The sequence below is a fragment of the Lepidochelys olivacea genome (genome assembly GCF_965140295.1).
Source record: "Lepidochelys olivacea isolate rLepOli2 genome assembly, chromosome: 8".
NCBI classification, from domain to species: domain Eukaryota; kingdom Metazoa; phylum Chordata; order Testudines; family Cheloniidae; genus Lepidochelys; species Lepidochelys olivacea.
Genome location: NC_140418.1, coordinates 70,952,194 through 71,240,551, shown reverse-complemented (window position 1 = coordinate 71,240,551; position 288,358 = coordinate 70,952,194). Strand labels below are relative to the sequence as shown.

Here is a 288,358-nt window from a genome sequence, read left to right as displayed (position 1 = left end):
TTTTTATACATTTTACAGGGTATGCTATGTAGTTACTTGCACAACTGCTTTAACATATACCCTTCTGCAGTTTTTGGCCACTCATTAAAAAAACAAAAAACACTGAAGGGCATCATGGTCTCTATGAGAGAGTGAGATAAGCAGGACTTTAGAAATGAGAGTCTAAGAGACAGGAAGCTGAGAGAAGAGAGAGAAAGCGAAAGTTTAAAAAGAAATCTCAGGACAAAGGGCATTATCAAGGGATCCAACTAAGTGAAATTCATCCAGATGAGAGCTCTCTTGATTATTGTATTGATATCTATATTGATTATTTTGTTGTTGTTGGATGATTCCAGACAGTTCTTGTTAGAATGTGCTGAATTCCCTCCCCCCATAACTTCACACACACACACACACTTTCCTCTTTTTCCAAGGTAGCTTCATTTTAATAATAGGTGAAATAATCTATGATTCCCCACAGTCAAGAAAGCATCCCATCCAATCAGCAAAGAAAAATATAAAAAAAGATGAAGAAACACCATAGATTATTTCACCTATTACTAAAATGAAGCTACCTTGGAAAAAGAGGAAAGTGTGTGTGTGTGTGTTGTTCATCTGTTATTCCAACAGATACTTACAGTACAACAAAATGAAGCTTGTTATATAATAAACCCCTTCTTCTGAAAGATCTGTGCATAAGATACAAGCCCACTTATCTTCTATTAGTTGTTCAGGGCAATCTGGGTTCAGGTTGGGGAAGACAGCCAGAAACTCAGACTTCTGGAAAATTTTCATGTAAGGATAAAGTCTTTGTCTTACACATCTGGGCCCTGATCTGCAAATATTTTCATAGATTTGAAGGCCACAAAACAGTACATAGAATTTCATCCAGTTAACAGTACGAAGCCAAATAACTTGTGTTTGTCTAAAGCATATTTTCTAGGTAGGCCTCCAGTCTTGATCTGAAGACTTCAAAAGATGGAGAGTCCACCACTTTCCATTGATAGTTTGTTCCAATGGTTGAACATTCTCATTGTTAAGAGCATGCCTTAAACACTTAGAACATGCATAGCTTTACCCATATGAGTAGTTCCCTAGACCACAATGGATTACGTATAAGTAAACCTACACACGTTTTAAGTATTTGCTGGACCAAGACTCAGATTTTTACAGTCTGAGGTTAGAGAAAGAAGGTGGTACTGAATGGGCAGAGAGTCCAGAATCCATCCTGCCCCTTCAGCGCTGTGAAACATCGGTGAGCTTGTTTTTCCAGGTCTGATTGTTTTCCCATCTGATGAGCACTGCAAATATTCTCCTGCCCCTGCTGCTGAGTGGGTGCGTTAGGAGAGAAGGCTGTCTGTGCCTCCTCTCTTCATTAGATTCACCCAATTTACACCATCTTGGGATGTGGCCCTTCATTCTTTCCCTTGGAGTAGACTCAGGGATGGTGTGGGGAAGAAATCATCATGAGTTATAAACTGCTGGCTAGAAAAAGATTTAGAAGTCACCCTGTTATTATTAGTTACCTTTTACACCGCAGTAGCAGTCAGAGGCCCTGCATTAGGAATATGAGCCCCATTGTACTAGACTGTCTACACATGAAATATAAAAGCATGTTACTGGGCAAACAAGTTTACAATCCAAGTGTGTGTTAAGAGACAACAGATGGAGAAAACCCTAGAATATTAAAACCATACACCAGAAGGGATTCTTTTTCCACAAATGAATTATACTGTACACTGTTGCTACTTGTACTGAATGTCCTTGGAGTAATACCACTTTATGCAGGAATGGAGGTGGAATTAGATTTTCTTTCAAACTCTCCAGATTGAGTGCTGCCTCCCATGCATTTTGTTATCCTGCTGTCAAAGGTCATTCCGACTTGCATTGTCATTTTTATTTTGAAGATATTTTCAGATGACAGGGGCTGCAATGGAAAGAAACACCGACACAAATTTTGCACGTTTTTCTGTAAGCAATAGAGAAGGAAAGGGGTTTCTTTCCATCACAATCAGTGCATCCAGCTGGTCAGAACGTTGTGCAGTTCTGATATGAACGCAGCATTGAACATAGCTGCAGTGAAAGCTGTCATTTATCTTTGTCTGCACCCCTTTTTGTGGCCAGATACTGGGGATAAAATTAATTATTTAGCAAATTCTCCTATGTAGAGGTAGAGTTTGTGAGTTCAGCACATTGCTAAAGCCAGCCAATTATTGAACCAAGTCCCAAGTGGTTTGTTAACAGTACCTCTAACAACTTGGTTTCCCTCTGACCAAGCCAAATTAAGCTCTAAGCTTGTTTCTACTGTCTCTTGCATATCTTAATTCAAACACTATATTTTTCATTTTTGAGTGACTTTGTTTCTTTCTGGTGTCTAACATATTTGAACTGCCTTAGAAGTACCAATCAAATAAAAAACTCTTCCTTACATACCAAAGATAGATGAACATCCACTAGTAAATCTTTATTTTTATAAAATAGGACATGACACTTGTGAACCCAGCTGTGCTTCAATTGACATTACTAGGAGTTTTCCCCATGGATTTTAATGGAAACAGGAACAGGCCATATGGTACTAATGCTAACATATACAGCACCATTTATCCCCAAATATCACAAAGCACTTTGCAAATATATCCTGTACAGAAAGAATTTCACTGAGCACTGAAACGCAAACACCTTACGGGTAAAAAATGGCAGATGTTTAACAGCACACAACAATATTACCAAAATGACTTAGAACCAGCAGTGAAGAATACCATCAATCAGACAAAGTGCACTTGGAATCTAGGTTGACACAATATAGTTACCAAAAACTGAGGTTATCTTGCACAATTTGACACTCTGTGAAGCAACAATTCTTTAGGGCTAAATTCTGCTTATAAATGTATACACACAGCTCCTACTAAGTGACAGGTGGGGAGGGGTTACCCACAATGACAGAATGTGACTATTAGTAGTGCAGATTTATTAACATATTGTGACCTTTTATGTATCAACTTATTGGGCTTGTTTCTTCAAAACAGTGCCTTCTTAGGTTAGCTTCTCATTGCTTTTTGAATGACCCAACTTCTTTTTCCCCCCACCTCTGAACCTGTTTTGAGATGCCTCATGTGGATGTATTTATATTATGATTTATATATACCACGAAGTCCAATCCAAATACTGCTCAGCAAATTAAATTAATCTTTTAGCTGATAAAATGTAATTGAATTTATACTTTTGTATTTGTAGAGTACACAATTTTCCAGGAAACTATTAATAGAACTTAAAAGGAAAGAACAAAAGGTTAATCATCCCCATGATACTGTACATTCATATCAATGGATTTGGGATGGGATTTTCAAAGGAGCACTGAATTGGAGTTGGTCACCTAACACCTTTGGCTCCTTTGAAAATGCCAGCTGGTGGCCCACCATTTTGTCTGTCTTTTTCTAACAGCGGGGACTTCAGTGCCAGGCACCATAGCTTGAGTGTACTACATCACACTATTGACCATATTGATTTTAGCAGCATTTCTTAAACCTAGCTTTTGGTGGTCTCCCTCTTCACAGAAAAATGGACTATGTAGCCTCCTCTAATCACTCTAATCACTGTTACTGACACTCACTTTTCTGATGCCTTATTAACTGATCAGTAGGTCTTGCCCTCACTGGAGATCACTGGAGATCAAGTGCAGCAATTTACAACTGACACGTTACACCCCATATTCTTCATAGAAATATATGAATATGGCATAACTAAGATATACTTTATGCAAGATGGCTCATGTAAGATATCATTGGAAAGGTTATGATTTACTGAATGTGATTATCCAATTTATATGCATGTATCATTTCTGTATCTAAAGTTAGGAATATGGACTATGTAACAATTACAACTGTGTGTGTACTTGGGGGGAATGCCCACAAGAGAGTAGGCAATCCTCCTGAATGACCCATTTAAGAAGGACAATAGAACTCTGAAGATGCTAATCTCCCACCTTCCTGGGGTGCTTCCTGGGATGCTGCATTGACACTATAAAGTCAGGTGATAATGTCACCTGATGAAAATACCCTCTTGTACACTGCTGGTACTTTTCCTCTGTAGGGGGATGGGGATCAAACAAAGGATTTCTGCCTTAGGTAAATCCTTTTTAAGGGCTGGGGTGGGGATTGATAGGGAGTCTCCTCCATTGCCTACCCAAGAAGACTGCTGAAAGTACCTGAGGGGAAAGGCAGGGGTCCAGTCTGTAAGAAGAGATAACTGGAACTCTAAGCCACAGAAATTCTTTATCCTGCCAAATTCAACAATTAGGGTGAGAAATTACATTTTGCAATCTGTTTATTTAGTGAATCAAGCTTAGTTTGTATGTTTTGTTTTATTTACTTAGTAATCTGCTTTGTTCTGTTTGCTATCCTTTATAATCACTTAAAATCTGTCTTTTGTAGTTAATAAACTTATTTCTTGTTTATAACATAACCCAGTTTGTGCAATCCATATCTGGGGGGCAAGAAGCTGTGCATATCTCTCTTCACATTGAGGGAAACGGCGAATTTTTATGAGCTTGCACTGTGCAGATTTTTCTATACAGCACAAGACAATATACCTTTAGGTCTGCACTGCAAGGGAGATGGGCACCTGAGTGCTGGGGCAAGTCCCTTAAGCAGACTCTTCCCAGAGATGATCTCTGTGTCTGTGACTTTCTGCAGCTGGGTGTGGCCCTGCCTCTGTGTGTGCATGCTAGAGGAGGCTTAAGAGCCTGTCTCAGCAAGACAGAGTAAAGGGGACTAGGCTGGTGGAACAGACAGGGTCAGTGTCATCCCACTACATCAGGTGGCACCGTAAAGTGGGACAACCTGTCACAACAACATGCCTGATCTTTGGGAGCCTGGAGTGCACCCCTATCATCCTGGCAGCTTTACTGTTATTAACCCCTGTATGGGTAAATACTTCATGGCCTTTCCCCCTTGAAATCAGTTACTGATTAGGAATAAATGTTTTTTAAAGCTATTCAAATGCTTAAAAACTAATAGCAAAAAGAAATATAATATTTCTGTCCACTCCAAAGGAGTAACTGCAAAGTCTGCACAGTATGAATACTGCTGCTTTCCTGGCTTGAAAATTATAGGGTAGAAAAAAAGGTAAAGATAACATGAATAGAAATTAATATTTCTGGGGAAAGCAGCAAATAAACATGCTGAGCCACCATGTCATGTGACTAATTAGTATTCTAAGAGAGATCCTTCATCTGTTTATAACACCATTTCTCCACAATTATGAGGCCCTTTGTCATGGACATGTTTTGTTCACATGCCTGATTGTAGTGCTTTTAATCAGGGATGCAGGCTAGCATGAATGCAGTGTACTCAGCCTCAGGAGCGATTTTGTTCTTTATTTCTTTTTAATAAGAATCATACACTCTAAACGGATATGAAAGGACTATTATTAAAATACCTTTAAATATGCTTAATGGTGCCACCTGCTGACTCAAAAATCCCTTTCCTCCAAGCCTGTACAAAGGATTTTGGCTAATTGTAAGTGCCCTCATCACTGTGCCTATAAATGTACCACGTCATTCATTCTTTTCAGAAAGACTGGATAAAGACTCATTTCTAATAAGAAGCCTTAAGAGAAAACTCAAATATTTCTTCTCAGAAGAGCAAGCTTAATATCTAATAATAATAGCACGAACTGTATTTTAGATCTTCAAAGTGCTAAAAAGATATTAATTAATCTGTGCCTCCATTGGAAAGGTCTGAATTTAACTTTGTGTTGGATGATGGGAAATGAATATCAATAGATAGCCGGTTTCCCTCTTTCAGTTAAAGTATTTTCCTTCCCACCTTATCATGTATAACACAAATTAAATTGTGGCAAAACCTCTCTGTTTCTTTGGGAATTCCAAAGGGCCATATGGAATTCCATATGACTGTCTTTTTGTAGTGTGTGAGATACAGTAACAAGGGGCTGGTGAATTTTCAGTTTTTCTGGTCTTTTTTCCTCTCATCCCCTATCAGTTTTCCTCTCTAGAGGTTGCCAGCCTAAAATCTATTCTCCCATCAAAGCAGAGAGGAGTTCATCAGATAACAGTCATCAATGCTTACTTATTTAAGGCTAAATTATAACACTATCTTGAATAGGGGGTAGCGCAGAAACATGGTGCCCCAGATGGAGCTCAGGGATGGTTCAACACACGTCATTCCTCCCTCTCCCTACCAGTACTTCCAGCCCACTCCATGGGCTGGTGTGTAGGGGGTGGAGCCATTAGCCCTGACTCCTCTGCACTTGACAACCAGGCACACATAGAGGGAGCAGTCCATGCATTCTCCTAAGTGACTTGTCCCTTGTGTACCCAGCACAAGGGGGTGCAGATCCCTCTAACACCTCCTCATGCCTCTCACACCTCCTCCCAGCACACCTATGGAAAGGCCAAGGAAAATCCAGCCCAAAATTTGTATCCAGCACAATTACAACAACATAGCCCCCTCTATTTTATTTTATTTCATTTCTCCAGCTTTCCTTCAGAGATCATCAGCTAGAGCTAAAGTTAGTTTTAAATTAGCAGGTACAAATAACTCGCATCCAAGAGTTTTAAAAAGCTGGCTGAAGAGTTCACTGAACCCTTAATGTTGATTTTCAACAAGTCTTGGAGTACATGGGACGTTCCGGAAGACTGGAAGAAAGCTAATGTGTCAATTGTTAAACTGATTAAATTTGCAGATGACACAAAAATTGGGGGAGTGGTAAACAAAAGGACAGGTCACTGATTCAGAGTGATCTGGATCACTCGGTGAACAAGACACATGTAAACACTATAGTTTTTAATAAGGCAAAATGTAAATGTACACATCTAGGAACAAAAAATCTAGACCATACTTATGCAATAGGGGATTCTATCCTGGGGAGCTGTGACACTTCTTCAGAGTTCAGGATTGTGGGGTGGACAATATCAGGGTTGGAAGGGATCTCAGGAGGTCATCTAGTCCAACCCCCTGCTCAAAGCAGGACCAATCCCCAACTAAATCATCCTAGCCAGGGCTTTGTCAAGCCTGACCTTAAAAACCTCTAAGGATGTAGATTCCACCACCTTCCAGTGCTTCACCACCCTCCTTGTGAAAAAGTTTTTCCTAACATCCAACCTAAACCTCCCCCACTGCAACTTGAGACCATTACTCCTTGTTCTGTCATCTGGTACCACTGAGAACAGTCTATATCCATCCTCTTTGGAACCCCCCTTCAGGTACTTGAAAGCAGCTATCAAATCCCCCCTCATTCTTCTCTTCCGCAGACTAAACAATCCCAGTTCCCTCAGCCTCTCCTCATTAATCATGTGCTCCAGCCCCCTAATCATTTTTGTTGCCCTCTGCCGGACTCCTTCCATTTTTTCCACATCCTTCTTGTAGTGTGGGGCCCAAAACTGGACACGGTACTCCAGATGAGGCCTCACCAATGTCGAATAGAGGGGAATGATTACGTCTCTCGATCTGCTGGCAATGCCCCTACTTATACAGCCCAAATGCTGTTAGCCTTCTTGGCAACAAGGCACACTGTTGACTCATATCCAGCTTCTCGTTCACTGTCACCCCTAGGTCCTTTTCTGCAGAACTGCTGCTGAGCCATTTGGTCCCTAGTCTGTAGTAGTGCATGGGATTCTTCCGTCCTAAGTGCAGGACTCTGCACTTGTCCTTGTTGAACCTCATCAGATTTATTTTGGCCCAATCCTCTAATTTGTCTAGGTCCCTCTGTATCCTATCCCTACCTCCCCAGTGTATCTACCACTCCTCCCAGTTTACTGTCATCTGTGAACTTGCTGAGGGTGCAGTCCACACCATCCTCCAGATCATTAATGAAGATATTGAACAAAACTGGCCCAAGTACCAACCCTTGGGGCACTGCGCTTGATACCGGCTGCCAACTAGACATGGAGCCATTGATCACTACCCTTGAGCCCAATGATCTAGCCAGCTTTCTGTCCACCTTATAGTCCATTCATCCAGCCCATACTTCTTTAACTTGGTGGTAAGAATACTGTGGGAGACCATATCAAAAACTTTGCTAAAGTCCAGGAATAACACATCCATTTTTTTCCCTTCATCCACAGAGCCAGTTATCTTGTCATAGAAGGCAATTAGGTTCGTCAGGCATGGCTTGCCCTTAGTGAACCCATGCTGACTGTTCCTGATCACTTTCCTCTCCTCTAAGTGCTTCAGAATTGATTCCTTGAGGACCTGCTCCACGATTTTTCCAGGGACTGAGGTGAGGCTGACTGGCCTGTAGTTCCCAGGATCCTCCTCCTTTCCTTTTTTAAAGATTGGCACTACATTAGCCTTTTTCCAGTCTTCCGGGACCTCCCCCGGCTGCCATGAGTTTTCAAAAATAATGGCCAATGGCTCTGCAGTCACATCCACCAACTCCTTTAGCACTCTCAGATGCAGCGCATCCGGCCCCATGGACTTGTGTTCGTCCATCTTTTCTAAATAGTCCCGAACCACTTCTTTCTCCACAGAGGGCTGGTCACCTCCTCCTCATGCTGTGCTGCCCAGTGCAGCAGTCTGGGACAGTCTTGTTAGTGAAGACAGAGGCAAAAAAAAACATTGAGTACATTACCTTTTTTCCACATCCTCTGTCACTAGGTTGCCTCCCTCATTCAGTAAGGGGCCCACACTTTCCTTGGCTTTCTTCTTATTGCTAACATACCTGAAGAAACCCTTCTTGTTACTCTTAACATCTCTTGCTAGCTGCAACTCCCAGTGTGATTTGGCCTTCCTGATTTCACTCCTGCATGCCTGAGCAATATTTTTATACTCCTCCCTGGTCATTTGTCCAGTCTTCCACTTCCTGTAAGCTTCTTTTTTGTGTTTAAGATCAGCAAGGATTTCACTGTTAAGCCAAGCTGGTCGCCTCCCATATTTACTATTCTTTCTACAAATTGGGATGGTTGTTCCTGCAACCTCAATAAGGATCCTTTAAAATAGAGCCAGCTCTCCTGGACTCCTTTCCTACTCATGTTATTCTCCCAGGGGATCCTGACCATCCGTTCCCTGAGGGCATCAAAATCTGCTTTTCTGAAGTCCAGGGTCCATATTTTCCTGCTCTCCTTTCTTCCTTGTGTCAGGATCCTGAACTCGACCATCTCATGGTCACTGCCTCCCAGGTTTCCATCCACTTTTGCTTCCCCTACTAATTCTTCTAGGTCTGTGAGAAGCAGGTCAAGAAGAGCTCTGCCCCTAGTTGGTTCCTCCAGCACTTGCACCAGGAAATTGTCCCCTACACTTTCCAAAAACTTCCTGGATTGTCTGTGCATTGCTGTATTGCTCTCCCAGCAGATACCGGGGTGACTGAAGTCTCCCATGAGAACCAGGGCCTGTGATCTAATAACTTCTGATAGTCGCTGGAAGAAAGCCTTGTCCACCTTATCCCCCTGGTCTGGTGGTCTATAGCAGACTCCCACCATGACATCACCCTTGTTGTTCACACTTCTAAACTTAATCCAGAGACTCTCAGGTTTTTCTACAGTTTCATACCAGAGCTCTGAGCAGTCATACTGCTCTCTTGCATACAATGCAACTCCCCCATCTTTTCTGCCCTGCCCATCCTTCCTGAACAGTTTATATCCATTCATGACAGTACTCCAGTGTTGTGAGTTATCCCACTAAGCCTCTGTTATTCCAATCACATCATAATTCCTTGACTGTGCCAGGACTTCCAGTTCTCCCTGCTTGTTTCCCAGGCTTCTTGCATTTGTGTATAGGCACTTAAGATAACTCACTGATCTTCCTGCTTTCTCAGTATGAGGCAGGAGTCCTCCCCTCTTGCGCTCTCCTGCTTGTGCTTCCTCCAGGTATCCCACTTCCCCACTTACCTCAGGGCTTTGGTCTCCTTTCCCAGTGAACCTAGTTTAAAACCCTCCTCACTAGGTTAGTCAGCCTGCTTGCGAAGATGCTCTTCCCTCTCTTCGTTAGGTAGAGCCCGTCTCTGTCTAGCACTCCTCCTTCTTGGAGCACCATCCCACGGTCAAAGAATCCAAAGCCTTCTCTCCAACACCACCTGCGTAGCCATTCGTTGACTTCCACGATTCGACGGTCTCTACCCAGGCCTTTTCCTTCCACAGGGAGGATGGATGAAAACACCACTTGCATCTCAAACTTCTTTATCCTTCTCCCCAGAGCCACGTAGTCTGCAGCGATCCGCTCAAGGTCATTCTTGGCAGTATCATTGGTGCCCACGTGGAGAAGCAGAAAGGGGTAGTGATCCAAGGGCTTGATGAGTCTGCGTAGTCTCTCCTGAGTCTGTCAAAATCTGAATTCTAACCCTATCCTCCAAAGTACTTTCAACCTCTCCCCGCTTGGTATTGTCTGCAATTGTCTCTATGCCATTATCCAAATCATTTTTAAAGATATTGACTATAACTGGATCTATTACATATCCCTGCAGGACCCCACTCAATATTCCCATCCAGCTTGACTGTGAACCATTGATAACTGCTCTCAGAGTATGGTTTTCCAAACAGCTGTGCTCCCACCTTAAGTAAGTTCATCTAGGCTATGTTTCCCTAGTTTGCTTATGAGAAAGCCATATGAGACAGTATCAGAAGCTTCCCTAAAGTAGAGAGATATCACATCTAGTTCTTCTTCCCATCCACAAGGCTTGTTACCCTGTCAAAGAAAGATTAGGTTGATTTGACATGATTTGTTCTTGACATGTCCAAGTCAAGTGTTACATATCACCTTATCTTCTAGGTGCTTACAATCTTATTATTTGCTCCATTATCTTTCAGGGCACTGAAGATAAGATAACAGGTCTATAATACCCTGTGTTGTCCTTATTCCCATATTTATAGATAGGTACTGCATTTGCCCTTCCCCAATCCTCTAGGATCTCTCCAAGATAATCACTAATGGCTCAGAGAGCTTGTCAGCCAATTCCTTAAGTATTCTAGGATGTATTTTGTCAGGTCCTGCTGACTTGAAGACATCTAACTTGTCTAAGTAATTCGTTATTATTCTCGCTCTATTTTAGCCTCAGATCTTACCCCATTTTCACTGACAGTCACTATGTTTGTCATCTAATTGGTTGGTGAAAACTGAAACAAAAAAAGCATTTAACACTTTAGTCATTGCTGCATTTTCTGTTATTGTCTTTCCTGCCTTATTGAGTAATGGGCCTTCTTGTCCTTAGTCTTTCTATTGTTTCTAATGTGTTTGTAAAGGGTAACAAGCAAACATTTTATGTCCCAAGATAATTTAATCTCATTTTTTGCCTAGGCCTTTCTAATTTTGTGCCTACATTTTTGTTTCTTTTTAAATTTTCATCCTTCATAATTTCACCTAGTTTCCACTTTTTATGACACTTTTTTTTTGAGTTTCAGGTTCTTGATCTCCCAGTTAAGTGACAGTGGTCTCTACCATACTTTCTCTCTCTCCTACGCATTAGGATAGTTTGCTCTTGTACCCTTAAATAATGTCTCTGAACAACTGCCAATTCTTGGAGACCACCATTTTTCTCCATCACCCGCATACCCCTTGTAGATGGCCAGGAACAGAGTTGAGGCAAACTGTTTTATCCAAGGCAAATGTCATTTCTGCTCCAGAGATTGGGTGGCAGCTGGAGCTTGTGTAGCAAGAGTCTGTCACTACAGCAATGTGTTTGAATTATGATGGCTAGAATAATTTGACATTCCCTGGGGCACTTGAACTTGGGTCTTCTGCACCACCACCACTGCTCTGAAGCCACTATGTTGGCACATTGAAATATTCCTTTCAATTCACAGTAGCTTTAGTTTTTGTAAGTTTACAGCTGTCTAAACTATTCTTTTTCCAGTGGTTTCTAATTATGTCAAGGAGGATGGGGATTTTGCTAAGCTAGACAGTGTTAATTTAGCAGTCTCCATTGGCAGGAAAATATTAAATGTTTAAGTGTATGATAGAAATTATTTCCTGGATAGTCTGAGGATAAATGACCATGAGCTTATGGGGGAAATTATGCAAATGGATATTAAATACAATCATTGGAACAGCTTGACTTTTAGAATTTATCCAGAAGTTGAGAATTAAGAAGCAGGAGTAGAATATTGCTGTGTGTATCACATCACCTGCTCCCACAGAGAAACTACAGAAGAGGACTTGAGAGGGAGAAAAAGTCCATTATGTTTATCAGATGGAGATCCTTGGGAATTACGCTCTTTAAGGAAGTCTTGGGGTGGAGCACAGAGTTTGCAAGGGTGCTTCCAAACAAATGCAATAGATCCTGGGAATCCACAGGCAAGGGGGGGGGTCCTCATTAGCAGATATGAGCAATCCTGCGCTGACAACCGGCCATCCAGATGGCCGCCCTGCCTACATTCCCTGCCCCTAGCAGCATGGGTCTGGCAAAAGCCCCACTGCTCTTGGTTAAGTCCCCTGTGTCTGCTTGGGTACAGTCGCAAGGTGACTTAACAGGAGTTAACACAGCACCAAACCGTGCTACCTCCCAACTGTATTTGCACATAGAACCTAGTGGGCCTAGAGAGACTGGTGCTGGTACAGTGGCCCTCTGCCTTCAGCCTCCACCCCACGTGAGCAGCACCCCCTAGGACTCAAGTAAAAAGACACAAGCAGTGGCATTCCAACAGCAATGGCACTTCCTCCCTGTCACATGATCAAAGCGAGTGCTCAGCTTCTTAAGCACACAGTTGTCTAAAAAACAGCTATTCCTTCTGTTATGCTCTTTCCTTAACGGGCCGGCACCGGTGTGGGGTTTGTAAGCCCCATCACATTCGGTATCATCTTCTGGGTTCTGCTCCTGTGGCCACCAGGTTTATATTAGAAGTAACGATAAAGGTTTCAGCAGAACTGCTTCCATTGACATCACATAGGAAAGATTTTTCAGTGGTTGCTGCTTCAGAGCTAATAGATTGTGTAGGCCATTAAAGGTCTCTTTATGTGTAAGGAAAAAAAATCATTGCTTTCCTTTCTCCTTCCAAGGGTCACAAGTGATTGCTACAAGAGCAGCTTCCAGGAGCAGGTGGTGAGGTGGGAGGGTCCAAACTTGTCCCATAGCAGAGGTGAGGGCTGAACCCCTGGTTCTTTTATTTGCTATTTAACGTGGAGATTTACATAGCTTTCTAACACATTCTATGCTGCCACCATCTGGCCCTTGGTATAATCTTAAATTGTCTAGTTTTCAATTACCTACAGCCCTATCAGTTTTTTCCATGGGCTGGAAAATAGCAATACTTTTCCTGAGGTGATTTTAGAAGACTTTAAAGCCTTGCCCTTGACCAAGAAGCCCAGGAGCATTTACACTGATATTTGTATCACAGATATGTACCTCAAAATCTGTCAGCATAGGAAAGGCTGGCACCCATCAACATGAATAACTATCTGTGGCACTCACTGCAAAAGTGCAGACATTCTGACATGCTCTCCCTCACTTCTTCTCCTGAGTGAGGTGCTTAAATGTCCCTTACCACCAGGATATAGGCCAGGTCTACACTACACACTTACTTCGGTATAACTACGTCGCTTGGGGTGTCACTCCAAATAATCTAGTTATAACAATCTTAGATGCCCCCCCCGTAGATAGCACTATGTCGGTGGGAGAACTTCTTCTGCCAGCATAGCTACCACCTCTCGTGGAGGTGGAGTTAAGCCGACAGGAGAGCCATCTTCACCAAACGCACTACAGCTGCACAATGCAAGTTTGTAGTGTAGCCCTGCCCATAGTAAGCTAGAGCTATTTTCTGCATACAATGCCTTGGAAATTCTGCAACAGCTTTATTTGAATTAAATACTAGAATATTGTGCAATAATCAGCATGCTGTTTACTTGGATATTAAATTCAAATTACAGTGTCCCTACATTTTCAGTTTTCAAGGTGGGCAGGGGGTTTTCAGCACTTAGGGAAATGATTTGACACTCTGCAATAACCTAAATGTTTCTGCCAATATGATCAGCAATGAAATAGTTAATCATATTGATATTTAAATTATTACACTTCCAAGTTAACATCCCTTTGCATGAAGGGCAGCAGCTCAGAGCACTCCGAGCTATTGTTTCAGGCTGTCTGCAGCCTCGAGGAGACATTGCTACATCAAGTTACACTCTGGTAATATTTTCAATGTTTTCTTCATGGCTAAAAAGACCAGAAACATTTTAAAATGAAAGCTTGGATCTGGAGCAGTATTCTGCAGCTACATAATGAAACAAATTTCCCTAGGTATGCTGTGTGCTACCCAACATCCTGACTGTGGGGTGTCTACACAAATGGGGGAGAGGTTGTGAGGGACCAGGGGTGACTATACTATGGTCACATGCATGTGTACACACATATAGTTAGCCTGTCGTGATCCTTCCATCTCCGTATGCATCTACTCCATGGGAATTATTTACATCTTCTTAATAGATAGAGAAAGGGAGCAGACTTTGTAGAAGGCCACTTGAGTTATGGGGAGTTCATGTACAAGAGACACATGGTACCTCACACATCCCTTTCAGTTCCAGTGACAGATGAAGTGTCAGATCCCTCTGTGCTCCTTCCACATCCAATATATTCTTAGAACTGGTCACGCTAGTGACTGATCTAGAAAATAAGGTATGTATTCAGTGTACTAATTAGAGGAGCAGCTGTTTTCAATATCCCTGGGTTGAAAACAACTGCTTCTCCAGTTAGTATAGTGGATGCTTATTTTCTTGTTGAAAGTGTCAAACTGTCATTACAACACATACAGAAGACACTTTCAACAAGAAAAAAAGGAGGTATTTCAATCTATACTAAATAGCAGCTTCCCTTTGTTTTTAAAATATAGACTATTTTGATTATATTATTTCAGTAATAGTTATGATGCTATTATAACTATATGATACATGCTATATGATGCTATGCTAACATATTATGATGCTATTACTCACTACTACTGCTGATATGCCAAATTATGTAAAAATAATTTGAAAGTTAAAAAAAATGAAATTTTTCAAGATGAAGTGTTTCCATTTATTTTATTAATTGAAATAATATAATTTCATGATAAAATATTCAATTCCAATTAAACAGCTTTTTCCGACAAACAGTTTTGATGAAAAATTTCCTACCAACTCTACTTAGGGGTTCAAAATCTGAATCTGAATTTTGCAATCTGTGACCACCTGCATTTTAAAAACATTTGTCAGTGTCAGTTTTGTTATTTCTATGTTATGGTTATTTTGCACACACAGAGAATATCAAGTACTTTCTGTAAAGATAACCTTTGATATTAGTATAAAGAAAAGAACAAAAAGAAGAAATGTCTCCATGTCCATGAGACAACACACAGTGTATGTCCATCCGTTTTCTGAAAAGATCATTGAACTGAATACAAAATGGCTGCCTTCCTCTAGTCCACAGCGATTTAGAATGAGATTTTCAAAACTGCCTAAAGGAGTTGGACTCCCCAGTTCCCATTAAAGTTAATAGAAATCCCACAGCCAAAATGCCTCAGTTTTAGAGATACTATACAAAGAAAGCAAATGCTTGACAATTATATAATTAAATCCACTAGAAAACAAAGTTTTCGCTTCTAAAATGGGATCATTACAGAATGGTTTGGTATCTGAGCTATAAGACCAAGAACTGTTGGATTTTTCAGTTAGTTGGCAATTTTTAAAGAAAAAAATCATTCCGGATTGAATGAAATGTTTTGTTCAATCCACAAAGTGTTTCATTTTGGTTTTGAGCATTTAATATTTAATTTTAAAAAATTAAGGGACGTTTCTAAATGAAGCCATTTCAAAAATTTTAAAAATGAAACATTTCATTTTGAAAATATCAAAATGAAATTTTTAAAAAAATTTTGGTTTTTTATTTTCACCAAATTATGTCAGCAAATATTAACACAATTTTATGAAATGTTTCGGTGTCACCAAATCTGTATTTTTCCACCAAAAAAAGTTTAGTTCAAAAAATGTCACCCAACTCTAGTTGTAAACCTTTGAAAATAGGTGTTTGCATCAAAAATATGGACAAACCTCAGAATTATAGGTACTAGTTTAGTATAGTTGGTGCTTGCTCATATATCCAGTTTCTCTAGCCCCAGATTTTCCTTAACCATATTTTGGTGGGAGGGGTGAGGAGAAGATGTGAACACTATAGGAACTGGCGGGCCAGATGTTTCCTCACTTATGGGGATGAACAAAATAAAGAACGCTTCATTTCATTTTTAAAGCAGGCTCTGAGTGATTTGGGAGTACACTGATGCCCTGTGATATCTGCAGAACACAGCACTGGGACTGTAAACTCTGTATTCCTCCTTACTTTTGTAATAAAAGAATAATGAGCTCAGTGATGCAGAAGCAACACACCACACTCAGAAAGATACCTCAAAGCCCATTCTGCCGCTTCATTGGTGTGTATTAAAATTAATGAGTTTCTGCTAGAGAAGGAAGGAGGTGTTCCTACATGCAAATGAAATCTCTAATTTTTACATTGTAGCACTACTGCGGAGCAAAGCAGCAATCTGCGCAGCTTAGTCTCAAAAGAGTTGGCTGCTTTTTTTCAGGGGCAAAGTGGGGACAAAGTGAAGATGCTGCAGGAGGAAACAAAGCTTTTCATTTGCATGTTAACATTAGTGAAATCTGGATTGCCAGGAACCGTTGTGTTTTCCTAATTTCATTTATATAACAGAGTAAAAAAAACTGACCATGCTGAAAGCCAGCCAACACCTGAGGCTGCTAGTTCAGCCAATATAACCCTAACAATTAATGGATCTCAATTATCGATTCTTTATTTTTGTTCACAAGAACAGATATCTGGAAATGAATGCATGTGAGTTACACATTTTGATTAACATGTCTTTCACAGTGGTTTTGAGCCATTAATGAAGCATAATTGTGAAACACCTATTGCATTGTTACTTTATCCAATTATAAAAAGGTGGTTTCATTAAAACTCTTCGGTTTCATCCCAAATTCTTCAAGTTTCCATGTCATTTCAAAGATGAATCAGTAAGACATTGCTGCATCAACATCTTTTTCAAGTTTTTTTCCTGCTTCTGAGGTCCAGTGGTGGATCTGAAAAGCTATTCACCATCCTGAGGAAGAAATCAGGAAAGTTTGACAGATGGAAAATCATTAATTTTACCAGCAGTTTCAGGACTGATGTCTGGTGGTGGGCTATGTTACCTGGAGATCTGTGCAGCATCAGTGTGCTTTCTGCATATTTTCTTGAGGTTCAAGCCATGTCAGTTAGTACCCACCGGCCTCAGTTTTCAAAAGGGGCTGATAAGTTTGGGTATCCAACTTGACAAACTTCGGAGGATTTGGATTCTCAGCAAGTGGAGATCAGCACTTCTTTGAAAGCTGGGTCCCTTCCAATGTTCTTCAAGTTGAGAAACTGAGCCACCCCAAATCACCAGTAATTTTTGAAAATGTAAGCCCTAAAGTTGAATGTTGGGCCTAATCCTGTGAGCTGTGCCATACCAGCCTCATGGGACAAGGACAAAACAGTGCCACTCCCTGAAGCTGCACAGCCTGCAGAAGCTGTTCCAAGCCCAGTGCTGTAAAAAACCCTGCAGGGATCAGGGAGATGGATGGGTCCCAGAGGGTGTGTTAACAGAAAATATACATGTGCTTAGTGGGAAGGAGGCCTCTTCTTCCCATGAGCTCTGCATAGGAGCTGATAATGGTAGAGTAACCTGCTCCATCATTACTGAAGAAGGGGTTCTGCACTATGACTTTTTGGTGCACCTTTCCTGGAGGTACTACAATACTAGGTCGATGTGTGGAATGGATGGAGCAAGCTCCTATTCCATCACCCTGTTCTAAAAATCCATTTAATATATATATAGTCCTCAGATAGAAGACGTATCAGATATTAAACAGATAATAACAGATACTACAGATCTTAACTGCAGGGTCCTCCCCCCTCCAAATAGAGATTGGTGGAGAGCTCAAGGCAGTCTCCCTGGCTGTGCTCCCTACCAGGGTTGTTCACTCAGGAAGAAGGATTCAGGCTATTAATCTTCGTACAGACAGATTTTAGGCCAGTAGTTGTCCAAGAACCTTCCACTAGGGATCAAAACTCACAGAAGCATTAGAGTGATTTTTTCAAAGCATGAACAGAACCTCTGGCTAGACAGCACCATCACATGAGAACTCCGATGCATACCTCACTTCCCAAAGCCCTCTACCCTGGGATGGGAGGAAGCACAACTTAAAGAAGATCAGTCTTTTTTTATAGATACCTAGTGGGCTGAAAACAAGACTTATAATGGAAAGCTAGCATCAGTCTTAACTATGGAGTTACTAATGCTGAACTGTAATAAAAATCAGTGCCCAAAGACCACCTAAAACTAACCTGGCTCCTCCTATAGACACCAAGTCTGTCTGTTTAATTGAACTTACAGCCATTTGATCCCAAATTCAATTTGAATTTCATGTGCTCTGGGGATTTCGCAGAGAAACCTATTCAAGCTTTTATGGGCAAAACTCTGGAGAAGCATCACCAGCTCAGTCCACGAACGCGGGCAGCTTCCCAAATTTGTTTAGCACTTTGTGGCTCTAATTTATAGCTGAAAATCTTTCCCATTGATTGATCTAGGTCTCCATGCTTCCACAATATAGCCGCAATCTGCTTCCTGTTCTAATTTCATCAGGTTCTGCCTTTTAATAGAATTCTATAAAGGGCAACTATTCTATTTATCTCATGAAAATCTAACATTGTGCTACACTGCTGCAGAATTAAATGCCAGGCCATTTGGGGCACTCCATTATGGCTGCATTAGTTCATCATTACTGCAATTTATTTTTTCAGTTTAATCTCAGAGTAAAAGTCTTCCCCAAAAGTGGTAGGAGTGCAAAAATGGGACATAAGAGAATTACCCACCTTCCCCTGCCTCCCTCAAGGTAGCAGAGAGGGAAGAGAGGATAGGGAAATGGGTTCTTGAAGCCAGCACAGAGAGGAATGTAGGTGGTACAGCAAAGCTGCGGTCCGGTCTGTCATTTCCTTGCTACTGGCTGGCAAATCTCCCTGTAGTTCTTTCTCCTCTCTTCTACTCTTTCTAGTAGAGTTGGGCCTGCAGCCAAATTCCAGATCAGAACATTTCCACGGAAGCCTGAGAAAGTTCAGATCCAGAAGTAGCAGCTCACTCATCTTCTCTAGATTAAGCCAAAGCAGAACCCCAGCTCTGAACATCCTCCCACACCTTTAGGCAACATTCAGCTTGGACTCAGCTCTGTTCTCTAACCCACCACCCTTCCCCACAGAGTGGAAGGCACAGCTGGAAGTGTTACAACAATGTAACTGTGAAGAAATGCTAGTGCTTTAATAATGGGCCTCTCAATTTGGAAGGGACAGGTCTCTCCTGTGCTAAGAGGACTGCATTGGTAAGATCCTTGCATTATGTGGAGATGCCCAAACTACTCTAGTAGGGAGCATGAGAGAGAAAATATTCCTATGGGCAGCAGATTAACCAGGGTTTCATGTTCACAGTCTGAGTCAGGACATGCCTTATAAGGAGAACTGGTCACAGTTGCGAAAAATGTGGAACAAAACCAAATTTCAAAACCTTGACATCAGAATAAAAATGAGCCTGAGTTTTTTGAAAGAAAAAAAGAGAGAGACCCTGCCCTGACCCCACAATAGCCAGCTGCAATGTAGGGACCCCAGGTTCAAGTCCCTGCTAGGCCTGATATGGAGTAGGGACTTGAGCATCATCTTCCCACATCCCAAGGGAGTGCCCTGATAACTGGGCTATTGCAGGGTGAGTCAGTCTCTCCTGTAGGAGCTGTTCCACTTTGTTTATGTAATGAAATATTAATTGGACGAGACAGAGAGAGGAGTGACTCTATAGGAACAACTGAATAGGGCACAGCAGGAATTTGAACCTCAGTCTCCTATGTCCCAGGTGAGTGCCCTAACCAGCAGGCTACTAGCTATGCCGGTATACAGGCTCACGTTCTCTCACTGAGAGAATCCCATCGCTGACCTGAGCAACAGTTGAAACAGTTTCAACAAGTTGGCTTTTTCTGACAAAAAGACACATTCAATCACAAAGTCCCCAACCAGCTCTATAAACTTAGGTTCATTGAACTACAGGAAGGAGGTGGGGTTCTTTAACCTGGAGAATATTTAATGGGAAGAGATCATCTAAGAGAGAAATCTATTTTAAGAGTGGAGATTAATTGAAAGCAGGTGGTTTAGTATCAACTCCTGATTCACACAATGGTAGGTGCCTGGAGTTGTGGTTTGGTACAGGCGTATAGCAGTCTAGCTTTCCTTCACCTACTCTGAGGGCCTGACACTCATCTCACTTTCTAAGTGAGATCAGATCATTTTCTTGGGTTAAGGGTCTGAATACTCAGCATGCCAATGTCTGAGTCCTTAACCTGCCTGGGTTAGAAATACATCCACTTGGGTTTGTCTACATTAGCTAGATTGATGGGCAGCGATTGATCCAGCAGGGGGTCGATTTATCGTGTCCAGTCTAGACGCAATAAATGACCGCTGAGCACTCTCCCGTCAACTCCACCACGGCGAGAGGCGCAGGCGGAGTCGATGGGAGAGCATCAGCCGTCGACTTACCGCAGTGAAGACACCACGGTAAGTATATCTAAGTACATCGACTTCAGCTACGTTATTCACATAGCTGAAGTTGTGTAACTTAGATTGATCTCTCGCCCCGACCCCAGTGTTAGAAACACAAACATTTAAGTCAACAACAGAGAAATGAGGCACAAACACACAACAATCATCTGTTTTCAGTAGGGAAACCACCAGATATTAAGAGTTTATTTGGAAATCTTATCTATTTTTAAAGTATGTGTGGAGATATCTAACATAACATAGGTACCTAAATCCCACACACTCAATCAAAGCAGCACTCATGTTTCAGTTGGGTATTTGACTGTGTTTCCCATCACACTGTCCACTTATTGGAGGAGATCTGTATAACAGGACAGACACATGAAGTTGGTTCAAATTTGAACAACATAATCTATAATATGAAACAATGTGCTGTATTATAATAAATTATAGAAAATTGTATTTAATTAGTATATTAATTTTAGAAAAGATCTAGTACTATGTCAAATATGATAATTAATGAGTGAAGTTGGACCAGTTCTTAGTTATTACAGACAAAGTTTTCAAACCTGGGTACTTAAAGTTGAAATGTAGATTTACAGCCTAACATCTAAATAAAGCTTCCCAATTTTCAGAAGTTCAAAGCGCCGCATTGACTTCATTGGCATTTGTGCAGCCATTCTTGGAAAATGTTAGCATTAAATACTTTGCTGCTGCCTCACATATCTGGCAATTTGGATAAAATACAACACCATGTGCCAAGTACATCAATTGCCAATGTGCCAAGGCACTGTTACCACTCCCTTGCCAGGGCAGAACTCAGCAAGGAAGTCCTGTACACAGGGTCGTGGGTTGTTTCCAAATGCAAAGAGTGAATCGCCTTTGTTTGCACTAAATTGATTTTAAATTACAGAGTCAATAAAACAGGAAAGGCCCAAAGTAATGTTACCATCAGAATATGTGTTGCCTCGATCATTCAGCAGCAATCCTGAGAACAAAATGGCTGCCGTTTCTGCACACTTTAAGCAAACTGATAAAAGCAAATTTTACAGTCGGGGGATATGAGGAAAGGTCCTCTCATGGCTCAGAAACTTTTAAAAGACAGGAAACAAAGGGCAGGAATACATGGTCAGTTTTGAGAAACCAGAGAAATAAATAGCAGGATCCTCCCAGGATCTGTACTGAGACCAGTTCTGTTCAAACAACTCATAAGTGATCTGGAAAAGGGGGTAAACAGGAAGGTGGCAAAATCTGCAGATGATAAAAAAGTTACTCAAGAGAGTTAAGTCCAAAGCAGTCTCCAAAGAGATACAAAGGGAACTCTCAAAACTGAGAGATTGGGCAACAAAATAGCAGATGAAATTCAATGCTGATAAATGTAAAGTAATGCACACTGGAAAAAATAACCATAACTGTACACACGAAGAGATGGGGTCTAAATTAGCTGTTGCCACTCAAGAAAGATCTTGGAGTCATTGTGGATACTCCTGTTTTGCAAGATTAAGTCTAAACAGATATTCTCGTAAAGACTTGAGACTTTCAAATTGCTCTTAAAGTAATTGTTTTGGTGCATTTGAAGCACTAAATTTTAGACCTAGACTTTGATTTTCCTCTGCTTACAGCAATCTTGAGGTACCATGTAATTGGCAGAGTTATCAGCTTTTTTGTTTTGCCTATATTGCTGGTGGTATGTCTGATGGTTAAGCACTGTTAGTCACCCCATTTTTGCTGATTTAATGCAAGTTATTCAGCAGTTATCCCAGAAAGGTAGAACATGAGACACACAATTCCTATTTCCCCCTTGATTTCTGAAAGAGCACAACATTCACTCCTTCCTCAAGTAGTCAGTCACTTACTCAGTCCACCCTCCCTATGTAGCTGGCATACACCCCCACACATATTTTTGCGTAAATCATTGCAATACCACAGAGCTCCCACAAGGGGGAACTTCACACTAGACCTAATTATTTATTTAAAATGTAACTACTCTTTTATCAAAGTCAAATCAACATCTATGGCTGGACAAATAAGGACATTTGGTGAGACTTAACTCACATGTATCCTTTTTTAAAAGCAAATATACTAAAAAATAAATAAATATTGCTTCTTATCTGATACAGAAATGTGAATTGTGCTGGAAAGCAGTTGGGCATACATTTACTTGTAGTTAAAAAAATTTAACAAATAAACATGTTTTTATATATTATTCATTAATCAGTGTTTAATATAGTTTTAAAACTTCTCTCTGAAAGCAAACTGCTTGGGCTGTATTTACGTAGCAAGTATAATTTCATCAGGAGTTCTCTCTCTCTAAACTACACAGAGTGCACCTAACAGAAGGTTTGATTTTCCAAGTCATTAGGCCTACTTATCTCAAATACGTGATCACTAGATTACCATGGGACTGGGAGTTAAAGGGAGGCTGGGTAGGTAGAATGGATTAATCCACTAACCTTCAACTCTGGTAATCTGAGGCCAAACCTGATTTAGGTTAGAAGTGAAAAGGAGTCGTCTCTCTTACCTTAGTCTCCAAACTGTAGGCAGATATCAAAATAATTGAAGGTCAGATCCTGCCAGCCTTACTTACATTAAGTAAGCCTTAGTTCTAGGGATACTCCCACTGAAATCAGTAAGCCTACTCTTAGAGCAAGTCTCTTCTCAGTCAAAGTAAGGCTGGAGGAATTTGGCCCGAAATCACCACACAACTGGCCACTCTGATATTACAACATCAATTCCAGTGGAAGACAGCTCAACATTCCAGTTGACCATTAAATTTTGCAGTATTGTATCACAGGTGAAGACTGTCAGTTTGGACAGAACTGACAAACTGCCTTATTATGGCAGTTTAGAGATAGCACCTTTGCAGATACCCTCAGCTCTAATTTTAGCAGTAGCAGTTTTTACCAAACACTCATATTTATTTCTCATCTCTCTCTCTCAGCAGGCCTGTGTGTGTGTATATATGTTTGCCTTGTTCCCAAAGGATCCATTTAGACGAGAGATTGATATACAGTGTGAATGCTGGGGGCTGTGTGTACTCTTTTGTCCAAATCCTTTGCCATTTGATCCATACATTCACTGCAACAGAGAGATAGATGGTATATTTTGAGCTGTCTAAGCATTACCCAGCTGGAAAGCCATACTTGGTCTCCTTTAAAACTTGCAGCAGCGTTTCCTTTCATTCTTCACTCCCTATAAATTGAGGTGCTGTAAAAGTCACCACACTGCAAAATTCACTGGTTGCCATGAAATTACTGATCTCAAAGCATTCTGGTATGAACCATAATGCATACTGATTCCGCTCCCTGAGGAAGGGGGCATGAAAGAGGCCTTTAGGAAAAATTATTCTGTCCCTTAAGTGATAGTACTGCTTTCCTAAAGAAGCTTTAGATGCTGTTCAGAAGTTAGTTGGTCATAGAAGTTAGTTTTTAGAGGGTTTTTCCCCATGGCATTTTATGCTATTATTGGTAATGTATTTAGCTCATTCATACTAACTCATGATAAGTGAAGTTTTACCTTTTTTGCTAGAAGTAACCCATAAAGCCTGCCATTTTCCACACTGACCCACAGGGGTTCAGATTTGGAGGCAGTCCTACAATTGTGTCCTTTACACCTGCTGCATGAGACTTACAGCAGCTTAGCCTCATTTAGATTGAATTAGGCCTCCTCAGAATTTGGATCAGTATGGGCAGACCTATTCACATCTGAGGAAAACATATGTGCCTTTGCACCCACTCAGCGAGACTAGAGTCAGGCAGTTTTCTGGTCAGATGTGTTCTCAAGAAGTGGAAATGCTGTGGTAATTATTTATCTCTGTTCCTACTCATTAATGAATAAATATCTATTTTCTGTTGCCCTATGGGTCTGATTTTTAAGAGAGACTTTACTTAGCTTCCAGTTTGTAGGTACTGTACTTGTGATATTTACCTCAAGTTTATCCAAACCCAGGATTTTAAATGACTCCTGTCTCATGACCCTCTACCATTCCTATGGAGTGTGCTTCACTGCCCCCAAAAGAAGCTTGTAGCAGCACTGGTCTTTTTCCTGCTCCTCTCAAATTTGGTACCTATGTGGCTTCCCAGATACAGATGCCTCAGACTGTAGAGGACTTGTAAGCTTTAACTAGTCTGAGACTTCCAAGACTGTTGTGCCTTTTAGGGTACCATTCTTGGGGAATACTCTAGACAGCAGCAGCAGATTGCCAGTATCCAATAAAAGGCAAAGATGAAGGAATTTGAATAACTTTCCCCAATTTCAGTCCAGTTTAGATTTGGTTCTAGTTTAAGGTGGCTGAAGCCCCATGGTGTTCACACACACACACACACACCCCACCACCCTTCTACTGCTAACGTTTTTTTTCCTTAAAACTTTTTATCTTCTCTTCTGAATGAGAAATATTCACAATCACTGTTTTTTTCTTAGGAATGTCATTTCCCATTCTCCATGGAGATTTTTTGGTCACAGTGGTGCTATATTCCATTTCAATAGGTGGAACAGTGAAGTCAGTACAAATTTGACCTGAGTAAGCACTGAAGGATTTGGGCCAGTTGGCCAACTCATACATCCCTTCTTATAGGCACAGATCAGGCCTTGTTACATAGGGGGCAGGACACAGAGCCCACACAGAGTTCATTCCTGCTGCACACTACAAAGCTGTGGATGAATCCTTCCATGTCACAGTATACAGACACAGATTCCCCCCATCATTTCCCTGTGGAGAAAGATCAGAATATACTGCATGTGAGGGACCCTGAAGTTGTAGTAGTGGCATTAAGCTACACTGACTGTCCACCCAACTGCTAATTTACCCAAGCAGTGTCCAGAACAAAGATTTGCCCCAATAAAGCCACACCAACATACATTACACAGCCCCAAATTCCAGATCTATCAAGTTAAATATTTACTAATATTGCTGTGACTAGCAAATCTTTTACAGTAACAATACGAGAGTGGGGCTGGCATGTTTAAATCAATACATGATTTCCTAGAATATACCCTGCTAGTGTGGAGCTTTTAGCTCCCCTGAGGAAAGTGGTTTCTAAAAATGACTCAAGCTATCAGATTTAAAATTTGTTTATTTATTTGGTTTGGTAAACACTGGCCAATCATTCATGCAAGCATCTGAATAAAGGAGTCCAATAGAACAGCATCAGATGGAGTCTATCACCATTATCTCCCTCCCATGCAGTCTCTGACCCACATTAATTTTGATGTGGCAGTGATGACCATGACAGAGTGAGGCAGTCTCTTGATTTCATTTCTACAGAGTCATGGAACAGAAGGTAAGAGCCCAACTTAAAACTTACATAGCCTGAATGCTATTTTTGAGAAACTTGGCACACAAAATTCAGGTCATTTCCTGGCAAAGAGTTTTACACTCTGCAGTTAGCTTTTTCCTTGGAGTTATTTAAAAAAAAGTTTTCTTGTTATATATTTACAGTGTTCTGCATTTGTGTTAGAGGGCATTTGTGTCAGACAAGAGGGTAGGCCAGATCCCCCACTAGTTTAAATCAGCATAACTTCAGTACAGCTATATCAATTTACAACAGCTGAAGGATCTTGACACATATTCAAAGTTTGAGCTACAGAAGCCTTAATATACCTCAGTGCAATTGCAACAATTCTTTGGGAAGGAATTTAACTTCAGTTGTGTTGAATAAGAGCGATGTAACCCTCTTTCTATAGGTTTCATAAGATCCTGTTTTATTATCTAATGACAGGAGGTTGCAGTAACACAAAATGGACTTAAACTGTAAACCAGAGGAGCCCTACACATCAGCAATCACAGCTTACTTATGTGCTTTTGCACTAATTTGTACTATCTGAAATGGAACGGTCTGTTCTGAGGTAAGGAAGTCTGATTAGCTGCCTTTGGTTTAACAGGTATTCTATAGAATATGGTCAAAAGGGGTGGAAAAAGTTATTCTGAGATGTGTCACCACAGTAAGACAAGTACAAACAAAGTAACCATTTGGCCATTAATGTGCATCTTATTGTTCAGTTGTTTAAAGTCCAATACAGGGTTGTCTTAAGAATTCCACACAATAGGGCTTTCATCACTTCTCTCGGGAAAAGATTCCACAATCTGAAATCTCACTCACACGAAGTTCATTTTTATCTTCTAGGGTTCATTATTTCTAGTTATTCCATTATTTATTCCTCTCCACTGGCACTTCAAGTATTTGCAGGCTGCCTCCTTAAGTATTTGCAGGCTTACTCACTTAGTTAAGCTAACTATTCATGTTTAGCTCTTTTAATTTTTCCTCCTATGTCAAAACCTCCAGCTGTCTGATCATTTGTCACTCTTCTCTGAATTCTCTCTTATGCGCCTACAACTTCTTGCAGTTGGTCTATAGAATCACCCTGGAGACATGGAATCCTTTAAAATACATGTTAGTTTTCTGATGCCTACATGTGATTCTCCCCTCATGGCTAGTTCTTTTTGCACATGTCCTCCTTTAATATTAAGGCCTCCAATTTTCATTTCAAAACAAACACTCAAAAAATAAATTAGATATGGTCACAGACATTACTGTGCTTTCAAATAATAAATCAGCAGTATCTGAACTAGAATCTGGATAAAAATTTACTGACCTCTTTCCATACTGTTTCCTCTATCTCAACATCGCATTTAATAATGAAGGATTAGCATTCCTTTAATTTTAAACAAAAGCAAGAGCATAATATAAGCGATTTAATTTCAACATGTTTACTTAGAAGCATTATTAAAAGTTTTCCTGGTTAGTATCTGGGAATGTACAATCTCACTTGTGGCCATGATCTTGGCCCACAATAATCGTATCAGGTCACGAAGTTCAAGAATGAATGTGGTGACAAGAGGTTAGGTTGCATAAGGAATAGAGTAGTAAATACGACGAGTAATATTATAAAGCCTTTATGTAAATAAATGGTGGGGCCTCATCTGGAACACTGTGTACAATACTGGTTGTCCTAGCTCAAAAAGGATATTGAAGAACTATAAGGGGGGTCAGCAGACAAGGGCAAGGACAATGACCAAGCACCTGGAAGAATTCTCCTATGAGGATTGATTGGAAAAGATTGGATTTTTTAAAAAAGCCTTAGAAAGGAGACTAAAGAAGAGTCCATACATAATGAATGGTATAGAGAAGATAAATCAGGAGCTGTTCTCCCTGTCTCAAACACACAAGAACAAGCAGACATTCAAAGTGGAAAATTAAAAAAAAAAAAATATTTTCACATAATGTGTAGGCAGACTGCAGAACTCACGGCATTTATATGGATATCAAGAATTAATTATAAAGAATGTTAATTAATAACATTATTGTGGAAGAGAGATTAAACTTCATGCTTCAGGATTTATCTTGATTTCTAGTAGTTGGCGATTGGCATGAGAGCTCATGTAAGGGGGCAGATTATTGCTCATTTACCTACTGCAAAGTTCTTATACCTTCCTCTGAAACACCCAATACTGAACACTGAGAGACAGGATACTGGATTAGATGGGCATTGAGTTTGCTCCAGTATGGCTGTTACTAAGTTGTTACAGTCACAGAGCTGTGAAAGGTTTCAGAGTAGCAGCTGTGTTAGTCTGTATTCGCAAAAAGAAAAGGAGTACTAGGGGCACCTTAGAGACTAACCAATTTATTTGAGCATAAGCTTTCGTGAGCTACAGCTCACTTCATTGGATGCATCCGATGAAGTGAGCTGTAGCTCACGAAAGCTTATGCTCAAATAAATTGGTTAGTCTCTAAGGTGCCACTAGTACTCCTTTTCTTAGAGCTGTGAAAATGATGCATTTTGCCAGCAGTTCTGAAAAATTGGGGAAAAATTCGTTTTGGGTTGAAGAAAATGTTCAGTTTCAATTTTGACCATTTTAAGGTTGATAAATAAAAATTAAAAAAAGACATTTTGAAGAAGAGTTGTTGCAAATTGGAAAAATCCAAATGTTCCATTTAAAAAAAACATCAAAAAACTACACTTTTATTTTCACTAGGGTTGTTTTTTTAATATAATTTTGTTCAAATGAAAACAATTTGGTGAAAGAGACAAAAATTTGTGAAATGTTTTGGTGTTGCTGAAACTGCATTTTTCATCAAAAAAGTTTGGGCCAAAATATTTTACTCTAGTTAGCAGTCCTATAAGAGTTGAGAGGTTACTAAATGATCAGGTATTATCGCAATGGATGTGGTCCAAAAACCTAGATGAATAAAATACAAGCTTCTGCTCTTACCAAAGTTGTTCCATTTTGTTTGCAGTCCTTGTCGACCCTCACTTGCCTAGAAATTGGAAATGTCCTAAACTCAAACCTTTTATGCAGAACCCCGATTTGTCGACAGGGAAACAAGTACATCATCATCATTACAAACCCCACTCCAGAACTTTCGTGCTTCATATAAAATATCTTCCCAGCAATGTCACAGGAAACCCCACTCAGAAATCCAGGTTCTGGTGGAACATAAATTAATTCCAGAGCCCACAATCTCTCACCCAGAATGCCTTGTTGCCAGCAGAAAGGTGATATTAGCTCAAGTACTTTGGATTTCAGCTACTATGATCTCACACAAACAGAGGCAGTCGCCCAAATAGCTGGGGCTCAAACCATTTTAAAAAGGGGTCTCAAACTGGGCACCCAGGAACTGAAGCAACGCAAGCACAATAACTTAACCTTCACCCAGCAAATCAACTGGTAGTCAGTGCCAATCACATAGCAAGGGGGAGAGATTCTCCACTGTCAACAGAACATTACAGTGCATTTCATTTTGGCCAGCTACCTCTGACAGCACTACTGCCTTCCCTGGATCCTCAGAGGGTTCAGTTTGCTGGTGACTGAAATAGCTTAAGTGCAGGAGAGATTCATTTTAAAGCATTTTTTCCCAGGGTCAGAGTACTGGCTGGATTGTGTCCCAGCGGGATACAGCATGACTACAAAGAGCAAAAGGCACACAGCAAATAGATACAGGCACAGCCTGGCACCATGTGTATCACCTCAGTGCTCTGGTCATGGACTTTACAACGGGCTATGCAACTGATAGCAATGTTTATCTTGCACACAAGGCTACGTGAGTCCATGTGATTTCACTAACGGAATAATTTGGATGCAGCAGAAAAGCTTCATGCTGGTCTGGGTCTTGTTACGAAGTTCTGGAGAGGAGCTGTGGAGAGGACAAAAAGGCCAGGGTGTTGAAGGTGGTGGTCTAGAATGAATCAGAATAATATCGGGTAGTTGTGTGTGCAATTTGTGGCAATAATAGAGCATAATAATCAAGGCAGTAATCACAAGCCACCACTTGCCTAGCTGCTTTCATATGGCAGTTTTCTGTAAGTATCCCAACAGAGGAGAACTTTAGGGAGGGATTTGTATAAGGACAAGGTGCTACTTCTAGATTGTTAATTTAGGACTCTAAGTAGATTCTTGTATTTTGCTTAAAGAGTCTTTAGCTTGAGTGATGTGGAGTCTCCAGATAAGAAAAAAATTCACCACCTAGTCTGGGACCAGGGCCAGATCCTCAGCTGGTATAAACATTCATAGCTCCATTGGCTATCAGTTTACACCAGCTGAGGGTCTATGCGATATATTTTTGGAGAAGGGGACAACATAGGCTTCCTCACCACCTTAGAGAGTCAGTTTAATCTGTGCAGAGAGGATGTAAAGTACTACCCTTCTGATTTACCACCATCTCACAATGCTTTGCATTGGTGTAAGTGATGACAAAGTGCAGGGCAGTGAAGAACAAGGGCTGCAGCAAGCACTCTAAGGTTTAGTTATACCCACCCTTCTGTTATCTCACACTGACCCCTTCACCCATTAACCTCATTTGCCTCCATTGGAGCTCATGGAGTTCTGCTGCCACCATTTCATCACAATCTCTGTTCACCTCAGCGTGAGTTAATTTATACGGATTACATGGGTCAAACAAGCAGCAAGATTCTAACGTGCCCGTGATCAGGCAGGAAGTGAGAAAGACCCTTGCTAAAAAGACAACCTAAATGAACACCAAAACTGTGAATCACAAACCAAAACGTTCCAATCATCGTGCCATAGGACCTGTTGGCCAAGAGTTAGTTCTGCAGCTAGATTAACTAAATTTGATGAACCTACCTGGGAAAAGGAGCTCTCAAATAGTATTGGAGGCAGAATAATTTTTAAAGAGTGAAGAGCAATGCAAAGAGTCAGAAGGATTTGGATTATTTTAGCTCCCTTATGCTACAATTAAATGCACAGAGTTTTGTTGTGCTGATAGTCCAGTTCATTTTCCTTGGTGGACATACCAAGCACTGAATAAATAGATCAATATAGGTCTTTGGACAATTTAAATCACAGCAGAACAGGTGAATTTTGTTTCCTTGTTTGCTTTATAACTTTGAAATCATCTTTGACCTGCAATAAAATCCCTGAAGGATGCATACGACAGCAGTTCTAGGTACGTTGTCACACAGTGCATGCTCCGAGGGATCACTGACACAGCAAGCATTTGACAGGCTTCTCAGTTAATGTTCTTATGAAAACAAATAGGTGAAGCAAGTGAGAGGTTCTTGAACTTCTCAGTATTTCTGCTGAGTGACCTGACACCAAGTGATTTATCAGTCACGGTCTCATGCCTCCAATATTTCTGCTAGCAACTATTTTCCACATTTACACTGAGATTTAATACATTTAAATAAATTAACTTAAAGTGCTGCATTGATAAATGCCACAGGAAAATTATAGTAAAACATGAATTTGCTTTGAACTGAACAGCCCATTCATCAGTTTGAGTTTGTGGGGAGGAAAAAATCTATCTACCCTAAAGTGCCATTCAGTTCTACAGGTAAAGTCGCAGAATGCAGGAAATGCAAATCTTAAGATTTTTTTCCAGTGATGTCAACTTAGTTGTGGGCCTGTTCTCATTTACACTATTTTTTTCACCTGTGAAACTACATCAATAGGTCCTGAGAGGAGGAGTAACTTTGTTGACACATTTCACAAGAACTGCGTCGTCCCCTGACTGCATGGGGGATAAAGTGACTAGCAATGCTGTTATAGTGACATAAAACTGCTGAGAGGAGGAGAGAGAGAGAGAGAGAGAGAGAAGAGATAGCGCTGCAATATCACCTAACCTCCATACAAAACTGCAAAAGGCCCTTTTTTTTTTTTTTTTTTAGGAGCACTGCATGCATCGCCTCACACTCTGACTGTGCCCGTCATTTCTGATGGTGCTCACTTCTAGAGCTGGGTCAGCCAGCTCATAGGAGAGCTGGGGATGCCTTTGCAAGTCTACAGCTCCACTCTGAGATAGGCATTTAACCACCAGAGACCTGGGTTTCAGTTTCCGTTGGTGGCTACTGCTGGAACCTGGGAGTGAACCCATCTGTTTTACATATCTCTAGATGAGCAGGAGGAGGTAGACCAAACCAGTATCCATGCAAAGGGTTACATTTCCTCCTGCATTGCCTGCCCTCCCTCTTTGCCAAATCTCCCTTTTGAAAATAAGGCCACCTCCCCTACACTTATATATTATATATATATACACATACACACACACCTCCTCTGTGTATATAAATCTCCCCACTGTATTTTCCACGGTATGCATCCGATGAAGTGAGCTGTAGCTCACGAAAGCTTATGCTCAAATAAATTGGTTAGTCTCTAAGGTGCCACAAGTCCTCCTTTTCTTTTTGCGGATACAGACTAACACGGCTGCTACTCTGAAACCTCCCCTAAGAAGAAAGTCTACAGGAGCAGAAAGGGAGAACAATCTTCTCAACTTAGTGAGATGCTTACAATGCTCATTTCTATGCAAATTTCCAGAATGCTACACTAGCTCACAGCTATTTCAGACAAGTGCCCAAGGCATAAGAACAAAGCCCATTCTACTTGGGTATTCACAGTCAGCTGCCTTTGTGCTTTGTCTATAGCCCCTGCGCAATTACGTACTTTCCCTACAATTGGCAGAAGCACAAGAACAGGCTGATGCTTCCTTCAGTGAAAAGTTTCCATTAGGCTGGGAACAGATAGAATTGGCACTGCTGGCTGGAGAAACAGTGAGTCAGAAAATACATCATCTGTTACTTAAGAGCATGAAGTGGGAAACTAATGAGTGTCACTGTTAATCTTGACGCATGGGTTTGCCCATCAATTAGAGTTCAGGTGTGAAGGCTGCTTGGTAGCAAGTTCTGTATTTGCAGCTAAATATTTGTGTAGCCCCTGGATGTGACGCCAGGCATTTGACTTGCATTTGTAACTTGTGGGAATTTGTTCTACTGAAGTCACCTAAAGGAGCTTGCTAAACCAGTGAGATCAGACTGGAAATCTAATTTAAGGATTGTGAAGTATGCAGTAGCAAAACCACCCATTCTTTAGAGAAACAGGCAGCCACAGAGAAAATGCCATGGCCAGTAGCAAAGATCTGGGGTTGGATTATGCCTTGGCCCTTATGTGGGTACACAGACATGTGCAAAAAACAGCTTCTACTAAATGTCCTGCTTCTTAGTGGAAAGGCCCCATCCCTGCACTCAAGGGAGCACAGGTTTTTCACCCTTGAGGTACAACCCATGCCAAAGGTGGAGCTGAAACCAGATCCTTCTCCACTTGTCCCACCCTGACGAACAGACCAAGTGAAGAAAGGGGAGCACTGAGCCACATCCTGACCTACCCCTGGAAGCGCTGGGAAGCTCCTTGTGGGGTGGTGCCGCTCCTCACTTAACCCTCATACAGGATTGTGTACAGAATACCCTATTTCGCCGTTTCACTGGTTGCTCTACTTACTGCTGGATGGCACTGCCTCTTGGCGGTTCTGGGGATTAGCTCAGTCAGGCTAATGCTCCTTCCAGTGGTTACACCCTCCCAGTTTCTCCTCTGTACCCCCTCTCTCGCTCTCAGGGGCCAGAGTTGTCCTCTTCATGGCTCCATTCAGGTCACGGTTGTGATTTCCCTTCCTGGGGGGCAGAGGGGAGCATATCAAGGTTCCTGCTCTCCAGCAGTCCCAGGCAGTTTTCTACTTCACAGTGCCACTCCCACAACGGCTGGCAGAGGAACCCAGGCCCACCCGCTATTCTAGGTTCTGGCTCAGGGACCCTCTACACAGCAGCTAAGGTCCATTCCCTGCACCTTTCTGCCTTTCCCTGTATCACTTCCATACCTCCTGGCATTCCCCATTCCTCTGGGTTTGCCAGTCTCTTCTATCCCTTCTCCCAGGGAGTAACTTTAAGCAACTTCCAAGCACTTCTCCATCTTCCCAGGAAGAGGCTGCTTCTCTCTAATTAGCTGCATCCAGCCTAAACCTCCTCCATTTGCAGCCTAATTAGCTGATTGGGTCCACCTAGCCCAATTCAGCTCTTGCAGGGCCAGTGTGTGGAGCACACCCCATCTCCAGCCAGTAATGACAGAAAAACCTACACAGTATTTTTGGCATTAGGAGTCCTTTAAATGCAGTAACAGAGATGGAATAGCACCAGTAAAATAAACTCCACCCTAAACATCCTGTCTTCTCATTAAACTACAGTATAGTGACTGTTCAATCAGAATGCTAAAGTGTTTTCATATGATTTATATTTTACTGACTGATGAGATGAGAACACTATCACATATATCCATAGCAAATCAGACTTAGAGAGAGGGACGGGGTGACTCATGCTGAATAATAAAGGAGCTGAGCTGCAATGCAATAATTTAAAGAAAAGCTTTCAACATGGATCCTCCCAGAGGGCTTTGTTGAGTCCTCAGCGCTAAGACTATATGGGCCAAATTCAGCTATATTATAACTCCAACTTCAGTAGTTACACCAAGGATGAATTTAGTCCAGCTGGCTTCTGTCACTCCTGCCTCACTATTATATTCCAAGTAGTAACTTAAAAGTCTCAAGAGGTACTAAGCCAATCAGGTTTCCATCTCCCCTAACATACTGTATGCAAACAAGAGAGTTCCCCAGCGGATTCAGAATGGCCATGCTGATTTGTGTCTTGGCTATCATTTACTCACATGCTGCTGCTGGAGAGCAAAAATTTATCCTTTCCAAACAAATCCTCTCCAATTGTCCTTACAGCTGGAGAGTAACTTAAACAGTGCAGTGAAACTTACCAGCAAATGAATGCACTTTGTCAGGGGGTTTGAACTGGGGATCAAAATGAAATCTGCTACAGACCAAATCCCGCTATTGCTACCATTTGTTTTCATAAAGTCCTTGCACTAGTACTGTCCCTGAGTCTGACACAGGATCTGCATGTGCGGATCTTTGCACCTGGCAAGAACTCCAGAATCACCTCCACAGTCAGTGCACCGCACAGGAAGTGGATAGGTCTGCATACTCTAAGAAGCAGTCAAACAACAAATCAAATGAAATAACCTGCTAACCATTGTACTGCTCATTATAACAGGACCCAGATAGGAGACGTCTCTCATTCCTCCTCACTTTTCAAGATGGCCCCTTCACCACAGCAAGTTGAAAACTAAACTCGATTAGTTGCTAGAGAGGGCCATTTATACTTTAGTTTAGAATTAAACAGTTCTGTGACAATTCTGGTTTTGGTCATGCAAAGCTGTAAGTGTAGATAGGGCCAGTAATCAGCACCTACAAGTGGGATACACACACACACACAAAAAGATGTAGCTTTCAAAATATGTAGCTCACTCCAAGGCACCTCATTCCTCACCATGATCCCACAGTGTGCATAGAGGGGACCTCCTATCTAAAGTGGGAATTCAGCTGGAAGTAAAAAGTGATATTTCCCACACCTTTCAAGGTCTTAGGTGCAGGAAAGATTTGGATTCTCTATTCTGACTAGTATAACTTCACCATATCTATCAAAGCAACAGGCTGTGGTATTTGATTTTCTTTACAGACACCATTCTAGAGGTACCTGACTAGGTGTTTGGCTTTATAAAACTAACCCACATGAAAGAAAATTATTTTAGAAAGCTAATCCCAAAGGGCCTACAAATGGAATAAAACCTGAATTTGTTTCTCCCTCTCAAAGTTACCCTATGCAATCTAGCTTCCTAGTCCACTTTTAAGCGTTATAATAACAACTGTTACCTTGTGGCTAGTCCCCTATGCATAGAATAACTGCTAAGATGTTTTTTTCAAAGCTTCGTCCCCGGTGATGCTATAAAGAAGAGAAATTATGCTGCAGTCAGAACCTTCTTAATGAGACTGCTCTCACCAAATAATTAAAGCTATAGTTTTCCCCCACCAAGTGAGAGCTAGCTCAGTGTTGTAATCAATGGATTAAAGTACTTTTGAACCTAACATTTCAGACCTGGGATTAACACCACTTCTAGTTGTTTTTTCACAGAGAACCCAAGTCTCCACATATTTATGCTTATGTAAATCTGAAGTAACTCTGTTGAAGTCTATGGAGTTAAGTTACTTTTGAAGTGGTGTCAAGGAGAGAAGAATCAGGCTCACTATATTTAATCTTTGCCAAGTTGCTCTCAGCTGATTCATTTGATAATACTATTTCCCCAACAACATAGCCTGGAAAGGCAAGAATTAATATATAGGGTTTCCATATGTTACTGGTGTACAACTGATATCTATCCACCCATGGAGGTACTCAGGTAGCACCCCTAACCATAGTATCTAAGTGCTGTATACATTAGCAAAATAGGTTTCATCTCCATCATGAACATGTGTTTTAGGAATGGTAGGAATAACTGCTGGCAGCTGTCATTGTGAGCAGTCACCATTTCAGGATCTCAGAAGAGGGGTATCACCTATTACTACTGTAATTTTCAGTGTCTCTGTTAGCGGTAGGCTTTGTATCAGCTGGGGATTGTGCCCTTGTGTTGTTTTCAAGCCACACTGCAGCCCATGTGATGCTCCATCTTTACATGGCATGACAACAATCCAGCTTTCTTCATGGACAGCACTGGAGCTCACCATGATGTGCCGTATGATAAACATAGAATCTACCCATCTGCCACAGAGAGCAAGTCTGCAAGACTCGGCAGGTTCAACTCGGCAGTACTGCCAGCCTCTGTGATTTTTGTTTGGAAGTGCTGCCTCTGACTCCTGCTGAATTGGCAATGCTAACTGTGCTGTCAGTCATCCCTTTCATTCTCTCCCTTCTGCTACAAACAATGGTTTGTCACTCTGCCAGTCCTCCGCTATTATTCCACCCGATGCCACAGTGGCTCCTGCTTATTGCTTGTCCTGTAACTCAATTTATTTGTCAGAATGGGGAGATCAGCTGAGTAAGCTGGCCTGCCTTATTCTCAGGGTATGAGCAGGAACTGTTGATCAGAAAGCTTTCTACTTCTGACATGCCACATCTGTTTTTGCTCAGCACAGTGACCAGACTGCAGAACGTGAGCATTGCTTTACAAGCAGGCTGCTTCCTCCAATACCCATCGATTCTTTCCAAACAGCCCATGTGACCTCTGGTCTCATGGTTCAAGAAGGATCTTGATAATTGGAGAGGGTTCAGAGAAGAGCCATGAGAATGATTAAAGGGTTAGAAAACATGCCTTATAGTGATATACTCGAGGACCTCAATCTATTTAGCTTAACAAAGTGAAGATTAAGGGGTGACTTGATTCCCATCTATAAGTACCTACTTATATATAAATGTTTAATATAATGTTTATAAATGTTTAATAATGGGCGCTTCAGTCTAGCCGATAAAGGTAGAACATGATCCAGTGGCTGGAAGTAGAACCTAGACAAATTCAGACTGGAAATAAGGAGTAATTTTTTAACAGTGAGAATAATTAAACTTTGGAACAATTTACCAAGGATTATGGTGGATTCTCCATCAGTGGTAACTTTTTAACCAAGACTGGATGTTTTTCTAAAAGATATGCTGGAAGTTCTATGGCCTGTGTAATACAGGTGGTCAGACTAGATGATCATAATGGTCGCTTTTGGTTTTGGAATCTATGAATGATCACATCCCGAGAGCCCCACTTCTTGGAGTGATAAAAACTCTAAGATCTGTTCCATACACAGCCATTCCCTGTCCAAATGTAGTGTATTATTTGAACATTTCAGGAAGTATTTATTGCTTTGAATCAGGGAGCCAGAGTTAAAAGCAGATCAGTGGCCAAAGAAGTGCTACTGAAAGTCAGAGGAAGGCAACCAACAAATAGGAAGCAGACTGGTTGCTTTTTTGGTTTCATTTTATCCTTTGTTATTTTTCTGGCTCTGCACTATCCTTTCTGGGCTAATTTCCCACCCTCCACCCCCGAGCAGCAGCCATCTGTCAATACCACCAGCCCTGCCATGTCTCCCATAATGATATACTTGCCCTTTGATGGACTCACCTGCCAATTCCCTACAGTCACCAACCCATCTGCCTGCTTTTGAAATAGCTTCAGGCAGGCCTTACATTGTGTTTGTCCAGGGTCTTGACTGAGAGTCTCTCCCGCTGTTGCCCCCATTACATTGGATAAGCTCTACAGCATCCTGTCAGGCCACGTCTGCAGTGGGGAAATGTGTTTAATATATTTTCTAACATGACATTAAACAACTTAGCAGCCAATGTTATATGGCTGCGGTTAAACTTAGGAGGCGGCCCAGGGTTAATCAGCTAACATGTTTTTAAATATGACAGTCCTCGATCACACTAAGCCCAAACCTATGGTGTGTTAGAACATGTATTCATGCACTTTAACTAACACACTGCACTTTCCCCAGTGTAGATAAGGCATCCTCTTTTTCTGGAAAGGCAAAGCCTGTTAGAAAGGGAGGAGCAGATTGGATCACAAACCCAATGGCTGGAAGGCATTGGGGCAAGGCCTCCATGAAGGTCCATTTTATCTTCTAAGTTTCTCAGGGCAGGGACTATTGCCTGTGTTTGTAGGACCCTAGCACAATAGGATCCCAATCCTCATCAGGGCCTGTAGGCTTATAAAGAACCTGTGATATCTCTGCAGACCACAGCTGCCTGGAGGAAAAGAGAAGTTATTTATATGGTAGATGTGTGAGAGAAATATCTGATTTTTCTGGGACGTAAGTAAAAAGATACACATTTTCCCAGCGTGCACAGAAAGCAGGTGACTAGAACTGAGTAACATGTTTCTATCGCGTCTCCTAGATACTGTGGTGACTTGTGCTCTATAAATACCTTAGATATAATCTGTCTTTGTGCAGTGCCAGTTACTGAGCCAGACGCAATTATATGTCTGAGAATCTCTATGCATTGGCATGCCAAATGCTCTTCAGAATCCAACACGCAGTTACCCAAGTCTTTGAAAATAAAGCAACCTGTACTTGGTTGTTTGCAAAAATGTACGGTTATTACACACTGAGGCAAATTTTCAGAAGTCTGACGCCCACTCTCCAAGCAGATTTTCCAAAGCGTTCACATCTCACTTAGGTGCCAGATTTTCTAAAGGAGCTCAGCACGTTGGGGGTTGAACTATTTAGAAAAGTCAGGCCATTAAGTGACACAATGGGAACTGAACTTCTGGAAAAATCTTCCCCCAGTTGTGAATACTGAGCACTTGAAAAATCTGGCCCCTCATTCCCACATGATGACTTTTGAAAAAGGTAGCTGTGTGTGCTACCACAGCTATACAAAGTCAAAAAGATTTTGCTGTGCAGTGCAGAGATCTTGCAGTAGGCAGTCACTTAATTCCAAAGGTTGTCGTTCTGCTGAATGAGAGTATCCACATCATTCTTTTCTCCCCGTTATCATCCATCATCATCTCATCAAGCTGACCCTTGCAGAGACAAACAGACTGAAGGAGACAACAGAGTTGCCTTAAGCCCTGCTAGTTATATTTCCCCCTCCATATCAAAATGGTGGCCTTTGCACAAGCTCAGGATTTCTCCTGCAGCTAAGGCAGCCCATGTCTGAACCTCCATCCTCCCAGGGTGAAAAACACCCCTCCTTGCCAATTCCAACTTCCGACATCTGTGAATTCCTAACATCAGTCTGGGGGCTGATTTAGGAGAGCACTAAGATGTGATATGAACTGTGGCTCTTCAAGCAGACAGTCAGCCTATTGTACTTGAGCAGCCTCAGTGTGCAGAGAATTGAGGAGCCAGCCAAGCCGCACTGACTCAGACGTTTTTCAGAGACACTAAATCACATGACAGGCTCTTCCTTTGGCAGAGTGACAGGTGCAGGTTGCACTTATTAAATGAAGCTACTACTAAAAAAGGATGGTGAGATCATGAAAGGATTAGCATATGCACGTCTGTTCAAGGGCAAATCACATTTGCTGATGACAGCTTTGGTTTATGTGGCTGCGGCTGTGAATGAGCCATCCTCTCAGTCAAGGATTCTTCCCAAGCAATTCATTAAAAATAATAAGTTATGGATTCCAACAGAGCAGAGAGGTATACTGCATTGGAAATAGAGTAATACCAGGAAGGGAAGAAGTGTTTTGGAGTCAGAATGTCATTTAAAAAGCTAGAGAATATGTTAAGGCTTAGATTTATCACTGCCAATCACAAGGTAGGGTTTTATCTTGAAAGGTACTAAGCACTATTGGCTTGATACAGTAAAATATTTAGGTGTGTGCTTAACTTTAAGGACGTGCTTCAGTCCCATTGGCTTCAGTGGGAGTTAAAGCACCTCTTTAAGTACTCTTTTGGATTGGGGTGAGAAACAGTAGCAGAATTATTGAAGTCACAATAATTTCTGAGATCAGCTACTTCAGTGGAATAATTTTAGCAACAATCAATAATTAGCTCTTTACTGTCAGTTGTTACTGGTATTCTGCATGAACGCTAGTAAGGAAGAACTGCTGCAATCAGTTTTCTTGAAAGTACATCTTTTTTCCCAACAGACAAACTGTAGTTTCAGTTGGAGTCAGTGTTCTTTCCTGACCTAAATTGCCATGCAGTGAACCGTTAAATAGCGGCTATATTCCTCCCCAAGGGTGGAAGGCATTACTCTGATGAATGAAGTGATTTCTATATAGCTATAGAAAGCATTTTGGAATCTCAGGATGAAAGGCCCAATAAAAGAAAAAGAGGATTCAGTGGATCTATCATACATATAGAATATCAGAGCCTCTCACAATCTTTTATGTATTTGTCCTCAACACCTTTGCAAGGTAGAGAAGTATTGGCCTGCCCATTTTACAGATGGGGAAACTGAGCCGCAGAGTGAATAAGTGACTTAACCAGGCTCAGACTTGAAGTCTGTAGTGGAGCAGCACTGATTTTTCCACTGGTGCAACTCCATTGATTTCCATAAACTTATTCCCAATTTACATTCACAGTAATAGAGTGAAAGGAGAATCAGGACCTATACTTTTAGTTTAATACTAAGAAGGACAGAACTTCTTTTCCCAAATTCAGACCCCACTTGAAAGCCCTTGATTTAAAAGAGTTTTAATATCTCTAGATTTAAAAGAGAACTCAAGATGTACAAGGTTCCAAGCATTAGACTATAAGCAATTTGGAGCAGTAACCATCTTCCTATTAAATGTTTGTGCACGGACATGTACACAGGGAGCCTGATTGAGATCTTAACTGCTACCAAAATAAATGCAATTAACCACCAAGAATACCATTTGCCTCTGTCATATAGCAAGTTTTAGCCTGTATATTTTTAAATTTATTTTTCTGATTATGCTAGAAGTCAGGCAAAAATTAGTTTTAAACATAATTTTCAATGTTTACATAGCACAGGCCATGTTCTTAGAAATACATTAGGGAGAAGGTTAAAATTAAAATTTGCTCCTGGAAAATAATGGTTTCAATTATGAAGAAAACTATTTCATGAACTGAGAAATTTCACTTCTTTTTTTTTAAGTGAAGCATCAGTGGTGTCACAAAACCCAAGATACCATCCAACTTCCCAGTCCCTAGTAACTATGAATAATTAAGACTGAATGCTTTCATTTATCTACAATTCATAATCCCCAACTAATACTAATCTCCTGTAAAGAAGTAGCTGAAGAGATCATTGTATTCAGTGGGTACATTGTTCTGATATAGCTAGTCTTAATTAAACTTAGTTTTTAAACGAGCCACTTTTTTATTTGCAGTATTGCTCATGCCTGATGTTTCTTCGGAGGAAGGCAAGGAAAATGCCTTATTGGAACCAAAAATTGATATTTGAGAACTCTCTGGGAAAATTAGGAGTTGCCACAACTTCTTAAAAATTGCACTAGAGAAACTGGGAACAGAGAGCCTTAGAGATGGCTGAAGATGACAAAATGTCATTCAAGTGTCATGGCTTCATGAGAATATACTTATGTGAGTGAGTAGTCTGCATTTGTGTCATATTCACATTTTCAGCTCCCCAGCTGTAAGTTCAGAATAGCAGTAGCTCTGAAAATCATGTTGGGTACTGAGACACCAGAATGAGGTGTCCCTTCATGCAGAAATGTTGTCCATCATCCAAAAGGCTAAGGTCAAGATCAGTCAGAAATAGGAGAGAGGCAACATCAATTGTTTTTCCCTCCACAAAACCAAGTTTTCATGAAATTGCACCATACTTGTAAATATATCTTTAAGCTGCTCCACTGAGGGAAGGAATGGAAAAAGATGTGTGCTGGGAACTAGCTGAGAGGAGCTAAAAGCAAAGGTCACCTGAGACAAGGTAGAAGAGATGGAAATACAGGAACAAGGGAAAAGAGTAATGAAAGCCAAGAAAGATAGTGAGAAATGGAGCTTTAGAAAGAGAGGACAATAGGGATTGAGATCCTGCAAATAAAGAGGAATCTGGCTCTGGAAGTAAAGGAAGTCTAAGTCTGAAACTAGAAAATATATACTTTAATATGATAATTTCTTTATTCAGCTACTAGGTATCTGTATGCCTTAGAGTTTCACAGTGTGTGTGGTCCCTAGTAAACCCTGGGGACAAAGTTGGCACTCCAGTTCTGTAGAAGCCTGTTTGTGCCTGTAATTTCCTATAATCAGGACCCTCTGCATTCTGCAGGATTTACCACAGAATTTACCCCCACAGCAAAGAACTGTGCTCCAGAATCTGACCTTAAAATTTAAAAAAAAAAAAAAGTTTCTTGCCCTTATGGTTTCAAAGAAAACCTCAAACACTAACATATTCAGTTTCATCAGCAGAGAGCCTGAAACAACAGCTTTGCCAAGTGCCATGTGCCCCATTAATCTGAAAGTAGTGTGGATTTCATAAGTCCGCATCTCTATAAATTGGCATTTCCCCCCACACATGACAACGTGCAAAGCAATTCAGAGTTTTTGCCACAAATTCATCATTTTGCTTCAGCCAGCCATGCACCCACCCAACCAATAAACTAATAAATGGCCCCTGTGCAAGACAGCAATATCAGAGCCTGTGACACTCCAAGGAATGGTTAAGAGGCTGAGATTTGGAGGGGGGGGAGAGAGTAACTATGAGTCTCACCGAAAGAGAGAGTACGAGGCCAAGACTTTAGGTTTGGTTTTAATACCACAGAAGTCCAGCAGGAGAGTAACATAGTCAGCTAGAAAGCCACATGGTAATTTGTGTAGTTGCAATGCATAGAAAGATAGATGGATGTGCAGACTGTTTCCCCCACTAGTATCCTTAGCCATATTTCATTCTGCTGCTGGACTTTGAATTCTAACCATGATCACCCATAGTGCTGGAGGAAGATTAATTTCAGTTTTTGCTGAACTCTAAAGCATTGTCAGTTTGCAAGAAGAAGTCGTGATATATAATCTATGAAAAAAGGCCTTTCCCATCATGATGAAGATAAGCTGTATATCATCAATATACTTGTTTACTCTTGCAACATAACGCAACAAAGAAAAACTTTTGGAGATGCTAGTAATTTTCTACCACTGACTTATTAATCCTAAAGCACATGCCACTTTAGTTGAGAAATCTAACATCAGGGAAGCCTTTGCCAATTGTGTTAAATGTTTTCGGGGTTGTTTGCTATTAATCAATTTCTATTTGTAAAAAACAAAACAAAGCACACATCACTGCCAAATAGATTTCATAGTACAAAAGTCCTCTTATAATTTGAGAAACATAATAGTTTTCCTACTGACATGAAGCATTTTGGATGTTGTTCAGCTATATTAGCTCCAACCAAAGTATTTAATTTTGGGAACTATAATAATGAGACAGCTACTGTCTTTTACGTTATTCCTTCTATGTCAAGAAACTTGATTTTTTTTTTTAAGGACTCACTTTCTTAGATCTGGAACAGGCATATTCCCAGCAGTTTTTCATTTCTGAACTGCACAGGGAGCAATTGTAAAAACTCTGTCTCTCTATCGTCATAACTGGCAAAAGGAAGACTAGAAACAATCTCTTCAGTTAAGAATCTTCCTGGTGTTCTAGGAACCCAAAGGAGACCCAAAAGTTTGTGGTTTATCTGTCCTTTCACATTCCTTATATTGACAATGTACAGTGTAACAGAACCTAGCAGCATACACATCTGTGCACGCACACATAGACACACACGTGCACAACCCTTGTTAGACAAATCTAATGGTTTTATAATTAAGCAGATTGGAGACAGATGCCATCAAAGATTTTCTCTATAAACTTCTGTGGATGGAGAGAGATTAAACTAGGCTGATTACTAATTTATCCTACAGATAAAAGGTAATGCATGACACACAACTCCCATTCTGTTTACAATGCCATCCCTCATCCACTAACTCAAAGGAAGAATTGGCACCTGGATTAAGAGTCCTTATAAACCTTTTTCCTTTATGCGGGAAGATCCAATTATTCAGGATGATTGAATGCCAACATAATTGAATATAATCAAAGCTATACAAACCTGAGAATTAAAACAATTCTTATTCCACTTTCATATCTGAAGCTCTGGATAACTAGGGACCAGGTGCCTGAGTTGCAGAGAATTAGTCATTGTCTCACAATAGGAATTTCATTATAAACCAGAGCAAAGTTTATTGGCTAGTCATTCAGAACATGGATCAGGTAAATTAAAGGCAAAGGTAAATTTCAGATAAAACTAATAAATTAATCTAGACATGATATTATAGGATCTAATGGGGGTGGTGTGAGGAGAAAGCAAATAAAAAACAACGGTTAGAACTACAAAAGCAACTCAGATGTATCTATCTTCTGCACCAAATGGTTTTCATAACTGCATTACAAACAAATTTTACCTGCAACAATTAAACAATCAACTAAATTACTACTTAAAACAGCAAGTGAAAAGGAGAAATTTTGAATTAAGAGGGCCTTTATGAAGTCAAAGTGGTTTTTTTTTTTAAATCACATTACTGAATTGCAATTCCTCTTTTAAGGCTCAATGTAACACAAACCAAATCCTAATATCCTTGCTTATGTGAGTAATCTATTGATTACTAGTAGTCTATCCCTCATTGCTCATGGCATTTTCAAAGCTGGCATTTTATTGCACCCACACTGACAAAAAGCCCAGTGGCTGGAACTCACCAAGAAGGTGGCTTGGAAGCATGGTCTGGTGTACAGATGCCCACAGAGGATTTTCAGAAGGGCCCAGGACATCTCCAAGGCTGTTCTAATCGCTCAAAAATTAGTTGCAGTCTAGATACAATTCAGCCAGGAGACACAGGCTATAGTGTCCAAACAGCAGCCCAACACACACACACGTAACTTGAAAGACACAGAAAGGGGCAGACAGGTTTTATAGGATTAGTATGGGGAAGAAGGAAGGGCTAGGAGTGGTGAGGAAGAGGAAGTAGAAGAGACTCAGAGAAGAGACACTGTGGGTTAGGGGAACAGTATCAGGAAGAGTCTCTAGAGCAGCATGTGATCATGTGGGACTGGTACATCATGAGACAATTTAGATAGGAGCCAGTAGGCCAGGGGTCGTCAATAGGCATACCACAGGCCAAATCCAGACCAACAGATGCTTTTGAACAGACCCCCAAAATTTTTTATTTACTTATTATTATCAGTATTGTTGTTATTTTCTCTGGAGTCTGGACCTTAACTATACCTTGGCCAAAAAATTTGGACCTTGACAAAAAATAATTGACTGTATCACTGAAGTGGAAGCAGGACTCAGAGGAGGAGGTGCATTTACTATCCGAACAGGATCTATGAGCCTTGAAGGACTTTCATCATCCTAAGGCACAGGTCACACAGGGATATAGGCTATTCTACCCTGTTCTATTCAGGTTCTTATGCCACACTCAATATAGTGGCATTTGTATGCCTAGACTGACTGATGAAGTCATCCAGCATCTCTGTACTGAGCTGAAGGGGAAGCTATGGGGGAAGCCATGCCACCTCTGTAATAGTCAGGGTCACCGTAGCATCCAGTAATTCTTGCCACTTGTCCTTTCAACGGGTCCTCTCTGTACCTAGAGGATGGCTTAAAGGCTACAATCCACAGGGGTTTAAGCTTCCCTGTGGATCAATAGATCCAACACCAAAGTATATAGTTATTCTTTGCCGTGGATCTCTTCCCATCTGTACTGGGCACGGCACAAACAAGTTCTGAAGGGACCAAGTGGAGACGGTACAGTCAATACATAGATCACATACCTATTCCATGGATAGATGGATTGTTATGGTGGCTATCTACCCAAGAGCATGTCACAAGTTTTATATCCTGCCATAGACACACACAGCATTTATCCAGGGCATAGCCTGAAGGCACAGACTCTACATATTGTCAGCACAGAAGATTCGTAAATATTTGCTGAGGAGCTCATCCTTGAGGAGGAGTATTTCTGTCATTCTGGTGTAAATTTCTTAATCTCCTTAGATAAGCTTCCTTTTGTCTGTCCCCATCCTCTCATCACCTGTCCCTGCCTGTAGCAACTCTCCAAAGATGCCTAAAATAGCATATGATTACCCTGCTCACCACTGGTATCCAGGCCTCAGACATGATGTGCTAATTTACAACTGGCAGGTTCCTGTTCAACTCCCACTCCTCAGGTAATTGGCATGGGTGCAAGCACCAGGTGCTCGGGCAATTTGGGTGTAGCCTAACACAAGCTTTGAAAATTCCCTGGGTGCTCAACTTCCACTTTAGCCCCTAGATCGAGATCCACATTGTTATTTGTGCTTCTCCAAACTTTTTAAGAGGGTGAGCCACAGCGTGTAGAAACTGCTCCTTGTCTGCTTCACATTCCACTTCCACTACATTTGAGCAATGTGTGAAAAGTTGTCTTCACTTTTGAAAACTGACCAATTCTCCCTGTTTATTTGATGCCATTTCTGAAGCTCCATGAATTTAGAGGCTGGTGAGGCCATTTTACTGTCCCAGCAGGCTACAGGTGCCCCATGAGAGAACTGCTGAGGTGACTTGAATGAGTAACCTTAGAGCAGCAGGGAGAGATCATGCATTTAGAAATAGGAGAGCACATCATCATCTAGCAGTGAAGATGTGACAATCCCTGTGCCTGGGTACCCAGCAGAACTGAATACATAAATGAAATGGGCTCCCAGAGAGGTTAAATTTACAGAAAGCACCATCTCATTCTACTTTGAAAATTCCTTGTTTGAGTTTCCAGAACTCCTTGCTCACATCCTCTGCAGAGTGTCCAAAGGGGGCCATTTGAAAAATCCCCCGGATGTCTCTTAGATGAAACACAGAACCTCAAGCTTAGAAGCTAGTTAATTTTGCCAATGGATCTCTTGGCCTCCTGCTGTCTATTGCCACATGAGAATGAGAGTTATGTTGTGTTCTGTACAATCTCTGCATCCTTATTGCAGGAAATAAGATTGTATCTCACTAGTAGGTTAGGATGCAGTCCTCCAATAAGAAACTTTAGCTGTTAAATTGAAAAACATCTTAGCCAAGGCTGTCCAATTGTTCTCATTCCTGTCTCCTCAAAACTGTCTGAATTGCATTAAAAATTGACCCATGTCCTCACTGTGATCAAATAATTCTGAAGGGATACAAACAGATTCCAAACTGATGTGATCAAAAATACCAGCTATACAATTTGCTTAGAATGGTATTAATCTAAAATATAGCTATAAATCAAACAAGCTATTTGCAAATGGGCACATTTCTGTAGTCTTTATTTGAGCAGAGTTCTCATTTGAATCTGGGTCTTGGAATGTGTGGACTTTATGGAATTTAGTGACTTTGATGCTTTTAAGGAGTCAGACTGGATATCCCACTCAGGGCTTTTTGGAGCCAATTCTGCCAATGGGCCCTGATCCAGCAAATCATGTAAGCATGTGCCTAACTTTAAGCATCCAAGTACTCCTATTGAAGACAAATGGGACTATTTGCTTTTCAGGGTCTATATGAGGGCAGAATTGGCAGATAATGAAAAACCTTGTAGAGAAAGAGTCCTGTATAACATGCAGAGAATACCACACCTCACTCTTATACAATGTTTTTGTTCTATAGATCTCAAAGCACTTTACAAAAGGAAGTAAATTTTATCATCCCTGTTTTACAGATGAAAATATGAGAGAGACAGAAAGATGAAGTGACTTACCCATAGGCACCCAGAAAGCCAGTGTCAGGCCCAGGAATAGAACCCAAGTTTTATATTGATAGGGGACAGAATAAGAGTTTTAGGAGGTTTGGGGACTTAAGAGTCAATTTAATTTTACTTATTCAGGCTTGTGTATTGCAATTAATATCCAGGAAGGAGCCTGTAATCCTGGTCAGGCAATACTGTACTGAGATCTATAAGGAATTTTAAAATAAACTGTGGAAGATGATTTCAGGAGTCTGCCTGATGATTAACAGGCATTAGTTCTCAAGATCTGCACCAGCCTTGAAATAAATTCCATACAATTACATTGGTTAAAAAATAATCAGCTTATAACAATAATGACCTTGATGTGGGGCATTTCCTTGGGATTAGTGGACACATGAGGCTCCTTGGCTGTGTTTTAAGCCATCTAGTCCTTCCAGCTGGCCATTAAGCCCTACAAAATTCCCTCCACCTCTTGCATCATTGTCTAAATTGATGCTATTAAAAAGTCACACTTTAGCTTTGTTATTCCAGTTTAAATTTAGGGTTAGGGTTAGGACCCGCCGAGTCCTTGCTCAGATTTACCCTAGGAGCCAGCCTCTTTAAATCTACCTACACTGCAAACTTTTAAAAATAAAAATATATAAATAGAAAGTATGCTTCACTGCATAAGGACCTGAGCTAGCTAAATTAAAGCTAGCTTGGGTTTGTCTACACAAACTGCAGTCACACCCTGTGACTTCAGTGTGGACATATCCTGAATCTTATCCTTATTGTCCTCATGTATCAAGCTTCCACAATGCTGTAGGGAAGGTGAACGTAACCAGTGGACACCTTACCCAGAGGTAAAATATATATATATATATCCTTCTTGATCCACAGCAAGCCTGAAAAAACAGCTCTGACAGCTGCACCAATATGGTAGGGACAGGGCAGCTTTCAGCAGTAAGAATGGCTACTGTGTGTGTCCAGGAACGCTTAGACATATGGGGAAGGTGGATCTGATGGAGCCAGTCAGCTCCCTCAGACAATGGGTGGTTAGAGGAGGTGGTGTTTTACTCTATTTTTTCTGGTCCATGGATACCCAGGTGTGTTCTGGTGCAGTGAACTACCTGAAGGGTGTCCATTCCCCTGGTAGGCCAGACACCACCCAAGTCTTAGCAGGAGTTAGAGGCATTTGGACAGGAAACCAGGTGACAGGGGCTCTAGAATTCACTAGCAAAACCTAGTTTGGTTTCCCTGCTGATACTTCACATTTTTATTCTCTGACGTATACTACTCCTGGGGGAATTCTGCACCGAATTTATGCGTGTCCCCTCCCCCCCGATTTTTTTGCTTCCCTGCACAAAAATTATTTTCTGATGGGGAAGCAAAGTCACATAAGAGCTGACATGTGACTCTCCTCATCAGCAGGATATGTTTTATGTACCCAGGGCAGCCAACAGAGAGGTAAATCACTGTGGGGCAGGGGACCAGACTGGGGAAAACCTGGCTGATGGCTCCTACCCTGCACTGGGCTCAGCTGCTAGTCTCAGATGGGCTGGGGAGGATGGGACTTCCTCTTCCCGTGCATGGCATCCAAGGCTGGGTCAGACCCACCCCCAGATTTCTCCCTCAACTGCAGGAAGCTCTGCAAAATCATATATACACACACGCTTCCTGCACCCATCATTCCTCAGCTGTAGGGGGAGGGATCCCTGCACAGGGAGCTGCTCCCCCATCTGCCCAACCCACATGCATCCAGAACCCTTCATACCCAGACCCTCCTGCTGAACCTCCCCCTCTCATCCCCTGCACTCAGAACTCCCCCAATGAGCCCCACTCTCCCTGCACCTGGACCACCCCAATGAACCACCTGCACCCCCATCCCACTGATCCCCAACCAGCTGCACCTGGATCCCCACCCCGCTAAGCCCCACTTGCTCAGCAACTGGGCCCCCCACACCCAGATCCCCCTGCCAAGCTCTATCCCCCCAATACCCAGACCCCCCCCCCCCGCTGAGCCCCACCCACCTTCACCTGGACCCCCCTGCAAAGTCCCATCACTGTGGTACCCAGAACGTCCCCCTGCCAAACAAGCCCCTGTGCATCCAGATCCCCCCTGTACCCAGATCCCCCACTGAGCCACCCGCACACCAGATTGCCCCACACAGGACCCTCTCAACCCACACCTGGATCCTGCCCCTCCATACTTGGATCCTGCCTTGCTAAGCCTGCCTGCCCACATTTGGTGCACTGGGCATGAAGGGCCAGGACCCTGGGGTGTTTCTGGGACAAGCCTGGTCCTTGTGCTGTGTCAGGATTGGGTGCAGCCTCACCACTGAGTCTGTGTCCCAGGGGGGAGCTGCACAGTGATCTCCCACCTCTGTGCAGCCAGTGGACTGTGCTCCCCAATGCCATGCTGGAGCCTCCACATTTATTTGACAAATAAAATTTGCAGAATTTTTCAGCATTTTAAAATATTGTGCGTATACATTTTTTTGGTGCAGAATGCCCTCAGGAGTAATATACTGGGCCTTATTCTTTAAGAGACTGGTGTACAACCAGTATAGCTCCATTGACTTCAGTGGGGTGTCTCCTGATTTCAGCCAATGAAAATGAGAGGAATATGAATATCTGGTGCTTAGCTGTAGTTACCAAACATAGTAATCTAAGTAATTAATAGTACTCAGTCTGTGATATTAATGATAAAAGTCATAAATGGACAATACTAGACAACTACATTAAACTGTGTATTTCTTGCCTCTGTATAGTTCTCACTATTTTGTCATATTTGGTGGATACTTACCAATACTGAATACATTAGCCAAAAAAAGAGCCAGGATTGGTTTGCAGAGTATGTTACTTGCTACAAATAATTTGTTCTGCTCCACTGACAATGTTATGCATTAGCTCCTGCCATTTCTTTTTGCTCTTTAGTACTATGAAAAGCTTAAGCAAAGTGACTCCCGTGTTAGCTGGTTTTCTGACCACCCACGCTCTACAGGATATAGTGGAACTGAGAGCATGGCAGGGATTGACAGATGTCTGAAGTCACCATTCTTTCTAGCAGTTTTAAATTTCAAGGAAACAGCTGGGTGCATAAAGGAAGTAAACAGTAGCTAGACAACTGTTACACCGCTGACCAAAGCTCCAAAAGTACAATATGTTTTGAAGCTAGGGGAAGGTTTAAGCAACGCACTATTGGGAAAGTTTCCATACATTGTAACACTAGTGCAGATAATCCAAAGACATTATTTCATATGTAGCTACATGAGTTACATATTTGCAGTCCAAACAACTGCATGGATGTTTTCAGTAAGTTTAAGCATTCCAAAATCAGTGTTACATCTAAAAGGACTGGGGCTGGAGAGAAAGAGAATGGACGCTCACCTCCACTGAGCTTTATAGTTTACTTAAGGTCCCAATCATTCTCTTGCTAAGACAAAACTCCTATTGGAATCGGTGGGAATTTTGCCCAAGACAGATATTAGGACTGAGTCCTAACTTTTGTACAGAAATCCTGACCTGCCTTACACATCTGCGGAAGACTTAAAACCGATTAGCCATGAAATGGAGGCCATAACCAGCAGAGTTCCCAGACAGAGGGACTCTGCACGTCCCTGAGCATTGTGGTGATCTCAGTAATGGATCTCTGCAGCCCCTTACTGTGCACCCACACACTACTGATCTACCAGGTCAACACCCCGTATGGAAGAGGAACAGCAGGCTGCATCTGCTTTCCCCCTAATGCTCTGTTTGAATAGCTGCAACCCAGCTGCGTAGGCAGCCTGGCTGATTGGAGCAGAGGTGCTCAGCCGCAAGCCCTCTAAAGTGTGTGTGCATGTTCAGCACAGTGCTTTTATGTGAGCTTTGTCCCATTCCCCAGGGTTTGGCCTCGCTTACAGTGTATTAGATTTAGGTTAAAATGAAAACCGCTCTACTACAACTCAGGCTTGAGTCTCACAGCGCGCTGCTAAATATTCCCAGCACAGTTGGCATTGTGGAGTTTTAAGTCCTGCGCTATTCTTAGATGGAGCTGCAGCAGTTCGAAAATGCTCGGTTGCAATCAACACATCCCACAACATGCTCAAGGGCTGCTATCTTAAAGAATCCTGCCGGCTCTCCTGGCTTTATTTATTTCAGTTTGTATAAAAAGCGCTTGTCCTGCTCTAGGCACTTGAATAATTTCTATTAAAAAAAACCAACAACCAATATTCGTATCAAAACAGCAACTTGTTTTAAACTAAAGTTGCAGCTGAAGTGGGACATTTAAATACAAAATAGAAACCATTTCTTAGTTTCTTTGGATGAATTTCCATTTTCAGAATGTATAAATGCTTTTCCAGGTATTTAAGGTCCATGAATTGCTATATTATCAAGGAATATATGGTAAATCATGGAAATGATTCAAAAAAATTGAATATATTTGGTCAGTTTATTGAATAATCCTAAAAAAATGGACAAGATACAGTTAGTACAATCGCTTTTTGAGGTTGATTAATCTGTGTAATAGCAGGTGTGTTGGATATAGATCCAACACAGATATATACACAGTAGACGCTCTCCAGGATGTGCTATGCTAAGCAAATATTCCTAGGACAATTATACAGAGAAGTTAATCTGCAATGTAACATTTATATATCATCTTTTATCAACTGTGACAAAACATTTTACTATAAAATATGATCAAGATAATCAAAGTTTTAAAATGATCAAAAAAGGCAATGGCAAACAACTGTTTCTTTAGTTTGGTTTAAAAGCTATAACAGATTGGGGGTTATGAATAGAAACAGGAAGGGAGTTCCACCAACAGAAACAATCACTCGGAGCTCTTCCTCCCAAAGATTCAGGGTGTGGGCTTGCTTGGGCAAGCAAGGAAAGCAGGATTTTTTCAAGGGAGCTCAACATGCTGGGTACCAAGTGCTTGACAGTCTGAGCTCTGGAAAAGTCTGACACCAAGGGTGAAATCCTAACCCCGTTGTCATCAATACGAGTTTTTCCATTGACTTCAGTGGAGTCAGGACTTCACCCTTATTACCTAAGAAGGAGCTAGAGAGAGAGATTTAAATTACTATGTAAATTGATGGAAAGCCAATCTAAAGTAATACGTTACATCTACTGGGTACCTTTGAGAATACAGGACTACTGTAGTGTCATTGTAAAATATAATAGGGAACATCTGCAAACAAGTTAACAGTAGCTAAAGGGAGTCAGAGTAAATCTCCCAGCCTGATGATACCATGGGTATGGTTGGAAAACATTCCATTTTCAAAATATGTAATATTACAAGTCAGTAATAAAGTTCATAAACTCTTTAGTCACCACCAGTAACTACCCATGTTATAAGGGTGATATTTAAAAAGCCATGTGTTCCCAGTTCTTCTAATTGTTTTAAAGCTCGCTCATATTTGGGTCCATTTCTTATTATGGAATCCTTTCATGAGCCACTGCCCCTCCCAATCCTGCTCACAGTTTGTAGTCGTTGTGGATACAAGTGTTTTCCAAAGGCAGTATCAAGATCCAGTGAAAATAAACTCCCTTTAATGTGCTGGGTGTTGCTTGTTGGTAACTTCCTCCCATTTTGTATTGTCCCTGTGTTATTTGTTTCCATTCCCTGCATTTAAGATTTTATGTTTTTTTGACTGAATCTTCTCTCATTGCCTAAGTCTGCCAGTGCACCAAATCTCCAATTCATTTGCAGGTTGTTCTGGCCTACTTGTGAAACATCTGTTCTGTGGTGTGCTTGTTGGTCAGAAAGAGCCTCTATAATGCACAAAAAAAGTTCTAGATGGGCTAAAATGAGCAGGGCATATCTCTGGATGAAAACTGACCCATGCCACAACATTCTGAAAGCCAGGGCTGGCTCCAGGCACCAGCTTTCCAAGCAGGTGCTTGGGGTGGCGTTCAGAATGGGGCGACCGTCCGTGTCCCGCAGCGGCAATTTGGTGGCAGCTCCGCTGCTGTGGCAATTCAGCGGCAACAGCTTGGGGTGGCAAAATTGGTCAAGCCGCCCCTGCTGAAAGCACAGCTGGATGAAGCAGCTCAAAGTGCATTTCAGAATACCAGTGAAATTGGTCCTTGACCTTGAAAGACATTCTGGGTAGCCTAAGGGTGTAACTGCTGGATTTCATTCCTCAATGTTGTGAAAGAATACACATAGCTGATGGGCAGATCTCCCCTAGCTTGTTTAGATAAGTGCCCACAAGTTTTTTATGCTTATCTAAGCTTCTTTTGTTTATCATAAATTCACCATGACTTCCAACATTGACAGGGAAAAATAAACAAACAATCTCTCATGAGAATGGTCTTACTTGTTGTATTAGTTATCTTTAAAGAACTAAAATTGCATGCAAGATACCACCTCCTCCTCAATGGTATTACGGCATTCAAGTTCAGCTCAGCCACTCCAGCCAGCAGCCTTCTGGTTTAATTAACAAAAGGTTATGGCAAGGCATTCTCAGTGAAAGAGGCCCACGACTCTAGAATTTATTCCCGCCCCCTTCCCCTCCCCCGCTCTGACAAAAAGACAAACTTAAAGCTACATATAGACAAACTCATGGTGAAGGCAAGTTTACTCTCTTAAAAACAATAATAGCACTTTGCAGGAAAGAGAGACTAGACCCTCAGCTGGTGTAAATTGGACTCTCTCCATTGGATTTTAAAAAAAACAGATGTTAATGGGAGCTTGCCAATTTACACCCACTGCGAATCTGGTCCTATAACTGTAGTCAAACTTCTATTCCCTAACAAACAAAGGGGTTATTACCTGTTGACTAAGAGGAATTGCTTATAACCTCAATAATACAGAATTCTCTTTTGATTTAGTTGAGTGTTTCCCTTCAGACTGAAACTGCAATTTCAGTTTTCAGGGCCCATTTCTATTTTCAGTTATGCTGGATTACACAGTTTAACACTATTTTTTACAATTACCATTAAAAGACATAAGCAAGGATATGGAAAAGTGGGTGAAGGGACAGCTGGTGCAGTTCTGATGTGGCATGATTTTTCTGTGCTGCTCTTTAGAATTTGCTTTCAGGAGCACAAATCTCAGAAACAAGATCCATATTCATTTCCAGCTGTGAATGTGTGTCTTCAGGCCCACTTGTGAACTTTTATCACAATGTTCTATTCCCCTAAATTCTCACCCACTTCATTACATGACTATATAATGCAATTGTTTCACCATTTGGATACACATTAGGCGATCTGACTCCTACATTAGGAATCCATGGCAAAATGGAAACAAATGAATAAAGGGGATGAACACAAAAGAATGTGGTTTCCATGACAGATCAAGTGGCACAACCATCCTTTTCCAAGTAACTCAAAATATCAGTCCATCCAAAGTAGAAATATACATTACATTACCACCCACCATAAAAAAGATAAGTTAAATACACTTTTCCACTTGAAGATTTTTTTTCCTTTTAATTTGTGGACTAGGTAAGATATTTCCAAAGGAAACTATTTTAGCTGTCAGCTTTCAGAAATCTTGCAGACTGAAAGCACAGCTGTTTGGATCCACTGATTTGACAATAAGTAATGTCTTAGTTACTGCACTGTCATTGGTGAAAAAGGCTTAAGGGCAGACAAAGTGACAGCTGGCCCATTTCTTCTTTTGCCATGTAAATCCAGTTTAGAATAGGATTAACATAATGGAAAATAACCCAGCGGCTGAACCAAAAATTCTACCTAGCAACAGGTTAATTGAGAAACACACTTTAAATACTTTCATAATAATGGGCACTTACAGAGCCCAGTAGCATTACTCATACTTGCCTTTCCTTTTTAGAGTAACCATGAACTCTGCAACATAGATGAGGGAAAGAAAACATTAACTCTTAGCTAGTACATCTCCTTATGGCCACTTAACTGGTAATAAAGTACTCTTTAATAAATCCCACCTGTAGACTAAGTGATTTAGGAACTTACTTCCTGTTGAAAGTCATTTGGACTTAGGCACTTTAAGAAATGTTACCATACATCGATAGCATCTACTATAGCTGAAGTTTGAATGATACTGGTAGACACCAAAGGAAGTCTCATCTAGCTCCTTTCAGCTGGAGGTATGGAAGATAGAGAACACCTGATTCTGTTCCCACACACCTTGGGCAGTCATTTACATCAGTGCTAAGTATAAAATGCTCCCAAATCCAAGTGGCAGGATTTTACACCCACTATGCAAAGGACATTCAACATGGATTCATCAAGGGCAAGTTATGCCTGACCAACCTAGTTGCCTTCTATGATGAGATAACTGGCTCTGTGGATATGGGGAAAGCGGTGGATGTATTGTATCTTGACTTTAGCAAAGCTTTTGATACGTCTCCCACAGTATTCTTGCCAGCAAGTTGAAAAAGTATGGATGGGATGAATGAACTATAAGGTGGATAGAAAGCTGGCTAGATTGTCGGGCTCAATGGGTAGTGATCAACAGCTCAATGTCTAGTTGGCAGCTGGTATCAAGCGGAGTGCCCAGGGGTCAGTCCTGCCAGTTTTGTTCAACATCTTTATTAATGATCTGGATGATGGGATTAATTGCACCCTCAGCAAGTTCACAGGTGACAGCTGGGGGGAGAAGTAGATATGCTGGAGGGTAGGGATAGGTTCCAGAGTGACCTAGACAAATTGGAGGATTGGGCCAAAAGAAATCTGATGGAGGTTCAACAAGGACAAGTGCAGAGTCCTGCACTTAGGAAGAAAGAATCCCATGCACCGCTACAGGCTGGGGACCGACTGGCTAGGCAGCAGTTCTGCAGAAAAGGACCTGGGGATTACAGTGGACGAGAAGCTGGATATGAGTCAGCAATGTGCCCTCATTGCCAAGAAGGCCAATGGCATATTGGGCTGTATTAGTAGGGGCATTGTCAGCAGATTGAGAGAAGTGATTATTCCCCTCTATTCGGCACTGGTGAGGCCACATCTGGAGTATTGCATCCAGTTTTGGGGCCCCAACTACAGAAAGGATGTGGACAAATTGGAGAGAGTCCAGCAGAGGGCAACAAAAATAATTAGAGGGCTGGGGCACATGACTTACAAGGAGAGGCTGAGGGAACTGGGCTTATTTAGTCTGCAGAAGAGAAGAGTGAGGGGGGATTTGAGAGCAGCCTTCAACTACCTGAAGGAGGGTTCCAAAGAGGATGGAGCTAGGCTGTTCTCATTGGTGGCAGATGACAGAACAAGAAGCAATGGTCTCAGGTTGCACTGGAGGAGGTCTAGGTTGGATATTAGGAAACACTATTTCACTAGGAGTGTGAAGCACTGGAATGGGTTACCTAGGGAGGTGGTGGAATATCCATCCTTAGAAGTTTTTAAGGCCTGGCTTGACAAAGCCTTGGTTGGGATGATTTAGCTGGTGTTGGTCCTGCCTTGAGCAGGGGATTGGACTAGATGACCTCCTGAGGTCTCTTCCAACCCTAATATTCAATGACTTCACAAGGGTGCAGATTAAGGGTGAATCAGGGCTAATAACTTGGATAGAATGGGGGCTTCTCAGAGCTACTCCTTCTCCAGAAAAAGATTGCTTATAGATTTAGAAACATTAAAATCTTTGTCTTGAGCTGAATTACTACACACATCTAGCTGAATCACTGCACACACAAGTTGTCTGCCCAGATGTAATTACTATTTTGGGGCTCCACTGGGCCTAGTTCTCCAATGCCTTGCACCTTGTGTAGTCATTTACACCTCTCCAGAGTGAGTGTTACCAAACCAGTTCAGAATGGTAGCATTTTGTACATTCTTTCCATAGGTGTGAATGATTACAAGAGGTGCAAGATAATTGAATTCAAGGGGCTATTTGGACTCAAGTTTGAACCCATACTGGTTTTACATCCATGGAATTCCACCGATGACAGAGCAGAATTTGGCCCCAAACCTGCTTCTTTATTTTGGTCATTAGCATTCATCTCCTTTAGGAATAGGTTAGGTTCTAAAGCTCAAGTAAGTATCCAAAACTTAAGACAATTCCTATAGATTCATTAGGCCAGAAGGGATCTCTGATCATTTATAGATTTTAATAAGGATGAAACAAGTAGGAGTCTATGAAAAAGTAATAGGTTCTATAGAAGTATATCATGTTACAGAAAATAATTGTCTCACTATAGGACTCTATAACAGGGATATTATTAAATTCTATGGGTATAGTTAAAAAGTTGTTTTCTTTTAAATCCATAAGGGAATGTTTATCTGGACATATCCAAACTTCCATGGGCTACCACACTTGCACAATCAGGCTCTTCTGATAGCTCGGTACTTCAGGCTTTGAACAGCAAACTTCACCTTTCTTGTGGTATTTTTAATTTTAGGTGCTGACCCAAACCAGGAAGAGCAGAACATGTTAATAGTGAAACAAATTAGTTCTCTCATCACACAATGAACATGGGTTAATTTCAAGTTTTGAACAAGAGTTCAAGGTGGATCTTGAAGACATTAATGCATCCCTAATCTCTGCCTGAAGGGAAGCGTACTGCTTAGATGCATGGGCAAATGATGGCATAGCATAAATATGGGATATGCCATTAAATATTGAATCATAGCAGGATCTGTCGAGGGAAGATTCACTCACTGGATAGATCACTTGTAAGTTGTCAATTCTGTTACATCTCAGCATTTGTGAGGAGCTGGTCTATACCCATTATGGTGATGTACTGCTAGTTATGTAGGTGGGCAGCTTTTGGACCCAGCCAGGGGAATAAAAAGTGTTAACTCAGCAGCCTGAGACAAAGGGGGTAGGATTGGAAGCGGCTTGGATCTTGCTTGTGGTTCAGGAGCAAGGTACTGGTGGTGATGACTCAGAATGGAACATGGAGGGAGGGAAAGATAGTGAAATACCAAGGTACTTGCTGGACGTTTTTACATCTGTAAAGAGAGAGGATCAGTGGCACTGAGGCAGGTTTGGTGCTCTGCCTTGCCTATGGCTATCAACCCTGGCACAGGGGGGCATAAAAACATACACACCTACCATTCACAGCATGAGAGGTTAGAGCAACAGGCAAATAGTCTCATCCATCTCTCCTTAGCATAGGTGAAAGTCATTTCCTTGCACTAACTCATTACATGTGAAGTAATCCCATGATTTGAATCACAGTCTATTTAGTGTCTGTGCATTAAGTGTAAAAAGAGTGGAGACACCGACAGATCCCTGCATACACCGTATTTGCAGAGATTACAGTTACACTGCTGAGGTCTGAAGCGCTTCCAGACTCAAGTTCCATCTTATGTATACCCAGCTTCAGCTTTTACACATGTGCTGGGATTTTTTCAGTGAGTGGATTTTATTTGAGGCAGTTCCACCCATTCTGCAGGTTTCCTTGTGTGATTTAGAAGGCTCGCTCCCACTCATGTAACCAGAAAGGTGAAAATGTACACCATCCCTTAAGCAGCATAATACCAAGTTCCAAAGCACATGACAGATATACACATCTCATTCCAGTCAGCTGAATAGCCACCCACTATGAGAGCTCTGTTAGAACACAAGCAGTAGAATTGCAAAAGGCATACTAGTAATGTTCAAGTAGAGAGCCTGACCCTGTAGTTCTTATCCAGGTTGTTGAAGCCTCTGAGAATCTGACTCCTTTACTATGTACAATTATTGGTGCTCTCAAGTCCGCAGCATATTGCTTTAAACTTTTTTCATTAAAGACATACATATGAGGAAAAGTGGCATGTGTCTGAGTGCATTTGTGCCATGTTCCTGGAAATTGTGCTTTGGACATGAAATAGTTAAAGAAACTATGGCCAGCTAACTGTGCACATTAAAACAAAGAGTTGGCAGCTTCTGAAGGAAAAGGGCTTGTGCTCCACTGTTCAAACTTGTCTGTCAGCTCATGCCAGCACTCTCCACGGCTGCCTCCCCACCGCACCCTCATTACATGTGGTCTGCCTCGGCTGATCTGCTCATCTGTTCAGAGACTCGTCGGATAAGTCAGGCATTCTCCCTTCTCTCTGCTGTGGAATTGGATCACAAACCACCCCGCTTTTCTTGAAACCCTCACAGGTGGCTCTTTGCCTGTGGTATCATTTCTTCTCCCTTCACCGCTTGTCTGTTTTTAATTTCCAGAATGGAAGAAGCTGAACTGCTGAAGGAAAGATTCCAGGCCATAACAGTAAGTGCTTACAGTTATAACTCATGAGGATAGTCTTCGAAAAAGCAATGTATTAATGCAGTACTGTATGTTTTCTGAAGAATCATTTGTTCCATAAAGGAACAAGAAAAGGCATCTATTTCTGCTTGAAATGGTTACTTTTCCTTTATTTTTCTTTGTAGGTTATACGCTGTGATACAGTAAATTTTATTATGGTTTAATAGGTTTGAAGACTAAAGCCAGTGCACTGAAGTCATTATTATACCTCATATCATACATACATACGTAATGCTATCTTCATATCAGAGTGTGTGTGTGTTTGAAGGACGCCAGGTCAAAAAGCAGGTCTTCTTGAGCTAGAAGCTCTGCAACTGATAAATTACCATATTTCACAGGCAAAAAGTAACACTGCAGGATTTCTAATTTCTGCAAATGTTAAAGCTTAAGTTATAAAAGTCAGAAGGAAGAGCATGGGCTGACTGAATTCTAAGCTATCAGCTTTCTGTAGAACAACAGATTGAGGGATATTTATAAAGAATGTAATGTATGCCAAAGACTGTAGAAGACACCTTCATTCCTGCTCTAAACAGAATTCTGCTTTGAAAGTCTGAACTTTTTTTTTTTTTTTTGGGGGGGGGGGGGAAGGGACTTTTTGATCTCTTTAAAACAAGGAGCATAGATGGCGAAAGTTAATGTATCAAAAAAAAGTCACTCAAATCTACAGGACCCTGATTTAACCCCCAACAAAATCAATTAGATTAGAGAAGGGTTAAATTGGGGCAGACTTCAGCTCTGGGTGAGAAAAAAGAAAAGAAAATCTGTAGTAGGATAGTTCAGATTTGATTAATTACAGGCAACCTTTAAGCCAGTGCCTTTATTTTCAAGGTCCCCCCCCACACACACACACACACGCTCTCGCTCTCTCCATATGGTGGGTTAGTATTACATGATCTTGCAATTAGCTGACAAAGATTATATAGCCTGGATAAATAGCCAATGGCATTAAAAAACCTGACCAGCACTAAGCACATCATGGATAAACATGAAGGATCCTCGATGGAAATACTGATAAAGAGTTGAACTGGAGTTTGTTTTTACTTGTTGCATCTTAAAACACCACCCATCTACTAGACACTAGGTGGAAGCACAGCAAACAGCATATTCATTTAAGGCCTGATCAATTCCCCCCTAAGATCTTTGGATGCGTTTTCATTAATTTTAATGGGGTCTAGACCAGGCTCAAGCTGCAACCTGGTTTTCAGTGCACAGCCTCAAAGCTGAGAAGTTTTTTAGAGGGTTATCAGATGGAATAGCTGGAAGGGGTTGCACTTTTCTCTCTCCACACAAACACTTGAGAAGCAGTTTTTAAAGACTTGTGACCGCTTCCTATATCCTCTGCTGCCTATTATAAGGCATGGGGAGTCAGGCTTGGGGTTTTAGCCAGGTTCTTATATATTGCACTTGCTGCCTGAAGCAAATACTTTCCCCTAACTGTAGAATCTGTAATATTTGCCATAGCAAACTCGAACTAAGACAAAAACCAGGGCTAAGTCCTCCCTTCCATGGGAAAAGGTCCTGGTGATGTCAAGGAATTATGACGTGATTGGAATAACAGAGACTTGGTGGGATAACTCACATGACTGGAGTACTGTCATGGATGGTTATAAACTGTTCAGGAAGGACAGGCAGGGCAGAAAAGGTGGGGGAGTAGCACTGTATGTAAGGGAGCAGTATGACTGCTCAGAGCTCCGGTACGAAACTGCAGGAAAACCTGAGTGTCTCTGGATTAAGTTTAGAAGTGTGAGCAACAAGAGTGATGTAGTGGTGGGAGTCTGCTATAGACCACCGGACCAGGGGGATGAGATGGATGAGGCTTTCTTCCGGCAACTCGCAGAAGCTACTAGATCGCACGCCCTGGTTCTCATGGGTGACTTTAATTTTCCTGATATCTGCTGGGAGAGCAATACAGCAGTGCATAGACAATCCAGGAAGTTTTTGGAAAGCGTAGGGGACAATTTCCTGGTGCAAGAGCTAGAGGAGCCAACTGCGGGGGAGCTTTTCTTGACCTGCTGCTCACAAACAGGGAAGAATTAGTGGGGAAGCAAAAGTGGATGGGAATCTGGGAGGCAGTGACCATGAGTTGGTTGAGTTCAGGATCCTGACACAGGGAAGAAAGGTAAGCAGCAGGATACGGACCCTGGACTTCAGGAAAGCAGATTTTGACTCCCTCAGGGAACGGATGGGTAGGATCCCCTGGGGGACTAACATGAAGGGGAAAGGAGTCCAGGAGAGCTGGCTGTATTTCAAGGAATCCCTGTTGAGGTTACAGGTTATGTGTCGAAAGAATAGTAAATATGGCAGGTGACCAGCTTGGCTTAACGGTGAAATCCTAGCGGATCTTAAACATAAAAAAGAAGCTTACAAGAAGTCGAAGGTTGGACATATGACCAGGGAAGAGTATAAAAATATTGCTCGGGTATGTAGGAATGAAATCAGGAGGGCCAAATTGCACCTGGAGCTGCAGCTAGCAAGAGATGTCAAGAGTAACAAGAAGGGTTTCTTCAGGCATGTTGGCAACAAGAAGAAAGCCAAGGAAAGTGTGGGCCCCTTACTGAATGAGGGAGGCAACCTAGTGACAGAGGATGTGGAAAAAGCTAATGTGCTCAATGCTTTTTTTGCCTCTGTCTTCACTAACAAGGACAGCTCCCAGACTGCTGCGCTGGGCATCACAACATGGGGAGTAGATGGCCAGCCCTCTGTGGAGAAAGAGGTGGTTAGGGACTATTTAGAAAAGCTGGACGTGCACAAATCCATGGGGCCGGACCAGTTGCATCCGAGAGTGCTAAAGGAATTGGCGGCTGTGATTGCAGAGCCATTGGCCATTATCTTTGAAAACTCGTGGCGAACGGGGGAAGTCCCGGATGACTGGAAAAAGGCTAATGTAGTGCCAATCTTTAAAAAAGGGAAGAAGGAGGATCCTGGGAACTACAGGCCAGTCAGCCTCACTTCAGTCCCCAGAAAAATCATGGAGCAGGTCCTCAAAGACTCAATCCTGAAGCACTTACATGAGAGGAAAGTGATCAGGAAGAGTCAGCATGGATTCACCAAGGGAAGGTCATGCCTGATTAATCTAATCGCCTTCTGTGATGAGATTACTGGTTCTGTGGATGAAGGGAAAGCAGTGGATGTACTGTTTCTTGACTTTAGCAAAGCTTTTGACATGGTCTCCCACAGTATTCTTGTCAGCAAGTTAAAGAAGTATGGGCTGGATGAATGCACTATAAGGTGGGTAGAAAGTTGGCTAGATTGTCGGGCTCAATGGGTAGTGATCAATGGCTCCATGTCTAGTTGGCAGCCGGTGTCAAGTGGAGTGCCCCAGGGGTCAGTCCTGCGGCCGGTTTTGTTCAATATCTTCATAAATGATCTGGAGGATGGTGTGGATTGCACTCTCAGCAAATTTGCGGAGGATACTAAACTGGGAGGAGTGGTAGATACGCAGGAGGGCAGGGATAGAATACAGAGGGACCTAGACAAATTGGAGGATTGGGCCAAAAGAAATCTGATGAGGTTCAATAAGGATAAGTGCAGGGTCCTGCACTTAGGACGGAAGAACCCAATGCACAGCTACGGACTAGGGACCGAATGGCTAGGCAGCAGTTCTGCGGAAAAGGACCTAGGAGTGACAGTGGACGAGAAGCTGGATATGAGTCAGCAGTGTGCCCTTGTTGCCAAGAAGGCCAATGGCATTTTGGGATGTATAAGTAGGGGCATAGCAAGCAGATCGAGGGACGTGATCGTTCCCCTCTATTCAACATTGGTGAGGCCTCATCTGGAGTACTGTGTCCAGTTTTGGGCCCCACACTACAAGAAGGATGTGGATAAATTGGAGAGAGTCCAGTGAAGGGCAACAAAAATGATTAGGGGTATGGAACACATGACTTATGAGGAGAGGCTGAGGGAACTGGGATTGTTTAGTCTGCAGAAGAGAAGAATGAGGGGGGATTTGATAGCTGCTTTCAACTACCTGAGAGGTGGTTCCAGAGAGGATAGTTCTAGACTATTCTCAGTGGTAGAAGAGGACAGGACAAGGAGTAATAGTCTCAAGTTGCAGTGGGGGAGGTTTAGGTTGGATATTAGGAAAAACTTTTTCACTAGGAGGGTGGTGAAATACTGGAATGCGTTACCTAGGGAGGTGGTAGAATCTCCTTCCTTAGAAGTTTTAAGTTCAGGCTTGACAAAGCCCTGGCTGGGATGATTTAATTGGGGATTGGTCCTGCTGTGAGCAGGGGGTTGGACTAGATGACCTCCTGAGGTCCCTTCCAACCCTGATATTCTATGGTTCTATGAAAAGCAGTAGTGGAAGTACTTGGGAACAGTTCTAGATCACGGTGTTTCCTTGGCCTCATCCCATTAGGGTGACATTTCCCTCCCTGCAGAAGAGATGAGGGTGTGTCCTTAAAAGGCTATTGTCTACTTGGATGAACAACAAGCACTCCCAGGAATCCTTGTAAAAGCAAAGGTGCACAGGCTGGCTGGTTTGCTGTTCTGATAGCTCTAACAATACGGACCCTCTGCTGGGGGACCTCACAGACAGGAGAAGAAGATGGAACTGCTGGGAATGAAAGACTATGGGTGCATTAGGACTTCTGTGTCAGATAACGTTGATAGGTCTGTATTTTCTTATGAAGTATACTTCTCCAGCTCTGGTGGAGAGTGCTAAACATTGGCTCCACCCTACCAAAGATACACATTCACAAGCAGTGGAACCACAAAACCATATACAGTTAGCCTGGATTAGAAATTGGAAGATCCATGATGTGAGACTGCTGTCTCTTCCCTTCCCCTCCCACAGGGTTTGCACAGATTCCTCCCCTCCGCACATGAATTTTGAAGGGCTTAAGGTGACCCTGAGTATTTAGTTAGGCAAGACTCCCATAGACTACAATGGGAGTAAAAAATTAAGGCACTGGGCCATGTCCCACTTTGGTATATGGATGAGAGAAAGGGGCGTAGGTGCCTCTTCACCCTCACACAAACAGGGCAGCTCTCTCTCCCCATTATGAAGAGTGCTAAGAGGAGTCTTGCCTGTAAGCCTCATCTTCAAGGAGTGTCCATACCCAGCTGACTAATACTTAACATTCATTCAAAAAAAAAAAAATAAAGGAGTACTTGTGGCACCTTAGAGACTAACACATTTATCTGAGCATAAGCTTTCGTGAGCTACAGCTCACTTCATCGGATACATGCAGTGGGAAAATTTCCCACTGTATACATTCGATGAAGTGAGAAAATTTCCCACTGTATACATTCGATGAAGTGAGCTGTAGCTCACGAAAACTTATGCTCTAATAAATGTGTTAGTCTTTAAGGTGCCACAAGTACTCCTTTTCTTTTTACGGATACAGACTAACATGGCTGCTACTCTGAAACCTAACATTCATTCAGTTATTTAAAATGTTCAAACCGCTGTGCAGACCCTGTACAGACAGCAGTAAGATCTAGACAATGCACAGCAAAGTGCAGCTTAGGGAATGCCCCAACCTGCTTTAAATCCTTTCATGACTAGCAGGCTGCACATGTACTCAGACTGTGTGTGGAATTTGGCCCACTGTGTTCAACAATCAATTTCAGACGAAGTGCTGTCCATACAGCACCAAAAATTTTTTTTACTTTACTTAGTTAATGGGTAGTTACTTAGGGAGGTGTTAGCAATAGCCACAGATATTATGAAGGATGCAAGTACAAAACCTGAAGATGAAGCAGAGCATAGGAGGAAACATGGGGGTAAAGTAAAATAAATGTGCGAGGAGTTCGCTTAAAAAAAAAATGATTCCTTCTTTTAATGTTGTACATTGATCTCATTTTCAGTTGGATTGGGTTTTTTTTTGTTGTTTGTTTCTTTATTCTACTTTTATCCCTTTAGGATTGCCTTTTTGTATAGTATTCTTATACACTACTCTGTAACTAACTACTGTGTTAGTTTGGATACAGTACAGAAAAATGGTTCAAGAGGAAATTATTGTTATTGCAGGATTTTTGTCATTTTGAAAGTGTATTTGCTGCCTGATTGTTTACTTTGACCTCTTAATGCTAAAATAAGATTTTTTTTTAAGTGAGTATGTGGACTCCCAGGGCATCTTTCATAATTTACTATTTGTACCAAAGTTAGCACTGGTATATTTTAGCATAAACTTAAGCTGGGTGCATTCTCTGGCTTAAAGTGTGACTATCAAGAAAACACGTTCCTTAGAAAATGGACCAGCCTGAAAATGTGTGTAGTCAGTCAGTTCAATGATGACGTTTTCAGAATCCACAAAAAGAGAGAGCCTGGAGTGACTCTGAAGTCCAAAGCATGATGCGCATGCTCATGAGCAGATTGGGCAGACAAAGTCATCGGTGAGCACCTTGGTAACTATAGCAGTAGTAACAGGTTTCAGAGTAGCAGCCGTGGTAGTCTGTATTCGCAAAAAGAAAAGGAGTACTTGTGGCACCTTAGAGACTAACCAATTTATCTGAGCATAAGCTTTCATGAGCTACAGCTCACTTCATCGGATGCATCCAATGAAGTGAGCTGTAGCTCACGAAAGCTTATGCTCAGATAAATTGGTTAGTCTCTAAGGTGCCACAAGTACTCCTTTTCTTATAGCAGTAGTATGATGCTTTTACCTTGCAGCTAATAATCTATTATTGATGTCCTCTTCAAAGGCTTGGAAAGCTCTGAGTGTTGTGTGCTGATCTATTTAATGCAGCCTTCTCAAGATCATCCAGTTTTATTGCACCAAAGTGTATGCTGTTCTTGATGCTGTCCTTGTAGTACTTTCTGGGGCAGCCTTGAGTCCAGTGTCCTTGTGCCAATTCTCCATAGAAAATTTTTCTGGGGAGTCGATATTCAGGCATCCTAATGAGGTGTCCAACCCAGCGTAATTGGGCTTTTCTCAGCATGGCCTAGATGCTTATGGCATTTGACTTTTGGAGAACCTCCAGGTTGATAATTTTGTCCTGCCAGCAGATCCCCATAATGATGAGCAGAGATTGCATATGAAAGTCCTCTAGGTGTTTGATATGCCATTTGTATGGTGTCCAGGTCTCACAGCCGTAGAGAAGAGATGTGAGCACAAAAGAATTATAAAGTTTTATTTTTGTTGAGAGGGTTATGTTGTGAGATTTCAGGACTGTGTTAAGTAACTTTCCTAATGACTGAGAAGCTTTCTGTATCCTATTCTGTAAATGCAGGCTGACTTAGTGACCTGTTCATCTAATGATTGGATTAATTCAGGAACACTTATACAGTGATATTAGGAAAGTTCTGTATTAAAGAAAGCTGTGAAGTTCAGAGATGGCATATTCTTGAAATCAGAATAAACGGAACAGTAAGAAATCTATGATAGCAGTTCTTAGCCAAAGCATATTTTATAATAGATGCTGCTGACAAACACCACCCACAAATATCTTAAATCCATTGGTAGTTAGGCAAATGAGTTACAGAAGAACAAAGAATCTTTGATGGATAAATGTTATAGGGACTGTGTCGAGCTATATTCTAAATCTAAACTCACCTTTAAAAGTTGTATCTTGTATCGCAGAGGTAGGTCAGTAGCACCTTTCAGGGAGATGGAAAACAGAAGTTATGTCCACTTGTCATTTGATACTTTTCAGAAGAGAAAGTGTGTCAATGCCAATTCACTTACTACATTCCAACATGAGGCAATCATACTCTGCCAAGCTACATTCCTCCCCGTGTACTTCCAATTGATTAGGTGTTTATCACTTGCTGTCTCCCCCAGACAGGTACTGTTCCTACCAAGGGTCACACAGTTGACAGCCTTCACAGGAGAAGTGGCTGACTTTCAAAAGCAAATGAAGGGCTTCTCTGATAGCACACTAGCAATTCCTGTGTCTTGAGGCTACATCTCCATTAAGGCAGGCCCAACATCAATCAAACACACATGTTCCATCTCAATCATAAGGGGGAAAATAAACCATCACTGCAGGGCAGTTTCCTTAGTCATGGCCCCTAACTGTAATGCCAAAACAGGGCAGCATCTCCCCACCCCTATCCCAAAATGTTCATAAATGATCAAAATATAAAAGGATTGCCTTGCACCAAGGAAGGCTTCTCTTCCCCTATTTACTCCTTTTCTTGCTTGGATCAGGCATTTCCAGGCAAGACAGTGGAGTAAAGACCAGCTCCTCTCCCTTCCAAAAAGAGACTGAGCAATCCTTTGGGAGATGCCACTTCCCTTTTCTCCACAGCTGTCACTTCCTCCTCCTAACAGCTAGGCTCATCCTGACTACTCTTTCCACCAGGTTTGGCAGCTCAGGTAGTCTTTGAGAACCAAACGTCTTCCTCTTTGCCCAGTAGAGGGGCATAGCCTTTTCCTAAGTGACATGGGAGGCCCATACACCCCGTCAGAGACCCCTATATGCAGTCTTTTATAACCTCTAGTCATTACATCAGTTTTTACTATGGTGCATCAGTTACTGTATAGAACAGCAGGTGAGACATGAGTTAGTTATTGCCCTACCACACATTAATGTAAATGAATAGGTGCCAAAATTGTTATATCTAATAGCAGTACTTTGTGGAAGCAATGACTGGCAGCAGAGTGGCCCGTTAGGGGTGCTTGTAATGGTACAAGTTACTCTGTGCTTGATTCAATGCCTACTGAAGTCAATAGGAGTCTTTCTTTTTACTTCAAAGGGAGTTGGATTAAGTCATCTATCACCATTGTATGTTCTCCCCTGATTCAGGAGGCCACTGAAAGTGGTACTGGAACAATTTTTATAGTGGGGGTACTGAGAGCCATTGAACCAAACTGTATATGATGAAAACCACTTTAAGCCAGGGGGTGCAGCAGCACCCCCAGCATCTATGCCACTGGGCGCCAAATCAGTAGTCTCCTGGTGACCGGTAGAGCAGCCACAAGTTTATTTTATATTATGGCAGCTATCTGTGGCTCCAAGAGGTCATCCCAGCATGTGAGAATTGCCTGGGTGTAGGGACATTCCAGGCATAACCCTTTCCCTTAGCCATGACCTCTGTGCTGTAAATAGGAAGGAAGATGGTGCTGTGGTGGTGCTGTATCACTTGAGAATTCCCCTCGGAGGTCCAAGTTAAAGCACCAAAGCAGTGACATGTCATTTTTAAAATTAATTTGTGGGTTTTTTAAATTTCCAGGACAAGAGAAAGCTTCAGGAAGAAATCACACAGAAGCGTCTTAAAGTAGAAGAAGAAAAATTAAAATACCAGCATTTGAAGGTATTATTTTGTCAATATCAGCAGCTTGTTATTCAACATTTCAAAATATCTATAAGAGTCAAATAATAAAACACAAGGAAAGTCCTAGCCCTGCTATTAGCATTAGGCACGACTGCTATAATTAAGTGTTGCTTCAGCCTTCAATCTAAGCATCCTTACATTTATGGGTTTAAAACATGCCTTTACTGTTACATTTGCAGAACAGTTTTGAGTTTTACCAGGACTCCAATGGACTTTAATAGGCATTGTGCAAAAGCTTCACACAAAGGGGTTAATGTTGTTTGATAATTTTTGTATCTTAAAGTGAGATCAGAACCAGAAATAATTCCCAGCTTAAAACTGGGCTTCACATGTCAGACTGAGTGTGTTCACATCATAATTTCAGCACAAAATGCAATATAATCATGGGATGCAACCAAATGGCAAATAACAGCTTCTTGCTAAAATCATTGAGTAGCAGATTATTTTTATCTGGCAAAACATCTATCAATTTATTTAATGCATCTCCTAAATGAAATAATGTTGTGACCCTGTATGGGAAGCATATAGGAGAAGTGTCTGCAAATTTTGCACCGATGTCAGTCTTGGCAAGTTCACATTAGTATGGTGTTCAAAACACTGATGTGACCGGACAGCCTGGAAGGGCCACACTGAGAATGCTACACTCAGGGCAGACTCCAAGGATTAGGGCAGACAATACCTCAAACTGCGGGTTTATTCTGTAATTAGATTCACCAAGCCAGTAATAAAATAACTTCTCTAATACCATGTTGGTTAACAAGAAACCAAATACAGCCCCCTTTAAGCGTTTCACACTTGACTCCCATCTAGACAGCCAAGTCTAGTATAGTGAGGGGTTATTGAAAACCTGATTCACCATAGGTGAGTTTCACCAATCCCAAAGGATGGGACACTTATCCCCAGGTCAATATGAGTCTCAGATCTTACCCAATAATCACGCCAATCGTTAATAGCTAAATCTAAGATTTGAATAATAAAAGGAAAAAAAGAGTTGCAAATGGTTAAAAGATCAATATACATACAAATGTGTGTAAAGTCCTTGGGTCAGTTTCATAGCAGAGATGGTGTGGCTGCTGATTTGTAAAAGTCTTTCTGGAATCAATTTAGGCAGTCCAGATATAGAGTCTGTCCCAGTCTTTCCACGCATCTTCCAGGTTATTCCAAATCATTATTTGAAAGATGTCTGTTTTACAACTTGTACTTTCTCTGTTCAAAGTTTAAGCAGACTAGGGATGAAAAAAGATTAGGCCCAGGGCTTCCTTCTAGTTCTTCTAGCAGGCTGACAAGCTTCCTCACAGATACTGTCACAGCAGGGCCTTCTCCGGAGGAAGAATACACAATGTATTCAAAGCAAGGTCTTTGCTTTGAAGCTAATCTTCTATTTCTTATGCATACACTGGTAAACTAGTTACACTCATTCACATAAGGCAATTAACCAGTCATGCATTGTAACGGAGATATTTAAACCAAAGACAATGTGGATAATATTATTAGTTTCCTGCAGTATCTTATATCTTTGATCTTAAGGTTAACTGGACACAGTTGCATACATAATTAAGGCAAATAAGACATGAAAGGGAATTAGCATCGACAAGATAATCCGGTTACATTGTTAAACTTCTAACAAGATATAGGTAAACACAGACCAATACACTTAGCGGCTACTCTTGATTCCTATTATTACAAATGAATGAGCTGATTGCTAGTCTAGTACAGCTCTTTGAAATTCACATACAAGTAGATTGTCTTGATTACCATTTCAGAGTAACAGCCCTGCTAAAGCTTATGCTCAAATAAATTGGTTAGTCTCTAAGGTGCCACAAGTACTCTTTTTCTTTTCAATTACCATTGTAATGCCTTCTGTTACATTGTTATGGGTCATACACAGGTTGGCTGGTCTGTCCGGTGTCACAACTGATGACTCAAATGCTCCACCTCTTCAATCATATTATTTAAAAAATGGGGTGACTATTTTCTCAGGCGTCCCTTCTGCCTAGGACAGATTGGCATTTTAAGTAATTTGAATAGGACATAATGCTTGCTTCTTGAAAGTATGTAGAACTGATATTCTGCTATCATAAAGATCCTAAGCATATCTTGCCCCCTATTAATTGCGTGTCTGGAAGGAGGCATCTAGCAAAGGGGTATTGATTTCAAAAACAGGGGTTTGGCTTGCTTTCCTGAACAAGTTACACAGAATCGCCTCTCCCACGACACAGAAGTGTATCTAGAACTGAAACATCTTCAAATTAAGCACAGGTAGCCGGTCCCATTCATCTTCCTCTTTCACCCACACAAGAACATAGGAAGCTGTGTTTGCCATGCTAGATCATTACATCCTTCAGTGCCATGTCCTACTGCTTTAGAGGAAGGCAGGAAAAACTGCAATGAACCTGACCCGTTGTGCAGTGCTATATGTGGAAAAAGAAACCCTCTCCTCCATAAAACCTGCAACTAACAGACTGCAGGCAAATCATTTGCTTGTCCCGGTTTTGGCACATATACATATGAAGTAGTAATTTCAAGGGGATAATACCCTATTCTTATACACTTCAAATATTGACAGCACCAGAGGGCTCTGTTCTTGACTATTACGTCTAGGCCATTGGTAGGCAACCTGCAGCCCATCAGGGTAATCCGCTGGCAGGCCATGAGACAGTTTGTTTACATTGACCGTCCACAGGCACAGCCACCTGCAGCTCCCAGTGGCCATGGTTTACCGTTCCTGGCCAATGGGAGCCGTGGGAAGCGGTGGCCAGCATGTCCCTGTGGCTCGCGCCACTTCCTGCAGCTCCCATTGGCCAGGAACGGCGAATCGTGGCAACTGAGAGCTGTAGGGGCCCATGCCTGCGGACAGTCAATGTCCGCAAAATGTCTCATGGCCTGCAATCAGCTAACCCTGATGGGCTGCATGCGGCCCGCAGGTTGCCCGCCACTGCTCTAGGCCCTACCTTGACTCAAATAGTGGATTTAAAAGATTTGTCTCTCTGTGTCCCCAAGCACTTGCAGTAAGTGAAATATCTTCCCATACTTAAGGAAAGGGAGGCCACGTGATCTTGCAATCACTGCAGCATGGCAAATGGGGCCCAATGTCACTGGTGGCCAGTGATGCTCAATCCCATTTTAAGTCCCCTCTAGCTCTTCTTTCATAATAATGGTTTTTGCAACCTTCCATCATATTTAAGCCTGGCAATATCTCCAATATCTTATTTGCCGTTCTCTGGGCTATTGAAACTCAAATATCTCTTTCCACGTGCTTCCCAAAACAGAATACAGTATTAGGAACACGAGTGTGCCGCTATTTAAGATAGCATCATTGTAGTATATTCAATACTATTTATTTTCTGTCCTTATATGAACAAACTCAAGCATCCCTTTTGTTCTTATTAATGCTAGGGCATGCTGAAGGGCAACTCCCCACCCCCCCGGCCACCTTTCAAGGACATGAAATTGCCTCAGTTTTAGTAGAAGTTAAGATGCCATGTGGAACTGGGGGACATAGTGACTATGGAGATTCTTTCCCCTTGTTCCTGGTATCTTAAAATACACAAAAACAATCCCTATGTTGCAGGAATAATGACCTATAATTATTTTAAATAGTACAAGTGTACACACTGCCCTGCACAGGTGCGTATTAAAGACAAGATCTTCAGTTGGTATATATCAGTCACACTAACTTAGTGTCTGGTCCTTGACAGCTATTTTTTTCAGAACCCAATTGTATATGGGTATGGATATGGATACACACACACACGCTCACACACACACACACACACATGCTCACACAGTTTGAGGAGTGAGAGGGTGGGAGGGAGGGGAAGAGAAGAGAATGACTTTAAGGGCTCTTTAGTTTGTGAGCAGTAATTTCCTACCCCAATATTACCAGTGCATGTTCCTTGGTCACTGCATTAGAAACCATGTAGAAGCCACTTTACGTTGATCATGGTGGACAAAAAGACAGGTAGATGTGTCGCAAGTACAAGGCATAGTCTAACTTTCAAACTAGATGTGTTTGAAAGTTGCACACGGTACACCAAAGTGATTTAGGCATCTAACGCCCATTGACTTTCACTTTTGAAAATGGTACTTCTAGTCCATCTCCATTCTGCTAATGCAGAATATTTCATTCATTTGAATTTGTTCCCTATTACACAATTATCAGTACTTTTTCCAGTCTATCTTTCAATGACCCACACAATGGAACAAAGTTGTTCCTGATACTCAGACTGGATTTTTCCTTTCCTAATTTTGTCCTATGATTCCTGTGTGTACTCCCTGGTACCAGCCTAAGTACATTATTCTCTTTCATTAGTGTTTACTCTCTTTGGGTATTGTTGGCTATCCTATCCCACTTTAGTAGTTTCAGCTAAGCTACTAAAAGAGCTAATTATCTATATTTCCCCATTAATCAAATCCTCTGTTCCCCAAATAACTTTGCTTGCTCTTCTCTGAACTACCTCTAATTTGTCAGTGTCTTTCTGGTAATGAAAGGTTTCAGAGTAGCAGCCGTGTTAGTCTGTATTTGCAAAAAGAAAAGGAGTACTTGTGGCACCTTAGAGACTAACCAATTTATTTGAGCATAAGCTTTCGTGAGCTACTCACGAAAGCTTATGCTCAAATAAATTGGTTAGTCTCTAAGGTGCCACAAGTACTCTTTTTCTTTTTGGTAATGAAGTGTCAGAATAGAATTTAATATCCCCATGTGTGGCCACAGCAGAGCCATATGGAGAGGGATTACCATCCCCTTTTCCATGACTGGTTGTATTAGCACACAATATATAAACCAAGATTATATTGGCCTGTTTTGCTTGCATATTACACAGCAAGCTGATCTCTCATTAACCATCCACTATCACCCCTAGATCTAGTTTAACATTATGGCTTTCCAGGTTTGTCCCTTTCACTGAATTGCTTTGTGTTGCGTCACTTTTCTCCATCCCATAACTATGGGCTACTTGCTCCTCTCCAGTATGGTGGTAGAGGGAAACAAGACTGGGCAGGTAAGCCCCCAACCTGAATGAGGCTTTCATGGATTAGCCCCCTTACAGCAGTCTCACTCCCGATCAGTTAGGTTAGAGCTCTGTGGGTCAGGAAAGGAGGTTCCCCAGGGCCAAGGGTAGCATGCCTCCCCTATACAGAGGGCACATTAAATCTGCATGGGAGTGATTACTGGTGCAGCCAGCAGTAACTCCCCTCTGCACCTACAATCATTCCCATTGAGAGGATGGGGAAAGGTATAGGGACCAGAGCTGTGCGGCTGGAGGTGGCGTGCAGAGAGGATGGGACTCTCATAGTTCTGGGTAGACTTTCCAGCAGATTTTATGGATCCTTTCATTTTACCTGCTGAACCTGTCTATTCCCACCCCCTTCAATGTGTCTCTGACTCTCCGAGTGCTATCTCATGGAGGTCACATGTGTTACCATCCTAGGGGTTTATTCTGTGAGAATAGTAAGTGACCCTATTTTTAAAAGCTGTTAAAATGTGAAAAACTCAGACCTCTTGCTAGATACAGTGTATGGGTTTGCATTTTGCACATTGGGAAAATAAAATATGCATCTTATGACCAGCCACAAAATTTACATCAGACTGTGGAACACCTATGCAGGGGACAAAATGATGACATCCTGCTACATTACTCCAGACTTGTTCTGTGGTCTGTGACCAGCTATACCCCACCCACCCCCCGAGCATGCTCAGGAGTTTGTTCACAGCAGTGTAATCTATTGTCAGTACCACTAGCATGACAGAATATGAACCACACGGGGCAATGATAGCATTCCAGCCATTCTGAGAGTCTTAGCTGATCATATTGTATTCACATCCTTTTCCTCTACACAATGTACAGAAGCCAACATGATATCATGCACTCAGAGGTACAAACATACTGTAGCATGCATAACTTTGTACTATACTAGAACCACTTTCATTCTTTGTAATGAAGGAAGAGCAACATGGCTCTGCAGAAAGTTTCTGAGTCCCTAAAGGCAGCTGTTATCGCTATACCTCAATGAATTATACTGGTTTCAGTGGAGCCATGCAGGATTCTTCTCTAGCCAGAGCTTCTCCCTTTATACAACAAACATTTCCAAATTATACAGCATGTAAGCCATTCATAAAAGTGTGACTAATTAAATAAAATGTGCAAGAAAGCTATTACAGGAAATTTACCCACATTTCTTATTTTTTAGATTATTGTACTAAAATGTTTTCATAGGGATTATCCTTATAGTCCTTGTACACAAAACTTCCATTGATTCTAATAGACAATATGCATGTCTGAGAACTACAGGATCAGATCCTATGTCATATTTGGAAATTATAATCTCCTTTCACCAAAAGCAGTGCTAGGTCAATTCAAAGCAGAGCAATACCTGGAAAGTCATTACCCTGAAAGCCCTACCTATCATACACATTTAAATAAAAGATTCCTTACCTTAAATTAAAGATAGCTAATCAGATTAGATTATTGTAGGAATTGTCCTGATCTGGCAAGGGGAAGACACTCTTTGAGTGCCCAATCTTATAGATTCATCGATATTAAGGTCAAAAGGAACCATTATGATCATCTAGTCTGACCTCCTGCACAATGCAGGCCACAGAATCTCACCCATCCACTCATATTCTGGCTTAATCCCAATTATCTTCTTTCTGGTCATAGAATATCAGGGTTGGAAGGGACCTCAGGAGGTCATCTAGTCCAACCTGCTGCTCAAAGCAGGACCAATCCCCAATTTTTGCCCCAGATCCCTAAATGGCCCCCTCAAGGATTGAACTCACAACCCTGGGCTTAGGAGGCCAATGCTCAAACCACTGAGCTATCCCTCCCCCCCACAATCATGCCAAGACCAAGACACATTCATTGACAGGGCTTGGTGAAACAGTTACAGAAAGAGGATTGTGCTTGCCTTGTCAGATGTACACTGTCCTCTCTCTTGTTTTAAGTCTCTACCCCCCTTGCAATAAAATGATGTTCTGTTACTCAGAGTTATCAAATGCAAGTCCAATGGAGGCTGCATTAATATTCAGAGCTGAACAAATAATTGGGGGGTTTTGGGGCCGGTGGCCAAATTTAACTCTCCCCCACCAAAAAAACCCAAAATTGGTTTCTTTGAACCAAACTGGGTTTTTTTCAGTTTTTCCCTCAACAAACCAAATATTAAAAAGTGTTTGGGGGTGAAACAAAAATTTTGAATGGCAATTTAAGAGTGACATTTTGCACTGAAATAGTTTGTTTCGAATATGCTGAAATCAACAGTTTCAACCAAAAATAAGGCAAGGATTTTGGGGGAGGGGTTTGGCTGAAATGATTTGCCAAATTCATAAGGTTTCGGTCACTCCAACGGTGCCTCTTTGAATATTAAATTTGTTAATGTAAAGAAATCCACCCAGCTCTAGTAACATTTTCTTTGCCCCCTCTGCACTGGCCCCCCTTCTTAAAGGTAGGGTCCCAGAGGTGATTGCTAGCTGGGGAGTCTTTGGCAGCACTACTGTGATGGAGTTGTACTGCCTCGGAGTTGAAAAAAGGACCAGGAGGCTCCAGAGCTAGTTTGGAGGCACAGGGCTTCAGATTCTGCAGGTCCACAGATCCACAGCTTATGGAGGCAAAAAGAGCTGGCCATTCTGCCACGGGGAGGGGTGAACCCCATCCTTGTGCTCCACAAAGGAACCATCTCAGGAAAATACTGCAAGGAGAATCTCACAGATCCTCGATCCACATTTCCCCTCCAGTGGGTACTTCCATGGAAGAAAGTGAGGGATCCAGGTGTGTGTTAGCAGCCAACGTCCACCTTTGTCACATGCGTACATGGGAACAAGTTTGAAATGGGTCTTTTGTTTGCACTCTGTCCCCAATATACCCTCCGTCTTCAACTGCCCTCCATCAATAACCCTATGTCTAGTGCAACGTGACTAAAGATTTTCAGAATCAGCCCAGTCCAAAAAAATGGGTGTGCCTTTCTTCTTTGCACAAGCACAGACCTAGCTTCTTGTGGTGGCTTAGTGGTGAATGAAACGAATCCACTTCCTGTTCAAACAGTTGTCATTAGGAAGCTGATGCTGTGCTGCCAAAATGAAGGAAGCATTTGTCAAGTTACAGATTGCTCGCAGAACACAGCAAGGGGTGAACAGACTAGGGATCAGCCAAGGGCTTCAGTACCCACCAACATCCCAGGGGTGGCCTCCAATCTTAGGCTGAAATATTATGTGAACATAAAAGTAAGTCAAAATGCCAGTTTAACATCTCCTCCTAGTTGTTTTCACTAGGCATTTCAATATTGTCCTGCAAGGCAAGAGGCATTATCCATCTATGGCCCATACGATCTGAGCACTTAATCTTTGCATTTCTCCTCATGCCACCACAGTGAGGTAGGGAAAAGCTGTTCTCTTCATTTTTCAGATGGCGAACTAAAACACAAAGAGGCTAAGTGACTTGCCCAAGGTCACACAGGAGGTCTGTGGAACAGCAGGAATTTAATTCAGGTTTCCCAAGTCCCAACCATAGGACCACGCATCCTCTGCCACATCTGCATCAATCAGCAGCAGGTTGGAAAGATACAGGGAGTGCAGTTCGTAGGGATGGAAAGGCTACTCCTGGTTGTTTTCCTCAGGGCTACTCTTCCAGGCCTTCGAAGTGCAAGCACATTGAATTTGGCTTGGAGAAAGTTTCAAATGCTGATCAGCTCCTCACAGCTCAAGCCTATTTCTATTTGAAAGTGAATCTACTTAGTGAAGAAAAATGTATATATGCGTGAAAATACACCTGTAGCTTCTTAGATGCACTTTGACAAATTAACACATTTCCTCTTATTTATTTTAGATTTCAGTGTTGAGTGCCTACACTTTGCATTCTAGATGTCTTTCATTTACAAAGTCTGGGCAAGACTCTCTACACACAGTTATGGGGATTTGCACTCCTCTGGTGTGCAAAGGAGCCATAACTTTCACAAACACCCCAGAGAGAATTTCACCTGTTGGAAGGGAGCTCCCTGCTGGCATAAACATGCCGGATCTGGGCCCTGTACCCAACGCATCCTTCCCCTCTCTCCCCACTCCCTCAGTCTTCCCAGCACAGGAACGCATCAGGGTAGGAAGGGGCATGCTGAAACATATCTCTAACAACCCTACACCAGTGGTGCAATTTAGAGGAATCCAGCAGCTGTGTTGAGACTAGAGCAGCTCCTGTTCTTGCACCAAGCACAACTCTGGCATAGGAGAGACTATAGCCATCTGCCCCAAAACAAGTTCTCAGACAATGGGAGTAATAAATGAGTGTGCTTTATAAGCCTGTGCAAAGTGGATCAGCAGCCACTTCATGCAGTTGACAAATATATAAATGAATAAGTGACTTAGAGCACCTTCTGTGTGATCAATTCACCAGCTCAAAAAAAATAGAAACCACAGATGAAAGACAGGCTTATGTTTTAATTAAGTAACGCTCATTAACAGATGGAAAAGTCCAAACACCTACCACAAATGCATGGTTCCACTCTTTAACCAGCCATGAGTGCCACTTCATTCCACAGGGACTGGGATGTCTCCATCTGTACTGCTGTGGTTTTATCTTTGAGGGGTTTAAGGTTTAGCCTTACGTTCAGGAAGCTATGATGGGGCACCACCCACAAGCATGCCCCTTCACAGCCCACTACCCTTTTACTGTCTTGTAGTGATTTACTCCTGCACCAGAGTACTCAAAGGCTAGGATTCCTGCTTTCTGGGACTTATGTATTCATTCTCATACAGAGTCCAAACTCTCTAACACCTCAGCACCCAGAAGAAGGGCAGACCTAATTCAGGCAGGCCTCCTCTTCTAAATTCAGGAATCCTACCACCTCCCCCTAGGTCTGTGTAATAACTCAGGTAGGCTTACACTGTTGGTATTGAAGAGTCTCACATGTCTTATCTTGGGGTCTGCTTTAATAATTCAGTCCTTCCAGTCCTGCACTGGGAAAGCTGAGCAGGTAACAATTCTCCTACTGTTTTTAGGAGCTCCTCTAAATAACCCTTGCAGCAGGAATTCTGCACACACAGCAGAAGACTGACACAATGAGAAAAGGGCAAGGCAACCTGGGACTCTAGGCATGCCCTGATACAGGCCACTCCCCTACATCATGGCTCCACCTCTGCAGCCCCACTCTTGTACCACATTCAACCTCCAAGTGAGCAAGTGACACCTCTCAGAGCTATTGTTTCAGGCTGTCTGCAGATTCAGGCAGTCATCACTTTGTTTCAAAGTTTTCTTTATAATGATCCTGGCTGGAAATGGTCATTTAAAAATAAAAAGATATATATACACAGATGTAATTGCATGACTTCAGTAAGCTGGGGCTCTACGCATGAGCCTATAGAACCTATGCTTTAATGCAGCACAGAGTAAAACAAAAAATTTCAAACACTGGGTCAGTTTACAAATGTTAACCATCACAGCTAATAAGTGACATGTGGTCTGCTCACCTGTTAATTCAGCCCATCTGTAAAGGCAGAATGATTGATAATGAAAATGTTTTGCTGTTAATTACTCTATTGTTAAACCAATCACTGAACAACAACAGTTTATTCTTGTTCATTTATATTTCTATTATGGGAGTCCAGATGCCCCCCATCAGGTCTCATTGTGCTAGGTGCTGTACAAACACATACAAAGACATAGTCCATGTCCCAAAAAGCTTACAGTCTAAGAAGCAGATAAGTGTGTTTAAAAAATGCTAATCAGTAACTTTGCTTGTCTTTATCTTTCCTGAAATTAGAAAAAGGCCCTTCGGGAGAAATGGCTCTTGGATGGTCTGAGTGCTCTCACTCCAAAAGAGCAAGAAAATATGCAAAAGCACAATAAGAAAGACCAAGAACGGACCAACGAGCTGGAACAAAGCATCCTCAGGTACAGCACAAATTTGTTGTGGCCCTCTGTAGTCATTAAAATGATTCATTCTTAAAAGCATGAAGAAAAGGAGAGGTCCCACCCTCCATTGTTACAGGTAAAATGAAGTATCAGCTAAGGCTAATAATTTGCAGTGTTTTATTAAATTCCAAGGGTGCAAGACAGTCTTTAATATATTCTAAGGGCTCCTACAACTATCAGAAGTATAGCATGTGGGTTTGAAAGTCATTATTCCTCAAATCTATACAATACCCCTAAAGGATTTGTTTTTCTGACTCCAAATTCACCATTCCCTGTACTCTACAGAGGCAAGCACTAGCATGTGGTTTTTGCTCAGAGATGTCAGCAGTTGAATGAATATTTTAGTAAGTCAGATAATGCACACTTAAAATTAAGATAACCAATAAGTTCTTAATTTTAGCTAAAGAACATGTAGCCTTCAAAACTTGACCCCTTGCAAAGCATTCCACATCACAGTATAGTACCTCTAAGTCATGTAAGCATTCGTGTCCTGTGATTATCTCCAGTCATGCTTTCACTCATAACCTATAGTGTTAAGCACGTCCTAAATTTAATCCTCAGAACCCTCCTGCAGAGTCCTTCCTTTACCCTTTTGCTACCACGTCATACCAGTGTTTCTACAAATCTCACAGCTTGGCTCTCCACCACATATAGCTAATTTAAAGCTGCATAAACAGATTCAGACATGGTGGACCTATTGGATCACAGGCATGTTCTTCAGGATTGTTAGCTGCATTCACTACTTCTTGACGGCTGTGGGGTTTGTACTGTACACATGTTGTCACTCCTCTGTGGCTAGCAGTACTGACATTTGCCGAGTGAGGACTACAGCAAAGATGAAGAGCTGTTTCTTTAGATCCACAAAATTGCCTTGTCCCTGGAGCCTTGATGAAGCTTCTTCCTACCTTATTTTAATTTAACAGCATCTTCATCTGGAGAGTCCTCTTCCTCAGCTCTCCTCCTCCACCCACTCCTTTGGCTAAATTGTCGTCAAGATTATCTCCTATCCACCTCCTCTCTACTTCTTGTCTTATTGGTACAAGTGATATTTATTTGCTGATGGGCTGCACTGCTGTGCCAGCTTGTGTCCCATAATTAGACTGATTCCTTCCGTGAAGCACTTTTCTCAAGGGGAATCACTTTTTGAGTACATCAGTGGAATGCTTTGTTGTGGTGACAAGGGTATAGCTGCCTCGCTGGTTGTAATTATGAAGACCCAGGTAAAATGCATCAGTGTATTCCACTGACAATGTGATTTTCAAATATTGCTCACACACACACACACACACACACACACACACACAGAGGGAAGGATAGGCTCAGGACCAAGCAGAGGACACACAGCATGCTATGAGCTGCTCTCCTACTGTTAAAGCCCCAAGGAATCCTATTTCTCGGATATACCAGGAGGAGACTTTTTCCAAGGCTTGCTGACTTTCAGGAGGAATGGGGCATCTAACTCCACTTTGAGCCTTTGGGAAGAGAAGAAAAAAAAACAAAAAACAAACCCCAACCTAGCCTCCCCAGCAATTTTTTAAAATGCTATTTTTAAAGCCATAGAATCAGGTCAAGACTGTTCGTGTTTTTCCTTTCTCCTCCCTGCAGCAGTCCTCTACACTGTTTCAAATTCATTCAGTGGCACCTAAATAAAGAACAGTGCCCTTATCCTGCAGCTCTGTGAATAGTAGTAGAGCTAAATTGAGAGTTATTGAACTCCTGACAGATTAAATGCCTTGGAAACCCAGGCACCCCAGCGGGAAAGTACTGTAACTCCAGAGTATAAATCCAATTTGTCACCTGATGAAGGTACCTTAAGTGTTCTCAGTGCCTGAGTCATAGTATCTGGCAGGTCTCATGGCAACAGTTGCTGCAGGTCTCCTGCATCCTGTCAATAGAGAGGACTTAGAATGAGCATCAAAATAACTCCTACAGTATTAGCTCAAAGCTTACAGCAAGTTTTTAAATCCTTATAATAAATGGTCAGACTATTGCATTTAAAAAAAAAAAAGACACTACATTCTTAAAATTGACTTAACCAGGTTTCTAATAAGGTTAAATCCTATTAGAATCACCTGTGTAGTGATGATATTTTTGTATCTCTTACGATGCTTAATTCCTAAGGACTGTTAAGGATGTTGCAGGATCTCATTACAGAGTACATACTGTCCTTCGATGCTGCCTTTATTCAAAATATAGCCATTATTTCCTCCTGGACAGGAGGTTGTATACACTGATCGTACACTTTCTTTTGCACCATATGGAACCTTTCTATTTCATCTCACTTATCATTGTTCTTATTATAAAGTCAACATACTGTAAAGGAGAGAACCACCCCCCTCCAAAAAACACCCAAAACAGAACTAAATACTTCTTTGTATTTCAGGGAGGTGGATTAGAATCAGAGCCCCTACTTTTCATTCCAGGTTGAATACAAAAGTAGACCAGGGGTAAAAATTTCAGAAGTGCCTAAGTGACTTAGGCTCCAAAGTCCCATTTTCAAAAAAGTTACTTAGGCACATAGATGCAGGTAGGCTCTTAGTGAGATTTTCAGAAGTACCTAGGCATCTAATTCCTATTTACTTCAATAGGAGTTAAGCACCTAGATACTTCTGAAAATCCCACTAAGTGCCTATCTGCATCTTTAAATGCCTATAATTTAAAAATATGGCCATTAAGCTCCAAGGTCACTTAGGCACTTTTTTGCATTCTAGATCATATTTTTACCAAAGCCTAGTTTGTGATTCTGGTTCAGATGTAGCCAAAGCTTTACAGCAACAATAATTCTCATGAGGTTTGGCCCAGAGATGTTGAAAAAAAAATATCTCACTGCTGGCAAGCTTTCTACCATTTGGAAATAAAACTGCATAAAACCAGCTCATAGATATAAGTGTCATCTAATCCATAATCTAGATGTAATTCAACCTTGAACCTGAGCCTAAGCATAACCCTCCAACACTGATCCAAAGACTTTCTTGTCCCTAGCCCATCTCTGATAGTTTTCCATTAGTTTTACATGCAGAAAACAATCAAATAGCTTAGTTACAGAATACAAATATCCATTAAATTCCTAGTGGAATTTTAGCCTGAGAGTTTTTAATTATTTCCACTCTATCTTCCCTGAAGATCTATTTGAAAATCCCTTCCCCAAACACACAGTGTTTTCCCGTATACCGGGAAGCCAATTTTTTAAAAGCTAACTTCTATTTCTGTGCCTGTACATTTCAGGTTCGAGCAACTGTAAAAGCAAATTTTGAGCCTTCAGTTGTTTACAGGCATGATTAACATGCTGTGGGTGTCTAAGCACCTGACTGTGACCACAAATCAGTTATTTAGATTGCAAAATTATTTCAATTGCAGTCATTTACAAATGCAAAATCAGAAGCTTAGTTAAACTCAGGATGAAAATTTCATCTGAAATGTCCACTGCCCCACAACATTAAAAGCTTCCTCTCTTCATATTAGTCTACTTCATTTTGCTATTCATGAATAGTGGAACCCAGAACTGTTGCTGATTTTGTATGTACCCTTGTGGCAGGTGACCTTTTGCAGTGCGATATGGACATTTTCTCAGCTCTGTGCTATTATTATTTGCGTCATCTACTTAATTTTGTTGCCCAGCTAACTTCTCCTTCCCTTTGACCTTTCTTTGCAAGCACTCTTAGATCATTTTCTCCTCCAGATGATTTCCACTTCTTGATGCACATACAAAATATCCTAGCTTTAACTGAAGTGCAAAGAGAGCCTGACACAAATGGCATGAGTATAAAACTGCCAAGGGAAATGCAACACAGAGACAGTCACTGTACTCTTCTTAAAGTGAGAAGATCTAGTTATGATGTAATGCTACTTAAATAGAAATGAGTGTCAGTAAATATCACTTAGTTTTGTTTTGAATGTGCTGTGTTTGAACGAATGTAGAAAGGAATCAGTGCTATTACTCAGCAAAAATATCTCCCAAAAGATATAAGCGAACTCAAGTGTAGAAGAAATCACACACACAGCTCTTTCACACAACTCACATTCTTTAAGCTAACACATTTGGCAGCCAAAGAAGTACATTTAGAACCATTGTAAAATACTGCGGGGGACGCCCAGAGCTCTGAGCCATTGTGTTTTCTCTCTGCCTCAGGAGGAGTGGGTTTTGCTCGAGATTAGAGTGTGTGTCAGCTCCCACCCTGCCCCCATAATGTGTCTTCCTCACTAGCCATCTCAACACTCTTCCAATCTTCACATGTCTAGCAGGCAAAAGTTAGTGAACTCCAGCTCCAGAGCTCCTCAGAGATGTCTTTCTTCAATGCACAGCCCCATCACTGCACATTCACTGAAAATACTACATTTGTTGCTCCTTTAAACCGTCAATACATTTCAGCTCATTAATGTAGCTGGTATTTGACACTCTTATTTCAGTCACAGCACTGAACTGGTTTATAGTAAAGGTAAAACAAGATTCCACAGAAAGCCATAGGTTTAAGTGATACCAAGTACTAGGAATAAAGGTAAAAAGGTTTACAAACAAACAATGGTAAGAATACACTTTCTAAAGGGCACAGACTTAATTTAGCAAGCTGTAGTCTTCATTTAAGGTAGCTTCCCCACTAATATTCCTTTTCCAGCAATAGCTGATTAGCTCATAACCAGGCCCTGGCTTTCCTTGTCTCCTCAAGTGAATGATAGTCTTTGTGTGTGTCCTTATATCTCAAAGTCTGCCTTTCTTTCCAGGGTCAAATTGATCCCTTGGGGTTCAGTCTGCTGTCTCCTCCAGGAGACCAACTGCATCTTGATTAAGGTGTCCCCTGGTGTATTCCAATGTAATGGGTCCTGCTGCCATTTTACAATGCAACTGTCCCTATAGCAATTCCCCATGCCAAATGACTGGGAATTGTCCTTCCTTTTGTTTACCACATACGTAAATTACAATCCCATCATCATTGATCAACCCTGCTTTGTTTGTATTCAACTCCTGGGCAGACATGTTTTCTACTTTGTTCAGATACAGACTTTACAAGCTAATATCAGAAGCCATCCACACTCAGCCTTGGCACATACATTTCACGATGATATCATTGACCAGTCTGTTGTAACTTGCCAAAGGATACCTCACAAGGCATATTTTGTATAAATATTTATTGCAATAGTGTGTAGGGTGTGAATACAAGGGTACCTAGTGAGTCACACCCAGGTCTGACATAATGCAATTTAATTCCCAGAGAACTTAAAAGACAAGAAACAGGAATCAAGCTGAAATGAGTAACACTCCAGGAAGTACAAAGGTATAATGAGATGGTGTTAGCTGTTGAAAGCATGATCTGAAGATCATCAAATTCTAATACCACAAAATAGTTGGGGTTTGATCAAACTGTAACAAGCTAAAACTCCATGCAGAGCAAAACATAGCATAAAAGCATTAAAATCTTTGCAAGTGAAAGCCTCACCATCTTAGTGCTGATCTATAGATGGCCTTGTGTGGGTGTGCCAAAGAGGAGAGAAAGTGTAAGAAACTCCCATCATTTCACCACACCTGCTAGATGTAGTTCAGCTGTCTGCACACAGGAGCACAAAATATAGTGACCTCCTAGCACTAACCAGGCCAGAATGGGTGTGGCTATGGTCCAACCTTCCTGTACACTGGTAAGTGCTTGCAGGTGAGCACAGTTATACCTTTTTAAAAGATATAGCGAGACCTACTCCTGATCAGACTTCCCAGGCCCTTTGTTCTGTATTATACAGGTGTAATAGCTCTGTCTACCATTGGCGGAGATCTAGATATGCTTTAAAGGTTTTCAGGACCTTAATATACAAGAAACACCTAACTATTTACATGAGCACCTCACAATCATTAATGGATTTTATCCGCAATACCTGTGAGAGGTAGGGAGCCATTATCCCCATTTTACAGATGGAGAATTGAAGCATGGGATAGATTAAGGCCCAGACCACAAAAAGATGTAGGCACCTTACTCCTATTGAAATCAATGGGAGTTAGGCCCCTAAATACCTTTAATGATCTGGGCCTAAGTGTCTTGCCCAAGATCACATAGGAAGTCAGCGTGTGAGCAGGGAGTTGAACCTAAGTCTTACAAATCTTAGTGTAATGTCCGTTCCAATAGCCCACCTTCCTACCACTGTGCTATAACTGCCTATCCAACAGCTCTGAAAGAGAAGACAGATACACTGCTCATGTGCACACTTGCCACTGAGTAACACTATATTATTGAAAATCCCAGAGAAAGAATTTTACTGTTCATCTGAATGTCAAACTGGAGAGTGGCTGTCACATGTACTACCAAGGGGTGAGTTATTCTGTGCTTCTTTCTTTCTCACTCTTTTTAAAGAAAAACATGTAAATTCCTTTAAGGAATATTACAGCATTTCTTTAGCTCCTGGTTTCTTTCTGCAGTTGCAGGCAGATTTCATAGTGAATGCATGCATCTTTCCCTCTCATCCCACTACGGGGCCTCCAGTTTGAACCATTTCTTTTTTGGAGTGCCTAGTAGGTCCCTTCCAGGGTTAATCTGTACCTGTTGATCATCCAGTACACAAGCAGGATTTCTGCTTTTTTAGATAAAAGAGAGAGTTCCGTTCTTTGTATCAATACTGAACAATTAACAGTGACCTGAGCCAAAACTGCAGGCGAGTAGTTCAACACTCAGGTTACAAGCCGGAATAGCATTCACAGTATCTATCCCATAGTACTCTGTTTACATGGTAGAGGTTACAGGGCATAAAGCCACACATTCTCAGCTGAGGGTGCAAACTGGCTGCAGAATCAGGTAGACATATTTTGTCACTTAACTGGACAGCTTGGTTGCAAAAACCGTTCATTCTCGGTAGAATTAGTTGCTAGACAACTTATTTTAAAAAGATTACAAATAACAACATGTTACCAAGCACCATTCAGGCAGTTGGGAATATCCAGTATACTTCCAATTATCCAAATAACAATGGGAACATGGATTTTATTCAGATACTCAGGAATTTGGATCATTGAGAGGGCAGGAGCCATTCAGCAGCTGAGTGGCCTCCCCTGCAGCCTGGGGCTTATCCTCTGCCTCTTCCTCACCGTCCTGACCAGGGGTTTCTGCTCTGCCCACCAGGACTGCACCTTGCACCTGCAGGGATTGGGTGTCCCCAGCCTGGTGGCAGCCAGGAAGCCCTCTGCAACTCTGCTGTAATGGCCCCACTTACTCATTCCTGTGACAGTGGTCTGCCACAGGAGCCATTGAGCAGCAGTGTGGCTCCCCTGCCACAGAGTCTAGTCCTCCTCTTTGCAGTCCTGGCCCAGGGTCTCTGATTAATTATTTGAACCTCTGCATTATCCAAATCCATCCCTTGTCCCCAAGCATGAGATACCTGCCTTCTGCAGCATGCATCTCATGCTGCAGGACAAGGAAGGGGCTCAGATAAGGGGAGGTTCGGATAATAGGGTTTTGGAAAAATAGAAGCTGTAATTTATGAAGGGAAGTTATGGCTAGATGGAGCCCAGAGCTGCTAAAATGTTGGCCCTCCCCAAACTGACTTTTCCTCTCTTTCTGGTATCCTCCAGCCAGACTCTTGTCTTTCTTCCACTCCTGCCTGGGTCCTTGATCTTTCTTCCAGGTGAGGCAGAGCTGCCTCTCCCTGCAAGCAGCAGCAATCAGCTGTGTGCTGTACTGTTTCCTGAGTCAGTCACTGCTCTGATTGGGCACTCTCTGACTTGAAGTCCCAGTTCCAAAGATCCTGCCTTAATCTACTGATGGAAATGGGAAACTGCCTTGAGCCGTGAATGTTACTCAAGGGCAGATGGACAAATACCCACACCAGGTATTTAATATCAGTAGCTATGCCCAGCTTCCCTACACCTGAAACCTGTACAAAGCAGTGAAAACCTCCAAAGATAAGTACCCCATAGCAGCCAAATTCCTCTCACAGCATATGTATTTTTAAAAAAATAAACACTAAGAATGGGAAATAGTTAAATATCAGAACTTTTTTCCCCCAAATAGAACATTTAAACATTTCTAAATCAGATTTAAAAAAAATAAATTACAAAAAGCTATTCTGGCACAATTTTCAGCCTCTCCAGCTATGCACGTGACACATGCAGCACAGGGCTTTTGCAAGAATGCATCCCTACAAGCTTCAATGTGCAAATGTATAAGATTCTTTGCAAACTGACCCTAAAAGTTTTATACATAAACATGAAATGATAGAAACAAGTGCAAAAGCAATTATTTTAGATCCAGATCACTGAAGTCAAGGGGAATCTTTCGATGAATCCAGTGGAAATGTACCTATGGATTTAGCTTAGGACCATAATTACTGTTCTCTGCTGTGGGCTTGAGTAACATATAGAGGGCTGGTGAGAAAACAAGCCTTCCTTTTCACAGAAAATTACAAAGTTTCAAAACCTTCATGACAACGTTTTCCTCAACTCCAATCCCTTTCTGTGAAACATTTCAGTTTTGACAAAACAGCATTTTTGATGGTAAAAAGTTGTGCTGAAGCATTTTTGACCAGCTGTAACATACAGTTCTGCATAACAACAACAAAAGAGAGAGGGAGGGAGAAAAGAATTGTGATTCCCTATAGATATACAGGATGTACAGAGAGGCTACACACAACTAGTAAGAAGACAGGGTGAAATCCAGCGTAGACTAAGAGATGAATTCTTTCAGCTGGGTATCAATGTGCCTCTTCTGTAACAATAAAGGCTTTAAAAGCTCTCAGACAGCCAACATGTCTGGCAGGGAGGCTATTTTGGGTTAGTACTATTGAAATCTGGAAGGGAGATAGTAGGATCTCCAGTAATGGATCCACTGTCTTATTAATACCCAAATTTAGTTTACTAAATATTCGTGGAATATTGCAAAACACAGTGGTATTTTAGGTTTATGCTTGCATTGTATCTAATCTGCTTACCGAGGCCTTTGGTTACAGCCAGGCATGACCCAAGACACTTTCCTTTAATAAATGGGCCCCTTAAAATTACCTTCTTGTTATAGAACACCTAACCCAAGTGAGAAGAAGGTTCAGAAAGGGGATGTCATTAATATCCCGCTGACATATATCCTGCTTATTGAAGCTGACAAGCTTCTCTTGCAAACTGGCTGCAATTATGAGGACATTACCTTGTACACTTGAGGCCCTGCCTCAGCAAGCACAATAAACGTTGTTCAGCTTTCCGTGCTGCCTGTCCTTGGTGCATTGAATCAGCATTTCTGGGCGTATTACTGTTCTTCTGAAAAAGAAAGACTTCCAGAGATGTAGAGCCAGCACTTCTTCCACAGAGCAGGATGTATAGCAATGTTGAGTTATAATGGTAAAGGGCATATGGCAGGAAGGAGGATTTTAGAGACCATTGATAGCCGGGACATGGCTTTATGACTCCATCTATTTAAAACTGGTCAATGTTGTAAAGTTGTGGAAGGTACACATCCAGTTCTCTAATTGGACTAAGGTGTGCCACATCTAAAACCCCATCATCACAGTACTTTGCATTTATGCATCACCCTTCCTTTCACAATTAATCAAGCCTCATGCAGTAACATGCCTGGGAGTCAGGTATTGTTACACCCTGTTCGTGGATTGTAAAGTGAGAGACAGAGATGGGGGGAGGGTAAATGTTCATATTTATGTGCACTTGTGGACACACATACAGAGGAGCAAGTGTTAGACCATTCATCCCCCAAACCCCTTGTCACAACTGTAAATCAGTTGTACTTGGTCCCAAACAAATGAAAGTGAAAGAAGTAAAGCTTTAATCCCAGACTTTGTAGAAGTTTTTTGTACATGGGTGGCTTTGTTTTTGCCAGATACACAATTAACACTGGTTGGAAGGATTTGTGCTAGTATAATACTATCATCAACACAATTATGATTTGTAACAACAATTGTTTTCTAAATTGAAATAATTACACTGAAGAAAGATAATGAGATAACTTTATTGGTTTACTTTAGTCCTACAAAGTGAACTTTAGGTATTTGTAGCTGTGTTTTAAAACTCAAACAAGTGCTCATAATCCCAGTTCCACTGTGTGCCAGCTACAAGGAACAAATGCAATTTTATCTCCAAGGGCAGCAGTTTAGCTCTCTTATCTTCCTCCACTCTTTTGGAGCTCACTTCTGCCACACTTACTCACACAGAGTAGCACCTTACTCCACAAGAAGTCCAACTGAAATCATTGCCGCTATTTATGTAGTAAGGCACTAATCCACATTATGTAAAAATTGTCTGAATCTGGCCCCTTAATTATAATCTTGTAAATTGCTTATAACTTTCCTACCCACCAAGCAATCAAAATGCTCTGCTTGTTCTAGACATGGGAGAATGGTGATCCAGAACAAAGAAGTGAGCAAATAAACACATTCACCCCAGTCTGTGAACTGGCCTAATATGTTAAGTCATTGTTATATGGGGAGGTAAACACCATTTTAGTTGTGATAATGCTTGATAATGAGAGAGTTTAGTTGAAGGTGAAGAAATCCTTTAGGGGCCTGCCCCCTTCCCCCGCCTCTTCTAAACAAGTTAATAAAGAAACTTTACCAGAGTGCCTTAATCTGCTTATTTTCAAAGTATCCTCTGAAGAGATCTGTGACAAACAGGCATATTCTGATTTCATACCTTCCTAAATCAAGAGCAAATCAGTTTCATCAGTGTAAAAATGGTGTAAGTGTGAGAGGAATCAGGCCCATCGGTATCTCTATAGGAAATATACTGAAAGCATAATTGCATTTTAATACCTATTCTTTAAATATTGTTATATAAAATATGTTATACTTGCAGACTTGAGAAAGAAATTGAAGCTCTGGAAAAAGAAGAGATGAAAATCTCAGTTAATGAACAGGCAATTTTAAAGAAGCTTAAATCAGTTGAGAGAACAGCAGAAGATATCTTAAAGGTTGGTGTTACAACTCTTCAGAAAACAGGATTCTTTACTAAAATCTATTTGTTATAATAATGAATTAAAGAGGAATTGAATGGATCATGGGACTGATAATAAGATACGGGGTATTTCGCCTCATTAGTTCAAATCTAACATAGAAGAGTGACCAAAAGATTACACTACCCAATGGTTACATGACCTATATGGAAAGAGTTTGGTGGTTTCAGCCCATTACTCTATGGAAAAAATATCTACAGCACATCACGAAATCACACACTGCAATTGGCAGCTTTGCAGGCAATCTCAGCAGAGAGGGCAAGGAATGAATAACGAGCATGGACACTGAGCTACCTAAATCCTTGAGGTGGTCACTCCAAGCAACTATATTGTGACAACTAGTTTGTCTCTCTAGTATCCTGGGACTGGCAGGGCTACAGCTATATTATGTTGTTCACCTGTCATAGAGCCTAAGTGCACTTACAATAAAAATTGTATGGTACCATTAATCATTAGTCAGCTACGCTGACAAAATGTCAACAGCATTTTTTAAAACCCTCTTGTCTCCCTCTTGAAATAAAAGAGAAGCCTTAACCCATAACTTCAGGAAAACCCTAGCTTTAAACAGATTTTCAGCAATATGCCTGAAAGTCAACAAACTTGGGGCCAGAGTGCACAACACTTGCTCATGCAAATAGACTCACTGACTTCAATGAGATTACTCACAGCCACAATTGCCTGGTGGCTTTGTCAGCTCCAGGGAGAAAAGTAATTCCTGAAGTGAGGGCCCTCCACTAAGAACACCCCGTCCTCTACACTCCAGAAGTACTATGGGTTGTTCTCTAGTGCCACGTGAAACTGTGAGAGAGAGGCCATCAGGAGCCAGACTCTAAGGGGATAGATAAAGCATGCTGGCAGAGTGGAGTGGGAAAGCTTGCCCCACCACTGCAACTGTCCTGTTGAGAAGTTGTTTTCATTTCCAGGTATCTTCCAGTTCAAACTGAGCTACACAGAAAGTTAAAGAGTTGTGCAGTAGAAAAGTCTCTGTGTTTTGAGTTAATTTCTTAAAACTGAAATAATCACATATCACATTTTGTTGCTCTTTCTTCATAGTCTGTGAAGGCAGCTAAAGCAGGAATTCAAGAAGGTATGTTCAACAGAAGCATTTTATATTAAATTTTTTTTAAATGTTTGTTGCATGAAGCCAATGAAAAGTAATGTGGATCTCCCATTTACTTATTTTTAACAGAGCCAGTGGACTACATATATACCAATATACCCGACCTTCCAAAATCCTTCAGACCTTCTGCACTGAAAAGGGCCGGACAGGCAGGAACTGAGGATGATGAGGAAAACAGAAGAGGTACAGATTGGTAGTAACTTTAGAAAGAGTGCAGATTTGTAATGGTTCATAAGAATCTTAAAAAATTAAAGCTAACTTATTTAGGGAAAGGATCGAGAGACTACAGATAATAGGCATAATTCTCTTCTTACTTACACACAGGTTACAGCCGTGTTAGTCTGTATTCGCAAAAAGAAAAGGAGTACTTGTGGCACCTTAGAGACTAACCAGTTTATTTGAGCATAAGCTTTCGAGAGCTACAGCGAAAGCTTATGCTCAAATAAACTGGTTAGTCTGTAAGGTGCCACAAGTACTCCTTTTCTTTTTACTTACACACAAAAACTCCATTGTAGTCAGTTGAGTGGCACTGCTGTATAACTGGTGTACCATTGAGAATGAGGCCCCATGTTTTCTAGCACTTTCATCCAGCACTGACTTACTGTACTTGAGGTAACCCCTATCTGGTTCTGATAGTAGTCCACATAATGCATTTTCCATAAGCAATTATGCCTGCTGAGTAACCCAAATCTAACCATCCCCTGACCTCCACAAAGCTTCCTGTCTCCCACTGTTTAAGACCAAGACTCTACTCCTGCATAGTACTACACTCCCTCAATTCCCATTGACTCCCACTGCTCGGCACCTTGTAGGAGCTGGCCTCAAGTTTAACCTGGCTTTCTCATTTGGTGTTGCATATTAGAGCCTCAAACAGCTGATTTTCTATCAGAGATGAGTCCCAACCAAAATATTATTTCTTAATATCTTCAAACTTTGAGGAGGACAGCAGGGGATAAAGTGGGGGTTCAATCTCAGAACCCAGACCTGGATTCAAGTGACAAGGTTGACCATTTTTGCTATTCTATGCTGAACCAAAAGCTTAAATCTTAGTGCATGCCTCATTCTTTGGTGCCTTAGACTCAGGATCCAAATTCTGTGGCACAGGACAACAATCTCTGCTGAAAATTGGACTATGAGATTTGACAGTTTATCCAAACCACCTATCATAAGGATAAGATCTAAATATTTGTTGCAGCTACTATGTTATCACTGTTAAGTTCTTATTTCTCTTAACAGCATTGTTTGCCATGGAAATTAAAGTTGAGAAAGACATGAAGACTGGGGAAAGCACAGTTTTGTCTACCATACCTCTTCCGTCTGATGAGTTTAAAAGTACAGGAGTAAAAGTCTATGATGACGGTAGGAAGTCAGTCTATGCAACGTGGTCCAACGGCAGCGTAACACACAATGGCATAGATGAGCTTGCACCTGTTGAGGTGGAAGATCTTTTAAGAAAAGCAACTGAAAAAAATGCTAAATCTCCTACAGAGTATCATGAGCCTGTGTACGCAAACCAGTTTTATAGGCCAACAACTCCCCAGAAAGACAAATTAGTTCCTGGGCCAAATTTGGAAGACACTGTTAAAAAAGAGACTAATGAACTTGGCAATCATCAAAATGAATCTTTCTATAACAAAGGCAACAGGCAACATAATGAAGAAAATGGTTTTGATCTTCCCAAAGTAACACTGCCAAAGTCTCCCTCTCCAGGGTCTCAGCAAAAAGAGGGAAAGGTACACATTAATCCAAAAAACAGGATAATACATAATGACAAAAGAGGAGTTCTACAAAAGGATTTGGAACCCTATCAGAAGACAAGAGAGAGTCATTGTGAGGCAATGTTTATGAACTCAGAGGATACCAGTGAAAAGTCTCCTGTAACTCAGGATGCTGATGAAGACATTAGGTACAGCATTGTTCAAGCTGTGCCATGTTATGTGGATGATACAGAACCTGTTACAATGATTTTCATGGGTTATCAGCATGTAGATGATTATGAAGAAGCAGCAGCAAACAAAAACTTGTCCAGATATGATGGAATTATCCATGCGGAACTGGTTGTCATTGATGATGATGATGAAGATGACAGCAAATCTGAGAGACCATCGTATCATCCTGTAGGCCATTACAGTCAAGTTCACCAGCCACCCAACAAACAAATAGCAGAAGTTCCACAGAGGATCCCGGAGGAAAACCTAGGTGGAAACATGAATAAATCATGCCACAAAAATTCCATATCACTGGAAGAACAAGAAGAAAGTTTGAGCTCTATGTACCATACTCATCTTGATGGCCAGCTATCTGGAGACGGTACAGAGGATCCCTCGTTAACAGGTAATAAAAAAGGAAAATCATGTCACTGCTGTTCACTCATGTAACAACTGATTGCATCACTCTTTTTTCCAACTAACAATCCTTTTCACTTTCCCATTCTTCTGCTGTCTTATGGACAATTACACAATTATTGGTCAATGTCTTTACTCTTTTTATTGGTTAACGTATGCTAATCTGAATTTTTAGTACTGTGGAATGCTTTTTTCACCTTCAGCAATGCTCTAGTTGGCATATTTTGAAATAATGATCATTTTGAAAATTAATTTCCAAAAACCTATTTCCATAATGTTCAGAGATTAAAAAAATGAAACAGAAATTTAACACTCTTGATTCTTCTAGAAATGCCAATTTAAAATACTACTTTTGACATATGATGTATGAGAATACATTCACTTTGCTTCTGGGTGACTAATAGCATTGCTTCTTACACTATGTATCTCCTTATTGGGACATATCTGTGCCTGTGTTCTAACTATTTCCTGTATAATCTAATTTATGCCTTAAATTAGAAAGACTGTTTAGCAAGCAGCTTTACATTCTTCTTGGATCAATTTTGCCTACCTTGCCTTGACTATGTTTATGCAAATTAATGTATTTTCTAGCCTGATTTATTTAGATATTTTTATAGTTTTTAAAATATGACAAAATGCCATTTTCCTGTCTGTATATTAACTTCAGTCTGTCTGTATTGTCTGTCTTTATTTATTAAAATACCTTACTTTTTTCTAATCTGTTAACATATACAGTCTTGCACTCTTTCTTGGTATACAATTTTATAAAAATGTTAAAAAGAAATCCTCAAATAGCAATAGTTGTCTATCAAAGTAAGCGAATATGTTTTATATTTATACTATAATTTAGCTATCAGTGAAATATATCTAAAGAATAAGAGGAGCATGTTTCAATCAACTGGTAAAGATTATATTACATTTAAAAGAAAAAGACATCATCATAATATAACTCAAATGTATTCAATTGCATCCTGATCCTGTACCCCTCCCACCCTCCAAAATTCCCAGTAGTTTTGATTGCAGAAGACATGCAAGATTGGACCTTAGCTAACAATCCACTGGTGATCTAGCAATAGTTAGAATGTTAGGAAAGGAGTAGCAATTTAAATGTAAATATCTCCACAGGACATGGATACTTCATTGTAGCAAGCTAGCAATTTCAAGTAACATTGCCTGAGTATCACTGTACTTGGAGAAACTTCTGCATAGCTATTGTGAAAGGATGCATTCACTTATTTCATGTTGGCATGGTGCGGTCATGCACCATGCAGCCAGAAATTTTAAAGTTTACTTTTCTTTCATTTTCAGAAGCTGAATTTCTTTTGGCAGATAGAAATACACTCACAGGCTGGTCCTGCCTCATTTTAACAGTAAACTAACAATTATTTCAGTGGGAATAAGGCAAGCCTTAAATGTAGTTCTTTTAAACCATTTTTATCTTTGCCTATTTCCACTGATTTAAAATTTGTATAAGAGAGAGGAGAAACAGGTCATTGGATGTAATCCTGGCCCCATAGACATCAATAGGAGTTTTGTCACGGACTTCAATGGGGACAGAATTTCACCCCCTATGTGAAATACTATCTCTAACAGCGTATTTTTAAGTTCCCAGTGGAACATGGAACAGGGCCACATCCCTCTCCTTCCCCCATCTTTTTGTCACCACCCCTTGCCCTATTAGATGGTGGAAAAAGCCAGGAAATGACTAATTGTTCCATACAGCCTTGTAGTCATACTGGTAGTTCTAAAAAGGAAACAAAACCAGGAAAACCTCTTATATCCAAAGTAACAATGTATTACAAAGGGCTACTGCTTAGAGAAAGAAAAAAAACTGTTTACAAATCAATCATTCGCTCAAATCCAACTACCAAGTTCATCCTGGTAACTCCACTGAAATCCATGGAGTTACCCCACGGATGAATCTGGCACATTACCGTTAATTGTTATCGCATTGCAAGCTCCTGTTTTGGGTCAGATGCTACAGTGTAGCATAGAGAGGAAAACAATCAACTAGGCACTTGAGGGCTGAGGAGTCAATGGTAGCATGTGCACACGAAGAACATGTATCAGGGACTCTGCTAAAAATGAAGGGGAAGTGGATGGCAAATAAGACTAGGGAACAGATATCTTATGGCAAAATTAATTTGAGAAGAATCTCCAGAGTAAATTGCTGTAGAGGTTAACGGTAGTAAGGGACAGCTCGGAGGCACATGAGCCATGTTCTCTGCCTATGTATTTGGGGATCCATGGGTTTGAACCAGTTTCCTGCACATCCCCCCCCCCGCCCCATGCAGTACTAGAATTGCAGAACAGACCCCTCCCCTTTCCACATGGCAACCATACTTGCCTCCCTCTGAGAATGGTGGTGTACTCATGACCCCAATCTACAGTTACAGTCTACTGCTTCCATAGGGTCTAGCCCCAGGATTACAACTTCTATTTTTTTTTAAAAAAAATTCATTTTCTTCATTTAATTTCCGGCATGTGAATTTGGCTCATGCAAACATTTGTAGCGATTTAAAAAAATTAATCGCAAATAATTGCACTGTTAAATAATAGAATACCATTTATTTAAATATTTGTGGATGTTTTCTACATTTTCAAATATATTGATTTCCAACTACAACACAGAATACAAAGTGTACAGTGCTCACTTTATATTTCTGATTACAAATATTTGCACTGTAAAAAGTAGTATTTTTCAATTCACTTAATACAAGTACTGTAGAACAATCGCTTTATCATGAAAGTTGAACTTACAAATGTAGAATTATGTACAAAAAATTACTACACTCAGAAACAAAACAATGTAAAACTTTAGAGCCTACAAGTCCACTCAGTCCTATTTCTTGTTCAGCCAATTGCTCAAATAAGTTTGTTTACATTTGCAGGAGTTAATGCTGCCCGCTTCTTGTTCGCAATATCACCTGAAAGTGAGAACAGGCATTTACATGGCACTGTTGTAGCAGGCATAGCAAGATATTTACATGCCAGACACACTAAAGATTCATATGTCCCTTCAAGCTTCAACCACTATTCCAGAGGAATTGCGTCCAGGCTGATAATGGGTTCTGCTCGATAACAATCCAAAGCAGTGCAGACCAATGCATGTTCATTTTCATCATCTGAATCAGATGGCACCAGCAGAAGATTGATTTCCTTTTTTGGTGGTTCGGGGTCTGTAGTTTCCGCATCAGAGTGTTGCTCTTTTAAGACTTCTGAAAGCATGCACCACACCTTATCCATCTCAGATTTTGGAAGGCAATTCAGATTCTTAAATCTTGGGTCGAGTGCTGTAGTTATTTTTAGAAATCTCACATTGGTACCTTCTTTGCATTTGGTCAATTCTGCAGTGAAAGTGTTCTTAAAACAAACAACGTACCAAGTCATCATCCGCGACTACTAAAACATGAAATATATGGCAGAATGCAGATTAAAACAGAGCCGGAGACATACAATTCTCCCCCTAAGGAGTTCAGTCACAAATTTAATGAATGGATTTTTTTTATTATTTTAAAAACGAGCATCATCAGCATGAAAGCATGTCCTCTGGAATGGCAGCCAAAGCGCAAAGGGGTATACTAATGTTTAGCATATCTGGCACATAAATACCTTGCAATGCCGGCTACAAAAGTCCCATGTGAACACCTGTTCTCACTGTCTAGTGACATTGTAAATAAGAAGTTGGCAGCAGCAGCATCTCCCATAAATGTAATCAAACTTGTTTTGCTTAGTGATTGGCTGAACAAGAAGTAGGACTGAGTGGACTTGTAGGCGCTAAAGTTTTCCATTGTTTTGTTTGAATGCAGTTATGTAACAGCAAAAGAAAAACCCAGAACCCACATTTGTAAGTTGCACTTTCACAATATAGAGGTTGCACTACAGTACTTGTATGAGGTAAATTAAAAATAATCTTTTATCACTTTACAGTACAAATATTTGTAATAAAAAATATAAAGTGAGCAGTGTATACTTTGTATTATGTGTTGTAATTGAACTCAGTATATTTGAAAATGTAGAAAAACATCCAAAATTTTAATAAATTTCAATTGGTATTCTACTGTTTAACAGTGCAATTAATCACAATTAATTTTTTGGAGTTAATAGTGAGTTATCTGCAATTAATCAACAGCCCTAGTTTAAACTAAACCAGTAAGTGAAGGCTATAAACAAAGAGCTTAGTTTAATTACTCACATTTTCTTTTAAACTTGTCACTTATCCAAATCAAGAATCATACAGCTGTTCGCTCTGCATTAAATTAACATTAAAGAAAAAAAATTAATAAGCTTTGAAATTTAGCCCAGCTATCTTCTAAAAGTGTTAATGGATTCATTCTCTGTACTTTGTCTATGCTGTGAAATTACCAGCACTAATCCTTTCTACTAATTTCTTTCTATAATACTAAAATAATGCTTAGTCTGTTGGATCTAACTATTCGGGGTAAGTACATTCTTCCTTATTCTAAACAAGGAGATTTTGATTCAGAAGCAGAAAGCTAATCATACTATTCACTGAGGTTTTTCTGTTCTCTTTTCTATCCACAGCTCTGAGGATGAGAATGGCAAAGCTGGGGAAAAAGATGATTTAACAGCTGGAATGACATGGAACTCACATTTAGGCTTTATTAATCAAAAGAGAATAAAGTTAAGGCTTCCTTTATCCCTGTTTTTCCGGACTTCGTGTTTTGCTTATTCTAAAATATAAGTGTGTATTACATATTACACATATGCAGCCCTGTCCCTCTGCAGAAATCCAGTGACTTCACTAGGATTCCTCCCAGACATAAGGGGGCATCTGCATGGATAAACAGTGCAAATCAAATCCTGGAGTCCTTACACCTAAATAAAACTACTACTGACATCAATAGGAAATTTTCCTACATAAGAACTGTCAACTTTGGCCCTATATGAGCATACTGATATATACCTACACCCACGTGCTCTCACACACACACACAATAATAGTTGCTATGAATACAGCACGGATAAGCAATTAAACACCCCTTGAGGAAATTCCAGTCTTCAATTTTTCAGACACATGCACACACTTGAAAGTGAACTAACCCAATTGAAGATGCTGTTGCAATGTATTTCTAGTGAAAGTTTATTAAGTTAATGTAAAAAAGAAAAAAGCAGCGATTTAAGGTAGAAATATGATGAAATGTAAATATGCAGAGAGATTCCCATAGCATAAATAGATGTTGCTCCACTGGACGCTGATGGATTGGTAGCAACTGACAACAGCTGAGGACTTGGCTCAAAAATGTTTTAGTCAATAATTACAGTTCAGGTTGTAGCTTCCTAGCAGGAGGCTCTTTCAAGTCAGCTGTGCCCCCGCAGGGATGTAAAAGCAAATCCAAATTCTTCCTCATTAGATGGTAACGGTCTGTCACCATGCTGGCTGTGGGTGGGCGTTCTATAACTGTACTCCTACACATGGGCAGTGAGCAGGCAATAGCTAGTGCTAAATCTGATGCTAAACTTAGGTGCAACTCACACAAAGCACCCCATTGTGCTTGGCAAGCCCAGCGCTGCTTTTTTAGCTCCCCTGCTGCCCCACATGCAGTGAGCCATCATCATACCGGACACAAACACCTTTTGAGAGATACACATGGGTGCTTAAAAGGTAGGGCTGCAAAATCTCAAATGTTAGAACTTGGCCAAATGCAAGAAAATGAACAAATAAAACTAAATAAGGTTTAAGCTGTCGTGTGGCAGTTCTTTTCCACTTGCATTGTTTTCTCTCTCCTTCCATCTTTAGTAATCTTACATTCTCCTATTTTTTTTGCTTTTCCCTTTTGTCCGTTTTCTCCTTCTAATCTGACCACCCCAGCTCTCCTAGTACCACACTCTCTCTCTCTCAGGCATTTTCATCCTAAGAAGATGGAGTCCCTTCCTTTCTCCTCCTGTGCTGGGAGACTCCTTGGTTCCTTTTCACCTCACATTCACCATCCCCGAAAAGTTCTGGGATAAGGAAGTTGGAAGTCAGAGGCATGGGTGTGTAGGAGAAGGGGATGGGATTGGCTTCACTTTAAATCTGGAGAAGTTTAACTTAGTGTTACAGCTGGGATAAGTTTGCTTACTAAGACAACTTCATCCATGCAGGACCAGTCCAAATGCTAGTGGCGGTGCTGAGTATACCCATGGTTAAGCAGGGGTAGAATCCTCAACAGGCTGACATGCAATGAGAGAGAGGTTCTATGACTGACTACAGGACCCCTCCAGGCCTCATGCATCCCCTCTCAAAGGATAAGAGTGGGGAAAAAAGGACCAGCAGCAGTAGATTTCGCCCCTACCCACAAGCAGACAGACAGCCTTCACAGAGTTCACTGTGGCCCAGGACCACAGACTCAGCAAGGCCTGAATTCTGGTAGGGCCTAAAGATCCACTCTTAGGTCTTCTCCTGGAAGGAAAAGAAATACTCTCTTTGCAGCAAGAGAAAGGATGGAACATTTCCTAAAGTAATGCCGCCCGTGCGTATTAAGCAAATTAGGAGGCTAGGAGCCATTTGATGATGTATCTGACTCTGTATATTAAGTATTGTAATTTAAGTATTTTTCCACAATGTAAGGAAAATGCTCAAGTATTAATGCCCAATTTAAATATATTTCAGACAATCCAAATCGATCAACAGAACATAAACATTGCTTGAATTCATGAGAAATGCGTGGTACGATGCCTCAGTCACAGGCTGCCTGTGTTGCCACAGCTGCGGGAAATATGCTGCCCCCACACCTTCAATACCTCTGGCCAGACTCTCCTTAGCAAAACAATCACCGGCATTAGTTTTTCAGTCGTAGCATCGTTTTTACAGTGACTTATCTCCTCCCCATCTCAGCACAGAAGAGCTCAGTGCATCACAAAACTGAAGGGCAGCAGGACAGGGGGCATTAAAAGACAACTGGGATTTTCCTTGCTATGGGGGGGGAGATGAGGGAGGAGAATCATACACAGGATCATGTACATAGCTTCCCCAGCAGCATTAAATAAAAACTTTTGGAACTTAACCCTAGTGAAGTTGTACAGGTGAAAATAGAAGCTCTGTCAACCTGTCGCAGTCAGTTCAGCCATGACCTCTTAAGTAAATACCAGTTGCACTACATGTCTCTGTGAAATACATTCAGTTTATTCACTCGCTTATCTAATATTCTGATATAGTTCTAATAGGCTCCTTTAGGATAAGTTTCTTTTTATTGGCCCGCTTTAGTACATATCTCCCATACCTAGGCCCCCACATCTACAGTTCTAAAAATTGGGGAGGAGAAAAAAAACCCCACACCCAACAACCTGTACAAGCTCCCACTGCATACAATATTAAAGTTCTGTTGAACAGTTTTCATAGTCAAGAGAATTGACAGTCTCCACCACCTTTATAGCATCACTTGTGTGTATTTTCACCACTTCATTTTTCCTCTAAAGTAGATCAGGGTGAAACACTGCTTCAGCAATAGGACTTTTGCATTAAGGAGCGAACTGTGGCCCTAGTGACTTTATTGGCCCAGGAGTGCATTTACACTGCGCCTCGGAATGCTTCATTTCCTCTTTGGGAATATTGGAGGGTGACAGAACTTCAGCATATCAGAAGAAATGACTTGTAACTAAAGACCGATCCTTAAACCCTAACTCATGGGAGCAGTTCTGTTAACATCAATGACACAGTGTAAGTGGAGCCAGAATAGGGCTTTAAAGGAGAAATGCACTAGCATAATGGAACTATTCATGTGACTAATTACATCTTGTGTCACAAAGAGTTGGAAGGAAGGGGTCCTGCTCACCTTCTCATTGGAGTAGTCCCACTGAAATCTATTGGGTTCCACACAGGAGTAAGGAAGCAGGATTTGATGCTGGTAGTAAAGTAATGTAGTTCATGTTTGATGTAATGACTGGCATGGAGGAAGTAAAAAAAATCAGTATGCCTAATTCTATGCTCCCTTACACAGGCAAAATTCCCCTGGACTTCAGCTGGGAGTTTTGACTGTGCCATGATCAATTAGTTATAATTTTGATTGAATGTAATTTAATAGCAAGATATAGCCGTAGAATGAGACAGCCCAACAATAATTCACCCGCCTTTATTTAAAGCTAGATTACCAAATGATTGGAAAGGAATACTAATAGCACTCAATGGCTCTGGAAATAAACCTGCTGCCAGGGCCATCTGTTTTGCTGCTGCCATGGGATGGTCCATTAGTCTTTAAACAGAGTTATAACACACCTGAGCAGTGTTTTGTACTCCTCCCTGTGCTGAGCCTGGTCCAACACCCATTGTCATTAATTCAGAAACTACTATCTTCACTGGGTGTTGGTTAGGCCCATTGTGCAGAGACTTTAAATAAGTCTCACCAAGTGATAAATGTTAACAGAATGATCCAGTGATTTTTTTCCCCCCTTTTGAGATGAGGAGGTTAGTCTCACTATCATGAGCAGCAAGCCCTGGAAACCTTTTTGGGGAAGGCTAGTAGTGCAAGAGATTATTAAAAAAAGAAACAGACCTTTAAGGTTTAAAAGTTGAATAGGTTTTCTTTTGTAGGAAGGAATCGTACACAATATTTTTAATTTAGAAAATAAAATTCATAATCGTATGAAAGTGGTGTCAGAGAAAAGCAGCAGCAGATCAAAGGAGAATTTTCTAAATTAAGCTATTCTCTTGCTTTTATTTTGAAGTGTCTTTATCCCACTAAAAAGACAAGAGACAAACTTTGAAATTAAAGTACTTATATTAAATGTTTAAAAAAAAAATCAAGAATGTGTTCACATTTCCATGACAGAATAGACAATGTTTGAGGTATCAGAGTACACAGCACATACAGCTATCAGTGTAAAAGCCATACAAAAGAACTCAACACTGATAATTAAACAAGAATAAAAACCCAGTGAAACATCTGGTTTGACAGGTTTTTCTTCTGTAAAGAAATACATTTATATGCAGAGTCCCTAGCGACTTTAGAACTGATCTGGTCATATGACAGTAGGGTAGCAGTGGTTCCCAGGCTCCCGAGACTGGAAATCCCCATATTCCATTGCAGTCTAGTCCCATACTCACATCCCAGTATAGTTCCTGCTATTTCTTTCCTTCTGTATCCACACCTAGGGTTTTTGGTAAGTACTTATTTTTTTCCCGCTTGGTGGGGTTTTTTTGGGTTGCCCCACTCCTTCCTTTCTGCTGCTGGTGGTTCTTCTTTCCCATTCCTACACCCACTTGAAGACCACCATTGCTACCCATGAGGTTACCAATCAGCAGGTTGGGGCTGAAACACATGCTTGTGCGGCTGATAGCTCTGGAGGAGCCAAGAAGAAAATAAGCTTGAACCAACAGCCTGAGCCTGTAGCCCTCCACTGAGTTGTTCCTTTAACCAACTACATTAGTGGATACCAGATGGAGGGAGTACAGATAGGTTATACAGGAGACAATATATAGCCACCATTTAATTCCCGTCTGTGACAAATTCCACAGCTACGTCATGCTTGTTAAGAGAGCGGAGGGTGGACAGGTCTGGATTCATATACCTTTCTTCATCCCCAATCTCACCTCTCACAGCTAGTCAGGTATTCCCTGGTTGGCAAAATATTCTGTTATAACATACCTAAATCTTTGTGCTTTGAAAGTAAGCCGTTCAGGGTTCGCAGGGGGTATTATTGCAGTGATCACTAGTAAAACATTGGCAACTACATAGTCAAAGCGTTCTAGAAGCAGAGCTACTGCCACCCCTAGAGAAACCCACAAAACAAACAATTTAAAACAAGTGGAGAGAGAGAGAGTTGTTTTTATCTAGCCAACATTGCTTATGGGAATCCCTTACTGCTCAAATTGGGGAGAGGCACATTTTCCCCCTCCCCCCCGGGGAGGGGCACCCCCATACACCCAGTCTCTCTAGTATTCCCATGCACATGAAGCAAAAGGTCATGATGTTGGATAGACATGCTAATTTCAAAAAAAGAGCTGTGGGAAAGCAACTTCTATCAGGTTAACCAAGAGGTCAAGGAAACTCTTTGTTTCTATCTAACAGTACCATATTTAATCACAAAGTGATGGAGCAGATATTTTGACTTAAGTGGCCAGAAGACACTGTGACACAGTTTTGCTAAAAGTTTCCCATAATGAGTTTTGCAGTGTGTCTTCTCTTTATATTCAAAATAATTTTTTTTTTTTTAAATCTTGTGATTGATGCAAGCAATGACAAAGTTACAGGACTGAAGCTCAGCCCACTGTGTGTGTTATATGGAACTGCTCTTAGAGCAGAAAGTAGTTTTTGCATTTAACTGCAGAGAAATATGCCAATGTAGTCCTTGATGAATCAACTTGTGTTTGTGACAATCATGCTGAGATTTTTGGAGTGCACAATACTAACATCACATACTTTAAATAAGAACCATTAGGCAGTACATTATTCATTAAGCAATATGGTAAACTGAACTATGTGACAAGCAGATTTAGGACTGGTCTATTCAGTATTCCAAACAACATATGTGTAGGTTAAGAGAATGACGACAAAAAATCAAAACAGTGATTTCCACCCCTATCAACCAGTAGTTATCATCATACCCGCTCAGCCTACACACTTCAAAACAAAAAGTTAAATTACTGGATTAAGAGAGTTATTGCAGTCCTTACTCAGGGAAAGACTCCCATAAAAAAAAATATCAAAGATTGATGTTGCAGTCCTGCCCAAACTGTCTTTAGAATCTAAACATACATTCTCTCTGTTGATGATCATGAGAGCACAGACTGATGAAGTCTTCTCACACACACACACAAATTATTCTTCAAGTGTAACTTCAGGAAGGTATTGCAGCAACACTGGAATCTGTAATAATTCCTTGAGTGGTGCTTCACTCTTGATTTCACTGCAAATGTTCAACATCTAATGTCCTTGCCAGAAATTCATAGTTGGTGGATTGCTGCCAGGAAGGTAATAAGGAATGCTGTATTTCCACAGATGTAGATGGTTAACACAATCTCTTTAAATGTATGACCCTACAAGAGAAAATACACATTTTACAATTACAGTGTTGTAAAGAAAAGCACACACCGTGAAATACTTTCCAAGGTAGCAACTTGCCTCTGCCTCTGCCGATGTTAGCGACTGCAGAATTTGTATTCTATCTTCATCAATCACTTCAACTGCAAAACCAAAACAAACAGGTGGTTAGCCCTGTACTTGATAAGAAGAGATGCAATGTTTCATACACACACTTCTTTCTGGCTAATGGTTGATTTAGTCAATGGAGGGCATGGTATTAAGACTGATGAACAGGTCTCTCCACAGCCAGTTCAGAAACACCACTGAAAAAGCCTCAAGCAATGCATCCTCTCATGGCCTACACTTCAGTGTTCACAGTTAAGTAGAAATAAGGATAGAAGGTTAATGAAAATTTGGAAGAGCTTGCCAGAAGCATAGAGGACACTCTCAGTGTTTTGTCTTTTAAATGCTAAAGAGCAGTGGTTCTCAACCAGGGATAGGCAGAGGTCTTCAGGGAATACAGCAACTCATCTAGACATTTGCCTAGGGTTTACAAGAGACTATATAAAAAGCACTACGAAATCAATATAAACTAAAATTTCATAGATCAGTATAAACAAGTCAGTCTCTATGTACTATATGCTGAAAAGTACAATATTTTATATTCCAGTAGATTTTATAATTATATGGTAAAAATGAGAAAGTATACAATTTTCTGTGACACTTGCATTTTTAGGTCTGATTTTGTAAGCAAGTAGTTAAGTGAGGTGAAACTTGGGGTACACAAGACAGACTCCTGAACGGTGTTACTCATCTGGAAAGTTTGAGAGCCATTGCTAAAGAGGACAATTCGGTTAGGATTTCTACATCAGCTCCTGGATTTCTCATGGTCAGCTGGAATTTAACTCTTCTTTCCTCCAAAAATCCTCAGTTCTTCCCCACCCTCATTTTGAGCCATTTGATGCTGCTTTCCTCTGGTTATTCAAGACAGAAACCAGAGTCATGCAATTCTTCTCCCCTCATGTATAGGCAGCATCTAACTCCTCCCACTTCTGCACATAATAGCTAAATTGGTCATTTCTCTGCATTCTATTTTATTAGTAACTATCACCCTTCTTGTCTACTGTAACCAGGGGTGAAAGTAGGAGGGTACCATGTACCGATAAGAAGCCAGTACCAGCCTATACGCAGCCGATGTTAAAGCACGACCATGGCAGCGCTTTAATGTCGCTACCGGCAGGGCTGCCGACTGGGGGGCGGCGAGGCGGGCAAGAGGGGAAGCTGCCTCAGGGCCAGTGATTTAAAAGGGCCAGAGCCCCGGGCCCTTCTACCCAAGGTCCTGTACCGGTAAGTATTTAATATTACTTTCACCCCAACTGTAACAACTGCTCTCCATCCTTCTCGGCAACTATGCAGTGGTTTATTTACTTGTGTATATAATCTTGACTCCTGGTGAGATACTGACCAAAGTGAAGATAAGAATTTGGTATGAAATCCTGTGCCTTACTGAAATTAACTTCAAAACTCCCATAGACTTCAATAGGGCCAGGGGCCCTGGTATTTAGCAGCTAATGAGTTACTCATTTTTGCTCAAATAGCATTTGTGCTTAAGGTCCCCTGCTATTGATCAGTCTGTTCCTAGGTAGGCAGCTACAGCTAGTTACAGTAATGGTTTATCGCAGAGGATCCCAAGCGACAGTACCTGCTTTCCTATCCAGATTCAAAGGATTGAGTTCACTCCCACACTAAGCTTGACTTTCCCCATAATATCACAATAGCCAGCGTTGAGCTAGCAACACAAACAGATGATTTTTGGAGTAAGTTTTAGAGAATTGTGAGACCCTCTAAGTTTTGGGATTTCATGACACGCAGTTCAATTGAAAAATGTACCAGCACTTATTGCCAGGAAATTCTAACCAAAAAAAAAAAAGTGTCAAAACAATTCACCTATTGTTTTCAAGAGTGGTCACCAAATTTACATACAAGTAGTCATCCATGCATCTATTTCACATATCCAAAATCACCTAAATGAGCTGATATTTGCAAACACAACATTAGTGGCTGGTTTAAGCTTCCTAACTGAGTGAGATAAATTATCCAAGTTTTTGCATTTCACCTGGGAAGTCCTATTTTGCACTACCTGGCCACTACCTGAGTGACACTAGCCATATTGTTTGGTTTGTACCTTTGCGAATGAGACAGTAGCTATGTATCTCCAGGAGAATATCAATACCGACGTGCCAAGCTACAAATCCAATCATTGTATACGTGTCCCATGGGTCTGGAAGGTTGAGTGCTGGTAGGTCCATTCCCAGGAACATAGTCACCACTGTTGTTAAAACAAAGTCATAGTTTAAAGATGTGAAAACAAAACATTGAGAAGTACTGTCCCCAAGACAAAGCGACACAAGCTTATGGCTTAGTGGGTGAAAGGTTATCAAGAGTTAAATATACTTCTGGAGGCTTAAGAGTGAAAAACCACATCCAGCTATCTCTAACTGTATGGCTCAGGATAACCATGATCCTTGTTATACATTGATCCTATGAAATAACGTCATAGGATCATAAATTAGCTATGGTCCGGAGCTAATTTACCATATAGATTGTAAACATACTAATCTAAAAAGAGGTTTAGAAGGACAATGATGTGATACACAGCCACCATGTGTGATACACAAATTCCTCCAAATAAATGGAGAACCCCAACCGATTTGGAAACTCTGGTGATTATACATAATTTAAAAAACAAACCAAAAAAACCCAAAACAAAATGGTTTCCCCCAAAACTACAAGATGAGGAGAGAGGTGCCTTGTGCCCACTTAGGCCCTGAAGGAGATGGGCCACCAGAGTCCCCAAAGACGAAAGGCACAATAGGGGTCCCAGTACTCCATATGGATAGGTGGAGACTTAGGGAAAGGAGAGGAGCTTTGAATACACAAATTGCACAAATTTGTCTGGTTGTTGCTTACCCTTGCTACTGTACAGGATTATGTCTGGTTTGTATAGCCCACACAGACAAAACCCTTATTCTAAGACCACTTTGGTGATTAACGAGATTGAAGCGGTCATCTACATTAAGATCCATGTTTGTGTAACTAGAGTTCAACCACCACTCCATTTCTGCAATACCAACATCTCAAGATGTCTAAGCAAATTACAAATGGGCTATAAACAATGAGGTACACTAGATATGCCTAGACAGGATTACAATTACTCACCAGCTAGTATTCTAGCTGTTGTGCCAGCACTCCAGTGAACCCAGTTAAATACTTGCCTTCTACAAGGTGAAGAAATAATCAGTGTTATATCAAGTAATTTAGTTGCCAACCTGAAATCTTCCAAAGGATGGAAAAAGATCCTTAAATATGCCATGTTACCTTGAAAAATATGAAGTTTGTATCTGTATGAAACATGTTTAAAACTTGTTTTGTATACTATCAGTGTAACCTCTTGGAGAAGTACATTATGACATTTTAAGGAGTGTAAATATCAGAGTACCTTGGTGCATGAGGAGGTGGTCTGAAACCAGCTATCAGAGGTTGAAAGATTGCCAGAGCCATCACGGTACAGCCAAGATACGGGTGAAAGCCTGCCCACTGAACAAAGGATTTCTTTTTATTAATACTGTGACATTCATGCTAAACAATGCAAGCATTATTCAGACCAAAGAACGGGTCAGGAACAACTGTACACAATTGCAAAGCCTTATTTTAATACAGTTTCTTTCAGGTACATTCCAAGGCCCTCTCCTCAGCTACTAGTGTTCCCACCTCACATGCTTTTTGCTCCAAGTCTTGGCTATGAGTAGAAGCACTTTTTCTCCCAGTGTATGTTTTTAAATTAAATTTAAAACTGAATTGTTATTTATAGTGTACTAGGCAGCTTGAGAAAAAAGAGAACTAGTGGACCATGGGGACAAAGCTAAGAGCAAAGGACATAATTAGGAAAAGGAAGATTCACACTGAGCGTTAGGAAGATTCAGACTGAGTGTTGGGGAGAACTTGATGTCAAGTACTATCATCACACATAGAACACTTTTCTTAAGAGAAGTGCTTTGCATTCCATCATTTAAAATTAGGCCAGATAAAGCACTAGAAAATTATACCACACAGAAGAGTTCTGTATTAGCTGGATGAGGGGAGGGGAAGAAGCAGCAGATTGACTCAGGACCTAATAGATCTTTTTCATCTTTAGTTTCTGTGGTGAAACTAGAAAAAAAGTGGGCTCAAAGCAGGTAGAATAATTCTAAACAAGGGCTTTCACACACAGGGGGAAAACCAGAAAGATAAATGCCTGACTTATACTTGTTTGTCATCAGGAGATCACTCAAGCACAGCAATGAAGTAACAGCTTTCATCGTAATTTCTTTGGAATTAAATAACTACCTAGGACATTGACATTTAAAAAAACCCAAATCTACTGTTCATACTTCAAATGACATTTATCCTGGAGCCAATACACAGACTTAAAATCTCAGAGGCAGCACAAAATTTTTTTTACTCACTTTACTCCAGCCTCCTCTGTATATAAAAGGAAGAACAAAAGCGATGCTCGTAAGAAGCACTGTGGTCAGCATCAGCATACGATGTACCTATGAACATTTAAATAGGTTTAAAAAGAAGGGATGGCAGTGTATTTTGGAGTTTTATTAGATGAAACTGTTAGAGTTTGCATTACATTGGCAGGCAAGCAGAGATTACTAGTAAAGGCAAAGTCCATTGTAAATATGAGACAGTACCTAACTGAGCTCATTGTACTTCACAAATCCAAATGAAAGTTATGGCCTGTGGCACCCCAGGTCAAGAAATAAAAGAAAATTTAGTATAAGGAGCATGACAGTCTCTCGTGTTTTATTCTATTTGTAATAAGACTAATACATACTAAACTTTTATGTATAGTTTTTTGCCCACCTGGAACCAAATCTCCTTTCCAAACAACGAATGAGGCCAAACTGGTTTGAAGAATCTGGCAACAATAACACCAATACTAACTGTAGTCATCCATGCAACAAACATTAATGAAGCTGAAGGAGAAAAATAGTCACATGTGAAAATTTGGTTATAACACTGGATATGAATAAAATTGACCAAATATTGCAGAGGATAAGCTTCAAAATGTAGCATTAGAAGAACATAAGAGTAGAGGGTCAAATCCTGCTGGTACTTGGTTCAAAAATGCCTCACACAAAGAGGTGCATAGGCACATTGGTGTACTCTTGCTATGTTATATCTCTATTTTTTTGAGCTGAGATCAGCCAATAATAGGACTAATCTGTATGGATAGCACTGTAGAGAGATCTGGGCCAGGTCAGAGAAGGCACATGCACAAAGATATAGATTTCACTTCCAAACCAGAGGGCAGTCTATTGCTGCCTTCATGAGCCGGTTCACTGTGCAACAGCACAGGTCAAAACAGAGGCAGTAATGAGCAGCCCATGCGTTATCTGCTGACCACAGGTTTTCTGGTGAGCACCTACACAGTGAATTTTTGAGTTAGATTTTAGTAGCAAAAGTTTAAAGTTAATTCAAAACAGGTCTTCTTTCTTTGACAGAAAGTAGAATTTTCATTCAGCTCTTTAAGGACCTGGTTCAAAGCCAATAAATGTGAATGGAAAGAATCCCATTAACTTCAGTGGGCTTTGGCTCAGGCTCCAAACCACCACCTAATGAGTGTCTCATGATTAAGGCTGCGTGACTGTCAGAGGTCACGGAACTCATGGATTCTGGGACTTTCCGTGACCTCCATGACTTCTGCAGTGGCCGGTGCTGGCTCAAGGGCTGCCTGAGTCGGGCAGCCCCTGGGCCAGCAGCAGTTTGGGTGTGTGGGATGCAGGGTGGAGCTTACCTGGGGGGGGCTCCCTGGCTCCCACTGGCATGTCCCTGCAGCTCCTAGGTGAAGGAGCCAGAGGGCTCCATGCGCTACTCGCACCCACAGATGCTGTCCCTGCAGCTCCCATTAGCTGCCGTTCCCAGCAGGAGAAGTGCATGGAGCTCCCCTGGCTGCCCCTCCCCCTAGGAGCTGTGGGGACATGCCGGTTGGAGCCAGGTAGGGAGCCTGCCAGCTCTGCCAACCCTCCCCCCACAGCAGGGGTCCCAGGCCATGAGCCGCACCAGCAGAGGTCCTGGACCATTTCTGCACATCCCCCCGGCAGCACCTACGGCCTTCCAGCCCAAAGTTTTAATTAAGGGTATATAGTAAAAGTCATGGACAGGTCACGGGCCATAAGTTTTTGTTTACTGCCTGTGACCTGTCCATGAGTTTTACTAAAAATACCTGTGACTAAAATGTAGCCTTACTCGTGGTACATGCATTTATTTTACATTGTATTGGAAAAAGGGAACTTCAAAATAGAAATACAATTCTAAATTTAGACTGCCAAGTCATAAAAATAAGAAAACAAAATTCCTTTAAAAACAAGAGAGCTAGTAGTATGCTTAACAAATGAGTAAAACAAGTTCCTCTCTCTGGATGAGTAGAATCCTGCAAAGCCAAGTTACAGTTTGTCAGGGTTTTTTAAACTTAAGCAAAAAAAAAAAAGTGTTCCTACTTTTCCCCCCTAGTTTTCCAAACCAGCTCTTATATCAGGAGAAGCAGATACCACAGTGGACTGACACACCACAGGAAATAGCTACTTTACAAAATTTTCATCCTTCTTTCTGCAATCAATAGTAGCCTCTTCAGCACTCGGCAAATCTAGTATTTGAAGTTAGAACTGTAACTTGCCATGGAGTTTAAGAAGAAGTGGAGAGCGGGATCCCCCTACATCTTTCGGAGAGTCTGTGACATTGTACATTCCATTGGTGATCAGAGGCTGACGATGATGTTTGTGAATTAGACCTCCTATGCAAAGATACAGAGTAGTTTATAGATCATTAATTAAAGTCGCTGTGCTTGTACCCCTTCCCCTCCCATCCTTTGTTTACAATTCAGTGAGCATCATGTGTTGTAGGGGGATGGCGATTGTGTTTGTAAATTTCACCTCTGCAGATTCTGACTGGAATCTTTTGGATTCAGCTCCACCCGCCCCCCTATAAGAGTTTTTCAAAAAATTATAAATATGTATAATCTACCTTAAAAAAAAAAAGATAGCATTCTATTAGATCTATAGGGGTTTGAAGATTATCTTGTATACAATGCTATTTAGTTTCCATACTCCTTTTAGTTTAATCCCTATTAAAAATTGTATACGATTCTCTCTCAAGAATACTACTCCAAGCACCAGACGGTTATGGAACACATTTATATTAAAAACAAACCAGATTTTTGTTACAATTCCAGAGATAAGCCAGAACTCATCACATTAAGGTCATTTTCACTGGTTACATGTGAAACTTGAGACAGAAGTCAGATTACTTCTCATGTTTATTTTTAATATACCTTACAGGGGATAGTCCTTGTTTAGCATGTTTGAGAAATGTGAATATTTAACCATATCTTCAAATCAGACTTACCTTCACTTGCCCCCCCATCTGCCAGAAAGATGTAATAATTAGCATCTAGATTAAACCTCCCTTTATAAGCAGGAAGACGAAGGTTTCTTCTGAAAGAGCACTGAACAAGACCATCAGCCACTCTCCATGAGATATCTTCAAGGCCATTCTATGAAACATACAATTAACATTTAATACTCATTTCAAGTTTGAAAGACCCCACACAAATTTACTGTGCTCCTTCCTCAAGGCCAGTGATTTTGGCCAAGCTCTGCTTGACCAATGTTGGATAATGAGCCAATGTTCACTGTCTCTTAACAGCCTACATCATAAAAAGAGAGAGTTAGCTGCATCAGCATAGTCCATGATGCCAGCAAAAATCTGAGAGTTCTGCTGGTGTGGTAGGTTTCTAGGCAACAGCTGCAGCCACATGCTTTCACACGTTACATTTTAGGGCTCTGTCTTCAAAATGGTGACTAACAAAATTGAGTCTTACATGGTGCATTTACAGAAAACTATTTTTAAAAGACAATAGCTGCACAGGAGCACTGTGAGGTTAAATTACTTGCTCAAGGTCACACACAGAGAGCATAAGGCAAAGACAGAGTGCTTCCCTGAATAACAGAATCAGGAAATTTGCATCGTATTACCCATTTGTCTGCCACCTCAGCATGACCTTGGGGAAGTCACTCCCCGCTATCATTTTTACTCTCAGTTAACCTCTTGTAGAGTTACTGCAGGGCTCTCAAAGATCACTTGCCCTGTGGAGCTCCATCAGCATTAGCAACAGTAGGCGATTTTTAGAAAGTTTCCCTAGCATAGACGGGGCAAAAAAGGACAAGTTCCTCAGACCACAAGGAAACTACCCCACAAGTTGTTCAAATAGAAGTCATAAAGAAGCCAGCAACAGATCTGGGTCTTGACATATCTTATGCATCAGAAATAAGCACCTTCTATGTGAGGTGGGTCAGTAAGGCCAGAGAGGGAAAAATCTTGGGGTCTTGATCATAAGATGGCTGGTTATAGAGCTACTGCCTTATTAGCTCCATTCAGAGCTACTGGGTTAAAAAAAGACAAAATTTAGGACCCAGCTGTGTGCAAAGTGACTTAACGGTCACATACCATACCTCTGAGTCCAACACAGGAGGAGTTCGCCCACTAAGATAGGCCGTGTTTACATTAATACGGTGATCTTCATTAATACACAGATAAGCATCATCGTCACCCTGAAAATAAAAGCATTTTCCCCCAATTTAGATAGAAGTTATAGACAAAGCCATATGCAGATATATGGTTTATTCCAAGCTCTCCTTTCCACCTGTGCTATACTCGGAGTAACTCCATTGCCATTACAGCAAGTTTACAATGGAGCAACTAAACGGAGAGTCTGGCCTGAAGTATTGTAAAAGTTGAAAGTTTGAACTTACAAAATCAAATGGAACTACTATTTTGGATGACATTAGCTAGAAATCTACAAGGTATTAAAAGTTATTTAATTGCACACCATATGCCAATATCAATCTTTGCATTGTCAAGTTGAAGAAGATAATGTTAAAATTTAAAAAGTTTACTCCAACACAGCAAGCTATAGTGCCTGAAATTATAAAGGCTTACCACCGGGGGTCAGTGGTACATGTACTTTTTTAAGTATTTATGCAGGCAGCACCAGGATAGTCTGTAAAATGGTTTGATCATGGTGTCCAACAGCCCATCGACACAGTGTTTTTGGGATGCTAAAAAAGTGTTTTTATCTAGACTTTTTGAACATCAGTGCCAAAAAGGGGTGGAATTTTAACTCAAATGAATAACTTATTTATAAATAAAATTACTCCAGGCTTTTTCTACAAAATATCCCCATCCGCATTGCCAGAGCCTCTTAAATACCTCCCCCCGCTCTCCTGCTGGTAATAGCTCATCTTAAGTGATCACTCTCCTTACACTGTGTATGGTAACACCCATTGTTTCATGTTCTCTGTGTATATAAATCTCCCCACTGTATTTTCCACAGAATGAATCTGATGAAGTGAGCTGTAGCTCACAAAAGCTTATGCTCAAATAAATTGGTTAGTCTCCAAGGTGCCACAAGTACTCCTTTTCTTTTTGTGAATACAGACTAACATGGCTGCTACTCTGAAACCTTAAATACCTGTGATTATTTAAGCTAAGTAAATCAATTTACATTATCAAATTCTGTGATTAAAACTGGAATTAGCTGTTGAGGTCAACAAAGAAGAGACCATTATTTCTTCCTATATTTGTAGAGTGAAGAACTACTTTTTCCTGTGACAACAGACATGTAGAAATGCTTTAAGAATGTTACTCTGTTCAGTAAGTAAGTTAGATATACTGATTAGTGCAGAATACTCTTTCACATTGTAACTCTCTTCAACCATAAGAATCTCCAAAGGGCTTTCAGGAATGAATGCGTCCACCCCTGAACTGCATACTTATTTTGGACAGAAACCACAGTGAACATACAGCAGATTCCTTTTAGAACAGGCAGTGGAGAATATCGCATTTAACTGCAACTACCCAGGAATTTAGTTATGCTACAATGTAACTGTCTGGAATTTGATCAAAGGCAAGTTCTCCTTATTCTTTCAGAGAGTGCCAGAGGATCTTTAATGCAAGTGTTAAGTCAGGGACTACATTTTTCTATCCACACTTGTAAGAGGCTACCTCCATCCAGCAATGCTCTCGAGCACCACACTGGAGTAATTATTAGTTGGGGAAGTGCCACTATCACCTTTTCCAGCAGCATTTCAGGTTTCTCTTGAAGGGTTCTCATCTGACTACTACTCAGGCTCAGGTCTATTTAATTTAGAAAATCTGACGGACGTGCAGCTGAGAATGGTGGGGCTACACCAGTCTTCATCCTCAATTTCTTGACTAAGAATAAATTATTTATGTATTTTGTTGTGCTACTTGGATGGTATAGGAAATACTGTAAAAAGGATACTCACCATCCACTGGTCATGAGATAATGCAAAGGCTATATATCCTTCACTAGGACCACTCATTTCAATAAGCACTGAGTGGTTATTTTGTTTGAAGGACAGAAAGAAACAATAGGCAGCCCCAGGATCACATTTTGGAGGATTCCTTATGCAGAACTTTGTACTTCCACAGCCGGAGGCATTAAACTGGACAGACAAGTAGAAAATTAAGTTAACAAAAGAAGCTGGTCATTCTCCACCCCACGTACAACTACAATTACTGTAGTCCCAACTAATGTAGAAGTGAAGATTTACACAGAAAATGCATAAAGAAACCCCTCTTCTTCTCCCCCACCCCACCCAGCCAATAATTACTAACCAGGATTAGAATTCACTGTCATGGTAGTTATTAAATTGTGAGCTTTGAATTCACCAATCAGTTCAAATGAAAGAGTTTGACATCATAATAGTAACAAGGCTATAATTTGGAAATGTAATACAATCCTCTCCTATCCAAGGACATTTCTTCTGTTAAGTTAATTATAACTTATTTTATTAAAGTAAAATGTTTCTATATACTTTTTCAGACTTCCTGGTGTCTCACTTTTCCTAGACTATTCTAAGTCATTAACAACCCCATAGTGCTTAAGTTATTAGAAAGATGCTACTGTGGACTCTTACCAACTCAAAATAGCACATACTAGGGGAGAAAAAGTGTCTATTTTTTCCTGAATAGTTAGTTAAAAACCCACCAAGAAAAGATAAGCTGCACAGAAGCCCGATACATAGCACTGAACTTTGAGAGTACTTTAAATACAACAAATTCAGAACAAGCATGTTCAATATAGCAGTAAGTGGAAAAAGATGGCATATTGCTAAACCTGGTCATGTTAAATGAGAATACTATTGCCCAACTAATGTTGCAACTTTAATTAGCACTTCAAGAACCAGTAATGGAAGTCCATACAAAGATAAATCCATGTGAACAAGCAGTTATAAATTAAGCCTACCCACTAATGTATAGAAATAATCTACTGTGTTCCTGCCAACCCACACCCTCATTTTTTTAAACCTGAGTTTTATTTATACAGAACCACAGGTCAGCATGGCTCTTTATACATAAAGCATGACATCACTCTCCAGAGGAGCTTAGGTATTTGTCTTTTCACCTTCTTACTAAAACAGTGCTTGAACTGAGTTTCCTTCCCCCACCCCTTTTCTCTCAACACTTCAATAGTTAATAATCTGAGACACACATGATGGGTGAGGTAATATCTTTTATTGGACCAACTTCTCTCTTTTTGTCTCAACTTGTCTTTCTTGCCAACAGAAGTTGGTCCAATAAAAGATATTACCTCACCAACCTTGTCTCTCTAATATCCTGGGACTAACCTGGCTACAACAACACTGCAAACAATAATCTGATGGGTTATTTCCTATCTTCCACCTTCTGCCAACACAGTGGCAAAGAAAACCGTAACCGCAGCCCTACTTAGGAAAAAACTCCTGTTGAAACCAGGCATAAGAACAGAATAAAGGTTGCAGAATTTAGCTCATAATAGAGAAGTGATACCCACTGATTTTGTTAGATGGTAAACTGGCTGTGAAGTTGGTAGAGTCTCTGGTGTAATACTTGTAGGTGTCGTCAACGGTGGTGCATTAGGTTGGGAAATGATGGGACCAGGAATCTTCACCCAAAAGATTTCATATTTCTCTACAACTGTGGCTCTGAGGGGAGGGGAGAAAACCATACAAATATTCAGTGCTGTGAGGGGTGTGTAAGTACTAAATGAATGACTAAATAATGCTTTACGAAAAAGGAGGGAGAAACTCCTTTATTTAGCTGGGCCAAAACCAAACACACGTGTCATATTATGTCATACAATTAATCTCTCCAAACTTGGCATCTACACAGGTACCTGATGGGGTGGGTTGGTGGTTGTTGGTTTTTTTTGGTGGGGGGGGTGGAAAAGAGTGAAACCCTCCAGCTAAAAGGACCTACCACATAGCAGATCAAGCTTCAGAAACGGATTCAAGACAGTCACTTCCCAACTGCCTGCTGCATAACTTGCAGCATCACAGAAGGGTGGCATTTAATTTCTATTTCAAAAACATGAGTGTCATTGTTCATACCATACATCCTGGGTCCAAACTGTAAAGCCATATAACGGTAGCACACGTGTGCAGTTTTGCTTAGGAATTAAACTAAAATTCACACATCACAAAAATATTTCCATCACTACATTTGTAAATCACCCCTTGCCAAGAGACAGGAAAAATCCTAAGTAGTAGGCCAGTGTCAGCTGGTAACATGCCTTGTAACTTCCCCCACTTCCAAAAGAGGAGAGAATTTTGATGATTTTCCATAAGCGGCAGAGCCAGTTCTTGAGCAGGAATTGGTGTGGGCAGAAGAGGGAGGTTTCCTCCGGAGACATTTCCTGGGTGCTAGTCAATATTTATGACAGAGATAACGCTATATATTCACCAAGTTTGCATTTCTAATAAAGTAGCTCCAATGTTGTGTTTACTTACAGAAATTGTACATGTTCTGGTGCATCTGTGGGAGCAACCCAATAAGCCTCTACATGTTTCTTTTTTGATTTACTAGTGTGACTGACAGCAGAATTCTGAAACAGATATATCCAGAATCAGAGAGAACCTGCACATGGAGTATATATGACAAACTATGTACATATAGCAGCACTCCTATAGTTATTTTACAAGGCAACACAATGGTGCACCAGAGATGCAGTTCAACTCGGTCCTGAACAAGCCCAGACCCACCCCACCTTCCATTGGGGTCCTATGAAAGGGAATCAGTTACAACTGGGCTGTGGAAATGACCAATGTCTGCAATGCTGTGTGTTCTACTTAATACTGACACACTAAGAGGTATAGTCTACTTGCTGTGTGCAGAGCCAGTTGGCGCTAACCATTGCACATTAGTGGAAGCTAGAGGCTCTGGCCAGAGCTAACTGCAGAGAGCCACACCTCCATCTGCAAGTCACTGCCCAACTGTGTTGAGCTGCTGCCTAAACAGAACGAGAAGGGCTAAGAAGCTTAGGGCATGTCTACACTGGGGATTTTAGCTATTGGTGTAGCTACACCAATGCATCTTAGTCCCCATTTGAAACACATACCATACCTTTGTAAGTCCACATGTCAGGAGCTGAGAAATCCTCTCTTCAGCTAGCATAAAAGAGCCAACTGCAGGGCCAGCCAAGTTCTCCGCATTCCGGGCTTGTATGAAAAATCCTTCAAAAACGGGACCAGATAAATTAACTAAAATAAGGAGGGGAAAAAAGGTAAGATGTTTCCAATGTAATCTGTAAAGGTGGAAGTGAACAAATATGCTTCCCCTGCCCCCCGAACCCTGTGCCTTAGCAATGACCACTGTTTAACGCTATTTTAGAGGTTAACTGCACTGACTTGGATGAACATTCATAAGCATCATCAGGACATTTCAACTTTCTCAGGATGGGGCTGTCTATGGTTCCTTAAACCAGGTAACCCCAAGGAATCTACAGAAGAGGAGTGTGAGGCAAGACAAAGCACTCTCTTTGACCAGCGTACTTTACCACAGCTGCAATGCTGGACACAATACCTTTTATATGGTCCCCTGGTCTAAATTCAGTCTCATTCACTGATATAGTGTGCTTAGGCAATGGCTGTGGAGAATGTCCATGGCAAGGCATCATACTACTGCAGGCCTCTTTTACTTTTCCATTTGGATAACCAGCCGCAGGAACAGAAAGAAAGGCAAATATCCAAAGAGTGAAAGCCAGTCCAGGAGGCTCCATCTGAATAAGTTAAAGTCACACATTATTAACCAACACTGTAAATGCTATGCTGTTTATAGAGTAGGAAGACTAATGACTAAATTTAAAAAAAAAAAAAAAAATAGATGTTTGCAAACATCTTCACAAGCGAAGGCACCAGGTTCAAGAATCATAGCAAACTGGAGTATCCAGACAATTGCCAGGCATTCATGAGATTGTTTATAAACACCAAGCATTTAACAAATTTTAGCATGAATGATTATTTGTTCAAGAACTCCTGTGGTTGTGGAGGATCACCCAGCCATGTGGTACTGTTTGTCCTCTCTGGCCAGATTTGTGTTGTGGACAGGCTACCATTTAAAGCAAGGTGTAAGTTTATTTTCTCCTTTTAAAATAGCCCTTTCAGAAGAGTTTTTTCTGCCTTTCTGCTGATATTTATGGGTCCTCTCAACAGTGAAGAGAAGATAGGACCATGAGCAATAGCCCCCAAACGTGTGTGGGCTCACCCTTTGCTTCTTCTATGCTCAGATACTTGAAGTGAGGATACTTGGCCCTTATTACACAGTATGAGAGACACTCCTCACTTTCCTTTTACATTTTCAAAATGCTTCACAAAACACTAACATTCTCACATATGTAAATATCACCCCTGTTTTACAGATGGAAAAACAGAGGGAGAGAGATTATCTGACATGATCAAGGCTGCAAAGAATCTTTGTCCTGGGAGTAGAACTCAGGAGTTCCTGCTTCCCAGTCTCGTGCTCAGCCCATGCTACAATCTTCAGTTGCATTCTTCAGTCAGTCCTAGAAAAGATAAGTCAGCCCCAAGCAGGGACCTGACTCAAAACCCTCCCTACATGGCATTACACCCTTCTTCATCTGACCAGTCCAGTCAGATGAAGCCCACCAGTTACTCGGGACATATGCAGCTTCAAAATCATAGAATATCAGGGTTGGAAGGGACCTTAGGAGGTCATCTAGTCCAACCCCCTGCTCAAAGCAGGACCAACCCCCAATTTTTGCCCCAGATCCCTAAATGCCCCCCCCCCCCTCAAGGATTGAATTCACAACCCTTCGTTTAGCAGGCCAATGCTCAAACCACTGAGCTATCCCTCCAAATGCAAAGGATCATAGCATTAAGGAACAACAAAAGCCTATCACAAGTCCAGACGTTTATTAATCAGAATGACAAAGTAGTCCAAATCAAGCAGTACAGATGGAACTAGTCATATATTTATTCCTTTTTACATGACTAAAGATTCCCCAGTGACAAGATCTTCCCCAGTGATTACAATGGCCAAGTAGTGAAAAACATTTCTTTAAAGTCAGATGAAACAAACGATTTTTAGAATGTTGTCACAGTAATAAAGCTACTGTTTCAAAGTACAAAGTTACTGGCTAGAACTAAACTCTGATCTTATGCACTAGAAAAATATTGTTTATTAGCTTGTGGGAAAAAAGCTGTATTTCCATTAGCTACAAACAGGTTTTCCCAAAGCACTCCCCCATGGAATCACCTTTTTGGATTTGAACAGAGTAGTCCTGGACTTTTTTTCTCCTTTCATCATGAGAAACAAATATTGATGCAAAGAACCATGATCTATTAGGACTGAAGATCATGATGGAGGGCAATGTAGATCTGACACCAGAGGTTTAAAAGAAAGAAAATTTAATTTGTTCTGCCACAATGGGGAGTATGGCAGAAAGGTAGGTCTGGGTTTTTAATGTTACTTTTATGTACAGTCAGATCTTTTATGGGGATGGGGTTGCTATTCTGCATGTTAAGCAGAACATTGTAAATAAAGTTTTCAATTATATCTATGAGGAAATTGTTCAAAATAAGAATACATTTTATACTGATTTTGCCTCATCCTCGTGTTTTCTTGCATTATGGTACTGTTATATGAACAGTATTTGTATACACAATACGTTCTGTACTTACAGGTATAAGATAGCCATTTGATATTATGCACAATATTGTTCCAAGACAGATGCTCGGGTGGCAGCATTATTTCAGGGTATACTCATTAAATGGTACCTGGGGTTTTGACATGTACCTGGTGCACCTTTACCATATGATGAAAATAACTTGTTTCTACTATGGTCAAACAAAATGGTAAGAAAGACTCTTCACCCTCACTGAGGCATCTCAAGGTTGAAAGCAGATTACCAGAGAGAGTAGAGTTCCCCTATTCAACTGTGTAGGAAGACATACCCAAGTCAGAAATATACTAATCTGAGGTCCAAAGATCTTCTTTCTGGGAAAGTACTCTATTTTAACAAATAGATCAGAAAAAATGAGTTCGGAAGCTTCCTAAGCACATATGGATGTAAAGATAACACAGGCACAGCACCATTTCTCAGATGAGCTGAGCCCTGCCCTGTGATAAAAGAGAAACCAGAAAGGCTACAAGGCCAGAGTAACCATTTATTCACTCTAGAACAGGGATTCTCAAACTTCATTGCACTGTGACCTCCTTCTGACAACAAAAGTTATTACATGAGCCCAGGAGTGGGGACTGAAGCCTGAGCCAGGGTTAGGGCAAAGATGAAGCCCAGGGCTGAAACCAAAGCCTGAGTCCTGCCACCCGGGTCAAAGCCCAAGGGTATCAGCTCCTAGGTGGTGGGGCTTGGGCTTCACCGCTCAGCCCTAGCAAGTTTAACACCAGCCCTGGCGACCCCATTAAAACAGGGTCACGACCCACTTTGGGGTCCTGACCCACAGTTTGAGAACCACTGCTCTAGAAGCATGTAATATTAGCTCTTTTCCCAGAGTGCTGGATGCAATCGTACAGAACAATGCAGGATTTGTGCTTCTACATAAAGTCAGCAAACAGCTCTAAATTTGAGAAAAATCCATGTCTTCAGAATGATTATACTTCAGGGACTACTAGAACCAACACCCCCACCCCTAAAAACAAAACTATTGTTTTTCTTAAGAACGCTGAGACACAAGACAGGCTAGTATACAAACTCACTGTGTCATCGATTACTTCTAGAGAGCTGGTTTCCAAGCTTCTTGCAGATGACAAATTAGAATGAATTTGGTGAGCTCCTCCTAGTCCCCATTCAAGCACATCTCAAAAATCCGTCACAATTCTCAGTCACCACCAGAGTTCTGTGCAGGAGGGGCAGAGGAGCACATAGAGGATATAGTTTGCAAGAACTGAGTTGCATTAGATTTTTGATATAAAGAAAGCTTGCATAGTCCTTGTTGAGATCACAGTATGCTGGCTCAAGTCACTGCAACTTTTCCCTCCCTGTCATGAACTCTTAGTAACAGAAGGTATAAGAAGCTTCAACATGTTTCAGAGTAGCAGCTGTGTTAGTCTGTATTCGCAAAAAGAAAAGGAGGACTTGTGGCACCTTAGAGACTAACCAATTTATGTGAGCATAAGCTTTCATGAGCTACAGCTCACTTCATCGGATGCATTCAGTGGAAAATACTCCATGTCCCCAGCCAGCTTCAACATGTTGACAGTTACCAAGAGATAAGACGTGTATGTGATAAGGCGATAACAAAACAATGTTTAGGGTTCCAGTTTAAATAGTAGATGATGTGGTACAGATTTTTTTTTTTTTTAAAAAAGAGAAGCCAAGGTTATTCTTCTGCAAACTGAATTGGTAACAATGCTACTTTTTTCCCTAAAGATAAAAATGGCTTTGCACAGGGGAGAGAAGAGGGAGATGTGAAATAATGGTCATGCTGAACAGTCATTTAAAATGGGAGATGGGGTAGGGAGACATTTATACAGGGATAAGTGAGTTTCTGCTCCGTATCCCAACTTTCCTACTAAAATTTATTGCTCCTTAAAAAAAAAAGCGCAGCTGAGTTTCTTAAGAAAGTCCCTTACTTTCTTTGAGTGAAGATTCTTTTACAGCATAACATTTTTCTCAGGGTTCTTCTCCCAGTAACAGGAAGTTATTCTTGAAATGCAGTTCCTTCTACTACATGTATATACAGCAGTATTTTAAGTCTTTTGGAGATTCACTTTCTGTGGAATGTCAGAGAGAAGAGGAATTTGGCACTGAACAGAAGCCAATTTTTGTAAGAGGTGAATCCAACCAAATACCATACCTCAGATTCAAAGTTGCCCAAATTCTCTGAAAGGAGTTCAGTGTTTGAAACCCAATCCAAAGCAGAATGTCATGCCAGATACCATTCCACATAGTGGTAAAGCCCCAGACCTAAACACCTTGAAGTTTGGGAATTAAAGCGAAGCACCAAAGATCATTCTCACCTCCAATCTATTGCATATCTTACCCTTCCTTAAGGGAAGAGAAAAACTAGACCAGGAGAAAATGTCAAGGAGCTGACTTACAATAAAGCCTCAGTATAGGTACATTTTAAGACTTGTGTCTTGTTTGCCCTGAAGTCCATAACAGTAATAACTGAGACAGAACACTTCACAGCCTTGTGAATATGACACCATCAACCACACATTAACTAAAAGCCACGAAGGAAAAATTGAATTGCTTGGAAAATTGAATATATATATTATCAGTACGTCAGGATGGTGTGATATTCAGAGTTTTAAAGGGAATTAGCTAATTAACTTACTGAACCAGTAATAATTGCTTCAGAAAAGTCACCATAAACAATGATGAAAGTACCATAAGATCTCAATAATTCAAATAATGTGTTGAAATCAAGAGTGGTAAGAAGATAAACCTGGTAAATCTATGTCAATCATTAGTAAAATTACAGAACATTTGTATTCACTCAATACAGCTGTTCTCCTTGGAAGGTTCAGAAGAGTCAGTCCAGGGTCAGCCAAACTCTCCGAACCCTTTCTCATATAACACCTTAATGGAATCTAGAATAGCTACCCTTCCCTCCATAAAATTACAGGGCTACTTTTTCTGATCATTACAGTTCTCCAGTCAGTAGCATAGATTTGCTTTATCATCACAGGCAATTTCCAAAACATGAAGTCATTCATGTTATTTGCTAAAAATGAGCAACCATCACAGAAGATAAGAAAAATAAAACTCTTAACCAACACATTAAGATTATTGCTACACTTGCCTAATAGGTAAACAAATTCAAATGTTATAGTCTGTCCAAAAGCTATTAAAGTTGCAATAAGTGTATAAACAATATAGTGTAGAGCTTAAGAGATATATTTTTCCAGGGCAGCATTGAAACAACAAGTTAAGGAGGAAAATTAGAAAAAAAAAAGTTCCTAATCATGGTGCTCTGAAAACACACTAGAAACATCAGACTTCACGTGCACCCCATTTTTTGATCAGGCTCTTCTGGGGTAAAAATGCACATAGATCACATTGGAGTTATTCTGTTTGAATACCACATTTTGTTGTTTACATTTGTAATTCACCATGAAAGGGAAGAGGACTTTCAAAAAACTTTTAAACATGCCTCCTTCCCCCAACCTGTATTGAATAATTTGGAAATGATCGCAGCTATAAATGTCTTACAATAATGAAAAATAAGATTGTTAGATTTTTTTCTCCTCCAAAGGTATGGCTTATTAAATTACCGTATTTCCAGCTCAAAAGCAGTGAATTGATTTTTGTCAGCTGATCTAAGGAAAGCTCAATCAGAAGGTCACATTAAATCCAAGACTCTAGAAAAATTCCACTAAATCATAACTGGAAAAAGTTAAGCCGCACTACAAATAAAACTGAAGGCTACCCACAGATGACTGGTTTTATACCCAATGTGAAGCAGAACTCAGTTAGCTACACTGGTGCCATACGTGAAGATCCATAGGGACCTTATAACAGGAACACACCCATTAGAAGACAGCAGTTCTTGTAGTATGGGATAACTTAATATAAACGCTAGAGAATATTACTTTAGAGCCATCTGTATACAATTTGAAATGGAAAATCTTCATGGAGTTTAAGGTTTTGTTCACAAGTTAACCAAACTGCAGTAAATCACGAAAAGAAAGTCAAGCTGTTTTATCCTAGCTTTTTTATAGTCCAGAAGTATTTTTTTTAAAATGACCTTATGACATGGTTGTCCTATATGGTGTGAGAGCTGGCAGACCTTAATGTCAGCAGATTGTTAGTTACAGTTAATCATATTATAACTATGTATTCTAGCACAGTAGATTATCAAACTGTTACAGGATTTATACCTTTGTTTTACAGCGGTGACTTGGGAAATGCTTTAGAACTTGCCAGTTAGAGGGGGGCTTTTGTGTGTTCATTATGTACTTTGTAACTCATTTCTATGCAATACACTACTCCTTTTCTGCTCTCTCATTACAGAGAATTGGCAATCCCCTAGCTTCAAAATATACTGATCTGAATAAACCCCCACTTGCAGAAGTGTCATACAGCAATGCTTCAAACACTGAGCTATAAAAAGTACTGAATCTGGAACTTTCCACAGAGTCCTTCAGCCCTCTAATTATGCAGTGTTCAGTAGATCATGATATTTGACAGTGTCTGCTTCCGGTCTCTGCTACCAATCCTAATTCAGGAGAGACTGACTCTCTGGAAATGAATATATAGTTTAGTTTCCACGTCCATTTCATCCTTAGCTTCTCCATGATCAGACTAACCTGATTAACAGTTAATGCCAGCTCTGGTGCTAGTATTTAGTTGCAACAGGGCCATGACTGTAAAACAAGTTTTACAGAGGTCACCTAAACAGCCAACAGCTGATAGGTAACTTGTAATCAGTACTGGCCTGAGCTGGAGTTGAATTGGAATCTTCAATCTATTCCCCGAGCCATTGTTACCCAATGCCTTCCATTTTAAGAAGTCTCTCACAGGATAGGCAAGCTACTCAGGGCTCAAGCAGGAGACTTCTGCCCTGGAGGCACCCTGCCCTGACTCCTGCACTGGGGACAACCCATGCAAATAGGGTTAACATGTTGGCAGGCCAGCAGGGATTGCCTAAAAACCCAAATATTGTTCCCAGGAAGCTAGTGATTTCAGAAGCGAGGAACAGATATTTTGGTTTTCCAGTCAGGTCTTCTGAGTACCTGCAAGAGACACTCCTGAAGTCCCTCCCTCCTCAGCTTATCAGAACTAAGGGAAAACAGCTGTGCTTATTTAGATATGCAATAGACCAGAGCAAGACCACTAACTGATGGAGTTTACAGAGGTTGTTTTGACCTCAGAAGAGAGACAGGAGGGTCTCTCCACAAAAGCTGTTATGATGAGAAGCCAGATTGTTCATAACAGGACCTGCCAACTCAAAGGTTTATCCCCGTTTGAAGTATTCAAGTATCTAGCACTGGCTAAGTTCTTTGGAGGGACAGATTGGAAAATAAGAGGTTGTACTTTCATGGACTACAATGACCTTTGGATCAGGCCCTTAGTAGATGTGGGACAGTGAGGACTGAAAGATGCTGGATTTGACTTCAGCTATTGTTAAGACAATGTATAGTATAGAATTATTAGCTTTGGATTTTGTGCAGATCAAAAGTTGTAAAAACAAACCCCATAAATGTCTGTTTTTAAAATTGAAAATGGATTCCTCCTGAATGTGCCCAGCTGTGCCAACTTTCCCTCTCCATCCTGCCACACCCAACTATCATATTGCATTTTTAGAGGGACAATATTCAACATTAATGGGCTAAAAAGTTGCACAATCCTCACACACATTTTTCTAGATGACTAAAAGCTGTATGAAGATTAGAATCCCACGGCCTAATCATTCCTTTTCCCACCTGACATGTGTGTGCACACAAACCTGCCCACCCCCAGATGAGAGGTCCACACTAGGTAGTCAGGTGCCTCTGTAGCACCAGCACCATCCCACCTCCCAGGACATCATGGGGGGGTTCTCTCAAAGATCAACAATCTCCAGTTAAAGGGAAAACATCAGCTGGACCCATGGAGAATTTGCAGAAAAAGCAGCGAAGCCTCAGCCTGTGCTATCTCCCATGCTAAACCCTCTACACGTGGGCAATGTTCCTAAAGGGGGACCCTGAGGCAACTGCCAAGGAAGCTCTAGGAGCTTGGCCTCACTCAAGCCATACTGCCAGGGATTCAGAGAGGAAACAGTGCCAGTGCATAACCACTGGGCCTCTATACCGAAGGCCCTGGCATCCAGCAGGTCCCCCGAGCTCCATGAGGTTTTTGGGGGTGGGAAAACAACAGCTGGTTCCACTGGGTTGATAGCAGAGCTCACCCTTTCCCCAAATGGAACAGTCTAGGTTCCCACACTCCATCCCTGAGGGATTTCTTCAGAAGAGGGAGACGGAGCATCGGAATTAGAAACTAGGTGAGCCACTGTTCAGATTCTGCATGCACTTCTGTGCGAGTGATACCTGTGCATATCACACTATGCCATGTTTTCACTATTCTCACAGGGCAACAGGGGACAGAGAGCCCTGCTGTCTGAGCTCCACTTCCCTGAGCAATACAAAAAAGAGGGTTGTGGTCACTTCTGATCCCCTGCCAGCTCTAAAGAACAGAGTAGTCACAGAGAGCAGGACAGCTCTGTTTGCATATTCAGTTTAGCAATAAACTCAGCACCCTGTACTAGTAAGTCATTTAGAAGTTGGGACTTTAAGACTGAGCTATTAGGAAGTCTAATAGATATTTCACCATCCGGGTGAAAGAAAAAGTTGCATTTCAAAAATTTCTTTTAGAATAGAGGAAGAAGGTTGTATTTTAGTCCTGTCATCCTGAGCAGCATAGTATCCCTTTTTAAATTGGGAGCTCTCTGTATTCTGTACACATTCTTTGTTAACTCGCAAAAGACAAAAATATACAGTTCAGTGCAAGAGCAGGAATAATCACAGACCAATTCAAGTCTGAGCAAAGGAAAAATTGGGTCTCATTTGCTGTTTGTAGCGTGGGACATGTTACAATGTTTTCTATTTCAGTTAACATTAAAGCTGCAAACATGGAAGATTAAATGTGTCTTCTTAGGGCAGGTCTACACTATGAGATTAAGTCAACTTAAGTTATGCAACTCCAGCTACATGAATAATGTAGCTGGAGTCGACATAGCTTACGTCAACTTATCGCGGTGTCTTCACCGCGCTGGGTCGATAGGAGAAACTCTCCTGTCGACTTACCTTATGCTTCTCATTCCAGTGGAGTCAACAGGAGAGCGATCTGCGGTCAATTTAGCGGGTCTTCACTAGATCCGCTAAATCAACTCCAGGTGGATCGATCACCACAGCATCAATCCACGGTAAGCGTAGACATACCCTTAGAGATATAAAAGCCACACAAAAGAGCAAAGTGCATTTGCTTTAAAATAAAGAAGCCTGACACTGTCATTTTTAAAGTAGACTCCCAAGTTCAACCCACAAACATTTCACACATACATGTATGTAGAACAAGAAATTGTACACAGGTGAACAAGGAGCTAATCTTGCAACTTGTTGCACATTGGCAAACTGCTGTGCTAGTACAGGATCAGGGCCTTTTTTTTTTTTTTTAAGCACACATGTTTTTCTGATACAAATCAGGAAGCTTCTCTGACAACTTTTCCTGAAAATGCATTTTTGCTCTGTCATTTTATACAATAATTTCTGGTTATAATACACACTTGCTTTGTGCCAGGTGCAATTCTTTTTTTTTTTTTAAAAAAAAGAAAGGGATAATAGCAACTTAAAAAACAAATATAAACCACACTTCTTTCAGCATATTCCACTGAACAAGTATAAAAGTGGAAGAGTAGAGAAGAAAGTTTTCTCTTTTACTTATCCAGTTTACTTTGGTCACTTAATAACACTGTGCAAGATTGGGGCTTCCAGCTAACATTCATGCACATGCTTAAAGTTACTCACATGTTTAGAATATGTGCAAGAGTGGAGTCAGCTTTCCCACCTTTGGCTCCAATCCTTCATCCAATTAATAGGGTTCACTTATGCAGGTTGAATGATAAGATCAGGACCGTTGGATAGTTTTTTTCCCCCTCGCAGGAATAGAGAAGAGAGTTTTCTTTTAAAAAAATACAAAGATACAATTGTAAAACATGAAGAGGCAAATGTATTTTTTTAAAAGTCAAAATTGTTTCTAGATAAAGAAATTTAGTTTAACAGTATCTCTGTTAATATCTCAAACTTGCAGCAATGAACATGCTTACTAAATAATTAGATCTCTTCAAAGTCTTCCGTGAAAGGCATTGTATAAGCATTATTATTATAAAACACTAAATGCAAAGCATTTTCATTTGCTTTATAACTGTTAGAAACATAGCTTTCTCTTTGCACAGGTTGTCCTAAGAAATTTAGGCTTTAGTATAATATAAAAACAATCCTGGAAGTGTATGGCATTAAAATAGTTAATTTGTGTTCATTCAAAAGCTTCTGGACTTCCAGAAAAAATTATATATAAAGCTTAAAATAAAAGTTATATTCTCTGCATATACCAAATTATAATAATTGAATTTTGCTGTTCATACCTACATTTCTGTATAGTACAGGGAATACAGAAAACTGAGTTTCTCCCCCATCAACATACTTTTTTTAAAATTCCATTTACAATTATTACTTTCTAATCACAGGAAAGCAATCATTAACCTTATGCCTGACCTACATTATCACAACAGACACTCTTGAACCAGACTGTAGAACACCTGTTCTTTACTTGCTACATACACCTTGCTCAGGATAAAGCAGTCACTTCACCTAGTACCACAAACACTCTTAAAACTAGTATTTTAGTACACGGTTTTCAAAGCATTTTGGCTACCAAGAGAATCTTAACATCATGCTTACCTTATCAAATCGTGCAGAGTGCTCTAGCCACACTTCCTGCTTTCTGACAAGTTGTATCATACTTCAGCAGAGGGGTGGAGTCAACCAGTATTTTAATCAGAAGGGAAAACGCCCTAGGAACAGCTTGTTAAAGTAAGTGTGAGGTTAGGAACAAAGGAAAAAAATAGTAACACTTTAACTTTTAGAAATACCTGTCTTAATACATTGTCTTACACATTTACCACACCACATTTAAAGTCTACTTTACTTCCCTTTACCCTGATGTGTAAGTAATGAAAAATACATAATATTTTACTCACTGGGGGGGAACACTCTTCTTAGACAAATAGGCAAGAAGAATTTTGCCAGGCTGCAACAATTAATGCATATAATTATGCACACACTTAACTTCACTACTGAATGTAGCCCATTCATTTCAATGGGACCATTCCGAGTAGTAAAGTTAAACAAATGCATGTTTGCAGAATTGAGAACTAAGGCCTAGATCCTCACAGGTATTAATTAGTGCCTAACTTCCATTGAAATCAATCTGAGGATCTGAAAGCTAAAGTCCTAATCATGTAATGAGCTCTAGGCAAGCAGACCTATTTCCATGGACAGCTGTATTAATTTCTGAGGGGCTTTATGTGTGCACAAGCCTCTGCCTGCATGTTCATTTTGGGATTGGGTCCTAAAAGATCAAATTCATTTTTCATTAATTTGTATTTTTCATTTTAATTTTCATTAATAATAAGATGTGTTAAAGCAAATTGCAGGGAAATCTTAAAAAGTTATAAAAGCAGGAGAGCTATATTTCCCTCCAAATGAAAACATTTGAGGATATTTTAGAATAATTTATTGGTGGGGGCACTATTTCTAATAATTGTTAATTTGTAATTAAGGGTGTTGTCCTGTTATCATTATATAAGAACTTCCTCCAGTTACTTCTATTGAAAGGCAAATTCAAATGGTTTGTGTAAAACTTAGGACTGATCCTGCAAGCTGATCTCTACAGCTTGACCCCTAGGCAGACCACCAATCAAATCAATGGGGCTTTGTAGGAGTCAACCTTACAGGATCCAGTGCAATAAATAAGCATATTTTGTTTTGCAGACTTGAAATGTTAAAAGTTACCTAGTAATGCTCTCAAGATCCTTGTACCTGTGAGGTGCCCTGTTAACTTCATTGAGGCTCTCTGGCCAGGATCGTCAATGGCTTCTAGGCACCTAGCTCCCACTGAAATCAATGAGGATTTGGCTCTCTGTAGCTACACAGGATCCTTCCTGCAGACCATTATGCCTATGAGAAATCTTACTGACTTCAATGTAAAATTAGTCCTGAGTGTGCATGTTTGCCAGATTGAAGCTTTTATTACCAACAAAGCAAATATGTACTGTCTTTAATTGGAAGTCTGCTTGCATAAGATTGCCAGGGGCCCCTAAGTATTTATGCAGACATCTTATGTCACCACTTCAATGTCCCTCATGTTTTGACTAAATCCTTTATTGCTCAGAAACCACAGTATCTTTTTAAAAAAAAGGAGGGGAGGGGAAAGAAGCAGCAACAAATATTCATAAAAACTCAAAGATATTCAGAAACAGGAAGTATTGTCCCTTTTCAGTCCTTGTAGATCCTCTCCTATTTACTGCAAAGAGAGAAGTTTTATTAGGGTTTCCATAGTTTCTGCCCCACTCACTGAGATAACACAGGGCCTTGAGATAACAAGCTCTTATTCTCTTTTCCAGACCAGCCAATATAAGGAGCATAGTTCAGCTGAAGACTCAGCCCACAGACTTTAAGAGAGAGCATAAGTCTTCCAGTGAAATACATTAATCAAATGTTCTTATTGTGTGTTTGAATGCCGTGCAAAACTATATATCTATATTTGGCTGCTTATATGTTAAAACTGAAGGGAAGTTTGGAATGAAGAGTTTGAGAGTGTTTAGATATCTTGATGTGGTATTTGGGGCTGGTATGGAGGGATATCTTGTCTTAAATGGTGACTTTGACTTCCTGGAGTTTTAGATGTTGCTTTATTAGGAAATGCACTTATGCAAACTCAACTGTAAGTTAAAGATATTTTTTGTGGGTGGGTATTTAAACTGAGGATAATGACGTAACATTAGGATTTCCCTAGCGTGCTCTCAATGAAAAGTCAGGACTTTAATAAAGATACTGATCTGAGTTTCTATATCCCTCCCTAACTCCCCTAATGCATTGCTGGCCTCTGCACAGGAGTGAATTTCACTTATGATGATGCACAGTAGCAATACCATATTTACATTATGTTTTGACATGATGTGCAGTTAATCCACTCAGAGGCTTATTTACTAGTAAACTGGAACAATTTTTATGACCTCATTGGCATTAAGTTATAATTACTGCTAGTTAGAAAAATATAACTATCTACTGAAATACAGGAGACTTGCTTAGTATCATATAATTTCTCTCTAGTCCCACTTTTCCTAGAATATGTCGACCACCAACCAATTTCAATACTATGATGAATTTTAGAGATGCTCTGTAAAAGCATATTCCAAGGTAGGTTTATGGTGCAAAATAATAATGAAATATCAATTCCATAAGCTATCAAATTGTTAGTGTTTTAGGCCCCAATCCTGGGGTGATCTTCCTCAGTCAAATCATTGCATAAGCAGGTCCTTATTTTGTAGTATCTAAAGAAACACCATACAAAATCAAAATATAGGGGTGTTTGTTCCAGGTCAGTAGCAAATAAGGTTACTTCATGTCCACTTTCCACTCATAAGTAAACCTAAAAATACAGTATTTTTGATAAAATTATGAGTCATAAAACCCACAAAATAAGGTAAATCCGATTTGAAAAGTGCCCATCTGTTCCTAATCCATTTCTCTGTTATAATTTACAACCACCTTGCTTGTAACTGTTATTTGTAAACCACTTAAAATATAGCCAAGTTAGGAGAACTCAATTAGAATTAAGGTCTCAGCAGCTGGCTTGTGCAGATCTCATTACAATATAAAGATCTGTGCCCCTGAACGATGAGCTGAAATTATAAAAGATACAGCTAATTACCTGATTTTCACCTTCACAGAGGGACGCTCAGCTTTGAAAATGTAGCCCTTGATGCCACTTTAGTGTACATTTTGCTGATAACAGTAGTTAGACATTGGAAAGTGAATCCATTTGTCCCTCCATGTTAAACTGGGCAAAAGGAGGGGATGACATTTTGTTGTTGCTCACTTGTTCAGCTCCTCTGATTTCAATAGCTGTTAATGATTGTTTTATAACATTTTGGCAAATATTATTACAGAAGAAAAGAAAAGAAGGAACCAATAATAATAAGTGAGAACAGGTGCATACACTCCCACTAAAACAGAAGTCCTTAATCTTTCTCCAGGGATTCTGCAGCTTTTCAAGCTTGTTGATCCCCTTTTCAAAATACACGAACAGGTGCACAGTCCTAGTGAAAATGTTTCCATAAACAAGGCTCTTATGCTATAAGAGACAAATCATTCTTAAACTTAATATTTCTGCACAATATGCAGTCAAAGCCAGAAAAGAGTGTCAGAGTGTATCAAGGAAATATACCCCTGCAGGGTATGTACTAGAAAAGGCCCTCAGCTGGATCCTGAGGCCGCAGGAAGTGTCACTTACTTGTAATACGACAAATATATTGCAGTTATAACAACCTATGACTTGACACTGTTTAATCAGTTTAAGGAATAATATACACATTGCAGACCACAAGCTCCCATCTGAACTGAATGACCCATAAAAAATACAAGCTTTCATCCCACCAGCTTCTTATCTCTTTTGTTAACTTTTCCCTCTCCCGCTCTACTCACTTGTTCTTCACTATGAAGGAGCTCTTTAACACTACCCTTCTTCTCCCTACCTGCCTCCTCTCCACTGGCCTAGGTTTTCCAGACAGAACCTCTCCCAAGCCAATTTTCCTGAGCCCAGCCAAGTAGTTCAAAATGCTTTGTAAATATTACACCCTAGTGAGGTAGATAAGTATTATTTTGCCCATTTCACAGTGAAACTGGGGCAAAGAGACTAAAGCTGAAGTTTAAATATGTCCGCTAACAAATTCTGAGCACATCAGTATTTAGGTTCCCAGTCTGAGGTACCTAGAATCCAATTTTCAGAAGCACTTAACACAAAGCACTCCAACAGAAGTTAATGGGAGCCACAAGTCCTCAGCATCTCTTAAAATCAGGTCCTAAGCATCTCAGTCTGTGCCCCTAAAAATTGAGGCACTTAAAATTAGTCGACATTTCAACATTTTAGTCCAAGGACACACAGCAGTTAGTGGTGGTTCAGGGTCTAGAAACCAGGCATCCTGGGTTAATTATGTGTAACCCCTTTAGAGGAGAAGCTCCTGTATTACCACACTGAGCCTCAAGGAGGCTGGCCCCTGGACTCCAGAAGCAATGGCGATACAGGCTCAGGACTCTGCTTCTCAGATTATTTTAGGCTCCGGGGCAGAGATGGAATTTGCTTGCAACACAACCAGACCCAAGCATAAGCTAGAACTCAGAGACAAAGGGCTTGGTTTGGTTTTTGCTTTCAGTTTTGGCTTTTGTTTGGAGTGTAGCAGAGAGAGAACCATCACAGCTAGGAAGAACCCTTCTATTATCCACACTCCTAGCCAAGGGAAGACTTAGAGCCCTTTGAGGATTTCTGGGACATTGGACAGTGTCATCTCAGCAGAAACCAGAAACCCAGGAGGCTGAGGAGAGAGTCACAGGCTACCAAGAGGCAGCCTAACTCCACATTTGAATGCAGACCAGAGAGCCACAAAGACTCTCTTACAATTCTTGGTGTGGATACTTTAAGAACACCCCTGTTTGTTTATTTTGATATTGTGTTTTAAGCCATTCTCTGACTTCAGCACTGCACTGCCCAACAAAGACTGTGCCTAAACTAACTGTTTACCTAAGCAGGTGCTGGGAGGGGGCGCATGGTGATGTGCTTGTAACTGCTAGCTGCTGCCTCCATCTTCTGCAGGCGAAATGCCACCTTTGAAACACCTGCCACCATCTCTTGGCAGCAGTGTCTGCAGAGGCATGCCAAATAAACAATGACTCCCTAAAAAGCAGCAGCTGTCAGTCTCAATTATTAGGGTGAGTGGGCTCCATACCTTCAGCACATAACAATGCACCACGCTGCCAGCTTGGATCCTGCCAGGAAATGAATTTCCTGGCCTAGCTCATTTCCTTCCGCAGTCCCCAGAGTGGGCAGACAAGATGACCCACAACAGTCTTCAGCGATGAGCATCGAGCGATACTGTGCATTGTTGCACTGTGAATCACAGAATACACATCTAGAAAGCTGTATTGCTTGTCACAGTCAGATGCACGGCCAGTGCAAATGCCAAGCATGACGACAGTGTGATGATATTGACAAAGTGGTCTCATGGTAGTGGTTAATTTACCCATGGTTAGCATGCAGTGAAGACATAGACAAAGAGGGACAGGGTATCTTTATACAATAGGCTATTTCTGGGGTCCTGTGATGAAACAATTGAATGGCTAAGCCATATACAGGATTTAACCTACTCTTGATTAAAAGGTATCTACTGAGCCTGCAGCTTTACTGGTCAAAATAATAAACTAGAATGGCCTGTTGTAGCTCAGATCATTGGTTTGCTTTCCCCAGCTAACTGGATCATATAGTCAGAGGTAAGATTCAGAACAGAACTTGTTCACAAATAATTCACTGCAGGAATTAAGGGCTACCAATGGTACTATAAAAAGAATGTTGATTTAGGTGAGCCAGGCCTGGCTGACCTGGGACCCAAATGTAAGCACTATAAAAACTCAAGGTATTCTAATTTCATTTCTACCATTTGTGTCTTTCAGATATGTTATGAGTTGGGTGGTTATACACCCCATTTTATCAGACTAGTCTATTATACTTCTAGCAAGTATAATCTAATGGAGACTGCAGCTATCCCAGATGTGAAGTGAGACTCTAAGGTATTTCATCTGCTTATTACAGGATTGACTATTAGATGATCCGAACATCAAGTGGTGATTGTCATGTTCCTGTACCAGATATGGACTGGCCACAGACTTTCCCTATAGACGCCAGATGTGTTCATCGTAAGATCCTTTAATGCTCTGCCAGGTATAGCTGAGGTTCATTTAAATAAAATATTTTATACAGTGACATCTAGTGGCTGAGCAATATAATATAGATTAGCATTCCATTCCGGGTGACCGGAAAGGCGGCATAACATCTAGCTATGTGAAAGAACATAGGCAGTTCTTATGGACTTTTTTGCAATCCTAATATCTTAAACTATCTGAAAGCTTATAGCTATCTGTTGGTATAAACGAAACCACTGAAACGCAAACTGTATATTCAATGTATGGTAAACTCCCCTTTACTGCTGCCTTGGGATGGAGGAAATGGCTGTGTGACATATTTTTAGGGAAGTGTTATGCAGTTCTGGGCATGTACTGGCTGTTTCTGTTTTAATTTGCAGGCAGATATTTCAAAAAATGTTGAGCGATATGTAAAGTACTGAGTAAAAGGAGTGGTCATCCCAATATTCTGGGGCTCCTGGCAATCAGGTTGTGTCCTAACTATTAGGGTATTTATACAACCACACTGATGTTTCAGAAGTCCTGTACTTGCTCAGTACACATACAGCCTGTTTATATAAATACAAAAATACCAGAGGCATAGACAAAAGTGAACCTAGGGATTTAGCTTATTTGTAATTCTACTACATTGGCATTGCTGCCTGTGAAAGCACATTCCCTATTTTCATCTGGATACTTACACCACATCATTGAGCAATGCTGGGAAAAAGAAAGGTTGATCTTATTTGGTTAGCATTTAATTAGGATCTAACAACCATATTAGATCTCCCTGATGTATATACAGGAAATTTTCTCAGAAGCCATCTCCAGTCATTTTGATTTATGATAGTGTGTTCTAATTGAAGGGACATGTGTTCATATGCATGGAAATATACACCAAATAAGTTTGAGATATTCTGGATGATTTCAAATGAACTTATCTCCGTTATTATTATGTATTTATTATTTGTATTACGATAGTGCCATAGGAGCTGATGACGAGAATCCCCCAGTAAACACCTTGTTCTCCAGTTACTATATTTTATATTGCTTAGACTATAAATTGGTAACGTAAAGGTCCATGCATAAAGGAAAAAAATAGTTTACAAATTCCTTAACCTTATTCTAGCAAACTCCTCTCATGTGTTTAGTATACATATAGGGGTATCTATTACCACTAATACTAGTACCACTTGAGAGATGGTGCCTTCCATAGCTCCCCACAACATTCCCTACTCTCTGCACATTTGTGCCTGGCTGGCTACAGGCCTGGACTTGATCTACATGTGCAGGCACTTTACATGTCTGCCTCTTCTCCCATGTCACTATCATGCATACTATGGTTCAGTGACAAAGCTTCTACACTTTGGTCTGAAGTTTCCTAATAGGCCTTATTATGTTAGCTTTAATTTTTTTGTCACACTCTCAGTAAAACATATGCATGAGTTTAGATGATGATTCACCCAGACCAACCTACATAGGAAAACCAGCCTTAATAGTCTTAGCTCTTTTGAAAAAAAAATCTTTTGAGTCATGGGAAGAATCCTGATCCTCTCTGCCCAAATTAGCAAATACAAGATATTGCAGCATTAGTTATGGAGAAAATTACACTGTCTTGAAGTGATGATCTTGACTGAGTTTATTTTTCATGGGACCCTTTCAAAGAGATGTAGAGTCTATTGACCACCTGCTATACTCTGAACCCTGCAAGCTAGTTAAACCTATTCCCCTGGTCTCTAAAATCTTCTTATCACTTAATGTTAATCACTTCGTTACTCCCTCTTTTTTTACTTTTTCTTTAAAAAGACTATGCGTGTTTAATTGCGTTATGCACATGCAATAGTTTCAGAGAAGTAGCTGTGTTAGTCTGTATCCGCAAAAAGAAAAGGAGGACTTGTGGCACCTTAGAGACTAACAAATTTATTTGAGCATAAGCTTTCGTGAGCTACAGCTCACTTCATCAGATGCATGCAGTGGAAAATACAGTGGGGAGATTTTATATACACAGAGAACATGAAACAATGGGTGTTACCATCACTCTTGTTACAGTGTGTATGGTAACACCCATTGTTTCATGTTCTCTGCGTATATAAAATCTCCCCACTGTATTTTCTACTGCATGCATCCGATGAAGTGAGCTGTAGCTCACGAAAGCTTATGCTCAAATAAATTTGCTAGTCTCTAAGATGCCACAAGTACTCCTGTTCTTTTTATGTAATTTATTTATGAAGAGGTTATGGAAAAGACACCAATCATGCTGTACATTTAAATGGCCACATGATGGCGTCAGACACTAGGAAAACAGGATAAGCTTCTCCACTTCATAATGGCTGAATATGAACATATTTTCTTTTTGCATCACCAGTATTGAAAGACAACAGCTAAGGAACACACACAATAGCTTCTTAGCAAGATGTTCACAAGATGTTCACTGCTTAACAAGTTTTATATCTTAGCTTCCCTCCTCAGTATTACCTCTGCCAAGTCTGCTAGATGCAGTGAGAGATTGTATACAGTATATTCAAAGATATATACACAGAAGTTAATTTTCCACTCATATTCCAACTGTGTTACATGACCCAGACATAATCTGCATATTCTGTAAAGCTTTCACTGTTGCAAAGTATTAGCATAGACATTTTGGACCCTGGCACATAGATTAAAAGAGACCTATATCTTTAGAGACTTCTTTCTAGCTAGATAATTACACACACCCATTAAAATATTAGTAACATTGTAAAGTCAAGCACTTAAAAATTAGGAAATGCAAAAATTAGAGTTGCCTGGTTAACCTTAATTCTGCCCCTTGTGCACATGCATTATGATACAATCATTAATCACATGCTATTTCTTTCACAGAACCTCTGCCCCATTCAGTGCACAGGATGGCCAATGCTCACGTAATGAGCAGCTATTCAATATTTTCTTTTATCCTCATTGTCCAGTGTGTGATCCCATGCCTTATTTACTGCATACTATTCAAACCCTGTTCTGAAAACAAAATAATTAATTTTCCTCATGAGCTTTCGTATGGCACTCATCATTATAGTATCTGAGTTATTCACAAACATTAATTAACCACTAATTTGGGGTACCCAGTTTAGGATGTCAAGGACCTGATTTTCCAGAGTACTTAGCATTATATAGCACTTTACAGATACCCAAGCACTATTTCCATTCACTTCAGTTGCAGCTATGAGTGCTCAGCAAATCAGATCCTAGGGTCTCAAGTTGGGCACCCAGAAATTGATGAACACAAATTAGTGACCACCTATGAAAAGTTTAGTTAAGTGACTTGCCCAGCATCACATAGGAACTCTGTGGCAGAAGCAGAGAGAGAGAATCAGATTCTCCAGGGCAACTACTACTGTCTTAACCGTAAGACCCTCCTTTCTCTTCCTATAATCCCCTGCCTCCTTCCCTACCCACTCCAACTTCTGAAACAAACAAAGTAAGGGTCCTACAGAGAGTAGCCTCCTTCACTATAGAAGCCTGATTCATTTCCAAAGGAGGTCTAGCCTGTATACTGAATGAGGCAGGGATCCTGTGGAAAAAAAACTCTGTGATCACATAATTAAAGACTGTACCATAATGCATATGCACAATGGGGGGCAAGCTTAATTCTAGCATTTCCTGACTTTTCAGTGCTTGACTTTGAAATTTAATAATGTTCTTTAGTTTTCTATAGTTTTTCTGTAATTTCCTATTTTTTTAAAAAAGAAAACTGAAAAACCAGAAATTCCATCATGTGGCATTATATTGACACCCACATGGTTCATGAGCAGGGTTAGAACTTTAAGATCCACTGCACAGACCTCTGCTGCTTTACCTAATGGAGTAACTGATAGCAATAGTAGGTTGTCATCCTCCAGGTGTACCAACACAAGAAGGGGGTGAGACATATGCTGTGACAGTGTGTTTCACAGAGAATTGTTGACAGCAGAGGAATGGTGAGACTCAGGAGTTTTGGGTTCCGTTCCAGGCTCAAGAATAGCGTGCTTTTGTGTGCACAGATGCTTTTGCCCCTTTTCCCCAACCTTGACCCCTTCTCCCCACCCTAGTCCCCGTCCCAGTCCCGTCCCTTACTCGCATCTAGCTCCTTATTCCCATCCCATTCTCCTTGCCTACTTGAGTCCCAGTCTCCACTCCTCAGGCATCTCATCCCAGTTTCACTCTCCTTACACAATTAGGCCTAGTCTCCCACTCCAGGTTTGCTATCCAAGTCCCAATCTCTCCACCTCCCTGTATCCCAGTGTCTCCTCCTCCCCACACCCAATAACAGTCTCCTTGCCCTGCTAGTCCCAGTTTCTCCCTCCCAGATCCTCATCCGATTTGTCTCTTTCCCTTCACTGGCTCCCAGTCCCAGTCTTCCTCCCTAGGTTCCTCATCCAATCTCAGCCTCCTCCTCCATCCCTCCCCCTGGCTCCTTGCCCCCAAACCTCAGTTCCTTGTGAGATCTGTCTGTCTCTCTCCATACTCATTCCCTTCCCACTAAATCCTAGTTCCAGCCTTCTTGTCCAGCCTGTCCCAGTCTCCCCACTTTCTTGAACTCCACATCCAATCTAGGTCCCCCTAGCCAACTGGCTCCCACTCTCCCCATTTCCCTCACCAGCTCCCAGCCCCAGATTTCCCTTTTGTGACTCCCATACCCAGTCTCCTTGCTCAACCAGTCCCAGCCTCCCTTCCCTCCAGGCTCCCAGTCCCAGTCTCCTTGTCCAACCAAAACCATTCTCCCCTTCAACTCCTAAATGCAGTTTCCCAGTCCCAGTCTCACCAGACTCCTTTGTCTCAATCTCTTTTCCTTCCCCCTGGTCCAGCTTTTATCTCAGGTGGCTTCCTCCTTCTTATAGATGTCTGCAGGGGGAAGGAAGGTTCATTGAAAGCACAGGAGAGACCAGATCCTGCTCTCAGTTCTGGTGCCCAACCCCACTCCCGCCTGGAGTGGTCATTACAGAGAAAGTCCAGCTTTGCCCATGTAGGTCTAGGTTGAAGTATGCTCAGTTGCTTTACAGACATGGCACATGCGCAGTCCTGTCACATGTGGGAGCTGTGATGAGAGCATGCTCGGCTGCTCTGTACAGATGATCATGTATCCAGGCAGAGTTCCTCTGGGCAGCATCTGCTGGCTCCCTAGACACCTTTCAGGAGCAGTCAGCGCTGTCCAGGGTTCTCTGCTCAGTGTCCCCCTCCAGATCCCTTATTATGACCTCCATGCCACGGACCTCAGTGGCTCCTCTTCTTAGGCTGGGGGAGGGGCCTTCAGCTTGGCCAGCCCCCCTAACCAGGATTCAATAGGTGCTCTGTGAGGATGATGCATGTCAGTCAGGTAAGCACTAGGAGCTGTGAGAGGCTCAAGCATTCTTGGTCACTCTGTGCAGATGTTGGCTGCACAGTCTGGTCAGCACTAGGAGCTGTAAAAGGCTCAAGCATGCTCAGTGAGGATAATACCTTTCACGATTTTAACTGTTAAAACCAAGTCTCCGTTGAGCATGTAAACTGAGAAATTTCAAAGGCTTATAACTTGGCCAAATTTGGGTGGATTTTCCCAAGGACAGCAAAAGGCACATCCTGGACACAAAGGCCACCCAACTGCCAAATTTCCAAGCCCTTACCCCAATCTTGTTCTCAGAAATAGCTGAATACGTTTGGCTGGTGGGGTGGGGGCGGAATTAGCCTGAGGCAGACACACAGCATAAGAAATTTCAGTCCAAGCAGTTAAAGTTTGGCAAAGTTATGAGCAACTGAAAAACAGGGTCTTATAATGGGAAGCGTCGGGCAACCTTAATAATAGATCGTGCTACCAGACCAGCCTATAATTATATGTGCCATCACTGTTGTATCTTTGCATTTGAAATGCCCAGTAAAGTTTGAGAAGAGAGTTAACACATAACTAAGATCAGCTGGCAATCAACAATTGAGAACCAGTTTCTCAAAAATACTCATAAGGGCAAGTTATTGAAGATAAGTGCATAAAAAAAAATTGGAGTTTCTACACCAAGCCATTCCTGGGACAGGAAGTTCTAACAAATGTTAAACCACAGTAACAAAAACCTTCCATTTTTCAAATGTCTGAAACTCTATAAAGCACCTCACCCAACTCACTGAAAATTTAGCAATGTCAGTTCTTTAAAGGCATGATACCACAAGGGATTTGTTTTGAGGAAGTCAGATGAGGAAGAGGTCAGTTGAGTTTATAATTTAAAGCTAGTTACATTCTTAACGATGTACAGCCTACTCTCCCACTACAACATATGCAATGTCCCATTTTTGGCACCCTGTAGATAGACTGTTCAAAATATTATGGTCTGAATTCTGCCTGCATTGACACCCTATACAACCTCATTTACTTCAGTCGGGCAGAATGTCATATATCAGGGCAGATTTTGCCCCTACCTGCACATGTACTTTTCTGTGAACAATCATGTGTCCATAGTGTTAGGCAAAAAGATTCTTTTCCCCAAGAATCAGGCAAGCACAAACAATACTGAAGGGGGTTTATTCACAGTACCAGGAAGACTGATAAACCGCTTCAAAAATATGGTGCCACCGTGGCCAGTTGTATACATTCTTTTATTAATTCATTTGCATTTATTTGTACATACAGAGACAGACATTCTTACAAGTTAAGAGAGAACCTGAACAAAGATTAAAAATAGGAACAGTACATACATATAGAGGTCAACCTGATTGCATTAAGCATCTATGGCTACCTTGCAAGGGGAAAGGGGGGGGGGACAGTAAGGGGGGAGGGATGAGTGCTTACGGATATCCAGTGGGCTGTGAAGGGAGGGTTTGTCAGTGCCCTTGGCTGAAGCATTCCTGCTTGATCTGAGGTTTCCATCTTAGCTATTAGCTAAATTTTAACTCTTGTCTGACAATGCCCTCGTGTTGACATATCGAACTTTTAGGTGAGATAAAGTCAATACTTCAAATGCTTTGATATACATGATTTGTTTTAGGGTTACCCAAGGTAGGGGTGACGGAGGAGGGAGAGGGGATTTGGGGGAAGGGGGTAAAGGTAGGAAACATAGTAAGATTTTTAAGCATGTGTCTAAAGTACTCACACATGACCAGAGAGGTTAGTAACACAATATAGAAGCAGCAGCAGCTGTTATTTGGACAGTGGTCCACCAGGAGATGGGGCCGTAGGATGCATTATGAACAGGATCAACCAGTCGGGTGATGGTTTGGTTGGAGAGCTGGACTTGAATGTGACCTTTGGTACGTGGTTATGAACAGGTTGTTACACTATTGAGGAGCCATTGTCATTCCAGTGAACACCTGGCCAGGGAGGTGCACATCACCTAGGGTAAATGAATCAGTAATTTGCAGGCACATGGAAGCATTTGCCTGGCACTGTAATGGTCCGTATATGTAATAAGTTGCAGCGGTGATGAAACACCACTGAGTAGTGGATACTTGTACAGCAACTTCACCATCTGCAAGAGGAAGAGGCTCAACAACAGAAGAGGACGAGGTTAAAGGATGAAGGGTAGAACAGGAACACATGATGTAACTGTCCGTTTCTTTACAACAATCCGAGGGTGTCATCAGTGTAGCGTTACTGGGGGATGGTGCCAGGTATCCGGACAGCCCTACTTTGTACAGTATACAGTTAGTTACATATTTAATAGACTTAAAACGGAAAGAAGAAGGAAACACATTGGTAGGGATAACAGAAGGGTAACAAGAAGGAAATTAAAGGAGAAGAGTAAGTCTGGAGGAAGTAAAGAGGCTACTATTAGTTGAGTAGAAATGCCTGCAGTGTGGGCAAGGGTGGGGGAGGAAAGGGTATGGGACGGGGGGAAAACCCAGGCATACATTTAACATATTGTTTTTTTTGCAGTGTTAAACAGATCAGGAGCCAGCATATTACAAGTACAACCTTTAGCTTGTGACTTGGCCAGGCTGACTATAGCATTTGAGGTTTTCTTAATGATTTTGTAAAAATCCTTTATGGCTACATTAATTGCAGTTAGAGCATAAGATAACCCGGTGTTAGTAATCTTAAAGGCTTGGGTGGTTTGGCCTTTGACCCAAGAATTGTATGACCTTTCAGAATTAAAATTAAGCATATTTAGTGCGGAATTGGAGCTTTCAAAAAATCCTCCAATGTCCCTTAACAAGCTACGTTCCTGTTTTTTGGCTTTTTTCCCAAAATTTTGTGATCTTGCATCCCAAAACTGGGGGCCCTCTATGTGTGTGCCCACATCCCCTGAAGCTAAATACCCAGTTACAGTCCAGATCCGGTGAGATGCAGGGAGGGAGCTGAAGGCTGCTCCCGGGCTGTTGTAGTCGGATTGGGACCTTGGAGCCAGGATTCTTCTGGGGGCGAGCCGTAACCACGATAAGTTCCAGGTGCTCCGGTCTGGGGGTAAGACAAGTGTCTGGTTTCTTTACCTATGTGCCACTGCCTCCTGCAGGGAGTTGCACATACTGCCCAGCTTTGAAACGGGCATTTTGTGTAACATGTACCAAGGGCAGTTCCCAGGAGAGGACGCTGCATCAGGTATGTTTGCCAGGAGGGTTAATATGGGGAGTTACATTTGTTACCTAAAAAGGTACAATATAAACAAAATTAATTCATTTATACATTTTAATTGTGGTTTTATGGACCCATGTTGGGATTCCTTGCACTTTTACAGAGGTATGTGTATGGGTCAATACCATGTGCGGGCTGGAGTATTTTGGCTGAAGTACCCTGGGGTTGACCTGATCTCCCTCCTGTACGTCCGCCCATGGGTGGGTTTCTGGAGGGTCCTGGGCTTCTTGTCAGTCTTGGACAGTTAGTCTCAGGGGCTGCGAGACTTTTTAGGCCTTTGATATATTCCTGTGCAGTGTCAGAGATCAGGGGGAGGGGAGCCTGGACTACACATTCTTACCGCAATAACATAGTTATTCCAGTTATGAGTTTGAAAGGGTGAAACTCCTGTACTAGCCTTAGGGGTTGCCCTCATGGAAAGAAGGGCAGCAGGTAGTTGTACTATGCAGTTGGTTCCTTAACAATAGTATCCTCAGAAAGGGGGCACTGATGAGATTTCCCTGTAGTCAGCATCAAGGTAGAAGGATTAAGAAGATTAAAGTGTGCAATTGCAAAGTGTTAGCTTAAGAGGGTGCATTTGCACAAGGAACCAGTATGCCTTGCTGTAGTAGAGTGAATAGTGTTACCTGCTGCATCCACAGCCTCAGGTGTGAGAGGGTATTGCTTCGTAGGTGGAGGGAGTTGACTGGCAACCTGGCTGGGTGGGCAGAGATGAGCAGGGACCGAAACTGCAAGACAGCTTCCCCCCCGCACCCGCAACTGAGGGGAACCTGGAACATAATACCTGAAAAGGGTTAGAGGTGTCCCAAGGGAAAGCCACAGATTTGGCAGTTGCAACAGAAGAGAGAAATTTATTATTAAGGTGAGGAATGGTATGAGTAGCATAAGTTTATTAGTAAATGTAACTGTACTCTGAGCAAGGTTGAGAGTTGCTGCAAGGTCACAGAGGATGTCCATGCCCAAAATAGTTCCCTCTGCATTTGGAGCTACATAAAAGACTGAGTCCAGAAGAATAGATTAGATTTTACAAGAACAGGGTAGCTTTTATAAGCTGTGAGTTGTGCACCTCCTACCCCTGAAATAGTAATATACTGTTTAGTAGTGGGGAGGGGGAGGTCAGTAACGGGAACAAATGCTTTCATGTCCACGAGAATTGTGCATGACCGGCCCCTTATTCATGTTTGTAAGTGCGGCCTTTAGGGATTTATATCTACACTAGCAGTACTGACAAGCAAGGTGGGGGCCACTGGATCCTAGCGGGTCATAGAATTTAAAAGCCTGGCCATTTCCTCTTTGCTTAGGTGTGAGTGAGGGTTGGCAGCTGGTTGAGATACTGGTTTGGGCCGGTTGCCCAGGGCTACTTGGCTTGGGCATCCAGCTGCCCCATGTCCAGTTTTCTCACATACAAAACACTGTGAGGTAGGAGGGGGGGTGCAGACGGGACTAGGACCAGATTGAAAGGGCAGTGAGGTGCTGCAGGGATTCAGCTGGCCATGATTCTGTCCCTGACTAGGCTTTTGGGCCTTGTGCCTGCAGTTCTTATGGGTATGCCCAAGACACCCACAATTATAGCAGGCTACATTACTTTTTGCTGTTACCACAGAAACGCGAGTAGCCTTGCTTTTTATTTCTTTAGCTTGTCTGGCTTCACATTCAGAGGCCCACATACAGATGGATTCATAATCAGAGCCTGGGTTCAGTCCCAAATTAAGGGCTGTTTGCAGGTGGGAGTTAAAACCTTCCTTTAACATTTTTAGAAACTCCTGATCAGTTTTCTTTGGGTCTGCAATGTCTGCATTGCTGGAATACACCTCCCCCCCCTTTTTTTTTTTAACAATACTGAGCCGCAGGCTTGTCCTTGCCTTGTACGCAGCCCACGATCAGTCCCCAATTACTGGCTCCGTTCCCCAAGGCTTCTTAATGACTTCCTTAAACTCAGTACAGGCACGGGTCATATTCATACAGGCACGGGTCGGATTCAAATTTAACAGAGCTCAAACACCGTTTCGATGTCCTTCTGTAGGGATCTTGGCCCATGACAGATCGGGGCATTTAGCTGTTGTTAAGATATAAAGTTCCCTGGGATGTAACGTATAGGTGGTAACCATCTGGCTTATTCTTTTCCAGAATATCAAATTTGGGTCTTTGGGCTTTAGATGAGGGAGATCTTTCAGTAAGCCCCTCATTTCCTCTGCTGAGAGGAGTGTACTTGTAAGTATTATGAACCACTCTGTTTTCACCTTTCCCTGACCACTGAGTGGTCACTTGGAGAGGGGCCAAGGGAGCACTGGCACTTAATTCTGGGTTAAAAGGGTGGGTAGGTGGAGGAGGAGGGGGCCAATTATCTCGATCTTCCCCCGCGTGTGCCAGGTTTCAGTTCTGAATTTGTTTCTTAAGGTGTTTCCAATTAATTTCATTTTGGTCTTTATTAGTATTGCTGCCTAAACCAAAGTCAGTGAAATTATCCTTTTCTTGTATGCTAGCAACAATACAGCGTGCAGAGGAGTTGTTTTCTTTTAGTTTTGCTTTTAGAGTCTTGTTTTCTGTTTCAAGCTCACTCAGCTTGCGGTTTCAATCTGCCTTTTGATTTAGCTCTGATGTAAGAGCCTCTTGGAGTATTTCCAGCTCTTGTAATTTCCTTTCATATTCACAATACGTTATTACAATCCCCTTCTCTAATCTTCCTTTTGTCTTACCAGACCACCACAACACACTGTCCATCATACTCATACCCTTATTCCATCCATCTTTTGCCACTGTTTTTTGAACCTTCTCATGTTTCCCTTTTATAAAATCAATGAGTCTCCCTCCCATAGAGGACATCATTGGTGCACCCTGGGGCACACCAACCAGTCCCCCTCCCTTCTGGGGCAATTCATACAACATTGTATCCCAGCTTCCTGAAACCCACTTAAGCGGCACTTCAGGGGAGACCGACTGATCACACCCTTGTACTCAGTTTACTGCAGCACACACTCTGGTGCTCAGTACCTGGCAATGCAGCCTTCGCCTACAGCGATCCCTGCACCCCAAAAGTTTATAATTTAAAGCTAGTTACATTCTTAACGATGTACAGCCTACTCTCCCACTACAACATATGCAATGTCCCATTTTTGGCACCCTGTAGATAGACTGTTCAAAATATTATGGTCTGAATTCCGCCTGCATTGACACCCTCTATAACCTCATTGACTTCAGTCGGGCAGAATGTCATATATCAGGGCAGATTTTGCCCCTACCTGCACATGTTGTACTTTCTGGTGAACAATCATTTGTCCATAGGATAGAATAGTAGCAGGACTATTTAATTATTTAGCTTGTGAATTCCATTAAGAGCTACACAGATTGAATTAAAGGATCTTCTATTTTTATTAGCCATTTTTTTCACTATGTTTTTACCATAAATTGGCTCAGTGATCCTAAGGCTCTTGTAGAAATGTGATGGCAAAGCTACAAGAATCACTGGCATATTTTCAACATTTCTTTTGGAGGAAGAAGTTCATATGGCTAAAGTACAATTCAGTGTAGTGAAGTAATACCTGAATTCCTTCCAAAACAGGGCTTTTAAAAAATCGCAAGGATTGGCATATCTGACAAGTATGCATAGGAACCAAAAGAGCAGAAATTCTGGGAGAGGCCCTGAACATATTACATCAAAATACCATATTTCACTTTGTACGTGAAAACTGGTGCTGTATGATATGTAAATAAGAAAGAAAACAGGATTTTTTTTTGGCATTTTTACACTTTTTCATTAAGTTAAATTGTGCAGGTAAGAATATCATGGATATATTTTAAAAGGTATCAACCCACACTTTTTAAAACTCTGTTTGCCATCCCACCACATTCCCCTAAGAATATCATAGCAAAATTAGTCAAACTGATGCTGTCAGCTGAAGCTCAAACAAATATGTCTTCAGCAAATGTGCTGAAAACTATAATAATTATACTTAGTATTTACTCATTACATGACCAAAGCTGAACAACCATAACCTAATTAAACTCCCAACTTCCTTGTGAAGTAATTATTCTCATCCAGATTTTATATAGAGAAACTGAAGCAAACAGGTAGCATGACTTGCCCAAAGCCACACAAACAATGGCAGAGCTGGGGTTACAAAAAGCCGCTTTGATCTAAATGTTTCTAACCACTTGTAAGGTTCAGATTTCAAAGGTCAAAGAGCTATTGTCAGGTGCCCAGAGTAAAAGGCTCTTACTTGTATTAGCATACCATCAGTCAGGATCCAGATCTCTATGTATCATCTGATAACTCACCTAAATGTATGCAGTGTTGTTGTAGCTCCCCTAAATGGCTTTTTTACGCCATCAAACCATGACTCCTTGCCTGCATTATTAATTGTGCCTACCTGACTATATAATCTACCTAGCTGTTTAGAAGGAAGCTGAAGATCTTTGTGACCCTTTTAGAACAGTATAGGCTAGAGGGCATAACCCTGGTGTCCTGGACAATGATAGGTTTCAGAGTAGTAGCTGTTAGCCTTTATCCACAAAAAGAAAAGGAGTACTTGTGACACCTTAGAGACTAACAAATTTATTTGAGCATAAGCTTTCGTGAGCTACAGTTTATGCTCAAATAAATTTGTTAGTCTCTAAGGTGCCACAAGTACTCCTTTTCTTTCTTCTGGCCAATGATGTCTTTCTCAATTGTAGGTTCTGTCTAAAGGCTATTTGTGAACTTTCACTGAACAAATGACTGTCTAATGATGGCAGTGTTTGCTTTCAGACACTGCACTGCTGGAATCTAACTCATTAGTTTGTAAAGTGATTTGAAGCAACTCAAGTATGAAGGTTCTGTTCTATGGAGAGTGCCCTGAGACACCACTTCTGTTTCACTGTACTTTAGATAAATACTGAAATTCTTTTAAAACTAGTTTCAAATAAGTAAATCAAATGCCTATTTCTTGAAATAGTAAATCCCATATTAAATGTGCCTAAGTGTGATGGGGTGTATTCCTGAAAGGGTACATGAGGTCAGGCAGGCCTAATTAACCAATTAAGCAGCCAGCTGGGGAGAGATAGAGGCTACAAGGAGGCCACTAATTAGAAACAGGCTGAGCTGCACAGAAACAGACAGTGCCTGTATAAAGCCCAGGAGCCACCAGTAGTGGGGGTTTTAGGAGAGGAGTCTGTCTCTTTTTCTTAAGAGGTAGGTGAGTGGAATAACAAACCTAAAAAGGAAGGGGAGCTAGTTATGTAGGAAGATATCCAGGTGAATAGCAGCAAATGCTAAGATAGTACAGGCTTGGGATCCAGGGTAGGAACCCAGTGTAAAGGATGGGTCTGTGTTCCCCCTACCAGCCCCTGGGTAGTGGCACAGGGCATTGGAGATATCAGCCAGGCAGCTTCTCTGGAAGGACTGTGGTATCTCTGGAATGGAGGAACTTAGTGACCTGGCCAAAGGACCAAGACATTACACAGTCTTCATCTGAGAGGAAGCCATGAGACAGGAGGCTGATCAGGAGAATGAAAATGACATAGCAAATGTGGTTCAGGTGACTTTATTTGTTATGTACACATGACCAAATCTGCCATAGCATACAACCCTCTGTCTCACATACACAGGTACATGAGAGAGAGAGCGTGTGCGAGCGAGCAATGGGATTTAGCTTATACACTTCAAAAGCTACCATATCAATGTGCTGTAATTAAAAGATCCAGCCTAGTTAGCTAAATTTTTCACCATTTTAGACTACCCTATATTAATATAAAGCTTAATTTTTATTTTCCCTTTATTTTGTATGCTAAATAAGCTTGATTTCTATAGGATTGGAAGTGTTTACTGCAATGCTAAGGGATAATCCCAGCAGAGATTAACAGTGAAGGTACTATGTTCTAGGTGCTCAATAAAGGCAAAGGAAACTTTGAGACCCTTGCCCCCCCAAATGTTGTAAACTAGTCAGGGTGTGTGTGTGTGGCATGCAGAAGCTGCTATGGTTGACACCAGGAGAAACACTAGATATGTTGGTTAGCAAAGTATGTTGAAAGACTACATCCTGTAGATGCTGTGAAAGGTTTCAAGGGAATATGTCTTAACACTGATTAACTAGTAGCATGTATCAAAATAAGTCAAATTACATGCAATGTGAGTCTACATAGACTCCACAAAAGGATTTCATTTTCGCCTAATTCTCATGGTAACCTGGACACTGAAGGCCAAATAATGTCTTTAGATACAAGCATGCAAGGGAGATTTTCTAATAGCCCACGGCAGTGGCTCTCAACTGGGAGTATGTATAGTTTTACAACAGGCTACATAAAAAGCACTAGCGAAGTCACTAAAACTAAAATTTCATGTTGACAATGACTTGTCTATACTGCTTGATATACTACACAGTGAAATATAAGTACAATATTTATATTCCTATTGGAATAAATGGAAAAAGTAAGCAAGTTTTCAGTAACAAGTGCTGAGACACTTTTGCATTTTTATGTCTGATTTTGTAAGAAAGTAGTTTTTAAGTGAGGAGTGTTGTATGCAGGACAAATTAGACTCCTGAGAGGGGTACTGTAATCTGGAAAGGTTGAGAGCCACTGGCCTAAGGGATTTAGGAGAACAAATCCTGTAGATTTATTAATTTGTATTATTACAACACCTAAGAGCCCTAATCATGCATCAGGATCCCACTGTACTAGATATCATACAAACCCAAACAGAGTTCCTTCCCTAAAGATCAGAAAAATGCAAATATAAGCTGAGATACAGACTACTGGGGGTACACAGAGAAAAAAGAGACCATATTCGTTGACCATATTCGTGGACTCAATACTCCAGCATCATAACAGTTGTGGGCATCATGGTAAAGGAGTTTTAAGGAGGGATCTGAAAGAGAACAATAAAGTGGTTTTACAGATGGTTACAGGGAGTACCTCCCAAACATGAAACACAGCGGGAGAGAGAGAGAGAGCACAAATGCTTGTTTGAAAATTTAATAAGTAGGTGATGGAGAATTGCATCATGAGCCAATCAGAAACATAAGTCAACCTTTCTATATTGAAGGACTGATGATAGGTAGGATGGGGATAGGTCAAAAATGTTTGATATGGTAGAGAAGAGGGAGCCAGTGGACAGATGCAGACAGGGGTGTGATATGGTCAAAGCAATCGCTCAGAAGAATGATCTTTGCAGAAGCATTCTGAATGTGTATGAGCAGGGGAAGATTATATTTATCAAGGCCAGAGGGAAAGATGTTGCAGTAATCAAGACACAAGCTGATGAGAGCCTGAACAAGAGCTTTAGCTGTGTCGATGGATAGGAAATCTTCTTCTCTTACAGATGCAATACAAAAAGAATCTGCACATAGGCGCCGACTTCCATTGGCGCCGGTGGGTGCTCGACCGCTCCCCCCCAGCCCCACCCTGCCTGGACCCCTCCTGCTCCCATTCCAACCCCTTCCCCAAATCCCTGCCCTGGCCCCACCTCTTCCCCTGAGTGTGCTATGTTCCCGCTCCTCCCCCCTCCCTTCTGGAGCTTGCTACAGCTGTTTGGTGGTGGCAAGTGCTGGGAGGCAGGCTGAGGAGCGGGGACACGGCATGCTCAGGGGAGGAGGAGGAGATGAGGTGTGGTGGGGCAGGGAGCTTGACTGCTGGTGGGTGCAGAGCACCCGCTAATTTTTCCCTGTGGGTGCTCCAGCACCCGAGCACCCACGGAGTCGGCACCTATTGTTGGATCATATTAAAGAAGTTCTGTATTAAAATCACAGATGAGTTTGATTCCCCATAGTTTAAATTCCCCATAGTTTAAATTCCAGGGTATTACTAATTAAGAGGTCTCTTGGTTTTTGGTACTGTTTCTCTCCCTCTATGTGTGAAACTTGCAAACTGCTAATTGTGTTAGTACATTCTAAGACAGAGTCTGTTCTCAAAGCAATTCTTTGTAACAACAACTACTCACAGAGAGAGAGACTCAAAGCAATACTCTGTAACAATAGAAACAGCACCCAGAGACTCCCCGCCCTTTTGTTGTATTCATCTCGCTTTGTTAACATTTGTGATTAAAATAGAGATAGAGGATGTATGTGGATGGATGCTTGGTGTGGATAATAACTGAATGATCAGGGAGGTGCCAGCCTAAGAATCCAGTGTCCATCGGCTGAAGAAGGCGTCAAGTGGAAATAACCAGAGGACCCCCAGAGGGCAGACTGGAATCCACCCAACAGCCTCAAGAATGGGAGAACCAAAGAACAGGATAACATCTAGCAGCACGGAGCCATCAAGAATGTGCCATCTGCTGATTGATTCAGCAACAGCATGATGAAGCAATTCCCATAGACTGGCATAGGAAGAAATTCCTATAAAAATGGACTCTGGAAAGTGAGAACTTTGGGGTCTGATTCTGCAAACCAACTTCCAGGAGCATCAGATGAGTATCTGACAAGGCCCTGCTCCCTCCTCATGTCCAGACCACCTGACCAGTGGCTTGGCATGAGCAACTCTAAGGCTGGTAACTATGATAACAACCTTGCAGAACCTCTGTGTCTGTGTGTGTTTTTGTATGAATGAATGTGTGAATAAATATGAGATTGAATGAAATGTTATAGCTATAACTGCTTACTATGGATTCTTTCTGTATTCACAATAAATGTGGTATTTTGCCTTTTCCCCTTTAATAAGATCCTGCTGCTTTTTATTTTATTGGTATAACACTATGAATCTGCAAGAGTTAGACATAGTCTGGATATGAGAACTTGCAGACAGGTCCGTGCCAAAGAGGACACCTAGGTTATGGGCCTGAGTGACAGTCATGATGCTCATGATGAGGTAGCGGGGAGGTTGGGGGGGTATATTTGGTGAGAGTGCTATTTTAGCCACATTGAACTTCAACTATTAGACATGCACTGGGAGATGTCAGAGAGGTCAAGATTTATAGTCCTAAACCCCGTACAGGCTTGGAAAAATCTTCCCCAGCAATTCCTGTTGACTTCTAATGTGACAAAAGGTGTACCCAAGGGAAGAATCTGGTTCTGTAGTATTCATGTAAGATTACAATCACTGGAATCTTGCATTAAGTAACTTCCACTTTATATTTGGATTTTATTTTAAATGTATTACGGATGTGGACTATGGGGGCCAATCTTGCAAAATGGATTTTGGAATTTGAGGATGGTCATCACCTTTCAGAAGATGCTTGTCATTTTGCAGAATCAGACCCACAATGACTTTTGCTGTATGTCCAGTAATGGCTAGCTGCTTTGCCTTCTCTCATTCACTGAAAATGCGCTAGATGAACAGGGTAGTTTCTCCGTCAGTATATCTTTCCAGATGCTGTATTACTAAGATTTTTTCAATTTGAAAAATGTGTTTGAAATCATAGAATATCAGGGTTAGAAGGGATCTCGGGAGGTCATCTAGTCCAACCCCCTGCTCAAAGAAGGACCAATCCCCAAATAAATCATCCCAGCCAGGACTTTGTCAATCCTGACCTTAAAAACCTCTAAGGAAGGAGATTCCACCACAAATGTTATCTGCTTATGTCTTAATCTTTTTTAGGATTCAAAATGTTTCTCCTATCCTCTTGCATGAATTCCTTCTGCTCTTTTAGGGGTGCTTATCAATGGAAAAAAGTTGCTCTAATAGTGGTTTTATAAATTAATAAAATCTTTAAAATACATTCATAATTTAAAAGCTTTTTAAGAGACTTTAAAAAAAAGGAAAAAATATTAAATATGGTGTACAAACTCAGGAGTCTTTGTGAACTTTAGGAGAAAAGTTAAAAGATAAATATATTTAACTAATAGGATACCAGTTTTTAGTTTGTTACAAAAATAAACATTTGAATAATGGAATTAAAAATGTGAATGAATTCTAAAAATATGCTTATTTACACTCTCTCTCCCAACAGAGAAACCTTTACTTTCCTGTAGTGGTGAAAGCATGCATACACCACTCTAACTGCTTTAATTACTACAAGAACAGTTGATTGTTCTGCCGCTTTGTGTGTCTGTGAGGTACACAGTGACTGTAGAAGAAGAGGAAGAAACCTTTCAACAAATATCTAAATTTTCTACTCTCACTAGCTTTTTTCTTATTGCTCACTTCACTCAGCAATATGCTGCCTGTGCAAACATAAAAAGCAATAAACAGTCAGACAGGGACTGTAAATTGAGAAGTAGGATTTTTTTATAGTCCTAGGCAATGAAAATAGACTGACCTTCCCTAGCTGCAAGATTGACCTTTTTGGTGGTGTCAGTTAATGATGGATCAGTGGTGAGATGCTTGTAGCAACTGTTCTATTTTGTTGTTGCAATATTAGGCTGCTAAGGCAGTGGTCAGAGAGGCTAGGTGACCATATTTCAGATTACAGTATTCTTCATAAAAAAACCAAGAAACTGAAGAGATATACAGATCATAATACTGTAGAGTAATTGCCTTCACAGAAGAAGAGTTGTGCAGTTTCCAAAGGAAAGACTATGTATTGTACATGTAATAGACATTTTAAGGTTTCTTTCCTTCCTTACTTTTTGGCTCAATATTTATCCTTATACTTTAATCTTATTCATTGGTGGTATATACACCAGCTGACATATCACCTTTTTACGGTAGAGTATAGCAGAAGAATTGGAACCTATGGATGGTTTTGTCCACTGGAAGCATGGCGCACTGTGACTATTTACCACAGCTTCTTTCCACTGTCATCTTATCTGTACGTATTGTATAATGCCCCTTTTTCTGCTGAAAGAGCTTGTGGAGAACTGGTGGTGCACAGACCATTGAATGATTAGGCCCTTGGTAAGAGACAACTCTGTGTCATGTGGTTTTGAAACAGGTTTAAAAAAAACTGTCAATTTAAATGTGTCCATTTTGCTATTACAACGGACAGATAATATTACCAGAAACGTTTCTTTAATCACATCTCCTCCATAATCTGTGGTGAGTGCATTAATTAGCATATTATGCTTACAGCTAGAACGGTATGTTAAATTCAGTGCCACCGCAGCAGTTAGCAGCGAAGTATTCCTTCGAAAAACTGAACAACAGTAAAACTACCTGCCCCCGATCTCTGAAAGCTGTTAGGGTACAGGGGGCTTGGAGGGGATTACGCAGGGTGGAAGAAGACAGAAACGTGGAATGGGTACAGCGGCCAGGGCAGGCAGATGACTAGAACTGTAGGGTTGGGGTAACTTCTCCGGGAGCGGTGAGTGGAAGCTGAAGGGCCCTGGCTTGACCTGGGGGCTTGACCGGGGAGCTCTCCTCCCTGCCGAACTGCTGGGCGCTGTCAGGACCGCCACAGGCCTTTGCTTTTAAATAAATACAGTAGCTGAGTGCGCAGCCTTTAAAATTCTCCCTTGCACATGCCAGCAGCGCTCCAGCCACCCCTGCCCCGCGCAACCCCCTCTCCTCCAGCCGCTGCTCCTGGCCTCTCGCGGGAGCTCCGCCGCCCCCTCGCCCAGTCAGCGTCAGGCCGCGGCGGAACCAATAAAGTTGTCGGGAGGCGGGCGGCGCTGGGCGGTGCGTGCCGCTGCCGGGGAGGTGAATATCCGCCCGGCCCGTAGCCGCCGGAGAAGCCCCTGGTGCCTCCACCTGGCCAGGCTCTTGGCGCGGAGCAGCCGCCGTGAGTAGCCCCGCGCCCGGCAGCTATTTATATAGCCCCTGGGGGGGGACGCGCTGCCAGGCTGCGCCCCCGCCCCCGCGGGCCCAGGGCGCATTGTTCGGGGAGACTGACAGGCGCAGCCGCCCCTCCGCCTGCGCGTCCCCCGGCCGCCGCTGTCTGCCTGCGGCTCGGCCCTGCGCGGCGGGACTGGACTCCCAGCTCCCGGGGCTGCCTCCCCGCGGGCGCTCTGCAGGCTGGGGCAATGTAAGTCTGGCTTCCGCGGGGCTGGGACTCCTTCCTGTTTTCCTGGCTGTTGACTTGTGGGGGGGTTGTTTGTTTTTGTAGGGGTCGCGCCTGTATTTCCGACACTAAGTGTCCCCCCTTGAAAGAGGGCAAGTCGCCAGGCAGCAAAAATGCCCCCCAGTAACCAGATTCGAGTTCTGCTTCTCAGCGCCATGGAAAAGCTGGAGAAGACCCTCTTCAGGCTTGAGCAAGGTCAGTGCTGACATGTAACGGGGCTGCTCTGCGCAGCGCTGTTCATAACTGAAGCGAGAGTCTAGGCAGAGGGTAGGTAAGAGACCACTGAAATTCATTCATTAAAACGATCGTGGAGAGCTGTTGTTTTTTCCCTCACCCATCATCTCTCTCACACACTCACAGTGTGTTCAGGTTAGTTGCTGTCCTCTGCTATTGCAGTGCTCTTTTTATGTTGTTGATTGTTTGTATGGTGATAGCTTTAGTGACCACAACTATGGATCAATGTGGGTTATAAAACACTTTCAGGCCAAAAGGCAAATTGTATAAAAAAAGCAAAATCACTATTCCAGTTAAATATGAGCCTAGTTTAAGACAATACCTGAAGGATGGTATAACTATAGCACTCCCATATCCATTGCTGCTTCAGTCCCTGTCTTTGCTATTTATAAAACTCTTTGCAATCCAACTTTTTTTGTGTAGTACTAAATCTGTTATGTACAAATCCCATATCTTAGTCGTAGGTATATGAACTATATTGATGTTGTCAGTACTTTTTTTGGGTTACAGGTAAGATTTGGAAAAACATGTTTGTGTGCTAAATGTATTTCAGCAATGCTGTAATTTGCAATTATTTCTCATGTTTGTAAATACTTGGAACTATTTTTATTTTTAAGTATACCCATCAACCTGTTAGTGAAAGGTATATTTGGACCAGTATCCTCTTGGTCAGCAATCTCAGCCCATAAACTGTTCAAGATGAAAATGTTATCTGATATCTTTATTCTTTCTTGCATACATTTTTTTAAGGGGCAACCGTAAAAGTTTTAACTTTCACCAGGAAGATTTAAAAAATATTGTCCAAGAATGGTTGATTTATGAATTTACGGTACTTTCAAAATACTTTCAGAACAGCCCAACCTTTTTTACCCTTCTCTAAAACTAGAAGTCTGCTTAAATACTTTGATTTCAGAATTTGCTGAATGATTAGTATGTGAATTTACCAGAAACTTTTATCATTAACGAACAAAGTGCAGAGTCAGTTCTGACCTCCTTATTAACTTTTCTTCAGGCTATGTAAGCTTTGTTTGGAGGCTGCTAAATATTTGAAAACCATACATTTCAAATTGCCTAAATTGATAGCTACTCTCTCCCTCAACTAGCTAATTTAGGCAAAGCATTCCTGGTATCAGTACTGTTACTATAGGGAATAAGATATCTAAGGCATATAACCCTGTAGCCTGATCTAATTTTAGCAGACTCAATAAGGAAATGTCAAGACTATAGTGGGGAGAAATTGCCTGAACTTTTTGAGGGCACGTCTTCACTAGCAATGTTAAAGCACTGCCGTGGCAGCTCTCCCAGCACTATAAAAAACCACCTCTATGAGGGGAATAGCTACCAGTGCTGCGAGCGCAGCTCTTAGTGCTGGTGCACTGTCTACAGCGGCACTTTACTGCACTGAAACTTGCAGCGCTCAGGGGGGTGTTTTTCTACACCCCTGAGCAAGAAAGTTGCAGCACTGTAAAATGCCAGTGTAGACAAGCCCTAAGAGTGATTTTTTTGTGTGCAATTTTTGCAACCAAGTTAGCTAGGTTTTTAATTGATAGGTACCCAAATCCTGAAACTTTTTTTAAGCCTTTGCACTATTATGTGCTTGGAGGGTGGGTTTTTTTATTTCTCTTTTATGTTTAGTGGATGATAGGGTAAGTAACGTACTATAAACTTCATTGGCATGGGCTATTTAAATGTCTTTGGATAGCTGGAATCTGATATTTGGTCGTGCTAGCACAATTCCATTCGTTGAGCAACTTTTTTATTCAATCGGGATAGCGTATTCAGCTGTTTAACTTTTTTACATGTTACAGCACAATTTTAAACTCTTTTTCTAATACATGGTTGGTTTATCTATTCTTTAGACTACATGTAGAACTTCCTTACTAGGAAGACAAGACAACCAAGAGTATTTTGCTTTTTAAGTGAAGAATGGGTAAAAAAGTCATGGATTCCAAGATTCTGATCCTGCAATTGACTGTCCATGGAAGTCACTGTGGCCCTGCAGGGTGCATGGCTGTGTGTGGGTGTAGGCAGTTGCAAGGTTGAGGCCTCAATCAGTAATGGTTGTTGCCTTGCAAGCGCTTAAGTATCTGTCCAATTTTACTCACATGAGCAGACCAGGCTTTTAAGGCCCTGATACTACAATCCGATTCATTCAGGCACATACTTGCAGTGAGACCTGTTGGCTTAAATGAAATTCCATGTGGACAAGTGTTCACCTGAGTGGATTAGATTTTAGGATTGGGGGACACATGTTTCCGTTTTAGGGTATTAAGGCGTCAATCTTGCAGTTTACAATTTGTGGATGAGCGCTGCACCCAGGCAGAGTCCCATGGAAGTCAGTGGGGTCCATGCAAATATAGCTGTCCAAGCTGTAAATTGCAGGAGTGGGGCCTCAGTCTGTAACTTCATTTATATCTTCAAAAAATGTAAAGGTTTTTGGATTTGTTTAATTGAACATTCCATGAAATGTAAAAATACCTAAAGTAAAATATTTTCATTTTCAAGTTTGATCTTCTGTTTTTCACAAATACCTATCTTCCCAATTCAATTAAATTTAAAAAAATGAGTGTCCACTTAGAACCTCGTCAGTTTAAAAAAAAAAATGATAGAAAGTAAATTCAGGTGCTACATATTCCCAAGTTCCTGTGCCAGTGTATGTGGTTTGAGAGTCATATTTTCCTGTTGTGCTTTTATTTTTGAGAATTATTTTCTTTCTCTGTTGCTATGGGTATGTCTTCACTACCCGCCGGATCGGTGGGCAGCGATCGATCCAGCGGGGATCGATTTATCGCATTTAGTTTAGATGTGATAAATCGATCCGCGAGCGCTCTCCCATCTACTCCTGTACTCAAGCGCCGCGAGAGGCGCAGGCAGAGTCAACAGGGGGTGCGGCAGCCGTCGACTCACCGCGGTGAAGACACCACGGTAAGTCAATCTAAGTACGTCGACTTCAGCTACGTTATTAACTTAGCTGAAGTTGCGTAACTTAGATCGATTTCCCCTCTCCCCCCACCCCATGTAGACCAGGGCTATGTGAAAGATTCAGATAAATATGAGAAACTGACTAGACAGCAAATGTTTCCAAGTGCACAAAGAGAAACAGACTAGAGAAAAATAGCATTCTTCCCCACTATGTCAACTATAGTGTCATTTATAGTCTTTTCCCCCCCATGTGTTAATTATAGTGATATAGTAATTGGGTGTTACACATAACAAAAATAGGTAAAATATGGGTTTTAAGTTGACATTTAAATTAAATAAAAAATGTGTACCATCTCTATATATTATGTATTAAAAATGAGGTGACTGTTTAGATAGTAATACTCCTGTCACCTCACAATTCTTCTAAAACTGCAATAAATAACTTTTTCCAGGCATTTTTAGTTACTGTATTGTATTTGAACAGAAATAGAAATAAAGTGCTCTGAAGAGGGATACATAATTAGTTTCCCATTTCCTATTTCAGGGTTCTGGTTGGTTTTGAATGGTAACACTAGCAGAGAAGTAGAAATAATTATTATAGCATCATTATCTGTTGATGAGAAATGCCAGTAAAATAAAAACATTCTCTTAACTTTACACCCAATATACCTATTTAGAATTACAGTACAGTACATCTATTAACTTAAAATCTTCATATTGTAAATCACAATAATAAACCAAAGATTTAGTCTTTAATTTTAATAAATGAGATTATTTTTTTAAACCCATTCTCTTTTCTGTTGAGGTTTTGAACTGCAATTCCGACTGGGCCCAACATTACAAGGCAAGCATGTTACAGTGTACACTAATTACCCAGCTTCTGGAGAATTATTCAATCGCCGCAAGTTCAGGGCACTATCATGGCACAACCCAACAGGAAGAGAAGATGATTCTGACAAATATTGTAAACTGGATCTCCAAATTTCTGGATCATACCAGTATTATTTCAGTCATGAGTAAGTGGAACTTTTTACATATGAAAAACTGCAGTCTTCCCCTCACTACTCCATGTATCTCAGTCTTGACCTAGAAGGATAACTATGAGGTGTAAGATGATAATTCAGTTTCCATTTCAGTGCAGTCATTGGCTTCTGCAGAGGACTGCCCACAAAGGCTGCAAGATGTGGTTTTTGATGCTGCAGTGCTTTGGGGAGTACTCAGAACAAATTTAATCTTCTATTTGTTTATGAATTTTGGAAAGGCAATCCATGCCTGCAAGGTTTCAAAGTCATCAGCATTCTAATGGTAATTAATTAATAGACTTGGAATGTTGTGAGAGATCAGACATTAAAATAAGTAGTCTTTCTTACATATCTTCATGTTTTGTTCCACTCAGTTCTGACATATAGCTGCTACCAGAGCTAGAAACCATTATGTTCAAAACCTATGTAATAACCCATTCATCTCTAACTTTTCAGTGATTTTTTTTTGCGGTCTTGAGACAGTGTAAGAATAAAAGTAAGATGGTAATAAGAATTCAGTTTTTTTATAAAGTCTAATGCAATCAATCAATCTGTAGTGTATTGTACCTCACCTATTACCATTGTTTAAGAGCTGATAGTTTTGGGACCATTGTGGCTGATCAGGACCATAAAAATCTTCCGGGTTCTCAGCCTGGACCAGTGATCAGAGGAAAAATTTTGATCCCAGTTTATAATTTTCACCATCAGCAATACTTCCTCTAGTAGTTATCTCATCGTGGTTATGAGAATACTCGTGTTCATTCTATTAAAAAATTGCTTAGTAGAGGAATTTCTTGTAGATTATAGTCAGAGTACCTACAAAAACAATGGTGGCTGTTCTGATTCATGATTTTTAAAGTTTTATAATAAAACTTGCATTCTTACTTTTTTCCCATTTAATCATTAGCCTTGGTGTTACACAAGAATAAGACTCGGGCACAGTTCTTCAAGGTGCTGAATTAAATCAATGTGGGGGTTAAGAATACTCAGCAACTCATAGGTTCAGTCACTGTTTTTTTACCCCAATTCTTCACTTCAGTCCGTGCAGGCTGATTCGCATATCTGCACAAAGCCCCATTGAAATCCATGGGACTTCAAACAGTCCTAAAGGTCTACTTGCATGGATCCAACTGCAGGACTGAGGTCTTTTGTATGTCCTTTCTCCAGAAAAAGGCCTTGTTGTAAATTTCACAGGTAGAACATGAAGTAAATTTGAGTCTAAATGCATCCATAAATTGGGGAAATGGTGGGAACAACTCTGAGTTTGAAAGATCGATAACTGTTTTGTGGCTAAAATGGAATGATTTTAAACTACCAGATTATAGATTGGCTTCTGGTGTTAGAAATGGCTGGTGCAATGGGCATTTGCTTTTCCAGTGGTTAATAGACTCAATTTATTCTAGAAATGAGAAAAGTGGTGGAGGTTACATAGTTGTGGACCCTATTTTGCGTGTTGGAGCTGATAATCATGTATTGCATTTGGACTGTGTTACGCTCCAGACATTCCTAGCTAAGTGTCTGGGACCATTTGAGGAATGGGAAGATCGTCTTAAAGTTGCAAAAGAATCAGGTAATAACCACATACTCTGTAAAGGTCATTTTTAAGGGACACGGCTTACATTTATACTGGTTAAGTTCTACTGGTATGTGTTACATCGTTCATATATCTTTTTTTAGTTTGCAGTTTAAGTTATGAAAATAGTTATGAAACTGAATTCAATGCTAAACATATAATAGAGCAAACCAGTCTGATTAGTAAAATATTTGCTTTGAAAGACAAGTATTTGGGAATCACCTTTAAAAATGTGATATAAATTTTTAGATTGTTTTTGTTTCACATAGATGTGAAGCTTTGTAGACTTGATTGAAATGGGGGACAGGAGATGGGGATAGAGAATGGTTTAAATCTTACCCTAAAACTTCTCTTAGTTATTTGAAAAGTTTTGTTTTCAGTACATACTGTGATAAATGGTATAATCATAGAATTTCCTCATCTTCATTGTAACATTTTTCTTGTATTAACAAATGGTTTCCTTGTCATTTTTGTAGGTTACAACATGATTCATTTTACACCATTGCAAAAACTTGGATTATCTAGATCATGCTACTCTCTGGCTGATCAGTTAGAAGTAAATCCTGACTTTTCAAGCCCAAACAAAAAGTGTACTTGGAGCAGTGTAGGAAACCTAGTGGAAAAAATGAAAAATGAATGGAATATGCTTTGTATAACAGATGTAGTCTACAATCATACTGGTATGATTTTTGTTACACTATCTTGATGCTTTCTGTTGCCAACTCAGTAATGCTGTCAAAGCTAATCTGGTTATTCCACTAGTCCATTTTTTTTTCCTGAATAGACCTTTTAAAAGGCTTTTTAAGGAACTTCTTCTTCTTTATCTGCCTTCTGAACCCTTTAAGTCTAAGGCATCTCTTGTGTCTGTCAGGGAGAGTTGTCTATTAAGATGGCAAAATGAGAATTCTTTATCTGTGCTTAAAGCACCAAAAATCTAAGGACATCCTCATAGAAACAATGTATCTATCGAACACCAATATGCATGTCTATATTTTCATACTAACTGTAATTATATATACCGCAGGGCATTGCTCAGGCATAAATTCACTGGATTACACTGTGTGACAAGTATGATGTTCTTCACTGTTTAAAAAAAAAACACCAACTTAAGGATACTATTATTAGAGGGAGGAAGAAAGGAAAGCAGTAGTGGGCGTGAATGGGGCTGATGGGAAGAGAAGGTATGGAACAGGTCCATATAATACTTTTAAAAGAAGAGAGGTTAAAGGAATATGTTCTTGACATTAGTAACAGGATCAATTTTGTATCCCAATAATTAAGTCTAATTATTCCACATAATAGTGCGAAAATAGATCATATGTTCTCAGTCTTCCAGTTTCTTTTATAATGTACTCTGTAGAGCTGCTACTCATAGCGCACTGTACCCCTCTATTTTTGGAACTTCTGATTCTTTCAGATGTTGGAGTGCTATTTACTTAGACATCAAAGATGCTTTTAAAATTCATTTCTTTGACTCAATGAGCAATGATTAACAAAAACAGATTAGGAATAAGATGGTTATTTAAAAGAGTAAGATGAATTCTACCATATACATTCTCCCAGATCCCGTGAAAGACTGTACATTTCCACAATGTACCAAGGAAAACCCTTTCCCCACACACCCACTCCTGTGCCCATTTCCAAAGGTCATGTGTGTCCTTGGTACCAACTCTGTATATTTTATTTTTTGTAGGAGTCTAATATCTAAATACAGTTCAGTATGTAATATTTCTATGGTACCATTAGTTAGGCCTATGGTATTTTTATAGCTAAATAATAGATGGTCCCTACTTCAATGGCTGTAAAATGAAAGAGCTGAAGCCTGCAAACTCTTAGTCACATGAGTAAGAGCTATTCACATGAACACGTGTTTGGAAAACAGGACCCAAGTTTGGACATAACATAAGTCATAATAGCAAGCAGTGTAGGAGTGGTAGGCCAAGAAGAGGCAAGTGAGGACAGCCATTAAAAACTTTGCTTGGTTAGATATACATGCATTTTAAAAGGTTCCATGATTTTATTTTTTGTTTGCTGCTGATAAACTAATATAGGTGGTGGTTCTTTTTTTATTTAAGTGGTGAAAAAGATTTCAGTTGGAATATTTTAATTCTAAGCCGCTTCTGGGAAGTATCTTAATCATTATTTGACTAATCAAAATAATTTGATAGAATATTTGGCCGTTTGCATATTCAAAAAAAGCTTAGTTTTATGCAATACTCTCAAACAACTGAATGTCTGATAATGGGATCAGCAATAAAATGATTAAACATGTTAGTGTCACAATCCTTTCTTTAAATGAAATGTAGCTCTGTGTAAAGCAAACAAAACTTGCAGTTTATTTCTTTTGAGCTAGCTAGCCTTGCAGACAACAAACACCCCTGGCCTCGTCTGGTATTCTTGCTACAATAAGCTTTTTTACAAATATAGATTAAAAGCTTAGGCTCTGAGTCTACAAATTCTCATGCATGTATGTAACTTTACTAACATGAGTAAAGTTATGCTGCTCTTGTGTGTTTGCAGGGCTGGGGCCTTATAATGTCCCCACAACACCAGATGAGAATTTGCTATATTTTAACATCTGTAACTACAGTTCCTGTACCATTCTCTAGCTACCAGCCCTGCTTATCTCTTCTGTCTTCTTTCTCTGCCCAGCGTGTATGTGCATTACAGTTTAGGGAAATTTCTCCCATTTCCCTATAGCCAGAACTATTTTAATAAGTCTTCAGTAGCACTTAAATTTATGTGGTAAATCAAACTAGTCATCAGAGTCAACACTTATTTGAGATGAAAGGGAAAAAGTCTGAGTGCTATTGTTTTTGTGCATCTGGCTGCACACTCAAAAAGACAACATTGCATTAATTTCAGTTCTGAAACTAATCTTCACAACAGAATGGGCTAGTAAACTTCTTTCTTCCTCTTTTCTTCCTTCCTTCCTTTTTTAAAATGAAGCTAATATTATGGTGAATATATTATTTGCTGAAAATCCCTACATCGGTGAATTTCTCTAATCAGATATACATATATTTTCAGTCTGTTGCATTTCACAAAGCAAGAATAGTTTTGTCAACCATAATGCTGTGTGTCTAGTGTTTCTCCAGAAATAAGTTTCTCTCACTAAATTCCAATTATTGAGAGGATTAATCTTCAAAGCAATTCCTTTATCACAATGATTAGAAATATTTTCATCTCCTCTCTGGTAGGCTAGAAAGGCAGTTTCTCAGAATCAAGTGAAAAGTTGTCATTTTGCTGCCTTATATTTTGTTGGAAGGAATCAATCAACCATTTCTGAGGCCAAAGGAGAAGTCTTTCTTAGAAGCATCTATCATGCTTTTTGCTCATCTACGCAGAATAGGATAACTTTGCTTTTTAAAGAAAAAAAATATTTTTCATACAGATGTCTGAGATAGCATATGCATGTTGAATAATTCCCCATACAAAATATTTACAAGTGAAGCTTTTAAAAGCCCAAGGTAATGTTGCTTTGTTCCTTTCAGTTGAGCAGGCTGCTTTTAGTTGTGGATGGCAGAGTTCCATATTTATAAAGGTCGAACAGTCAAAGCCAAATTCTAAATGATATTGAGCTGCAATGTTAGAGGTCACTTTGAACAAGAGAGACCTATACATACTATAGGGTGAGCAGCGGTGCTGTTTCTTTTCCTTTGATATAAAAAGATCCCCCTCCACTCCCCCATAAAAAACCTCAACAAACCCCCCAAAACAGTTGGTAGTTTTTATTAATCAGCCCATGTTGTTTGTGGTTCCGTTGTGATATAGGGGATTTTTGACTCTTTCTTAATATTTATTCTGCTGTTTTACCAAGGTTAGAAATTACTTGTGGATAGTAACTGACACAATCCTTTTTTCCTCTTTCTTTGAGTTAAGTACCACATTTGCTTTACTTCAGTCTCTCATGACTCCGCTAAAACAATTCAGTGCTAAGAAAATGCACATCTAAAAGTCGAGTAAGAATTATACAGAGATGAAACCAATAGTGATGAATGAAATTGCTCCCAGAAAAACCCCATGGAATTTAATAGTGATCATTTTTGTTTGGTTGTTGAGCCATTCTGTAGCAGTTCTAATGCTCTATTATATTACATAGACTAGTTCAAAAGATCCCATGAAAATAAGAATTTTCTATTAAACTCTATCTAGGACTTTTCCATGAGGAAAGAGAAATGAAGTAATGGGAGTTAGATGCTTTCTTTTCTTTTCTTTCATATTCCCCCAGTGATTTATAATCTCTTCCACCCTTCAGGGGTACCCACTATTACTACAGGCATAGCCTTGTGTATAGTGCAGTGAGTTGCACTCAGTTTCTGTGATCAGGGCTCCTTGATTTCTGTATTGTGTTCATTTTTAATTTTATTTAAAACAAACATCAGTATTTTTCTCTATGCTGCCACAGGAGTGAAGATAAAAGGGGTCTTACATGAACCATCATTCAGCTTGCTGCATGCACCAGAGGGAAGGATGTGCTTATTACTCCGTATCAGGGCTTTGTAATGAAGATCAATGATTTGCCTCCCTTCCCATCACTACATCTGGTCCAGTGGGCTGATCAGTTTATTTACAGCATAGGGTCATATATAAATCCTCCACTCTGGGTTCACCTCTCCTCTACCCTCCCAGGCATCCAAATCACTACTCTGAAAGGTTCTGTTTCTTTGGAACATCTTGTATCTTTAGGCCATTTTTAGCACCATACTTGGTGAGAAATGATATTCTTGACCGTAAACATATTAAGGGGCTATTCGGAGAGAAATAATGCCCAGCAACCAGTGTGTGTTGTTTTGCAACAAAAAATGTAAAATTCTCTCTGCTATACTAGAAGTGATACCTGTTTGTCTACTGACTTTCTATAGTCCTATCAAAGATGTTAGTGGAATGCAAGCTTTCACATGGCCTGATTCTGTATTGGCTGAAGTCAAACCCTTCCATTGGAAAAGGAACTGATTTTACCTCCTGTGCTATCCTAATGTTTTGGTCCTAAGATGTTTGTATAAAAGTTAAATAATTCAACTTGTTTAATTATTCTGTTTTTTTTCCCTCTTCTTAAATAAGCTGCTAACAGCGAATGGATTAGGGAGCATCCAGAATGTGGTTATAATCTTGTAAATTCTCCGCACCTGAAACCAGCCTGGATCTTGGACAGGGCTCTCTGGCATTTAAGCTGTAGTGTGGCTGAAGGGAAATACAGAGATAAGGGGCTGCCTCCTTCAATTGAAAATGACCATCACCTGAATGTAAGTAAATGAGAAACATAGCATTTCACTTTTGTAATAATAATCTGTGAAACTGGATGAAGAAATGTTCAGTTATCTATACTGTGGGAGTGCCTAAAATGTGCTGATGTTTTTTAAACATATAGGAAGACAGTTCCTGCCCTGAAGAGCTTATTTTTTAATGTCAACATTTAATAGTTTTATAGGACTTGTGTATTGTAAAAGTAACTTTTCTTTCTTTTTTACAGAGTATCCGTAAAATAATTTGGGAGGATATTTATCCCAAGATAAAACTATGGGAATTTTTCCAAGTAGATGTTAACAAAGCTGTGCAGCAATTTAAAATCCTTCTGACTCAAGGTAAAAACATGCCTGTTACACATAAGTAATCCTTATACTTCAGTATGTTTATCTGCTGTTGGGCAAACCTTGTATGTAAACGATAAACACAGTGGGGTAGGGAGGAAAAAACAATGTAGGAAGTCTTAACTTAGATGATGTGTTGAAGGCAGTAGTTTGCCCAGCTCATTCATCTACAAAAAAGTTTTGGTAGAAAAGTAGCAATTGAAAAAGTTAATTCATGCTAGACCATGGAAAATTAGATATATAATTCTGCTGAAATATTTTTATTGTAATATGGAGAATATCTAAAATAGTACAACATATGAGACAGGTTAGTAGTAGTTAGTGGACAGTATTGCAAGAAACCCACAGAGTATAGTGGGTTTTGTTTTTGTTGGTGTGGGGGAGGTTTTTGGTGTTCTGTTTGGTTTGCCTCTGAGCATGCATTCATCTTGAACACTATCAATTCTGACAAACTTTATTTTTGTATCTTTCATCAGTATGCACAATTGGCAAGTACTTTAAAAACTACTTTATCTAAGAATTGAGCTAAAATCCTGACCCGGCTGAAGTCAATGGATGTTTTTGCAATTAACTTGAGTAGACCTGGTTTTTCTCCCTTATTGTCTATATTTCAGTTTCTAGGTAAACTGGAACAGCAAAAACTGTATTCTTTGTTTTTAAGATTTATTCTGTGTGGTTTTAAACTTCCACCCTACAACATTTTGTGTTAAATGTTTTTCTTCAGGTAACAGGAAAACTAAATCTGATCCAAACCAACATCTTCAAATAATTCAGGATCCTGAATATAAGCGACTTGGCTGTACTGTAGACATGAATATTGCATTGGCAACATTCATACCACATAGGTACTGTAATATAGGGTTTGTACAAGAGAAACTGAACCTTAACTTTAAACTGAAAAATCTAGTATGGTGGTATGTTCTGGGTGGGGGAGGGAATTAGAATTTTCATTCCTCAATATTTGAGTTACCTTTGATTATAAATATATATATTTTTAAAATTTAGGAGCTTTAGACAGGTGTATAATGACATCTGAACCTAATGGCTTTTAATTGCTGTTTTTCTCTTGTTTAGCAATGGGCCAGCTGCAATACAAGAATGCTGTAACTGGTTCCAAAAGAGAATTGAAGAATTAAATGCTGAGCAGTTTCGGCAAACTAACTACCATCAAGAGCAGGTCTTATTAATGCTGCATTTAAATGTTGAATTCTTGCTTTCTGTTATAAATCATAATTTATTCTATTTTATTGAACTAACATTTATATTAATGTACTTCCAGGCAGTCACTTGTCTTCTGGAGACTGTGGTTTATGAGAGACTGGCTGACCATGGTCCTAAACAGGGTCCTGTTAGCAGAAAATACCCTTTAGTTACCAGGTATTATGCTTTTGTCTTCCTCTCAAAAACCCATTTAAAAATTTTCTTTCTTGGATTGACTAGAACTTCCAGATTTGATGTTACATACAATATTATCGGCCTGATTCTTATCATCTTTAAGGCCACGTCCTATAAGGAACTGATCACTGACATGAACTTCAGCAGTCCTGCTGAGCACCTTGCAAGATTGGACCTTTACACTGATATAAGTTAGGAGTAACTGCTCCTTAGGTCAGTGGAGTAACAACTGTGTAAGAAGAGAAGAATCAGGCCTTATATCTTAGAAACCAAACTATGTGGAACTTATTTTAATTGAGGAAGTATGAATTTGGAGCTTCAGCTTTACTTCAGCGAGGGTTAGTGTTTCTTTTGTAAACTGCTTGTGTAAGTTGCACTTATGCCTGTGGAGGAGAGACATTTCTGGTGAGGTGAATGCAAAATTCAGTAAAACTAAACTTCAAAATAAAGCTTACCTTTTTATCATAATAACATGGGATGCCTTCCTTATAGTAGTTGGCTTCATGGCTACTCTAATTTTAAGACTAAAATCTTCTGTTTTGAACTACTGGCCTGCAAAATTTCATTTTCACATTCTGAGCTACAGTGTAAGCCTTTGCAACTCTTTCCCTATCTTTCTCCTCCTCCCTTACCCACACAGATGGACAAATGGTCACTTAGTAAGACTAAACACTGATAATGCTTTGTTAGCAACTTTGTTAGCAATGACTGAACTTGATAAGAATTTTGGATAAAATCCTACCCCCAAAAAAGTGATCATCAGATGAGACTATAGAACACAGTATAGTGTTCAGGACTCTATTGAAATCCAAGGGATTTTGCATGGTGTTCATATAGCGCTCATCTTGACGGAGCAGGAAAAATTATACCACGCTGCACTTGCCAGGTCAGCTGCATAGTGGAGTTTTGCAAGGGTGTGAAGTGCAGCCTGAGGGAAATCGGATGCGTAGGGGATCCTTTGTGTGGAGCTGTTAGAATCTCTGCACTAGTGTGGAAGCAGTGCACTACTCAGTAAAGAGGATACGATGACCCAAAATCCCTACTTATTGAGTATAATTTGGAATATGGAATAAAACTTAAATGGAACTATTTATATGCATTAAAATTAAGGATATGCATCAGTGTTTGCAGGATTGGGATCTTAAACCCAGATTTTTGAAAGGTATTCAGGCTTTGCTGTGCTCAGTGATGCAATCCGTAACTGATTTAGGTGTCTAAATCTAATTTTCAAAAGAGAGTTAGGCATTTAGGAGCCTAAATTCCATTGTAGGTGTTTACAGCCATACTTTTAAAAATGTGGGCCTTAGTCTTCAAAATATCAGTGAACTATCACATTTCAGCAGCTTATCTTGTCATCCCAAGTTATCCAGCTATGTTGCAAAACAGAAAACGGCCCTTCATTTATGTTCTAGCAATAGCAGATACTTTTTACAATGAATAAAAGCTAGGCGGTCTTGCAACTTATTGGTTGATATAAGGCAGGAGGTATTTCAATTGTCTTCAAAAATTAAGACAAACTAAAATGCACTTTAAAATTAACTATTTGTGCAATCTCTAGATACTTTACTTACCCATTTAAAGAGATGACCTTGGAAGAGGAAGAATCTCTGATGCATCAGCCTGATAAAGCTTGTCATTTCTTGGCTCATAACGGTTGGGTAATGGGAGACGATCCTCTGAGAAACTTTGCTGAACCAGGTTTGTGAACTGAACTTCAAATCACTTTATAAACAAAGCAAAAAGGGCATTTTTCTGTGTCTATCTCAACACAGTTCCAAATTTTAATTGAAAATTGTTCCAGTATATAGTATTTGTGTTCCAATTCAGCATGCTAGTGACACTAAAAATACTTCAGGATTTAGAGAGAGAGTCTTTCAATGTAGATAACTTTTCATTCTCTGAGTGCTGTTGACTGTTATCTTTCCATGTTTATAGCAACCACTGGTAGTACCTACTATAGTTTAAGCTGCAAAACACTTCGCTTTCTGAATAAGTAAGAATGGACTTACGCTGTGATCATGATTTTCTGAGACATTCACTTTTTTTAAATGAAATTTTCTATGCTTAGTCTCTCTACTTGAAGGGATGCAATTTAAGTTTAAATGCATCTTTCCTGGCGTTTGAGTTAGGAGAACTGAACATAATATTTTTCCCTGTTTTTTTTATTCTGACTGCATTTTTCTATATAGATAGCTCAAATACATCTGAACTTTGAGGGCCAGATCCTCAATTTTGCCTTTAAGGTACCCCACGATTGTCTTAAATTCTCAGATCACCTATAGCTTTTATTTTATTTGGGGAAAACTCAGAGCAGTGGAAGTTTTGTCTAGTGTGATGGAGTTTTTAATTCCAATTCAGGAACCAAACTGTATCTTCATCTGCACAGCCTGGTCTCTGGTCTTGGATTCTCTTATTCCATACCCCCTCTAGACTGGAAGTTTTGCTAATGACTAAACTGAGAACATTCATGTTGTTGGTAAAGGAAGGAGAAGGGAAGCTCCGTAAATCTAGCCTGTGGACAACATCACAGCAACTGTTCGCTCATAAAGTGAGACTCATAAATTTACTGAAAACCTGTCAGAGCTCTGCCAATAGGTACTTTCAGTATGTGGCTCTTAATTGTTGCAGAATAATTGACTTTCTTTTTTTCTGTATATATTCTCTTTAAATAAGTAAAAGTCAAGGCATAGCTGAAGATAATACATGTTTGCCCAGTGTGGAATTAATTCTTTTTTAATCATCCTTCAGTTGGCTGACCTTTCGTGTTGGCAAATAAACATGTATTTGGCTAGTGCAGTTGTCGCCCATTGTCTAGTTTTCACTAAATGGGTGAAATCTTGGCCCCATTTGAAATCAGTAGGAGTTTTACCATTGAATTTGGTGCCAGGATTTCACCCGGGTGTTTGAAGACACTTGTATCTCAATATATGACAGTCCTTTGTATTCTCCTTTTAAATCAGTTTGCCTTAAGGGGCCACTAACCACATGACTTGCACACTTCCATTGATCAAACATTGTGCGGTGATGCACAGGTAACTGCGGTGCAGGCTATCAGTGTGTCATAGCTCTCCTTTTTCTGTGATCGCAGTGAACAGGTGTTCACGACTTGCCAGGGCCCAAATGTTTGGAGTGAAAAAATTCACAAAAATAGCAGAGGGAGAGGTTTGAAGTCATGCAGGATTAGTTTCTCAAGTGTGTGCAGAAAGTTTTCCTTATGTTTCATGATTCAACCTTTTTTACTTCGCTAACTGAGTAGAACAGTGAGAATAAGAAGACGTCATTGTAGAATCAAAGCAATCATCAGACCATCAGAAAGCCTTATTTCAAATGACTCTGCATTTGACGAGCAATATGTTTCTTATGCATGATTGTAAGCAATTACCAACTGTGGCTTGACAGCCGATGCTGAAAATCGAAGTAGCTTCTGCAGCCTTCTTGGATGTCTTCAGTAGATCATAAACACCTTTTTCCTGGTCTGACTGACAAAATACTTTTAATAAAATCTTCCAGGGCTGTGCCTTTTTAAAATAGTAGAAAATCTCATGTTTTGTGGTGCAATGGAGTGGAGCATCATTTGCAGATAAATTGTGATTTTAAAATTTATACGGATCACCTCTAAAAGACTGCAATAAGTGAATAAATGAAACAAACAGATTAGGAGTACAATTTTCAGAGTCAACTCAGTGACTTAGGTGCTTTTTCAAAATGTAACCCTAGATTAATAGGAATAGAAACTGCTGCTAAAATTGATTAAATTTTAAAATTGAGGCTGTTTATATTATACACACAGATGCCGGTACGAACCTGTTCACTATGAATATTTTGTCAGTATTTGAATTATTGTTTTGTAGATAACTGAAAACATGGAAAAGATTGTAGAGAAAGGGAAACCTTTCATTGAGTTTGAAGTGCTGTTAATTTTAATGCATAGTACACTGTTTTCTTTTATTCCATTCTTTCATTCAGCCATTGTTGTACCTTATTTGAGATTTAAAATACAAATTGGTTTACTGATATTAATATAGTTCTATAAACAGAAATCTTAAATACACCTTTAGAATAAACAGATATGGGGAACTGTAATTTAGCATACAGTACATAATTTGGGAGTTGATATGGTATAGTTAATCTTGTTTTAATCTTTTTTTTTTTAAACTTCTTTAGTTATAAACTCAATGTGTCTCATGCACTTGCTCCCAGTGGTGTATTGTAGCTAAATGAATTTCTTTTCTTTACAGGTTCAAATGTTTACCTAAGAAGAGAACTTATTTGCTGGGGAGACAGTGCCAAACTGCGCTATGGAAATAAACCAGAAGACTGCCCTTACCTGTGGGCACATATGAAAAAATACACTGAAATTACTGCCAAATATTTCCATGGAGTACGTCTTGATAACTGTCACTCAACTCCTCTTCATGTAGCTGAGGTGCGGAAAGAATAGGCATTTTTATGATAAAGTTGTTTTTGTCTGTGAAATAAGATTTACAATGCTGTTTGTGATGGAAGCCTGTGTATGTCCACATAGCAAAAGTTGCTCATGCATTAGCCTATCTGAGCTAGTTTGAACCCAGGTAATGCAGATAACAATAGCAGTGAAGGCCAGCACAGGATTCACAACAGGCTAGTGAGCTGAGTGCATATATAGTGAACTGAGTGCTAGGCTTGAACTACCTGTGCTGAAGCCTGTGCTTGTATTGTCTTCACTGTTGTTGTTCGTTGTGCTAGCTGGGTTCAAGTGTTGTAGAGCCATACCCTGTGTATCTCCTGTCACAGAGCTTTGTCAGAGAATATTGTTTTAGGTGTGGTATGAAATTCCTTGAATGTTTATTTTTTTTCTACTTTCCGATGAGTGCCTTCTCTCTTCAAGACAAAATCACTCTTAAACAATATAGGCTACTCATATCTAACTCATTGCAATTGGTGTCATCCTTTGTGAATTAATAATTTGGGCATTTGCATCTAATTTTGTTTTAGATTACTATGGAAAATATTTTTTTCAAAGCTCTGTCTGATCAAGCATAGTGTGAGTGACTATCCAACTAGCTCTCCAAGATGCATCTTTTTTCCAATTTAAGTCCAGTTAATGAATATTTACACAATTAGTTATTTTTCTGATGACTGTATCAAAGCAGGATTGAAACTAATTGCAGATCTATAAGTGTTTTCTGCATTTGGGGAAACAAAATATTGATTCACTTAAACCAGTTCTAAATGCCCTGGGAGCCATAGTGCAGACAAGCTTCCCACAGCTAGACCTGCTGTTACTACCACTTTAATTAGATCTGCTTTTCAGCAGGTTTAACTGAACTGCTCATAAAAGAGGGCATAGCCATGAGACTCTTGTCTAAGGGTATGTCTACACTTAAAATACTACAATGGCACAGCTGCACCACTGTAGCATTTCTCTGTAGACACTGCCTACATCAACAGGAGGGTTCTCCCATCAGTGTAGTTAAGCCACCTCCAAGAGGCAGTAGCTAGGTCAACAGAAGAAGTCTTCCGTCACCTAGTGCTATCTAGTCAGAGTCTTAGGTTGAGTTAACAGCACCGCTCAGGGATGTGAAATTTTTCACACCCCTGAGCAACATAGTTACACTGAACTAATTTTCTAGCATAGACCACGCCTAACTCTGGTTTAGCTGAAATGGCAGTAGAACTGATGAGAATGTTTTTGTTGTTTGTGTTTTGTTTTGTTTTTTGCACATTTCCCCAGAGTAGACATGGATATATCAAGACCAGTACTGAGTGTCACAAATATCATTTTTCATCAACATCACCAGCAACAGTGGGTGCAAATGACCATGAATTTGTTTTCAGCAGCTTTTCATAGTTACTGTTATTATTGATGATGCTAGTGTTTCCTATAATGTAAACTCTTGTTGCCGACCTAAACTGTGTTTCATCATAGCCTTTCACAACTGGTAAAGTATAACCTACAACAGTATAGTTTGAAAGGGTTATTTTTAAGTGTTCTGCTTGTTTTTTCTTTTTTACCTTAGGACTTTTCTACACAAACAGCTGCATCAATATAACAAAATTAGTTTCTAAATCAATTTAGTTAAGCAGATGCAACCCGTTTGTGTGACATGCTTAGATCTTAATGCAGTTTCTTATTAAAATAAGCCAAACTAATATAAGGCCCTCTTAAACTGATTTCAGAGTATCCAAAGACAGGTGTTGCACAGATTTAAATCAGTTTTTAGAAATTATTTTAATTAATCAGTACAGTTTCTAGCTGTAGACTGGGCCTTAGAAATATGAAGTCTCATTTCTCTACTTTTGGTCCTTGAAGGTGCAGAGGACTAGAATGGGAACTTTCTCACCCTTAATTTAAGTATTGGTGTTGTGTCTTAAACAGAGATCTTTCTTCCCAACTGTTCGTTCATGCAGTTGAGTTTAAAAGGTATTGACAAAAACAAGCAAAAAACCCACAAAGTTTGAAATAGTTTGACTAAAAATCCTGTGAGTTTTTTCAAATTATTCAGGAGGCTTTCCAAATAATCTTGTAAATGTTCACAAGCACACCATGGGGGTCTAGCTTTTTTGCGATAAGTTCTGTATATTTATTGAATTCAGTATATTTTTGTTTTCTTGAGCAAAATTGTTTAATAACTCAATTATTTGGTTAGCATGCATAATAATATATTATGATAGATGCCTAGGTTTCAAGGGGTTTTTGATGAAGATAATTAAAAACAATTATTATGATCTATAGGAGATGCTAGCAGCAGCTAGGTCAGTCAGACCTAATCTTTATGTGATAGCTGAACTCTTCACGGGGAGTGAGCATATTGACAATGTCTTTGTCAACCGCCTGGGAATTACCAGTCTTATTAGAGGTACTATAGACACCTGAAAGCCATATAGGATTGCTATATATGGTTCAAAGTTTTTTAATGTGAAACTAACATTGGTTTGTTTTTTATTCTTCTTGTATCTTTGTCCTTTGCAAATTCAAACATCTTTCCTGCTTCCTTTTTCTTTTAACTCCTCCATCTGTTGTATCCTTCTATTCCTAATTTGGCTTTTTCAATTTGTTAACTTTTGTATAATTGAACTTGTTTGGTTTCTTCGTATTTTGGCTTTCCATTTTGTCTCTGCTGCATGGCACTTCCCTGCTGCCCAATCCATGCCTAGCCTTGTATCCTTTCTTTTTTTCTGTTCTGCCTTTTCCTTTTCTGTGGCTTTCTTGGCTGTGCTTTTTGCAGTACATGCTGGACACAGCTAGAAAACTGCGTGCTGATTTGTATGTAGTGGCTGAGCTGTTCACAGGAAGTGAGGAGTTGGACAATATTTTTGTGACTAGATTGGGCCTTAGCTCCTTAATAAGAGGTAGGCTTGCTATGTGTGTGGTTCCCCATTACCTCTCTGACACTGCATGTATGGTGTGCCATTTATGAAGAAAATGTCATATATTAGAACTGCACAATTTATCATATTTCATATTTTATATTTATCTATTTAAGTATGTTATTGCATCGTAGACAGAGAGATGCATCCTAGGTGTAAGGTGTCTAAAAAGAATAGTTATATGTCAGTCCGGAGGGGTGGGAGTATTTGTGGCATAGCTTTCCCGTACTTCCTGCCGATTGGTTTTGGTTTTTTTTTAAGAAGTTGATCACCTCCTCTGAAGCCTGGTAGACCTTGAAAAGGGGATCCTAACATTTTAAATGTTTTTCCCCCCTTCCACCCTAACACATGATGATAAACTACATAGTAGATGCCTTCAAATTATGGACACACTGCCTATAATTAAAGTTTAATGTTCTATTAATATTATTCATTAATATCTTTGATTATTTAACATGCCAAATGTAAAACCATTTATTATAGTCTCCCTATTGGATAACCTTTAGTTATGGTAGTAATTCTCCTATAAACACTCATGCAAGTTTTGTTCTGTAGAGGCAATGAGTGCATATAACAGTCATGAAGAGGGAAGATTAGTTTACCGCTTTGGAGGAGAACCAGTTGGTTCTTTTGTTCAGCCACGTTTGAGACCTTTAATGCCAGCTATTGCACATGCACTGTTTATGGATGTTACACATGATAATGAATGTCCTATTCAGGTGAGCACTTAAATTACGTTAGATTTTCATGTTAAATACATATTTTTTGTACTGTGATTCAGTCATGCCAATTCATAAGGGTTATGTGAAATGGAATTACTTTTGAATGGTGTTTCGGAAAGTCATGATGGTAGTTAAAAGGTTGCATGAAATAAGTGGAATTGTACAGTAGTTCCCACTGCCTTTCAACCTTCTGTCCCTTTTGGGAGAGAAGCATAAAAGCAACTAAATATGTCCTGTTTTTACTCTTGCATGTCCAGCTATTATGAACCGAGTAATATTTGCCTGTTCTCTCAAACTTACCCACTCTGTCCTTCCCAGGATAATAATGGGAGGATCAGAGGAAGATTGCTGGGAGTTGGGATGACATTGTTAGGAGCTCTGCTCTTTTAAGCCTTGTGGTGATTTTGTTTGCTTGTTTATTTTAAATAAAAGCCTGTAGAAGTTTTAATCTGTGATTACAGTGTGATAAGCACATCAATAGACAATGAGTTCTTCTGTAAAACAGGTATTTCTATGTATCTAAGTGTTTGGAAGGAAATAAGATGATGATAGACTAGGTTCATTTGTCTGTTTTTATTCTTCTCAATAGCACCGATCTGAGTATGATGCTCTTCCCAGCTCAATGATTGTTTCCATGGCATGCTGTGCTACCGGAAGCACCAAAGGCTATGATGAGCTAGTACCACACCAGGTCTGTGTCTCCTCTTTTTAAAACTTCAGTTGACTCAGTTAAAAATAAAAAAATCACTACTATAATACTGGAACACACATATTAAAGTGTATACAATAACTTGGGTGATTTACTCATTTAAAATTCCAAGTAGATAGCTTATTAGCTATTTCACGATATCAGTGAATAATAAATTTGTAATATCGGATAAATGTATCTGTGTGTGTATAAGTAAAATATGGCATTTCCAATTATTTTTCAGAATAGTTCATATATGGCTAAAGTTTAATTTATTTGCAGATTTCTGTAGTCTCTGAAGAGAGGTTTTATGCCAAATGGAATCCAGCAGCAACACCCTCCACTCCTGGTGAAGTTAATTTCCAAACTGGAATTATAGCAGGAAGGCTGGCCATGAACAGGCTGCACCAAGAGCTGGGAGTCAAAGGCTTCATTCAGGCAAGAAATTGAAGTAAAATGTTTCACTCGTTTTAAATTTTTTTCAGAATAAGAATGTGTGTTAATTTATATATTTTGTAGGTGTATGTGGATCAAGTTGATGAGGATATAGTAGCAGTGACTAGGCATTGTCCTAACACACACCAATCTGTAGTGGCTGTGTCTCGTACTGCTTTCAGAGATCCTAAAACTTCCTCCTACAGCAAAGAAGTGCCTCAAATGTGCATCCCAGGTATTCAAACCTGTTTTTGAAGAGTTGACCATATCAAGGAAATTAAAGCTTAAAGCTGAAACTGAGTGATTGACAGACTCCATGCTCGCCATGTTGATTCTAATTTCTTGAAGGTTATGTGATTAGGATGCAACATTAGGTACCTTTTATATGCTTTAATATCTATGCATCACAAATAGTTAAAGGGACACCAACTGAAAATAACTTTTGACTTTAAAAAAAAATACAGTAACTCCTCGCTTAACGTTGTAGTTATGTTCCTGAAAAATGCGACATTAATCGAAAAGATGTTAAGTGAATCCAATTTCCCCATAAGAATTAATGTAAATGGGGGGTTAGGTTCCAGGGGAACTTTTTTCACCAGACAAAAAACTATATATACACACACACACACAGTATAAGTTTTAAACAAACAATTTAATACTGTACACAGCAATGATGATTGTGAAGTTTGGTTGAGGTAGTAAAGTAAGAGGGTGGGATATTTCCTAGGGAATGCCTTACTGCTAAATGATGAACTAGCATTCAGCTGAGCCCTCTAAGGGTAAACACGTTGTTAATGTAGCCCCACTCTACAAGGCAGCACGAATGGGGGAAGGGGAGACAGCATGGCAGACAGAGAGAGAGAGATGTGATTGCCCCTTTAAGTACTCTGACACCATTCTAAGTACATTACCTTTAAAAAGATCAGGAAGTTGAGACAGCAGCTGCGGAGACCTTGGGCCAGCAAGCTCTCTCCGTCCTGAGCCCTGTCCTGTCTCCACCCTACTCTATATGGAGAAGGGGTAAGCAGGGAGCAGGAGTAGGGGGGAGGGGGATACCCTGACATTAGCCCCGTCTTCGCCCTCCTCCCCTGCACAGCAAGCAGAAGGATCCGGGGAGCAGCTCCAAGGCAGAGGGCAGGAGCAGCATATGGCGGTGCCGGGGAGGGACAGCTGAACTGCCAGCAACTGATAGCCTGCTGGGCAGCTGCTGCACAGGAACTTAGAGGAGCAGGGAGCTGATGGGGGGGCTGTCGGTCCACCCTGGTTCCAAGCCCCCACCAGCTCGCTCCAACGGTCTGCTCTTCCTGCAAGCAGTGGACAAAGCAGGCAGCTGCCAAAAATCGTTATAAGGGAGCATTGCGCACCTTTAAACGACCATGTTCCTTAATTGATCAGCAATGAAACAATGTTAACCGGGATGACTTTAAGTGAGGAGTTACTGTATGTCATCTGCCCCAATATCCCCATGGAAATACTGTGGTTTCATTTCCTCTCTTGCTGTTTGCGAATGAGCCACATAAATGGGAAGCTAATTAACTCTAGCAGAAGACCACTGGAAGTGACTGAATGAAAAGTGTCTCTTTTTCTTTTTTGTCCGTATACAGCAATCTTAATATCTTATTTTACAGTATTCTTAAGTGTTACTAGTAGTTATAGGTAAAGAATTTCAGATGTGTGGGTTTAAGTTGGTTGAGAGTGATAGTTTAAAAAGAAGCATCAAAGTGAGAGAGAACTGGCACAATAAATTGTACATATGTATTTTTGCAGGTCCATAAGACTGACAGTGTAGACCTCATTAGATAATTGAGCATTCTGCATTGAAGTCAATATTTGATCTGAGCTGGCTGTAACATTTCTGAAGAAGCCATTGCAATTTTTTGTATTAACCTTTAGTAAGGACCCAAGCCTGCAAACATTTCTTCACTTGCTTGACTTTTCTCACATGGTAGTCCCACTGAAGTCAATGGAACTGCTAAAATGCTTAAAGTTAAGCACATGTGTAAGTGGTTGCAGCATTGAGGGCTTAGTTTTTAGATCATTGGATGGATAGAGCAAATAAGGTCTTGAATGTCAATGTGGTTGCACTGGTATTTAAAAACTGATGTGCTCCGTTTAAAATAAGATCTGTGACTGCTGTTTGGGAAGTGGTGCAGAGCTTTGCCTAATTCAGAACCCCCAAATAGTCACATCTAGCAAGTCACCTGTTGGGTTTAATGGTGCAGGGTCAAGCCCTTATTTGTAATCCATGACTGATATCCCCATAACTCATTGTGAGTTAGGAAAGTTCTATCTTAGATTACACCATGGCCAATAAGTGTGTAGTGAACATGTTTAATCAATCAAGATTGAGTGACTGTAATGTATAGAACAGTAAAATATAGATAAATTCCCTTTCAGAGCTGTCAAATGTATTTAGTAATTTAACTGTGCAATTGAGACATGCATTTTCTGTAGTTAAACTCAAAAATGTTGTTTAATTTGTGTTTCAAGCAAGATTTAAACTTATTTTAAAACCAAGAATGCCATATATATTTGCTATCAATATTTTTGTGTATATATTTTGAGTTATGATATGTGATTTAACTGTTTATAGGCAAAATTGAAGAGGTAGTGCTTGAAGCTAGAACTATTGAGAGAAATGTTAGTCCTTATAAAAAAGATGAGCATTTTATCAACGGATTACCTAATTACACAGTAGAGATCAGAGAACACATTCAGGTAACTACAATCTTTTCTCTATACTAGCAGATGCAACAATTTATCAGAGAAGGAAAACTGAATTCATTATAGTTTCAACTATTTCTTCTTTTCTAAGATCAGAGAAAGTAAAATTATAAAGCAAGCTGGAACTGCCATAAAAGGTCCCAATGAATTTGTTCAAGAAATAGAATTTGAAAACTTAACACCGGGAAGTGTGATAATATTCAGGTATATGATGATCAACTTACTAAATGTGTGTCAATTGGCTGCACTAGATTAAAGGCAATGGAGGGGTGGGTTTTTTCAGTCTTAGTTCCATTACTTCAAAAAATAGTAGGTGGAAGTGCTAACTTCTACAATTTGTGCATTGATATTTACAGAGTTAGTCTCGACCCAAAGGCACGAGAGGCTGTCGGTGTACTCCGTAATCACCTGATCCAGTTCAGTCCTCATTTTAAATCTGGAAGTCTTCCCGATGACTGTTCAGCACCTATATTAAAAAATCTTTTTTCTTCGTAAGTATGCCTTGTTAGAGTACATACAGTAGAGGGCTGGATTAGAGGCAGAGATCAGCCTGCAAATGCTAACGAGTGACAATTCTTTGCCAAGTTCTCGGTCTGTCTTGGTTAATGTATGAACTACTATGTTTAGCCATCTTATTGCTTTATACAGAAAATAGTGGTTCAGACTTTAAAAACTCCTCACCTCTTTCACATGAGTAGTTCTCAGAGTAGCAGCCGTGTTGGTCTGTATTCGCAAAAAGAAAAGGAGGACTTGTGGCACCTTAGAGACTAACCAATTTATTTGAGCATAAGTTTTCGTGAGCTACAGCTCACTTCATCGGATGCATCTTTTTATGAGTAGTTCTGTGGGTTTGCTGCTGGCAGTAGATTTTATGCCAGGAAATTTTACATCCTGCAGCAAGGTGTTCAGATGACTTTGTCAACATACTATGTAGGTTACCAGTTCCATCTAAATGACTTTCTTAAAAGAAACTCGCATAGCAATCCAAAAACCAATGGATACTACATTATGCTTTTGTGGAGAAAAGATGTATCACTTTTAGTTGAATAATATTGAAATCTGTGATCATTTACTTAGTATTTTCTGTACTTATCTGCAATGATAAAAAGAGATCTTGTGTATAGTTAACATTGTGGAAACAAATAAGCTAATTTTAAATCTTGTACAAGAAGGGAGGTTTTTTGTTTTTGTTTTTTTCTTTTTAAAGGGAGCCCATAGTTACTCTTAAATCTATTCCATGGTTCCTAAATAAGTGGCCAGATTTTTAAAGTCAGTGATAGCTGCAAGGTGCGTGTTGCAGGCCCTGTTTTCAGGAGTCTAAACATGGAGTCTAAGCATCCCTTTTTAAAAATAGCTTGGCCTAGACCAAAACCAGAATTCTTCATGAAATTGATGTCCGTTATATAGTTAGTTATCAATGTTGGGTTTTTTTTCCCTTTCCCAGTATTGCATCTAAATTAACCTTGGCTGATTTGAATCAAATACTGTATCGGTGTGATGCTGAGGAACAAGAAGATGGTGGAGGATGTTACAACATACCAAACTGGTCGCCCCTTAAATATGCAGGCTTGCAAGGTAACAATTCATGCATGCTTTTTTGGGTGGAGGGGAAAAAAGGAGAATGGATCATCTCAATCTAGATCTAAAACAGAGGTGGGCAAACTATGGCCCGCGGGCCACATCTGGCCCACGGCACCCTCCTGCCGAGCCCCTGAGCTCCTGGCCCAGGAGGCTAGCCATTGGCCCCTGCCCTGCTGTTTCCCCCTCTCCCGCAGCCTCAGCTCACTGTGCCATCGGCACAATGCTCTGGGCAGCCGGGCAGTGTAGTTGCAGAGCTGCGGCCTGACCCAGTGCAGCGGTAGCACCACCAGCCACCAGTGCTCCGGGCAGTGCAGTAAGGGGGCAGGGAGCAGGGGGTGTTGGATAGAGGGCAAGGGAGTTGGGGGGCGGGAGGGGAGTGGTCAGGGGATGGGGGTGTGGATAGGGGTCAGGGCGGTCAGAGGGCAGGGTACAGGGAGGTTGGATGGGGCAAGGGTCTCAGGGGGCAAGTCAGGAATGGGATGGGGGGTTATATGGAGCAACAGGAGGTATTCAGGGGTGGGGTAGCCAGGGGACTGGGAGCTCGGGGTGGTGGATGGGGTAGGAGTTCTGGGGGGGCCGTCAGGGACTGGGGAGGGGGGGTTGAATGGGGACAAGAGACCCCGGGGAGCCGTTGCGGGGCAAGAAGCGGTGGGATCGGATAGGAGGCAGGGGCTGGGCCACACCTGGCTATTTGCGGGGACACAGCCTCCCCTAACCGGCCCTCCATACAATTTTGGAAACCCGATGTGGCCCTCAGGCCAAAAAGCTTGCCCGCCCTGATCTCGAATAGTGTTAGATTTTGTGCACTGTTTGCTCTTCAAATAGAAGAGAACAAGTTGCTTCTGCTTGGTCTATACAGTATGTGCTTGAAAGAGAGTAGCAAGCAAATGGAGGCAAGATACTGAATCAAGAAACATCTCTTAATATTGGGGTAGAGGATGAGTTTAAATATTTAATTTTACATTAAAACTTTGGTAATCTGACCTTTGGGAATACTTTAAAACATGTTTAAATAAGTACACCTCCAGTCACAAATGGCCTTACCTAAAACCCACAAATATTACCTGTTACATGAAGTGTCAGTAATAGCTGTCATTTTAACATCTGAATGCCGTTGTGTGACATATTTTATAATTATCTGAGTTAGATTTTAAACCGTAAAGAAGCATGGGCTCAGTGATTACACAGTATTTGTCTCAAACTTACTGTAGGTCCACTGAGCCATAGCAGGTGGGATGGGTCCCTTCTCATTGTACAATCAGGCTAGAGCTTTAGCCTTTCTAAAGGCTCTCTAGCCTTTAAAACACACGAAGAAAAATGACATCAGGTTAAAAAATGTATAACTGGTCCAGCTCTGGTTCATAACTTTTCAGATCTGCAGTGTTGGATTTACTCCTGGAAACTGGAATTGCAGGTTGTGATAATCATGTGGCCAGTAATATAGTGTGCTGTTTGTTTTATTTTCAGGATTAATGTCAGTGATGGCAGACATTAGACCAAAGAATGATTTGGGTCATCCTTTTTGTGGTAATTTGAGATCTGGGGATTGGATGATTGACTACGTCAGTGACCGTCTAATTTCACGTTCAGGAGCCTGTGCAGAAGTAAGTAAATCTATTAAGTGTTTATCTATAAGGATGGAACGTTTTGGTCTACTTCACAAACCTTTGCCACTTGAGCACATGGAATAACTAATAGCAGTAGTAGGTTGTCATCCTCTTTATTGACCAGCACTAGAGGCGGGGTGAGAAACACACTCTGCCAGTGGGTTTCACAGATACTCGAGGACCACAGAGGAATGCTGAGCCCCAAGAATTTTGGGTTCCAGTCCAGGCTCTAGAAAAGAGCATGCTCTTGTGGTGACAGCCCCTTCTGCACCACTACAAGATTGACTGACTCGTCCCGATCCCTCCCCCTTCTGACCCATCCCCTCCAATCTTTCCCCATCCTAGTCTTAGTCTCCCTTTGCCTACCCAATCCTAGTCTCCAGCCCTCAGGTTTCTTGTGCCAGTCTATTTCCCCCTGCATTCCCGGCCCTTCATCCAATGTGTCTCTCCTCTGCGCCCCACCACACTGACTCCCAATCCCAGGATTCTCACCCAATTAGGCCCAGTCTCTTTGCTCAGTCAGTTCAGTTCTTTCCTCAAACCCCAGCTCCTTGTCAGATTTGTTTCCCCATTACTCTGACCTTGATCCTCCCCGCAGCTCATTCACCAATCGGAGTTTCCTCTCCCGAATGCTATTTCCCTGACTGGCTCTCGTTGGTGTCCTTGACCAATCAGCCCGCCCCCCCCCCCCCCCCGGTCACAGTTTCTCTTCTCCCTCCCAGTCTTCAGTCCCAGTTCCACCTGGCTGCTTGTCCCAATCTACTCTCTTTGCCTCTTCCCCCAGTTCGTTTCTTGTCCCCTCTGCATTTGATTCAGTCAGCGTTGTCTTCTGCCATGTTGCCTGGGCACCAGCAGGGGGATCATAGAAGTGAAGGACTGGAAGAAACCTCAGTAGGTCATCTAGTCCAGTCCCTTGCACTCAAGGCAGGACTACATAATAACAAGACAATTCCTGACAGTTGTTTGTCTGACCTGTTCTCAAAAACCTCAAATGATGGAGATTCCACAACCTCCCTCGGCAATTTGTGCTTAAGTATACAGACAGGAAGCTTTTTCTAATGTCCAACCTAACCCTCCCTTGCTGCAATTTAAATCCATTGCTTCTTGTCCTATCCTCCAGAGGTTAAGGAGAACAATTTTTCACCGTTTTCCTTGTAACAACCTTTTATGTACTTGAAAACTGTTGTATTCCCCCCCCCCCCCCGTCTTCTCTTCTCTAGACTAAACCCAACTTTTTCAATCTTTCCTCATAGGCATAGGCGCCAACTTTTCCTGGTGCCGGTGGGTGCTTGCCCCTGCCCCTGCCCCGCCCCCATTCTAGCCCCGTCCCCAAAGTCCCTGCCCCAACTCTGCCCACTCCCTGCCCCTATTGGACTCCTTCCCCAAATTCCCGCCTCGGCCCCGCCTCTTCCCCGAGTGTGCCGTGTTCCCCCTCCTTCCTCCCAGTGCTTATTGCCGCGAAACAGCTGGGAGCTAAGGGGAGCAGCAGGGACGTGGCATGCTCAGGGGAGGAGGCAGAGCGGTGGGGGCAGGGTGGGGAGCTGCCGGTGGGTGCAGAGCACCCACCAATTTTTCCCCGTGGGTGCTCTAGCTCCGGAGCACCCACGGAGTCGGCGCCTATGCTCATAGGTCATATTTTCTAGACCTTTAATCATTTTTGTTGCTCTTCTCTGGACTTTCTACAGTTTGTCCACATCTTTCCTGAAATGTGGTGCCCAGAACTGGACACAATACTCCATCTGAGGCCTTATCAGCACAGAGTAGAGTGGAAGAATTACTTTTCATGTCTTGCTTTCAACACTTCTGCTAATACATCCCAGAATGATGATCACTTTTTTTGCAACTGTTATTCCGTTGACTCATATTTAGCTTGTGATCCACTATGACCTCCAGATCCCTTTCCACAGTACTCCATGACTCCCTAGGAAATTCCCATTGTTGTATGTGTGCAATGGATTGTTCCTTCCTAAATGGAGTCCTTTGCATTTGTTATTATTGAATTTTATCCTATTTACTTCAGACCATTTCTCCAGTTTGTCCAGGTCATTTTGATTTTTAACCCTATCTTCCAAAGCACTTGTAACTCCTCCCAGCTTGGTATCATCCACAAACTTTTTAAGTGTACTCTCTGACATTTATCTAAATAATTTATGAAGATATTGAACAGAACCATAACCAGGACCGATCCCTGCAAAACCCCACTCAATATGCCATTCTAGCTTGACTGTGAAACACTGATGACTGCTCTCTGGAAATGGTTTTCTAACTAGTTATGTGCCCACCTTATAGTAGCTCCATCTAGGTTATATTTTCCTAGTTTCTTTATGAGCAGATCATGCAAGATAATGTCAAAAGCCTTACGAAAGTCAAGATATGCCACATCTATCGCTTCCCCCCCATACATATGGCTTGTTACTCTACCAAAGAAAGTCATTGGGTTGGTATGACTGGATTTGTTCTTGACAACTCCATGTTAACTTACTTATCGCCTTATTATCTTCTAGGTGTTTACAAATTGGTTGATTATTTGCTTTATAATCTTTCTGGATACTGAAGTTAAACTGATTTCATTGAGAGCACTGGAGAGAGAAACTTCCTTCTTTTGGTTCTAGTGCCCTGACCTGAACCAGAGCAGCAATTACAAGGAAAGTGAACCTCTCTACACCTGCTGTGGAACATTCTCAGTCACTCTATGAGCTGATGAATGCGCAGTTTGGTCAGTACTAGGACCTGTGAGGGGCCAGGGCATGCCTCATTGAGGATGCACTGCTAAATTCTTAGTTTCTAGTGAGCATGTGCAAACTGAGATTTTTTTTTTTTTTTTTAGAGGCTTATAACTTGGCCAAATTTGGGCAGTTTTTCACAGGAACAGCAAAGGGCACATCCCTGACAGAAAGGCCACTCCCTGCCAAATTTCACGTCCCTGCTCCAAAGCACAGAGTCTCTCAAGTCTCAAATAAAAGGTGTCCACATTTTTTTAAAAAAAAAACATTACAAAACAACATTTTTTCCTAGCCTCAGTCTTTGAAACAGCTGAACCATTTTGGCTGAAACTTTCAAAAAAATATTTCTTTCTGAGGAAGACCTGTGGCATTGAAAACTTCAGTGTGAATGGTTAAAGTGTGGCAAAATTACAAGCAACTGAAAGTAGGATGTATAACGGGACGTTTCTGCCAACTGGAATAGGTGGTGCTACCAATCCTGCCTATAATACAAAAAAATATAATAGGGGCCTAAAAAGTGTAGGGAAACTGTAACAGGAATTCTACCCATTTTCCAGTGCAAAATGTGATTGCCAAAGTATTAATTCCCTGAAAGTAGCCTTTGCTGCATTTAGGAGTTGTTAACTTACAAAAATGTTATTCTAATAGGTCGGTAAATGGTTGAAGGCCATATTTGTCTACCTAAAGCAGATTCCACGTTACCTTATCCCATGTTACTTTGATGCCATATTAGTGGGTGCATACACAACTCTTCTAGATCTGGCATGGAGTCAAATGTCTAGGTATGTCTAATAGTGTTGAAAGAAATGTATGTGTATGTTTACGTTATGTTGTATTATCATTTGTGCATTAGGATAGTCATTTATACACTTTACATATGCTTAAAAGGCACTAAAAGTTTTCTGGCCAAATTTTGTCTTCCTTGAAACTGCAACAATCTGATTAATAAGGAGAGCACCTTTTATTGTATTCTAATCTTCCAATCCATTGCAAATGTTAAATGCACAAATGCAGTGTCTTCTGTTAGGTCTATCTCAGCTGCCTAACACAATTCCTAAACTATATGGCTGCCTGCATAATAGTACTGATGTACAAGAAGATACACTGGCATAAGGCAAAAATATTCATGTTGGCCAATGGAAAAGCATAAAGCTGATAGAAGGTGCATATAGTTTTCACTAAGGGAAAATTATAAACATTAGACTAGAAGGTCAAGAATTTATTATTGCTACAGGACTTGGATTTACAGCTAATGCTGGCAGTGCAGTAATGGGGAATGAGACATTAAACCAGGGTCCGTCTTCCAGTCTTCGAAGGCTGCCTTCATTTTTTTGTAATTGTCCCTTTTCTCGTTTTTTGTTCCTATTCTTGTTTTAAACATGGCTAATATTACTTTCCTTTAAAAATAGATATCAAAACTGTGCCAACATGGACAAGGTATCTGATACTGGTGTTTTTTGGGTTGTGGGAGGAGGTAGTTTGTTGTACTAGTCCAGCATGTAGACCCAGGCACAAATTAATAAAAATCATTTAATGCATCATCTTTTTAAATATAGTAATTGAATTTTAAAATACTTGTGCAGAGCTGAGATTTTTCTTTGCTTTGAGATCAACTAGGTAATAAAATACCCGAATGTTTTATCGTCTCCTTTCAATATAAATCATTTTTTAAAAATGAATATAAAAGTAAAGGCCATGATTTGGAAGGGAAGAAAAAAAGGGGGAGGGGAGAACCTGAAATTAGGTGCTTAAATTTAATCTTTAGGCACCTAAATAAATGGCCTGATTTTTAAGTGCTATGAACTCAGCAGCTCCCATTGGCATTAATAATTTGACTTAATCTTAGGAACTCACTTTTGAAAATCATTACAGTATTTTGCAACTGAAGCACCCTTATGAAGCTGGTTTTTAAACTATGGCAAGGGGGGAAATGGGTAAACTTTAAACAATGAAGTTGTTGAATTTGAATTTTTTTTTTCTCAATTCAACTACTTTGATTACAGCTTTGTTCAGAATGGATCAACATTTGTTAAACACCTGTCCTTGGGTTCAGTTCAGATGTGTGGGATAGGAAAATATCCTTCTCTGCCAAATCTGTCTCCTGCTTTACATGATGTTCCCTATAGGATGAATGAAATCACAAAAGAGACAGAACAGTGCTGTGTTTCCTTAGCAGCTGGTAAGTAAGGGCTCATTTGATGATTGTTGAAGCAGGTTGTCTTACAAAACCATGCAACTACTTAGAAATGTGTAGACAGCAAGATCAATGTGCCAGGACTGTGATGTTTAGAGACCAAATAAAAAATACTGTTTCTTTGGTCAGTAGCTGTTTACTTCACCCTTCCACTGTCTTATTCTGCTCTATTTAATGGGAAGGTTTTGTTTGTGTCTGAGAGAAGCATAACCAGGCAATGTTTCTGCTATTGCTGTAAAAGGAAGACTTGTGAAGAATTTCACTTTTGCTATATCTTGAACTATAAGCAACCTGAGCTACTCTGTCATATTCTGAGACCTTTTGAGCTTCAGAATTATGTTATCTCTTTCCCTGTAACTCTTCAGTAATTGAAATACATTGTGGAACACTTCCCGCAAGACTTTTGGTTTATCACTTTAACTATGTTTTTGTTTTCCTCAACTATCCCCTCTTGAACTTTTTTTAACCTCTATTGAACTAAAAACATTCTCACCAATTTGTTTGCTTTTGTTATTTAAAAAATTGCCACACTTGATCTTGACTTCAAATGGTCACTAATTCCACCAAATATCTAGAGAACTTTTCCCCAGCTGAACATGAAATAAAAATGGAAACTCTTGGTAAAATAGCTTCTTAAATTGTCATGCAGAAATTGCAGGTCTGTGACAAAAATAAATTAGAACTTGAGCATGGCAGAATCCAGCATTCAACTCCAGAAAACTCATTCAACAAGACAGTAACCCTTGTTTTAGGAGAAGATAGTAATTATGTGGCTTCCAAACTAATTAGGTTAGTTAACTGCCTAGAAAGTAATTGAGAGAGGGGGCCTGGGTTGAATGGCAGAAGCAGATTGTTTAGTGCAGTTTCTCCTAAATTGAGATTAACTGTTTCTGGTTTTGGATCACTCTTTGCTGCAGTTATAAGCAGTCTTTAAAAATATATGTGTTCAGAAGAATAAAGCATAGAGTAGTATGTGAGATTTTTTGAATGAACTTAACTTGCAAATTTCTAGATATATTTGTCTGCCTAGTATATTTTAGAATCTGTCTAAAATCTGAATCGTTTCTAAATATAAAGACAGTTCTTCTGGGAAATATTTTTGCCTTTGTTTCTTTCAATAAAAGTTTCACCTCTGTTATAAAAGTGTTTTAAATTATTTTTTTACATCTCTGCATTTTATAGGTTTTAAATCTTATTGAAATGGGTTTTTCTTCCTTCTAGAAAGACAAGTAATGAAAGATTTTTTTTCTAATTAAGTAAAACAAAAGTATGAACATTATACTTTTAAGACTTAAAATGCTTTGTTTCTATCAAAGATATATTCAGAACTTTGTATCCTGCTTCATGCTGACCATAATTCTGTAGCAAGCTCCCATGATTTCTGTGGCAAACAATCCCTGAATTGTTAGGTGAACTGAAAATTCCATGTCAGCATGATTCTACCCAAGTATTCTTTCATTCGCTTTTGAAATGCGGGGGCTCTAGGTGCATACAGCAAAGGGAACATTTTTCCCCACCTCCAGCATCTAGTAGGACAGTTGTAGAAAGCATGGGATTCTGCATGTAATGAAATTATACATAGCGTATATTTTTGTAATGTTCTACAGGTGAACTTTCTTTAAAGAATTTTTGATCCTGAGTAGTTTACACACACATTTAAAGTGCATTTTTAGAAAGTGAGCACATGCTGTACAGTGTATACTGTGTGTCATAAATAAGGCTATGTTTTAGTCACGGGTATTTTTAGTAAAAGTCATGGGCAGTAAACAAAAATTCATGGCCCATGACCTGTCCATGACTTTTATTATATACCCCTAACTAAAACTTGGACGGAGGGCTGCGGGTGCCCTCTGGGAGGGGTGGTCTGGGGGCGATGCGAGGCTGGCAGGGGCTCTCTACCCCGTGTGTCTCTGCAGTTCCGTGGTGGCAGAGGGGCCAGGGAATCCATGCGCTGCTCCCGCCACAAGCACTGGCTGCGTAGCTCCCACTGGCCAGGAACCGCAGCCAGTGGGTGTTGCAGGGAAGAGGCCTGCGGGCATGGGCAGCGCCCGGAGCCCCTTGGTCCCTCCGCCTAGGAGTGGCAAGATCATGCCAGTGGGAGCTGGGGAGCCCCACTCCTCCCCAAGGTAAGCACCCCCCATGCATCCCCTAGCCTTGAGCCCTCTCCCCCACACCTTGGGCCAGCAGCAGCAGTTTGGGGGGTGGGTGTGAGTTTGTGTGTGTACATGTGTAGAATCTTCATATTAAACAGTCTAATGAGTTAGTTCATCACGTTTACTCTTTAGGTTTACCACATTTTTCATCTGGCATTTTCCGCTGCTGGGGAAGGGATACCTTTATTGCACTGAGAGGTCTAATGTTGCTTACTGGGCGTTATTTAGAAGCAAGGTAAGAAAGAATGTATAAGTATTAATCCATCTTGAAAGGTTTCTCCCTTTCTATGTATAACTGGAAGAAGGAGGTCCTTTTTTTCCAAAACAATTAAAATGCTCTCTTATTTACTGTGGCCCCAGGCCATTTTTGAATTCTCATCAGATAGAACTACAAAATTACTTATCATGTATCTCAGTTGTTTTAAATGTTGTTGTGAAGCACCTATTCCATTTTTTTATATGCATAACTTTTTTCTCCAGCACATTATAGTGCTCATACTAAGTTTGAATGAAATGTGTCTGTTATAGGTTTTTATTTCAATATAAAATACTTTTTATCAGTATTGGAGAGCAGTAGGTTTGAGAATCTCTTTGCAATCACATTTGAGGTGTGGGGAGGTGTATGTTGTGTTTTGTGATGACCACTAATATAGCTATCAAAGCTGGAAGTCAGTGGTTTGTGGATCATTGCAAACTAAATTTTGTGTGTGATGTAAGTCTAAAACCTAACAAATAAACATAGGAAGTTTGTGTAAGATTTGCGGGCATGCCCTTTCCACTAGTCAATTTTAATTTTTTTGCCATGAAATGTTGGTGCTGAAGTGAGCTGAAAATGAAAGTATGGATTTCTCAAATTTAACTCATTCTTAGTGAAAACTTGTGTATGTATTTATTTTATATTTGCATAACCAAAAACCAAAAAATGAAAGGGTCAAGTAACTACTGGCCTCACCCTGCAGCCCTTTCTTAAACCCTATTCTTACAAAGGGATCCACAGTCTGCTAGTATGGTCCCTTATACCAGCCTGTAGTTCCTCTTAAAGACAATAGGATTCCTATGATGACATTCAGTACTACAGACCCTTACATTACTCGATTATGCCTTTTAGGTAAAACTCCCACTAAAGTCAGTGGAGGTTTTGCCTGATGTAAGGAGCCTGAGACTGATCCCTGTAAAGAGAAATTCTCTCATATATATGAAATTCTCTTTGCCCATTGCCTCCTTTTCCTTTTTGAAAGGATCAGAAGACAAAACCACTTGAGAGTGTCACACACAGGATGAGGCATTCTTTTTTAACTTTGCAAAGGAACTTGGTTTTATTCAGTTATGAGATTCCTAATCTATTGTGTTTTTTTACAAATACAGGAAAAATGTGTTTTAGGATCAAGCACTCAATATTAACTTTAAAGTAGATCTAAAATGTGGCTGAAATGTTAAGCATTCCAAAACACAGTTCTGTTTAGAACTCTTTGCTATATAATGGAGGTATTGAGTTCTGCTAGTATCTCTTTTTTTTTTTTTTAAAGGAATGTGGTTGAACATTGAGGACCAGACCTTGAGGTCTTTACTCAGTTTTTACTCATCAAATGCCTGTTGACTGACTGACAATAACAATAGTGTAAAAACTGGGTAAAACTTCAGGTCCTTAGATAATATACATATTTTGGTTGTAATTCATATTTTTGTAAATTATCATCAAATAAGGAATGCATGTAAGAATGAACATGCATATGTCACTCTTGAAACCTATTGCCTGGCTACTAGGGCCTGATCCAAACCTATTGAAGTTGCTGGGAGTCTTTGGATTGATTTCAATGGACTTTGGATCAGGACATTACTTTCACAACATGTTGAAAGTAAAGCAACTTTTCTATATTGGCACAAATGTCTCATTACCTTTTCTGCAAAAAAAAAAAAAAAAAAAAAAAAAAAGGAAGAAAGAAAAAGAAAAGGTTGAGCATATGTTTTAAATATATCCTTCCACATTTGCAGTGGTCGGCATTACTGAGTATGTGGGGGCTTATTTTTTAAAAAGCTTGTATTATGTGTAATCACCTTTTGTACCATGAAACACCAGAATATTGACATTTGCCATTCAATCCTAATTTGTTCCCCAACATATCTTGGTATAAAAATATATTGTATTTTTTAGTTTACTACTTGGAACTTTCAGTACCTTGAAAACCAATTCAGTGTGTATCGGATTTTTTTATTTTATTTTTTTAAAGGAACATAATTTTAGCATTTGCTAGTACCCTGAGACATGGTCTTATTCCCAATCTGCTTGGCCAAGGGACCCATGCCAGATTCAATTGCCGTGATGCTGTGTGGTGGTGGCTTCAATGTATACAGGATTACTGTAAAATTGTTCCAAATGGCACAGACATTCTCAAGTGTCCCGTTTCCAGAATGTATACTACAGATGACTCTCCCGCTCAGCCTGCAGGCACACTGGTAAAGATCATTTCTAATAAACTACTTATATATCTTATATACTACAAACATAATTGTAAGTAAATGAAATCCTAAAAAACCAAAAGAATCCCTGTTCGGCATGTTGTTCTCCTACTTAAAGAAATGTTTTTGCAGAGGTCAGCTTTTACTGGGGACAGCATTTGTAGTATTTTCAGGGGCCATGTTTGCTTATTAATGGAGGGCTTCATGGAAGATTTTATAGCTGTAAAATCTTCCAGCTCTCATTTATGGTGGAATGTGCAGTAAAACAGGGATGTTCCGCTTTTTGGTTGTTTGCCAAACAGTTGGATGACTCCTATCAAGCACACGTTGGATGGTGGAGAATAAAACTTTTTGAAACCAGGGGAAAAAATGTTACCAGTTTTATTTCTAGCTTTCTCCATTTTTTTTTCAACATTTGAAATTTCAGATTTAAAAAAAAAAGAATTGGCCAACTCTAATTGACTGGATTCCTGTTGGATTTCATATAAAGTATAGTAATCTGAAAAGTTGAAGTACTCGGTATCTGGATATTTCATACAACCTTTGTCTTTCTCCCTTGTCACACAAACAAACAAACCAGGATCAACCACTGTATGAAGTAATACAGGAAGCTATGCAACAACACATGCAAGGCATAGAATTCCGAGAAAGGAATGCTGGTCCACAGTTAGATCGAAATATGAGGGATGAAGGTAAATAACATGAGTTACTTAACTTGCTCATATATAGATCACTTATAGTGAAGTTCAAATGTGAGTAAAATTGTTGTACAGATTTTTTTTAGTTAAACTAATTTCTGCAAAACTTTTTACGTTTAGTGCCTCTAACAATGTAGTGTTTATAAATATATATATGTTAACACTTTAATTTCAGCTATTCTAACATAAGTACTGTGTAAATAATATCACATCCATAACAAAAGCATTCGTGGTGGTTCTAGGAAGACCTTCACCTTTTTCTTTCTGTGGTTCTTTAGAAACAAGCTGACTTCATTCTGATTTTCTTACTGGGTAGGTTTTAATGTGACTGCGGGTGTCGACCATGAAACTGGTTTTGTCTTTGGAGGGAACCGCTTTAATTGTGGCACATGGATGGATAAAATGGGAGAAAGTGATAGAGCTCGCAACAAAGGAATTCCAGCTACTCCAAGGTACAAACTTTAAGTGTATTATGTAACTTTAGAATAAGTCCAAGTTTAGTCTCTTGCATAGTGAGATCCTTGCTCTTGGTGTCTGTGCCACCAGTAATAAAACATGAAGAGTGATATGTGAAATATTCTGAACTCTTCCGAATTCTATTTGACTATTATAAAACATTAACAGAAACCTTCTGTGTACAATGCAGATTCAGAGGAAAAGATCATTGCAAAACATATCTGTTGACATACTCAGTTCAATATGCTATTCAAATATAATAACTCTTCATGTCTGATGTAAATTACACTGCTGTAGCACCAAATAATTTAAAAAGTTAACTGATTAGATGCTGTTGAGAAAATACCCAGTAATATTCTCTGTTGATGTGTGTTGTGGGATTTGAGTGCAACTTGAAATATTTGCAAAGGTTTCTTTCTTATCCTCCTTCCCTAATGCTAACATTAAAATGTTGTCAGTGAAAGCTCTGTATTCTGCTGACATCTATTCAATTTTAGATAGATGAAACATTTTTTAAAAAATGTTACTATATGCCTGTAAACTGGTGCAGGCTCTCTGGCTTTGACCCAGGACAGGAGAAATAAGTTGGTTGCTCAGATCAGATCAGTTTCAGTTGTGAGAGTGAATCCAAAGGAAAGGCATTTGAACTATTATTGCAAAGCTTTCAGTGTCTTTCTACAAAATTGAATACCATGTCTGTTTGGTGGTTCTTTGAGTGCTTGCTCATGTCCATTACGTTGTCGGTGTGTGTGCTCGCCACATGCACTGGTGCCAGAAATTTTTCCCTCTGTAGGAACTGTGGGGGACTGGCTCTGGCGCCCTCTGGAGTGGCATGCGTATGCCTCGGTATAAGGAGTGCCACTGGCTCCCCACTCCCTCAGTTCCTTCTTACCGCCAGTGACTGTGCTGGAATGTCTCCTTGCTTTGGCAAGATTTCCTGTCTCTACTGTATCTAGTAGTGAATTTGTTGTATATAGTTTATAGTTTAATAATTCCCTTAGCGTTAAGTTAGAAATTAGTTGCATGAGGGACTCAGCCTAGGGACGGGGCATGCCCCGGTCCCCAGGCTTCAAACCTTGTGACTGTTGCAAAAAGCCCGTGATCCCCATAGAAGCTGCCTAAAGTGTTTAGGGGAAACCCACGTGAGCGACAAGTGTCGCATTTGCAAGATCTTCAGGCCATGGACCAAAAAGGAGTGGGACGTTTGTCTCCAAGTGCTCCTTATGGAGTCGGCCCTCGCACTGTCCTCAGAGCTGATGAGACTGGACTCTGCTGCAAGCACTGCGGCCTCTGTGCAGAACGCCCTACTGGCACTGACCGGCACCAGTCCCCATCCTCAGTTCCAGCTAAAAAGCAAAGAAAGGCCGGGAGAGGGTGTTCTCCTATGTCCCGTAAAGGAAAGGAGAGAGATGGAAGAGAGCAAAGACCTGTGCGGGGCAGCTCTTCACCTCCGGACAGTGACCAGGCTCGGACTCCCACAGAGCTGTCGAGCCCACTTCAAGACCCGCCCCCTCACCCTGGGAAGCGGCAGAGGCACTTGGCACCTGGCAGTGCTGTCTACACTGGAGGCCTTTCAGGCCACTAAGGACATCTGTCCCTTCCGGTGCTGGCCACTCCGGCCACTGAGGTGCCCCATTCAAGGGGTAAACCTGTCTTGGGACCCTTTCAGTTGTCTCCATCACTGCAGCACCATTCCTCACTGCAGGGGGTACCCTGCCGGCACTCACCTGAACAGTGCCACCAGCCCCCAGACGTGGGTCAGCTTACCTGCATAACAAGCAGGCATTTTGAGGATGTGTTTGAGGGTGACCTTCCAGCCTGTGGCGCGGATTCTGCTCCCCTGTAATTTCCCGTTTGTCACCCTTCCTCCCTGCCTGAGCCACTATAACATCGGACCAGTGGGTCCTCAGCACAGTGTCAGGGGAATATACCCTCCGGTCTATTTCTGTCCCACCTTTCCTCCCCTTCCTTCTTCAGGGACCCTTCTCATGAGCATCTGCTCGCTCAAGAGGTGCAGGGCCTTCTGCAGGTGGGAGCCATGGAGAAAGTCCCTGTGCATTTGAGGGGGAAACAGTTTTAGTCCCACTATTTTTTATCCCAAAAGCTGGGGGGGGTGTACACCCCATCGTTGACCTGTGGAGCCTCAATAAGTATCTTAAGAAACTGAAGTTTCACATAGTTTCCTTGGTCTCTATCATTCCTTCCCTGGATCTGGGAGACTGGTATGCTGCCCTCGACCTGAAAGACACTTACTTTCACACATCAATATTTCACAGACACAGATGGTTCCTATGTTTCGTAGTTGGGACTGCCCACTACCAATTTGCACTCCTCCCTTTTGGCCTAGCAGCGGTGCCGAGGATGTTTTATGAAATGCATGTAAGTGGTGGAGCTTCTAAGGTAGGTCTCCACCAGACATCGGGGTATCCATATTTACCTGTACCTCGACAACTGGCTCTTCAAGGGCTGCTCCAGGGTCTGGGTCCAGAGCAGCATCGAGACATTGCTTTTCAGGCTCTCGGCCTGTTGATAAACAAAAATCAACATTGATCCTGGTCCAACGGATAGATTTTATCAGAGCGGTGCTTGACTCTATCTGAGCCAGAGCATTCCTGCCAGACACCAGGTTCAGGGCAATACCAGATCTGATTTGCCAGCATCACCGCCCATCCACTCACCACGGTCAAGGTGTGGCTTATACTATTGGGGTACATGGCAGCATGCACCTACGTCGTCTGACCTGCGAGACTCGGGCTGCGTCCCATCCAGTTGTGGCTGGCATTGGTCTACTCCCTAGCCAGACATCACCTAGACAAGGTCATCATGATCCCCCTGGGAGGACTTACCTCTCTGTTTCTCAGGTGATCCGACCCAATTTTTGTGTTGGAAGGTGTGCTGTTCGTGACCCCACGACCCATGGTCTCCCTGATTTCAGATGCATCCAACCTCAGTTGGGGAGCGCATCTCAGTACACTGCGGATTCAAAGGTTATGGGAGCTTAGAGCCATCTGCCTGACTTGCGGTGTCTTTCTTCCCTAGTTGTCCAGTTGAGTGGTGCAGGTGTTGACAGACAACACGGCATCTAAGTTCTATGTCAACAGGCAGAGGGAGCTCGATTTGTCGGCTCTGTGCCAGGAGGCCCTCCATCTGTGGGACTTCTGTATCCAGTGGGCAATCCACCTGGAAGCCACCTTCCCGGCATCCGGAACGTGCTGGCAGATCACCTCAGCAGGTCCTTCTTCTCTCGCCATGAGTGGTCCCTTCACTCAGAAGTCGTCAGAATACTCTTTCAGAAGTGGGGAGCTCCCGAGTGGATCTCTTTGCCACTAGACAGAACAGAAAGCGTCATGAGTTTGTTCTCCAAGGCCTCAGGAGAGGCTCACTATCCGATGCCTTTCTCCTGTCTTGGTCAGGAGACCTGATGTTCATCTTCCTACCACTTCCAATCATCAGCAAAGTTCTCTTGAAAATCAAGATGGACAAGGCACGAGTCATTATGATCGCCCCAGCATGACTTCACCAGCATTGGTTCGGCATGCTCATGGACCTGTCCATTGCAGCCCCGTGGCCGCTTCCCAGCCGCCCGGACCTACTCTTGCAGGATCACTGTCGACTCCTGCACCCAAACCTCACGTCTCACCACCTTACAGCTTGGATGCTGCATAGCTGAATCCAGAGGAACAAGCTTGCTCTAGTCAGGTACAGCAGGTTTTTTTGGAGAGTAGAAAGCCTTTCACCAGAACAACTTACCTGGCGAAGTGGAAGCATTTCTCCTGCTGGGCATTGGAGTGGAATATCTCCCCGACCCAGTCATCTCTGCAGTCCATCCTGGATTATATGCTTCACTTAAAGTATCGGGGTCTCTTGTCTTCCCTTTGATCAAGGTGCACCTGGCAGCCTTATCGGCCTTCCATCATCACATCCATGATAGATCCGTGTTCTTGCATGAGATGTCTATCAGGTTCCTGAAAGGCCTTGGAAGACTTTCTGCCGATCTGGGACCCAGTTCCCCAATGGGACCGTGACCTGGTCCTCTCCAGGCTCACAGGTCCACCCTTTAAGCCTATGGCTTCTTGTTCCCTTTCTCATTTGTTGTGGAAGGTTGCATTCCTTGTAGCTATTACCTCGGCGAGACATGTCTCTGAAATTAAAGCCCTCACTTTGGAGCCCCCATTCACGGTATTCTACAAGGACAAGGTCCAGCTGTGGCCCCATCTGGCCTTGCTGCCAAAGGTGTTGCCACACTTCCATGTCAACCAGGATATTTTCCTTCCCGTGTTCTGTCTAAAGCCTCATAGGACCAATGAAGAGAGGCGACTACACCACTCTAGATGTCAGGCGCACCCTGGCTTTCTACCTGGAGCACATCAAACCCTTCCGCAGATCGACCCTTACTGAGTTATATGGATGCCATTTGAGTAGCTCTCTTCTTCCCAGAGAATCATGTTGGACATTTTGTTTATCATCTTCAGGCCTGTGTGATGAGACTATTGCCCTTCCCATCCCACCTTATTTTAATATGTACATGAGGCCACTAGGAGAGAACCGTAAGTGACATGATGCTGTCACTATTTGGATGACTGGCAACTAAATCTCCTTTTTTGCCCACAATAGTCACTTGTGTTTCTAGTTTCTTGGCAGAAATTGAAAATTGAAGTATTCAATCAGAGCAAGTTGGGTTGGGCTCATCACAGATGCTGGGAGGTAATGGAAAGTGTTTGGGGAGGGCATCAGGAATGGTGTCTGCCTCTGTATATGGATTTGTCAAGAAGTTTCACTTTCTAGAGCATCAAATGTGATTTTTAAACTGACAGTAATGAGTGTTCTTTTTTTTTTTTAGAGGTTTGAATACATTCACGGGGGGAAAAAATCCTCAAATGTTGGTATCTGCATAAAAAGTCTGTGACCTAATATCTTCCTTTAAGTTTCTTCTTAAAAGCAGCAGCTGTTCTTTTTTCATCTTAGAGATGGATCTGCTGTGGAAATTGTTGGCCTATGTAAGTCAACTATTCGTTGGCTGCTGGAGTTGTCAAAGAAAAAAGTGTTTCCTTATCAGGGAGTCGCCATAAAAAGGCATGGTAAGCTGGTTTATCTCACAAATGTGTGATCAGTGTAGAACCATGATAATTGAATCAGTGGATCAGGATCAATATTGTCTTGCAATCTGTCTACCTTGTGAACATTTTAATAAATATTATGTTTGGGGAATGGGTGTTCATAAAATTCAGGATAAGGCTAATTGTTGTTTTGTATCTAAGTAGCAAAATCTGTGCAAAGCCCACAAAACACACTTTTTTGTAGAGTATCTAACTAAACCTCACTAGTCCAGCTTTGCACTTCTGTGGGGTATTGATATGGCTATGAATTCACTTGTTTGTTTGAGCTGATTATGACAGGAGTTATAAGACCTCTTAACCCTTAAGTGAAAGATTAATTTTTAGTTTTGTACTGTATCGTCGTCTTATGATGATTTCTGGGGAGAATTCAGTACGTATTACTGAGATTGAATATATAAGCTGTTTAAAATCTCTTAACCTTGGGAAGCAACTGTGTTAACTGTTCCTTTATGCAGTACTATACCCCAGCCCCAAACCCAGTCCCAGACCTGCCGTGGCCAGGGGAGAGGCGTCCCTCTCCTGGCCCCAACCCAGCCCTGGACCTGCTATAGCAGCAGGACAGGCGCCCCAGACCTGCAATGGCTGGGGGAGAGGTGCTCCAGACCTGTCACGGGTGGGGGAGAGGCACCTCTCCCCTATCAGCTTAGTTGCTGCTGTGGGGAGAGAGAGCTAGGGGAAATACTCTCTCTCCGCTGTAGCCCCAGGACAGCCTCCATGCCAAGCCCCTCATCTCCGGCACCACCTCAGAGCCTGCAGCCACAGCCCTCACCCCCACACCTCAACCTCTGCTCCAGCCCTGAGCCCCCTCCCACACTCCAAACCCCTCAGCTCCACTCCCGCCACATGAATTTTGTTATGTGCACCAATATGAAGGTGGTGTGTCACCCATCACCTCCATATTGGTGCAAATAACCAGTCATTCCGCACATGCGTAAGGAAAAATTAGAGGAAACACTGGTTAAAATTCCTATGTCCCCCCAAAGACTTGTGCCTCCATTTTGTATTTATTTTTGGAATGGCTCTTAGATACGCAGTGTTTTTGCAAGTGATTATATGTAGTACATGTAGAAAAAGATCAGCTGTTAAGTGGGATTGTACCGGTTTAAGTCAGTACAGAATTTAAATCATAACATTTGATTTCTAATGTTAGTGTTTTATATACTCTTTTTTAAGAGACTCTAAAAATGATAGTGCAATTAGATATTTGTTTAATACATTGCTTAAAGGAAGAAAAGTCCTAGCTTTTGGCAGATACAGCAAAAAGCAAGCTGGTTTGTTCAGCAACAAGGGGAACAGAAAATAAATGGCTATTGATGTCCCAAAAGCAACCAGAGTAGATAGGGTAACACTAGAAGTAAGTCATTTTATATGTCTAGGGAGTAAGAAGTCCAGTGATGGTGGCACCATGCTAGATGTCAAGCACTGAATATTAAGAGCAGAAGGCAACTTTAATAAACTTTTGAAAAGATTTGGAAAAGTAGTATGATTGCCACTAACAGAAAAATACAGATGTTTAATGCTGGCTTCATGTCTGTCCTCCTTTATGGAGCAGAGTCATGGAAATCTACAGTAGAAATTGATAAGATCAACTCCTTTTGCAGACATTTACTTTAGTATATCTTCAGAGTTCAGTGAAAAGAGTTTCTTGCAACACTGAATTTGTTTTCCTTAGAATTTCTAATGTAAAGTATCAGACGTGGTAAGAAGACAATGATGGTGATATTTAGGAAACGCTTTAAGGATGTCACCAACACAACTTCCATGTCAAGTGATAATATGGACACTATCTGGAAAGAGAAGAGGACAACTTGGAGAAATGTTACATGGAACAATGGAGAGAGAGAAGCCAAATCCATCAACGTGACTCTCAGAAGCCTGAACAGGCCAATGAAGATTAAATTAAATGGCGGAAACTGGTGGATGCCCTATGCACCTAAGATAGCAGGAGGATAAAGAAAAGATATTTGAAGGAGAACAGTGAAGTGGCTTTACAGATGATTACAGGGAGCTCCTCCCAAGCATAAAGAGCAGCATGGGAGAAAGCATAAAAATACTTCTTTGAAAATTTTCTATAATTTCAGAGTTATCTGCCAATGATAGTGTTTCAGTCACATTATGTATGTCACATAGCCACAATATATCACCTGCAGCAAAAAGGAGAAAAAATCTCCATCATCCAGAAACAACCATAGATAAGTTTGTGATAAGAACCAGCAGATTACAAAAAGAGGTAATTGATGAAAAAATTGCCCAGTTTGTTTATGCAACAAACTCTCCTTTCCGTATGATTGAGAATCCACACTTCGTTAACATGGTTCAGTCATTCAGACCAGGATACAGTCCACCCAACAGAGCAGATGTCACAGGCAAATTGCTGGATGAAGTGTATGAAAGAGAAATTTGAGCAGTGTGCAAAAGGTCTAGAGGGTAAAATTTGTTAACCTGAGTCTTGATGTGTGGAGCAATGTCCACAATGATACTTTTGTATGTGCTTGTGTGACAACAGAATAAGGGAATGTCTTCCTTACAGAAACAATTGATACATCAGGAAATACACACACAGCAGAATACTTAAAAGAAGTAGCAGTAAAAGCTATAACAAACTGGGGGGGGGGGGGATCAAATGTCTAGTACGTGCTTGGTCACAGACAATGCTGCAAATGTATCCAAGATGAGAAGAAATTATTTAGAAGAGAGTGAAGAGAGTCCCAAGCTAATAACATACGGTTGCAGTGCTCATTTGATGCACCTCCTAGCCAAAGTCTTCAGTGTTCCAGAAATAGAGGTGAATGTTGCTGAAATTGCAAAATACTTTGCAGCAGCTGCTCTGAAAAAAGTGGAAGGAACCAAGCTAACTCTCCCACAAGACGTGTGATGGAACTCAGTAGTGGACTGTTTTGAGCACTATATCAAGAACTGGCCTAATCTGATGACAGTTTGAGAACAAAATCGTGAAAAAATAGATGGCACTGTCAGCCAAAGTTCTCAACATTGGGCTTAAGAGAAAAACACATGCTGAGTACCCTGAAGCCTATTTCTGTAGCCTTGAACACAATGCAGGGAAATAGCTGTTTTATTGCTGATGCTGTTGAAATTTGGAAGGAACCGCATGAGATCTTAAAAAGAGAAATATGCAATGATAGAGTTAAATTACAAGCATTAAAAAAAATGAATGGGACAAGCACTATATGCAGCTCATTTTCTTGCAAATAGTCTCAGTACTCGGTACCAGGGTCAAACCTTAGCTGCTGAAGAAGAGGAGTTGGCTATAACCTGGACATCCAGCAATCATCCCTCCATAATGCCAACTATAATAATCTTCAGAGCTAACGGTGAACCATTCAAGAAATATGTGTTTGCTGATGATGTTTTAAAGAAAGTCACACCAGTGAACTGGTGGAAGTCACTTAAGCACTTGGATTCAGAGACTGTTGAAGTGATGATCTCACTTTTAACAGCAGTAGCTTCTTCTGCCAGTGTAGAAAGAATATTTTCTTCCTTTGGACTACTTCATTCCAAATTGAGAAAACGTTTGGGACCTGAAAAAGCAGGAAAGCTTGTTTTCCTTTTCCAGATTATGAATAAACAGGAAAATGAAGGTGAAGATGACCTAGTTAGCTGCAGAAGCCAATATTTTAAGTTTCTCGTGTTGACCTGGCTGACAGTCGATTTTAATTTTTTTTAAACATTTTAAACTAGTTTTAGTTAAAAACAATTTTAACAAAAACCTGATTCTAAAAAACTTGAATGTTTAACTAAATTCAAAAATTCACATGCTTCTTTTGTTAAAATATGTTTGCTGTTGAAGAAAAAAAATCTAGACCTACATAACATTGTTGTTTTAATTTAAATAAAACAATTTAAATGTCTGGTGATGTTCTCCTCCTAATACAGCATGGCAAGAAAATCCTCCAAATATTAATGATTAATCTGTTGAATTGGAGCTAGTTCACTTCCCAGTGACTTCATAAATATCTGCTTCAATTACCTTTGTTTAATGAAATAACCAAACAATCATTCATTTTCTGATATACCTGTAAAATTAATCTGAAAAGTTTTCAAAATAAGTCACTTAAAAATGTATAGTGTTTACCTTCTAAAAATGGAACCTACATCTCTCTTGAGTTTTGAAGAATATGTATTAAGGTTATAACAACCAACAAGAATGCACTTTTATGTAAAATCCATGATTTAAATTGAGTCTTCCTGACTAGTGATTTAAATCAAATGCACCCTGCTAATCTATTGTTTAGTCAATTTGCGGTGGGTACCAGTCAGCACTGAAAGGCTTTAAAAGAGATATCTGTGGAGAATAGGAAAACCTTTTAGCTTCATTGAACTGAGCTTTTTAGAGGGATAAGGGTGGGAAAATGATAAATACTTAACCTTAAGGAGTCTCTCAAATATTGACAGGTATCTATGCTAGTTGTTGTAAAAGTAGTAGTCTGCTGCCCTGTCAAAATGTGTCCTGAAAAACTACAGATTTATTCACAGAGCAGTTTAACAATTGTTATATATAACAGAGGCTACTACTTTTAGTTTTCACCTAAGGAGAAAACCCAACCTAAAAAACCAAGCAGATCTGATAAATTCATAGTTGGTCTATGTTTAAATCACATCCCAGAGGAAGACAGACTAGGCATAAACAGATATAAAACAAGATCTTCTACATCTCATTTTTCAGCAAAAAATACAACATTTACTCCCTCCCAACCCCTGGCCTTGGATTCACTTAGCTCTTGTCCATCTTGATGCAACAGTTTAAAAAAACTGAACTGTATTTTTAAAATTCTATTTAAAAACTAGTTCATAGTAACAGTTTAAACACTATATTTTCTGGTTAGTCTGGATGAGGCATAATATATGCTAGACTGCAACCTAACTAGTAGAGCCTGGTTTAACTACACCATTTATTAAAATGGCTACTCCCCATCCAGACTAACCAGGCAAACCCTTTGGGCCTGAACCAGTATTAAGCCATGTTTAAAATCTACTCTCCTAATACTGTTTTATTCCCAATATTGATGAGATTTCAGTTCACACTATCTTGGGAAAAGGGAAAAGAATTTCCCACGCCAGCTCTTGAATCTAGATAGCCTGCAAATCCTTGAAAGCATTTTGGGGGCCATTGGCATAACCTTCAGTTTTCACGTTTATAGTAATCTACACATTGTTATAATGGCCATTCCTTATTTTATCGGCAGCTGTAGAAGTCTCTTAAGACTTCAAGTATGCAATAGTCAATAATATTTATAAAACTAAGGAGAGGAGTAGATTTATTGCCAGAAAACAAATCCTGTATATTAACATTTTTCAGGAAAAAAGGAAACCATCACATATGATGAGTGGAACAGGAAGATTCAAGGGCACTTTGAAAAGCTGTTCTTTGTTTCTGAGAACCCAGGAGATCCTAGTGAAAAACATCCAAATCTGGTTCACAAGCGTGGCATATACAAGGACAGCTATGGAGCTTCAAGTCCATGGTGCGACTACCAGCTCAGGCCAAATTTTAGTATAGCAATGGTTGTGGTGAGTGGAAAAACATGTTCAAAGTCACAGCTCCTTTAACTATTTTGATTGAATTGAACTAAACTTGCATGAGGGGGTTCATTTGCATGGGGTAAACCAGGAATTACTTGGAATGCACTTGTATCTTTAATAGAGTAGTGGATTTTTCTTTAATAAACTTTCAGAATTGGCCCATCTAGAACCTCTTCCAAAGGACTAACCTAATTATGTTTGGGCCTGCTAACCAATGTGTCATTAGGATAAATATAAAAAGGCACTTCCTATATTGAAGATGTATTTGCAGGATGCTAATTGAAAATTGCCATTTTTTGTTTTGTTTTGTTTAATCTCTTTATGGAATTTGTGAGAAATCGTGATACATTTTAAATCTATTATAAAGGGCTGTAGCTCTCTCTGTGAGCATATTGAAAAGTAATAGAAATGTTTGATGTGAACTATGCAGTTTGTTGATTTCATAAAACAATACTATTTTTTAAATGCAAAGTTCATTGGTTAAATCTGTTAATTGTGCCAGGCCCCTGAGATATTCAGTCCTGAGAAAGCTTGGAAAGCACTTGAGATAGCAGAGGAAAAGCTGCTTGGTCCACTGGGCATGAAAACATTGGATCCAGAGTAAGCATATTAGAGATTGTTATGTGTACTATGCATAGTTTTAATCATGCAACAAGATTAACAGTAAGAAGTTCACTGTGATACGTTTCGTTAAGAATACCTCAAGAACTGCACTAGCTAATTACAGTATATAATATATTTATTTTAGTCAAGATTATTTAGCTGTTCTAAATCCAGTTCAGATTCATTTAGTTATTTACAAAAGTACCATTTTATTCACTATCTTGCTCCCTTTAGAAGCTGGTCATTAAATTTTCAAAAACTTCTAATAAAACTGGCTAGTATTAGTTTGAAAAAAGGCAGCACATAGAATTTTGAGCATAAGTTATGACAGAATTGTGACCAAAATACTATAGTTATGGACTGAACATAGAGTTCTACACTTACAGCTCTGTAGTTCATTGTATTAATACAATAGGCCTTGCATAAACTAACCACTGAAGAATATTAATGCTATAATCTTGTTAGGGCCAAGATATATAATGGTCCTTCCTTACTGTGCCCTTGTGCCGTGCTGAGTACAATCTAACCATGTGAATTCATATTATTTTGAGTTATTTCTCTAATGCATTGCATATATTTTATTTAACTTGTTGCTTTGTCTAAATCCTGTACTTCCTTACAGTGATATGGTTTACTGTGGAGTATATGATAATGCCCTGGACAGTGACAACTACAATGTTGCCAAAGGTTTTAATTACCATCAAGGACCTGTAAGCGCTAAAATTCCTGAGTTTCACATTAAATTAAAATTTGTTGATATCTCAAATTGATAGCTAACATACTATCTCTTACATCTTTTTGTTTAGGAATGGCTCTGGCCTATTGGATATTTCCTTCGTGCAAAGTTGTACTTTTCCAGGTTAATTGGTCCAGAGATGTACGCAAAGACTGTGTTTTTGATTAAGAATGTTCTTTCTCGCCATTATGTTCATCTTGAGAGGTAGGTCATCATACAGTTAAAATATTAATCCAAACTAGTGGTGTCCAATGTATTGCATTGCATATAAAAGATGCAAGACACACACAAATTTTGTTCAAAAAATGAGTTTGAGCATTTAAGACCTACAAAAAAGCACCAGTGATTTGGTGTTTTCTAAGTGTAAAAGTCACCACTATGCAGAGTGCCATTTAAGTCCTACAGCAGCCTTCAACATAGGCTAAACATTACTGCCTTTTTTTAACCTCTGAAATATTTAATATCTGCCCTATCACAAAGTGAGTGAACAATTTTAAAATCAGTCATGGAGAAGAATAAATAGAAAATATTTATTAAGAGAAAACAGAATTTGAGGTCTAAATTGCTAGACCACTTACAAAAAATGTGATGCAGAAGAAAAAATATGGATGTGTACTTTCAAAAATTCTAAATATCAATATTTTTCAAGAGTTTGATGATGATGAGTTTGAGGGCTGATCGCAACAGGTTAAATAATGTAAGGAAATAACCGTTAAATTGTATAAAATGGGAATACATAACTTCTGAAGTTGACTGGGTAGGTCACATGAATGTGCCAATTAATCATTACTATAGAACTGCATTTCAGAAACTAATCACTTCACTGCACAATGGAAATATTACTTCATTAAGAAAACAGAGGCATTTACTCCCCTACAGTGTATATGGCCTTCCCTAATCTCCCCCACCCCTTGCCTTTTGTTCTCTTGTCCACTGTTGAGTTTTCCCTGTTCTTCCTGCAATATTTTTTCCTCTATACACTTGTTCTTCTCCACTATAATTCTGAATAATTCCCATTTTCACCCTTCCCAAAGCATTTCTAGATAAACAGAGATCCTTCAATATGCAACCCACCCAGTTCAATGGGTGGGAGACTTGATTGGACCTGCAACATTCTGGACAGCTTTAGAATAAAAGGAGAGAGTGTTCTGCCTCCCAATGTGTGCTCTGCCACCCATTGGCCAGCCAAAGGGAGATGGGAGCCAGCTGACTCCTTGTTCCCCAGCATTATCAATTTAAACCCTTGCATGGGGTTTCTCAAGCCTCTAACTCAATTTTATTTGAACCCACTCTTCCTTCCTTTAGTTATATTGAAGCATATAGTAGTTATATAGTAGTATAAGAACTGTGTTTGAGGATGCTGTGGGTCTGACCAATTGCCTGTGTTAGGGAGAAGGAAGCAATTTTTCACATTGGGACCAAATTAGCTGAGGCCTAGCAGGTTTTTTTCATAGCATCATGATGGCAGTTAGGTTACATAGGAATAGCACTTGAGAAATCTAGTGTTAGGAATTTGTAGGAATGGTTAATTCATCATAGCTTTCGGCTGGTATCCATTGCAGATGAAAGGCCAAAAGGAACAGCACCATCCTCAGCCTCAAAATACAATGACCAAACAAAAAGTAAAATTGGTAGTGCCGAAACTTGTGGCCTTGGGATGTCTGTGATTGGCAATCTGTAGTTTTATTTTCCTGTGTTATCTTTAATGTCTAATAGCAGCTCTCAACATTTCTCTTGTGTTCCCAGATACTTTTTCATTCAGTTAATGAAAAACTGAAGGTAGAAATGAAAAATATAAGTTTATTTAAAACAACTAGACTTACCATTTAATTTGGAAATCTTAAAATGGCTTGAAATACAATTTCATAAATAGCATGGATTTAAAAAAAACCCAGTCAGGCTGGTAAGAACCTTGTGCACGTTCACAAAACCATGCTGATTGCATTATTTCAGTATTATTACTTTCAAAAGGTAATAAAGTTGCACTGCAAAGATACCTGTACTTCTCAGGTTATTGAAGGCTCCCCTGCGTGGAGTCTCAGGAAGCTCCTGCAACATACACATGTTTCAGTATTATGATGTGTCTTGTCATATGTTAATGCTCTCTTATTTTTATTTCACCACTTTAATGCTTTTGTAATATTTTCATTGTGTTCGGTATTTCTTCTTTTGTACACTTGGCTTAATTGACTCATACTTTAAAAACGTGTTAGAAGTATAATCATAAAAGAGAAATGTTCTTTTAATTTGTTATGAAATATAGCATTAATCATATTTTATGCTGGGATTTTTAATTTTTATTTATTTATTTATTGGGCCAGGTCATCCTGGAAGGGGCTTCCAGAGCTGACCAATGAAAATGGGCAATATTGTCCATTCAGCTGTGAATCACAAGCCTGGTCAATTGCTGTTATCCTTGAGGTTCTTTATGACTTGTAAAAGTTGGCTTTGATTGCTCGGTAAAATTTGCTATGCGCTTGTATTCAAAAAGTACAAATGAAAAGTTTGCTCATACTATAATGAAAATGTTTTGCACAGTTATTTAAAAAACTATGGTCTGATTTTTTTCAAAGGTGCTTAGTATCTGTATCTCCCATTTACGGAAGAGGTATTTAAGGGTGCTGTCAGCACTTCTGAAAATGAAGTCATTAGTATGAAAATATATACACACATACACTTGATACAGAAAAACTTATAAAGCAGCAACTTGGAGAATGTACACAAATGCATTTAAAATAGCTTTTGATTTGTACACATACTAAATTAAACTATATCCCCGTATAGCAAGATGTTAGAAGAATAGTCTGGTTCCAAATTAGAATATGAATGCCAAGTGGTTCCAAAAATCTGAGTTTAAACTCATGGGGTTCTCTTTTCCATATTTTCTGTTAGTCAATAGATGCTATGCACTCTCATCATGGGGGAGAATAGATTGTACTGTAGGTAGTATGATGTGTTTTCTGCTGCAGTCGTGCATTTCATAGATTGCACTTTCATTAGTGTTTTGTCCCTCTGTGCTGAACTGTGTGACTTTTCCTAACAATTTCTTCTCTTCCATGTTCAATTGAACACTCCATTAAAAAAATAAAGTTTTCACTCTTCACAGATAATGGTAGTAAATTAATATCTTCACAAACTTTAAATGAAATTTGAGGACAGTAATTCTGAGCAATGATGTGGATGTATCCTGTGTGAGATACTTAATAGGTTATTTTTTGTGTTGTGGACCATATGCCAAATTTTATTTCTTTAATTTAATTTGGCTTAAAATAATGTACATCTGTCAACAAATGTGTTCTACCAGTAGGAAACCAGAAGAAACACTTTATCATGCAATGTCCTGTACGTATATCAGGATCCAGGAGCCTACAGAGTTGGGTGCTGGCTTAATGATGAATTTGAAAGAATTGTAAATTTATTTCAGCCCTTGCTTCAAGTAATCTTCTTCACTGGGGGTGAAATTCTGGCTCTACTGAAGTCAACTGAAAAACTCCTTTTGACTTCAGCGGGGTCAGGGTTTCACTCCAGTTGCAGAAAGGGGGCAGTCTGATTCCAAAGTCTCTCGATGTGTTGCTAATAAGAGCAAGGGTACTGACAGCTGCCTGTTGCTTTTCTTCCCTTGAATGTTACTTCCATAAGAGTATTTGTTCTGTAATATATAGACACACAAATAAATACCTTTACCTGATCTCAACCCAACCTTTTCAAAAATTGGGGTGTGTGGGTGGGGTGGGAAATGTATCCATTTGAATCTTCTGCTGGTCCTTAAAGTAATGAATAGACAACAGTTAGATTGACTAGTAATGTCCTCAACATCACAGAAGGAAGTACAGCACTGCGTTGTAGAAGAAATGGACTGACAATACAGATTGAAAATACAAACCTGCCCTACTTATTATTATTCTGCCATTCATATATATTTTACAGTCATGTTTTAAAATTTGCCCAACGCATTTAAAATTTGGTGTTGGCACATACCTACCTACTTCATGAGAATATACAGTTATAGGTATATTTAAGAACAAACTGCTGAGAGAAGCATTTAGGCAAGTGGACTAAAGATAAAAGTCCAGTGCAGTTTTATTTGTGATGGATTTCAGAGATTTATTTTATAGAAGCCAGAGTTTAGTTTTGTTCAGGTTATCATTTAAATTTATGGTACTTCATTGGTTACAGTTGCACTACTCAGATCACTTAGTCATATTCACTTTTTTTAATCTAACCACTGTGTTTTATGTGTGTGACGTGGTAGTTTGGATACATGAGGTAATATCATGCTTTCCCCATACAGAGTTTTTAGTTGAATAGAACTCATAGTTTAGTAATATAGGTCACTCTGTATTATTAGTGTGTTCTTAAATTTTTATATAATTGACTTTCCTTATTATGGGTTCAAATAATTGGAAGTGATGCTTAAAGGAAATTTATCTTGTTCAGATTTTCTTTAGTGCTTCGGTTGTGAGCTGTTTGAAATGGATTCCTTAGGAAACTTTGTCATCTAGCCTGACAGATTTGCATAAGAGATGGGACAAAAACATAAGTTGAAAGGAAAATGATTCATTGTTCTGTTTAAAGAATAGCTAATTCTTTATAACTTTAGTAATCAGGATTTCAAAATTAGGATCCAGATTATTTTGGTTCTTGAGTACAGTTTTTTGACTAACTGTATTTGTTGAAAAGTCAGCAACAACCCAGTAAAGGAAAATTTATATGCCTTCATAAATCAGCATGCCATTTTATGTGTTTCTGTGTGCATTTGAGAAAATTCAGACAGTTTTATTTTTGAAACATTTAATAATGATACATAAGGAACATAAGAAGTTACTGCTTTCCCATAAAATTATGGGTTTATTTCTAGCTTAGCTATTCATTACTGTGGTTAAAATTGGAAAGTGTACAGTGGGTTAACTTGGGTGAGGGGGAGGTGGGATTTATTCATTAAAGCTATCTTGAAATTGGAAAAGTTTGAAGAGCTATGATTGTTATAAATAGATTGGGATTATATTGACTGCAATAACAATCTCTAAATGTAAGAAATATTCGGGAGAAATTTTGCTTCAAAACTTCCATTTTATCAAGGCTAACTTTAAAAAGTTTTGTGAATTGCACTGTTGACGTGAACATAATACACATTTCTCATTGCTAGTTTATTTTTAACTTAATTAAAATATTTAAAAAGAGAAATTACAGAGATGTACACAGATATATACATTATGCTAATTATGAATTTTGCGAATAGATGCATGTTTAAAATGCTACTTCTGCACTGATTAACTGAATGTAATTCTAGTGACATACCTACTTTTAAGAATAAAGTAGGTAAAATTCTATATTATGGGCTGGTTTTGCCCATGGAAACAAGAAAATTTAGATTTTAAATTACTACTCACCCCTTCTAGCTTTGATCTCAAACACTTTCAATGCTTTTGGTCAGACTGGACAATTTAAGAATAAAGTGAGGAAGTCATAGGCAACATTTCTTGAATTTTCCTCTGAACACATTTAAAATAGCTAGTTTATGACTTACATTTAATTTTGGAGGGTGGAGGGAAGAGAGAAGAACTGTTGATCTAATATTTTATTTTGTATGTTGGGCTTCAGCACCAAGTAAACCTGTATACAACCAAGTTACAAACACCTTTAAAAATAGTTGGCTGTAATTTAGAAATGTTGACTGATCCTGAACCATAGTGATACTAACACCATGGTATAATATACTGTAAAACTTACATGGTCAGTAAAATTCTTATTTTTGTAGGTAAACTGAGTGGGAACTCTGTACCTCTGCCATGTACCAATCTGTTTCTTGGTCTGTATGCTATAGAGCAGAAACTACTAGCATTGCTTCACCAGATCTTTTTTTGTCAATTCAAGTAATGTGCATTATTTCTAATCTGTTTTCATTCATTTAATAGGTTTTTACTGATCAAAAATGGATAATTTTGAGAATCTTTAAAACAAGGACTCATTCTAGTACTGCATGTTGTAATATAAAATGAAAAGACTGAGTCTAGCATAGCAACTACTGAATTTAGAAAAATGTAATTCATTTGTCTGTGAACAGCATAAAATAAAAGTATAACAAAATTGTGTTTTTCTTTCTTTGTCACTGTAGTTCCCCAACAGTAAGTTTTAAATCTTAAACTGTTAATGGCAAATCTTTTTTACAATTGTTGCTGCTGTTTGCAAATCCTGAAATCCTCTTACTTAACAGAAATGAACTGCTTATTGCCATTGTTTAAGCTGAAGATATAAAGCATCATTCTGTAGTTCACTTTTTTCACGCATAGCTAGATATTTATATGCAGCTAATGATGACCTGTGATGCTTATGTGCTTAAGTGCTTTAAGTCTGAATCCAAATATCTAAGATGAAACAACACTATTACAAATTACCAAAAAACAATGAGGATAGCAGTCTGTAACATACCCTGTTGTAAAACTCTTTAATGGACAAATCTTCACCATGTACCTTGCTGTGTGAAGTCTCAAATGGTCAATGAAGTGTTCAACTTCAAGTTCTTTTGCCAAGGAAGAAAATACCCAGTCACATAAGCTTTTGATCTAAAGAAAAGATGATTTCCACTAAAATGAAGTGTAGGAATTGTGTAGTTGGTCGAAACTAATTTCACTTTTGATTTTTAATTCAGATGACCTTCTGAGGTCTTACCCTGAAACTAAGCAAGATTACTATAAGGTAATTAAGCTAAATTGGGAGACAGTTTTCTTTATAATTTATATCATAACTTCTGCTAGAATGTGAGAATCCAGGAAGTATTGTACAAATAGTCAAATCATATTACTGTGTATGAATCGGTGTCCAGTTACAGATAGTTTTTCAAAAGAGCACAATTATTAACTCGTCTTTTTAATATGTAGAAACTTTGGATTCAAATCCTAAATCACAGATAAATAGAAATAAGACTACATGAAACATGTGCCATTGGTTTGTTAGCTTGCATTTCAGCCTTATTTCTGAGCCCATCACAAAGATGGTTTTCCAAAACTTTGTGAGGTAAAAGTCACGATCTCCATTTAGTAAGCTCTAAAAGAGAAGTGGAGAAGCAAAGGCCAGTGGGGAATGGAGCCAGAATCCCTTTTTAAGGTTGATGAGAACCTCACAGTTTTGGTTCCTGATTGAAACTAAATATCAAGAGGACTTTTTTTTTTTTTTGAGTTATCTACGCAGACTTAATTGAATCGCCTTTAGGCATTGTCCAGTAAATGTACTTCCTTTCTTGAATATTTCCCAAACCGTGAACTCTATCCTGATAGAGGCTGTGCAGTGGTTTATTTAACTATACTTCTCAGTTCTTCTAAAAGATAGCACAAATGATCATTTGCTTCCGAGAGTATTTACCTGTCACTTTTTTGGGGGGGTGGAGGGTGGTATAAGGAGACCATGAACATATTACAGCCTGCAAAGGGGTTCTGTGGGGAAACTCTTTTCTTGCTCTTTTTGCAGGATCTATGGCTAGGCTGAGTAGAATTACTTTTGCAGCACTGAGTGTTTTCAAGATTCCAGTCATCCATTCATAAGTGGTCCCATTCTTACATTATTCCTTGCATGTGACCTCTGTTTAAACTGCAAAGTGATATTTATGAAACACCATTTTCCAACAGATATACTGTAGGTCTGGAGTGAATGCATTAATAAAAAATTATTATATGAAACTGTCAGTACATAGGAATACGTTAAGGCTGCCATAACCTTATTCTTATCCCCATTACTCTTGCCTTTGCAGCATGCTTATATTTTGACTTTACAATGTATCTGTTAACATTGTTTCACTGCAAAGGTACACAATAAAATATCAATTTTAGTTGATCGGTTTCTATTAAGACAAAGATTTTCACAAGAGAGGGATCTTAGATTTCTCTCAGGGAGAGAAAGCACAGCTAATTACACCTATTGCAGTAGTCAGTGGGTGTGGAGATGCACAAAACCTATTTCATCATGGAAAACAAAGTACTAATTCTCGTTTGAGTTTATGGTATAAGTGTGTAATTGTCCATCCCTGCTTTAAATGTTCATGCAAACTTTTTGGCCTGAATCTCACATCTGGGTGGGGAAATTGCATGCTGGGCCATGAATGTAGGGCAGGGGAAGGGGATGAGGTGTGGGAGGGTGTGCGGTGTGCAGGAAGGGGCTCAGGGCAAGGAGTTGGGGCAGAGGAGGGGGTGCAGAGTGCAGGAGGGGGCTCAGGGCAGGAATGCAAGGAGGGGTGCTGAGTGCACTCAGGGCAGGGGGTTGGGGTGCGGCAGGGGGCTCAGGGCAGGGAGTTGGAGTGTGGGGTGCAGGAGGGGTTTGGGCTCTGGCCTGGCGCCGCTTACCTTGAGTGGGTCCAGGGTGGCAGTGGGGCTAAGGCAGGCTCCCTGCCTGCCCTGGTCCTGTGCTGCTCCTGGAAGTGGCCAGCACCATGTCCCTGCAGCCCTTGGGGGAGGGGCAGAGGGTTGTGCATGCTGCCCTTGCCTGCAGGTACCTCCCCCGAAGCTCCCATTGGCCGCGGTTCCCTGTTTCCAGCCAATGGGAGCTGTGGGGGTCAGTGCCTGCAGGCGAGGGCTGAGTGGAGCCCTCTGCCCCCCCCTTCCCTCAGGGGCCGCAGGGACTTTGTGCCGGCCGCTTCTGGGGCGGTGCGGGGCCCGCAGCACCACAGGGGTGGCAATCCCGTAGGCCAGATCCAAAGCCCTGACGGGCCGGATGCAGCCCGCGGGCCATAGTTTGCCCACCCCTGATTTAAAGTGAACAACAGAGTGGCATATTTCACATTGCTTACTAACAGAATATTTAAACCAGGAAGATCTCTGGTGGTAAATTTCATGATTTCACCGATATAAATCTGAAATGTCATTGTGTTGTAATTTTAGGGGTCCTGACCCAAAAAGGAATTGTGGGTGGGGGAGGTCGCAAGGTTATTGTGGGGGGAGGTGCGGTACTGATACTCTTCTGCTGCTGGTGGCAGAGCTGCCTTCAGAGCTGAGCAGCTGGAGAGGGGGAGCTGCTGGCCAGGAGCCCAGCTCTGAAGGCAGAGCCATTCCCAGCAGCAGTGCAGAAGTAAGGGTAGCATGGTATGGTATGCTGCCCAGCTGTGAAGTCCGCGCAGAAGTAAGGGCAGCAAGACTCTGGACATGCCCCCTCACCCCCCCCCCCATAATAACCTTGTGGACCTCCTGCAACTCCCTTTTGGGTCAGGACCCCCAATTTGAGAAACACTGGTCTCCCTCAGTGAAATCTGTATAGTCTAGGATAAAAGTACCCAAAAGACCAGATTTCACGGTCCATGATGTGTTTTTCATGGCTGTGAATTTGGTAGGGCCCTACTCATGCCCCATTCTTGTATATTATGCCCTCAGGGGAGGCAGCAGCCATTCTGTTGTGGTTGTTGCCCCACTCTCCCACTTGAATAATCGACGTATAGTTTGAGCTGTTTCTAAAATGCTGTGGGTCTAACCTAACACTAGTTTTCAGTGTAGCTATACTGCCAAAGACCCTTAATGTAGATTCAGCTTATACCAGCAGCAGGAATTGTTTCACTGGTGTAGTTAAACAATCTCCCCAACTGTCATAAGCTATGCCAGCAAAAAGATTCCTGCTGCTATAAGCTGTGCCAATATAAGGATTTTTGCCAACATACCTCTGAGTTCGGAGTGTGATTTCTCCCTCCCGCCACCTCTCCAGTGACGTTGCTCAGCCACTGAAACTTTGTAGAGTTGACCTGGCCTCAGCATTGGGCTCAATCCTTGGGGTTAGGCTGAAAGGCCAACCCTGAAGATGTGCTTTTTGACATGGAGACTGTTTTAACAGCACAGTAGACCTAAATATATGTAATAGTAGATTTCAAAGTACAGGTACCCCTCCAAAGAAGGTATCCTTACCCACATTTTACAGATAGTGGTAATGCTTGCAGGGTTTTGTTTTTTGTTGGGGGGGGGGGTTGTTAGTATACCCTAAAATTGTGGCCTTCACATTGAAACACAGACATGGGAATGGATTGTATTCCCCTTCATGTCCTATAAGGGAAATTTCATACTGTGGAGAGTTTTGACTTATGTAGAGCCTGCCTCAATATCTCATGTTTTTTATTTGGACTCTTCCCCTTCACTGTGAATTCATAAAGGTGATTTTTTTAAAAAATCCTTTCTAACTGTGTTGAAGCAATTGATTTAAGCAAACTGAGTTTGCCCTTCTAATGTACAAAGTGTCACTAATGGAGCAGATAGAAACTGGAATTCCTTTTCCTTGGGAAATTCTGAAATTTCAGAAACAATATTTCTAAATTGGAATGAAATCTCAAAGTTTTGTTTTGAAAAAGTCAGTGACGCTGTTAGACCTTTCTGAAACTTTTCTTGAGTCTCCCTGTGTTACCCTAGACTCTCAACAGGTGGGCAGGGAAACCTTGCCTAGTTCTTATCAGGTATTCACACAATTGTCACAGTCCAGTGGAATGCTTATCCTTTTAAATATCTACCATCAGAACACTGTCTATCCAGCTCTTGTCATCAAGTTATTGTAGACTATATCTTGACTAACATCAGTACTCCTAAACCTTTTGCAAGCTTCTAGCAATCTGAAAATACGTGCCTGAAAAATCTGGCATAGTCAATAGCTGTTAATCAACTATTCTATTTTGAAGTGTTTACCTATTACCTTAATAGTATTTGATAAAAGTACTTGGCTCAGATGGAGCAAAGAGGGGAACTAGGGTCAGACTAAAGATCATTTTTGTATAGTCCAGCTCCTGCTAAGTTTGTAATAAATATCAAAATACTTGCTAGCTTTAGTATTGAGCAATTTTGTGCACATAACTCTTCTAACAAATGTGTTTTGACAAGTTAAAAAAAATGACCTTTCTCATCATTGGTTCCTATTGTCTAGCCTCTGCTGGAGGGATAGCTGGGTGGTTTGAGCCTCCTTAACCCAGGGTTGTGAGTTCAATCCTTGAGGGGGCCATTTAGGGATCTGGGGCAAAAATTGGGGATTGGTCCTGCGCAGGGGGTTGGACTAGGTGACCTTCTGAGGTCCCTTCCAACCCTGATATTCTATGATCCTCCAGGTTGCACGTTGTCCTTTGGTGCCAGGTTAGCTGAGGGTGTTTTCCCTTTTGTTTGTATTGCATTAGTACTTGGCATCCCTTCCCTTCCTTTACGTCCCCGGCTGGGTTGCCTGGCGGAAAGGGAGGGGTTCTCCCCTGCCCTCTGGAACGAACGCAACAGGTGCCCGGTCTGGTTGGAGGCCAGGGCGTCTGTACCAGCACTGTGGTTTCCCCACTAGCTTTTACCCTTGGGGGCGGTTCTACGCGGGGGCGGTGCAGGAGAGTTTTCTCCCACGGTGGGGGAGGACTGGTTCCCTCCCTCCCGTCCTATCAGGTTACAGGCTTTGCCCCCCCAGCGGCGGCCTCTGGTACACATTTGCCCCTGCGGCCAGCAGCCCGGCGTTCCCGCCTCCCCGGGCGTGGGGTGGGAGCTGGCCTGGGCTCGGGTAAGCCGCGCTGCTCTGCACCCTTCGCCGCAAGCTGCCCTGGGCTGGCTGCTGGGGAAGTCCTAGCGCCGCACCTCGAGGCTCCTTGCGGCCCCAGCGGCCGAGCGGGGCAGTGCATCTCCGGCTGGAATGCGGCTCTGCCGGCTCAGGCCACGCCCTGGGGCCCCTCGTCTGTCCTCCCCAGGCGGGCGGTGCCAGTCTGCAGGCCGCGGCAACCGAGAGGAGAGACGCAGCCGGGCAGGGGCAGGGGTAAGAGACGCCGTGCGCGGGGACAGCCCCGGGCAGGAGAGGGGCTGGTGGCAACCCCGAAGGTTAGTGCCAGTCCAGCCCCCTGGGGGGCTGCTAAGGACCCAGTGGGGTGGGTCTATCTGTCCATCCCTCACGGCTATGGTATCTGAGGGCTGCTGAAGCGTTAAAGAGCAGCACGGATCTGAGTGGGGAGCGGTCCAGTTCATCCCTCTGGCTTCGCATCCAGACCGGCCGGTGTGAACGCAAGCCCATGAACCAGTTTAGGTCTGAGCACCCGTTGTGTGTTTGGGCAGCAGCAGCGGGCTGGGTGCTTGTCAGCCAGAGACGCATTTCGCTGCAATGAACCTGAGCTGCCTTTCAGATCTGTGAGGAAATCAGGTGAAGCTTGCCCTGTTTAAACCTCGAGGATGGAGCTTGTGGGCTTTTCCTTTGAATGCTTGAGAGCTCTATCCTTGGAGGTCCTGAGTGGCTCTTGGAAGGTGAGGGCGCTCCTTACTCCTTGACTTTAGTGGGATTTGAGTGTGCCTGATACCTCAGAATCACGGCCTGTACTCACTAAGTTAAAATTGAAGTATGTGGGTGGGTTGGTTGAGTCTCCAGAGGTTTGTATCAAAGTGCAGTTGTGTGCATCCGTGATCAAAGGAATAAACTCTTCTCAGCGTGGCAAAGTCCACTTCTAATGGAGTTAAAGAAATTAATTTTAAAACACTACTTGGATGTAAGGTACAGGTGCTTCAGGCTAATTATAACTTCTATATTGTTCACTTTAGTAACAAGGCAAGTTCAAGGACACAACAGAACGGGCAAGCAAACTTGCTGATAGCAAATGGGAAAATCATTATGGGAGCAATGCTGAGAGGGGAAAACTGGGCTTCTGAACAACTTTGGTTGTTGGTGGATTGACCCTAAGAGCTGTTTTGACACTGTCTCTTCATGGGTCACTTGCAGTTTTGCAAATCTATGCATAGCTCTGTTTCTAACCTGGAAAACGATCCCCCAATCCTCGCCTACAGACAGCCCCCCAACCTGAAGCAAATACTCACCAGCAACTACACACCACACCACAGAAACACTAGCTCAGGAACCAACCCCTGTAACAAACCCTGTTGCCTTCTCTGTCTTCATATCTACTCTAGCGAAACCATCATATCTAGCCACACCATCAGAGGCTCATTTACCTGCACATCTACTAACGTGATATGTGCCAGCAATGCCCCTCTGCCATGTACATTGGCCAAACTGGACAGTCTCTACATAAAAGGATAAATGGACACAAATGAGACATCAGGAATGGTAACATACAAAAGCCAGTAGAACACTTCAATCTCCCTGGACACTCTACAACAGATTTAAAAGTAGCCATTCTTCAACAAACAAAGTTCAAAAACAGACTTCAAAGAGAAACTGCTGAGCTATAATTCTTTTGCAAACTTAACAGCATCAATTTGGGTTTGAATAGGGATTGGGAGTGGTTGGCTCACTACAAAAGCAATTTCCCCTCTCTTGGTATTGACACCTCCTCATCAGTTATTGGGAGTGGACCACATCCACCCTGACCTAATTGGCCTTCAACACTGGTTCTCCACTTGTAAGTTAACTACCTTTTCTTCACGTGCCAAATATATTTATGCCTGTTTCTGTAATTTTCACTCCATGCATCTGCAGAAGCGGGTTTTTAACCCACGAAAGCTTATGCCCGAATAAACCTATTAGTCTTTAAGGTGCCACCGGACTCCTTGTTGTTTTTGTGGATACAGACTAGCATGGCTACCCCTCTGATACTCTGTTTCTTTTGAAAGGTGAAAATGGAGAGGGCTTGTGGCAGGGATGCCATTTCAGATTTGGGTGGAGGGAGACTTTAACCATGATTCCAGGGCATATTTAGGCACTTGAAAACTCTAGTTTTTTGGCAGATAACTTAGCAGTTAGTTGACAGGAGCACTGTATCTAATTCCTATATAAACAAAAGAAAATTAAATATTAGACCCACTCAGCTCTAATACTACCATCTAATACTGACATCTTGTGGCAAGTCACTTAAGGGACAATGGTTAGGTTTAAAATTTTAATGTATATTCTTACTTTGTTAATAACTCTGGGGGGAGAGAGAGGCCCCATCAGGACTCCTTGGCTCTATCTCAGCTCTGGTAGGGGAGTTGGGTCTAGTGAGTTACAGAACAGATAATCATCAAGTGATTCATCCCCTGTTGCCCATGCCCAGCTTCTGGCAAACAGAGGCTAGGGACACGCAAAACATGGTGTTGCATCCCTGCCCACAGGCTAATAGCCATTGATGGACCTATCCTCCATGAACTTATCTGGTTCTTATTGGAACCCTGTTATAGTTTTGGCCTTCACAACATCCCCTGGCAACAACCTGTGGAGCTTTACTGCGAAAAAATATTTTTTGTTTTAAATCTGCTGCCTATTAATTTCATTGGGTGACCCCTGGTTTTTGGGTTATGTGACGGAGTAAATAACATTTCCCTACTCAATTTTTCCATTCATGATTTTATAGACCTCTATCATATCCCCCTCCTTAGTCATCTCTTTTCCAAGCTGAAAAGTCCCAGTCTATTTAATCTCTACTCATGCAGAAGGTGTTATGTACCCCTAATCATTTGTGTTGCCCTTCTCTGTACCTTTTCCAAATCCAATATATCTTCTTTTGAGATGAGGTGACCAAGTCTGCATGCAGTATTCAATATGTTGGTGTACCATGGTTTTATATAGACGCATTATATGATATTTTCTGTCTTATTATCTGTCCCTTTCCTAATGATTCCCAATATTCTGTTAGCTTTTTTGATTGCCACTGCACATTGAGCAGATGTTTTCAGAGAACTATCCACAGTGACTCCAAGATCTCTTTCTTGAGTAGTAACAGCTAATTTAGACCCCATCATTTTATATGTATAGTTGGGATTATGTTTTCCAATGTGCATTACTTTGCATTTATCAACATTGAATTTCATCTGCCATTGTGTTGCCCAGTCACCCAGTTGTGTGAGGTCCCTTTGTAACTCTTTGCAGTCAATTTTGGATTAAACTATTTTGAGTAATTTTTTATCATCTGCACATTTTGCCAATTCACTGTTTACTCCTTTTTCCAGATCATTTATGAATAGGGTGACCAGATGTCCCGTTTTTAAAGGGACAGTCCCATATTTAAGCCCTCCTGTAGGTGTCCCAACTTTTTCTTAAAAACAGGCAACTTGTCCCATATTTACTGTCTTCCTCCCCCTCCCCCCAATCAGTACTGGAGCATCCTGCTGCTGGCAGGGCCAGTGTAACCACTAGGTGAACTAGGTGGCTGCCTAGGGCCCCAAGATTTGGGGGCGCCAAAAAGCGGTGCCCCCCAATATTTTTTTACACTATTGCTCCAGGCGGGGGGATGCTGTGGTTGGCAGTGGCAGGGGAAACAGTGCAGCCAGCAGCGCCTCCCCCTGCTCCCGGGGGGCTGCCAGCCAGGGTGGCACAGCCAGACACACACCAACACCTTCCTGCCTCCCAGAGAGACTGATGCAGTCTGGCGCTGCAGCTCCTACTTTGAGCCAGCCTCTCCCTCCCCACTCCCCAGCCCTCTTCACCCCCGGGCCCGAGCAGCGCCCAGCCCAGGACTCACCACTCTGTGTCTCTGCCCAGGCTCAGAGCAGCCCCCACTCCAGCCATGCCCCGACAGGGGAAGCAGCCCGCTGGTAGTGCTCCCCCTGCCACAGGGGAGCCAGCCCCTCTGCCCTGCGCCTTGCAGCCAGGGGGGACTTTTGAGCGATGAGATGGCTGAGTCGCCAGCTGGCTTTTTCTCTCTTGGGGATCTTGTAGATCGCTGCTCTCCTCTTCTTCCTGGGGGTGAGGAGGAGACTAGAGGTGGCAGGACCCGAAGGGCAGACACCAAAGGTAACGAGCACCCGCTTCTCTTCAGGGACTGGTGGCTGGGGTCCAGCCCGGAACGGCGCAAGGGGGCTTTGTAAGAGCAGTGTGGCGTGTCCAGCTGTCCCGCAGGCTAGAGCCCCTGCAAGTGGCCGCAGGGAAATGCCCCGAGCACACGTGCAGCTTTGAGAACATTCACATGTGAGAGAACCACTTCGTTTGGTGCCCTCCCTCCCCCTGTGCTCATGCTGTATGCCAGGCTTGGGGAACTGGGTGCCAACTTCTTTGCAACAGTTTCCCAGTGAAGTCCTTTAGGCTCTTACTTCCCTTAGAGAAGGCAACCAAACCAGGGCATGATGCAACTGAGAGCATCATCACCAGTGGCTTACATATATCCATTAAACTCCTACCACCATCTCTTCCTGCCCAAAGGAGCTGGAGGAGCGAACAGGATTGCATGGTAGCCCAGCCATAGACGAAAGGCAAGCAGCGTTTGCTGTGATAGGACTGGAGATTAGCTCACTGGTTTCCTTGCAATCTGCAGGAGTTTTGCCTGAATAAGACCTGAAGTGCTCAGCATCTCTGAAAATCAGGCCCAGAATGACACTGACGCCTCTGCCCTGGGCCAGAGCTTTCTGAGTAAGGGGCTTCAGCAGCGATTGGCGTGGGGCAGAGTAAAGCAACCAGGACGGTCATGATGGAGGCTGGAACTCTGTCCTCGCCTCACACCCATGGGAAGACAGGCCTTCAGATACCGCTCCCACCTGCATTGCACTTTCCAGCCCAGGAGCAAGGAACCATTTTACACCTTAGCGCTGTGGGGAGCTGAAGCCCAGAACGGGGAAGTCACTTGCCTGAAGTCATCCAGTGAGTTGGTGCCATGGTGGAGAATAGAAGCCAGATCCCAACCCCCAGCTCTGTGCTCTGACCCCCAAAACAGTCCTTTCCAGATCCAGTGGGAGGCGGGGGGGGGGAGGGACTCTAGCCACGTGCAGGAGACCCAAGGCCATTTATTTTCATTAAATATGTAGACTAAATAATTAAATTAATTTTCAAGCCGAACGTGTATTAATTTCTAAAGAACAATGCCACATTATGCAGTATTCATTTTTGAAAGTTTATAATAAGTGATGATCTGGGAGGTGCAAGGTGGAAGTTTCACCTAGGGCGCAAAATATCCTTGCACCGGCCCTGACCACAGGAAGGGAACCTCACGGGACAGGAGACCCTAGAAAGGGGATAACTGTTGGGGGATAAAGGGGACTACACTGTGGCGCCGTAAATAAAAGCACAAGGGTGAAACACTGGAAGAAGGTGTGAGGAAGCTTATTTTGCCAGCCTAGGCACAGGGAAGAGAAGGAGGAAACCTGTGCAGACCCTGTGACAAGAATTCACATTTTCTAATGAAAAGCAGTTCTAGAGAGCAGGTAAGACATTGTAGTCTGGAGAAGCATTACTGGCACCTGAGAGATGTTCTACCAATAAAATAAAAACCAGCAGGCTCTTATTAAAGGGAAAAGGGCAAAATGCCACAATTATTTGGAATACAGAAAGAATCCATAGTAAGCAGTTAGTTATAGCTATAACATTTCATTCAATCTCATATTTATTCACACATTCATTCATACAAAAACACACACAGACACAGAGGTTCTGCAAGGTTGTTATCATAGTTACCAGCCTTAGAGTTGCTCATGCCAAGCCACTGGTCAGGTGGTCTGGACATGAGGAGGGAGCAGGGCCTCGTTAGATGCTCATCTGATGCTCCTGGAAGTTGGTTTGCAGAATCAGACCCCAAAGTTCTCACTTTCTAGAGTCCGTTTTTATAGGAATTTCTTCCTATGCCAGTCTATGGGAATTGCTTCATCATGCTGTGGCTGAATCAATCAGCAGATGGCACATTCCTGATGGCTCTGTGCTGCCAGATGTTATCTTGTTCTTTGGTTCTCCCATTCTTGAGGCTGTTGGGTGGATTCCAGTCTGCCCTCTGGGGGTCCTCTGGTTATTTCCACTTGACGCCTTCTTCAGCCGATGGACACTGGATTCTTAGGCTGGCACCTCCCTGATCATTCAGTTATTATCCACACCAAACATCCATCCACATACATCCTCTATCTCTATTTTAATCACAATTGTTAATACAACAAAAGGGCAGGGAGTCTCTGGGTGCTGTTTCTGTTGTTAGAGTATTGCTTTGAGTCTCTCTCTCTCTGAATTGCTTTGAGAACAGACTCTGTCTTAGAATGTACTAACACAATTAGCAGCTTGCAAGTTTCACACATAGAGGGAGAGAAACAGTACCAAAAACCAAGACACCTCTTAATTAGTAATACCCTGGAATTTAAACTCTGGGGAATCAAACTCATTTGTGATTTTAATACAGAACTTCTTTAATATGATCCAACAGAGAGATTTAAAATTTGCAGGTTGAATCTAGAACAGAGCTGAAATTGAGCAGGACTCTGGTATTTGGAAACCTGGGAGGAACATCAGCATATGTTCTTCTAATTTTTTGGGAAGAGGAAGGATAAGGTAATCTAGAGCTAGTGAAATACATTTGAGAATGAAGATCTTAGGCTGCCAGGAGAGACATAGTGGGAAGAAAAGCAAGGGAGACAAAATTTGACAAACTGTGTTCTTATACAGCTGCCATCATAAACTAAATAGGCCCATTTAAATTGTGGTGGACAGTATCCTAGAGAAATGGAGCCTTAAAGAAAAGAGCATTAATAAATCATTTATATTTTTAAATTAAGTACAAACACTGTCTTAAATTCCCTAATAATTTTAGACACTGAGACAATAATTGGATCGGGAGTTTCAGGACTGTGGTAACAATATGCAGATCTGTGAATATAGAATCTTATATTACTCTTCAGTAACTGGTCATGCTATCTGTTGTTTTAGTGCACAACAACATGCTCGATAGGATCATTATACCTTTGTTTTAAAATTTCTGCTCCTATGAACCATGAATAAAATACCGCAGCCAATGTTTGTTTTGCAGAGAATGCATGCACATACAATTTAAATTACTTAGCACTGTGAGCAGATTTTATTTTTTAATTCAATTTTCTCTTTAGATAATATCTTCCCAAAATTGAAAAGGGAAGGAAACAGTCTTTTCAAAGACACTGTGGTCTGCGTTGGAATTAAGCTGTTACACTACTTGATGTTTTGTTATCTGCTCCCCTGGTGGGGCTGATTTAACTACAAGTGTGTCCTTTTTTCTTTAAAACCATTTAACTTAGGACTGCTTACAGAATATTGGTTGGTTTGTTTTTTCTGTAGACTATGTCTCTGATCAAACTGATGGACCAATTATAGTATTCAGTGGTTGTTTGAGAAAGTGGATGTAGACTGAAGAATGTTACCAGGCCTACTTTAGAAATGAGATATCTAGTTGGTGTAAAGGTCTTGCTTCAACAAGTTTATATTCATATTATTATTGTAATTATATTCCTTTCTAGAATAATGATTTTCATCTTTTAAAAATATTGTCCTATATAAATCACATCTTGTGAGTTGGAAGTGTTTCCAGGTTTGTCCTATTTAGGTATGATCAGAAGTCTGAACCCACCTAGGAGTGAACAATTGATAAAATTTTATTATGTTGGGTTTTTTGCTTAATATGAAACTTTTAACGACTTCCAATAAAAGCAAGTGGACCAGACCCTACATGTCATGCACATGCAAAATTCCTATGGATTTCAGTTCGACTATTGGTGTGCAAGTAGATTTTCAGCAAGTACCTGTGGGGTTTTTTTAAATTATTTGCTTCTTCCCTACAGATGGAAGACTGGATTTACTGTCTCTTTCTTTTTTGTGCGGTGTTTTCTGCAAGGGTCCTTGGTTTTCCACATGGAAAAATCAGCCCAGCTTGTGATTCCATGTTACCTAGTCATGGTAACTCTGTTTCACAAACTACCTCAGCACCTTACAGGATCTCCATATCCAGCACTTCATTTGACCCAGGAAACAAGATCACAGGTAAATTAGAACTTTGAATAATTTGGAGTGTCTGGATGGAATGTAAATGAATGTAAAATTTTTAAAGAAATATCAAAGAGGCTCATTATTTTAGCTCACTGATTGTGGCCATTTCAGTTGTATTACATTGCACTGTGCAGAACCAGAATACCATTATGTTTTTTACAGTGTCTTGTGCTCTCCCCCAGCAGTCGAGCCTTCAGAATTCCAACAACATGGGACAAGACTGAGCCCTGTTCACAGGGGAGAAACTTCCTACAAGCCTCTAGTTCATCTTTGTTTGATTTAGCCATGTGTCCTATTTTATTGATTTGGTTTTAGATATGTTTAAAATGTGCCTTGCATGGTCTTCAGGTGCTTTTACTTTAGTTATGTAAATACACATAGCTCTCTCTCTCTCTGCCTTTAGATATCTTCTTTGTTCTTTGTATTTATAGATCACAAAATTACAAACATTCCGCTTGCAGGAAATCTGCTGTTGTATGTAACTGATAATACAGAATTAAGGGGTCGAATCCTCAGTCTGCAATTCTTATTTTCTTCATTATCAAGGTTCATATGTTCAGAATGCAATACACATTTTCACAAACAATACACAATTCTGCTAGCATCAAACCATCCCTCTCTCTGGTAAGAGGTATGGAAGCAAGCCATACTATTTCTTAGGTTATTCTTAGTGATACGAAGCTGAATGATGCTATAACTGGTTATTACTTTCACTGTCTTATCTTGTATGCGGTGCTGTTGTAGCTATGTCAGTCCCAGGATATTAGAGAGACAAGGTTGGTGAGGTAATATCTTTGGACCAATTTCTGTTGGTGAGAGAGATAAGCTTTTGAGTTTATACCAAGGTCTTCTTCAGGTCATCATTCTTACTAGACAATCTCATGAAAGAGAGTGAGTGACAGTAGCTAATATTTAAATTAACTATTTTAAGTAACTTCCATATCTTTTTCCCTCAGTGACTCTACAAGCAATTGACAATTCCAATTTTAAAGGATTTTTACTGCAGGCCCGAGCAGTCAGAGGAGATGGTATTGTTGGTACTTTTCAAATCATAGATCCAAACACGCAAGGTATTTTATGTAACCAAATTCAGGTATGCGGTCACATTTTAAACTAGTTTGTTGAACTCATAAGTTATTTTCCTTGCATTGTGTAAAAGATATGATAAATATTGTCTTTTTGCATTACAGGTAACACTAAATGTGATCTGGAGGCAGCTTCATGCTTTCTAAAGTGTTTAATTCTGCTAAATCACTTTAAAAATAAAAGATGTATACTAGTTTTTCTGTGATGTAGACTAATGCCTGTGAGAGTAGTAACAAATAGGGCTGGTTGGAAAAAGTAACAGTTTTTGTGGGAAATACTTTTTAATCGTTTTCAAAATATTTCAAAATTTTAAAACAGAAATTTCAGCTTTTGAAAAGCAGAAAAGTTTCTGGGTTTGAGTGCTCCCCCACCCCCTTTTTTGTTTCCCCTATAAGAGGAAAAAAGGGGACACGGGAGAAAACAAACTAACAAAAAAAAACTGATTGGGGGGGTTGAAAATGAAACCAAAGTAAAAAATTATTTGATTTAAAACACAACTAATTTTTTTTCATCAAATTCTTTTGGAATTTGCCTTTGAAAAGCCTTTTGTCATTGTTGAAAAAACTTGACCCATGGAGTTTTTCAGGAATAATTACTCCATGTGTAGACAAGCCCTGAGAACTGCATCCTGGGCATCCAGATTTGTGTGTAAGTGATTTCTGCATCAAATGTGCCTAGTTTGTTCTAACGGCCAGCTTTGCAAATCATCTGGGCCCAGAGAGCCAAGTGGAGTGGGTTTTTTTATGTCCTGCTTCAGAGTGAGTGTAAACAATTGCATATTAAAATCATGTGTGTTTTTTCCTATTTCTGTGAAAAAGCACAATTACTAGGTATGTAGCTAGTCTTGTTTTCTAGCACTTTGAATCTGGACAGAGGCCACAGTACTTCTTTGACCTTAGGTACCAGGCCTAGGTCTTACATCATTAATGGAAAATGTATGCCTGTGATTCCACCTGCTAATCTTTGATTTCAGGCAATTGCAGTTGAAAGCGTTTAAAGATTATCTTCGAGGAGGAGGCAGTTTGGGTTAGATATTTTTACTGTCAAGGGAGGAGATAAATGTTTGGAAGCCACTGTAGGATTCTTGCCCCTCTGGCCACTGGACAGGGGACTTTGTATTTTACTTTCCAGCCCAATAGCTGCTGGTCACTCAGCAATATAATGGTATCAGAGGAAACTGCCTGCCCTCTCATTTCCAGGGTGATTTAAATTATCTTTGCTGCTGTTGATGCCTGGGAAGAACATTGTACTGTTCAAAGGGAATAGTTGGCTCAGAATGAAAGTATGAGTGGAAGCTCTAAAAGTCAGCCAGCTTGAACCAGTTAATATCCTGGATCACTGCTTCAATGAGAGGAGGACCTCATGATATTTCAGGGGGAAAAGTACATTACTTTCTTTCATTCGAGCATTCGACTTGGTTTTTAATTGCAGAATTCTGCAATGAGTCACACAAATCGCAACAGCAAGCAAAATGTAACAGCAATTTGGGTAGCACCACCAGGCACAGGAAATGTACAATTCAGGTACGTTTTTGATTCCTAATATACTAACATTTCATAAAGAAATTAATTTGCAGAAGGAATAAAATCTGTTAAATTTTGCAAAGGACTTATCCTTAGCAATATTGTAATGACAGTGATTTGAGATTTTCCCATAATTTTTAGTACCTCCCTGGCCTTTGTTTCATTTCTAATACTTTTAAGATATGCTGGCAAGATGAGGTTTCATGTTTAGTTTTGTCTTATCATAAGTAGTTACTGAACAGTGCTTTCCCAAACAATGGACACCCTTAAGGTTAAATCCCACTTCCATCTCTAAAGGTAAATGCCTTTATCTATTTGAAAAAGTCAGGATTGATTACTGCCAGCAAGATGTCTGATATATTTAGAAACGTTACTGGTGCCTTATCAGAACATTTCCCAAAATAATGCCTCAAAACGATGCGTGTGGTGTTTGTTTTGTTTCTAGAGCAACTGTTGTTCAGAGTTTGAGTGTTTTCTGGGCTGATGTCAGAAGTCAAACTCTTGTGTCTTCCAGCTCCCCTGTTGACTCAGTAAGTTGTTTCATTTTGATATGATTGTGAATATATTGTTTCACAAATATACATAATAGTGAGTCAAATGAATGAATTTGGGGCAATTTTTCCAGGAAACTTTTGGTGAGAGGTTTATTAGAGCTAAACTCCTAAGATTATTATGTTTTCTAATCAAATGAACTAAATTTAAACTTAGATGTTTAATTTGCTTTTAGTCCATTTTAAATACCTTTATGATAGTGATGGTGATTTCACTTAATTGTAAATATAACTATTGTAGCTGTTGCCTCTTGGGCAAAATCTGCAATAGCTGGTCTTAGAATAGCAAAGAAGGGGAATAGAAAAGATGTTGTAGGCCAGGATTGAGGTGATTTGATAGAACTACACGGGGAAAGATTGTATAGCCTCTGTCTGAACCAGACCTGTCTTAAACCAATGGAATTAGCTTTTCATGTACAGAAACCCTCCTGTCTACCCTCATGGCATTCCTTCAGATTTCTGTTGCTGTCACAGTACACCTGCCTAAGAGTGGCACAGATGGTGTTTCCAGGGAAAGTACCCTAGAGGGTCTATTCTTTAAACTGCTGCCTTAATACTCAGATCTGATGTGCGGAACCTCCAGACCATTTCTACCAATGCCATCCATTCAGTGTGGAACTAGATCAGTGGGCCCTGCTAAAGACTCTTCTGTCTCTACTCTCTCTCTAATCCTCAGAAGGCAATCAAACATACAGGACCTAGTGTGACCATATAGTCACACTATTTGAATTTTAAAGCTTCAAGTTATTTGTCTCCATTGCTTTTTTTTTTCTAGTGCAGCATGTCCTGGGTCATTGTGAAGGGAGGGGTTTGCATCTCACCACTGATATGTGGACCGCGGTTCACGCCACTGACTACATGTTAGCAGCAGCAGCGCAGGCAACAGGTCTGCCCTCAGTCAGCAGCATACCTCACTGTCGGGGCGTGAGTTTGGACAGCCCCACACTTGCAGGGACATGGAGAACCTGTGTGGTCTCTCAGAGGAGTGGCTAAGGCCCTTTGCTCTCTCTGCTGAGGTTGTGGCAGCAAACAGTGAATTAAATATCGCAAAGGCAGTGCATGATTGTGGTTTCCAGCGTGTTTCTTGCCTTGCTCTCTGCCTCAGTCTGGTTTGTAAGGGAATTTCTGAAAGGGGATGCCCAGTCCAGGGATTGCTCTCAACAACCAGGAAGATCTGCAGCCATATCAGCCGATTCTGAGCAGTGTGCCGCAGCCTTACACAGCCGCAGGCTCACTCTTTCTGCCAGGCCACCAGACGAAGCAGGAGGTGGTGACCAGATGGAATTCCATCTTTTACCTGCTGGAACGTCTGTATGGGCGGAGAGAAAAGCTGTGCTAAAGGTGGGGAGTCATCACAGTCTGGGAGCAGCTGTTTTGATAAGACCGTGCTTCAAGTGGCCTGGCTCAATTTGTATTTACTTATTTATTTTTGGCCAAGGCACTGACCCCTGGTGACCTCCCCTGATCTTTAAGCACTGAGAAGCTGTGCAAGTGTTGTACATCCATGGGCCCACACAAGCACAGACAGACATCAGCTTCCACTTGTCACCCTTCCACTGACTGCTCTAGAAGCTAATCAACATCCAGTGGCATTTTGGTGAGGCTCTAAAGCTGGTCAGAGGGAGTGATATGGGAATGAGCCAAGAAATTTCCTTGCTCTGCCTGCTGGAGAGAAAACTGACTCATGGAGAACCTCTTCCATCAACAGAGTGACAGGGGAGTTGTGCTGTCTGCTCTTCTGGGTAATTGCCATCTCCAACCCATCAGGGAGAAGAAGCACTATTTGATGGCAACATGTCTCAACCCCTGATTGAAAGCACCATGGCTTCCTCCATCTCAGATAAAAGGGAGGCTGAGGCAGCCATACCCTACTTTAAAAATCATCTGATGCCAGCAGTGAAGAGGGATGTGCGACCAGAATTGCATCCGCTGGCTGTTGCCCACCTCTCCTATCCACCATCACGCTGGCATTTGGAGCGCCTCTTTAGTGCACCGGGCAGTACAGTTTCTGAGAGGTACACGTCTCTCCACAGGGAAGGAGGAGAGACTATCATTCATCCAAGTGAATAGAAACTGGCTTCCCCAGAAGCACACCCTGATGGGAAGATCCTGAAACCATAGCAGGAGAGGAGGAGAACTCTGCTGAGAGCCTAGCCTCTTATTTGTGTCTAGACCCAAACCCTTCCCTTGTGAAATGATGCAAGTGGAGGGACTTACTTCAGTGTCCATGTTGGGACTTGCAGAATGGGCACATAACAACACAGTCAGACACCAGTCTCGGTACCATCATGTGGAATGTCATTTATTTTATATACTGCATCCTCATACAGAAAGAGAAAGGGACCAGCCTGCCAGCTGTACATATAGAGGAATGAGAGACAGATTGTATCAAGAGCCTCAGGGAAGTGTGCTTGCAGAGCACCTGCTGTCAGTGATGCTGGAACAGTTTTTGGAGTAGGGGTGCTGAGCTGCACCCCTCTTACCCCTGTCTGTGCCCCTTGAGCTGGGGCCGGGAGCAGAGATGCAGACAGAGGTAAGGTGACGGAGGCTGGGGCCACAGCTGGGGGGCGGGGTGCGGAGCCCTAGGCATGGGGCCAGTAGCCAGGACCCCGGGACTGGCGGCCAGGACCCCAGGCATGGGGCCAGCGGCTGTCTGGGACCCTGGAGCCAGTGGATGGGACCCTGCATGCGGGCCAGCGGCCGGGACCCTGGGGCCAGCAGCAGAGTCCCTGGGTGCAGGACCTGTGGCCAAGTGGGACCCCGGGGTCTGCGGCCAAGCGGGACCCAAGGCCAGCAGCAGAGCCCCCGAGCAGCAGCGGGGCTGGCGACTGGGATCCTGGGTGGCAGGGGTGCAGGGCCAGTAGCTGGGACACCGGGCGCAAAACCTGGGGGTGCTGCAGCAACCCCCTGCACCCTTACTTCCCGCGCCTATGCCTGCTGTACCTCTCTGATCGTCTTCCTTTGTTATACAGTTTACGGGAAATTTTAAAAATACCTTTTTGGGGGTTTGGGGTGGTGTGTGAGCGCAAACTCCTTTTCCTCCACTTTACATTATTTAAAAAACAAAGTGAATGTGAAAACCACACAGGGGTGGGGTCCCACTAGATTAGATTTGTTAATTAGTCAGTGAGTGAACAAGTCAGCACTTTTTTTTTTTTCTTTTTTTTTTTTTAATTTCTCTCACACCTGCTCTGGCTCTGGTTTCAGTGTAGAAATCCCAGAGTATGTGGGTGAAGTGTACTGGGAGGATTTTCTATCACCTGTCTGAGGCCATGATCGATAGTAGAATTTATGGTTAAATTTCCCATTTGTTGTTTTAGAAATCAATTTCCTTAATAAAACAAAAGTGTGTTTAAAATGAGAGGTTGGCTCCAGAATTGTTTCATTAAGTTGTTTTTAGGAGCATAATGAAGGAGTGGTGATCAGGGATTGGGAACACCCGCCCTCACGCTCCAAAGCAGGAGGAAAAGACTCTAAGCAAAGTGTAGCAGTTGTGAGTGTCAGTAATATCACACGCGCAATGCAAGTGAATACTGTATGCAGTCAGGAGTCAGCAGCGGTATCACACAGTGTTAGGGAGCAGGAAAGAGGCCCCTGTAAGGGGCTAAATGAGCCATGTGGCAGCAGTGTTTATGCATGGAGGCCACACAGAGCTGTAAGGTGTGTGGCTAAGAGCCATTTTTATGCTCTGGTAAGGGAGGGCAATTATGTTGGGGAAGGTGTTCTAGGCCCCGTGTTGCCAACTCTCATGATTTTGTCATGAGTCCCATGATAATTGTTTTCTTTAAAGCTCCAGTTCTAACGATTTTAACCTTCATTAGAAAAAGTAAGCTTCCAGCTCTTGGCTCTGGAGAAATGTGATCCCAGTGCACCCTAAAAACTCAAAAAGCAGAAGGAAAATAAAGAACTCAGAATCTATCATTGTTTATGTGATCTCCTGATTTTAAAGCCAATCTCATGATTTTTGGTGAGCCTGAATCATGGCTTTTGGACATTTGGGGTTGGCAATGCTGCTGCTAGGCCCCAAAGAGCAGACAAATAGAACTAACGTGAATATTCACATTATCATTGAACAACTTTTTATGTTTATACTTTTTAAAATAAGAAATAAAAATTAAAGGAGGGGAGAACCATCTCTCCTGGATCCATTAGCCTTCCTCCTTTAAAGGAGGACTAGAACCATCCCCTTCTACTAGGACAGAGGGTAGATGGGTTCCAGAGGATGGAGTTTGGCTTAACAGCCAGTCTGTAGGCTCTGCCTTCTATTTCAGGAACCCCTTCAATCCTGCAGGCATTGGGCATGGAGGTGCTGTTGGGTTACGGATAGAATGTAGGAACCTGTGAAGGAGCAATCATCTCCCATCAGGCATGTCCCCAGGTAGCAGTTAAGGGAACATCCTGTAGATGCAGGACAGCTGCAAATATCCAATAAGCAGTGGCAGACCAACTGGCAGCATCTCTGAACAGGGTGTGGTGGGGTAGCTGGTGCCGTGGCTACCTCTATAAAATGCCACAGAGGCCCTATGATGAAGACATCAAGGCAAATAAAGACTGCCTAAAAACAAGTCTTGCTGGGGCAAGTGGAGTTCGGTAGGCAGCTCACCTAGGAGCAGGGAAACTCCAGTTTCAAACCAAGCGTGTCAGGCTTGAACAGCCAACCTGGAAAGCTTGTCCAATAGATATGGTCACACCAACCCTCAATAAAGAAGTGGCAAGGAAGAAGAAGAGGATAAAAAAGAGGAAAATGTTCCAAACAGCTGCAGAGTTGCTGGCCATCCAAAAGCCAGCATCTCCCCAGAGTTACAACAACAAAATATCTGAGATAAACAGTTACTCCCTATTCTAAGCATAGGGAGATATGGTGGTATCAAATGTTCTTTAAGGTGGCAACAGTTCTACATATAGATCTACCTATTTTATTTCTCCTAACAGGTGAAGAGTTGAAAGTGAAGTTTTGTTTTGGTAAATAGGAGACCGTAGCTCCATTTAGATAATATTGCCTAATTAATATTGGTAAATTTAACTTACAATCTAATAGTTTTTCATGCTGTTGTAAATTACAGACCTCTGGATGTAAAGGCTGTGGCACACAGAAGTTCTGTTTCAGCAGTCCCACTGGGTGTAGTCTGGATGATCCAAACTGTTATTTCATGTCTTCTGAGTCACTAGGTGGTGATGCTTTTAAATTTGAAATGAGCGGCTTTTCTGATGGATATATAGCCATTGGGTTTTCTGATGATACACAAATGGTAAGATACTATCACTGAATACACTATTGGAACAAGAACAAAGTTCTGTTTTGCGAACTGCAGAAACTTGACAATGAACTATTCAGTGATTACAGTAGAGAGACAGGGGAGACCTGTAGAGCAGGACAGTTCCATTATTTTTAGCAAACCTAGTAAGAGTGTTGATTATTCACAGATTCCAAGGACAGAATGGACATATCTGATCATCTCTTCTGACCTCCTGTATAACACAGGCCATAAGAACTTCCTTAAATTAATACCTAGAGCATACCGTTTAGAGAAACATCACATCTTGATTTAAAAGAATGATGAAGGATCCACCATGACACTTGGGAAATTGTTCCAGTGGTTAGTTAACCTAAAATTTACACTTTATTTCCAGTCTCAATTTGTCTAGCTTCAACTTCCAGCCATTGGATTGTGTCAGACTGATAGACCTATAATTACTGGGGTTATACTATTTACCCTTTTTAAATATTGGCACAACACCAGATTTCTTCCAGTCTTCTGGAACTTCCCAGTGATCCAAGACTTACTGAAGATCAACATTAATGGTCCAGCAAGGTTCTCATCCAACTCTTTTAAAACTCTTGGGTGTTAGTTATCTGGGCATGCTGATTTTTAAATGTTTAACTTTAGTAGCTGCTGTTTAGCATCCTCCTTAGATACCAATAGAATGGAAAGAGTTATTGTTATCATTATCTAATATAACTGCATGATCTATTCTTTCCCCAAATACAGAACAGAAATGTTTATTGAACACTTCTGCCTTTTCTGCATTATTAATGATAACTCTACCATTTCCATCTAGCAATGGGCAAATATCGTTAGGGTTCTTTTTGTTCCTAATTCACTTACGAAACACCTTATTATCCTTCATTCTACTGGCTACCTATTTCTGTGTCCCTTTTTCCCTTTTCAGTGTTGTATAATTCCTTGCTTCTGATTTATATTCATTACTATCAAATTCCCCTTTCTTCCTTTTGTTATAGATCTTATAGCTGACTTCGCTTCACCTCTAAACAAGACAATTTCCAATTATCATTTACCTTTTTCTGTTAACATTCTTCCTCCTAGCTGATTTGGCCCATAATTGCTTTCAACTTTGTGAAATTGGCCTTTTTAAAGTACCAAGTATATATATTATTGGTCTGTACTTTATTCTTTTTGCATATTATTAATGTAATCAACTTATGATCACTTGTACCGATGCTACCATTAATTTTTAATTCTGTGATCAGTTCCTCTTTGTGTCATTGTAAGGTCTAGTATAGAATTCCCCCATGTTGGATGCATCACTTTTTTTTGAGTTAGGAAATTATCTATAATATTTCAAAATTCTAAGAAATCATGAGGCACCATAGCACATTACCTGAATAGCAAACGCTGTTATAATATTACAGTTCTGTGCACCGCAGAGACAAATTCCAGTTAATTGGCATTGTTTATGAGATTTCATTTTTCTTGATATTTTTTCAGCTCCATAGTTATATTTCCGTCACCCGATTCAGCACTTACACTCTGAAGTCAATTTGAATGGGGTATCAGTCTGAGTCAATACAGAATTTGGCCTTTATACGTAACTGGTATCTGACTATTAGGGAACTTGATTGCCACTGTGCATGTTGTGTGCTGATATGGCACGACATCCTTTAAGTAATACATCCCAGTAATCTTTTTTTTTTCTTTTTTTGTTAAAGTATAGTGTTATGGACATCTGCAACTCAAATCACTGCAGGACAAGATTCTCAAAAATAGGAATCTAAAGTTATGCTCCTAAATAAGACTCCAGTTTAGCAAAGCACACAAGTTAACATGCTCAAGTGTTTTGCTAAATCATGTTCTGAGTAGACAAATTTTCAGAAATTCTGAGCTGTCTCCCATTGAATTCATTGTGTGCTTGGTCATTTATATAAGTACCAACATATGGATTTAGGAACCTAACCTTATGCTCTCATGGTTTAAAATCTGGCCTTGATCAATACATTGCATTTTTAACACAGACATGTGAAAAGTGGTGGAAAAAAATCTAAAAACATCTTTTAGGCATTTTTCCCCCCAAATGAAAAGCTGATGATGTAGATCCTCCAGGTACACTGACTGACTTTAGTTACAGTGATCTTTTAAAGCACAGGTGCCTTAGATTGGAATGAAAAGTTATTTGTAAAAGGAGATCATTGTTGCAGTGGCTTCTTTAGAGCCAGAGTGGAAAAACGGCTTGTGTGATGAGAGTGGCACATGTTATACACATGCTCTAACTATTGCTCCTTTGCAAGAAACTGAATGGAAGATTATATTTAAGGTGCAAAGCGACTGGACATTATGCCAGTTGTCTCTAATGTAGAGATACCCTCAAATATCAGTAGGGTTTTGATTTTATTATTATTATGGTGCTCAGTTCTGTAGTCTTGGTGCACCTGAAACTCCCATCAAAGTTTGTGTGAGATTTCCCTGTGTAAGATCTGCATGCAGCTTTACTCAGTCACCACTGACCTGGGCAAAACTCTGCTTTTACAGGGGAATGACAACATTTATATCTGTGGTAAGAATGCAATAGGACAAATAGAAGTTCAACGTGCCTTTTCAACTGGACGAACTATTCCCAACATTTTGTCTCTGGTAATTTAATTCCAGATTATGTTGTATGTATGTGTAGAATAACGCTGTTTCATATTTTTTAGTGTTGCATGCGTTTTATTCCAGAGTTGTTGCTGAGCTACAGTATCAGTGCTGAATTCCAGACAGGATGATAAGATCATCAAACTGTGAACTATAGTATTGAAAGCTAGCGGTATAATTTTGCTCTGAACAGAGTTTATCCCTTAAAATTGATTTGGACCATCTACATATTTTCATTCACATTAGCTTTTCTCCTGGCTCTGCTCTGATTTGGTATTAGCAAAGACTAATAGCTAGACAGAGACCAAGATAGACAGGAGAGGGGAAAAAAGTGGATCAGCCACTGATTTATGCAGTAAAATTTAAATCAAGTAATATGCTGCTAAACATTTAACCAATCAAAAATGTAAGCCTCGTAAACAGAACCATGTTGTTTATGCCTCCTGCAGCAGTATGGGAAAAAATACAGTTTAAAAAAAATTAAGACAAGAAAATAAATGTTGGTTTTATTTTTTAAGTACTTATACCAGAAAAAAAATTATTAGCAAAGGAATAATCAATAGCTCTTCTGGAATATGCTACATCAGAGATTTCCTGCTTTTGTATATCAGTTATGAATATCTGCTATTACCTATACCCTAGTTGACCCCACTGATTTCATTCTAGTTACTCCTAATTTACATTGATATGAGTGTCCCGGGGAATGAGACCCTAAGCCAATGGTGGGCAGCCCGCAGGCCACATGTGGCCCATCAGGCTAATCCACTAGCAGGCCATGAGACAGTTTGTTTACATTGACTGTCCGCAGGCATAGCCGCCCACAGCTCCCATTGGCCACGGTTCGCCAGTCCCAACGAATGGGAGCAGCGGGAAGCAGTGGCCAGGACGTCCCTGCGGCCCGCGTCACTTCCCACAGCTCCCATTGGCCGGGACTGGTGAACCACGGCCACTGGGAGCTGCAGGTGGCCGTGCCTGCGGACGGTCAATGTAAACAAAGTGTCTTGCTGCCCACAGTGGATTACCCTGATGGGCCACGTGCGAACCACAGGTTGCCCACCATTGCCCTAAGCTCTGATGTCATAGTTAACACACTGGGGAAGAGCAATATACATATTTTATTTGTGTCAAGTTAAAGAAATGACAGATTTTAACTAAATGATCATATAGTTTTCGGTCTAACCATGCACACATTTATGCATGTGAATACCTGCTCACGTGAGGAATCCCATATTCACATGGGTATTTCTAATGAAGAGAATGGGATTTCTCCCTTGACTAAAATTTCTCAGGTGCATGTTTTCAGAATCAGGCCCTTATTGAGTACTAGTAAAGAAAAACTAAAAACCCGGCATTGCTGAATCACTGTTTACTTAAAGTTGTAACGTGGTGCAAATCCATAAATGACTCTTTACTAATAGCCCATAATTTTGTAATGCTATTTCTGCTGAACAATTTATAAATTCTATCATTTGTTTATTGCTGTATGATGAATGTTCTATGTAATAATAATTACAGATATTCTGGTTTTAGGGTGATGTTCAGAGCATAATGACTTCCTTTAACAATGGAATCATCAACTGCTCTTTCATTACAAGAAATCCCATATTGACTCAGTCAAAAGCTGCCAGCAATTTGTGCTTCATATTTCTGGCTCAGGGACCATCATCAGCTGGTGAGTGTTACTGTATCATGCAAGGTCCAAATGGAAGAGTAACAATTGCGGAAGTGTGCACACATATACATACATACATACATACACACACGCACATACACATATATATTTTGTGGAGGAGAGGAGGCACAGAGAATGAGAGGTTTGAAATGTGAGCAGAATAACAGATCTTTTATGGTCTGAGAAGATAACATGCTGACGTGATGGCAATAGCTTGATACATGTGAAGCTTACGCTATTGGAAAGAAATATATTCTCAGTGTATTTGTGTTTTTTTTATTATTGCTTGTAAAAGAGCAGCACAAAGAGGCTCCCTCCGAGATCAGGGCCCCATGACAATAGGCATTGTACAGACAGTCTCTGCATCAAAGAGCTTACGGTCTAAATCAGGGATCAGCAGCCTTTCAGAAATGGTGTGCCGAGTTTTCATTTATTCACTCTAATTTAAGGTTTCGCCTGCCAGTAATACATTTTAATGTTTTTAGACTTTCTATAAGTCTATAATATATAACTAAACTATTGTTGTATGTAAAGTAAATAAGGTTTTTAAAATGTTTAAGAAGGTTCATTTAAAATTAAATTAAAATGCAGAGCCCCCCGGACCAGTGGCCAGGACCCGGGCAGTGTGAGTGCCACTGAAAATCAGCTCACATGCCGCCTTTGGTACGCGTGCCATAGGTTGCTTTCCCATGGTCTAAATAAACAAGACAGAGGGTGGGAGAGGAAGTAGAATTTGGTGGCTTACCCAAGGTCACACAGGTTTCAGAGTGGTAGCCTTTTTAGTCTGTATCAGGAAAAAGAACGAGGAGTACTTGTGGCACCTTAGAGACTAACAAATTTATTTGAGCATAAGCTTTTGTGGGCTAAAACCCATTGCATGCATCCGATGAAGTGGGTTTTAGCCCATGAAAGCTTATGCTCAAATAAATTTGTTAGTCTCTAAGGTGCCACAAGTACTCCTCATTCTTTTTCCAAGGTCACACAGGAAATCAGTGGCACAGCTAGGAATCGAACCCAGGACTCTTGAGTCCCATTCCAGGGGCGTACATACTGAGTCATGCTACTGGGTTAAAATATGTACAAAAATATAAAGAAATATTGACCCAACCTTTCCTACACTCCAGTGACTTTGTGCCACTCAGGCAATGCAAAGCAATTGGAAGGCTGGCTTATCTGGCTCCACTCAGCAATCCTCTTGGGTACAGGAAAATCCATTGGTGGGTTAGAGCTCCCATAGTGACTCTATGCTCCCTTCCTCTTTAACCCTTGGCATGTAGGGGTCATGGCTGGGGAAAGGAGCCCTGCACTTCTATTATCCCAGCTATTAGAACGTCCCTTTTAGACCATGCACAGGTAGGTGTAGCTTAAAAAGGGCTCAGAGGCTGCCATGTTGAGGGGACAATGGCACTAGGACAGGACAGAAATAGGGGGTGTAAAGGAGGCTTTAAGGCACCGATTTTGTGCCCACCTTCCTGAACTGTGCTAAATACTGGCATGGTTCAGGATTTGGCTCATTCTGTTGCCATCATGATTAACGCAGCCTATTAAAATATTTGTGCTGAGGATTGGGGAAAGGTTTGTTGCAGTCTGTATAAGCTTTGCCACTGTGCACTTATCTATTTGGTGCAGTGATGTGCACTTCAGGGGATGTGATTTCTAAAGCATACTAACGTGTTGCACACTCACTTATCTGTGTAGACCCTGCTGGTGTGCACTAAAAGTTTCCTAATGCACTTTAACATAGTGCTGTTTGAAACACTACTACATCAAAGTGCCCTAGGGAACATTCAGTGCATAATAGCAGGGACTACATGGACAAATTAATGCCCAACACATTAGTGTGCTTCAGTAATCACACCCCTGTAGTGCACATTACCCCACCATGTAGACACACCCTAAGATTCCAACTCTGCAGGTGAATCAGCCAACATGGATCCTTTTGCCTTCCTGTAGTTCTATTAAATCTCTCATTTTTGTATTAAAATAAAAAGTAATTTTGTAGTTAAATCCCAAGAAACAGTGACAAATTAGAACAAATGACATTGCATTTGCAGAAGAAACTGTGACTCCAAAAGATCACTACAGACATTTATTTGGCCACCCTAAATCAACTTTAAATCCAGTCCAAAGTACTTTAGTTTGAATATGAATTTAGGGTCTGATCCTGCAGTGTGGCCAGTGCCCTAGTCTACAATGGTTTTTTTCAGGGGTTCAGCACCTCTGAAAATTAAGCTATTTGTTTAATTCCATAAATATGGATTTAGAAGCCTAACTTTAAGCATCCAAGTTTGTAAATGTTGGTCTAAGCATTCTATATGCAAAGAACAAATGATAAAATGGTTAACAATTCTGATAGCATGGGCTACATGTTCTGCAAATGCCAGAGATGATAAGTGTATGAATAATATTTATTATTTGGAAGTAGCAAATCTGAGGTGAACCCGTAGACATGAAACTGATTTCTGGCTCTCCTAGCATTCTGTGGACAAACATTCAAAAGAAAATCTAAACCTGAAACAAAAAGCCTCATCTTGAGGGATTTGTTGGAGGAGACATGCCAAAATAAAAATATTAAGCTGCTGTTGTGACACACATTCTTGGTTCCTAGGATGTGCCAGCATGTATTCAGGCAAATTCAATACTTACTGCTTACTCTTGGCCAGTGAATAACCTTTTTATTTCTTCATTTGTTTTAAAGAGCCCAATAGCTTGAATAATGGTTGCTTAATGTTTGCAGGACAGATACGGAAGCATCTTAGGACACCTTTTATCACTCCTCAGAAAGTGAACATTTCAAGCTATGAAGCAGTAGGTGGCACCAGTTCTACACCTTCTATTATTAAGGCTCACGGTAAGAATATTTTAAAGAAAGTAACTGGATGAATCAACTATCCATCCCTTCCTTGTAAGGGGGAAAGTGTATGTTTTTATAGATATGCTCACACTCACATCCTTTCCTATAAAATAAGGCTCCTATTTCTAGTCCTGCAGATTCAAATCATATTGGACTTTAAAGTCTTTTTTTTTATGTGTAGAAAATCGGTCACTGGTGCTGGACTGAATTTTACCTATTTTAGAGGGATGGAGTGGGAGAAGGAGGACAAGGTCATGCCTGACTAATCTAATCGCCTTCTATGATGAGATTACTGGTTCTGTGGATGAAGGGAAAGCAGTGGATGTATTGTTTCTTGACTTTAGCAAAGCTTTTGACACGGTCTCCCACAGTATTCTTGTCAGCAAGTTAAAGAAGTATGGGCTGGATGAATGCACTATAAGGTGGGTAGAAAGTTGGCTAGATTGTCGGGCTCAACGGGTAGTGATCAATGGCTCCATGTCTAGTTGGCAGCCGGTGTCAAGTGGAGTGCCCCAGGGGTCGGTCCTGGGGCCGGTTTTGTTCAATATCTTCATAAATGATCTGGAGGATGGTGTGGATTGCACTCTCAGCAAATTTGTGGATGATACTAAACTGGGAGGAGTGGTGATACACTGGAGGGCAGGGATAGGATACAGAAGGACCTAGACAAATTGGAGGATTGGGCCAAAAGAAATCTGATGAGGTTCAATAAGGATAAGTGCAGGGTCCTGCACTTAGGACGGAAGAACCCAATGCACAGCTACAGACTAGGGACCGAATGGCTAGGCAGCAGTTCTGCGAAAAAGGACCTAGGGGTGACAGTGGATGAGAAGCTAGATATGAGTCAGCAGTGTGCCCTTGTTGCCAAGAAGGCCAATGGCATTTTGAGATGTATAAGTAGGGGCATAGCGAGCAGATCGAGGGACGTGATCGTCCCCCTCTATTCGACATTGGTGAGGCCTCATCTGGAGTACTATGTCCAGTTTTGGGCTCCACACTACAAGAAGGATGTGGATAAATTGGAGAGAGTCCAGCGAAGGGCAACAAAAATGATTAGGGGTCTGGAACACATGACTTATGAGGAGAGGCTGAGGGAGCTGGGATTGTTTAGTCTGCAGAAGAGAAGAATGAGGGGGGATTTGATAGCTGCTTTCAACTACCTGAGAGGTGGTTCCAGAGAGGATGGTTCTAGACTATTCTCAGTGTTAGAAGAGGACAGGACAAGGAGTAATGGTCTCAAGTTGCAGTGGGGAAGGTTTAGGTTGGATATTAGGAAAAACTTTTTCACTAGGAGGGTGGTGAAACACTGGAATACGTTACCTAGGGAGGTGGTAGAATCTCCTTCCTTAGAAGTTTTTAAGTTCAGGCTTGACAAAGCCCTGGCTGGGATGATTTAATTGGGGATTGGTCCTGCTTTGAGCAGGGGGTTGGACTAGATGACCTCCTGAGGTCCCTTCCAACCTTGATATTCTATGATTCTATGATGAAACAGCTGCCATTTTTTAAAGTTGCTCAGTGGATTGGATTGCTAGAATAAGTTCTAGAGTAGATGGATTACTGAGTTGGGCGGAAGAGGGTAGGAGAGGAAGCCAAAGGTGCATAATGCATTTATTTATTATATTGTTCTGCAACTGAGCATATGATTCTCTAATTTATCACATGGGTATTTATCTCCACATGTCTGGGGGGGGGGGGGTGGATATACACTGCACACACACACGTAGTGAACCAGATCCTCAGCAGGTGTAAATTAGCATGGCTTTATTGAAGGTCTGTTTCTATATTATGTGAAGTAATTATCTTCTGCAGCTGACACAATAAAAAAGGCTAAATAATAACAAAATAAATTTGAGCAGGAACTCATACAGGAAACTTAGATGAAAATTCATATTATACAGTTGCTAACCCTCTGTATCAGTTATGAGTTATTTTACAGTGATCTACAAAATTTGAAAATTGATTTTCCACCACACAACAGATGACCTTTAATTTTCCAAATCTCATTCATAATCTGATCTTTCTTGTGTGATCTTTCAAAAATAGCATGATAGTTTTACTTCCAGGAGAAATATTTTGTAATATAGAGCACAGTAGTTTTTAAAGGGTGTATATAATACACTTCCAGTATGTTTCAAGGAAGATCAAGTGCAATCATTAAGGCTAAAAAAGATTAATCTTCAACTAAAAGATACAGAATAGAAATAGATTTTGGAATATCTAAAATCCGTATATTTGAACATTTGCTTTCTCTGGTTTATGCTCCACAGAGAGCTTTGATCTTGACAACTGGGATTTCTCTGTACAGAATATCTTCAATATATTACAAAATATGACAATAACAGATTTACAACAAAGGATACCTAACTGTTTCCTAGGAATGGCACAGTTCTGGACATTAACTGTATAGCTGGATTAAAACTCAGGAAAATTTATATGGTTCTTGCATGATAATTTACCTGGTCATATTAATCACCTAGATTTTTGTTATTAAATCTTTCTTCATTTTTACAGAGTAACAAAGACACACATTTTGCGACATTGTCAGGTAAAAATCACTGCTGTGTGTGTCTAGTATAGGAAAGAAGATGGCTATAAAGAGAGAGGCTTAGAAAAGAAGAGAGTACCAGGGAGAGGAGAGAGATCCCCCTACAGAGACTCAGGGTATGTCTACACTACCCACCGGATTGGCGGGCAGCGATCGATCCAGCAGGGGTCGATTTATCGCAGCTAGTCTGGATGCAATAAATCGATCCCCAAGCGCTCTCCCGTCAACTCCTGTACTCTACCGCCGCAAGAGGCGCAGGCAGAGTCGATGAGGGAGCGGCAGCAGTCAACTCACTGTGATGAAGACACCATGGTAAGTCGTTCTAAGTACGTCGACTTCAGCTATGTTATTCACGTAGCTGAAGCTGCGTAACTTAGATCGATCCTCCCATTGTGTAGACCAGGGTTCAGGGCTCAGGGAGAGAGAGAGATAGAAGAAATGTATAATGACCCAGTAGGTGACTCATTTATCAGCTACACTTGTTACTCCTGGGGGCATCTGTGCCAAAAAATTAAAAATTCTTCAAATTTTATTTGTCAAAATAATGCTACATAATATTTATCTTGGTAATTTATTTCAAAATACCTGTCAACAAGTATGTCTGTAACAATACAGACACACAAGACTCCTCATAAGAAATGGAAAGGGAGGTGAATATTTTTTGCTGTTTTTAAAATTAAATAGGCAGCTAGTTTTGTTTTTAAAATTATTATGAAGAACAAGTTTAAGCTTTGTTGTAATGTGCGTTGTTTGCCTGGACTGCTCAAGACCTGAATGCTTGGGTAGGAGGAACTCTTTGAGTTGGCTTCTTAAATACTTTCATTTTGTTTCAAATCTGATACTCCTTGATGAAACATAGAAGCCTTGTCTTATAACAGGCTTATTCAAAGTGATACAAGCTACGAACTTGAGATCTTGGAAGAGTGTTGCCATTTTCATAATGTAATAAAAATACTGTAATGATAAATCATTAATAATAAATAGTGTCATAAGCATGTCATAAAAACAAATTTTATATTTCCAAGATCATTGCTTTTATAATTTATACTCAGGTAAAGGAGAAAATCCCAGGAAATATTCATTTTTAGGAGGAGGTTCACGAGACTTGACATTTTCGTGAAAGGGATTCACAGGTTGTTAAAGTTTGGGAACCACTGCTCGAGCTCCCTCTCCTTCCCCCTAGCAGTTCTTCTATGTGTGAGCTGGGCTCTGCTGGATCCAGTGGCCCCTAGTGGCAGCCAGCAGCACTGCAGCCCATTTCTGTGGGGGAAAGGAAATTCTGCGTGCACGTTAATTTCTGCAAAATTCTGCACAGTGGCGCAGAATTCCCTCAGGAGTAAAGACTTGTATATAAAATACAATTGCATAGCGAAGTCTGTAACTAAAAGAAAGTGCATCAATCCTGCAACTTTTTGAGTTCTTGCCATTATTTGTATGAGTTTTTCAAGGGCTGCAATTTCTGATAAGTTTTATACCAGTCCCTGACTTCTAGAGACGAACTGTGTTTCCACCTTTGCAAAATAAGCCATTTGGCTACAAATGCAGACTGAAGGAACTAGAGTTTTTGACAATTTGTAAAGCCTCATTTTTATCTGCCTCTGACCTAGGGCTTGTCTGCGCAAACATTTCATTTACTCCAAGCTGGGGTGAGACACTGGCTGCACTAGCCTGCTGCAGTGTAACTGTTTGTATGCATGCTGCTGATGTGAACTGACAGTCTGCCTATGCGCTTTGATTTAGTCCTGTTTCAAAGAATACTAGATCAAAGTGTTCTAATGAATTTTTAACATCCATCCCCAGGGAACACAAAATTACACTGTAGCGGGTTAGTGAGGGCTAGAGTCAAACCACAGCTTTCTGCAGTCTAATTGTTTGTGTAGGCAATCCCTAGTATGAGAGTTTCAGTGTTAAAGGAATATTATTAACATTTAACATAAAGTTTGTTCTGTTACACACCTCTCTCTAACAGCCTTAATAATACTGTTATGTTATTGCTTGAAGAAACAGAAATGTGGGACTTCCCTCTTAGCAATTAAAAACAAGTTGTTTATTATTTAGTTTGAAAGAAAGAGAGGGAGAGAGAGAGAATGTTAGCACATTAGCTTAATTACACTAAAAGAAAGAATCCTTTAGGGATCAATCCTGGAAAGACCTGATTAGCCTGGCCTCTATCCAAGAAAGTACTTTAAACACTTGGGCAGTCTCACTGAAGTCAATGGAATTACATACATGCTTCTAATTAAGCACATTCTTGAGTGTTTTGCTGGATTGTGGCCAGAGTGCTCAGCACCTTGTAGGATCAGGCTTGAAGTGCAGCATTATAGTGCTAACACAAATACACTTGCCTTTGTTTTCTGCTTGCTTAGTACTGCCTGAAGGTGTGATTTTGATTGTTTTTAATTAGGAGTGGATTGGAATTACTGTTCAGAATTTGAACATATCCTCTATTAATTGTCTTGGTTTTTCATAAGGGGCCCTGATGCTGATTGCCTGGATGACCACAGGAAGTATAGGAATGATATTTGCTAGGTATTTGAAGAATGCCATCAGAAAAAGTCTCCTTGGCAAAGATATTTGGTTTCAGGTATGTAAATAAATGGAACAAAAACTATCAATGACTATAACAGCATCACTGGCAAAATGAAATGATACAATGGGCAAACAAGTGAAAAGAAAAACTCTGATAAGATTGATTTCTCTATTTCTTCTATGATTTTGCAGTGAAAATGGAGAAACCGTTTCTAAACAATAACTGATCAAAGGGAAGTATGTGTACACACACACTCACAAAATGCATAGGTCATCCCATTTATTAGAAAAAACATCTGGAACTTTTATATCCAGTAAATGGTTATGAAAAATGACTATATTAACAAAAATCAGGGTTGGTAGCACTCAAAACAAAGTAGAAGATTCACTACCCTACAAAGAGACTAAATGTGTAGCAAATATTATTCATTATGAACAGTTTGACCAGCTCTAATGTTTGAAGAGAATATTTAAACAATGTTGAATACTACAGAACATTACAATCATATGCATGACATTATTTTGGTTAACAACGAGAAGGAGAAAATGAGATCAATACGCTTTAGGAAATAAAAGGTCAACACAGGAAAGTTCTTGCATGATGTAAAGAATGCCAGTTTACACCTCTTGCTCTCTTCTTTTTTGTAGGGTTTATTCCAGGGTAAGGAAAAGGCATGTCAGTAGTGTGAGGAGGTAGAGCTGGATGACAGTGCACTCTAGCAGCTCTGTGTCTGCTCTAATTTTTTTTGCTGGGGAACCTTTTTTGCACCCATATGCTCTCAGGGTCAGAGAAGGTATAACAGGGTAGCTTAGAACCACCTTTGCCTCCCTTTCCTGCAGTGGTGTCAAACTTGGATCTAAGAAGTTGTAAAATAATCATTGTTAACGAAAACTTTGTTTGAGTTTCCACACTATTGATAAATTTAAAAGGGTCATCTTAGACACCACATGACTTGTAATGCCTCATCACAAACATGGAAGTTAAGAACAAGCTCTGAATTTATTGCCTTAATTTGGTGGTTTGACCACAGCTATTAGCTGAATTGTTATAAATTCTTTTGTATTTCATGTGTCTAAGTTATGGCTTTTCACAAATGTTCAATGGAGGGTATTGCTATCAAAAGATTGTCATGCAGTTCTATGGGAAGTCTCATTGAAAGTATCCTCCTTGATGCAATAGACCTCTGTGTAGTAAAATTAGTACACAATGACTGTGCTGCCTGGAGTGTTCAGAGTGATGCACTTACTTGACATGATTCACAAGAAGCTGTTATCCTGGAGGATCTCTTAATACCAGGGGTGTTGGTCAGACGCTTGACCACTGAATGTATTTATTTGATGTTCATGGTAGATTCAGATTCTTGAGAATGGAAGCTTTCATTAAAAAAATAAAAGGAGTACTTGTGGCACCTTAGAGACTAACCAATTTATTTGAGCATAAGCTTTCATGAGCTACAGCTCACTTCATCGGATGCATACTGTGGAAACTGCAGAAGACATTATATACACAGAGACCATGAAACAATACCTCCTCCCACCCCACTCTCCTGGGTGGGAGGAGATATTGTTTCATGGTCTCTGTGTATATAATGTCTTCTGCAGTTTCCACAGTATGCATCCGATGAAGTGAGCTGTAGCTCACGAAAGCTTATGCTCAAATAAATTGGTTAGTCTCTAAGGTACCACAAGTACTCCTTTTCTTTTTGCGAATACAGACTAACACGGCTGTTACTCTGAAACCTGTCATTACAAAAATAAGTTCATAACCTGGGATTTTTCAAAGGAGTCTATGGAACTCCCAGCCCAAGTCCATGTGATTGAGAAGATAGTCTTCCCAATGCAGAACAATGTAGTGCTGTTCTAGTCAGCCTGAAATGGCAGCTAAGACAGGCATGAACTGCCCTATTTATTTAACTTATGTTGTTTCTGAAGCTTAACAATGGCACTTAAGCCCATACTTTTCAAAGGTAGCCATGCCATCTCATGCCTAATTTGCACTTGTAGTTACCATGATTGTCATAGAAATTTAGCAATTGTACACCCAAATGGTCAGTTGTCATCAGTGGGAGATCTGCCGTGAATCAAGGCCAATATATCACCCTAAATTTGTAGGCTCTTGCTGTGGAGCACAGTTAAACATAATTCAGCCTTCTTTGTATAATGAATTTGACACTCCCATTCTAGGTGATATTACTGTGTATTGGACCCAAATTTTTCCCTTTTTTGGAGAATGGTGCAGACAGAAATATGCTTATTTTCATGCAATTGACATAGCAGTCAAAAAGTATTTCTCTGGTTAGAAAACCATACACATCTTGAAACCATAAAGGTGCCCAGTGCATTGCTTGGGGTATATATGTATGACATGGTGTGAACATGGAGATGAAGATGATAATTTGAACATTGTATAGAAGCATCATTAGCTATGTTTTTTGCTGAGTAGACTGAATTGCCTCAGAACCTGATATGCTAACCAAGGATGTTGTTGTTACATAGTGCTATCAGCAGATGGAGACAGAGAATATATAAAATTTACAAAGAGTACCATAGCAGCTGAACTGTACCCCATTCCTCCCTGTCTCCCGGCAGCTGGGGATCTCACCAGGTGGACTAAGCTGTTTGGTTTCTCACACTACAGTTTTCAGTTTCACAGAGCTCACTTAAAGCAAAATGTTCTAATTAGGGCCTAGATGGTACCACCCTTACTCACCCAGGAAAGCTCCAACCCAGATAGTCCCAGTGACTTCAGCATGAGGGTGTACAATCCGTGGGGCCCTTGGTACCTAAAGTTAGACATCTTGGGGCAGTTCTTCAGCTGGTGAAAATTATCAGAGCTCCACTGAAATCAAACGAGCTGCGACAATTTACACCAGCTATGGATCTACCACATAATTACTGACCCAATTTTCAGAGGTTCAGAATTGATCTTCCACAACTCCCATTGATGGGAAAATGTTGACCTTAGTTTTGAATGTAACATACTCCACGGCATAGCATTTTATTTTCTCCTTTCCCCTTTGCTCGTAATGGAAAGTGAGCTGACCATTTTTGGTATCTTTACTTCCTCCTCAGAGGCAAAGTTCTCTCCTGTTGCTTTATGTAGATTTCTGAAATTATTAATTAACTAAATGTAAGCCCTTGGTTTGATAAGAAGTATTTTAGTTACAGCTATTTTGGGATAGGCGGGTGAACGCAAGAATTCTATTTCTGCTACTTAATCATGTGACCTGCTGTATGGTAGAGTTTTCTAGAAATTCAAATGTTGGTAATAAAGAGTTAATTCATTGACCTGTAGATAGACATTTTGCAAACTGTTTATAAAGTAGCTACTTGTCAAACACTAACCAATACACTGTCTTCTAGTGGTGCCCTTAAAAAATGAAAGAGATTCTATGTTCAGATAAAACACACATATATGTGAAGCTGAATGAATCAATGGATGATCAAAGGCAAAAATAGAATAATATTTTTCATCACTTTAAGTGAACCTTTACCAACTTTGTCTCTAACCATACATATTAAGATCTTACAAATTTCCAATATCTAACAAACTGTGCACTTTTTCAGTTGTGTACTAACATAATAATTCTTCAACTTGTACTATTGCAACAAGACAACAAACACATTAATATATACTGTGGATGAGTTTAATAACCTGTAATTTGTTTTTACTTAGATTCATTTGTCTCTGATGGTGATAACCGTCGCAGAAACAATAACTGCTTTCATACTGGCCTTTGTAGCTGCAATGGGATGGGCTAGTGTAAGTTTTACCCAGTTTCTCCCCACCAACTTTCTTGGTTCACACATTATAGAAAACGTTTCCTTCTCGTTTTGGTGCCTTCAAATGTAAATACAGAACTGAGTGTTTCACTAAAGACCTTCCAGTGTATAACCCACTGCTGTTAGATTGTTATGCCCTTTTGCTAATTTAAGAAAATTGTTCATATGCAATATAATCTCTCATGTCATTCATATTCTAGACACAATACATCCTGCATTTTGGCAGGAGGTTAGACAGATGACCCTTGTAGTACCTTCTAACCCTATAATTCTGTGATCCCCTTTATTTATTTCTTGCCATTATGATGTACTGAGTAGCTGATGAAGTAATTTCTCTACCTGTTCTGTCACCTCTTATCTCTCCTTGTTTGTTTCACATCTCAGCTATATACATGCCATCTTTCCCTATCCTGGAAAGCTGCTTACCTTATTCTTGTCAGAGATCAGCCTGAATCAGAGGCCTGGAGCCAAACCCTCTGAATCCCTGAAACTCTCGGAAAGTTTGTGTCCAAATGTCACATCTGTGATGGGGCTATCTACGTAATTACTGTGAATCAGAACTTCTCACAACCTTGGGAAGTTTCAGATCTGGAATCCAGGTTGTGTAATTCATGTTGCAATTACAGGTCCTGATCCTGCAAAGGGATTACGTCACTCCTTACTGCTGAGCAGAGTGCCACTGATGGCAATAGGACTGCTGTGGGAGTAAGGGTGTGCACATGCAGATCACTTTACAGGATCAGAGCCATATAGCTACTTACCTAACTTCCTGTCTGTAATGTTTTTTTATCTCGCCACGTAACATACCGTAACACATGACCCTATTTTTACTTTTTCCTATCAAAACACAGTTTTTCTTTAACAAAAAATGCTGCTCAGCATAATCAGTATTACCTAAAGTTTGAAGGGAAAGGGTTAGGATAAGACCTTCTGATTGTTATTCTGATTATTATTGTTCTTACTTACATTACCCCATCTTTGTGGGGGAGAGTGGAACTTATTTCAATACTTTACATAATGTGGAGCTAAAACTATAGATTTCTGCAAGGAAAAATAAATTTAAAGATTCATTACTATACGCTGGCCCTTTGATGGATTTATAGTAAAATTTAAGGGTCAGATTCTACTTCCAATTGGACCAGAATAAATCTGGAGTGACTTCTTTGACTTCAGTGGAGTCATTCCAGGTTTATTCTGGTATAATTGAGAGCATGATTCAGCCCTAAGCTGTCAAGAAACATCTTTAAAAGCAGCGATGAAGAAACCAAATCCCAGACATCAATGCTATGTGCTGTTCTCTTCCACAGGATGCAGAAGCCCATGCTGTCATCGGATGCATTGTCATGATTCTTTCTTTCTTTCAACCAGTGATAGCTTTTTTTCGGCCTTCTCCTCAAAGTAAAAGGTATATACATCTAAGTGATCCAACAGAATGGACTTTTAAACCTGGGTCATTTATATAAAAGACTTACAAGGTTGTTATTCTGTAGGTCTATCACGTTGGAGCACATATTGTATGTAGGATTTTTGAAGCCAAATCATGAGGGGATGATTTGCTGGAAGTTAGTTGGAGCAAAGAAGTGTGCCACAGCATGAGGAGACAGTCCTTTGAATCCACCTGCTCACTTCTAGGATTTACGCAGGGCTTCTTTGCAACAAAATAGAAAGAAGTGTAGTCACTATGGCATGTAGTCCCTATGACTTCCACTCACTTTTAAAGGTGACCTACATCAGGGTTTTGTATGGTTGGGGTTTGGTGGGTGTTTTCTGCTACTTTTTGCTATTAGAAATTCAGATCCAGTCTATGCTGGAAGGCTGAATGGAGAATGAGTGGAATGCTGCTATCACAAGAGTCAATGAGGGAAGGGGAAGGGATTTTCACTGAGACCGTTTAAAACACTTATTGTTTGGTTTTGTGAAGACCTATAGAACTCAACGACTAATTCACTATTCTGGAGAAAAAGAGACTGTGTTAAAGATGCAACAACCCAACCCTTTTCATATACAGCTGGAGGTCCTCCAGCAAACAAGGGGGGCAAGCTAGACTTAGCACATGGTAAACAAACAAAATAACCCTAAAAGCCAAGCAGCAGAAACAAATACTAAGTCTTACCAGCCTTCTTTTTATATTAAAAAGAAGGGAAAGGAAATCAGTCCAATTAAAAAAATCCTCCCCTGCTCCACCCATGGTCTGTGTGGTGGCAGTAAGATACTTCCCCCTATTTGAGGATGATCTTCCTCTCCGCCACACTGTCTGGAGAGTGCGGCTTGTCCCATTCTGTGTACCTTTCTGCTCCTCCATGCCAGCTTGCTGATCAATATCAGAAGGCCCTCCCTGCCCCCACCCCCTTCCAATGTGGCCAGAGTCTCAATATGAGCAGGGGATTAAGGTGGGTCTGACTCTCCCTTACCCTTCTACATGACCAGGTAAGAGCTATGGCAACATAACCCCTAAACTCAGATTGCTACTACAGTGGCCTCTCCCTAGAACAAGTGGTGCGCATGATCTGCCCATGGCCGCCTTCTGACAAATCCAACCCATGCAGAATTAACAAGCTATTGCATGACTGATGATTGCTTCTAGATGTTAGGAAAGCAGCTTACCCAAGATTTTGAAGTCACTGTTTTAAGCAATGCTAATGGGTGGTAGCTGAAGTAGTCATCAGTGTACCTACCTTTGGATACAAGGTCATATTAGTTTTCATTTTGACCAAAGAGCTCTGTGAGCCTTCTCAGTTCTAGGATCTGCAACAACTTATTTCTTATCCATAAAAGATTTTGACAAGTGTGTTGATTGACTCATTCACTTCAAACCACAAGTTGGAATGATAGCTCAGATTCATCAGGTCTTGTATTTTCACTTACAAAAAAATTGACATCTCACTTCATTGCATTAGGTCTCTTTCAGTCCACACTTGCTAATACATGTTTCTACTACAGATGAGTCAGAACCAAAACTCCATATTCAGATACCCTTGAAATTTGGGGAGTGTTAATTTTTTTTTATCCACTTGAGAGAACAATGAGTCTTGGGAAGTTTAAGGGTCACAACAAGTAAGTTGTGATGGATTTATCAGACCCTGGTCATTCTCGACCAATACCTAGCAGGTAAGAACTCTAATTTGGAATCAGATTGTAAAAGGCAAGTGCGCAATCTTTGGGAGGTAAAGAGAAAGAGCGTGAGTGTATCCTGGAGGATGAGGAGGGCAGCAGAAGGAAACTGCAAAAAGTGGAAGGTGAGAGGATCTTGAAAAGGTTACTTCTTGTATACAGCATAACAAGCATTCAGTAACAGACTGCAAAAACAATTTTTTTTTTAAATGAGAAGTGCCTTTTGCAGTTCTCTACAGGCAAATCCCTCCTATGTGAGCCATCTGCCATTTCTTTCCTGGGGTTCAGTTGAAAAATGATCAAAAGTCTTGTCTGGCATGTTATTGGTTGTCTGTGTTTTTCTTTGTGAAGTAAAATTTTACCACATCACACTGCTGTCACAGAAATGATGTGTTAAATATTGTTCTTTTATATTATACCAACAGGAGATTTATTTTTAACTGGTTTCATGCTCTAAATGCTTTCATCATAAAGGTCCTGGCTGGTGAGTTGTTGTTTTAATATTTAAATAATGTGCTTATAACTACTACAGAGTCCCCTTTGGCATGCCCATATATTCAGACTAGAACTATTAAACTGAGTTTACAATTCCATTTTTAATATTATTCATCTTATTGATCAATTTTTCAGAGGAGGCAGATCTGGGAGTTGGGATAAGGACTGGCTGAAAAAATTTAATCAAAACTGTGTTTGACAAAAAATTGTTTTTTGATTAAATTACTTTTTTGTGAAAAGTATCTGCTTCCTACTGAAAATTTTTCATTTAAAAACTTTGAAAGTTTCCAGTTGTCAGTTTTGGCTAAAATATGAAATAATTCAATTGTGAAATGCTACCACAGTTCTCATCAGAGTTATAGTTCAGTTACTTGATGTCCAGTACACGTCATCCTCACAAGGCCATTACTGGGAGTCAGGAGTGGTAGGGAGTCCCATGAACTGGAAATAGAAGAGTCATTATTATCTGTGTGTGGCGGGGGGCCCTTGTGGCAGGAAGCACCCATCCTTCTCCCCATGCCCTGGCTCCCCATGCTGCACCCAGAGCACTTAGGGAGCTTGAACATAACTTCAAGTGCTTTAGGCATCCAATCACATGGACTAGGGTGGTGAGTGCAGGCTTGCTGAGACAGCATTTATTTTTGGTCAGTTTCCATTTTTGTTCCTCTCCTCATTGCTCTGGTTCTGATTCCCAAGCCACTCGGCATTTGTTTTCTGCTGACATCAGCAATGCTGATGGCACCATATCCAAACTGTCAAGCCAAAAGTGCCAAGTTGGCCTGGCAGACACAGTCTAAGACAGGAGTCCTCTCTACTGCTGATGTCGCCCGGTGGGGATTCCAGGTACTGCTGCTCCCACTGCTGGTGCTGCTACTCTTGCCCTACTAAAGAAGAAGGGTGGCCAGGAAGAGAACAGAATCCCCAACCCCTTTGCTGTCCGGCCCTGATTCAGGAAAGTGCTTAAGCACAAACATAAGCTTAAGCACATGTTTAAGTTCCAATCAAGCATTTAAAGTTAAGTACAAATCCTGAATGGGGATGGTCTTTAGCAAGTGCTTAAGTGCTTTCCTGAATAAAGAAGAGACTCCCATCAGCTCTTCTCTCTTTCTTCCAAGTGCAGTGCCCTGCCACTGAGACCCCACTTGTGGCATTCACTTACCAAGCCCTCACCAATCTCCATAGGATCAAAGCACTGAGGTCAGGAGCTAACTATCTGCTTTCACAGCATATCATCTTGGCTGACACACAGAGAATTAAATGGGGGGCGGGGGCAGGAGTTTCTACAGCTTGAGCTGTACCTGATTCATATCCTCCATAGATTGGGCACAGAGGATCTGTAAAACACACCTACTAGTGGGTTACATCACCATTACTAATGCTGCTTTCCAAGCTTCTGAATAGTATTTGCAGATCAAACAATCACACTTTAAAAAATGAAACTGTCTATTGAAATTGTGAATGAAATCCAGAATGATCAATGGTTTTATATCAAGTGTGTGTTGCTTTGTGTTGTTGTTCTTTAGTTGCTGTCATATTTCTCGGACTGCAGATGCTTGACCCCTCTCCCAGCCGATGGATGGTCAAAACTATGGGAGGATTTGTAGGTTGGGAGGCATTAGTGTACATAATGCTTGATGCAAATGCTTGGTTGAAAAAGAAAGGTAAAGGTCAGCCACAGTTCATATGAAGAAATGTTTTTCTTTTAGCAAAGGCAAGAAGTAAAATGAAGACTCATAATTTTCTTGGTTATATTTTTCAGCGAAATATGAAGATCCACATAGGAAGGTAATGTTGATATCACACATTTTAAAACATTAATAAGGTGTAAAATGTTTTATTTTTCATACTGCTGAAAATAAGTTTTGCATCACTATGGGATGTGATTTTGTCAGATCTCTTGAGTTAACTGGAGTAAAGCTGAGTCAATACTCAAATAGGAAACCACCACACAAAACCCAGGGTGCTGCAGGAAGATGCATTCATAGATTTGTATTTTTTTTTAAGGCCTGAATTACGATCATCTCGTTTAGCCTCCTACGTCAGGCCCTTAGTGCATATTTTCAAAAGACCTTCAATCTTGATTTAAAGACTTCAAGTGATGTAGAATCCTTCACATCACTTGGTAAGTTGTTCCATTGGTTAAGTACAATCACTCTTACAAATTTACACCTTATTTTCAGTCTTAATGTGTCTAGCTTTACATTTCAACCACTGGATCTTGTTATATTTTGTCTGCTAGACTAAAGAGCATTCTACTATTGGAAATGTTTTCCATGTAGGTACTTCTAGACTGTGGTCAGTTCACCTCTTAACTTTTCTCTTTGGGTTGAGTTTTCAATTGGTGGCAGTGAAGTGGCACTGAATAAGTGACAGTGATGAGAGATGGGGACACTGTTACTGGAGGTGCTCTCTTTCAGATGAAAGGCAAACTGATGTGATCCCAAACATCCCCTGAAACTTTTTGCAAGTGTCGAGTTCCTAACCCCAGTACCCTGGTCAAATTCTAATTTGGATAATTACAATCTCATTACCTGTATTTAAAAGCCTCAAGCATTTTCAGTTAGACACACGGCTTCTGCTCTTTTCGTAATTTTCTTCAGAGTGACTCCTTCTCTAAATTCCTTCTAGTGTTGCCAAGTGTGTATTGCACTTATATCAATTCTATTTAATTATCAACAGATAGAAAACTGATACAGCTGCTTAGTATGTACTTGGGCTGTTACTAAAGCTGATGTACAAATAGAATTTAATTTTATATTTTCTTTTAATAGCTCTTTTTAAATGTCTTTATCCTTTCTAGATAAAAAATGAAATGGTTCTATTTTTAATATATACATGTGGAAACCTGGCATTTTTAATAGCACTGCTTGTTGGAATTGGAAAATCCTAAAATGGACGGAATTTATCTTGGAGGAATGAAGATTATTCCTATCTTGAGATGCTTCTAGAGTAAATACAAAGAAACAATGAACACTGAATAGATGTTTTAGCAAGTTTTTAATTTTGTTTTATAAATATTTTAGGTTCTCTAATTGACACATGATCATTTTCTACACAATAATTGAGAATAATTTTTATAAGTGAGATTCCATCAGCTACTTATTGGAGATGTTCTACACGGTATAGTATGATGCAGATAATTATTTCTGACCTATGAAAGGTAAAAAGGCAACATACAAATGCTAGGTGTTCAGTTGTTTCATATTACACTCCTTTCTAACCTTTGTTGATGTTTCTATCTTTAACAAAAGAGGATTTGTTTGCGTAGAGAAAAGAAAGTTGAGGACCTGATTTTCATATGACTAATTTAGACGGAGAACTGCACAGGCAAATCTCTGTGCTCACTGGGAGTCCTGTTGACTTCAGGATTTCAGTGAGGCTCAGTGCAGGCTCAGGGGTCCATCTGCAAGGTTCTCAGTGCAAGGTCAGGGCCACAGAGTATGTCTACACAGGATCTGGAAGGTGTAATTCTAGCTCAAGAAGATATACCCATGCTGTCTCTGATAGAGCTAGCACTCAAAAAAACAGAAGCGTCATCATGGCAGCACAAGCAGCAGGACAAGCTAGCCACACCGAATACATACGTATGGTCTTCGACAGGATCATACTCAGGGCAACTAGCCCATGCCGCTCTCATGCCACAGTGGCCATACTTCTTTTTTTAGCATGTTAACTTAATCAGAGCTAGCTTAGCTATGTCTCCTTGACCTGGAATTTATACCTTCCAGCTCCTGTGCAGACATATTCCCAGACTACTGTAGGCTTCTGTTCCCATTGATGTCAACCAAAAAACTGCCTCTGACCTACATGGTGCAGGATCCGATCTACAGTCAATGCCTGGCCATGTTCATGCTTGGTCAGATCTAATGGGTATTTCTAATATAATTCCCTGTTTTCAAATGCTCATAACTTTCTTTTTTAGTCTGAAAATAGGAACACAATGAAACTTTAAAATTCAGCTATGTTTTGAAAATCTTAAAGTCCCAGAACCCATGGTGTACTCTATATAAGCTTCTTTTTTTTTAATTAATTATATATGATTGTAGTTTTTGTAATGCAATGTACATATGACAAATAATAAAGCAGGTCTCAAAACAGGCTAACTAGTCCATAACCTTCAGTTGTGTACAGCCATATTATGTAGTCATCTACTGGATAGGATGTATGTAGGGCCCAAATTCTGCTCACCTGACTCCTATGAATGGTCCCACTGAACTTCAGTGGGATTTGGCCCATGGTGGATACTTTTGAATTTTTGTTGAAATATATTTATAACACTTAAGATATTAAAAACAGTTATCAAAAGAATGACCCAATGTACCCTAGACTTAGAAGAACCCATTGATTATGGTGCAATAGACCTTTGGATGAAAAATGGCTTTATGGGATTTATAGGACTGCAGCTTTTACTCAATAATATATTATCCCTTTTGTCACTGCTGAGATAATAAAGCCATATCGCTGCATACAACTGTTTTATGCAGTGTTGTTGTAGCCATGTTGGTCCCAGGATATTAGAGACACAAAGTGGGTGAGATATTATCCTTTATTGGACCAACTTCTGTTGATGAAAGAGACAAGCTTTTGAGTTTACACAGAGCTCTGGGTAAGTACCTGAAGAAGAGCTCTGTGTAAGATCGAAAGCTTGTCTCTCACCAACAGAAGTTGGTCCAACAAAAGAAATTACCTCCCTCATCTTGTGTCTCTACTACGGCATTACTTTTTTAGCCAAACAGTAGGTTTGTGGTGTTATCCAAATATCTAAAGAACAAGTTTATAATGTGTAGTTCTTTAAAAACAAAAACACCCTACTACTCATTTCCATGCCAAGGAAACATGAATTTTTAAATGATCCCAAATGATGTTGCTTTACACCTACAATAAGGGGAAAGGAATAGAATTATGAAGGTGACAGGCATCTTACTTCTTGAATTTTAGGCCTCTTTCCACTAACCCAAAGCTGAATTGAACATAGTTGATCCCAAACCTGAGTTCTCAGGAATGCTATATTATGGGACGTGCACATTCTCACCCACTTCTTTCTTACCTGAAACACAGAATTATATTCGGTTTTTTTCTTTTGAGAACTCTGTTACTGTTTTGGAAGAAGTACAGATCATGATTTTTCTACATATCCAGTAATCTGGCCTACAGTTACACGGTATAGATGTATTGGTCATGCCCCTCATCTCAGACTTATGGCTACCATTATAGTTGCTGTTACTGGTTTTTTCCCATCCAGTTGTGGTACTTTATTTGAATGAATGGTTGCAATAACCCATGCTGAGTCACACCTACTCATGGTCCAGACTGTATATGTCACCATTGTTTGATCCTTTGAAAATAAAGGGAAATATAATAAAAGTGTCGACACATCCTTAGATGTAGGCTGTGCAAACACTACTATTATATTGTTATAGCCAATGTGGTAATGAAATGTATTTTCTGGAGTTATTGCAATGGTTCCCAAAACCCCTGGTCTGTGAACCATGGAGGGTCAACAGCATACTTGGTGGTGGCGAGCTGGTCACGTTGGTGTTAGCTCTCCAACTTGTTTCCAGCTGCTAACTCTAATTAAAAGATGCATTTGTTATTTTCCTAATACTGTTTTTCAGTATAAGCTATTGCTGTGGTTACATTATGTAGTCATGAATGGGAGGGGAGGTGTCCACAAACAATCTTTCTTTCATAGTGCAGATCACATCAGAGTTTGATCCATTGACTTGGTGTGTTAGATTAATAGTTGGTATGAAGTCCTCCGTAAAAGGGTTTCACAAGCTTACCTCAGAATCAAGATGACCTGACCACAGCAGTCATCAAGAGGCTCATTCAGACTACTGGGTGGAGTGTTTGTTACTTGTATTAATAGCCAAACCTATTGGCAAAAATATGTACAAAGGCCTTTATGTTGTATGATTTTGACTATGCTATATTTCTTGCCAAAACAATCCCCCCTTTTGCTATCACCATTTGAGCTCCCTTAATGACAGCCCTGTTACATACATGTTATCTAGACCTGCTTTGAATGGCATTAGATCAGAGGTTGGCAAACTATAGTCCACGGGCCACATCTGGCCCATGGGACCGTCCTGCCCAGCCCTTGAGCTCCCGGCCAGGGAGGCTAGATCCTGGCCCCTCTCCTGCTGTCCCCCCTCCCCTGTAGTTGTGCTGCCACGCGGGTAGAGTGGCTTCCGCCCATCCACTTCCCAGGCTTTCCGATAAGCCAGTCCTGCCGCTCTGAGCGGCATGGTTAGGGGGCGAGGAGTCGGGGGGGGGGGTAGGTAAGGGGCAAGAGGTCCCGGGGGACAGTCAGGGGACGGGGAGCAGGGGGCAGTTGGATGGGGCACGGGTTCGGGGGGCAGTCAAGGGACAGGGAGCAGGGGCAATTGGATAGATATGGGAGTCTCGGGGGGCCTGTCAGGGGGCAGGAGTGTGGCTAGGGGTCAGGGCAGTCAGGGGACAGGGATCGGGGGGTTTGGGTGGGGGTGGGGTTCCAGGGGTGGTTAGGGGTGGAGGATCCCGGGATGGGGCAGTCAGGGGACAAGGAGCAGGGGGGGTTAGATGGGTCGGGGGTTCTGAGGGGGACAGTCAGGGGGCGGGAAGTGGGAGGGGGCGGATAAGGGGCAGGGGCCAGGCTATTTGGGGAGGCACAGTCTTCCCTACCTGGGCCTCCATGCAGTTTTGCAACCCCGATGTGGCCCTCGGGCCAAAAAGTTTGCTCACCCCTGCATTAGATGATATGATGTTATAATGGCAGTTCCTTATTTACACTAGTTCAAGTCCACTAGTCATAGCAACAGTAGGAAATTCAGGGGGAAAAGGTTAGTGCAGGCAGTGCCTTAAAGACTGACATGGGTCCTTCTTTGTCAGCAAGAGGACCTAGGTGAACCGGCACTGACCCAGGAGAACTGGGCAAACCAACTCACACAACGCATCCATGGCCCTCTGTGAAAATTAAGTGCTAGGCCAGATGGTTTCCCTAGCATGTGTGTATTTGGTGGTGACTGAGATACAGACAAGTAAGACACAGGATCAAAAATGTTGGAAGCATGACCCAGACCCAGAATCAAATTGTGAAGCTGCCGCTGAAGGGCTGAGATATAGAGGTTTTGGCTGGATTAGTAAGTAGCACAGCCGGTGTACAGATTTGCTGCTGTTTGCCATCTTTGTGCAGGGTGAACAGAATGTGTGTTCATACTGTTGGTTTTTTTTTTTTTAAATAAGAGGAAATATCCTGTGTCTGGGCATCACTTATCGATCTCTACCCTAAATAACAGACCCATTGTAAAGTTCCACTTTCTACCCTTGAAAATGAGAGAGTGATTATTTTATTTGTATTATTAGCATTTCTAAGGTGCTTACTGTCATAGTCTCAGGATAACTGCATGTGTATCCCCCCCTCCTCCATGGTCCAGTCCACAAATGCCTGTCATCCAGCCATCACCTGTCTCTGGGTAGGGACCCTTGTCCTATTCCCTTCTGACTGGCTGCGTAGTACCTTGCCTTACACTGTGATGTCCACAGATAGCCAGTCTGCCTTACAGCTAGTGCCTGTGCATTGCTTTCTATCTCTAAGGCCTATGACCAGTGTATTGCCAGCAGTCAGGAGTTACTAAGCAAGCACATTTATTCTTAAGGTAAAAGCATTACACAGAAAACATAAGAAAAACAATAAACAGATTTAAACACACACTCAACATAGCAAGAGTCGACCATCAGTCTTATGGGGCCCGAGTAGACCAAAGTCTTTCCAACCCTTCCACAAGAGTTGTGGTCCCCCTTCAACAGACGGTCCTGTCCACTTTCTGGATCAGAAAGAAGGTCCTGAGTCAATTTAACTCCAGCTTTTTTATATCAAAATCCTTTTCTTTTTCTGTGGGTCTCTGGAAGACCCAATTTAAAACCAGTTTATGCAAGCTTTCCCAGGAATGGTACCTCTCTAGAGAGGATTACAACCTAAGCGATTCACCTTAATCATCCCCCACTGTTTTTGGTTCCTAGAGGAGCTGTGGTAACCCTCCCCTGTGGAACTGTATACAATCCCTGGCCCACAATGATACATAAACCATTCATAAAGTGAATGCAGTACAGTCCCCAAAGATATTGCACAGGGTTGCAATATCTGTCACACCTATATCAATGTATGGAGGTACCATTACATAGCTTTAGAAAAACAACACTTCCTTATGGGGAGGGAAGCAACAAATAATTATCATTGGGGTGTGTAGCATCCAGCCTTGAGTCTACAAATATTATTCAGAAAATGGAAGGAAATTGTCACTTGAGCAACCCTTCTGAGAATGCCAGAGTTCACTCTAGAACACAGGACCTCAAGTGTGTAATGGGACGCAATTAACTTGTGCCAGTTTCTGTCTTTATTATCTCATTATGTACAGCTCTTACAAACATCGTGTGAGGGCTGTGTGTACAACTCCTATGGCATGGGAATGCTGTAACCTAGTTTCCAGATCTCGCCCTGCTGCTTTCTCTTCCCTCCCCTATGGAGAGCTTTTCACTCCCCCACTCAAAGGTTAGCAACATCTGGCTGCCTCTGTCTTCACTCTTCCAAAAGGAATCTGCTGCTGGGCTGACTCTTCTCTCCTGTGCTGAGGACAGTAACAGCACCCAGCCATCTCCTCCTCCCTCTCCTCTGGCTAAACAGTGGAGGAGGGAGAGAGATTATTACCTGTGGAATGCAGCAGATCAAACTTACTGGTTTGGTGATAATTGCTGCATGCTAAGGAGGCTAGCAATAAAAGTTCCCTAGTCTGTGTTGCTGTAGAACTGCTTGAAACAGGGCACCACCCTCCTGAATCTTCTGCAGTACTTTCCCCTTTCTCTGCATTATTATTAATGTATTTGAGTAGTGCCCCAAAGGCCCACGCAGGATTGGAGTCCTGTTGTGCTAGACATTGTACAAAAACGCAGGTAGAGATGGTCTTTGCCCAAAGAACTTACAATCTGAGAAGACAAACATCATAATGTATTTATTTAGATTTTAAATGATAAAAAGACACCTATCTAAGACTCAAGGCACCCAAACACATTCATTAATTATATGATGCAATTAATCCTAGTGTTATTCAAATAATAATGCCAACAGGAACCCTGCCAGCCAGACACCTACAGAAATTCCCTTCTGCCCATTCATCCTGGTGGGGAGCACACCCTCAACTCTCTCCAAAAACCCTATCATTTAGGTGTCTTTTGGAGTATGCCCAAATTCAGCCTACTTCAGAACAAGGGAGGTAGTTTGTTCCAGAATCTCACAGCCCTCATAGCAACTATGAAGGACTGTTCATGTTTATATAAAAAGTGTACATGTGCATCCCACACACAAGTCTCTCCAACATTTTCGGGTGGATTTCTTGTAGGAATGATAAGTGTCTTGGACATAGGGCTGCCAGATGCCTGGTTTGTGACTGGAATGCCTAGTTGAAAAGGGACCTGGCGGCTCTGGTCAGCACTGCTGACGGGGCCATTAAAAGTCTGGTCCTTGGTGTAGCAGGGCTAAGGCAGGCTCCAAGCGGCTCCCAGAAGCAGCAGCATGTACCCCCTCCGGCTCCTATGCAAAGGGGCTCTGCACTCTGCCCACGCACCAGCTCCGAAGCTCCCATTGGCCAGGAACCTTTGGTTGCTCTGCAGTAGAGTCTACTCCAGATGGCCTGGCACTCCTGCGGCCTCTCTGCAGGAGCTACCAGCATAAGACTGCTCACTTGCGCTACCCACCCTGGCTGGACTGAGCTGTTCCCTTTTGAACTGTGCCTCTAAGGTGAGAATGTGCAGTAGTTGTGGTTGGATGGGGCCTTCGGGGGCCAGAGATGCTCTTTAACCCATGGTTCCCTGGAATGGGGCTTAAACACCCCCATCACATCTGTACAATATGCATTTCATGTTTCCTGTATTATTTTACTTGTATTGACCACCAGAAAATGGCCTAATAACTGCAAGAGGGTAAGAGCAAAAGGAATTACAATCTTCAAACTAGGAGAGCAGTGAGTTTGCCTCATTAGAGTCTGAAAATTGGGAAGAGAGGAGGAAGCCTGAGAAAGAAGCAGAGTAAAAAGTTTCCTCCAAATCAGCTGTTGTTTCAAGTCTCCACATTGTTAAGTATTAATTTCTCGTACCCCAAGGTCACTGGTGAATACTCTTTGATTAAATACATTATTAGACAAGGAGTCAGACAAGCCTTAACCTAAATTACTGTAAAACGGACAGCCCAATCAACTTAATATGTGAAGTGTCTCATTGCCTCAGTCCATTAATTTATTTTAATTTGACGTGTTGGTTTGATCATGATTAGATCTAATTAGAAAATGGGTGTCTTTTCACAATTTTTTTGACTTGTTGAAAAAGAAACTTGATGGCTGAAAACCAAAAGTTTGGGCCTGAAAGTTTTCAGTTATTGCCAAAAAAAAATTTATAGTCTTCATTTTTTAAACAAAATATTTTAGTTAAAAAACAGTTTTAGTTTAAAAATGTGTTGTTAAAAAACTATTTAGGTGGAAATTTTTCACCCAGCCCTATAGTCAGGATCTTATTCTTGTGTAGACCAACTTTGGGATGTAGTTGACATTATTCCTTTTTCCAGACAGTGATCAACAGCAGCATTTTATTGAAGACCCAGACGTGGTTTAAGCTCTTCTCCACCTTCTCTAGGGGTGGTTGGAACTTTAAGGAATTTTGCATTTTGGAAAGTTAAAAAATGTATGAATTTCTCTCTCTCCATGCTTAAAAGAGGAAGCAAACTTCAACGATGGGTGAGAATCCTCCAACTCATAACATACTAAAACAAGCAATTTGCAGTGTCATCGTAGCTGTGTTGCTCTCAGAATATGAGAGAGACAGGGTGGGTGGACCAACTTCAGTTGGTGGAAGGTACAAGCATTTGAGGTGCACAGAGCTCTGGGGAAGGAAGCAGAGTGGCTGAGCTGAATACAAGATGATACATATTGTTAAGTAGAAGGGGTAACACATATTGGAACTTGGAGGCAGTCACTTGAAATGAAGTGGGCAATTGGGGTCTATGCATAATATCTAACCCCCAATTTCCCACTTCAAGTGACCACCTCCAACATGGGTTACCCCTTCTGCTTCACAATCTGTCCCACCTTGCATTTAGCTCAAACAGTTTCCTTCACCAGACCAGAAGAAGAGCTCTGTGTAGCTCAGTAAAAGGTATTACCTAACCTACTTTGTCTCTCTCTTCAAAACAAGTCATGACTTTAATTAGGTGATGAATTGTTAATGTTTCTCCCATCCCTAACTTTATGCCAAGCAGAACAAACATGTTAGAAGAAAACTGCATTAGCACAGAGACTAAATGGTCTCTCTAGATGCTTAATATTTCTGTCATGTGTTTTAGAGTAAGTCTTTGAGTATTTTTTCTGGTCCTATTTTTCAGTGTGTCCCACTGAAAACTGTTTCCTTGAGGATACTGAAACTAGAGAGGCTTAACCATATCCACTGGAAATAATCAGAATAATATAGTAATTAGGCTTCTTCTAGAAACCTTCATTTATGAACTGGCCCTTTCCAGAAGCTATCGTTTTTTGCTAAATAAACATATTAGCATGCCAAGGCTGGAATGTTTCTCTTACAGAAGGAACAACATAAAGTATTCATTTATATTTATGGTTTACTCAGTCCTTGTCTCTTATGTTTCCAGCTGTTCAGCTACCCAAAAGGGCCACTTAAAAGGGAGCAACACAGTGGACAGAAAAGGGAAATGGACAGCAGCCTGAGTTAATTCCATGAAACAGAGGGCTCACTGTTCGGCTATATGATTTACAAGGAGTCCGTGTACTCTACATGGGGAATACGTGTGATTTGGCAGGTAGGAATGGTGGAAAGAAACAAGAGTTTAAGAAAAACATAGATCTCAGCAATGCAACATAACACAATTTTATTCTGTATAGCCATGCAACCCTGTATTCCAAAGAATTTTGCAGAGTTAAATATAACAAGATTAAACAATAAATAAGGGTCAAGGGAAGAGGAGAAATACACAAGAAACATTTTTTTTCAGGTAAGAATTGAAAAAATGAAGCTGGTCAATAAGGTGGACTTATAAAGTTGATTAAATTAAAACAACAGATTTTTATGGGCAATCTGCAGAAAAGTCCTGTGTGAAATTGTGTAGAATCTTTCTAAGTGAATACAGTTATAAGCTGAAATAGGAAAGGTTAAACAATACAACATCACTTGTTCATTCATTATTATTTCAGTGCAGCTTTTACTACATTGTGTAAGTTTGCTGTATCTTCAACAAACATTGGTATGGCTAAATATCTAATCAAACTGCATAATTTGCAGATTTTTCTTTAACACACGTGCATACACACATTCCTGTTCCACTTCACTAAGAAAGCTTTTTGACGTTTTATAGAGGTCACTGAAGGAACTGTATAAGGGGTTCCTTGTTTAGTAACTGGTAACATCACATAACACTTTCCATTAACATATTTGAAATATTTATATACAGCTTCATTTAAATCAATGGGGCTATTTGTGGAGTATGGTAATATTTAACCTGAAAATGGATGGCTCAGTCTGGCCCATAGTATTCTTCGGGGGGTTGGGGGAGAGCCATTTTTATGTCAGATCAATACAGAATCAGCCAGGCAATGAGCTCCATGCATGACCAAATCTTATTTTATAATGATCTTAATATCAAATTATAGTGGTCCTTGGAAGGTCACACAGCCCATGCAGCTGATTCTATTTCACACACACAAGAAGCATATATTTCTTCTAATGGATACTGCTATCATTCAGCCATTCTACTTAATTTTCCAGCTCACAACAGGAGGAAGATCCAACCACGAACGTCAAGGTGTGGGACTGACTAATTACAAACGCCAGATTTTCAAAGGTATTTAGTCATCCAAATATGTAACTAAGAACCTCCCTGGATTTTCAAAAGAGCCTAAGCAGTTCATTTATTTCCATGGCAATTAGGTGCTGAACCAACTTAAGTGCTTTTGAAAATCCAAGTAGGCACCTAAATCCCTTTGGCAATCTGGCCCCAACCCATCAGGGAAAGTTAATTTATTTTGAGTAATGTACTTTTAACCTGCAGTTATTAATATTCAGAGAAGGTTTGTATGTGTATGAGGCCTGGTCTACACTACAGAGTTAGGTCGAAGGAACCTGCCTTAAGTTGACCTGTTAATGTATGTGTCTACATTACTGGGGTCCTTTACACCGACCTAAATCACCTCTAATGTCACCTTCTGTAATCCACCTCTGGGAGAGGCGCAGCCCTTAATTCGATTTTCATGAGTTGACTGCAATGCAGATGCAGTGTTGTATAATTTGACTTAATTGGCCTCCAGGTGGTGTCCCACAATGCTCATCTGTGACCACTCTGGAGATTATTTTCAACTCTGCTGCATTGCAGCTAAGTACACATGAAAAAGACCCTCCCCTGCTAACGCCCCGGGAATTTTTGATTTCCCATTTCCTGTTTGATCAGCATTGGGAATGTGCAATTGAGCACAGCTGATCATGGAGACTACACACCCCAAATGTGCTTCAGCCTGGTCTGCACAGGAGGTGGTGGATCTCATCGTTGTGTGGGGAGAAGGTCTGTGCAGGCAGAGCTCTGATCCAGCAGAAGAAATGCTGACATCTGTGCAAAGATTGCTCGTGGAATGGGGGTGAAGGGCTACACAAGGGACACACAGCGGTGCCGTGTGAAAATAAAAGAACGTCACCAAGTGTACCAGAAGGCAAGGGAGGTGAACAGTGATTCTGGTGCTGAACCCCACACGTGCTGGTTCTACAACAAGCTGCATGTGATTCTCGGGGTGACCCTACCAGCACCCCCACAAACAACATGGACACCTCACAGGTGTGTGAGTCTAGGGACAACAGGGAGGACGATATGGTGGATGAGGAGTAGGAGAATGGGAGACGGGAGCAGTGAATCCATTCTCCCCAAGAGCCAGGAAATATGTTAACCCTGGAGCCCTGTGGGTCACAGGACATCACAGTGGCCAACTGTGATGCTGGGGAAGACACCTCTGGTGAGTATACAGTTACAATCAGAGTCCAGTTAAACTTCAGCAGGCACACACATGCAGTGGTATTCCATGTTTTCTGTGGAGAAAAAGCAAGGCACTGTGGTTCTCTGCTTACAAGAGGCCACTCCAGCGATGCAGAGGGTGCCCCCCGGAAAAGACTGTTTATGTGGACTGGGGTAGCCCCGGGACTTCTCCATGGATAGGAAACTTTCATGGAGGTACTCTGCAATCCTTTGCAGAAGGTTTCTGAGCAGACTTTCACTGATTAGAAGAAGAAAGAGAATGCAGGAGGACATGTTCACTGAGATAATGAATGCCTCTGGGACAGCTGAGACAGAGCTGAGAGCATGGAGGATTTCTCTGCCTGAGAAGTTAAACATAGACATGGAGAGCAGACAAGCTTCCCATGAGTGTGCAGCACAGGATGAGATGCTTCAGACTATGCGGGACCAATCAGACATGTTGAGGCATCTGGATGAACTGCAGGAACAGAAGCAGGAGGGTAGAGTCCCTTTGCAGACCCTGGTAGACAGCCAGACAGCATCGCCGGGCACAGAATCACCCTCCCCCAAGCGTTCCATAAGGTGTGGGAGAAAAGTCCATTATCCCTTTCACTTAACTCAGGGGGAGGGTACAAGGTACAGAAGGCACCCATTCACAGACCTTTGATGGTCTAGAATGAGGTGCTGTGTTACACAGCTGAAAATGTTTCTCCCGTTCCAACTTTACAATGCCTTTTCCCCAAGGCTACCTTTTCTTTCTGTTCTCCCTCTTTACTTATGTTTGTTAAATAAAGTAAATGGACTTGAGAAATAAATGTTCTTTATTGAGTAGAAGCAGTGGGCTTGGGCGGGGGGGTTGGCTTTACGGGGACAGTGATACAAACCAGGTGAAGCTTTGGGAAAGCACATGCAGACAAGCAGCTCACATTACTGTGACTCATTACTGAAACGGCTTTTCAAAGCCTCGCGGATACGCAGCACCCCTTGCTGTGCTCTTCTTATTGCCCTGGTGTTTGGCTGCTCAAAAATGACTGCCATGTGATCTGCCTCAACTGCCCACCCCTACAGAAAATTTCCCCCCTTTTTTTTCACAAATATTATGTGCACGCATCAGGCAGCTATAACCATGGGGATGTTCTCTTCACTAAGGTCCAACCTTGTTAGTAAAACTCCTCCAGCGCCCTTTTAAATGACCAAAGGCACATTCAACCACCATTCTCCACTTGCTGAGCCTATAGTTGAACTGTTCCTTACTGGTATACAGACATCCGATGTATGGCTTCCTGAGCCATGGGAGCAATGGGTAAGCTGGGTCCCCCAGGATAATAATAGGCATCTCAACATCATCAATGTTCATTCTGTGGTCTGGAAAGAAAGTCTCAGATTTCAGCTTTTTGAACAGACCCAAGTTCCTAAAGATGCGCGCATCATGAACCTTTCCCGACCATCCTACATTGATGTTGGTGAAACGCCCCCTGTGATCCACCAGCGCTTGCAACACCATTGAAAATTATCCCTTTCGGTTTATGTACTCTTTGGCAAGGCGTTCTGATGTCAAGATGGGGATATGCGTACCATCTATCTCCCCACCGCAATTAGGGAACCCCATCGTGGCAAAACCATCTACTATGTCCTGCACATTTCCCAGACTCACTACCCTTCGTAGTAGAAGTCGATTAATGGCCCTGCACATTTGGAGCACAGCAACCCCCACAGTTGATTTACCTATTCCAAATTGATTCCCCACTGACCAGTAATTGTCTGGCACTGCAAGCTTCCAAATAGCGATTGCCACTCACTTCTGCACTGTCAGACTAGCTCTCATTTTTGTGTTGCTGAACTGCAGGGCAGGGGAAAGCTCTGCACAAAGTTCCTGGAAGGTGACTTCTGCATTCGAAAGTTCTGCAGCCACTGCTCGTCATCCCATACCTGCAAAACAATGTGGTCCCACCAGTCAGTGCTTGTTTCACAGGACCAGAAATGGCGCTCAACAGAGTGCAGCTGCTCTGTGACTGCCAGCAGCAACTGTGAATTGTTTTTTTCAGTGGCGTGCAGCAGGCCTGTTTGCAGGACATCGCTATGTTCCACACGGCAGACCCTACTTTGGCTCAGGAAATACTGCAGGAGAAGGCACGAGGTGTTTGAGATGCTCACAGCAAGAGTGCACAACTGAGCAGGCTCCGTGTTTCTGGGCGTATGGCGTTCGCGTGACAGTTTTAAGGCACGAAAGTCATTGGGATGTTTGCCATTAATATGAGGGAGGGAGGACAGTACATCATGGGATGCTGACCCAATGTTTCCATTCTCCCCTGCAACAAAGTTTTGTCCCATGAGGCATTGCACAAACTTCCCAAAACACACTGCAGCAAGTTGCACTTTGGGATAGCTATCCAAGATGTGCTGCTTTGTGCACTGATGCAGGTGCTGCTAGTGAGGATGCACTCCTTCAAAACAATAAGCATGGTGTGGCCCTGCACAATCGACTTAATTAATTCAGAGGCTCGAGGTCGAATTAGATAAAGGCGACTTAATTTTTTAGTGTAGACAAGTCCTTAGTCTAATTGGTAGTCACTACTCCTTTTTTTAGAACTCCGTCAGCAAGTGGCAAATTTCCAAATATCTTTGTGATTTCTGTCTTTTTTTCCCCTGAGTTTGGATACAGTGTCAATTTTACTATGTTATTATTGGTATTGTGGTAGGGCCTATGGGCCCCAGTAATGTACTAGGCCCCACTGTGCTGGCCAATTATAACCAGTTAGCATATATTTGAATCTTAATGAACATTTGCTTGACTAAGCTGAAAACTTGGCCAGACTTTCTATGAGTATAGTTAGGGCACTACCAAATTCATGGCCATGAAAAACGCATCACGGACTGTGAAATCTGGTCTCCCCTGTGAAATCTGGTCTTTTGTATGTTTTTACCCTATACTATACCAATTTCACGGAGGAGACCAGAGTCTTGACCCAAAAGGGAGTTGCAGGGAACACAAGGTTATTTTAGGGGGGGTTGTGGTATTGCCACCCTTACTTCTGCGCTGCCTTCAGAACTGGGTGGCTGGAGCGCAGTGGCAGTCGGCCGGGCACCCAGCTCTGAAGGCAGCACCCCACCAGCAGCAGTGCAGAAGTAAGGGTGGTAATACCATAGCATGCCACCCTTCTGCGCTGCTGCCTTCAGAGCTGGGCAGCTGGAGAGTGGTGGCTGCTGACTGAGAGCCCAGCTCTTCAGGCAGCAGTGCAGAAGTAAGGGTGGCAGTACCATACCAGGCCGTCCTTACTTCTGCACTGCTGCTGCTGGGGGCAGCTCTGCCTTCAGAGCTGGGATCCCAGCCAGCAGCCGCCACTCTCCAGCTGCCCAGCTTTGAAGGCAGCGCTGCCGCAGAAGTAAGGGTAGCAGTACTGCAAATCCCTCTACAATAAATTTATAACCCCCTCACAACTCCTTTTTGGGTCAGGATCCCTACAGTAACAACACCATGAAATTTCAGATTTAAATAGGTGAAATCATGAAAATTACCATTTTTAAAATCCTATGACCATGCAGTTGACCAAAATAGATGTGAATTTGTTAGGGCCTTTGGTACAGTGTTTCGAGGACACTCATTTGAATTAACATGGTTTCTTAACAGAAGTGTAGACAAAACAGCGCTGAAAACATAGGCACCAACTCTGTGGGTGTGGAGCACCCACGGGGGAAAAATGGTGGGTGCTGAGCACCTGCTGGCAGACCCCCATCAGCTCCTGCCCCCCACCCACCCGCAGCGCCTCCTGTCTGCCGGTGGGCCCCATGGATCAGCACCTCCCTCTTCCTCCCTGTGCATCCCACCAGTTGCGAACAGCTGTTTTGCAGCGTGCAGGAGGCTGGGGGGGAAGGGAGAGGAGCAAGGATGTGGCACGCTCAGGGGAGGGAGCAGAACTGGCTGGGAAGAGGTGGGGCGGGAAGAGACGGGACAGGGGTGGGGCTTTGGGGGAAGGGTGGAGTGGGGGCAGGACATGGGACAGTGCCAGGGTTTGAGCACCCCCCTGGCACTTTGGAAAGCCTTTGACTGGAAATAAAAGCTAAAATTAAATTCTGTTATAGACCATTCGTTAGCTATAAATAATCCCTACAAATGTAATAATCAGTTATAAATAAACATAAGTTAAATTACAAAAGTTCAATTACATTTTAGTTCTTTGAGCACTGAAAGGGACTAAATCAAATAAGTCAAATTTACCAGCTATTGGCTTGATACTCAATGACATCAATTGCTATAGTCTTTTTTGTTACTTAATAGTTTTTCATGCATATTTCTCATACACTGATCATCACAATGGGAGTGGAATGCCTCATGGATCCTCCATGAAATATGCCATCTTGGTTCTCCTGTGAAATGACGAAATTACAGAAATGTTCACGTGACAGATAAGAGATAAGCAGTCACTGTGTAAAATAATACTTGAAGGTAAGATACACCAACAATAGCCATGGACTTCTCACCCTGATTTGACATTCCCAAAAGAACTGCAGCCAAAAGCGTGAGCTATCATATGCCATGAAATGTGATGACCATGCCAGTAAATCAGTATTCCTGGTACTGTAAGGTTATTGGAGAAGACAAAGCCTCCTAATAAGGCAGCTTTCCTGTGGATAAACAAATGTCTGAGTACTAAAAGAATTGTTCTTCCAGCAACCTAGTAAATTCTGCCCTCTCTGCAGGTAGCTAAATCTCATGGGAGCTATCTATGATATAATCTGCGTAAAGTATATATAGCCAGATTTATTTAATCTCATTAGATGCTTCTTTGTAACAACGATTCCAGGGGTGACCCAATAATAATTATTCCAAACCATTCAGAACTTCTCAAATACGTAAATGAATTGGCAAAGACACCCAACCATCCTTTCTACTGCTGTCCCCACTGGGACAATGGATATTTGGGGGTAGAGAGGGTTATCATTCAGCTGTGTAGCTGATTAGAGAACACATTCAGTTCTTTGATATACATACGCAGCATTTGGTAATTTTTCAGTAGAGAATATGTGCATCATATGTTGTCATATGGTGCTACCTTTTGATTAGTTCTACCCTTTTTTCCCAGCACACCTCCATACCCTTTCTCCCCAGGCCTTTTCTTAGAAGTACAGTTCCCGCCCTTGTATAACTGCCAAGCTCTTTGAGTGAACTCTCTGTTGGAAACAGCAGACTATGACTTGGCTGAGAAGTAGGAAACAAAGCCAAGAAAAGTGCTCCCACTGTGCAAAGTCCTTAGAAACAATGAGTTGATATCACATAAGAGACTGCAAAATAGTCTGACAACCTATGGAGAGATAATAGGTATTATTAATGCCTGCCACACCCAACTTTTCATTTCACAGGCCAGGTGAATAAGATTCTTCTTTGCAACTGTAAGTAAAGCCACACATCTACGATTTCATCTGCGTGTAGGAGGGGGCTCCCTTTTAGAAATATTACACCATATTTGGAGGCTGACACCCTCCTAATGATATGATTAGTCACTTAGAAATCCCAGTGGTGTTGTTACTAGATTCTAAGCTCCATTTTTAGGAATCTGGTCTTAGATGATCCCAAAGACAAGAACTGCTTCAATCCTCAATTCAGTTTATTTTCTTAGGCATTCTGTTTATTTTTTATTTTTACTTCCTTTTAATTTTATCAATTTTTAGAAATAGCCTCATTATGGAATAACATTTCAAGCAAGTTTTTCTACCTTCTGAACTTCCCTTATTCTTAAAAATTTTCTTTCTAGACTTTCTTAACTCATTTCACTGAGGTTTTATCACCAGCTACTTTCTTGTGTCTTTTAATCTCACTAATAAAAAATCCAGGTTAGACCCTTTTAGAGCGTGTATGTTGTGCTTTCCATCCTGACTCAACCGTGGGGAATTAATTTTCTAAAATCCATTTGCTTTCTGTATGTTTGGCAGACAACTGCTTCAAAGAGTCCCATTTGTGTGTGGGTGGTTTTGGGGTGTTTTTGGATTAGGGTTCAAAGTAAAAAAAACTGTAAATGGTTTAGGAAGTAACTCAGAACCTGATAGTAGAGTGAAGTGTCTGTCTCAAGCTTGCTGTTTTACTCTGTGGCTTGGGAAGTCTGCAGAACAGTTCTCCTCTGACCTCTGAGGAAACTTGAGGGTAGCTGGAAGAAGCCCAGGGCTCCATGGCTAGAAGAATTGTTGACTCAGTGTGGGGTTATTAAGAGCAAAATGGGGGAAAGAGTGGATATCCTTGGAGTGCTATGAGATTTACTCATAAACATAATTATAGGTTAAGCCTGATGAAACAGTTCAAAACAGGATGTGCTGAAGCACACAGCCTTCCCTTGCAGCTCTTCCACATGTACCTTGTGTTTGGCAAAGCTCTATCTACACCTGCATCAGGATAAACAGCTGCAGGTCCTTGGTATGAGAACACCACAGATGCTACACATTTCTTTTTAGAGGCTGGGTGGTGGTGGTTGTTGTTGTTCTAAATATTGGATATCAAGAGTTATCATGTGAGTGTGGTGTTTCTCTCTCTCTCTCTCTCTCTCTCTCTCATATCTCCATTCTCCTCTCCCCTTTAAGCCTACCAGTTGTGTACCCACAACCCTGGTAATTGCACTCATGCAGCTGATAGGATAATCAGATAACAGGAATTTATTGGCCCACGTTACTTTTCTTTTAATAATTACTTTGTCTCTACTAGTATTTTGGCACCAAATAAGTAACGATCTTGTTGTAGGATTATTGTTACTTCACTGATATTGATTGCTTTCTTTAGGAGGATGAGGATTAATCCTCTTCCCATGTCAGAATATTAAATTTACTCAGAGTTGCACCCAGTTCCAAATTTGTCACTACAGTGAAAAATCCAACTCAGCAACTTTCCATATTGCACAGGGCATTTGGATTCCCTAGTGTTGGTCCCATGTCATCCAACATTCCTGCTGTACATAGGATGGGTGAAAACTGAAAAGGTTCTAATTAAAATGAGAACCAACCCAGAAGTTCACCCATCCTTTGAACTGAGTGTGAACTTTACCCCGGCACTTCCTGTTTTAGTGGTTACAGGGGAAGAAATAATTATTTACTATTGTTAGTATTTCTAAAGCACTCGTGGCCATAGTGTCTAGGTACTATTATGTAACGTTAGGAAAGAGACAACTTCTTTCATTTTCCCCCTTGAATTAAAGCTGTTTACTTTTGAGAAGTTAAGTCCAGGTGGTTATTTCCAGTAGTAGCATTGCCAATCTGCAGCAATTTAATGGCTCATATTCTAGGAGCAGGCCTGATGAATAAAGCGAGGCTGACCAAGAGTTCTTGCCCCCCTCAACTCTGTTGGCAGTGAGTTCCACAGCTGAGAACACACTTTCTTTTTCTAAGCACTAAAACAGCAGGGCTAGTTGCAGTGTTGCCAAACACAACCATTCAAAAGTCATGAGATTTTAAAAATAATAATAATAAATGTTGAGTTCTTTTTCTTTGCCTTCTGGTTTTTGAGTCTTTAGGGTGCACTCAGAACAGATTTTCCAACTTGTCTTTGCAAGCTTGAGGGCTAGAAGCTTACTGTTTTTAAAAATGAAAGCTGAGACTCCCATGTAACTGCTTGATTCTGGGAGCTGGGGCTTAAAGAAAAACACCAGAAATGGTGAGATTCCTGATTAAATCTTGAGAGTTGGCAATGGATGTTTCCGTTAAACAAGAAAACAGAAAAACTTGTGATGTGCACTAGCCAGGGCCATGATAAAATGGGAAACACTCAGATTCCCTACAGGCTCCAAGTCATCACCACATAGCTCTGTGTCAGCACCTAGCACCTCATGCTGAATGCCTGCAACAATCCCCTGCAGTTGCAGGTTTAACCGCACTGCTAGTGTGGGCTTGTCAAACAGCGTACCGTTAAAGAAGCTGCTCTCACTGTCTTTCAAGCAGGCCCATAACAGGACCAAAGAGAACTCTCTCTATATATTTTGCAGGATGGAAGGACATGGGCTTTTGTGTAAATGTGTTGAGGGAGTGGGGTTGTGCTCATTTAGTGCAGCATCCTGACCATTCAGTGGAGTAGAGCATCCAGAAATACCATATTTGATAGGGAACTTGAGGCTCTGAGAACATAAAACCTGCTATCTTCCCCTAGGTCCTCTAAGTGATCTTAGACTCCGAGTCATGACAACATGGTTTACTGGTCATAGGTCCACACCAGGAAAGAAGTGGGGGGAAATAAAAGGGTAAGCCACAACCTTATACCTCACAATTGCTAAAAATTGCTGTGAACATCCCTCTTGCTGGGCACATGGGGTAAAAAGAACTTGAGCCCACATCGTTAAGAATTTCTTCTGGCCATTTCTGTGTGACTGGGTATTACCACATGTCATGCAAGACAGAGGAGTGGATATGTGACATAGGAAAGCTACCCCTTGTACCCAGGCCTATTAAAACCACTAAGCATGCTGTCACAACAGAGCAGAGCTTTTGCCACCCAATGGTAGATTATTGGACCTTGAAGGTGTATCACTGAGTCCCATCAAATCCAATAAATTCACAGATACTTGGACTGATTGGATTATCTCAAGGAGTAATCGTCTGCCAACCGTGATTTTAATTTCAAAATGAATAGGAGACTTTGGGAAAAACATGGAGTGAAGCGCTATCATCACTCTATCAACTCCAGACCAATTGGCTGGCTGATTTTCAAAGGGTTGGAATGATTAATAATATTTGAAGTTATGAATATTAAGGTGGGAAACCACCAAATAATAATTTAACCATAAATGCCTTTATTAAATCCAAAGGCCAAATGGTACTTATACATTTGCTCTAACGTACCTAAAAAGCCTAAAAAGCAATTTGCTACACCCAAACAGTAACAAAACATTTATAAAAAGAAAAGGAGGACTTGTGGCACCTTAGAGACTAACCAATTTATTAGAGCATAAGCTTTCGTGAGCTACAGCTCACTTCCTCAGATGCATATCGTGGAAACTGCAGCAGGCTTTATATATACACAGAGAATATGAAACAATACCTATTCCCACCCCACTGTCCTGCTGGTAGCAAATACTCACCAACAACCACATACCACACAACAGAACCACTAACCTAGGAACTTATCCTTGCAACAAAGCCCGTTGCCAACTGTGCCCACATATCTATTCAGGGGACACCATCACAGGGCCTAATAACATCAGCCACACTATCAGAGGCTCGTTCACCTGCACATCCACCAATGTGATATATGCCATCATGTGCCAGCAATGCCCCTCTGCCATGTACATTGGTCAAACTGGACAGTCTCTACGTAAAAGAATAAATGGACACAAATCAGATGTCAAGAATTATAACATTCATAAACCAGTCGGAGAACACTTCAATCTCTCTGGTCACGCGATCACAGACATGAAGGTCGCTATCTTAAAACAAAAAAACTTCAAATCCAGACTCCAGCGAGAAACTGCTGAATTGGAATTCATTTGCAAATTGGATACTATTAATTTAGGCTTAAATAGAGACTTGGAGTGGCTAAGTCATTATGCAAGGTAGCCTGTTTCCTCTTGTTTTTTCCTACCCCCCCCCCCCCAGATGTTCTGGTTTAACTTGGATTTTAACTTGAAGAGTGGTCAGTTTGGATGAGCTATTACCAGCAGGAGAGTGAGTTTGTGTGTGTATGGGGGTGGGGGGGATGTGAGAACCTGGATTTATGCAGGAAATAGCCCAGCTTGATTGTCATGCACATTGTGTAAAGAGTTGTCACTTTGGATGGGCTATCACCAGCAGGAGAGTGAATTTGTGTGGGGGGGTGGAGGGTGAGAAAACCTGGATTTGTGCTGGAAATCACTTTAGATAAGCTATTACCAGCAGGACAGTGGGGTGGGAATAGGTATTGTTTCATATTCTCTGTGTATATATAAAGCCTGCTGCAGTTTCCACGATATGCATCTGAGGAAGTGAGCTGTAGCTCACGAAAGCTTTTGCTCTAATAAATTGGTTAGTCTCTAAGGTGCCACAAGTCCTCCTTTTCTTTTAGCTTATCTAAAGTGATTTCCAGCACAAATCCAGGTTTTCTCACCCTCCACCCCCCCACACAAATTCACTCTCCTCCAGTTACTCCTTCTCTCTTCCCAAGGCCCTTCCTTCCCTCCTCCTTGCTGTCCAACCATTTTCCCATTGCACCTGGGGTGTGGGTTGGGAAAGAGGCGTGTTGGCGCATTTTAAGACACATTCTCATTGTTTGATTTAAAATCATCTGCAGACACCCCTGTTGGTCAGAGGCCTTGTTTTTAAAAACTTCCCTTTATCTCAATAGTTATTCTTTGAACCAGACATCCTCTCTACTTCATTCCTTCTGGCCTTATCACTTATTATTTCAAGGCCTGCCTCCTACTTACTGGTCAGGGCCTTTTTTTATAGCACATATATATTTCTTTAACCAAACTTAAGCTAACTTTAATTCTTTAATTTTATACTTATCCTACACAAGGTTTCATTAAATACTTTTGCAAACCTCATTAAAGCAGCACAGCAAATGGGATAAGTCATTCACAACTATTTCTCACTGACCAAGTGTATGTCTACACGGCAACATAAGCACACAGTTAGGGGGACTTAAGCCAGCTGACCTGTGTGAGAGAACTCAGGGCTTGAACATATACACTGATTCTTAACCCTTCTTTCAGACTTTTCTAACCTGGGCTCAAACCTGGGGCTCTAGCATCCATACTGCAGCATGCAGACCCAAGTGAAACCAATCATATCCCAGACTTCCTAGGACCATCACAAAATATTACTAAAAGAAAAGGAGTACTTGTGGCACCTTAGAGACTAACCAATTTATTTGAACATAAGCTTTCGTGAGCTACAGCTCACTTCATCGGATGCAAATATTGCTGTGCTCTTCAAAATCTTTGTGAAGCCAGAGGTGAGCCATTTCCTCCTGAATGGACCTGTGACAATGAGGGGCTGCTGAATGGGTACATTCAGGCAGAAAGTGCACCTCCCACAGCTGGATGCACCCAGGCAATAGAAAACAGTTATGCTTTCTGCTCCCACATTATGGACTTGCATGACCTCAATGAATGTGCTTTTAGGGCAGGAGTGATGGGGCTAATTGATTGGGTTCAGTGCTTGGGAGGGGAGGGGGCTTGGAATTGCCAGACAATGTAGTTGTGAATGGCTTAGGAAAAGAAGGGCACGGGTGATTCACAGTATGGATTCATGTAAGGAAGTGACTGAAGTGTGGATTGCTGTACCTAACTGTATACAGCAATAGTATTTGCTTACTAATTCCTAATCGTTCCTGATCATGTTCCTTTATTATTGCAAATCATGGTTGTATGATAGCAAATTTTCTTGATGACGTCATAAAATACTTTGTTTATAAACCTGCGTTAAAACAGTACAACAGTCACCCGTTGTCAGGCAGGCCAGCTGCCATCACAACACCCAAACACCGGTGACAAAAGAACATTTCCAAAACAAACAAAAGTGCATCAGCAAGTACAAACAAGACAGAAACCCCCTAGCACTGCATGTCCCCAGGCCCCACATTCTCCTTTCCCTTCTTTCCCCATTTTCTGTGCACTTGACACTGGGGGCTGGGGGTGGAGATATCAACTGGAGCGGGGGTCAAGGCAGAGGGTTGCCTGGGGTTTAGTTGTCCTGCCCAAACACTCAGAGGGCCTGATTGCACCGGCTACCTAGACATGGAGTTTTCCAAGCTGTTTCTGGACTGAGGGGACGTTACAAGGGAATCAGGCTGTGGGGTTGAAGAGACAGCAGGAGCTGCTAATCTTGAAGTCATGATTGAGATGAGCGCTCAAACAGTTCTCTCTTTAGAGCTCTGTCCTCCTCCCTTAGCCACCGTTCCTGTCTAGGAACTGCCTAGCAAGTGCCTGGTCCCATGCGGGAACCCTGTCCTCCAGCTGTGCAGCGAGCCTCAGCCTGTCCTCTTGCCTGTAGGCATGCCTTTACTCCAGTCTTCAGTCCCTCTGCTCCTGGTATGGGACCTGCTTGTTGGCCTGCTCAAGAACTTCAACCATCAGTTCATCGCAGAAACACTTCCTCTTGGAATGGTCCGTGAAGAAACACTGGGCCAAGCCTGTGGCTGAATACATGAAAACTGGAGTGCAAATCACATGAATACCAAGGACTTAGGACACTAAACAGATGATCAATCATGAAATCTTATAATACTAAATTATATGGGGAAATTTGCCTCTTGTCTTTCTGTTTCCATCTTCTACATTGTAAGTCTTCTGGGACAAGGCTTGTTTTTATATTTGTATCTTCTTGTACAGTGCTGAGTACAGGCTCTCACCTGAGGAATAATAATAGTAATAGCTGACATAACTCAGCTAGGGTCACTGAGCCATCAAAAAGCCCCTGGCTTCACTAGTCATGATTCTGAAACCGGATGGATACACCTGTTTTGTAGGGGTTACCATAAAACGAATAGTCATTGTGGCAGATGCCTTTCCAATACCCAGAATAGATTATTTAAAGGAGAAGCTTGGGGATGGTCTAGAATGGACCATAATTGACTTAACAAAGACGGGGTGCAGGCTAGAGTCTGCTATTGTAAAATTAACTTAGATCACATGGGTTCCTGATGTTGCCTGTCAGCATGAAGAATGCGCTAGCTACATTGTGGAGGCTGATTAATGGAGTGCTGACAGGTCTGGACAAATTTGCAGTGGCCTATAAAGACAACACAGCCATGTACAGTCAGAGAGAGGATGCTTTCTTACCACATACAAGGACAGAGTTTATCAGCAGGACCTGATGCTCAAGATAGAAAAATGTGAGCTTGGCATGGCTGAGATAGCACATATAGGACACACCATGGGGAGTGGATAATCTAAACTGGAACCAGGAAGGTAGAGACTCTTAAAAACTGGCCCATATCCACCACTAAATGCCAGATGAAGGTTTGCACAGGGACAGCAGCTACCACTGCAGTTTTGTGAGGAATGCCATCATTATGTAAGCAGGGAAATGGTCCCGCTATTGTGGGGAACTTTCCTGGCTTCTGCACTACCCTGGTGAAATGGGCTAGCGAAAGGATCTGAGTCCTCGCTCCCACTTCCTTTACCCAGAGGCCTCCCTGCCCTTGAGGACTCCCCTTCCACTCTCCTGACTGGCAGAGTCCTCGTAACCCCAACAAGGTGGGGTCCAGGGTTCGTGGGGGGCTCAACCCCCAACCCTCCTGTGGTCACGTAGGACAGGGGCTAGGGTGTCCGCACTCCGGGATTCTCTCTCTGCAGCTAGCCAACCAAAACACCCCCACTAGTTTTGTAAGGGGACAACAGTCCCCTTACATTTATCACTGCTCCTCAAACATGAGGAAGAAGAAAATGCCCTACAAGTCTGGATGGAAGGACAAATATGAGCAGGCATTTAAAATCCTCAAAGAAGAACTTGCAGATTTCCAATGTTCATGATCTCAAGTTTGATCTAGAGAAGTGTTCAGCAGGTGGATGAAGAAGGGCAGAACATCCTGTCTGCTAGCAGTCAACTTGTTCTCAGCTAGACTCCCCAGGTTGATTGCTGCTTTCCCGGCCCAATTTGCATTATAAATTATAAAGGAGCTAGTAGCTACCTGAGTGTACATCTTATGACATTCTCCGAACCTATGAGGCCAATGTTTGTCTCAGAATTACCGTGTACCTCCTACGCCAAACAAGTTATTAAGTCTGGTTAAGAAGGTGGAAACTGTGAAGCACATACCAGCTGAGTTAGGAAGGGTCGTGTAGTGGTACGGAAGCAGGGAAGCTGTAGAACTCCCAAGTAGCATGTGCACTGAGGCCCAAGGGTGAGCAAGGAGCTATAGACAGACTGCAGCTCCAAATCCAGTTTCCAAACCAGCAATACTCTTTAGGGACCCCAGATTAGCCTAGGCGGGGTGCAGAACAGAGAAAATCAGCCATTCTTCCTACTGCCTTCTCCCTTGCAGCTGTGGGTAAAGCAGCAAGTGACTACTTGAAAGTCACCAGCCTTCCATCCCTGCTCCCACAGAAGCCCCTAATGCAGCCAGCCACAGGAGCAGCTCACAGGTACTTGGTTGCAGGCTCACATAGCACAGGAGCTCTCAGTTTGAAGCTTCTCCCCTCTGTTCCTGTAGCACTCAGCTTAGCCGCATATGAGATGCAGCCCAATGCCTCCACCAATGGATGCTCCAAATCCCAGCCATGTGTAACCTTCTGCTACGCAGGAAACAGGGAGGGTGAGTCACAAAACAAGCCTATCTTCTCCAGGTCACAATTCTTTGCTTACCAGTGTCCCCCTTCTCCCTCAGGTGCCCCTGCTATTCTAGTCTATTTCACATAACTTCTAACTTATTTTAAGTGAGAAAGAGGTGCCTGTATCAATGGTCAATACCTAATTAGGTTGTGTAATGTGCAAACAGTTCATAATTGAAGTGTTGGTATTCTTTCATTATAAGTCATATGTGGAATGAACCTTGCAGGGTAGTGTTCACATACTTAGCTGCAAGGGCGCTGAAGCTTCATACGTTGGTAATTTATACTTTGAAATTATTTTAAGTCTTTTTTAATTACGTTGCACGAATGGAGAAGTAAAGTATTGTGTCCTGTGAGTCAGCGTTATGGTTGTTTGGGGAAATGCCTTGTATGCATTTGTATACCTCTGGATTTATTTAAATACCAGCAAAGTAGGCATTGGATATTTTGGGCCAGAGCCTCAGTTGGTGTAAATTGGCAGAGCTCTATTTACATCAGTTGATGATCTAGCCCAGTAATCTGAGGGAGCAGAAATAGATCAATGTGTTGTCTCTTGCTGTGTAATATTATATCAGCCTAAAGGGTTCAGGGAAACAATGCGGGAGAGACCTGGGCACTTTATACAAATGAGACGGAAGTTACTTTGATAGAAACAGAAAATATTAAGCTCGCCCCTGAAAGTAAACTACCAACTCTTTTGTTAAAGTGAGGATTTTGCGTCTATAGGAGATGATCTTGACATATAATGTATATGTATTGGGTTGTTGATGCTGGGTTTTGCATGTTATGTTTAAAAGTGTTACTCCTTGGTAGTTCTAGGCTAGGAGTACAAGAAGAATTATTTGTGGGGAGACAGGAAATTATTTTTTAATTTGGGAGTCTCAGCTGAGAGGAATAACTCTGAAGGGTTACATATTTCAAATTCCTATATATAGACTGTGGGCAAAATTCAGATGTGACACTAAGGGTGCAGGATGCAAACAGGAAATTGCACCAATTTAAGGTTATGCCTGCGCTATAGACCCTGTGCCGTCATAGCCCCCAAGTGCAGGCACAGCATACACTGATGGAAGGAGTTTTTCTGCCTGTGTAGGAACACAACCTCTCCAAATGATGTTAGCTAAGTTGACAGAAGCATTCTTCCATAGATGTAGTGGTGTCTACACTGGGGATTTTGTCACCATAGTTATGTGGGTCAGGGATTTTTCACACCCCTGACTGACATAGCTGTCAGTGTAAGGTTTAAGTGTACACGAAGCCTAACTAAATTGAATTTTAAGTAAAAAAGAAAAAAAAGAAAAAAAACCAATACAACCTCTTTGTATGGACTCTTAAACCAACTAGAGAGTGGCTAATGTCTACAGCTGATTGGAAAAATGCAGAATTATTTTGTGAAAAATGTTCCAATATTGTTGCAAAAATTATTTTTCAAAATCTCAGGTTTTTTAAATATGTCAATCAGTCTATGAGCTGCACAAAAAGAACCCAAATTATTTTTACAAAAACATTTGAAAAATATTTGTTAAAATGTTCATCCAGTTCTTCTAATATTGATTTATCTTAATTCAGTAACAAATAGATAGTAAGCTTAATTTTGCAATTGCCTTGATTTAAAAACTGACTGAAATTTGTGCACGTCAAGAAGGCATCTAAATTAGTATAACTTACACTCTCTACCCTCCTCCTCAAAAAGCATCCAACACTAACGATGTTTCCATTACTTATGCTCCTTTAGGCTTGGTCTATACTTAACGTACGTCGGCTTAGTAGCTACATCAGTCAGGGGTGTGAAAAAACCCCATCCCGACTGACATAGCTGTGCTGACAAAACCCCCAGCATAGACACAGCTATGCCTATGGCAGAGTGCTTCTGTGAACGTAGCTAATGTCACTCAGAGAGGTGGTGTTCCTACACTGAGGCCTGGTCTACACTAGGAAATTAGGTCAGTATTACTTTATCACTCGGCGGTGTGAAAAATCCACACCCCTGAGCAATGTAACAGAACCGACCTATCTGCTGTAGATAGCATTGGGGAGAATTCTCCTGTCAACCTAGCTACCAACTCTCGGGTAGGTGGAGTTCCTACGCTGAGGGGAGAAGCCCTCCTGTCAGCATAGGTAGCATTGTTACTAAAGTGCTACAGAAATGCAGCAGCAGAGGTGCCACTGTGCCGCCGTAGCAGTTTATGTCTAGACAGGTCCTAACAGAAAAACTCCTGTTGGTGTACGCTGCCTCTACACTGGGGGATATGCTGGCACAGCTATGCCAGAACAGGCTTCACAGTGTAGACAGAGCCATATACTCATTTAGGCTTACTCAGTCTTACTGAAATTCTGGTCTATTTACACCTCTTACAAACACATTTACTGCAGCGGGATTGCATAGGAAATAGCTCTGAACAGAATTTGGCCCCTAAAGTCCCACCTACTTACCATCATAAAACTCACTTCCCCTTCCCCACCCAACACCTCTCTTGTCTGCATGAGGACATGCAGGAACATTCATCCAAATTAACTAAGGGCATGGCTACACTTGCAAATGTAGAGTGCTTTGAGTTAAACCAGCCTTCATAGAGCGCAGTAGGGAAAGCTCTGCAGTCTGTCCACACTGACAGCTGCAAGCGCACTGGTGTGTCCATATTTGTGGCACTTGCAGCGGCATTAGGAGTGGTGCATTGTGGGCAGCTACCCCACAGAGCACCTCTTCCCATTCTGGCTCTGTGGCTTGTGGGAAGGGGGTGGAGGGGCAGGGCATTCTGGGTCCTGTCCCAACACCCCATGATGCATTGGTTCGCATCCCAGCAATCCCTCTGCTTCTATCCACAATTGGCGCCATCTTTCAACCGTTTTTGTACTGCACTCTCTGTCTTCCCTTTCAGTCTGCAGGACTGGAGCTCGAACTGCTGAGGAATATGCTGATGAGTCTCGCCAGCATTTCACGTTTGGCAGTCGAGTTATTCCTTAAGATCCAAAGTGACAGTGAGGACTCTGACTATGATATCGACTCAAGTAACCCATACAACACGAGATTGCTTCTGGCATTCACGGACATGCTCATCACCGTGGAACGCCACTTTTTGGTTCAGGAAACAAGCACTGAGCGGTGGGATCACATAGTCATGCAAGTCTGGGATGATGAACAGTGGCTGTAGAACTTTCGGATGAGGAAAGCCACTTTCATGGGACTGTGAGATGAGCTCACCCCCACCCTGCGGCGCAAGGACACGAGATTGAGAGCTGTCCTGCCGGTGGAGAAGTGGGTGGCTATTGCAGTCTGGAAGCTGGCAATACCAGATAGCTACCGATCGGTCACTAACCAGTTTGGAGTGAGGAAGTCGACCGTTGGAATTGTGTTGATGCAAGTTTGCAGGGCCATTAATTGTGTCCTGCTCAGAAGAACCATGACTCTGGGTAACATGCATGACATTGTGGATGGCTTTGCACAAATGGGTTTCCCTAACAGCAGAGGGGCGATAGATGGGACGCATATTCCAATTCTGGCTCCAGTCCACCTAGCCTCTGAGTACGTTAATTGGAAGGGCTATTTCTCTATGGTTCTCCAGGTGCTTGTGGAGCACGGAGAGTGTTTCATTGACATTAACGCAGGCTGGCACGGAAAGGTGCATGACACATGCATCTTTTGGAACACTGGCCTGTTCAGGAAGCTGCAAGCCGGGACTTTTTTCCCAGACCAGAAGATCACCCTAGGGGAAGTCTAAATGCCCTTTGTGATCCTTGGAGACCCCACTTACCCTTTAATGCCGTGGCTAATGAAACCCTCCACAGGGAGCCTTGACAGCAGCAAGGAGTGGTTCAACAACAGGCTGAGCCAGTGCAGAATGACTGTGGAGAAGCAGATCGAGGGATGTGATCGTTCCCCTCTATTCGACATTGGTGAGGCCTCATCTGGAGTACTGTGTCCAGTTTTGGGCCCCACACTACGAGAAGGATGTGGAAAAATTGGAGAGAGTCCAGCAGAGGGCAACAAAAATGATTAGGGGGCTGGCACACATGACTTACGAGGAGAGGCTGAGGGAACTGGAATTGTTTAGTCTACAGAAGAGAAGAATGAGGGGAGATTTGACAGCTGCTTTCAACTACCTGAAAGGGGGTTCCAAAGAGGATGGATCTAGACTATTCTCAGGGTAGCGGATGACAGGACAAGGAGTAATGGTCTCAAGTTGCAGTGGGGGAGATTTAGGTTGGATATTAGGAAAAACTTTTTCACTAAGAGGGTGGTGAAACACTGGAATGCGTTACCTAGGGAGGTGGTAGAATCTCCTTCCTTAGAAGTTTTTAAGGTCAAGCTTGACAAAGCCCTGGCTGGGATGATTTAATTGGGGATTGGTTCTGCTTTGAGCAGGGGGTTGGACTAGCTGACCTCCTGAGGTCCCTTCCAACCCTGATATTCTATGATTCTATGGAGTGTGCTTTTGGCTGTTTAAAGGGCCGCTAGCACTCTCTGTATGGGAAGATGGGCCTGACCGATAACAGCATCCCTGCAGTTATATCCTTGTGCTGTACCCTCCATAACATTTGTGAAGGGAAGGGTGAAAGATTCACTCAGGTATGGAACTCAGAGGTTCAACACCTGGAGGCTGAATTTGAACAGACAAAGAGCAGGGCTATTAGAGGGGCCCAGCACAGGGCTGCCAGGGGCCCAGCGCAGGGCCGAAAGCAGGGCTGCAATTGAGGGAGCAATTTGAGGCTGAAAGCCACCAGTAACGTCTGGTGCCCTGCACGGTAGTGAAGTGCAGTGGTTCCAATGTTAATAGGAATCTGTGTTTCCTACATATGATACGCTGACTTGCAGTGGCTGTTGCTTTCCTGGGCTAAGGTATCTTTTACTTTATGCAATAATAAAGAATGTTTTCAAAGCAAAAAAAATCCATTCATTGAAAAGAAAATGCATTTATTGAAAAGAAACACAACTGCTTGGGAAACAGAAAGGGCAAGGGGCTGGCGTGGGGAACGGTACAATCACAGATTTGCGTATGTCCTGTTATCATACTCTCCCTTCCTGTTTGGAGTGCTGTGCAATGAGTGTTGCACTTCAGGATGGCTATGCTGCATGGTGATGGGGGTTGAGTGCAGTGGGTAAGGGTCGTAGTTTTCAGGGCTGGGTGGTGAAGCTACAGGTGTTGGAGGCAGCTGGTGGCAATAAGAACCCGGATGTTGGGGAAAGTGGGTTGGAGGTGACATGGGGGCACAAGGGAAAGTGTTTTGGGACAGAGGCTGCAGGGGTGGGGGCGGGCGCAGTAGTGCTCCGCCCGCATGGCTACGAGCGCCTGGATCAAGTCTGCTTCACGCTCCATGATGCTTATCAGCCGCTCCGTGCTTTGGTGCCGGCCATCCGCATTCTGCTGGTGGACCCTCCTTTCAGTCTCCTGCCACTCCTGCACTTTTT

At 41.1% G+C, this 288,358-nt stretch overlaps 4 protein-coding genes across 16 annotated transcripts; 3 read left to right on the top strand and 1 right to left on the bottom strand.

Moving 5' to 3' along the window:
• The first annotated feature begins 25,497 nt into the window (after window positions 1–25,497).
• On the top strand, window positions 25,498–99,019 carry PALMD (palmdelphin). Of its 3 annotated transcripts, XM_084636303.1 has the most exons (11): window positions 25,498–25,775; window positions 26,214–26,340; window positions 41,399–41,609; window positions 59,776–59,821; window positions 68,979–69,059; window positions 79,824–79,954; window positions 90,738–90,852; window positions 91,948–91,981; window positions 92,084–92,197; window positions 93,251–94,348; window positions 98,905–99,019. In XM_084636303.1, exons 4-11 carry the CDS (start codon window positions 59,777–59,779, stop codon window positions 98,946–98,948), a joined length of 1,662 nt encoding a protein of 553 aa, XP_084492429.1. In that variant the 5' UTR covers window positions 25,498–25,775; window positions 26,214–26,340; window positions 41,399–41,609; window position 59,776; the 3' UTR covers window positions 98,949–99,019. The 3 variants fall into 3 exon arrangements, with proteins under 3 accessions (XP_084492429.1, XP_084492428.1, XP_084492430.1); XM_084636302.1 differs by lacking the exon at window positions 41,399–41,609; XM_084636304.1 differs by lacking the exons at window positions 25,498–25,775; window positions 26,214–26,340; window positions 41,399–41,609 and adding an exon at window positions 59,521–59,639.
• A 4,068-nt stretch (window positions 99,020–103,087) lies between these two features.
• Window positions 103,088–130,225, bottom strand: LOC311525067 (putative ferric-chelate reductase 1). 6 transcript variants are annotated; one of them, XM_084636833.1, is made up of 18 exons: window positions 130,131–130,225; window positions 129,198–129,351; window positions 128,478–128,613; window positions 119,292–119,487; window positions 118,833–118,969; window positions 118,220–118,314; window positions 117,265–117,415; window positions 115,715–115,894; window positions 113,879–113,977; window positions 112,773–112,920; window positions 112,045–112,161; window positions 110,232–110,344; window positions 109,826–109,912; window positions 108,820–108,917; window positions 108,540–108,598; window positions 107,506–107,649; window positions 105,420–105,481; window positions 103,088–105,334 (listed from the first exon to the last, which is right to left on the bottom strand). In XM_084636833.1, the coding sequence occupies exons 4-18, from the start codon at window positions 119,485–119,487 to the stop codon at window positions 105,242–105,244; spliced, it is 1,779 nt and encodes a 592-aa protein (XP_084492959.1). In that variant the 5' UTR covers window positions 128,478–128,613; window positions 129,198–129,351; window positions 130,131–130,225; the 3' UTR covers window positions 103,088–105,241. The 6 variants fall into 6 exon arrangements, 5 of the variants coding, with proteins under 5 accessions (XP_084492959.1, XP_084492960.1, XP_084492957.1 ...); XM_084636834.1 differs by lacking the exon at window positions 128,478–128,613 and adding an exon at window positions 122,445–122,584; XM_084636831.1 differs by lacking the exon at window positions 128,478–128,613.
• Window positions 130,226–156,166: 25,941 nt separating this feature from the next.
• Window positions 156,167–212,233, top strand: AGL (amylo-alpha-1,6-glucosidase and 4-alpha-glucanotransferase). Of its 2 annotated transcripts, none has more exons than XM_084635747.1 (34): window positions 156,167–156,295; window positions 156,620–156,769; window positions 160,536–160,746; window positions 162,156–162,322; window positions 162,802–163,005; window positions 167,390–167,571; window positions 167,799–167,910; window positions 168,641–168,761; window positions 168,991–169,093; window positions 169,196–169,293; window positions 170,870–171,009; window positions 173,550–173,737; window positions 176,520–176,643; window positions 177,217–177,380; window positions 177,973–178,074; window positions 178,354–178,509; window positions 178,591–178,741; window positions 181,100–181,224; window positions 181,322–181,434; window positions 181,587–181,721; window positions 182,675–182,805; window positions 184,279–184,415; window positions 187,790–187,923; window positions 189,145–189,320; window positions 191,621–191,723; window positions 193,717–193,942; window positions 194,526–194,637; window positions 194,960–195,095; window positions 200,065–200,177; window positions 205,534–205,745; window positions 206,260–206,357; window positions 206,983–207,070; window positions 207,167–207,300; window positions 209,418–212,233. In XM_084635747.1, exons 2-34 carry the CDS (start codon window positions 156,688–156,690, stop codon window positions 209,533–209,535), a joined length of 4,596 nt encoding a protein of 1,531 aa, XP_084491873.1. In that variant the 5' UTR covers window positions 156,167–156,295; window positions 156,620–156,687; the 3' UTR covers window positions 209,536–212,233. The 2 variants fall into 2 exon arrangements, with proteins under 2 accessions (XP_084491873.1, XP_084491874.1); XM_084635748.1 differs by lacking the exon at window positions 156,167–156,295 and adding an exon at window positions 156,438–156,538.
• Window positions 212,234–218,573: 6,340 nt separating this feature from the next.
• Window positions 218,574–269,499, top strand: LOC311525430 (putative ferric-chelate reductase 1). Of its 5 annotated transcripts, XM_084637570.1 has the most exons (17): window positions 218,575–218,823; window positions 226,485–226,683; window positions 227,646–227,782; window positions 229,207–229,298; window positions 229,744–229,828; window positions 234,913–235,098; window positions 237,616–237,717; window positions 239,248–239,389; window positions 242,127–242,240; window positions 247,260–247,372; window positions 250,994–251,080; window positions 252,408–252,505; window positions 254,637–254,695; window positions 256,230–256,367; window positions 256,466–256,491; window positions 265,445–265,466; window positions 266,375–269,499. In XM_084637570.1, exons 1-17 carry the CDS (start codon window positions 218,704–218,706, stop codon window positions 266,401–266,403), a joined length of 1,749 nt encoding a protein of 582 aa, XP_084493696.1. In that variant the 5' UTR covers window positions 218,575–218,703; the 3' UTR covers window positions 266,404–269,499. The 5 variants fall into 5 exon arrangements, with proteins under 5 accessions (XP_084493699.1, XP_084493696.1, XP_084493695.1 ...); XM_084637569.1 differs by lacking the exons at window positions 265,445–265,466; window positions 266,375–269,499 and adding an exon at window positions 257,507–259,287; XM_084637571.1 differs by lacking the exons at window positions 265,445–265,466; window positions 266,375–269,499 and adding an exon at window positions 256,711–257,383 and having other exon boundaries at window positions 218,576–218,823.
• The last annotated feature ends 18,859 nt before the right edge of the window (window positions 269,500–288,358 follow it).

Excerpts from the sequence above, each read along its gene's own strand:
- LOC311525067 (XM_084636833.1), bottom strand. The coding sequence starts at position 119,487 with ATGGAGCCTCCTGGACTGGCTTTCACTCTTTGGATATTTGCCTTTCTT. Across the intron at positions 118,315-118,832 it reads TGACATGTGGACTTACAAAG|AATTCTGCTGTCAGTCACAC; the intron begins GTATGGTATGTG and ends TATCTGTTTCAG. Across the intron at positions 112,162-112,772 it reads AGATGGGGGGGCAAGTGAAG|GAGGTCTAATTCACAAACAT; the intron begins GTAAGTCTGATT and ends ATCTTTGCATAG.
- LOC311525430 (XM_084637569.1), top strand. The coding sequence starts at position 218,704 with ATGCGGCTCTGCCGGCTCAGGCCACGCCCTGGGGCCCCTCGTCTGTCC. Across the intron at positions 227,783-229,206 it reads TTTTATGTAACCAAATTCAG|AATTCTGCAATGAGTCACAC; the intron begins GTATGCGGTCAC and ends TTTTAATTGCAG. Across the intron at positions 251,081-252,407 it reads CTGCAATGGGATGGGCTAGT|GATGCAGAAGCCCATGCTGT; the intron begins GTAAGTTTTACC and ends TCTCTTCCACAG.
- PALMD (XM_084636302.1), top strand. The coding sequence starts at position 26,321 with ATGGAACGGTCTGTTCTGAG. Across the intron at positions 91,982-92,083 it reads TAAAGCAGGAATTCAAGAAG|AGCCAGTGGACTACATATAT; the intron begins GTATGTTCAACA and ends TATTTTTAACAG. Across the intron at positions 94,349-98,904 it reads AGAGGATCCCTCGTTAACAG|CTCTGAGGATGAGAATGGCA; the intron begins GTAATAAAAAAG and ends TTCTATCCACAG.
- AGL (XM_084635747.1), top strand. The coding sequence starts at position 156,688 with ATGCCCCCCAGTAACCAGATTCGAGTTCTGCTTCTCAGCGCCATGGAA. Across the intron at positions 169,094-169,195 it reads CTAACTACCATCAAGAGCAG|GCAGTCACTTGTCTTCTGGA; the intron begins GTCTTATTAATG and ends ATGTACTTCCAG. Across the intron at positions 178,510-178,590 it reads GAGTCAAAGGCTTCATTCAG|GTGTATGTGGATCAAGTTGA; the intron begins GCAAGAAATTGA and ends TATATTTTGTAG.